General features: G+C 48.4%; 1 protein-coding gene and 1 long non-coding RNA gene across 4 annotated transcripts; one reads left to right on the top strand and one right to left on the bottom strand.

Moving 5' to 3' along the window:
- Window positions 1–45976: 45976 nt before the first annotated feature.
- TRABD2B (TraB domain containing 2B) lies at window positions 45977–282907 on the bottom strand. Of its 3 annotated transcripts, XR_010124701.1 has the most exons (8): window positions 282209–282872; window positions 279531–280094; window positions 87009–87155; window positions 80122–80296; window positions 63950–64040; window positions 60661–60930; window positions 50752–51570; window positions 46610–46728 (listed from the first exon to the last, which is right to left on the bottom strand). XR_010124701.1 is itself a non-coding variant. In XM_063656513.1 (7 exons), exons 1-7 carry the CDS (start codon window positions 282308–282310, stop codon window positions 51366–51368), a joined length of 1554 nt encoding a protein of 517 aa, XP_063512583.1. In that variant the 5' UTR covers window positions 282311–282907; the 3' UTR covers window positions 45977–51365. The 3 variants fall into 3 exon arrangements, 2 of the variants coding, with proteins under 2 accessions (XP_063512583.1, XP_063512590.1); XM_063656513.1 differs by having other exon boundaries at window positions 45977–51570; window positions 282209–282907; XM_063656520.1 differs by lacking the exons at window positions 46610–46728; window positions 87009–87155 and having other exon boundaries at window positions 46947–51570.
- Window positions 103641–105812, top strand: LOC129040144 (uncharacterized). The gene is made up of 3 exons (XR_008503557.1): window positions 103641–103791; window positions 104157–104340; window positions 104981–105812. It is a non-coding gene; the product is annotated as an uncharacterized LOC129040144 (long non-coding RNA).
- Window positions 282908–288358: the final 5451 nt, after the last annotated feature.

The following is a 288358-nucleotide window of genomic DNA, read 5'->3' as shown; positions in this document are numbered from 1 at the left end:
TGCATTCAAACGAGTGGCCCTGGAGCAAAAGCTAAGGCACAGCCACATTACCCTACCCACCCAGGACCCACTGGAGCCCAGGAGGGTAACCCTGAGGGAGACAGACCAGAACACCGCACACTGGGTCCCAAGCACATCTACCCTGCGGTTCCCCTGCCCCGGCCTGCCGGCCAAGCCGAGTCCTCCCCAGCACAACAGCGCGGCCTCTCGGCCTCCGCTTAACCTGGGCGCGCGGTCTGGCTGGGCCGGGGCCATTATGCAGGCGCATGGCCGGCCGCGCAGGGGCGCAGAGCAAACTTAACCTTCATTTGGGAGCGCCCAGCGGCCGGAGCGCGCGGCGCAGCCATCGATCGCGGCTAATGGCCTCGTCTAAATGCGGAGCCGCTGCCTCCGCCCCCCGGGTCAGGGCGCCCCCGCCCTCGCCCCGCGCTCCGTGCAAAATGGTGTTTACCAAAGTCAATATTGGCCGCGGCGCCCGCCCGGGGCACCCGGGAGCCCCGCTGGCCTCCCCCAGCCCAAGGCTGGATCTGGGCCACCAGAGCCTCATCTTGGTGTCCCAACTGGCCCCGGCCCTGACAAGGAGTCTTTTGAGGGCTAGACACAGGCGGGTCTCGCTCAAGGTCTCCTAGGACCCGACCTGGAGTCTCAGGCCTCCTTCCTGTCTCGGCGCTATACTCCCTGGGCAGCGCCTGCAGTGGGAAGAGAGAGCAGGAGTTTCGGCCTGGAACACGCCTCGGCTTGACTCCTGACTCCATCTCTGTATAGATCTGGGCAGGTCCCTTCCCCTTTCTGAGACCTCAGAGCTGTCATTTTTTTAACGCCTTCCTCAAAGGGTTCTTGAAAGGATTGCATTAGAGATAATGCAGACCAAGTGCCCAGCACAGAACCTGACATTCGGGGTCGTTTTGGGAGGGGCTGCTCTGACATAAGGCAGAGGGGTGTCCGCCCCTGTCCTGTGTCACCCTTCCCTGTCTTCTGTCTGGTTCCCTCCTTCAGGGCACTGCTGAGCGGGCTGCTGCCAGCATCAGCTTAACAGGGACACAGCACCGGCCGTGGAACATTCTTTATCTGAATCCTACCTCACTACGGAAGAGCCTGAGGCAAATCCTTGACCCCTTGGATGCTCTCGTCTGTGAGGGCAGCAAAGAGAATTCCTGCTCTCCCGGCCGCTGGGCAGATCTGCCCTCCCAGATGAGTGGGTGTCTGAACTGGGGGCACTGAGGACCACACAGCTCCCAGGCAGGGCGGCGGTGTGAGAGGCCCGGAACGTGCTGATGCGTCGTCTCTGCCTTTCCAGCCTGCAGCCAGTGAGCCGTGTTGAAACGGCATCATATTAAGCTCATTTCGTTATGAAACCTCCGCCCCGCTCTGGGTCGCCTTTCATTCTTGCATTGCGGATCTTTGGATTGATAAGAAAAACACGGTAATTGCAACTTCCCCTTACTCCCCCTTCATTCTCTGTTCACATCGGAGAAAGGAACTTTTAAATGAGAGCCAGAGAGAAGACTTTTGAGGGCGGGTCCCAGAGCTCCTTGGCCCACCAGATTATGGTTACGGTAACCTGAGCCTGCCATCTGGTGGCCATGGCTGTGCTGACAGCCTTGCTTCTAGAATGCGGTCTCAGTCCTAGTCCCTGCGAACTTAGACTGACGTGTGACATCTGAGAGTCACAGAGTCCTAGAATCACAGGATGGTACTTACTTAGGATGGGAGAATATTCGATTCTTGAGATAATGCATTCATGGAATGTTAGAACAATAACAATAGCTACCATTTCTTGATAGCTTTCTCTGTGTCAAAGTATTAAGAAAGTGCTTTTGTGGGCGCTGTTTCATTTAATTCTCTCTCCATCATCATCACATGGTGACGGCATTTACCCCCATTGTATAGGTGAGAAAACTGAGAATCTCATTAAGTAATTTGTTCAAAATCACATTATGATAAGCAGTGGGTTGAAATGTGAACCCAGGTCTCCTGACTCCAGACCCAGGCTGTTAACCACCATACTTTACTATAGAACCTTAAGATAGTACAATCTGAAACTGCCGAATTTTAATATTATAGGATTGTCGGGTATGAGAATCTTAGAATTGGAGAATCTTAAGATTTTGGAATCATAAAATTCTGGGAGGAGTGCATCTTAGACTTGTAGACTCAAGAACCATGGACAGTTAGGGCTGAGAGAGTCTTTAGGGGCCCCCGGTTTTGCACATGAGGTCAGACAGGAAAGGCGCCTGGTTGGTTGGTACAGCACAGGGTGGGAAGTCTGGGCTTCCTGTCTCCTGACCTAGAGTTCTTTCCACTGTGGGTTTCTCAATCAAGGCTTTTCCAATTATGCTCTTTTATAGCCACTGCAATAAAGCTGTGGACTTTTGCTCCAGAACAGCACATAAAATATCCCATTATTTGCCTCTTAACCTGAGCTTCTGTTTTACATCTTAAGTCTAAAGTGTAAGCCTCATAAAAGGTAATCATCTAAGGCCTGTTCAAAGAGAAGCCATAAATTGACCATTTAGTCCAATCAGTGTTTATTGTGCTCCTACAGGGTACCCAACCAGTACTAGCGTGTGTTTTGTGGAGAGGAAGGGGGAGCATAAACCTCAGTCCTGACCGTAAGCTGCTTAACTCTCATTTGGGGAGGAGTGCAGAGATAACAGTGTCAACCCGAGACAGAAATATCATAGGAGGTGTCACTCCATAGTTAGGTACAAGACAGGATGGGGGACACGGGAGAGGCCAGTGTGGGCTGTGGAAGAGTGAGAGCAGAGGGGGGCTTTTTTTGGCTACTAATTATTAAGTAATGACTATGCCCTAGACCCTGGGCTAAGTCTATGAGGTACATTATCACACAGAATCTCATAATAATTTTATGAGGTCGTATGGGCAAACCGAGGCTCAGCGTGGTTAAGTGGTTTACCCATAGTCACATAGTAAATTCTGGAGCTGGGATTTGGACCTAGGTCTATTTGACTTCAAAGCCTTTGCTTTTAACCGCTGTGTCACACTGCTTTGGAGCTGAGCCTTAAATCACCACAGTGGTTTATGCATGGAGGCCATGTGGGGTATGTGGATGTGCAAGGTTGGGAAGCAGGCAGAAGGTAAACTCAGCTAGAAAATAGCAACTCTCCCTGCTGGGTCACCCTGCTCACTCTGGTCTAATTCTGCCCTTCAAAGTCTCTGAGTTGAACAAGAAAACAGGTCTTCTCATAGGACTGGAAACCCAGAATTCAGCTCCACTGTTAGGCTGTCCTGGGCTGGGCCGGGGCCACGCTGCCTTAGGCAGCCCAGGCTCCCTGGAAGCCATCTCTCAGGGAAATATCCCAACCCAGTTCCAAACCTCCTCACTAGAGGAGCCTCCCAGCTGTCTCCCCTCTCTCCCACCAACTCCTAAATCTTCCCAAGACCCATAAAAGCCCAGGTTTGTGGCTCAAAACTATTACACAAATTAAGATTATTGTACTATTATTATTTTCCTTTTTAGACTTCGTTCCTGTTGCCTGTCAAATTTCTATAGCAGTACAACTCTTAATGAAATAATGTTTTCCCAGCACTTTGAGATGATAGCTAACACCTACAGAAAACACAAAATTAAATTTAGCAATAGATACTGGGTAGACAGCCTGAGAGCCATGCCCTCCAAACACCCCTTGTTGCACAAACGTGGCTAAATGGGTTTTCACCCATTGCTTATCATGATTGGTGACTCACTCCTAGTCATCATTTTCTCCAACGTGAGACCAGACCAACAAACTGGGAGGTCCATTCCGGCACTGAGGGATGATCAAAATCTAACTATGGGGTGATTAATCAGCCATGCTTTCAGAGAAAGATCTTAATTAAAAGGAGAAAATGTGAAAGTTGTCAAAATCAAAAGAAAGCCACATGCTAAAAATTCTCACAAATGGAATCAGGGGAGGCCATGAAGGAAGGGTTGTCTTGTACAAATACCTGATAACAGGAACTATCACAGAAGACTGTGTAAAAACCACAACCTTGAACAAAGGTGACCATACTCTTACACACACACACACACACACACAAATACTTGTATGAGGCCCAGTAACTGCCTGTCCAACCTTGGACTGGCAACACCCTTGTTATTGATCCTTGTAGCCAAAGACAATTACCTTAAAACAATTAAGTAATCCTCCTCATTTCTTTCTTTAAAAACCTTTATCTTTCTTTACCTACCTGATAAGCACATAGTTGACTTTGGCACACATATTCCAATTGCAGTGCCCATTTCCAAATAAATATAATTTTCCTTTAGAGAGCTGATATAGTTAGGCTGTGTCCCCACCCAAATCTCATCTTGAATTGTACCTCCCATAATTCCCACATGTTGTGGGAGGGACCCAGTGGGAGATAATTAAATCACAGGGATGGTTTCCCCCATACTGCTCTCATGGTGGTGAATAAGTCTCACGAGATCTGATGGTTTTATAAGGGAAAACCCCTTTCGCTTGGCTGTCATTTCTCTCTTGTCTGTTGCCATGTAAGACATGCCTTTTGTCTTCTACCATGATTGTGAGGCCTCCCCAGCCACATGGAACTGCGAGTCCATTAAACCTCTTTTTCTTTATAAGTCCCCCAGCCTCAGGTATGTCTTTATCAGCAGCACTAAAATGGACTAATACAAGAGCCCTTTAGGTTGACACCTTAAATGTGGTCTGGTCTGTGACCGCTTTGACCAATATAGTGTAACAGAAGTGACACTATGCTAATTTTGGGCCTGCCTTTAAGAGGACAAGCTGTTTTCATTTTGGTATCTGGGAGCCTTGGCCATGTGAGAAGTCTTCTGACCATTCTCCTGGAGAGACGATATGGAGAGGCCCTGAGACTTCATAGACAGTGCCCAGCTGAGTTCAGCCCTCTAGCCATGCCCACCAAGAGACTAGACTTCTGAGTACATCTGTCTTGTATCCCAAGCCCAGTTGCTAGCTGAAAACTACTGAGTGTTCCCAGTTGACACTCTGTGAAGCAGAAGAACTACCCTGCCAAGCCCTGCCTGAACTCTTGACCTGTGAAATCAAGGGATATAATAAAAAATTTACTGAGTTTTGGGATAGTTGGTACACAAAAGTAGATAACTGAAACAATGACCAAGTGGTGTCTGGGCTTGGAGAGAAAGACTCACTACCACTGGCATTTTAAAAATATTTTTAAAAGATATTATTAAACATCAAATAATAATTAGAAACAAAGCAATATTTAAATATTTTAATATGCTATAAACTTAAATAAGCACATTGTTTTACATAGTTCAAACTGCAATTATACATTTTGCAATATATACTTTTGACTCTTTCAAACTCAGGAAGCAAACACATTAAACATATACAAAACAGAATTATTATAACTTATGACTATGTTGCCATTTATACTTGTTGGTTTCTTTTTTGTTTTTGTTTTTTTTTTGAGATGGAGTCTCACTCTGTTGCCCAGGCTGGAGTGCACTGGTGCGATCTCGGCTCACAGCAAGCTCCACCTTCCGGGTTCACGCCATTCTCCTGCCTCAGCCTCCTGAGTAGCTGGGACCACAGGCGCCCGCCACCATGCTCAGCTAATTTTTTTATATTTTTAGTAGAGACGGGGTTTCACCATGTTAGCCAGGATGGTCTCGATCTCCTGACCTCGTGATCCGCCGACCTTGGCCTCCCAAAGTGCTGGGATTACAGGCATGAGCCACCACGCCCGGCTCTACTTATTCTTAAAGCATCAGTTCCATGGATTAATTTATTTCTTTGTTATTTCTACACTGTTATATCTTCTTAGCTTTTCATATATTTATTTTGATATCTACCTAGGGCGCAATAACTTTCTAGATTGAAGCAAAAAGTAATAATAACCCAGGATAGGATCTGGGTTACCTATTCGATTCTTAATTCGACATGGAAACTGATTACTTTTTCCAAGGGTTTTGAAGAGCCATTGGTCAACAGGCTGGGCTGCCTTTTTTTTTTTTTTTTAACATCAGTGAAATTTGTAAGTCTGGGTCTTTTACACAGTCTTCCGTTTTATTGCAACCTGGTGTCTCTCTCCAAAATTTTATACATTGCAAGTCTCACTTGGCCAATGTTACATAACCCATTGTCCTGTCATTATGACATATGGATCTGGTCTGTGAGCATTATTTAAGACTGCTAGATACCTTTTATTATCTTGTAATTAGTGGGGTCATCTAGAGGTTTCACAGGAGATGAGAGATGGGGTCTGTGTGTTTTTCTCCTCCCCAAGACATTCAGCTAATCCATCACTATGAAACACCTGGCAAAATATTCCGTCTACTTGGTTACTGGGTCCACATGCCTGCCACAGCTGGCTCACCAAGCTCATCTTCCATCTGATTGTCAGTGAGGCCAGCAGTGCCACCTTGTCCTTTTGGTTCTCTTACCATTTCCATGACTTCTTAGCTTACTCATGGGTCCCCGTGATTTTTCTTTCCTGTTTCTATAGCTAGAAACAGCTACATGGTAATACATTATAAAGAAATACAATGAATAGCAAAAAATAAAAGATCCATATGTAACCACACCTCAACTTATTGGAATAATAAAAACAAATAGATCTTGTTATTTTACCTTTTAATTACAACCACCTTTTTGTATAATTTATATTAACTTTTTTAGTGTCATGAATTCATGGCTTTTCATTAACTTATCTTGTTCTAATCAACTATATTTCTTCCTCTCCTCCTCATTTCCTTCCTTCTTTTTGCTGTTCAGATGATCACAACTTTGCCAGTGGAAAGCACTTTCAGCTGCCCCCTCCCCTCTTTTAATGCTACACTGATATCCTTGAAAGCAATCTTATTTTCCGGCAACAGCAGGATGCTTGATAGCCATCCTTACTTTCCATTTTTTTCTCCAAGGCATAGAACCACCTACCCTCTAAAAGATCCCAATTCCTTTTAGTGGGAGAATAGTGTTAGAGCCCAGGATCTGAATACGATGTGGGTGTGTGCAGTCTCGGTGCCCGGGATCTGAATGTGATGTGGGTGTGTGCAGTCTCGGTGCCCGGGATCTGGGATCTGAATACGATGTGGGTGTGTGCAGCCTCGGTGCTGTGACTCCAGCTCTTCTGTTTGGGTTTCATGTCATGCTGCCCCATGGGACCAAACGCAATTGTACTTCAGACTCATGGTGCTCTGCTAGAGGCTGTTCTTTCCACCACTGGCCTTGTGAAGCAACAGATGCTGCTCTTCCCACCACCACTCTGGCCTAACATTCCCTTAATTTCTCACAGAAGAGTGGAGATTGTTCATATCTTTTGATGGGAAGGTTCAGGAACAATGGAGCGGGCATTCCATAGAGGATAACATAATCTGTACTATTGGGGGTTTCTCTTAGAGCCCTAGAGCCCAAGTCCATTCTAAAATCAGTTTCAAAGCATTGCCTGCTTACCTCCCTACATGTCTCTGCAGAAGAGAGGCTGGAGCACCCCTCCCATCCCTGCTCCTAGCCAGGAATTCATTGAGGATGTGTATGTTACAATTTTGGACCAAACACCACAAGGCCCAGTGAGAAGGAGTTTTTTCTCATTTCCAGTGTCACGATCAATGGCTGGCCTAGATGATTGACAATAGGGATGTCTACTTCCTTATCCGTATTTGTAAGAATGAAGCCTTGTCCTATGTGTCCCAAGACAATTACATCGGAAAGCAACAATCAAACATCAGTCAGCACACTTCCCAAAGCCTGAGTCATTTAGGCTTAAGTAACCTGTGGAGGACATCATAACCGTGGTCAGCTAGACCCAGCCAGCTAACCCAGCCCAGTTAATTATTACCATTGGTCCTTCAGGTATCATGTCTGGACATATCTCCAGACTCTCAGCTTAGACTGTCTGGAGAACTACTATTAAATAAGAACACACACACACACACAATCACACACAATGAAGTGTAACTCATATAGAGCAAAGAAATAGTTTTTCTATTTTTGTGTGTTTTTTTAAAGGACAATAAAACCTACAGAAACACAGCCCTCACCACAACCACAAGATCAAATATCCACTTCAAGCTACTTAAATGTTCCCCAAAAAGAAAGTGGAGGGTATTTGCTTTATAAGATATTACTAAATGGCCAGTTCATGTATTTTCCCAAAATGAATAGATATTCTGCCCCCAAAGACTGAAATCACATGTAAATTTTTGTTTTTCTAAAAAACTTTATTTTAAAAATTTATTTTAAATTCATGTGACCCTAACTATAGAAGTTACAAAAGGATATACAGTGAAAAGTCTCCTGCCACCCCTGTCTCCAGCCTTTCAGCCATCCCCTCTCCTGACTCCCACTTCTGGAGGATCCAGTGTCTCTTTCCAGAGACATTTTTATTCATTTGTAAATGAATGTGTGTATATGGTCACCCCATCCTGCTCCTTTTTAAAAAACAAATGGAAGCATACAAAAAATTAGTGGGGCATGATGGCAGGTGCCTGTAATCCCAGCTACTCAAGAGGCAGAGGCAGGAGAATCACTTGAACCCAGGAGGCAGAGGTAGCAGTGAGCAGAGATTGTGCCAATGCACTCCAGCCTGGGCGACAGAGCGAGACTCCATCTCAAAAACAAAGAAACAAAGAAACAACAAATGGGAGCATACCGTACACTGTGTTCTTCTCCATCTTTTTTGCACCTAACAATGTATTTTGCAGAACATTCCTTAGCAATTCGCTAAGATCATTCTTATTCTTTTCCATGGTTGCAAAGAATGTAATTGATGAGTACACCTCAATATATTTAAATGTCCCCTATTAATTAACATTTAGTTTATTTCTAATTCTTTACTGTTACAAACAATGGTACAAATAACAATTTTTGTACCAACATCACTTTGCAGGTGCATAATTATGTCAGCAGGATAAATTCCTAGAAATGGGGAGTTGCTGGTACACAGAGTATGTACATATGTACTTTAATTGCCATTCAAGGGAGCAGAGCCAGTTTACACTCTCCAGCAATGTGATGTTGGCTTCAACATATCCTTGCCAACATCGTATATTATTGGATTTCTTTTATCATGGCCAGTCTGGTAGGTATAAAAGAGATCTTAGTGAAGTCTTAATTTGCATTTCTCGTATTTTAATCGTGAACATCTTTCCACACACTTAAGAGCTGTTTGTATTTCCTTTTCTCTGAATTGTGTGTTTTATATCCTTTACCTATTTTTGGAGGTGGGGGTGAAGTGTTGATCTTTTTAATCAATTTTCAGAGCTTACATTTTAAAGGAAATTTACTTTTGCCTGCGATATGAGTTAAAAGTATTTTTCTCAGTTCATTATTTGTCCTTCAACTTTCTTATAAATCATTTTTACATATTTACTTTTCCATATGAACTTTATTTAATTTGTTTTATTTTAGATTCAATGGGTACATGTTTCATATGAATGTTAGAGTTTGTGAAGTTCCAAAAAAAAATTTTTTTTTTTTTTTTTGAGACGGAGACTCACTCTGTCGCCCAGGCTGGAGTGCAGTGGTGCTATCTCCGCTCACTGCAGCCTCTGCCCTGCACCCCCACTCCTCTGGGGTTCAAGCAATTCTGGTGTCTCAGCTTTCTGAGTAGCTGGGATTACAGGCGACTGCCACTACACCCAGCTAATTTTTGTATTTTTAGTAGAGACAGGGTTCCACCATTTTGGCCAGGCTGGTTTCGAACTCCTAAGCTCAAGCGATCCTCCCACCCTGGCTTCCCAAAGTGCTGGGATTACAGGCGTGAGCCATGGCACCCAGCCACGTTCAAAAAAATTCTGTTGATACTTTTATTGAGTGTTTTTGCCATGAATAAGATTTATAGTTTTTTATAGTCAAACATTAGCTTTTTAAAAATTTGCAACTTCTTGATTTTGTCATATTTAGAAAGGTCATCCTTGCTCTGAAATTATAAAATCATCCTCTCATGCTCCTTTGAACTTTTATTTTTTTACATTCAAATCTTTGATTCATTTGAAATTTATCCTTAAGTAAGGTGTAAGGTTAAACTCAGATTTACTTTGTCCTAGAAGACTACCTAGTTGTTGCCATACCATTTATTAAATAATGCATCTTTTCCCTACTGATATGAAATGCCACCTTCACAATACACTAAATTCCAGTCTGTATCTTCATCTTTCTCTGGATTTTTCATTCTGTTCTGTTGATCTGTCCGTGTGCCAGTACCACATTGTTTTAATCAGCGTGGCTTTGTAAATGTTGTTTTAACTATAGGGCTAGCCATCCCTCATTACGCTTCCTTTTCAGACTTTTACAGAATATTATTGCATACATTTTACCATATAAACTTTAGAATTGACTATTCAGTTCAAAAAATATTGTTGATCCTTTCATCAAGATTACATTAAATTTTATATTAACCAAGGGATAACTGGCATCTTTATGACGTTGTGTCTTCCCATACAGGAACATGGGCTAGCCTTTCCCTTTGTTCAAGTATGTTTTCATGTCTCTTGGGAATGTCTTTAGGGTTTCTATGCATAGATCTTGCACATTTCCAGTTGAGTTTATTCCTAGATATTTTATCTTTATTGTTGCTATTATAAATTTTTCCTCCATTACACTATATCTTTGAATTGAATGTTATTTGTATATATTGGAGCTATTTATTTTGTAGTCAACTGAATTCCTGAGCCCTCTTAATCTTTCTGTAGATACTTTCTCAGGTTTTCTCTTCTTCATTTCATTTTTTTAAACCTCAATTTTGTTCGTCTTGTCTTACTGCATTGATTAGTACTCACGGAGTCTCAGGGAATTCGATTAATACTCTCCTCTTCCCTGCTCAAGACAGGGAGAGTACAAAGCAGACGCCAGCACCAGTTTTATCCACGAGGACTAGTTATTGGAGAATGTGGCTCGTATCTGTAAGGTAAGGGGATTTTCTAAAACGGACTGACTTACCATGTCATGGGCACTGTGGGATGAGTATGGACGCTCTCATGTGGTGGAGTGAGTGGCAGCTGCTCCTGTAAGATTAAGGTATGGGGGGTGGGTGCAAAGGGGAAGGTGTACTCTCTGTGGACAGGTCTCTCCCAAAGGAAGGCTCCCAAATATACCAATCTAAGCAACTCCATTTTCCCTGGAGTGGAGTGAATGAGGGGTGGAGAAAGGCCAGGTGTGTTATTCTGATTGGGCTCCCTCCAAGATGAAGAAAACATCAGAAGTGGAGAAGAAACAGTTCTGCATCCCTGTCTCCTGCAACAAGTATCTTCAGAATAAGGAAAAATAATAGTTGAAGAAGTGGCCATTCTTATCTTTCTCCTGGATTTCAGTGATAGTGCTTTTGTGACATTAAAGCTGATACTGCTTTTCCTTATCCCAAGGAAGATATACTTAGGAACATCCATCCATTTCCACTCTATTTTGCATTTTGTTTCTTTTTCATCAAGAATTGTTGAATTCTATAACATATCTTGTCATCGTCCCTGGGGATCATCATCTGATTTTTCTTCTTTACTCTTTTAATATGATGAATAATAGTAGATTTCCTAATATTGACCTATCCTTACATTGTGAAATAAATCCCACTTGGAAATAGTAGTATTCTTTTAACGTTCTTCTGTATCCTGATTGTTAATATTTTACTAAAGATTTTGCATCTAAATCTCTAAGTGAAATTATCCTGTAGTTGTCTGTTTTTTGTACAGTATTTATTGTTTTTTTCTAACGTTATGGTCCATTTTTGAAAGATGTTTTGAAGATTTCCTTATTTTTTTCTACGCTTTTGAACAATTCAAATAATATCAGCGTCACCCCATCTGGGACCATGTGTCTGTGTGTGTGTTTAATATTCACAGTAACTCTACAAGGGAAGCATTATTATTGTCTTCATTATGCAGTTGAGGAAACCAAGGCTCCAAGCAGTTTCTTGCCCAAAGTCACATAATGAATTAGTGGGGATGACACTTGATTCAGGGTCAGGTCAGACTCAAGGTCGGGTCAAACTCAAATTCAAACTTCTGTTTCCCTTATATGCTCCTTCATGCAGCCACTCTCAAGACAGAGAATGTGGGGCTTGCAACAGACAGATCTTGAGACAACATCTCAGTTCCGCCACTTTCCAGAAGTGTGCCCTTGAACAGATCACTTCACCACTTGACATATGTGTTCCGTTCTCTGACAAATAGGTATAATAATGCCCTCTTCCTCATGGAGTTGCTGTGAGGATGCAATGGGGCAGGATACGAGCAAGAACCTAGTGGAGAAGGATTCACATTCAGCAAGTCTTCAATGCTCACCCACCGTATGCCTGGTAATGCCCACAGGGTGTGGAGAGGAGATGTGGCCTCAGCCCCTGCTCCTCTGTAATTGCACAGCCACCACACAGGGTGGTCACTGTGACATATCTTAAAGTGGTGGGAGTTGGGGGGGGAGCAGTCACACCTGCAGTAACAGCTTTCACACAATTGTCCCCAGTGTTTGATGTGCTCCTCTCAGTAGATTGTGATGCTCTGTGGCAGGCCCAGTGGTTGAGATATGTTCCCTAATGCTGGGATCCAATCACATTTCTAAGTACCAAGGAGATGTTGGCTGAGCCCAGGGCAGTGGGAAGACATTTGTGCTTCCTTCTTGACCTTGAATCTGGTGGGTCTCAGAAGACCTCGAAACTCTCTATCCCTGGAGTCGAAAAAGTCCAAAGACTTCCCAGTTTGATAATGAGCTTTATAGACTATTTGGAGAACCATTTCCCCGCTAATGCAATACAATTTTATTAGCTTTAGTTTTCATGTGGTACCTTAGGCCTCTCAACTTGTTCATCCTACATATGTGCTATTTTATATGCTTTGACCTGCGTCTCCCATTCTCTCTTCCCTTCTCTACCTGTAGTAAGCACTGTTTTATTCTCTGAGAGAACCATCTTAATACAGATTTATTTCATATTTTTAAATATTTCTTTTCTTTCAGATTATTCTACTATTTTTTAGGTTTATTCTAATTTTTCATTGTAAATGAAACACAAGCTCATTACAAAGATTTTAGGGAATAAAGAAAAAGAAAAAATGAATTCCCCAGAACAACCATTAAGAATATTTGAGAGTATTCTCTCATAATCTTTCCGCACATGTATTTTTATTTTACAGAATTGAGATAATACTTCCTACACAAGTTGTAAACTGTTTTCCTACCCCCAAATTAGCTCAAAACTAAGTCCTCACATTATTATACAACATTTATATGCATTATTTTAGTGGCATAGTATTCAAGCAAATGGATGTGCTATAACTTAGTCTTCTATTGTTGGGCAGGTTGGTTGTTTCTACATGTTTGCCATTACATACAATGATGGATTGCGCTTTCTTATTCATGAACCTCTGCCCACATGATGAAATTACCAGACCAGTTTTTGAGGCATTCAGTCCAAACTGCCAGAACAATGCCTGTGGGTTTAGAAAAGAAATAGTAGCTGAGAATAAGAGAAATACTTGTTTCCTTTCACATGCCTTCTCCCATAACTGTAAGTTCCTCTTGATACCTTGCATGGGGTCTTAAATATTGTTGTTGCTCATGAAATATTTGCCGTATTGTAATACCAATTGGAATTATTAGCTAAAGTTACAGCAGAGAAAAACAGAACTGGAGAGAAGAAGGGAAAGACAGGTAGATCAAACATTAGAGGGAAATACTTTGAACCACATCTGTCCCTCTCTCTGCCCTGCTGCAGTTTTCTGTTTTAAAGTCCCCACTAGGCACTTAGGGAATTGTAGAAACGGTAATACATTGAATCCAGGAAAATGAAGTGTGAAGACCCAGAGATGTTCCCAGAACATAAGGTGGAGGGGCCAAGGCAGAGTTGGGCTGCACTGGGCTGGACAGCGGTCAAGGGCTCCGGGGTTGGCCCATCTCATAGATGAACTCTAGGTGGCGCTGTGGCCGCAAAAGTTTTGGGCTGAGGAATTTTGGCAAAGCTGTTAGGAATCTCTGGGCGGGAGAGAGGAAGGGAGAGAACTAAAGAAAGAATAGTGGACTGGAGTGAAGGAGACACAGACACACACACACACACACATAGATGGGTGGATGGGGGGTGGTGGTGGTGGCAGGAATAAGGGAATGGCTCAGACAGTGCTTGGTCCAGAAGAGAGAAAATAAACTGAGGGATCATCAAATTCATTCATTCACTTAATGTAAGCATTGATCGAGACCCATCTTGTGCCTGTAGCTGGGACAGATGGTGGGGATAAAAGGGCGGCTGAGCAGCCACCTCCCTGAGGTCCTGTGGCTTATGGGTAGTGAGTGTGATGGCCATCCATTAGCCCCCAGTGAATCAGTAGTGGCAGATTTGAGATGGACCCTGAAGAAAGAAAAGGGGGCCTATGAAGGGCTGTGATGAGAAGGTGACCTGGTTTTGTAGAGAAGGAGGGATTGCAGAGACGGTTGCCCAGTGGAAAGTACTAAAGGTGAGATCTGAAGGTAGCCAAGACTGAACCAGGGAGAGAGGATTGCCTGCAGGCTTGACATATTCTGCTCTGCTCCTTCTTTCATGTAGGAAGCATGTTGGGGCAGTGTCTGGCCTGCCTTCTAGAGTTTATCCAGAGTTTGTACCCTCTTTGCTCCTATTATTGTGGTTCAGTGGGCATATAGAAGTGGTTCTGCAGGAACATGTTTGCTCTGCTGACCCAAATGCTCACCTGGGTGCATCACCCAAAGGACTTGTGTTGGGATAAGTTTTAGGCAGCATGATTGTGGCCATACAGCAAAGCAGCCTTTTCAATCTAGATTCACCAATACTGAGGCTGATATTTTTATCTCCTCCTATATGATTCATATATCTGTCTCTCTCTTGGTTTTGAGTGGAAGAGATGAGTGTGAATTATTGCCTTAGAGACAGCTAAATGCAGATGTCAACTAGGTCTGAAGCTTGGATGAGAGGTCTCTCTGGGCCAGAGAGATAAATGTGAGTCACCAATGAGAGATGGGAATGGAGGAGAAGAGACGAGGCCTTAGGCTGAGCCATGGGGAGCTCCGACATTGAAAGGCTGGGCATAGGAAGATAATCTTACAAAGCGATCAAATGAGGGAGAGTAGAAATAAATTCAGGAGGAGGTGTCACTGAAGCCTGTAGAAGAGGGTGTTTCCACATGATTATCTCAACAGACACAGAAAAGGCTTTCAATAAAATCCAACACCTCTTCATGTTTAAAACAGTCAATAAACTGGGTATTGAAGGAACATACCTCAAAATATCAAGAGCCATCTATGACAAACCCACAGCCAACATCATACTGAATGGGCAAAAACTGGAAGCATTCCCCCTGAAAACTAGCACAAGACAAGGATGCCTTCTCTCACCACTTCTATTCAACATAGTTTTGGAAGTCTTAACCAGAACAATCGACAAGAGAATGAAATAAAGGGCATCCAAATAGGAAGAGAAGAAGTCAAACTATCTGTTTGCAGACAATGTAATTATATGTGTAGAAAACCCCATGGTCTCAGCCCAACAGCTCCTCCAGCTGATAAACAACTTCAGCAAAGTTGCAGGATACAAAATCAATGTACAAAAATCACTAGCATTCCTATATACCAACAATTGACAAATGGAGAGCCAAATCAGAAAGGCAATCCCATTCACAATTGCCACAAAAAGAATAAAATGCTTAGGGATACAGCTAACCAGTGAGGAGAAAGATCTCTACAATGAGAATTACAAAACACTTCTCAAACAAATCAGAGAAGACACAAACAAATGGAAAAACATCCCAGGCTCATGGGTAGGAAAAACCAACATCATTAAAATGGCTACTGCCCAAAGCAGTTTACAGATTTGATGCTATTCTTATCAAATTACCAATGACATTCTTCACAGAACTAGAAAAAACTATTTTAAAATTCATATAGAACCAAAAAAGAGCCTGAATAGCCAAGGCAATCCTAAGCAAAAAGAACAAAGCTGGAGGCATCATGTTACCCAACTGCAAACTATACTATAAGGCTACAGTAACCCAAACAGCATGGTAGGGATACAAAAACAGACAGATGGACCAATGGGACAGAATAGAGAGCCCAGAAATAAGGCCACACATCTACAACCATCTGATCTTCTACAAAGCTGAAAATAACAAGCGATGGAGAAAAGACTCCCTATCCAATAAATGGTACTGAGATAACTGGCTAGCCATATGCAGAAGATTGAAACTGGAACCCTTCCTTATACCTTATACAAAAATCAACTCAAGATGGATTAAAGACTTAAATGTAAAACCACAAACTATAAAAACCCTATAAGACAACTTAGGCAATACCATCCTGGACATAGCAGCAGGCAAAGATTTTATGACAAAGACGTCAAAAGCAATCACAACTAAAGCAAAAATTGACAAGTAGGATCTAATTAAACTTAAGACCTTCTGCACAGCAAAAGGAAACTATCAACAGAGTAAACAGACTACTTACAGAATGTGAGAAAATATTTGCAAACTATGCATCTGGGTGTGTAGTGCTGTGAAGTAGAAAACTCTAGCTCTCGCTCTCCCTCTCCCTCTCCCTCTCCCTCTCCCTCTCCCTCTCCCTCTCCCTCTCCCTCTCCCTCTCCCTCTCCCTCTCCCTCTCCCTCTCCCTCTCCCTCTCCCTCTCCCTCTCCCTCTCCCTCTCCCTCTCCCTCTCCCTCCCCTTTCTTCGGTCTCCCTCTCCTTCTTTTTTCGGTCTCCTGCTGTTATCGAAGCTGGACTGTACTGCCATGATCTCGGCTCGCTGCAACCTCCCTGCCTCGGGCTCCTGTGACTCTCCTGCCTCGGCCTGCCGAGTGCCTGGGATTGCATGCGCGCGCCGCCACGCCTGAATGGTTTTTGTATTTTTGGTGGAGACGGGGTTTCACCGTGTTGACCGGGCTGGTCTCCAGCTCCTGGCCTCGAGTGATCTGCCTGCCTCGGCCTCCCGAGGTGCTGGGATTGCAGACGGAGTCTCGCTAACTCAATGCTCAATGGTGCTCAGGCTGGAGTGCAGTGGTGTGATCTCGGCTCACTGCAACCTCCACCTACCAGCCTCCTGCCTTGGCCTCTTAAAGTGCTAAGATTACAGCCTCTGCCCCGCCGCCACCCCGTCTAGGAAGTGAGGAGCATCTCTGCCTGGCCGCCCATCGTCTGGGATGTGAGGAGCCCCTCTGCCCGGCCGCCCTATCTGGGAAGTGAGGAGCGCCTCTGCCCGGCCGCCCATCGTCTGGGATGTGAGGAGCGCCTCTGCCCGGCTGCCACCCCGTCTGGGAGGAAGTGAGGAGCGCCTCTGCCCGGCTGCCCCGTCTGGGAGATGAGGAGCACCTCTGCCCGGCCGCCCCGTCTGGGAGGTGAGGAGCTCCTCTGCCTGGCCGCCACCCCGTCTGGGAGGAAGTGAGGAGCGCCTCTGCCCGGTTGCCCCATCTGGGAAGTGAGGAGCGCCTCTGCCTGGCCGCCACCCTGTCTGGGAAGTGAGGAGCGCCTCTGCCCGGCTGCCACCCCATATGGGAAGTAAGGAGCGCCTCTGCCCAGCCGCCCCTTCTGGGAGGTGAGGAGCACCTCTGCCCGGCTGCCACCCCATATGGGAAGTAAGGAGCGCCTCTGCCCAGCCGCCCCTTCTGGGAGGTGAGGAGCGCCTCTGCCCAGCCGCCCCGTCTGGGAGGTGAGGAGTGCCTCTGCCCGGCCGCCCCGTCTGGGAGGTGAGGAGCGCCTCTGCCTGGCCGCCGCCCCGTCTGGGAGGTGAGGAGCGCCTCTGCCTGGCCGCCATCCCGTCTGGGAGGAAGTGAGGAGCACCTCTGCCCAGCTGCCCCATCTGGGAAGTGAGGAGCGCCTCTACCCGGCTGCCACCCCGTATGGGAAGTGAGGAGCGCCTCTGCCAGGCCGCCCACTCTGGGAAGCGAGGAGCGCCTCTGCCTGGCCGCCCACTCTGGGAGGTGAGGAGCGCCTCTGCCTGGCCACTCCGGCTGGGAAGGGAGGAGCGCCTCTGCCCGGCTGCCACCCCGTCTGGGAGGAAGTGAGGAGCACCTCTGCCCGGCCGCCCCGTCTGGGAAGTGAGGAGCGCCTCTGCCCGGCCGCCACCCCGTCTGGGAGGAAGTGAGGAGCGCCTCTGCCCGGCTGCCCCATCTGGGAAGTGAGGAGCGCCTCTGCCTGGCTGCCACCCCGTATGGGAAGTGAGGAGCGCCTCTGCCCGGCCGCCCCGTCTGGGAGGTGAGGAGTGCCTCTGCCCGGCCACCCCGTCTGGGAAGTGAGGAGCGCCTCTGCCCGGCCACCCCGTCTGGGAAGTGAGGAGCGCCTCTGCCTGGCCACCACCCCGTCTGGGAGGAAGTGAGGAGCGCCTCTGCCCGGCTGCCACCCCGTCTGGGAGGAAGTGAGGAGCACCTATGCCCGGCTGCCCCATCTGGGAGATGAGGAGCACCTCTGCCCGGCCGCCCCGTCTGGGAGGTGAGGAGTGCCTCTGCCTGGCCGCCACCCCGTCTGGGAGGAAGTGAGGAGCGCCTCTGCCCGGCTGCCCCATCTGGGAAGTGAGGAGCGCCTCTGCCCGGCCGCCACGCCATATGGGAAGTGAGGAGCGCCTCTGCCTGACCACTCCGTCTGGGAGGTGAGGAGCGCCTCTGCCCGGCCGTCACCCCGTCTGGGAGGAAGTGAGGAGCACCTCTGCCCGGCTGCCCCGTCTGGGAGATGAGGAGCACCTCTGCCCGGCCGCCCCGTCTGGGAGATGAGGAGCACCTCTGCCCGGCCGCCCCGTCTGGGAGGTGAGGAGCGCCTCTGCCTGGCCGCCACCCCGTCTGGGAGGAAGTGAGGAGCGCCTCTGCCCGGCTGCCCCATCTGGGAAGTGAGGAGCGCCTCTGCCCGGCCGCCACCCCATATGGGAAGTGAGGAGCGCCTCTGCCTGGCCACTCCGTCTGGGAGGTGAGGAGCGCCTCTGCCCGGCCGCCCCGTCTGGGAGGTGAGGAGTGCCTCTGCCCGGCCGTCACCCCGTCTGAGAGGAAGTGAGGAGCACCTCTGCCCGGCTGCCCCGTCTGGGAGATGAGGAGCACCTCTGCCCGGCCGCCCCGTCTGGGAGGTGAGGAGTGCCTCTGCCCGGCCGCCACCCCATCTGGGAGGAAGTGAGGAGCACCTCTGCCCGGCCGCCCCCTCTGGGAAGTGAGGAGCGCCTCTGCCTGGCCGCCGCCCCGTCTGGGAGGAAGTGAGGAGCGCCTCTGCCTGGCTGCCCCATCTGGGAAGGGAGGAGCGCCTCTGCCCAGCCGCCACACCGTCTGGGAAGTGAGGAGCGCCTCTGCCTGGCCACCCCGTCTAGGAGGTGAGGAGCGCCTCTGCCTGGCCGCCCAGTCTGGGAAGTGAGGAGCGCCTCTGCCCGGCCGCCCAGTCTGGGAAGTGAGGAGCGCCTCTGCCCGGCCGCCCTGTCTGGGAGGTGAGGAGCGCCTCTGCCTGGCCGCCACCCCGTCTGGGAGGAAGTGAGGAGCGTCTCTGCCCGGCCACCCCGTCTGGGAAGTGAGGAGCGCCTCTGCCCGGCCGCCCGGTCTGGGAAGTGAGGAGCGCCTCTGCCCGGCCGCCCCCTCTGGGAAGTGAGGAGCGCCTCTGCTCGGCCGCCCGGTCTGGGAAGTGAGGAGCGCCTCTGCCCGGCCGCCCCGTCTGGGAGGTGAGGAGCGCCTCTGCCCGGCTGCCACAGGGTATGGGAGGAAGTGAGGAGCGCCTCTGCCTGGGCGGCCCCGTCTGGGAAGCGAGGAGCGCCTCTGCCCGGCCGCCCTGTCTGGGAGGTGAGGAGCGCCTCTGCCCGGCTGCCCTGTCTGGGAGGTGTACCCAACAGCTCCGAAGAGACAGCGACCATCGGGAGCGGGCCATGAGGACGATGGCGGTTTTGTTGAAGAGAAGGGGGGGAAGTGTGGGGAAAGGAAGGAGAGATCAGATTGTTGCTGTGTCTGTGTAGAAAGAGGTGGGCATAGGAGACTCCATTTTGTTCTGACTAGGAGAAATTCTTCTGCCTTGGGATGCTGTTGATCTATGGCCTTTCCCCCAGCCCCATGCTCTCTGAAACATATGCTGTGTCAACTCAGGGTTAAATGGATTAAGGGCGGTGCAAGATGTGCTTTGTTAAACAGATGCTTGAAGGCAGCATGCTCTTTAAGAGTCATCACCACTCCCTAATCTCAAGTACCCAGGGGCAGAAACACTGCAGAAGGCCGCAGGGTCCTCTGCCTAGGAAAACCAGAGACCTTTATTCATGTGTTTATCTCCTGACCTTCTCTCCACTATTATCCTATGACCCTCCCATATCCCCCTCTCCGAGAAACACCCAAGAATGATCAATAAATACTTCATAAATTAAAAAAAAAAAAAAAAAAAAGAAAAAAAAAAAACAAAAAAAAAAACTATGCATCTGACCAAGGTCTAATATCCAGCATCTATAAGGAACTTAAACACATTTTCAAGAGAAAAAAAAAAACCATTAAAAAGTGGGCAAAAGACATGAACAGACATTTTTCAAAAGAAGACATACATGTGACCAACAAGCATATGAAAAAAAGCACAATATCACTGATCATTAGAGAAAAGCAAATCAAAACTACAATGAGATACCATCTCACACCAGTCAGAATGGCTATTACTATTTAAAGTAAAAAAAAAATCAGATACTGGGGAGGTTGTGGAGAGAAGGGAACACTTATACACTGTTGGTGGGAGTATAAATTAGTTCAACCATTGTGGAAAGCAGTATGATGATTCCTCAAAGAGCTAAAAGCAGAACTACCATTTGACCTAGCAATTCCATTACTGGGTATATACCCAGAGGAATATAAATCATTCTACCATAAAGATACATGCACATGAATGTTCATTGCAGCAATATTCATAATAGCAAAGATATGGAATCAACATAAATGCTCATTAATGGCACAAGATAAAGAAAACATGGTATATATACACCATGGAATACTATGCAGCCATAAAAAAAGAATGAGATTATGTCTTTTGCATGAACATGGATGGAGCTGGAGGCTAATATCCTTAGCAAACTAACTCAGGAACAGAATATCAAATACCACATGCTGTCACTTATAAGCGGGAGCTAAGTTATAAGAATCCATGGACACAAAGAAGGAAACAATAGACACTGGGGTCTACTTGATGGTGGAGGCTGGAAGGCGGGAGAGGAGCAGGAAAGATAACTATTGGGTACTGGTCTTATACCTGGGTAATGAAATAATATGTAAAAACAGACCCCTGTGAAGTGTGTTTACCTGTGTAACAAACCTTCACATGTACCCCCAAACCTAAAATAAAAGTTAAAAAAATTCCCATTAACTGATGGGAGCACTTTGGTTTATAAGAAAAGGCACATAGAGCTTAGGAGACAAACTAGCATGGTACATGAGCTTTCCCTTACTGCCTCCCTCATACCTTGTAAATTGTCACAGAAGTCTCCCTCACTAGATTCAGTTTTAGAACAGGAACATAGTTTATTTTTGTTAAATCAATCAAATAAATTTGCCAAATACTGCTTAACAAAAAAAAAGAAGGTGTCTGTTAGGTTAAGAGAAAGGGAGTCCGTTGGTGACCTTAGCAAGCCATGTTTGGGAGAGTGATGGGGGTCGTATAAGCTGGATTGCAGTGGGGAAGAGAATGGGAGATGAACAGAGGTAGCTAGTGTAGACAACTCTTTTGAGGAGTTTGTGTGAGGTGTAGGAGTAGGCACCAGTCATTCTTTTTGGTCGCCCAGTAACTGTATCATCTCCCTATTTTTGGAGAATTCTCTACCTATGAATCTTGCTGAGAAACAGAGCCTGTCTCACATTACACATGAGGAAGGTACCAGATAAATACAGTACCTGTCTTCCCAGCTGGCCTGGAGTGGGGATGAACATAGAGCAAGGCTTATGTATCAGAAGTGTCATCCCAGACTCAGAATCAGGAACAAGTGAAGCACAAGAGGAATGTGTTCTGAGAGCACTGCTGGCTGTAAAATGATGAGTTCCTGGGATAGCAGAGCTGGCTACAGTGGTGTAAGCAGGGCTCACCGTGGCACCAACAGAAAGGGAAGTGGTGGTAGTGGTAGTGGTGATGGTGTTAGTGGCGGTGATGGTGGTGGTGGCAGTGGTAGTGATGGTGGTGGCGGTGGCAATGGTAGGGGCAGCGGTGATGGCGGGGTGGTGGCAGTAATGGTGATGGTGATGGAGGTGATGGTGGTGGTCGTGTTGGTGGAAGTGGTGGTGGTGGTGGTGGTAGTGATGGTGATGGTGGTGATGGTGATGGTGGTGGTCGTGTTGGTGGAAGTGGTGGTGGTAGTGATGGTGGTGATGGTGGTGATGGTGATGGTGGTGGTCGTGTTGGTGGAAGTGGTGGTGGTAGTGATGGTGGTGATGGTGGTGATGGTGATGGTGGTGGTCGTGTTGGTGGAAGTGGTGGTGGTGGTGGTAGTGATGGTGATGGTGATGGAGGTGATGGTGGTGGTCGTGTTGGTGGAAGTGGTGGTGGTAGTGATGGTGGTGATGGTGATGGTGATGGAGGTGATGGTGGTGGTCGTGTTGGTGGAAGTGGTGGTGGTGGTGGTAGTGATGGTGATGGTGATGGAGGTGATGGTGGTGGTCGTGTTGGTGGAAGTGGTGGTGGTGGTAGTGATGGTGGTGATGGTGGTGATGGTGATGGTGGTGGTGGTGGTGATGGTGATGGAGGTGATGGTGGTGGTCGTGTTGGTGGAAGTGGTGGTGGTGGTGGTAGTGATGGTGATGGTGATGGTGGTGATGGTGGTGGTCGTGTTGGTGGAAGTGGTGGTGGTGGTGGTGGTGATGGTGGTGATGGAGGTGATGGTGGTGGTCGTGTTGGTGGAAGTGGTGGTGGTGGTGGTGGTAGTGATGGTGATGGTGATGGAGGTGATGGTGGTGGTCGTGTTGGTGGAAGTGGTGGTGGTGGTGGTAGTGATGGTGATGGTGATGGAGGTGATGGTGGTGGTCGTGTTGGTGGAAGTGGTGGTGGTGGTGGTGGTAGTGATGGTGATGGTGATGGAGGTGATGGTGGTGGTCGTGTTGGTGGAAGTGGTGGTGGTAGTGATGGTGGTGATGGTGGTGATGGTGATGGTGGTGGTCGTGTTGGTGGAAGTGGTGGTGATGGTGGTGATGGTGGTGATGGTGGTGGTCGTGTTGGTGGAAGTGGTGGTGGTGATGGTGGTGATGGTGGTGATGGTGGTGATGGTGATGGTGGTGGTCATGTTGGTGGAAGTGGTGGTGGTGATGGTGATGGTGATAGAGGTGATGGTGGTGGTGGTGGAAGCGGTGGTGGTGGTGGTGATGGTGATGGTGGTGGCAGTGATAATAGTGATGGTGATGGTGGTGTGGTAGCGATGGCAGGAGTTGTAATGGTGATGGTGATGGAGATGATGGTGGTGGTTGTGGTGGTGGAAGTGGTGGTGGTGGTGGTGATGGTGGTGGTTGTGGTGGTGGAAGTGGTGGTGGTGGTAGTGATGGTGGTGGTGGTGATGGTGATGGAGGTGATGGTGGTGGTGGTGGTGGTGGAAGTGGTGGTGGTGGTGATGATGGTGGTGGTGATGGTGGTGGTGGTGATGGTGATGGTGGTGGCAGTGGCGATGGCGGGATTTGTGTTGGTGATGGTGGTGGTGGTGGTGGAAGTGGTGCTGGTGGTGGTGGTGGTGATGGTGGTGGTGGTGATGGTGATGGCGGTGGTGGTGATGGTGGTGGTGGCAGTGATGGTGGTGGCAGTGATTGTGGTGATATTGGTGGTGGTGGCCATGACAGGGGTGGTGGCAGTGATGGTGATGGTGATGGAGGTGATGATGGTGGTCGTGTTGGTGGAAATGGTGGTGGTGGTAGTGGTGGTTTTAGAAGCAGACCCAAACTGGTTTCCCCAACCTCCTGGCAATTCTGTAAGCCAACCAAGTGTCTATGCACCTGTTAACTATGTATGTATGTATGTATATGTATGTATGTATGTATGTACGTATCTATAGCTTTAAAAATACACTTCATTGAGGTACAAGTCAATGAATTTTGAAAAATGTGTACCCCTATGTGACCACTTTTGTAATCAAGATATGGAGCACTTCCATCACCCCAAAAAGTTGCCTTGTGCCCTTTTGCAGTTCATTTCCCACCGACTTCTGGTCCAAGGGAACTGCTTATTTGTTTCTATATCTATAGTTTTTCCTATTCTAGAGTTTTACACAAATTCAATCAATATTATTGTATCTGACTTCTTTCTCTCAGCTTAATGTTCTCGAGAGTCATCCATGTAGGTGTGTGCCTACCTACAGTAAACATGTTTATGTACAGTGGTTAATGCTTTCTTGGTGCTGGATCATATTCTGCACTATTTAATATACTGCATGTGCTTATCCACTCACCTGTTGGTGAATATTAAAGCCATGTCCAGTTTTTGGCTACGATGAATAAGGCTGTGATGAACATTTGTGTACAGGTCTTTTTGTGGACGTATGTTTCAATATCCTTTTAATCAGTTCCATTTTTGCTTAAATCAGCAAGGATTAGCTCCTGTTACTTGTAGCTAAGAGATCTGACTGCAATAGAATGAGAGAAGGGAAATTAGCTGGCAGCTGGAAGGGGATGTTAGGTCACAGAGAGGATTTTATTTTTAAGGTGTAAAAGACTTAAGCATGTTTAAATACTGATGCTCATAATCTGGTTGAGAGGGAGCTGTTGAGAAGAGAAAATTGATCTTGTGAACCCCCGCAAAGGTGGGAGGGGAAGAGTTCCAAAGCCGAGGTGGCAGAAATGTCTTTGAAGGGGAGCAGAAGCAGGGCCTCAAGTGGAGCAAAGGGGAATGAGGAGAGGACAGGAAGGTGGGTACGGAGGGAGGGTAGCAGGAAGTTGAGGAAGCTTTCATCTAAGGTCTTCAACTTTTACTGGGAAGTAGCAGGCAAGATTACATACTGAGACTGAGGGAGGAGGTGGGTGTCAGAGGTCTAGGGATGGGGCAGGTATGCAATGGTCATTACAAGGAGCTCAAGAGGGAAGTGATTGCAGAAATAAAGCAGCAATGCCAGGCAGCCTTGAAAGCCCAGCTGAGGCTGGTGACCATAACATAGAGTGATACCAACAGCTCCACTGTTGATGTCCCAGCAGAGCTGAGGTCCTTGGAGACAAGCTTGGGGAAGGGGGTAAGGGAATGGGAGATTTTTCCAAGAGTTAGGGGCCTGTACTGAAGATCCCTGCCCTACCCCAGGATCTAGCACAGCACCCTGAGTTGTATGCTGTTCTAACATTAATATTTGTTGAATGGATGAATGAGTTCAGAGGGCATGAAGAATGAGAGCTTAGCATTGGATTGATATCCCCTCCTTGTTGTATAGAGAGAAACCCTGATGTACAGAGAGGGGAAAGGACTTGGCCAAGGTCACATGGCAAGCCCATGGCAGGGATGGGATTTACCTTTGGGTCTGTCTGATCTCAAGTTCAGGGCTCTTTTTATGATTGACTGGACAAAGAGGTCTGTGTTCAAATCCTGTCTCCACCAGTGGCTCGCCATAAGACTTCGGGCAAGTCACTTAAGTGCTGGAAAGCATTATTCACTCATTTTGTTGTTGTTGTTGTTGTTGCTTTTTAAAATTTTTAAAAATTTCACTGTAAGTTCTGGGCTACATGTGCAGGTTTGTTGCATAGGTATACATGTGCCGTGGTGGTTTGTTGCACCCATCAACCCGTCATCTAGGTTTTAAGTCCCGCATGCATCAGGCTCCATTTTATAGATGTGGATACTGAGTCTCAGAGACATTAAACAGGAAGCCCCGACTATGTCACTGGAAACAGGTAGAGCAGGATTTCATGCATTCCTTCGTTTAGTCAATATTTATTGGTTACTGGGGTAGATTAAATTTTGGGTCCCAATTCTTCATTCCATTGTAATAGGATTACACACCTACACTCTTTACCACATACTTTTGCACTGAGAAAAGTACTTCCTCCTTCCATTGATGTTGGCTTAGCCATATGACTTGGTCAGTGGTAAATTAGTGGATGAAACACAGCAGAGGATGTAAAGGAGCTGGTGTTTTGGTGATTTCCATAAGAAGAGCATGCTTTAGAAAGCCACTGCCCCTTCAGCCTGCCCCAGAATGAACACACACAGGCTAGACTTAAGCTCAGCTGCATCCTGGAGCCCATCCAGCTGCTCTTCAGTGTGGACATCATCACCCAACTGAACCCGGATTAGAACAGCCACACTGAAGTTGGCCTGCAGTCAGCTCCTGAGCAGGAGAACAAATGTCTGCTGTTGTAAGCCATTAAGCTGGGTGGTTTGTTATGCAGTATTGTTGCAGCAGTTATTGACTGATACAGGACCAGGTCCCATGCTAAGTGTAGACTTGGCTTACAGAGATGAATCAGATACTGTCTCTATTCTCAGGAGTTCACAGTTCAGTGGAGGTGGGGAGTTTTTTTTTTTTAACAAATTCTTATTTCTAAAATTCATATCTAAATCTAAGAGGCAAATGCAAATTTGTTCAATGCTTCTTTTAAGGGCAGACTTAGATTATCCTTGGAAGATGAAACTGACAAATAAAAAAACACTTAATAATTTCTGCAGTTTACAAACGTCAGAATTTATTTTGGGATAAAAAGAGATGGGTGAGCTGGGAAGCTGCCTTTACTGAATGATGTCATCAAACAATATATTTGATGAGTCCAAAGGCAAACGTCTTTGGCAACTATTTTAATGAATGAGATTAACTTGATACTTTATCCTAGAGTTGTATAAAAACATGGATGTTAATGATTTGGCCATTTTATTACCTTTTTCCCCCAATGTATAATATGAAGTCTTTGCATGTTAGTTTACAAAGTGCTTGAAGCAATTTTCAATCAAACGTGAGTGTTTGGTGAGGGTTGAATCTGCTGGACAAATCCATGGCTGTGTGAGCACCTGCACTCAGGCCACTGTGTGGTCCTAAGTCAGGGACTCAGTTTCCTCATCTGTAAAGGGGATAATACCACACTGTCTAGGGTCATTGGGGAGATTCACAGAGGCGATCTGAATGCAGCACACAGCACTGGCACGGTCCCACCTCCCCTACACCCACCTCCCATCTCTTCTGTATGGGACGAGCTTCCCTGCTCTCTGACTCCACCAATAGCTTGCAAGTCAGTTTCCCTCTCCAGGTCTCAGTTCTCCATCTGTAAACCCACCAATACCACATTGATTTATGGCCCCCTAAACTGCAAAGTCCTTGAGAGCCAGGCCTGTGTTTGACTCACACCCACAGCATCCCTAGGATTTGCCCAGGGCTGAGTGTATGATGGGCTGAGTCAATGCTACTTTTCATGAATATTATTATTGTTTTGGTAGAGGTTTCTGTCACTACGACCCAGAGTAACACCTTTAGTAGGGCGAGGGTGTAATGTCCATGGTTTAGAAAGCTTGCTTGCTGTTAACTGGTGGTCCACTCATACGGACCAGAAAGAAAGTTCTTTACTTCAGCCTTCAGTCATATCCTGAAGAGCATGTGTTATTTCTCTGTGGGTCCTCATGGTCCAGGCAGGGATTGACACATTGCATACATCTGAGATCTGGCCAATGAGTCAGGCCCCTGAATTGAGGTTTGAAACCAGCCTCAAATTTTCCTATAATTATTTTATTTATTTATTTAGTCAATCAATCAATCAATCAATCAATCAATCAATCACAGGGTCTCACTCTGTTGCCCAGGCTGGAGTACACTGGTGTGATCACAGCTCACAGCAGCCTCAACCTCCTAGGCTCAAGCAATCCTCCCAGCTTACCCTCCCGAGTATGTGGGACTACAAGCGCACATCAGCAACGCCTGGCTAATTTTTTATTTTTTTGTAGAGACAGGGTCTTCCCATGTTGCCCAGGCTGGTCTTGAACTCCTGGGCCTGAGCTATCCTTCTGCCATGACCTCCCAAATTGCTGGGATTACAGGCGTGAGCCACCATGCCCAGCCTAAATTTACCTATAATTACACACATTTCATAAAAATATGTAACCCTAATTTCATCACAAAAAAAACTTTTCAACACTCATAGCACAAATATTTTTTTGAGAGCTGGCTCTGGGCCAGACAGTGGAGGCACAGCAGTGGAGATGCAGAAAAGGTGTGAGCCACAGGCAGTTCCTGTTCTAGTGGTGGTGGTGAATGCTGACCTCAGGCACAGAGAAATCTGCAATACGATGTCAGGTGGTGACTGGTGATACAAAGAAAACTAATACAGGAAAAAGGATAGAGAGAGTCTTGGGGGTAATATTTTATATGAAATGACCAGGGAGGGCCTCTTTGAGAAGGTGATATTTAAGCAGAGATGTGAGAGGAAGTCAAAAAATGTCTAGGGAAGAAAGTTCTGGGCAGAAGGAACAAGTGCAAAGCCCTAACACCGGAAGATGCTAGGGATGTTTGGGGAGTGACAAGGGGACCACTGTGGTTGGCACAGAATAAGCAAGGAGAAGGGGGTAGGGAATAACGTTGGGGGTAGGGAATAAAGTCAGAGGAAACTGGATCCTGGCAGGCCATGGAAAGCAATGGTGATTTCATTCTAAGTCTGATGGGAAAGCAATGGGGGCTCTGAGCAGGGGAATGCCATGATCTGATTTACATTTTAAGGGGTTTGTGACCTTGTGGAGTGTAGACTGGAGTTGGTGGCCACAATGGCAACAAAGAAAGCTGCTGGGAGGCTGGAGAGATGAGGGTGGCTTGCTCAGGGTAGAAGCAGTGGGGGATGAATGTGGCCCGTTTCTAGATACGTTCTGATAGTAGAAGCAAGACGATGGAAAGGATGTAGGGGATGAGTGGGGAGAGTGATCAGGGTTGACTCCACCATGTCTTGTCTAAGAGACCAAGTAGATAGTGGCACTATTTACTGAGGTGGCTGCTGGAGATCTGGGGGAAGACGTCACAAGTTTGGTTTTGAATATGCTGCCTGGGAGATGCTTTCTGACCTCCAAGTGCAGAGGTCTCAGTGGCAGCTGAGTGTCAGGGGAGAGGTGGTCTGGAGTGTAAGTTTGGGATTCAGCAGAGTATTTAGAACCATAAAATGGATTAAGGTCACCGGGGGAGTGAGTGTGGACAGAGAAGAGGACTTAGACCAAGGGAGGCATTAAAAAAAAAAAAAAAAAAAGATCTGGCTACCTGTAAATATCATTATATTAGTCAGACTGTCGTGTGCTGTAAGAGAGGGCAGTATTGTAGTGTGATGGGGGTCGGAGGAGGAGGAAGATTCTTTGAAAGATGGAGTTGGGCTGGGGACTGGGGGTGGTTAAGATCTGGACACGGCAACATTTTAGGTTCCAAAAGTCAGGGCTGGGGCTGGGGCTAGGTCAGCCCCTGGCTGAGGGTAGTTGAGAAAGCACAGGTTTAGAGTCCTATGGGTCTTAATTCCCAACCTTGCAGCCACTTCTTAGGTGTGAGGTCTGGAAAAGGTGACTCACCTTCAAAAGCTTAGTGTCCATGTCTATAAAACAGGGTCAGTAGCACTGACCTCATTAGGGAAGTGCATGAGACAATTTATGTACAGTGCCCTGCACAAGAACACCAGAAAAATGAGGCCTGAAGATAATGGATATTAATGGGTATTAATGGATGTTTCATACTGGCCTTTTCATGTGAAATGTGAACTTGAGTGCCAAGTTTGTGAATCAAGATCTTACTTTAAGTCAGAGATATGTCACTTTTGAGAATCTTTCATGGAGAATCCTTTGATAAAATTACCACCCCATGGTGGTGGGTGCTGGATGCTGACTTGGTTCTCTCTGGGCTCCAGAATCTGGACTCTGATGATCTACCCAGTTAAGTCATATCCACATAACAAAATTTGCAGGTTTAAAAAAAAAATAACTCAGAACTTTCATTTGGGGAGTGTTTGAGCCATACCCTAGAATGAAAATTATACACAGCTTACTATGTACTTAACACAATCATATTGAATTGCTCTGAAGTGCCCCATCAGTGGCTTCTGAGATGGGTCTCCAATACCTCCTTACAAATGAACTGGAAAGAATGATTATGGTACCTGAGGGCAGAATCCCAGTGACAGTCTGGTTTGAATTCCTTTTCTCCTTGCCCCGCCTGGTGCTACTTGTGTGGCCTACTCCAGGGACCTGGTTTCCAAATGTAGCCCGCTATTGATCCAGTTGAACTTATTGGAGCACCAAGAGAAAATAACTTTAATTTTTTTCCAACTCCCCCTGCCCCTTTGACTGGCTATATGGCAGACCCCTTCCCCATCCCTGGAGGGCCTCTCATGTAGATTCAATAGCTTTCCTTGTCACTATCAGGGACACTATCTCCTTTTCATCTACAAAAAAACTCTCATCTGATCAAAATCAATCTAAATTTTTCACCAAATTCAAATGTTTGTTTCCCCTTAGCTCAGGGAAAGCCCAAGACTCTTGTCCCCTCTGGAGGCTGCTTCTGGCTCCTGCAAGGATGGGTGGGAGGTGAAATGAAAGGAAAGGAGGACATCGGTGCCCTCTGTGTGGAGACATCCAAATGCTAGCTCTTTCCCTGATTAGGGGCTTATATGTGGGTTTTTTCAGAGCCACTGTGCTCTTCCTTGGTGTGGGCAAAGCTCTCCCTGGCTGGTGTCTTCCAACCCCCTTGCAGCTTCTGCTCTGACAGTCCACTCCTCATACCCTGAGGATGACTGGCTTCAATCTGGCCCATCGGTTGGCTGGTTGGGGAAAAGTGAGAGGGTGGGGGCATATGAGGTTCCCAATCAGTTTTGCTCTCCCTCAGCAAGTCCTGCATGAGTGGACTGGCTGCCTTCTTCTGAATAGGAACATACTATCTTCAGCTTTGGAGCCTCAGATGTGACTTCCAGATACCAGAAAAAGTTCCAAGTAATATTCTGTTATATAAGATGTTAACTTGTTCAACTCAAACGCTCCACTTTTATCTTCAGCATAGAAGAATGGTTAAGTCTGCAGTTCTGGAGTCTGACATTGGCCGGGTGACCATGGGCAAATCACTTAACCCTTCTGGATCTCAGTTTCCTGATCCGTAAAGCAGGGGCGATGTCCTTCACTCTCAAGTATGTTGTTTAGATTGATTTGTTCTTCAGGTGCCAGGTGGCACACAGCAAGCCCTCAATAAACGGAAGCCCTTATTTGTATGTTTCTGAGGAGTCCTCATTTCCTCCAACCTAGACTGGATGTCAGTGCTTCTTGCTAATCCAGGTACCATTCCCTCCTGCCATTTGCCTGGCCTGCATGGCTGTCTTTGATAATAACACTCAGTGTATCTCGAGCATCACTATCTTATTTACATCTCACAACAACCTTGCAGGATACATATTATCATCATTCCCGTTTACAGATAACAAAACTGAGATTAAGGAGGAGGGTGAGTCACTTGCACAGGGGCAAACAGCTTGTAAATAGCAGAACTGGGGTTTGCCCCCAGACCTGTCTGATCTCAAAACCTGCCTGTTCTACCACCCATTTTATCTCCTTAATTATCTGTCCTGTCTCTTTGTGCCTTCTGCCAAGAGTAACTCTTCTGCACTCTATGGACATAATAGCGGATCCTTTGAATGAAATCACTTCCTGCTTGGAGCGCACCCTGAAAATGGATCCCTCACTGCCCAGTAAAATGATACTTCCTGTGTTACATAAAAACAAATTCCCAAAGCAGATTTGTAGAGGTAATATTGACTCCATCCACTTCCTGTGTACAGTTATTCAAGTTATATAAAGTTGCATTCTCATGAAAAGCATCCGGTTACTGAAGGTGTCCAATGCTGGATTAGCCAAGAAGGGAAAAGTGTTTTCTGATCTTAAGCCTAGAATCTATTTTGAGTGTAAGACAGGTAAAAAAAATTACTGCCAATGCCAAGATGTATGTAGTAAATACCTGTGAGGGGTCACCAGAAGTTAGTACCATAGGAACTTAAATGTGGGAAAAATCAAGTGGCTGAGTGGGTGGGGAGGGGCAGGGAGGAAGTCACAAAAGGCTTCCTGGAAAATCTGGAGCTGGGGCTGAGCATTGAAGGCCAGGTAGAATGTGCAGAGGTGAAGGTGAGAAAGACATGTTTGGTGTGTTTGCAGCAGAGGAGCAGGGGCCCAAAGAGGCAGGAGCCCAGCATGGGTGCAGAGACTCATTCTTCCAAAATAGTCTCTCTTTTACAACTGTGAGCCTCTTTGCTCCCTGCCTGGGGATTTTTATGACCCCATCCATCTGTTTGCAGTCAGCCTCAGGTTTGCTTTGAAATTCAAAAGCTGAAAGGGAAGTGTTATATTGGAGCCAGAGCAGCAGGCTGGGCAGCTTTCTCAGAGGAGGAGGAGGGAGCGGCCTCATGGAGCATTAACCACTGCAGGCAAACACCTCTTCTTCTTGGCCTGAGTCCCTGTGAAGCATGGGACCAGGAGTGCTTAAAGGGGCGGTGGATGACCAGCCAGGGAGGAGCTTCCAGCACGGGTCTGAGCTGGCGGCTTCATGCTCACCAGTAAGCAGGCCGTGAGCGTGCATGGCCAAGCATGGAGATTCAGGAGACCTTCAGCTGGGGCTTCGTGCCCGCTCCGGATCCATCCGGCCTGTGTTTATTTCTCTTTCCTGCTCTGGCAGACGGGCCTGGGCCCGCTGGGAGAGTTGGCTCAGCCCTCCCCTGCCTCCTGAATTCCCTGGCCCAGTTACCACCCCCTGCATTCCTTAGGAGCCTCAGTGTCCCAGGGAGACACGATTTTTTCCATCCTCTTGAATAAAAGACTTTTAGGGACAGTCACTGATCAAATCCAAAATCCACAGTCCGGGCTTCCAAGTCCTGCTCCAGACCCTCTACTTCTCTCAGTTCCATGTGCTCTAAGACCACATCCTCGCTAACATGCTTTGCCCAGCACCTCCTCTAGCACGTCTCTCCATGCCCTCCTTCTCTGTCATTCATACAGCCACCAATGGTCTACAGCCCCCACCTCCCTCTTGAAAGTCCTGCTGGATGGCTCCGTCTTACCCAGCCTGTCCACGCCGCACACTCCCACAGCTGTCTTTCCTGCCTCCCCTTCTGAGTACCCCCTGAGCCCACTCTCTATGCCCCACCCACCACTTACTCTGGCTGCACCTTCGTGCCTCTGCCCGAATGCGTGTGGAACGCTCCTAACGTGGATCTGGAGCTTCTCATCATGTCCTGGAGACCTTAAAGGGCCCCTTCGAAAGAGGATCAAGCTGCCAGGTTGGAAGCTGCTAAGGGCAGCAACTAGTTGTTGGGCTTTAGCATTTGATGCAAATTAATTTTTTAGAAGGGATGGCTTCAAAACTTGGCAGTTTTTTATTATTATTATTATTATTATTATTATTATTATACTTTAGGTTTTATGGTACATGTGCGCAATGTGCAGGTAAGTTACATATGTATACATGTGCCATGCTGGTGCGCTGCACCCACTAACTTGTCATCTAGCATTAGGTATATCTCCCAGTGCTATCCCTCCCCCCTCCCCCCACCCCACAACAGTCCCCGAAGTGTGATTTTCCCCTTCCTGTGTCCATGTGTTCTCATTGTTCAATTCCCACCTATGAGTGAGAATATGCGGTGTTTGGTTTTTTGTTCTTGCGATAGTTACTGAGAATGATGATTTCCGATTTCATCCATGTCCCTACAAAGGACATGAACTCATCATTTTTTATGGCTGCATAGTATTCCATGGTGTATATGTGCCACATTTTCTTAATCCAGTCTATCATTGTTGGACATTTGGGTTGATTCCAAGTCTTTGCTATTGTGAATAATGCCGCAATAAACATACGTGTGCATGTGTCTTTATAGCAGCATGATTTATAGTCCTTTGGGTATATACCCAGTAACGGGATGGCTGGGTCGAATGGAATTTCTAGTTCTAGATCCCTGAGGAATTGCCACACTGACTTCCACAAGGGTTGAACTAGTTTACAGTCCCACCAACAGTGTAAAAGTGTTCCTATTTCTCCACATCCTCTCCAGCACCTGTTGTTTCCTGACTTTTTAATGATTGCCATTCTAACTGGTGTGAGATGGTATCTCACTGTGGTTTTGATTTGTATTTCTCTGATGGCCAGTGATGGTGAGCATTTTTTCATGTGTTTTTTGGCTGCATAAATGTCTTCTTTTGAGAAGTGTCTGTTCATGTCCTTCGCCCACTTTTTGATGGGGTTGTTTGTTTTTTTCTTGTAAATTTGTTGGAGTTCATTGTAGATTCTGGATATTAGCCCTTTGTCAGATGAGTAGGTTGCGAAAATTTTCTCCCATTTTGTAGGTTGCCTGTTCACTTTGATGGTAGTTTCCTTTGCTGTGCAGAAGCTCTTTAGTTTAATTAGATCCCATTTGTCAATTTTGGCTTTTGTTGCCATTGCTTTTGGTGTTTTAGACATGAAGTCCTTGCCCATGCCTATGTCCTGAATGGTAATGCCTAGGTTTTTATGGTTTTAGGTCTAACATTTAAGTCTTTAATCCATCTTGAACTGATTTTTGTATAAGGTGTAAGGAAGGGGTCCAGTTTCAGCTTTCTACATATGGCTAGCCAGTTTTCCCAGCACCATTTATTAAATAGGGAATCCTTTCCCCATTTCTTGTTTTTCTCAGGTTTGTCAAAGATCAGATAGTTGTAGATATGTGGCATTATTTCTGACGGCTCTGTTCTGTTCCATTGATCTATATCTCTGTTTTGGTACCAGTACCATGCTGTTTTGGTTACTGTAGCCTCGTAGTATAGTTTGAAGTCAGGTAGTGTGATGCCTCCAGCTTTGTTCTTTTGGCTTAGTATTGACTTGGCGATGCGGGCTCTTTTTTGGTTCCATATGAACTTTAAAGTAGTTTTTTCCAATTCTGTGAAGAAAGTCATTGGTAGCTTGATGGGGATGGCATTGAATCTGTAAATTACCTTGGGAAGGATGGCCATTTTCACGATATTGATTCTTCCTACCCATGAGCATGGAATGTTCTTCCATTTGTTTGTATCCTCTTTTATTTCCTTGAGCAGTGGTTTGTAGTTCTCCTTGAAGAGGTCCTTCACATCCCTTGTAAGTTGGATTCCTAGGTATTTTATTCTCTTTGAAGCAATTGTGAATGGGAGTTCACTCATGATTTGGCTCTCTGTTTGTCTGTTATTGATGTATAAGAATGCTTGTGATTTTTGTACATTGATTTTGTATCCTGAGACTTTGCTGAAGTTGCTTATCAGCTTATGGAGATTTTGGGCTGAGACAATGGGGTTTTCTAGATATACAATCATGTCATCTGCAAACAGGGACAATTTGACTTCCTCTTTTCCTGATTGAATACCCTTTATTTCCTTCTCCTGCCTAATTGCCCTGGCCAGAACTTCCAACACTATGTTGAATAGAAATGGTGAGAGAGGGCATCCCTGTCTTGTGCCAGTTTTCAAAGGGAATGCTTCCAGTTTTTGCCCATTCAGTATGATATTGGCTGTGGGTTTGTCATAGATAGCTCTTATTATTTTGAGATACGTCCCATCAATACCTAATTTATTGAGAGTTTTTAGCATGAAGGGTTGTTGTCAAAGGCCTTTTCTGCATCTATTGAGATAATCATGTGGTTTTTGTCTTTGGTTCTGTTTATATGGTGGATTACATTTATTGATTTGCGTATGTTGAACCAGCCTTGCATCCCAGGGATGAAGCCCACTTGATCATGGTGGATAAGCTTTTTGATGTGCTGCTGGATTCTGTTTGCCAGTATTTTATTGAGGATTTTTGCATCAATGTTCATCAAGGATATTGGTCTAAAATTCTCTTTTTTGGTTGTGTCTCTGCCAGGCTTTGGTATCAGGATGATGCTGTCCTCATAAAATGAGTTAGGGAGGATTCCCTCTTTTTCTATTGATTGGAATAGTTTCAGAAGGAATGGTACCAGCTCCTCCTTGTACCTCTGGTAGAATTCGGCTGTGAACCCATCTGGTCCTGGACTTTTTTTGGTTGGTAAGCTATTGATTATTGCCACAATTTCAGCTCCTGTTATTGGTCTATTCAGAGATTCAACTTCTTCCTGGTTTAGTCTTGGGAGGGTGTATGTGTTGAGGAATTTATCCATTTCTTCTAGATTTTCTAGTTTATTTGCATAGAAGTGTTTGTAATATTCTCTGATGGTAGTTTGTATTTCTGTGGGATCGGTGGTGATATCCCCTTTATCATTTTTTTATTGCATCTATTTGATTCTTCTCTCTTTTTTTCTTTATTAATCTTGCTAGCAGTCTATCAATTTTGTTGATCCTTTCAAAAAACCAGCTCCTGGATTCATTAATTTTTTGAAGGGTTTTTTTGTGTCTCTATTTCCTTCAGTTCTGCTCTGATTTTAGTTATTTCTTGCCTTCTGCTAGCTTTTGAATGTGTTTGCTCTTGCTTTTCTAGTTCTTTTAATTGTGATGTTAGGGTGTCAATTTTGGATCTTTCCTGCTTTCTCTTGTGAGCATTTAGTGCTATAAATTTCCCTCTACACACTGCTTTGAATGCATCCCAGAGATTCTGGTATGTTGTGTCTTGGTTCTCGTTGGTTTCAAAGAACATCTTTATTTCTGCCTTCATTTCGTTATGTACCCAGTAGTCATTCAGGAGCAGGTTGTTCAGTTTCCACGTAGTTGAGCGGTTTTGAGTGAGATTCTTAATCCTGAGTTCTAGCTTGATTGCACTGTGATCTGAGAGATAGTTTGTTATAATTTCTGTTCTTTTACATTTATTGAGGAGAGCCTTACTTCCAAGTATGTGGTCAATTTTGGAATAGGTGTGGTGTGGTGCTGAAAAAAACGTATATTCTGTTGATTTGGGGTGGAGAGTTCTGTAGATGTCTATTAGGTCCGCTTGGTGCAGAGCTGAGTTCAATTCCTGGGTATCCTTGTTGACTTTCTGTCTCGTTGATCTGTCTAATGTTGACAGTGGGGTGTTAAAGTCTCCCATTATTAATGTGTGGGAGTCTAAGTCTCTTTGTAGGTCACTCAGGACTTGCTTTATGAATCTGGGTGCTCCTGTATTGGGTGCATATATATTTAGGATAGTTAGCTCTTCTTGTCGAATTAATCCCTTTACCATTATGTAATGGCCTTCTTTGTCTCTTTTGATCTTTGTTGGTTTAAAGTCTGTTTTATCAGAGACTAGGATTGCAACCCCTGCCTTTTTTTGTTTTCCATTTGCTTGGTAGATCTTCCTCCATCCTTTTATTTTGAGCCTATGTGTGTCTCTGCACGTGGGATGGGTTTCCTGAATACAGCACACTGATGGGTCTTGAGTCTTTATCCAATTTGCCAGTCTGTGTCTTTTAATTGGAGCATTTAGGCCATTTACATTTAAAGTTAATATTGTTATGTGTGAATTTGATCCTGTCATTATGATGTTAGCTGGTTATTTTGCTCATTAGTTGATGCAGTTTCTTCCTAGTCTCGATGGTCTTTACATTTTGGCATGATTTTGCAGTGGCTGGTACCGGTTGTGCCTTTCCATGTTTAGCGCTTCCTTCAGGAGCTCTTTTAGGGCAGGCTTGGTGGTGACAAAATCTCTCAGCATTTGCTTGTCTGTAAAGTATTTTATTTCTCCTTCACTTATGAAGCTTAGTTTGGCTGGATATGAAATTCTGGGTTGAAAATTCTTTTCTTTAAGAATGTTGAATATTGGCCCCCACTCTCTTCTGGCTTGTAGGGTTTCTGCTGAGAGATCCGCTGTTAGTCTGATGGGCTTCCCTTTGATGGTAACCCGACCTTTCTCTCTGGCTGCCCTTAACATTTTTTCCTTCATTTCAACTTTGGTGAATCTGACAATTATGTGTCTTGGAGTTGCTCTTCTCCAGGAGTATCTTTGTGGCATTCTCTGTATTTCCTGAGTCTGAATGTTGGCCTGCCTTGCTAGATTGGGGAAGTTCTCCTGGATAGTATCCTGCAGAGTGTTTTCCAACTTGTTTCCATTCTCCCCGTCACTTTCAGGTACACCAATCAGACGTAGATTTGGTCTTTTCACATAGTCCCACATTTCTTGGAGGCTTTGCTCATTTCTTTTTATTCTTTTTTCTCTAAACTTCCCTTCTCGCTTCATTTCATTCATTTCATCTTCCAGGGCTGATACCCTTTCTTCCATTTGATCGCATCGGCTCCTGAGGCTTCTGCATTCTTCACGTAGTTCTCGAGCCTTGGTTTTCAGCTCCATCAGCTCCTTTAAGCACTTCTCTGTATTGGTTATTCTAGTTATACAGTCTTCTAAATTTTTTTCAAAGTTTTCAACTTCTTTGCCTTTGGTTTGAATATCCTCCCGTAGCTCGGAGTAATTTGATCGTCTGAAGCCTTCTTCTCTCAGGTCGTCAAAGTCATTCTCCATCCAGCTTTGTTCCATTGCTGGTGAGGAACTGCGTTCCTTTGGAGGAGAGGTACTCTGCTTTTTAGAGTTTCCAGTTTTTCTGCTCTGTTTTTTCCCTATCTTTGTGGTTTTATCTACTTTTGGTCTTTGATGATGGTGATGTACAGATGGGTTTTTGGTGTGGATGTCCTTTCTGTTAGTTTTCCTTCTAACAGACAGGACCCTGAGCTGCAGGTCTGTTGGAGTACCTGGCCGGCCGTGTGAGGTGTCAGTCTGCCCCTGCTGGGGGGTGCCTCCCGGTTAGGCTGCTCGGGGGTTAGGGGTCAGGGACCCACTTGCAGAGGCAGTCAAAACTTGGCAGTTTTATTAAGAGGTTAGAGGGTAGAGAAAGATCTTGGAATCCTAACCTACCAAACTTAGAAGGCTCTTCAAAGATCATCTGCTCTAATTGCTGCATTTTTTGCATAGGGAAACTGAAGCTCAGTAAGGAGATGCCATTGGCCTAATGTTATTTATGAAGTCAGTGGCAAAGCAGGAATGGAACTCTCTTTGGGTCCTGAATTAGTCAAAGTCTTCCACTCACAGCACCTGGGGTTCTTGAGTGAAGGTTGAAGCATTGTGGAAATTCAGGGGCACATGCTTCTTCCCTCTTTCAAGAACCATGATAACATGCATTGAAGTTGATTTTGCAGATATAAAGCACTTCAGGCCTGTTGTCTCAGGTCATTGCCATTACAGCTCTGTAAAGTAAGTCATATTTATCTCCATTTCCCAGATAAGGCTAATAATACCAGGGTTAAGTGACATGCCCAAGGAAAAATAATCAGTAGGTAGCCAAAGAGGGTCTTGGGCTCAGGCCTGTTGCTATGTGCAGTGTGTCACTCTACCTCCTATTCCTCGAAAGGTGCTCCACTCTTTTAGAAAATCATGCAGAAAAGGCTGCGGTAGAAAATAGAATAGCTCCAGGATCCAGGGACTGGTACAACAGCTCAGGACCTTTCATTTCTCATAGTGGAAAGAAACATCTAGAGCAGGGGCTCTTTATCCTTTCAGACCTAGGGTCCCATTTTATCACAAATACTTTAAAGTGTCCCTTCTGTACTGAAATGAAACTTATGAATAATTTAACACACCTACACATATGATTTTTAAAAATTAATTCAATACCCTAACTATAAGGAAAAAGAAATAGTAGCTTATAATAAAATAATATGTAATTTGGTTTGTCCACACTTGGGTCCATCAACACCTGTAGACATAATGTAATAGTCAAAGCTTGTACCTAACTGCTGAGTCACCCTGAAAGTGACAGCTAAAATACCAAGGAGTACAGCTGTGTGTCTCTCTAACACCTGGAATACACAGGCATTGCTGTTAGTAAGGTGACACTCAAAAATAGTGAACAACTCTTGGTAAAGTTCAGAACAAAATGAAGCACATTCTTCTCTCAATCTACATGGCAATTACATTCCTGTAAGATTTAGTGCATATTAAACCTTTACAAACAAATACTACGTGTTTACATAAAATGGATTCAGGTTCTAGGCTCAGAAAATTACAAATGATTTTTTTTCTCCCCTAATGAATGTTTGGCAAAACATGCAAAAATTGTGCAGGATGGGGGATAATTCTTTATGTGGGACTCTTAGCAGGTCACTAAGTGTCGCTAGCCCTTGACCACAACTACCCCCGCACCATCCCGCCCCCGCAACAACTGTATGAAAGCCAAAAACTCCCCGACGAATTCCGAGAGCATCCTGTGGGTGTCGATACTACCCCTGCTGAAAAACACTGATTTGGAGGTTTTCTCTGAGAAGCCAGGCATGGAAGAGGGAAGGCTCAGACCTCTGTTGTCCCTAGATGTTTGGATTTCTCTCAGTTTTGCTTTTGATGAACATAATTTAATACTAAGTTTGGATGATGCTTAGTCTTCAGACTTAAAATTAATGCAATAAATGTTGACCACGTGTCCTTTATTTTAAACACTGTTCATCCAGGGGATGGAAAAATGAATATGACCTGGGCTCTGCATGCATGGCTTTCCCTTTATCATATTCCAAGGGTGATAAGCCATACGAAACCCATCATCTAAGACTGGATGCATACAAAGGCTGGGGCTTCAGGAGAGGTGGAAGTGTGAGCCCAGGGGACCAGGGCACGCTTCTACGAGGAAGCACAAATTAAGTGAGGCCTTGAATACCAGGAAGGAAGTTTTCAGGTGAAAATAGGGGGAATGAGCAGCTAGCTGTGGAGGGGACAGTGGGGACGGAGATGGAGTTGGGAAATTGCAGATATGTTCAGGGAGCCCGAGTAGCTCTCTATGGCTGGAACATGGTTTTAGGGGAGGAGAGGAGACACACATCTGGAGAGGTTGGTTGGGCAAACTGTAGAGGACCTGGGAGGGAGGACTGCTGGGAGGGGAAAGAAGGGAGAGAGGAAGCAAATGCATATTCCATATTAATTTTAACTTCTTGAGGAAGGTCCCCAGTACTATGGTAACCATCACATACTTGATGGATGCTACTCAGTGTCTGCCTCCCCCACCGAGCTGCAGGCTCCGTATTTCTCTAGTTGGGCCTGACACCCTGCAGGCTCAGGTTTGGGATGTGGAAGGCTTTTGGACCCGAGGTGAACTGGACTCTTTGGGCCAGTTCTCTGTATCTAGGTGAGCCAGTGTGCTGAGGCCAGAAGCGGGGCCTGGGAGTCTGGACTCCTGGGTTGGCCTCTGACTCGCACATGCCAAGAGGCCTTGGGTGGGTCCATCTCTTGCTGTTCCCCTTGTCTGTTCAGTGAGGGGCCTGAGCCCACAGAAGAATCATGTCCCCTCCAGCTCCTACGTTCCCGCCTTGTTCCGTCAGGTCACCTGTTTAGAGCCTGAGGTCATGACCTGAGCAGCACTGCCCCCTGGTGGCAGCTGCTGGATGGCAGGAGAGACAGTAGTACCTTCCAAGTCCAATCCCCCTACCAGTACCACCTTCCAAGTCCAAGCAGAGGTTGGCCCAAGCTTCAGTGTCTGTCTTTGGGTATGGCTCCAGAGCAGAGGGGTGGGCAACTCGGCAGAGTCAGTCCCTTCCCAGGGGACTCCCAGTAGTGCTTCCAGTGCCTTCCCATGACCACCCACCATCACTGAGGAAAGTCCCTGGGACCACATGACTTCATGGGTCATTCTGTCCCTGGGATTGGGCAAGGGGCATAGGGGGAGGTGGGGCTCAGGAAATACCGTCCTCCCTTATCTTCATCATCATCACCACCACAAAGCTCTTGGGGTCTACGAGCACAGGCGCACCTGCCTTATCCTAAGTCCTCACGGTAACTCTGTGGGGTGAGGCTATCCTCTCCCATTTTATTGATGGGAAAACTGAGATTCAACGGGAGGAGGAGATGGCCCCAGGGCATCAGGTTTTTCCTCGACCTCTATGCCACTCCTCTGTTCTTAAGCTGCCTGGGGCTCCTGCTGCCCACCGGATGGTGTCCTCATGCCTTGACCTGTGAGTCACAGCCTCTAAAGCCTGATTCCACCAGCTCCAGAGTATCCCCTCTACTGCCACTTGGAGCCTGGGCACTCTGAGGCCAGCCCTCCACCTGTGCTGCTGGTCTCTGCCACCTGTGGGGGTGGCAGTAACAGCTAACACATGCTCTGGGCCATGGTTTCCAAAGCTTTCTTACATCCACCATCTCATTAAAACCTCACTGCAGCCTGTGCCAGAAATATTTTTATTAAACTTACTATAGAGATGAGAAAAACGAGGCTGAGAGAAGGGAGGGACTACTTGGGGCAAAAGCAGGTCCAGGACTCTGGCTCCCCCTGACCATAAGCCCAAGACCCCGACTGAGCCTGGACAACCTCTGGGACAGGGGTGAAGGGTGAGAGGCTGAATGTGGGGAGACTGGCTGGCCCTGGAAGCAATTTGTGTTTTCAGGTCTCCCTGGGAGCAGGAAGACTGCTGTACCCAGGAGCTGTCTCCAGTGGCCCGTCTGTCTTGGCCCCTCCAGCCAGGCCCCAGCCTGTGCTGTGGGTCTGAACCAGGCCTCCTCCCTCTTGCTGAGATCCTGCTGTGTTCTGACTCCAGCCAGTCCTGTCTCTCACTGTTTCCACCCATGCTCATCTGTGTTTTTCTGCCTCCCCACCTAGGCCTCTTCCGATGACTCCCTTTCATTCTCCCCCTTTCTCTCTGCCTCTCTCTTTGCTTCTCTGTTGCTGTCTCCTACTGTGTCTTCACTCTCTCTCCATCCATCTTTCTATGTGTTTTTGTCTCTTTTGCTTATCTTCTCCTTCATTCTTCATCCCCACCCTTGGTCACCATCCTGCTCAGCCCCCTCGTCCCCCTCCTGGGCCTCAGGGCAGCGGAGGTGAGGGAACACTGGGAAGGGATGTCTGGGGACCTGCAAGTTCCCAACCCTTCCTTGCCTGGGAACTTGTGTCTTCAGGTTGGGAATTTTATCAGTTTTTTTGTGGCTTATCAGGGAGGAAGAAATGAAAACTAAGAAAAAACAAAACAACGACAACAACAACAAAACAAACCAGGAACTGTTTTGCAAGCCCAGAACCAACTGATATGAAACAGGATTTTACGAATATTTTCTGAAAATAATTTCATTTTACGATACCGTAACAGTGGCCGGCCCAGCTCCCCTGGCTGGCGGCTGCTATGAGCAGCAGCTGGAGCCCCTACCTCCTCCCCTCCCAGCCCAGCTCAGCCCATCCCAGCCTTCATTCTGTCCTGCTGGCTAGGCCAGGGTGCTCCCTCTGCCGCAGCACCCCTAGAAGGTAGTTGTGAGGTGGGGGCTTTCTTGCCTGCCTGAGAGAGCCCTGCAGCTCCCGAGTCCCTTACCTCATGAAAGCCCAAGGCTGGCAGGTCTAAGCTTGTTATTCCCATTTACCTGTAACCCAGTATTGCTACTGCAAAGTACCTGGTTAAGACACTCTTGGCACCCTACTCTGTGGCTGAGGTTCCAAGCCCTCCCAGAGTGCATGGGCTCCCTGGGGCTCACACACTTGTGATCTTGGTCTCCAGCTTGCAGCCTCTGCTTTACCCCATGTCTACTTGGGTGCAATCAGTGCCTTCCATGGTACCACCCTGCTCCGTCCCAAATCTTCACAGGCCATGAGGACCTAGTGGAGACTGGCAGAGCAGTTGGGGGAGGGGTTCTCATGGCCACTGTGAAAATGACTGCTGTTGGCAAGTTTTCTCCCCATCAAGATGTTCCTCCTCCTTCGGTTTCTCTCCATTTGCCTAGCTCCTGACTTCTCGTCCTTCTCTCTTGATTCCTTCTGTCTCCTGCTCTCCTTTTCAGGCGTAAAATGATAAAATTCCTACCCCAGTCATAAAGAATATCTTCTCTCTACCTCCTTTGAGGTGGGAGACAGTGGTTTTCCTTCCTACCTCAAGCCCCGGTAGAAGCAGTCTTTCAAAGAAAGATGCTGCTCTTTCTAAAAGGTATTTTAGTGAATACAATTTGCTCCACTTTTTGCTCTTTTTATGCAGATAAGGAGACAGAGGTCCGAGAAGGGCAGAGCTTGCCCAAGGTCACACAGCAGGCCAGCTGAGCTGGGACTGAAACCCAGCACCCGTGGTCGTCATCTCAAGAGTCCGGCTGCTGCAGGACATTGTCCCATGGTTCCTCTGAAGGGCTAGGCTGTTGAACCCTAGATGTTCAGGGACAGAAAGGCCTCAGAGAATGTAGAAAGATGGAGAGGGAGTGAAGACCTGCTGCCGTACGGAGAGCAGTGTGTCAGGAGCTCTGAGGAATCCTTTGCCCCTCCCTCAGCCACCCATTCCGTCATGTCTGAGAGCCTATTTCTGGGCCACGGCCTCTCCAAGGAGTAAGTGAACTGGGGACTACAGCCCCTAAGAAAGGACAAGACCTCATTTGCTCACTGAACTTCTGGGTGGATGGACGACAGCAGCCTCCTTCCTGTGTGTGAGGGGCAGAGAGGCCAGGGGTCACAGCCGCAGCAGGAATCCTCACACCATTGACGTCAACTCCTAAAGACCATCATCGGGGGTGGTGGGGAGTGCGGCAGGGCTTCTCTGGACCTCTGCCCAGAGTCTGGTGGGTGGGACAGAGGTCTGGGCAGGCTCCTGGACATGGAAGAGGCTCACTGTGTTGGGCCTCAGTCGCTTCCTGACTTGGTCCCCCGCCTGTGAAATGTGGATGCTGGATGCATCCTTGCCCACCTCACGGGCCGCAGCCCACACCTGACATCGTGGAATTGCCGGATAAAAATGAGGAGAATAGGCCTGGAGCTGGACTACTTGGGTTCCCAGGCTGGCTCCAGCATTTATAAACTGTGTCAGGTTTCTTAACCTTCCTGTGTCTCAGTTGCTTCATCTGTAGACGGAGACAAGGAAGAGCAGCCGCGTGAGTTAAATGATTTAGTATTTATAAATGCCTAGAACATTGTCTGATGCATCATAAATGCCCAACAAATGTTAGCTTCCAGTTGCATTGTTGTCACCGTATGTGCAGGTGGGGCCACTGTGTGGAGTCCATATTCCTCTTAGTAGGAACCAGAAGAACTCAGTAACCATGGGCAATAAATCGCCTCTGGTAGAGGCTTCTGGGGCTTTAGAGTACAGTCCTCTTCCTCTCTAAACTTCTCAGTGACCTGTCCCTCCTTCCCCCCAATTCCAGTGACTAAGTCTCTCCCGGGTGAAACTTGCGGCAGGAATACCTTGTGTGGATCCCAGTCAGCTGACACTGGACGGTATGCTGTGCTGTGATAGAACAGATATGACATGTTGTATTTGAAGTCTTCCCTTCTTTCTTTCCTCTTCATTTACTCCATCATTCTTCCACAGGTCCCCGCTATACATAGTGTCTATATGGCATACATAAACCACTGTGCTGAGGCTGACTTCACAGAGAGGCAGCCCGTGGCCCTGGCACGAGGAAGCCAAGGGGCAGAGTGAGCACTGCAGATCATCTCAGCACAACCTTAAGTGCTCCAAGGAACAGCGAGCTGTATGAACAGAGGGAAGACATGGCTTGGGGAGTTGGGGAAGTCTCTGTGCAACAGATGCCATTGGAGCTGGGTTGTGCAGGATGTGTAGGAGTTCAATAGAGCAATGGGTGAGGCATAAAGAGGAAAGTGTGGCAGTGCTGTGGGAACAGCAAGTGCAGGGGTGGCGGGTGGTGAAGCGGGGGATGGAGTTAGAAAACACTGAGGCTGGCAGTAACTCTGGAATGTGGAATGCTGGGGAAGACTTGGCAAGAGGCGGCTTTCTTGTAGGAGGCATGGGCAGGGACCAGATCTTAGAGGGCCTTGTGTAACCTTTGTCAACATTGAGGAGACACTGAAGAATTTTCAAAGCAGGGGAGATATGTGATCATTTTTGTTGGTTGACAGCGCTCTCTGGCTGCTGAAGGGAGAGTGGACTGGAGGGGCCTGGCTAGGTGGCAGGGGCTCAGGTAAAAGGTCTGGACCAGGGTGGAGCAATGGGGGATGAGGGAGTGTGTAGGAAGAGCTGATCGGGAAGAATCAGTAGGTCTTGGTGAGTGAGAAAGGCAAAAAAAAGGGAGACTGCAAGCCTGAGCCCCAGATTCGAGCTGTGTTTAAAGTCCCCGAGCAGCTCCTTCTCCACATTGTTGGGCAGCTCAATCTGGCTGGGGAGAGGGTATCTGGACCTCATTTGGCATGAGGCCTCTCAAGCCACTGGGCTCCTGCTGAAACCACCCTCCCAAAGTCTGCCCGATTCTGTGCATGAAAACCGGGCTCATTCCAACTCCTCTGCTCCACTGCAGGCCTCGGCCCTCACAGCAAAGGCAATTTTCCTGAACGTTCCCTGGCAGGAAGAGGGGAGCTGTCACACAGAAACACTAAGCCATTGGATTCATAATATCTTTTATTAATATATTATGCTACAAAAATATTTTTGGCAAAATAACATTAATAGCATCTTTCTTTGTCTTCTATTATACTCTTAAAGGACTCTTCATGATAATTCACAGAGGTGAGGGGCAGAGGTGATAAGAGAACAACATCATGAATACCTTTCAAATACATGAATCTGAAGCCTGTGTTGCACAGTGAATCAACTTGGGGACAAGCTCTGTGAGGCTCAGGAATGGCGCAGGGGCTCCGGCTTCCTCTGTTCTGGGCTAGAGCCTCCTTTGGCTGAATCAGCCCCTGCCCACCCCAGCCACTGGGGACCCAAGATGTTTGAGAGCCCTTTGTCCCTGGCAGCTCACCGGAAACATCTTAGACTTGGATCCTGTTCAAAGCCCACTTTCCCCACAGCAGGACTGGGATGAAGGGGGCCTTCGAGGCATGCCACTCTGTCACCTTTCCCACCTCCACATGCTTTCAATCCCATGGCAGCCTGTGGGTCCTGGGAAGAAAGCCAAGCACCTCATCTCCATGGAGGCCCAAGATTGTCCATGTCACCCCTGCCCTCCAGCCCTAGAACCGCCCAGGCAGGAAACAAAGTCTTCATTTGACAGATGAGGAAGTGAAGGCTCAGAGAGGGACAGGAACTTGCCCAAGGTCATCCAGCAAAGTGAAGGAGTATCCAGAGTATCTCCGGAAAGGAAGAGCCCAGCTCCTACCTGGAGAAAGGGTGAGGATAGCCGATGCTCCCTGGAAAGAGCCAAGTAGGGGGTCAATCAGTTCTCGTGAACCCTTTCTTTCCTCCCCTGGGGTCAGGGAGTGGGGCAGAGCGGGAAGGAGCTCTGGGCTGGGCTGCGGGCCTGGGTTCCAGTTCACTCCTCCTCCACCTTTCAGAAGTTCCCCCACCCAAGGGCAGCAGGCAAGCCCAGCTGGGTCGTTGAAGGGGGCGCTGTGAGGGGTGGTGGTGGTTGTGGGTAGAGTGGGGAGGCTGGACTTATTCCCGAACCTTACTGGTTTAGACAGCCAGCGGGGTGATTTTTTTTGGCTGCTCAGATGAATTTCTGGAAAAATAACAATGTTCACAGAACCTGATCATTGCAGAGCCAGGAGGGACCCTCAATGTCATCTACACCAGGCCCTTGCCAAGATGTCAACTCTCCTACCACTTCTTCAGCCAGTAGGCACACTGCCCCTGCTCAAACACCTCTCCTGATGGGAAACTTGCCACCCTCGGGGGCTCCGGGCCATCCCCAGACAGCTTTGGCTTGGTGGAAATTATTCCACTGGCGGAACTAAGGTCTGCCTCTGTCCTTCTTTTCTGCCTTCATTCCTTTCTTCCTTCCCTTCTTTCTGCTTCCTTCTCTTCCTCTTTCTCTCTCTACACATCTGTTGAGCACCACCTTTGTGTCAGATGAGGATACAAAAACAAATTTACATGACCCCTGACATTAAGCTGCTCACAGTCCAAGAGAGGAGCAGATACACAACTAGACAGTCACAACACTGGGCAGTGGGTATTGTGATAGATGCTAAGCAAGCACAAAGGAATGAGAGGGGGCTTCCTGGAGGAGGTGCTATCTGTGTTGATCCTCAATGGATGAGCAGTTACAGGGGAGAGAAGGGAGTTTCCAGGGGTAGGGAGCAGCATGTGTGAAACATCCTGTCTATTCTAGAGATGACCGCACATCACGCTGGCCAGGCACAGGGTAAGAGACATAAGAGACGTGGCTGGTCAGCAGGGTTGGGTCATGAAGGGTCTAGAGGACCCTTCATGGGTGAGGCTGAGGACTTTGGTTCTTATCTCACAGTCACTGAAAAACTATCACCAGCCCCAATTCTGCTGTCTGCCACACAGGATGCCATCAAAGCTGCAATTCCCTGGAGAACTTCTCTTGTCCTTCACAGCATTTTCAATAGACTTTCCTTTTGGTAGAAGGACTTTCCCTCCTATTTGGGATCCACTGTGACAATAGCCCTGGGCTGGAGATTAGGCAAGTGGGACAAGGGGCCTGAGCACCTAGGCTTGCCCAGGTCTAGCCGAGGCCAGGAAGTTGTAGATAACACAGTATTTAGCACAAAGAAAATATGCTTAGGGTCTTTCAATGCAAGGACAAATTTGTTCATAGCCAGCACAAGGTTCCATGCTTCCTAGATCCCAGATCTTTGACTCTCAGGGCTGGAGGCGCCCTCAGCAGCCCTTTGCAGCTCCCTGGCAGCCTGATTCTTCTCCCTCCACTGTGGATGACAGGGCTCTCCCTGTCTTCATCTGGCTACTAGTGCATCAGACCCACCACTGGAGGAAGACCTGGAGACATGGCCATTCTGACATGCCCCAGAGAGCCCTTCATCACACAGTCAGCTTTCGTGAGAGGTAGAGGACCCAGGGCCACACTAACATGCTGCCCGACCTTAAGCAGATCACTTCACCTGCTGGGTCTCAGGCCTTTCATCTTTCCTGCCTGCCTCACAGTCAACAGAAAAGTCTAAGAAGTGCACACAAATATCTCAGAGGAACAGGAGCATTTTATGAGGCTAGGCACAAAGAACATTTGTGGAAGAAATGTCAGTAAGTGGTGGATAGATCGTGTCAAAGGTGTGGGTGGCTGCTTATGGAATGGTGGTTCTCTGGCTCAGGATGAGAGACTTCAAGTGCCCCAGCCATGCAGATTCCTGCATATGTGCCTCAAGTCTTTTGGGTCATAAGTCAGCAAGTTGAGTTCATTTCAGACCCTGGCCAGCTGGTGGTCCTCAGGGATCAGCAAACTTTGGCACCAGATGTCTGACCACATTGGCTCTTGCTCTCCTGTAGGTACATGTCTACTCCATCAGTTAGTCCAGCCATCTTTCTTTAAACACTTGAATTAGGGTAAGGAAGAGTTTAGGATCCCCTAATATGCCCAGAGGAGGGATCTGGGAAAGACTAGGGCTGAATCTTCCTGAAGTTAGGGGCCAGGACGACATAACCTAGCATTGTGCTGCTTGTCCCATCTTGATAATGAGTTCCTCTGGGCCAAGGAGAGTGGTTAGATTCAGCTCCACTACAGAGTCTGGCATTGCGTGTACTCAATAATTACACGCTGCATTAATTTACCTTCTTGGCTCAGTGCCTGGCACAGATCTGGGCACATGGTCAGGTGTCTGGACTGTTTACCCAAATGCTTCATCTTTAATTAACCTCAAGCTCCATCTCAATACATCTCATGCCATACTCTGCCCCAAACAGAGAGGAATCTGGCCTGTGTGCTTCTAATTCCTTTACACTTATCTCATCCAAATAGTGCTCTGCACGATCCGTTTGATGTCCAACTTCTGAGCCTGCTTTATAAGTCAGCTAAGCCCCTTCCCGCTCAGAAATAGGAAGTCACATTTTTGCCAAGGATAAACCAACTCCAGCCTGGACTGAGGTCAAGTTCAGTTTAGAGCATGGTGCCCACGGGGCTGGCTGGGCCCTCTAAGGCAGAGCTCCAGTCTCCTGCCAGGTCTCAAGCTCAAACACGTCCATCAGGGCTGAGCTGTAAAGAATTCAGCTGCCTGCCAAGATGCCCGTGGGACTCCTGACCATCCCATGAGCTGCCCAGAACTTGCCATCTCAGAAGGGAGAGAGCTGCCAAGCTGGGCAAGATGGCACTGGGGCCAATTAGCTGCCATCAAGCCTGCCAGGGAAACCCACGAAGCTGTAAAGTTGGGGTGTACTGGGCTGGGAGTCAGCAGGCCCACCCGGCTGTGCAGTCTTGGAGAAGTATCTCCTCTCTGTGGGCCTTATTATTCCTCCTACTGTTACTATTATCCATCAAGTGAAGGGTCCTTTCTGCTGTCAGGTTCCAGAACTCTGTAATTACTGAGGCACCTGCCCCGTGGGGTTTCAGCCTGGGAGTTAGCCCACCTGGGTCCTCTGTCTCCTCAACCACCACCTTGAGGAGCCAAGGGGCTAAAGTCTCTCAGAGTCCCTGTCACCTGCCTCCCCACTTGGCTGCTGTGCCTCCCCAGGTGCCCCACAGCTGTGCCCACCTCTCAGCCTTTGATTTGGCAGGAAAGCTTCTCATGGGCTCCAAGATCTGGCAAGTCAGGATATGCGACACGTGGCACATGCAGTTGCCAGAGCCCTTTGGCCAGAGGGGTCAACATAACCAGCCGGCCAAAAGGTTACTTGGTGGACTGAAAGCTTGTGCTGGCCCCAGTTTGGGTGAGATCTGCCTCCCTTGGAGCTTCCCTGGCAGAGAGAACGCGGCAGAACAGGGAGCAGGAGGCAGGAATTGTTTTGCATCACACTGATCTGGGGCCACATCCTGGCTGGGGGATCTTCAGCAAGTCCCTTCACCTCTTTGGGGGGCTCAGTTTCCTCATCTGTGAAATGGGGATAGTCACATCTCACAGAACTAGCGCAAGGATCAGTGAAGCAAGTGTGCAAAGTGCTTGCCACGCTGCAGGCTTTGGACAAATGGCAGCTCTCATTACTATTAACATCATGTGAGGCCTAAGCCCCTGTCTCTAAAACTGCCCTCCTGTGCCCACTGCAGTCCCTCGGCCCAGCTCAATCCATTTAGCCAGGACTTCAACAGCCTCTCCTTTAACCCAAGCTGGATTCATGACACCAGAACAGAGAGGTCTGGATTTATGTCCTTGCTCTCCCACTTGCCATGTGACCTTGGGCTACCCACCTGGTTCTCTCTGGATCTCAGTTTATTCATCTGTTCTGTGGGGTGGGGACTGCTTTTCTCAGCACCAGTATCCCACCTCCCACCCCATCCCAGCACTTTGGTTGAAAACACTTACCAAGAGCTCTGGAGGGCCAGTTCATAGACACTCAGGGGTTTCAAAATAGCAGCATTCTCTTTCCTAAATTGTCTTCCCAGGCCGCAGGTGCATCCAGCGGAGGGGAGGATGGCCAGCGTTCACACCTCTGGCTCCCAAATCCAGCTTCACAAAGGCTAAGCCTGTCTGCCTGCCCCTCCTGCTGAGGGCCCCACAGTCAGAGAAGCCAAACCCAGACCCAGGAGGCTTCGGTGATCCAAGAGCAAGCCAGTCCAGAGCCACAGTCCACAGGAGGTCACTGATGTCCCGGGTTCCCCTCCCGGGCCAGCACTAGGGCTAGGGGGTTATAACATAGGCCACATAAAAATAGTTTTATCGGTAGAATAAATACATTTTTCTCTTTTAATATGGACATGTATTTTACAAAAGAGCCCCATAGCACTATGGGAAATTAAGATCCTTCTACAAAAAAGAAGATGTAACTTGGGTAGAGTAAAGCTCTAGAGTGTCTAGCCAATCCCATCTGGACTGCCCTCGATGTGTTGGGCACCCCTGGAGGTGGTGGCAGGAGCAGTGGGGTGTGGCCGAAGACCCCTGTGTCATTTCTCTGGCTTCTCCACTTGGGGTGGCCGAGGTCAGGAGGGCCCAAGGGTATGCAGCAGGAAGCAGACAGCGATGGTGGTGGCGACGGCGGGGAGGAGGCCCAGGGTGGGTGCCGAGCTGCTGGCGGGCCCTGGTGGGTCCTGCTGTTGTAGCTGGTCTGAGAGCTGGAAGAGGGGCTTGGCGGTCCCCGAGCTGTGGGTGGGCTGCAGGGGCAGCGGGGGCGGCGAGGCGGTGGTGCTGGAAAGGAGGAAGCACATGGCAGAGTGACCATCGGCAGCCTGGTCCTGGGCAGAAGCCTTGGGGCTCAGATCTGATTTTTTGAGGTCTATTTTGCCTCATACAATGGAGAAGGGAACAAGGAGCTTGAGCAGGCAAACCGGGCAGCCCAGAGCCACACAATCAGCCTGGCTGAGCTCCAGAGTCCACACGGACCCCCTATGCCAGGCTCCAGGGGATGGGCCAGGCCCTGGCAGCCACAGGTTGTCGCCTCTCAGCCACTCAGATGTCACCACTCGAGAGAATGGGTCCTAGGCAGAAAGAATAGTGTTTTGGGGAGATAGATCTGGGGTACCATGGGGTGGTCAGTCATCGAGGTACACAGGTGCCCTGCCTGCTGGCTGCTCTCCCCTTGCAGACCACCAAAACACGCAGAAAACAAGACAAGCAACCCCACCGCGTTCCCTGCCATCATCATAACTACCGCCTGTTGAGCATCCATCATGAGCTCAGCACTTTACAAGCAATATTTCTGGTCCTCATAACAAGCCTTCAAAATGGGTCTCATTGCTCCCTTTCCATGAGTGAGAAAACTGAGGCTCAGAGAGGCTGTGTGGTGGCTGGGGAGGCTACCTGGTGGTCAGGTCCCAGAGGAAAGTGGGAGTGGGACGCCATGAGGCAGGAGCCCTGGGCCTGCCTTACTTTGCACAGCTGCAGGATATGTTTAGTGAGAGTTGCAGTCCTTCACAAATTTACAAAAACAGAACCTAGTTTCGGAAATAACAGGTGAGATTCTTGGCTCAAGAAAGCCCACGTGACAGAGAGAGATGGAAGGAGAGTCAGGGCAGGAGCCAACTGGAGGCTGACCTGAGCCCAGCACACGGTGGCCTTGGGAAGCTGGAGGCGGGGGCAGGGGGTACTCAGGGCCAGGTTACTGGCTCAGGTCCAGGAAAGAGACACATAGGAAATGGACAGGCAGAGAGAGACAGAGGCTAACACAGGGACTGAGGAGGGAGTGCACAACTACAGAGGCCTAGCAGAGAGGTCAGCAGTCTGACAGGAGACCTGCGGACGAGAGGGACAGGCTCTGGGATAGAGAAACAGGCTGGGCCCAGAAGCAATGGCCATGCCTATCCTCGAGGAACCCTGAGCAGGCAGGAGGCAGACAGAGATGCAGATGCAGACAGAGGAACCCACAAGCCCCGTCACCCAGAGGGGAGCACCGGGGGGCAGCAGGTAGATGAAGGGAAGGCCATGAGGGCCTCCCGGAAGCAGGGAGGCCACAGTCAGCCTGAAAGGCAGAGTGAATTTAGTTCGAGCATGGGGAGGGCACTCCTGGACGGTGAGAAAAGAACGTACAGAGCCCTGCCCCTGCACCAGGCTCTGTGTGAAGCACTGGCCACTCCTTAACCTTTGGACCTCACAACAACACTGGGAGGCAGGGATGACTGTTGTCCCCATTGTACTTAGGAAGAAACTGAGGCACAAAGGGGTTACGTGGCTTTCCTCCAGGATACAAAGCAGGGCCAGGATCTGAACTGGGCACACAGTAGGTGCTCACTAGCAGATGGGTGGGCAAGAAGCTTGCCCTTCCCTTTGGGCTGGCCAGCCTAGAAGGTAGGCTGTAGAAACAGGGCAGGGCAGGCTTCATGGGGTCTGCAGCATGTGTGCCTTCCTGCCACGCGTCCCATTGCTTGCCCCCCCTGGACAGGCTGCCCTGGGTAACTCCGGGCTGCATTTCCTCGGGCTGGGCCGTGAGGTCCTAACAGCTGGCCATAATCACATTGGTGAGAGCCTGTAATCATCACCACCAGAACTCAATCCAGGCCACCGTCCTGGCCAGACGCCTCTCACACAGCCCTGGCTCAGCCTCAGCTAGGCCGGGTGGGCAGGGGAGGGAACCCAGGGCCACCAAGCACATCCCGAATCCACATGGGCTCTTGGCTTGGGAGCAGGTGTCCAAACGGCCTCTGGCACTCTGTCCTGGCTTGATGTATGTCATTAAAGAGAGGGGTCCTCACTCACTGCCCCATCCCTCTCTCCCTCTACTCTCTTCTGGTGATGCTCTGGCCTTCAGAACCCCCCGCAGTTGCATAAGGTTCCTTTCAACCTGGTGTGATAGGTGCCATGATCTTCTGTCTTTAGAGAGACTCCAAGGAACTATCAGGAGGGGAGGGAACAAACTCTTGTTCCACCCAGAGGATGCAGGGATGGCGTTTCTGAGTAGAATGTGTGTGTGTGGAACGAGGGGGAGGGCCAGGTGGCTTCCAATGTCCCTTACACACCCGCAGAATCGAGCACGTTGTGTCTCCCACCCCGTGCCAGCCTGATCTGGCCTGACTGCCCTCCCCTTTCATGATTCTCTCAACACATACCACCCTCTCCATCACACCTACAGTCTTGCTGCCATTTTCCTTTGAAGCCTCACCTTTGAAGGCCAGACTCAATGCCCTTCCCCTGGAGGCCTTCTTTGATCTGCCTTCCATCCCTCAATGCCACTTGGGGCAGTTAAGGCTTCCCCCAAACCTTGTACATTTCTCATTGACCTCTCTGTGTTGTAGGTCTCCATTTATTATACGTAGTTTGCATGGGTTTCTATATGTAACGTGCTTTGAACAGTGCCTGGCACACAAGAAGTGCTAGAGGAGGTTGGCTATTTTTAGCATCATTATTAATATTTTTGTGTCTATGTCTCTCCTAATAACACCTTCCATTTATAGAGCACTTACAGTGTGCTGGCAGACATTGCTTGGTGCTATACATGTGTTATGTTATTATTATTCCCCTTTCTAAGGTGTGGAAACTGAGCTTGAAGGACTTCAGATTTCTTGCAAGAGACAGTGTCTCCCCAGCCTGAGACAGGCCAAGGAGCTGTCCCTGACTGAACAGATGAGCAAACCCCTGATGGAGAGCCCATGAGCGAAGCGTGGGTGCTTCCGGCTGAGATCTCTCAAACCCACAGACGGAGGCTTGCCAGGCAGGGACACTGAGGCCTCATCTGGCCTCAGCCCCTGGAGGGGATTAGTGCCTGTGCCGGGCAGGGATCATTACCTCAGCCCCTTTCCTCCCTTTCTTTTCTAATGAAAACAAAAACAAAAATAAAAAAAAGAAACCCACATACAAAACACAAGAAGTCCATAAAAATGTCCTCCTAGCTGCTGCCCCATCTTTTCAGCCTGAGGAACTGTTGGTTTGGTGGGCTGGCTTCAGGACAGCAGGCTGGTGTGCCCCTTGAGGTGCCTGGAGCTGGGGCCCCCACCGTCAGAAGTCGAGACCAAGTAGGAGTTATGAATACTATGTCTCACAAGGCGCCTAAAGGCATTTTCTTTCACACTTTGAAAACCAAAGATGAAAACTCCCGCTTGGAGCCTGAGCAGGCTTTTTATTGCTTGGAAGGAGTCCCAGAGAAATGGGGCAGGACTGGTGGGGGGGGTGGGTGGAGGACAAGCCCCTCCAAATGCCCCCAGCCCACCTCCTGAGCCTGACTCTGCTCACGAAGCTCAGTCCCCCAGTCCAGATCCCCACCCCTTCCTAGGCTCACAATGGGGGAAACTGTCTCATGGCAAAGTGGCCTCAAAGCCAAACCAAACACTGCAAGTGTTCCCAGGCTCCCCAGATGGCTGGCACCAAGAGGCCACGTCGGCTCTGAGTCAACAGGGACCCCAAATTGGGGAAGAGGCCCTCTGCTTGGGCAGAAGGCAGAAACCTGGCTCTAGCCTGTAGTGCGTTCCTGGCTTGCTGTGTGACCTTGGGCAAGTGCTATCCTCTAGACCTCGGTTTCCCCATCAACACAATGAACAGGAACTGACCCATGGACTCTACAATGTTTCCTAGCAGCAGAAGCCAGAGCGAGACCTTAGGTAGGAGCCCAAGGCAGAAATCACAAGCCCAAGGCAGAAAGCAAGGCTGTGTGTGTCTGAGACACTGTCAGTTGTCTGACCATGAGGCACCTCCAAGGGGCTCCCTGGAGCAGGGGTGGATCTTGGCACTAGAGGGTCTCTGAGAGCCATCCCAGTCTAGGTTCCGGGCATCCCGGGCCTTCTTGCCAGTACAAGGGGCTGGTGGGCTGTGTCCTGACTGACCTCCTTAGAGAGCTTCAAGGAGACACAGAGAAGACCGGATTTGGGGCACACAGGGCCTGGGTCACAGGCCCTCTGCCTGGGGATAGAGATCTCACTGTGATCACTTAGCGGAGACCCTGTTGTGATTCCAGTCTGGGCCTCAGCCTCCCTGGGCCAAGCAGGTCGGATGAGAGATCCAAAGCAACTGGTTTGCCTGCAGCTCTGGATATCTAGGACTTTGGGATATCTAGGGCTCCTCCCACCTCCACACCTTTGTCCACATGATCTTCTGTGCTGGGAATGCCTTCACGCTTTGCTCAGCCTCACTGGGCCATGACTGATCAATTCCATCTTGGGCACAGGGCAGACAGGCTTGTTTTCTAATAGCTTCATAGCAAACCGTAGCTGGAAGGGCCTGTCTGTCCCTCAGATGGGAAACTGGGCCCAGAGAGGAAACGGGACTTACCAAGATCACTCAGGAGAGCTGAGGCAGGGTCTCTGGACTGTGGCTCCGGGGCTCTTCAGTGGCACCACACTGGGAGCCATCTGTCCCTGGCCATGACACGAGACTTTTCCTCTTCCTGTCCCTCACTAGCACTAAATGCAGTATGTGCCCAACATGTTCCTGTTAAACTGGGGGAAGTTCACAGCACCCACTCAATGCCTCATTTAAGGGTTCAGGCCGAAGGCCCCTTCTGCTAGGGTAGGGGGCTGTTCATCTCAGACCAGAGACTCTGAAAGTCACAGGGGTCAGTACGAACTGCAACTGTTACCGAGTGTTACTGGTGGTCTGATGCCAGCTTAAAGCTTACGAGCATCATCTCACATAATCTCTAAGCCTCAAAGCAAGTAAAAGGGGGGACTGGATTTGAACCCCATTCTGCCTGAATTTGTCTGTTTTTATTCATTGGATGATCCTGCTTCTCATTCTTGTGGGGGCATCTTCTACCTCTAATCTGATGGGGTCATCTTCTGCCTCTAATCTGGTGGGATCCTGTCCTCACCTGGAGACTCTGCCCATCTCGAACCATCCCAGAAGGAGGCCTGGTTGTGCTATGGGGAACTGGAGCTGGAGAATCTGGGGGCAGGAGGGAGACACTGCGTCTCTTCCCCTCTTTGAGAGCTCTAACCATCTGCTCAAACTTCAGGGGAAGCTGAGACCCAGAGGGCAATGACCCTGAGGCACATGTGTCCTGCACCCCCTTCTCCTGCATGGTGGAACCCACCAAGGCTCTGCATCTGTCTTGTCACCCACCTCTGTGCTCTGCTTTGGGCCCTGCCTGGCACTGGGAAGGTAGTCTCTTCCCTACACCTGGCCAGCATGACTTGCCCAAGGACTTCCAATCTAGATGGCCCAGACATTCTGCTCCTTATTTATGAAACTCCCTTTCCTCTCCCATGTCAGCTGTGGACTTGGAGAATAAGAGCTGGCATGACCTCCAAAGACCCATCAAGGCCCTAACTGCACAAAAGGAGAAACTGAAGGAGTGCTACAGGTCCCACACTGCACAGAAATGACCTCTACCCTGTTTTAGAGCACCCTGGTCACAGCCCTGCCCTTCCCCCAAGCCTGGCTCTCAGAGGTGGGGGTTCCCCAAGAATATTCTGCCACTGTACAGCCATCTGTGGACACACGCTTTGTCTGCCCTTTCCATGGGTCCCCATAAATCATCCTGCCATGGGCTACTGCTTCTCTAAACTTCCTTCAGTGTGTGTTTACATCTCGGGTAATGATGGGCAAAGGGGAGGCCAGCCTGTTCCAGGTGGCATCCGGGACAGGCGCTCCAGGCTCGTCCCTGGCTCACTCCCTCCTTCTCACACTCACTCCCAGCCCAACCCAGATCTGATCCTCACGGCCTCCCGGCCTGGAGCACGAGTGAGGACTCGCAGTCTGTGCTACTGTGTCAGGACAGGGGCACCCACCGGCACTGCGTAGAGGAAGGGAGGGCTTAGCTGGGCTGGGGAGAGGGGGAAGGGCAACCACATGGTGCTGGGTGATGACAGTGACCCTTAGAGTCAGGCAGGTCTGCCTGACTCTCTGCCTGGCCTTAGGCAAGTTACCTAACCTGCTGAGTCTGTTTCCTCTGGTATAAAATAGGTCTACCTTCCACAATTCTTGACAGAAAAAGGGACAGAATGGAGGCAGGTATCTGGCACAGCAGGGGAAGTTTGACAAATATCCACTGGCACCCCACTCCAAGCAGAGAGAGGAGCAGGATGAAGGTGTGGAGGTGGGACGGGACACCTCGGGTGGCACACAGCCTGGTGAGGACAGGGGCAGCAGACCCCGAGGAAGCAGGGTGATGGCTGAGGCGGAAAGAAGGTGAAGGCCCTGCATCTGGGCTGAGCAGCAGTGTGGGGGGCACTGTAGGACCCCAGGCCGAGGAGCAGCCATGCAGGAGGGCACTCGGGGCCAGGATGACAGGTACAAGATGAGCTGGGAGAAGTGATGGGGAGGAGGGGATGGCTCCAATGGGGTTTCGGAGAAGAAAAATGAGAAATGGGAGTAAAAGCTTCCCCAAAAATGGTTTTGTTAGAAGGACTATCAATGGGCCCCAGGTCACCCCCAGAGAGCTCTTATCTGCTTCTCTTAGAAAACTGGAAACCTGGGGACTGCAGGAGGGTGGAGTGAGTCCCCCTGGGAGCAACGGAGGCTGTGCCCTGCACCTGGGCCTCTCAGGGAGCTCAGGGCCTGCTCCCCTAGAAGCGGCAAGAAATTTCAACAAACAGCCTGCCAGGCAGTGGTGGAAACTTTCTTCTCCAACCCAACCAGATGGAATAAAGTTAGCCAACTGCAATTTACCTGTGGGGATAGAGAAGGGGCTCCCTTCTTGCCAAAGAAAAGCTGTTTTCTTCTCCTGAAATCAGGCTCTGTGTTTTGGAGTTATGTGTTGTGAGAAGGAAGCCGTTTGGAGTCATTTGCTGAAATTTACCTTTCAGACATGGTTAGGGGCTGGAGCTCCATTGCTGGAGCTGACAGCCCAGCTTCCCGTCACCCTTTGGGCTGGCCCCACCACCGGCCAGGTCTCCTGATCACCCTGGTGTGTTGATCAGGGCTCTGAGTGACCAGCCTAATTGGAATTTTTAACGGGCTGCCAGCTCCTTCACTTGCCTCAAGCCTCCTTGGCAGACTGCAAACCCTCCCTGCCACTGACGAAAGTGGCTCTCAGTAACTCTATGCCCTCACTCCTGATTAGAGGGGGGAGGCCCATGCTGGGCACATGACCCAAATGTGTCATAGCCAATATAGCCACAGTAATGCCTCTGCCTTAGGCAGGCAGGGTGATATGGTTAGGCTGTGTCTAAACCCAAATCTCATCTTGAATTGTAACTGCCATAATTCCCATGTGTTGTGGGAGGGACCTGGTGGGAGATAATGGAATCATGGGGGCGGTTTCCCTCATATTATTCTTGTGGTAGTGAATAAGTCTCATGAGATCTGAAGGTTTTATAACCCCTTTCGCTTGGTTCTCATTCTCTCTCTTTGCCTGCTGCCATGTAAGATGTGGCTTTGCTCCTCCTTGCCTTCTGCCATGATTATGAGTCTTCCTCAGCCATGTGGAACTGTGAGTCAATGAAACCTCTTTTCTTCATAAATTACCCAGTCTCGGGTATGTCTTTATTAGCAGTGTGAGAACAGACTAATACACAGGGCCAGGTTCTGCAGAAGTACACTTCTCAGTAACCCAAGGTTCTCTGAAACCAATGCCCAAAGGATCAATGGGCTTGACTCTTATTTGCTGGAAGTCTTTTAAAGACAGTGTGTACCCCACAGTTTATGATAATGGGCTGGACCATGTCAACATTTTGTCATTGGCTCTGAGACCTGGCTATAGGAGATTCATGAAGTGCAAAGTGCAAGAGGCAGCCCTTGATTCCTTGTGGGGACCCTGGTCAAACCCTCTCCGACTTGGGCCTTGGTTCACCATCTATAATGCAGAGCGTAGTCAGGGTTTCCCACAGCTGCTCAGAAGTATCTCCAGGTGTACACGCAAAATACAGATTCCCAGGCCTTTGTCCTCCACATTCTGATACATGAGGTCTGCTGTGGGGCCTGAGAATCTGTTTATTTAACAAGTAGCCAAGGTGATTCTCTCTAGGGTTTTGGGGGAAAATCCTGGATGGTGATCTCTAGGGTCCAGATGGAGAGTCTGAGGCTCCCTCTGATAGAGACTCTGAGATGGAGACTCTATGACTGCTGAGCATGGCATATTCAGGGCTGGGCCACTGCAGTGGGTAGGACTCTACCCCATCACTGACAGTCCCTCCCTGGGACATTCCCTGTGCTCTAGCAACACTGTTCACTAAATATGGAGATTCCTGCCAAAAAGTGGAATCTAGGGAAACTCCTGTGTACTGAGATTGCAGGCACAGGTTGGAAGACAGCATCCTGGTCACAGCAGGACTTTGGTGACAGACAAGCTGAGGTGGGTGGTAGAGGTGGCAGGAGGGACATATAAGAAGAGGACAGAAGGGTCTCCGTACATTAGGATGATTTCTTGTATCTGCCCATTTTCAACAAGGTATATCACAAATCCCCCATCCGCTCCCAAGATGGAGCCCACAGCTTCAATGGCATTGATCACCATCTGTCCCATCTCTCTCTTAGAGCATGGTCTCCTTTGCAGCCTCCCTGCCAGGGTGTCGGCTACTCACACCTTCTAGGCACAGGGAGCTCATGCCTTTTGGCTTAGCCAACTTGTTCCATTTTCTCCTAGTTTCACCTCCAGTCCATGGGACAAATGGTGCCCTGTTTGTACAGGTGTGTCCCAGGAAAGCTGAGTGCAAAGCAGATTTGTGCACTGTGCCTGAAGAAAGCTTCTATTTCCTCACCTTTAAGATGCAGAGAACTGTACTTGTTGTTGAATTGCTTTTGTTTTGAGAATAAAACTAAAAAATCAGATGTGAACGTGCTGTATAAAGCCACCTGCCACACTTCCTTAGAGCAGGGCTGGCCTGACGACAGTGTGCTCAGCTGTGGGGGGTTCAGGGTATACTACCCCGGGTGCAGATGCCCAGCTCCTGGGCAGACCTGCCCTCCCTGGCTCACCTGTCCTCGATGCGGACCCAGAGGTCATTGAACTGCCGTGGCCGCTGATGTGTGCTCTGCCTCTTGTGCCACTTCCTCTGCCGGCCAAACTCCTCCAGCTGGCTGAGGCTGTCGGGGAGCAGGAGGTGTGGCGACAGGGCTGGATCCTCATCCTCAGGTGGGGCGGTGGGGGTCACGGAGGGTGCTTCGGGGACAGCGGCAGCTGGGGTCACTGGGGCCGGGCTCGTCGAGGTCCCCTCAGGAGAGGGCGCTGGGCTCTGGGGGGCAGGGCTGGAAAGAGGTAATGACACATGGGGCAAATGTGTTGGAGAATGTCATCCATGTGTGGCGGGGAATACAATCCAATTCATTGGGAGTTTGTCATGGCAGGAGAAAGTGCCAGGGTGCCCCTGCTGGGCCCGATGACAGCAACCCAAGAAACCTTGTCTGGTGCTGAGAGCCAGTGCTTTGAGTCATGCTTTCATTTGTTTAGTCGACGGATATTTACTGAGCACCAACCCTGTCCCAGGCACTTTTTTAGGAGGTAGGTATCAGCATGATGGAAACAGACAATGCCTCTGATCTCTGAGAGTTTACATTCCAAAGCAGAAGACAGAGAGTAAAACAGAGGATGTCAGACACTGCCAACTGCCGAGGAGCAAATGAAACAGAGACAGGTGTGAGAGTGGGGGTGAAGGGTGCTGCTCAGGGAAGGTGGTCTGGTCACCAGCAGGTGATATTTGAGCCCAGGCTAGGATGAGGTGAGGGAGCGAGCCCTGGGTAGGTCTCTGGGGCGTATCTGAGCTTGGTCAGCGTCTCATTTATTCAACAACTCTGGCTGAGACTTTAGGTGAGTTTAACCTCACTGTGCTCAGTCTCCTACTCTGTGAAATGGGGGTGTTGCAGCCTGTATCTCACAGGGTACTTCATCAGGATTATGAAGGTGAACACCGGCAAAGCACCGAGAACAGTGTCTGGCAAATAGTAAGCAGCCAAAACATTTAAGTAATATTATTAGCATTGTGCATTCATCCAACCTTCCATTCATACATTCAATACACATTTCCTGTGCATCTTTTCAGTGGAGCAAGGACAGTGTTAAGCAGTCAGAGTTTGAGCTGGAGGTAGACTGATGTGGGTCCACAGCCCAGCTCCACAACTTGCAGGCTGTGTGATGAAGGGCAAGTTATTTAATCATCTCAAGCAGCAATGAGCTATAGCACAAGAATAATACTACTACGTACTTCACGGGGTTGTCATGAGGATGAATGAGATGAGGTCTTAACACAGTGCCTGGCACATAAGCCTCTCTTGGATGTTGGCCGACAAGCAAATAGACCTGGCTGTCAGGCAGGTGCTAAAGTGTCATTTGTCACATTGTGGAATTCATGTGTATACAGGGGCATACACGTGCACCGCTTAGCCCAAGGGCACCCTCTGTTTTTCTCCCTTTTATTCTTTCCTCTCCATGGCCACAATAGAATTTGTTTTAGGGACGTGTGATCCTGGGAGAAGGTTGGGAATGGTTTCAGGAATTGTGGCTGAGTGGGCAGCTTGCATGGTTAGGCAGTACCCAAGACAGCAGGCAGGCCGTCTTCCCAGCCCACTCTCACACGGCACGATGGGTGAGGAGCCTCTCTCTTGGAAGGCAAGAAGGCCATCAGCTCAGCCTCTCCTCCCCTACCCCCATGGTAACCCCAGATTCTCAGGATTCAGGCTGCCTGGCGATGCCGCAGCTGCTGGGGAGATAATTCAAAACAGTCAGACAAAAAGCTAGATCCAGGAAGCACCTGTGGCCGATGATGGCTTTTATTGTTGGAGCCTCCTCAGCGTCCCCGCCCCCCTCCACCCTGCCAGCTCCCTTGCTCCCCCGTGCAGGAGGCTAAGGCTGAGAGTCCTTTGAGCAGAGCCCATGGGGGAGCTGTGGAGGGCCCCCTCCCCTAATGCCTGGGCTCTGAGATGAATAGGAGGCTTGCTAGCCTCACTGGCCTGCCTGCCTCCCCTGCCCTGGCCAGAACAGACACAATGAGCTTCAAGGGGAAGGTCCTTGGGGCTGCTGGGGTGAGGGCTGGGGTGAGGGGAGAGGAGGGAAACTTGAAGAAGGCTTTGTCCCTGAGGCTACCTTGGAATCCCCACCCCTCAAACACATGCTTGCCCCTGGCCCCCAGTACAAACTAATGTGTGCTGCGCTCAAACGGTTCAGGCAGGAAGAGCAGCCTTGTCAGTTTGACTCTGATGATAAGTGGTGGGAGACTGGGATGAAGTACCAATGTGAGGGTTTATCGAGACCTCAGCTCACCCTCAGAGCTGGTACACGGAGTAATAGGAGTTCAGGGAAGCCCTGGAGCCAGACTGCCACTTACACCGCTGTGTGTCCTTCTGCAAGTGACTGCACCTCTCTGGGCCTCATGTTCCTCAAGGATAAGGTGGGGAAACTCATAGCTTTGACCAGACAGGGCTGTTATGCAGATTAAATGAGTTAAAAGGTCTTAGAGCCTGGTACGGAGTGAGCAGTTAATAAATACTGGCTATGAGGATCCAAGCTTCTTTCAAACTCCGGGCCTTTATGCTGGAGCACGAGCTGCATGGAACCCTGGAGTCTGAAGATCCTGCCACTGACCTCTGGGGCTCCCCGGGACTCAGAGCCTGGCTCTCGCTGACACCTCTCATGCCTGGCCTGGTGCTGGTGCTGTGGAACCACAGATGGACTGAGCTGGTTCCTACCCTCGGGCAGCTCCCAGACTGTGGGGGTGGGGGTTGGAAGACCTGGCAGGAATAGCGGATGGCCACTAGTGGCTATTTGAGCAGGTTGGGTATGCCCTGGCAGGAAAGTTAGGGGTGAGGGGCATAGCCAGAGACAGCAACGGAGAAGGTGAGAACCAGGAGTGGGTGTGGCAGCAGGGCTGCCACAGAGTGGGGCTGTGACCCAGGAAAGAGACCAGGGCCCTGCCCATCCTCCCAGGACCATCTCGATTCAGAGCCAGGGCAGCCACACAGTCTTCCAAGCAGCACCCAGGAGTTCTACTGAGTCCCTCTACCCCCGACCCAACCCACCATCTGTAAATCATAAGCACCTCTCCAGTCCTAACGCTGCTCTCACTCCCACCCATGCTCTGGCCCTGCTGTCACCTACAGCCAAGATGGCTCACCAGCTCCTTCCCAATCTCCTGCCTCCAGCCCAGCCTTTCCATTCTTGCTTCCTGGTAGAGACCCGCCCCTGCCTCACCAGAAGCTTCTTCACAGCTCTCCTGAAAGCCTGGGTAGGAAGGCAGGGTCAGTGAGGGCCAAGGCACACCCAGATGTGGCTTACCTGTGTATGGCCTGCCCGGCAGGTGTGTGGTCCACCTCCAGCCCTGCCTGCCGCAGGATGTCGATGACTGTGTTGTTCCCCAGAAAGTGACCTGGAACACAAGTGACAAAAGGGGCTCAGCCACATGCCAGGCCACCGGCCACAGGGGACTGCCCCAGGCCATCCCCTAAGTTTGTATCTGGGCCAGTGACCTACACCAAAGTCAATGCTCCAGATTCCCTGAGAGGCAGTATGGCATAGAAGGTAAGACATGGTCCTGGTGCCACCCTGCCTGGGTTCAAGTCCTGGCTCTGCCACTCATTAACTGTATCTGCCCATGCCTCAGTTTCCTCATCTGCAAAGTGAGAATGGTTATAATGGCAACATCCAGGGTTGCTGTGAGGATTATAAGAAACAGCTACCTGCACATAGTAAGGGCTCTCTGTGCTTCCCTGGTGCATCTCTGTGCCTCATACCATGAAGCTGACCCCAGCCCCCAACCGTCCAGGCTGGGACAGCCTCCAGCAGTCACTCAAAGCCCAGCTCCAATGAACCCTCAAGCCCTAGCAGGGCTATGGCTCATGTTGGTAAGTTCTACCAGCAACTCAGGTCTCCCTCCTTTAGCATGGGAGTGGGGTTCTGTGTGTTCATGTGGGCCTCCTCACTCAGCTCCCAGAGAGCAGAGATGGCATCTCCACTGCCCTGCACAGGCTCAGCACCTACCGGCTGGATTCACAGACTCATCCGCCCAGTATCTGTGGAGAACACACTATGGGCCAGGTCCTGGGACTCACTGAGGTGTAAGATCCCGGCGGGGGTAACCAAAAAACCCTGACTGATTGCAGGGCCCGGCAGACAGTGACGGTGACCTACAGGAGGCACAAACACAGAACTGAACCCTCCAGAGGTGTGTGTGGGGAGAGGGGCTGGCCTCCATCTCAGTCCCCTACTCACTATTCATTCATTCAGCAAACATTCATGACAACCTTGCTCTGTGGTCAGTTCTGCGCTAGGCACAATGAATACAGAAATGGGCAATTTAGTTGAAAGCCCCGGATGGGAGTGGAAATCGTCTTCCTGTGTTGGAATGCAGGCTTGATGTCTGAGTACTCAAGGGAGCCTCTCCTGGGCTCTAGTTGTGAAGAACCCTCAGGAGGCCCAGTGGCTGTGGACACAGGAGGTGCTGGGAGTCAGCACTCTGGGATGTCCCTCTGCCTCGGGGGCCTCAGTCTCCCCCACCTGCTCAATGTGGACACTGGGTGCTTGTTCAGGGCCCCTGGGCCTCTCCTGCCATGGGCCTGCCCTGTGGCAGCACTCATTAGGGAAGTACTCTCCCCTCCTGCTCCCTGTTCATCCCGGACCCTAGGGTAGATCCCTACACTATTCCTCTTATTGCCTGTGAATGGTGGTGACAGGTGGAAGCCAGAAGGTCAGCATGCTGACAGCCCCAGGGAGGTCTAGGAGAACAGAAAGTGGACAGGCTGTTGGGGAACAGAGATGATCTGGCAGAGGAAGCCAACACGGAACTGCATAGTGGCTGGAGCAGAGAACGAACCGTGCCGCTGTCTTGCCCCACTAGCCTTGCACACCTCTGGGCTGGTTTCACAACTCCTCAGGAAGTCTCCCAGCCCAGTGATCTCCCTCTTGCTGACCATGCCCCGCCAGAGCATCTGGAGTTACCTTGGGCCTGGCTGACCATGCCTGACTACGTGCCACGTGGCTGGCTGACCCTGCCTCCCTGAAGTTTCACTTGAGGATCACTGGGAAAGGTCACTGGGCTTGGAATGTCAGAGGGCTCTAGTCTGGCATCCACCACACTTACTCTGAGACCTCAGGCAAGCATATTACCCTCTAATGCCCTCAGTTTCTTGCTACGCATAATATCTATGGGCTCTTCTGGCTCTCAGAGCCTATGGGGAAGGTTTTTATTTCATTCCAGAGACCCTTATGAAAAGATACCTCCCTCTTTTATTTCTTTTCCTCACCTATTCATTTCATTCATTTAATGAACACTGCCTAGGTGCATATCTTGTGCTGGGTAGTGATGAAGAGGCAGGGTCCTTTTCCAGGCACTCACAGACTTGAGAATGGGAATCCTGTAATCCGGGCACTAAGTATGATGGAGAGGGAACTGTTCACACAGGAGGCTGTGAGGGCACACAGGAGGCCTCTAAGCCAGCCTGGGGTCAAGCAGACTTCCTGGAGGGGGCACTGCTATCTGCAGGGTGGGATAAGAGTTATCGAGGTGAGGACAGGAGTGGGTGGCACAGTGGGGGAGGCTGTTCCAGTAGGGGGAACAGCACGTGCAATGACTAGGAGGTGAATGATGCACATTTGGGAAGCTAACTGCAGAAGAGGCATGGGCAGCACAGGCATGAACAGGCCCTTCCAGAGCTCTGGCCCTGACCTAGTGCTGTTGAGGACAAAAGATCCAGGCTCCTGCCAAGGCTCTCATTCCACCCCTCAGCCTGTGATCTTAAGCAAGTGGCTTCCCTGCCACCAGCCTCAGTTTTCTTGTGTGTCAAATGGGCCTACAGTTCTTTGACCGACTCCTTGGGGCAACTGTAAAGCCCTAATGAGGCAGAAGAAGTGGATGTCCCTTGGAAAAGCCCAGAGTGCAGTACTGAGTGATGGGCTGCAGACAGTCCCTGGCAGGGCTGGGGTCATCAGCACTCTTGCCTTTCCCCACAGCACCATAAGGCTGGAAAGGGATGGGAAGAGGCAGCCTCCAGCACACAGGCTAGAGGAACTCTCTGCAAGCAGTTCTTGGACTCTACTCCTGGCAGCAAAGGCAATTCCTTTTCTGCCTCCATGGAGACCTGTTCAAAGACAAGGCCTCCCAGCCCAACAGTGGTCCTTGCGTCTGCCCAGAGGATTTCAAGAGCTGCCAGGGAAAACAGCCCTGCCTCGGGCTGTACAGGAGCAGCAGCAAATATTTACTGACTGCTGTGTGGCTGCTCCAAAAGGAGCATTTCTGGGACTTAGTAGAGGAGACACTTAGAGGGCCCAGGCCCCAGCCCAGCTGACAGTGCAGGCCTCACAGGATGCCCACTGGATCCTGAGCACTGCGTGGCAATGGTTCATGTGTCTGGCCAGTGTTCCTATCCATCCCCTCAACTTCAACCATTCCAGACCTTTATTGTTTTCTGTAAGACCCAAAACAGAAGACTTCAGATGCTTTGAGAAAATGAAACCAATCAGGAATAATCCTTCCAATTCCCATTCTCTCCTTCTCTAAGCCACACTCACCTTCCTTTCCCTCTGCCAGGGCAGGGAGAATGGTCACCTCCACCCAGGTGGCTACTCCTTGCACAACTCGAGGAGGCGCCACTCCCATGTGGCCTGTGCCCCAGAACTGTGTAATGCAGTTCCTGCACTCCTGAGCCCGTGTTTCTACCACCCTTCCCTCTCTGGGCTTGGTTTCACAGCACCCCACAGCTGGGTTGGCAACACTGGCAACTGCCCTAGTGCTCACGACTCCATTCCATCCTGGTTCTCTCTGTACTTCTCTCACTGCCCCCTATCTGTCCTGTTGGTGAGCTCCTCCTTCTCCTGCCCAGTCAATGTGGGAGCCCTGGGAACCATGCCCTTGGCCCTCTTCTTCTCACCCACAGACAGATCATCCACCCGGATGGTTTTGGTAACTCCACAATGCTGACCACTCTGGAATTGCCATTTTTGCCCAGATGCATTTGTCCAGTGACCTACTGGACATCTCCACCTAAACATCCTCAGAACCTACAGAATCCAACTCATCCTTCTCTGCAAGAATGTCTTGTGTCTCAACCAGGCTCTGCTATTCAACCTAAATAGGTCCTATCTTGATTCTCCTCTCCCCTCATCTTCATACAATCAGTTCCCAGAGGCCCCCTGATGTGACCTCCTAAAGGTGCTTAACTTTGGCCTAGGTCACCATCACCTTCTGCCTGAATCACTGCAGAAACTGCTCTCCTTGTTCTCCCTAGTTCACACCCCAGAGCTGACTTTGTCAGAACGTGCTCCCAACCCACATGAGGGGGATCTAAGAGCTTTTTGAGGGCAGGGGTCATGCCTGATTCATCTTTATCCCCAGAGGTAAACTCAAGTGTGGCATGTGGCAGTGGCTTTGTGAATGTGTGTTGAATGAATGAGTGAAAAAACCTGTTACTCCATATCCTTTCCATGATCTCATCCTATCCCCAGGAGACCTGAGCTCATGGATCTCCTCTTCTTGTAACTCAGCCTTGCCCCTTGGTGGTGCTCCTCCAGATTCTACCAATCCCAGGAATTTGGCCCTTGGACCAGCCCCTGAGTCAGGGCCCAGAGCATGCTGTCCCCAGGAGCTGGCAGACAGGAACTATGTTTGCCTCCAAGGTCAGAAATCCTAAAATAGGTGCCACACCTATCCTGGAACCTGCAGGGAAAGTCATGGAAAGTCTCCAAAGGGGCCCCACGATGTTGGGGCTCAGCCTGCAAGGCTTGCCCAGGCTCCCCAGGTCTCCTGGCCACGGCTCAGCAGCCCCTTCCAGCACTGACAGCTGTTCTCTGGCCAGCTCTCTGCAGGAAGATACGTTCCATTTCATCTGCTGAGGCCTCGTGGATGAGAAGAGGAGGAAACAGAGGGAGGACCATAGGGTTGGGGGCGGGGGGGTTGCGGCACACAGAGCCATGCAGACAAAGAGAGGGAGAGAGGAGACAGAGAGAGAGGTAGGGAGAAGAGCAGAGAGACACTCACAGAAAGGGGCACGGAGGAGGAAGAGAGCTTCAGGACCAAATGGGGAGCAGAAAGACAATGTGGAGAGAAAGAGAAAGGGGCCCAGAGACAGGCAGTAAGAGACACAGAGACAACAGTAGGGAGAGATGGAAGAAGAGACACCAAGAAAAAGAGAAAGAGACAAGGACAGGACAAAGAGATACAAAGACACAGAGACAGACAGGTAAGGAGAGAAGGGAGAAACAGGAAAGAGGGAACCCAGAAATGAAGACAAAAAGCGTGGTGGAGACCAATTCACTGAGGACATCAGGGAAGGCTTCCTAGAGGAGGGGCTCATGTATCCAGTTATGTATCAAGGACTCCCCCAAGATGGGTGGGATTCAGATGCAGATGTAAGAGAAGACAGGCAAAGTAAGGAGAAGCAAGGGCCTGAAGGTGGATTGGATCTTAAAAATTGTGGGGCTGGGATGGTGCTTGTCTATCTTGAGAGAAGCCAGGGTCCCACATAAAGGACACTTATATACAAACAGGAAGAGGTGCCCTGCTCTGAGCATGTGCAGCCCCCATGATGTTTTAGTGCAAAGAAAAAGACTCCCTTTCTCCTAAATGCAATCTAGCCTATGCCAGGGCACAAGGCTCAGTGAGCAGAGCACAGGCCAAGGCCAGATCTACCCCGCCTCCCATCAGCCTGGCACAGCCTGATAGCCCCTGTTGATCCTCTGACATCGGAAGGCAGGGTAGAGCGAGTCCTGTCCTGGGGTTAGGACTGTTAGAACACCCCACTCATCAATTAACCATGTCACCGTGGGGAGTTTCCATTCTCGCTTTGTGCCTCCGTTTCCCCACATGGTGTTGGGCCCCATGGTCTCATGGGTCCTCCCACCTCTCTGATTCCTTCGTTTGATGACCTGAACACACACTCATACTTAGTGGGCCTCCCGAGTACAGGATGCTTCTCAAACGTCATTTCATTTCATCCTTGCAGCGGCCCTTTGAGGTGTTGCCAGTTTCCAGATGAGGGAACAGGCTCAGTGAGGGGACCGGACTCGCCCAAGGTCACACACCTGGTAAAAGGCAAAGCTTGGACTTCAATCTAGAGATGTCCCAGTTTACTGCACGTCCTATTACACCTACTCTGAAGTATTGGCAGCTGCGAGGGGTCCTGAGTTCACATTTGGGGGCAGGAAATTGTCAGAAACATGTGTCCCTTCCAGTGTTCACCAGATTGGAGAAGAGAGTGTGCAAATGCTCAGCAAGAACAACACACAATTAACAGGGTAGTTTCAGGACCGTGTTGAGGGGCTGGGCAGAGGGAGGAGGGGAGAACCAGATGTTCCCACAAAGGCTCCAAAGCAGCACTGGCTCCCCCTGACCAGCACACATGTTTTCTCTCCAGTGAGTATGCTGGGTTTCCAGTTTTCTCCTCCTGGAAGAGGCATCCCAAGCCCATATTTACGTTCCGTCTGAAATTAATGCAAGGAAAACTTTCAAATGCTAATCTAGCTGCCAGGACAGGCCAGCCGGATATCAAGCTATGGCGGTGTTTGTTTTCCTGAGGAAGTATGACAGGAGGGCTGGATGGGAGGGCCAGTGGAGGATGGACAACTGGTCTCTCAAAGAGCGTCTGGAGGGACACTGGCAGAGCCAAGCTTCCTTTCTCCTGCTTTGCAGGCCGCCCAGGGAAGGGCTGGGGACCTTTCAGTTCAGTGGGGCCTGAGATGACACCACCTCTGTACCCAACCTTGTGCCAGGAGCTGACACACAGTCCCCTCCCCTGAGGCGGTCACAGTATGGAGAGGGGGAGATGGGCAGGCAAACACTCACAGGACAGCATGAGCCATGCAGTGCCAGGGGCCATGGGGTTGAAGTGGAAGGAGGGGGACCCAGACTAAGGAGATGAGTGAGGAGTGAGAGGAAGAGAGGAGGAAGGGCATTCCTGGTAGAGAGCACAGCAGGAGCAAACGCACGGAGGGGAGAGGTGGTGTGGCACATGCTGGCCAACAGCAGTTCTGGGTTGCACTAACATAAAGTGAAAGGGGAGGTGGCAATAGCAGGGGTTGGAGCAGGAGGGTGTCCCTCCTCCATGACATTCTGATTGCTGCAGGACATGGTGAAGGGGACAGATTCAAGCTGGGACCAAAAAACACTCTCCCAGGCAACTGTCCAGCTGTAAGGAAGTGAGTGCTCCACCTTGGGAGGTGTGTAAGCAGAGGGTCGAAGAGCACTTGTCAGGCCTGTGAGGGGTATTCAGACATCCTATGGGGAACTGCTGTGTCTGGGTGGAACCAGAGATTCTGCCTGCTTTAGCAGCCTTTACCAGCTGCTCCTCTTTGGAGGCTGTTAGAACGCAGGACGTCAGAAATCAAAGTGCCCCAGGCTTCAGCTGGACAGCTCAGCTCTGCCAAGAACAGCGCAAAGATGGATACAAATTCCAAGAGGAGCAACCCTGCTGAGGCTAACAGAACTTGCCCTGTGTCACACTGGCAGAAAGGGGCAGAGCTGGGCTCAAGCCCAGGCATGGCACGGGGTACGTCCATGTCAAGGCCCAGACCCAGGCAATGGCCATGCAGGGTGATTCCAGGTCAGCACAGGACAGAGCCTGTGATGGGTTCTGTGAACTGCAGGAGGCAGTGCTCAGTCAGGGATCTCCTCGGCCATGGCAGTCACTTTTTACAACATCCAGAGGCTCCTTTTTTTAGAATCACAATACCCCAGGATTCCTGGGAGCTCCCTGTTGGCAGGGACAGGGCCCCATGCCTACTGAGCCTCAATGCTACTTGGAGCTGAATTTGGCTCTTGGGGTTTTGCCACAGTGTCCCAGTTGCATCCTCAGAGGCCACCAAGCACTTCTGCCCCTAGACCCCAGTGGCTCTACTGTCTCCTGTGTGGGAGTCCTGTTCTTAGAGGACGTTGAGCTCTGGGGGGCCAGGGACCCTGAAATAATGGTGGCAATACAAGAGCTCACATTTACGGAGTGACTGTGCAAGGCCAGGCCCTGAGCTGTAGTGCAAGGCCAGGCCCTGAGTGCTAGTGAGCTGGATCTCAGGCTCATCTGCAGAGTGGGAGGCTGCAGGATGAGAGAAGTGAAGCAACTGATCTGCCCAAGGCGACTTCTGATCAGGAGAATGCAGGGTTTCTAACTCACACAGTGTGGGTCCAAGCCCATGCTCTTAATCTACACTTTTTTCTCCTCTTGCCTTTCTCACACTGTCCAGGAAGAATGTTGAGCTCCCTGCCAGATTCGTACATTCTCCTTCACTGATAGAGCAGACCTGGGATCCAGCCTGGGGTGTGGGCACTCTGTTCTTCTAGACTCTCCCCTGTTTCAGAGGGTGAGGGCTGGCTCCAGCCAGGGACAAGCCAGGAGGGGGTGTTCCTCTGGCTGGCTGGATGTTCTGGCCCGAAGCAGCAACAGCGACTCTGGCCAAGGATTGCAGCCCTTCACAGGCATGCCAGCTGCCAGATGCATGCGTGGTGGGGTGGCAGGGCCCTTTGAAGCACTGTTGGAAATTCTGAAACACTTCAGATGCCGTGGCCTCAAGCTCCAGCTTGGGGAGGGTGGCAGACCAGGGCGCTTGCCAGTGAGAGAGGATAGCAGCTGTTATTTTTGTTTGTTCATTTGTTTTGTTTTTTTTAGAGATGGGGGTCTCACTCTGTCACCCAGGCTGGAGTGCAGCCTTGGCTCACTGCAGCCTTGACATCTGGGCTCAAGCAACCCTTCCACCTTAGCCTCTTGAGTATCTGGGACTATAGGCATGCATCACCATGACTATGACTAGTGAATTTTTTTATTTTTGTAGAAATGAGGTCTTGGGATATTGCCCAGGCTGGTCTCAAACTCCTGGCTTCAAGCGATCCTCCTGCCTCAGACTCCCAAAGTGCTGGGACTACAAATGTGAGCCACCGTGACTGGCCTGCCGCTTGTTTCCAAGGTGAAAAAGGCCCTATATGGACCATGGCTGCTCTTCTGTGCCCAGCTATGAGCTCTGAAGGGCTGCCATTTCTGAGGCCACCAAGTGAAGAACCACGATGGAGAAGGAGGTGGGTGTGGGTCTTGCCCTGAGGACTATGGAGATGATGAGTAAACTGGAAGGCAGCTGGATCTGCATCAGGGAAATTTCAACCGGTTTTCACCTCCTCCAAGAGGCTTTCTCTAACTTACCCTGCCTCCTTTCAGTGCCAGTCACTCAAATCTCTGTTAGATATGTGTGGAAATGCTGAATGTTGGGGGCTAAAGGGGATCTTGGACCTAGCTCTGTCTAAAGCCCCTCACTGTGCAGACAGAGGAGGAAAGACTCTGAGAAGGCCACATAGAAGATCTCAGAATCCCCTTTCTACCTTCACATCTTTGGCGTAACTCTCACCTTGCTCTATTTTCTTTCTTTTCTGGCTTTTCCCTACCTAATCATCTTGCCGCCTCCCCTCCCTACAAACGCTCCTGCTTAGCACTCAACTCCCCCTCCTCTAGCTGTGATTGCACGGTTTACTCAACAGTACCTGGGACTCTCTTTCCTTAGGTCTTTTCATTTGTCAATCTGCCTCAACTTCCAAAGGCAGATGTGATGTGGCTGGACCCCTCAGTCTCCCACCATGGGGGCAGAAGATGTAGGTTTTAGGCTGGGTTTTGCTGTGGGGTAATGTAGAAGCAGGCAGCATTTCTGCTTATGGACCTCAGGGTTGGTGCATTCATTCATTCATTCATTCATTCAACAAGTGGGTAATACACACCTTCTTAATGCTCAGGGAGTGGACATCCTAGACTGGGAGCATGAGAGAGGCTGTGATAGCAAAATCCTGGAGGCCTATGGGAGCCCAGAGAGGAAATCAGGGAAGGCCCAGCAGAAGAATTCCCAGCAGAACAGAGGGCCCAAGTGACAGCTGGATGGATTTTTTAGGGATCAGGATGACTTCCTGGTCATCAGGAAGAATGACCTTGATAATGTGACCACCATTTCACTCCAGTTCTAAGACTCTCTGACATCCCGTCTGTACTTGGATTTACTGATCTGCCAAATGGAATAATAAATACCATCCTGTTTCCCTCCAAGAGGAATTGAGGATGTGGAAGGGCCATATAAGTTGATGGATATGGGAATTTTTTCAAGCAGGATGGTGTCCACTCTCTAGGAAGCAATTTCTATCGTTATGAATTTTAAAAGGTGTTAATGGTATTCTGTGTGTTGGTCTTATATCTCTCTCTTCTCTCAAGCCTGGGTCTTTACCTCTGATCTGCTTCTGTGTCCCAGCTTCACAGGTGTGTTTTGAATTATGGGTCTGCAGCACTCTAGCTGGGGTAGAAACAGGCTGGCATGAGCCTGGGGGCTGCATGTGCCAAATGTGTGGGTGCCTGGGTAATGGAGCCAGCCTCTCTGTCTCTGGTGCTCACACTGTTTGCCTCTTAACTCTTCAAGTTCTGCCTTCTGCGTGGACTTCTGCTCCCTGTGGAGCAGGTGATAGCAGTCCTGCGAAGAGTGATTTCCATCCCTGGAAGGCTCTTAGCTCCATACTCCTCCAAAGGAATCCAAGAGAGGCTGGAGCAATAATGCTAGCATGTTAGAAGGCTCTGATTACAGCATGCTGGAATGTTAGAGCTGTGCAACTTTAAAGCAACAGCATGTTAGGGTCAAGGATTTTGGAATGTCAGAAGTTAGAATTATACTCAGATTATAGCACGTGCTAGGGACGGAGTGTGTGATAACCACTGGTTCTCAGAGTTTGAAATGAATGGGCCCTAGAGGTTACCTGGTCCACCCCTGAGTCCGGCTCATGTCTCCAGCCCAGTTCCTCTAATTCCTACATTACTCATTTTAGTCCAGGAAAAAAGAATGCTAGATTTCTGGATGGCTGAACAAGTAAATATCCTGAGAAACCTGTTTCCCTGGAACTAAGGGTAAAATTGTAATTTTCTTCTAGTGCATAGGACTGGACACCACCCCCGCAACTGGGCCTGGAGATACCTTGACTCAATGGAATGAACTTCATTCTGTGTGATTTGGTCCAGTATGTCCTCATAGAACATCTCCTAGGTGTCAGCAATTCTGAGGCGTATGTGCCCTGTCCTGGAGTAGTTCACATGCATTGGGATGATCACTGAGCAGTGGGTGCTAGGATAAAATCAGCACACAGGCCTGGGTGACAACATCCACATTTATACCCCAGCTGCTTGGTGTTGCTGGAGAAAATCTTACACCTGTGACTTGGCACGTTCATGGGCCCTCATTGCAGTCAGCATCCTCTGTGTTCCTAGCATAGACAGAGCAGCTGGCATGTGCCCTAATCTCGGTCCCTAGCAGAGATCACAAATCAATCAGGGCCTCTTCTCTGCTGGGCTCTGATGTGACTTTATCATCTTATACCATAACATTCCAGGCAGGTGCTACCAATCAATCATAAGGGCCCACGGGAGGAAACATCTTTAACTTCTTGTCCTGGTCGGTTCTTGTGGTCAATTTCTCTTATGTCAAATAGTCTCACCTCTTCAAACCAAGAATCCTCCCTTCTCTCTCCTCTTCCTCTGTGGATGACTTCACCTTCTACTTCAGATAGTGGTGCTCTGATTAGAAGCCATCAGCTGAGAATTTGCTCCCTGTTTGGCTGCCAAATTACTTGCCTGCCAGCCTCCTCCCTCCTTCCCTTCAGTTATAGGTGAAGAGGTGTCTTCCTCCACCCAAGGTGTCCTCCTCAACCCTGCACCCAAGCTCTGGTCCCCACCTTGCTGCCTTCTTGGAACCTCAGGCTTATCATTTTTCCCCCCTCTCTCCTGTATCATCAGCCTCACCCATCCTAGAATAGTCTCTTCATCACATTTCAAGCATGCTCAATTTTTTCTCATCTTAAAAAAAAAAAAGTTGGGTGAGTGGGGAGAACAATGCAATTACCAGATTTTCATTTTGCCAAGTAAGGACTTTGAGATTTTTATCTGCCTCCCACCATCATCTTTTTAATTTTCTTAAGTAAAGAATATTTTAACTTCAAAGACAGTTGAAAGAAGATAATTTCAGAATATAAACCTGTAAACTGAATAAATTTAGCTAATAAGGAATTCACCACCTTGTACTTATTTTTCTGTTAATTGTAGACCAGAGGAAACCCAAGGACCTGCATCTACAAGCAACTGGACTAGAAAATCTTGGGGGGCTCTTGAGGCTCAGCCTGTCCAGCTACAGGAGCTCAGCAGACAGAAAATGGGCTTTTTCTCCCCTCTGGATGACATGCCCCCTCCATGGCCACAGCCTGGCTACTTCCAGAACATCTGGGCTTGCACACTGGCCACAGCCACCTCCTGGATAGGGAGAGCTTCCATCTGGGCCCCCCCAGCATCACCCAGGTCTGCTCAAGGTTGTCACACAATTGCACCCCACCTGCCCCGAACTGCAGAGTAACCTCCAGAAGAGGTCACACAGTGCCCGGTTGCAGAAACATCACAGATGCTAAGAGTATTTCATGAGATGCACCAGTTAAACAGGCACTTGTTTCCACAAAATCATCAACATTTTTGTACGCATACAGCAAGGGCACCACGTGCAAGGGAGATGGCCACACCTGGGACTCAAGAGGCCAGGGTTCACATGGCAGGTCTGCCTCCATGGCCTTGAGGAAGCCGTTCATCTTCCCTGAGCCTTTGTTTTCATCTGCAAAATGAGCATCATTAAAACCCATCTCGTGGTGTTATGTAATCAGAGAGCCTGGAATGGTGGCTGGCACATAGTAAGGGCTTTTATGATAAGAACCCTTCCACCATGGAAGAGCATTTTAATACTGTGTTCTCAAATGAGTGTATCCAGAACAATCCCATGAGGCAGATGTATTGTCCCAGTTTTACAGATAAGGGACTGAGGCCCTTGGAGGTGAAATGGCTTTCCCAGCATCTCTTAGCTCACAGTGGCAGAGTCACACTTTACACCCAGGCCTCCTGACCCCAAAGCTCTTACCCTTTGCACTGAAGCCCCCTCAGAGCAGAAGAGAGGAGAAGCCAGACTGCTGTCAGCACTGGAAATCCCTGTCTGTCCTCACAGGCTCTCATGGCAGGATTCTGGAGCTGGGCTGGGCCGGGGTTGGATCCTAACAAGCACTGGAGGGGCCAGGCAGGCGGAGGCTCAATCTCTCACCTTCACATGCTTGGCCCCATCCAGACTCCAGAACCACAGAGCTTTCAGGAACTTCAGCTGGACACTGAGGCTGGGCCTGTCGTGGAATGACAGAAGAGCCCCCAGCAGGGGCTTGGCTCAGACGCCTGGCAAGGCTGGGTTGGGGTGTCATTGGTGTGTCTTATAATTATGTTTCTATTTCCTGAGATATTTCTTAGAGATACCCATGGACTCTAGGCTTGAGAGACATTTGCATGAGCAGACATATGCCTGGGGGATGGATAGGTGCGTTCTTGGTAGTATAGACCCTTCCTACATCCCATAGCCTTGGGGGTCTTATGAGTTATTTGAGACCTCGCAGGCAATGGGCTGCAAGAGCCCAGCTAGTCCCAGGGTCCCCACTGCCCGGCAGTCCGGGGACAGAACAGCAGGGGCCCCCAGGTGGGTAGGTGAGGAGTGGAGCGGGTATGTCTTCAGGTCTCACTCCACCAAGAGAGTGCTTAGTCCCAGCTCTGCACATAAGTCAGCCTGTCACCGGATGTGGGACTCAGAAATTACATGATCATAAGAATGTAACGAGGCCGGAGTGGGCTTCCCTCACCACACCTTTCGTGCGGATGCGTTCCATGTCAATACGCTGACTCTGCAACAGGCCTGCTGGGCTGGCTCAATGCCCCGCACACAAAAACAGAGCCCTTGGATCATAGATCCTAGGCCTGGGGTACAGTTCTGGCCTTGTCCTGGACTTTCTGGGGGCTTTGCTCACGTCCCTGCCCTCTGTGGACCTCAGTTTTCCCACAGCTAGGATGAGGTGGGCAGCTCAAGCTCAGAGGCTCTGTCCAGCTTGGAAATTCTTGGGTGGAAAGGAGATCTGCTGTGCAGAGTGGGCTGTTTGTTCCAGGCATGGCTGAGCCAGGAGAAGTGGCAGCTGCCAGCAAGATCTGTATGTGGCTCCAGATCTGTTGTTTTTGGAGAGTGGATTCATGAGAGCGGAGGTGAGTCTCCCTTTGCCCTGACTTTACTGCTGGCCTATCCTTATAAATTCACCAGCCCAGAGGAAAACAGGATGGGAGACCCTGGTCAACGTTCATTTCTTCACTCATTCATTCTTTCATTCACTCAGCAAGCTCAAAGTCTATTACACGCTACCAAAGACACAGCGATGATTAAGTGGTGCCCCACCTCTGAGGCGAGCATGGGAGACAAAGCCAGCACCACTCACTGACCACAGTGTAGGGAGCAGTCCAGAGGCAGGGAGGAGGGGAGGAGGCTGGGACTGGGATAGTGCCAGTGGGCATGGACAGAGTGGATGGGTGTGAGGTCTTTCTGGTGGCCTGTCAACAGGATTCACTGGGGACTGATTACATTTTGGAGATGGGAGAAGTTGGCACTGGGCATGATGCCTGTGTGCTGGCCTGGTGCTGGAGTGGACGTCGGTGCCCCCACAGACCTAGGGTTTCAGGAAAAGGAGGTTAGCGTCCACGGCTCCCCTCACTGCTGTGATTTTCATTGTTAGACTCTTCTGCTTTCTTGCTCACAGACAGAGCTGGTGGTAGCTACCCCCAGCCCTGGGAGACTCTGCTCCTGGGTCCTGGGGCAGGCAGGACTACACAGGTGGGGTGTGTGAACTGAAGGCCCCCTCACTGACTGCACTCTCTGGGGGCTCCCCTTAGGCCTGGGGAGGAGCCTGGGGGCTGGATGACTCGTGGTGGTTCCCCATTTGGAGTCTACTGGGGGCTGTTCCAGAGCAGGATGCACTGCCCTGATGCCTATAGGAGGGAGGGCGGACGAGGCAGCTGGATGGTGGGAGAGTGGGAGGGGACTCTTCCCTGCACAGTCTTCAAAGCTGTCCTGACTCACACCGAGCTCCCAGAAGGTGCCCTGCCGTTGGAGAGTGGCTTACCCTCTCCATGCTGCCAGTCAAGGTCCTGCTCCTGCCTCTAGACCCCTACAGGAATCCCTCCCTTCTCTAAAACCCATGGCTGAATAGCTCTGGAATCCTAGATGGCCCAAGTGAGTCCTGGCTCCTCCTGTTCAGATGAGTAAACTGAGGCTACAAGAGGGAAAGAGACTTGCTGGAAGCCACAACAGGCCATGGCAGAGATCCCGCATGAACCCAGAACTCTTTCTGCCTAACTGCTGTGCCTTAAAGGGGCTGTCCCAGGAGGACTGTATCTACTTCTGAGCCCCTCCCCTGTGTCTCTACTACATGAGGGCTGCAAAGGAGGGGCGAGGCCCAGCAGATGTGCCCCTGGCTCTTGCCCTTAGGGGTGAATGTTCAAACAGTGGACATATCCCATTACAAAATCAGGACATCCACAAGGGCCCTTGTGGGTTAGACTGACTGCTCGCCCTGGAGGTTGGCATGAGGGTGGCAGGAGGGGAAGGGAACACAGTGGCACCAGGTGTGGTGAGCATGTCCAGGAGCCATCTCATTAATTCTCACAATGCAGGAGGTGAGTTCTGGCAACCCAAATTGCAGGTAACATGAGCAAGAAATAAATGTCTGTTGCTGTAAGTTACTGAGCAAAAGCTGGTTAGTAACAGGAGGCAAACACAATATCCTGGTCCCAATGTAAACATAGTGTTACTGGCAGGGACAGCCATATAGAAGGGAACAAGGAGTGAGGGAGGAGAGGAAAAATGAAAGGAAAAGGAACAGGGAGAGAAATGCTAAGTGAGCCCGGCACCTGAACATGTAGACTCCCCTTTGCATGAGGAGGCCACATCCCCCAGAAGCAAGCATCAAGTTCATGGTTCCACAAGTGATGATCATACTTATACTCAGTATCACCATCATCATGATGATCACTGCAGCTGCCTTTTTGAGTTCCTACTATGTGGCAGGTTGTTTTTAAAATATTATCACTAATTTTTACAACTATTCTACAAAGTAGATATTTTCAGTTCATCAAATAGTTATTGCTATCACTGCCCATTTATATAAGAAAGAATTGAGTCTTTGAGAAGGTACCAGCCAAGGTGATGTGGTTGGGCTGGGACCTAGAGCCAGGACTGTGGGACACCAGAGCCAGCCTCTCCGTCTGGGGCCACATGGGCTTCACAGCCTTGCTCCTGGCTCTGTGGGTGGGCCTGAGGCTGGGCTGGGCAGTGGGAGCTGGCTTTAGTTCTGGGCTCTCACGTGGCTGCCTGGGGGCATGAAGGCACCACAGAAATTATCCTGGCCATGGCAGGGGTCATCACTCCCCTTTCCTGTGGGGACCGTTATGGAAGAACCCTTGACCCGAATCAGGAGAACTGCCTTGGATCTTGGTGCTGCTGCTAAGCACTGTGTGGCTTTTCCTGCCCCATCCTGGGCCTCGACTTCTCCCTCGATGAAGTAGAGGTTAGGGGAGAGCCAAGCAAATCTCCCAGGATTCTGCAAACAATCCCTTCCCCACACTGGCCCAAACCTGCTCCGAAGGCAAAGAAGCAGATCTTGTCCTCGTTCTCCCGTAGAAGCGCCATGACCCTCTTCCCCATGCGCTCATTCCTCTTGTAGATGAGCTCCTGGCGGAAGTAGCTGTCAATCTCCTGGGCCGTCACCTGCTCGTGTGGCGGGAGGGTGGTGTTGATAAAGTTGGGCAGCTGCAAAGGCAAGACAGAGGCTGCCTTCAGTTTTTTTTTTTTTTTTTTTTTTTTTTTTGATAAAGGGTCTTACTGTCACCCAGGTTGGAGTGCAGTGGCTCACTGCAGCCTCAACTCTCTGGCTCAAGCCATCCTCCTGCCTCAACCTCCCAAATAGGTATGCACCACCATGACCAGCTAATTTTTAAACATTCTGTAGAGATGGAATCCCACTATGTTGCCCTGGCCGATCTTGAACTTCTCCTGGCTCAAGCAATCCTCCTGCCTTGGCTTCGCAAAGTGCTGGGATTATAGGCATGAGCCACTGTGCATGACCTGCTGTCAGTTCTTTATGGAGCAAGGTGGACTTAGGATAAGTATGCACAGCCCCAGTGGGGCTGGGCAACATCCTTTTATGAGGCCCCTACAGTGGGCTACATGTTTTGTACATGTTTCTCGTCAATTCCCAAATCCTCTCAAATAAGCATTGTTATTCCAGTTTTACAGATGAAGCAAGCAAGAGTGGAAAAGATCCAGAGATGTGCTGGCAGTGCCAGGATAAGGCTTAGCTGCTGGGCTTCCACATGTGTTGCTCTGCCTTGTGTCTTTGCCCTGTTGAACCTCAGCAGATGCTGAGGTCTGGGGAGGCTGGCACTGTGCTCATCTTGTTAACTGCTCTCACTTCACCACCGAGCCCAGTGCTGGCAAGTACAAGGAATTTAGTTCAGCAAGAGGATGTGCAGGGTCAGTTGAGCTGCCTGGTACAGCAGGAAGGCCTCTGAGTACAACAGTAGGCTCACCCCCTGTTCTGATGCTGCATGGCACCAGGCAAGTTACTTAACTTTTCCAAGTCCCAGCTTTGTCACTTGTAAGATGAAACTGATGATATTGTAGGGATTCAATAAGAGGATGGGGGCTGTCATGGCTGCATTCAGCACATGCCACCCTACAGAGATGAGAGAAAGGATCATCACTTTTGATTTTCTCAATGCCTGAGCCACCATCTCCTGCCACCACCAACTCCCCATCCCTACACCACCACTTTCCAGGACATAATGCAAATGTCTCCATCCCTTTTTGAATACCTCAACCCCAGGACCACGGCTTCCTCCATGTTGGCTTGCTCAACAACCTAGCTTGGAGCTGCCTAGGTGTTTTGCCATCACCCCACACTATACGCCCAGCCACATGGCCTGGGAACAGCATTAACAGGGTCTTGAACTAGGCAGAGAGCTTCCTGGGTTCAGGGACAGAGCTTTTGTCATTCCTGGCTCCCAACACCCGGCACAAAGAAGGTACCCAGATTCCTTGAACCTTGAACTTAAAGTTGTGCTGTCCCTTTCTGACCACAGTTGCCCCACTGTATTCTTCTATTCCCAACATTTTGTCTTTCCAACCTGGATAACAGGCCCAGGTGCTGCTGCACTGCCTCCTCCAATATGTGCGTGGGGCTGTTGAGGAAATTGAGGCAGGGAGTCAGAACATACTCTCTCTTTCCTCACAACCTGTCAGTGTTATTCCAACCTCCAAGCTCCTGCTCACAGGATGGTTTCCACCTGGTGTCCCCTCTTCCACTTCTCTATCTTCACCTACCCAGGCCCAAAGCACAAGACACCAGACCTTGCAAACTGAAGGGTAAGGTGGATGGAGAGCCTGGCATGAAGAGGCTAATTTTCTACAGGTTTAAGCCTCCAAATGGTCCTGCAGCCCAGCCACATGGCTTCTAGAGCCACTGCAGTGTTGTCAACACTCCTTCTGAGGAAAATGGAGTCAATGGAGGCTGAGCCCTAAGGGACTCTAAGGAGGCTAGGATATTTGCCTCTGCTATCTGCTGGCCAAGGCCTAGTGTGTTCCCCAGAGTGAGAGGAGAGGTAAAGGTACATGCACCATGGGGCTTCTCTGCCAGAAAGGCCTGACTCACCGCTCTGGGATGAACAAGACAATAACATGGCTGATGTCCCCTAACCTCGTGCAGTGCGCAACCTGGATAGCTGTAGACAGCAGTGTTGCTAGTGCCCAATCAGAGTTGGCAATGGAATTCTTACTTCCCTACATGTCCCCTTTGAAAGCGATGATTGGAAACCCTAACACAACAAGGCACGCTTGAACTTGATGCAGCTATGGGAACACTGAAGGCTTCTGAACTGGGAGAAGCACAGAAAGCCCATGACTCAGAGGAGTTATTTCTGCAAATATGACCCTCACAGGTTCTCCCTGTTCTTTAGGTATGGAAAATAATGTGAAAACTATGTTGTACCACCAAATAAATATTTGTCTAATCAGTGAATGAAGGAGTGAGCTGAGGGGCCTTAGAAGTATGGGGTTATGAACGTAGGGCCTGAAGTCAGACAGCCAGGACAACTTGGGTTGGAATCCCTCCTTTGCAGCTTACTAGCTGAGTGGTCTCTCTAGAACCAGAAAGTGACTTGGCCTCTCTGAGACTAAGTTTCCAAATTGGTAACATGGGGGTAACACACATTATTGTAGGGATTAAATAAGATGCATTTTGGAAAGTGCTTACTGAGCACTGTGCCTGGCACAAAGGAAGTCCTGAATCAATGTCAGCTATTACACAACTGGCCTGGGGATGGAGCTGGCTTCATCACTTTTCCCAGTGAAGGGTGGCCTTGGGCAGAGGGTAAAGATGAAGATGACAAATAAATGGCTCTGAACCATCGGAGAGTACCATGAAGGCAGCCGTCCACTTCCCCTCTCCTTCCAAGGGTCCCTGGAACCTGAACGCGTGTCCAGCCCCTCCTCCTATGCTTCTTGACCACAAATGTGCATGAACACAAAGATGATTCTCCATTTTTCATTGGGGAGTCAAAAAAAATTAACAAGGACAAGAATCCGAAAGTGAAAGTTTAAAGCCATGAAGGAATTGGGCTAGCTCCCCAGGCTCCCGGGGCTGGCCAGCCGCTGGCCGGCATTCTCTGCATGTTTCATGCTGATGGGCCTTGGCTCCTTGCCAAGGATGAGTTCTGGGTTTGGGCCAGGGCTGGGATGGAAGCAAATTAATGATGTCATTAGACTTGTTGGGGGTCTTAAATCTTCTATGACAAGTTTAAGTGCAGGATGCACAATAACATTTTAAAGAGGACATGTGAGGTCTCCAGGGATGGGGTGATGCAGTGATTGGTTGGACAGGGCTGGGGTGGGGCTGTGGGGAATGAGTTCAGTGTAGTCTTCCCTGACCCATGAACCATGTCAGGTCTAATGGTCAAATGCTCAGGTCTGCTGACACCACCTATCTCAACTCTGCACCCCTTCCCTGTAGCCCATCCATCCAACAGACACCCTGTGGGAACTTCCATGAGCCGGGCCCTGTGTTGGGCTAGTGGCCTGAGAGCTTCCTCAGACTGGGTCTGCTGCTCTCGATGAGGCTCACAGGCTGATGGGGGAGTCACATATGTGCACAAGAACACTGATGGATATGTGCTTTGAGAAGACAACGAGGAATGTGTGAGCCCAGAGGAGGCACCTAATAGGGTAACTACGTGTCTTGGTTTGACCAGAACAGTCTAGGTCGATGGCTGGAGGAGATTGCTCCATGCCTGTTAATTATTTTGATCCTGAATTGTATCTGCCTCTCAAAATTATCTGGGTTTGGACAATAAATGCATTCAGCAACTCTACACCTAAGGCAGTCTTGAGGCTCAGGCCAGGCTTCCAAGGGGAAGGCCTTTGGATCACCCTGCTGTTGCTAGGCACTGACAGTGCCAGTGGCCTGGGGGCTGCAGAGACCAGGGATGCAGCCATTGCTGCAGGTGGGGACAGTGGAGCCAGGATGCAGGCCAAGGATGAGGTGCCCCTGGCCCCTTTCCCAGTGTTACCCACCCAGGACTGCACCTGTCCTGCCCTGGCCTCCAGATGTTGCTTCCTCATCCTCCACATTATAGCCAGAGGCATCTTTCTGACCACACTGCTCTCCAGCTTGCGCTCTCCACCCCTCAGCATCCCCTCTTTACCCCCATCTAGGGAACTCTACTGCCAAGCCTGGTTCTCTTATCATTTTCTCCCTAAAGCCTTCAGGCAAAGGGACTGTGGCCCCACAGCCTCCATATCCTCAGTGCCCTGCAGACTTTGAGGCCCCCAGCTACAGACACAGCCCCACCTCCACCAGATCCCCATGGGAACTGGATTCAGCCTTGCTACCCTGACACCAGGCTTTTCTGCACCTTGGAGTAGGGTTGCCTAGCCCCTCCTCAAGCGACTAGATTCTATCTGTGCATCCTTGGGGCAGCCTGGGTTGCTCTTCGAATCCAGGTGGCCCAATCCACCTTCCCTCTGTCCCACTTCAAGTATGGGAACTGTTGGGAGACCTCTGAGGCAGTTCCACTTGCCAAAGACAAATCAGTGGTCTGGACCCAAGCTCAAAGAAAATCTGAGCTTGCCTTCTCCTGAGGTCACCTCATGCCTCCATTTCTCAGCTTAGGGTCAGCCACAGTCTGGCCAGCACCCTGTCCTGCACACTCCCGCCCTCCTGGCCACATCATGGTCAGACCATCCTGAGTCATGACCAGGGCCTCCTTTGCCACAGAGCTCCCTGGCTGCTCAGGACTCACGGGGGTCTCCCTCAGCAGATGAAGCAGGGTGGGCCTGGCCACAAAGGGGGTCACTCGTAGGTGAGATTCCTAGGAGCCTCGTGGTGTCAGGGTTCTTCTCTCCACCCTCACTTCTCTGCCACTGAGTCAGAGCTCTCAGAATCCTGAGCATCCTGCGGCAAAGCCTCCAGTTCTTTTCTCTTTCATTCTCTATGCTGCAGCAAGGACGCCACATGCCTACATTTGCTCGGGTGACAGTCACTCACTGCCATGTGCTCTGTGCCAGGCCTAAGCTGGGCAACGGGGACCAAGATAGGTAGCACACCATCACCCTCAGGAGCTCCTGGTCGTGTGGGGGCAAGTACTGATGCAACACCATGGCCCGGCCTGGCTCTGTCTGCAGGCTACACTCTCAGCACCCCTCTGCTGTTCTCTCTGGCTCACTGGTGCATGATTTCCTCCGCTGGAATATTATTCCTCCCCTTGTCTATGGCCAACTCAGGCTCTTCCATGCCCTCTCATCTTGCAAAAACTTTCCTTCTCTCCCCAGTCCCAGGCCCTATCCACAAGCCCATCTAAATCAGCTGTTCCTTCCACAGGCTCCAAATGCTTCCTCCACTCCATCCTCATAGCAAGGATCACACTTTGGTGCAATTCATTCTCGAATCTCCCCATCTTCCCTATGTGACTGTAAGCCCTTTTTCATACCACTGTGTCTAGCATTTATAAACTATTTCATTCATTCATTCATTCATTCATTCATTCAGCAAATGTTTACTGAGTCCAGCTCTGGGCCAGGGGCTGCTCCAACCAGTTGAGATAAATCCATGAATAAAACAGACCAAACTCCCTGCCCTCACGGAGCTTATGTTCTAGTAGGGAGAGCAACCAATAAACAGTCACTAATCAATGAATCAAGTAGATGGTGTGTTAGAGGATGGCAAAGGCCATGGGGAAAAAAAGTGGAGCATAATAAAGAGGGTGAGAGTGTGGGCATGCAGGCCAGGTTGCAATTCTGAGTCGGGTGGTTGGGGCCAGCCTCATTGAGATGATGAGATTTTAGTTAAATGCTGCAGGCAGAGAGGGAGTGAGCCATGGTCATACCTGGGAGAGGCATTCGGCAGAGGGAGCAGCGAGTGCAAAGGCAGAAGCTGGTGAGGTGGGTTCACACACCAGCAAGAAGGCCCATGCAGCCCAAGTGGTGTGCAGGAGGGGAGAGCAGAAAGTGACAGGGTAGGGAGAGAGCATGGGGGCCATGCAGGCCACTGTAGAGACTCTGGTTTTCACCTTGATAAAAATGGGAAGTCCACGCAATGTCCTGAGCAGGGAAGTGGTGTATTCTGCTGAATTCAACTGCTTCTTGAATGAACGGGTATTCAAGCACCATGACAGAGGAGGCACAAGGGCCTAGAGGTGCCTGGGAGAATGCCTGACCCTATCCAGGGGCTCAGGAAGGTTTCTCAGGAGGTGACATATGACTATGACCAAGTGGGAGGAACCCTGGAGGAGAAAGGAGCCTGAACAAAGGCCCAGAAGCTTGAAAAGACAAGGTACAATTGAAGAGTTGCAAGTTCCATAGTCTGCAGAGCAAGGTCTGTAGGGTGGGGGACCTGGGCTGTGACCAGGCCAGCAGAGGGCACGTTGTAAGGTCCTTGAATGCTGGAGGAAGCATCTTGGAATTCACCCTGAGAGCAATGAATGGGGAGGCATGGTGGAGTCTGAGCAGGGGTGAGCCATGCTCAGCCCCTTAGGTTCTACTTGCTGCCCGACCAGCTGGTGACAATCTTTCCTCTGAGACTCAAATCAAAGCAGAATGCTCTGGGCTGGACTCAAGTCCAAGCTCTGAGTAACTGTGGGCTTTTCCTTCCCTGGAACTTAATTTCCCCAGATGTAGAACTGAACCTCTCAGAAGTCTCCCTGGTCTTACAAGCTAAGTTTCCAGGGTCCTAGGCCCCAGAGCCACATAGATCTGGCTCAAGTTGCTGCTCTTGGTAACTTAAAACTCAACAACTCATAAGCTGTGTTGCCTTGGACAAATCTCTTCTCATCTCTGAGCCTCAATTTCCCCACTTATAAAAGGGGAATAACGATAGCTCCTTGCCATGGCTGGAGAGAAGATTACCTATGCCTGGCACGTAGTAGGGATCTAATAAATGCCAGGTATCCAGGTCTTTGGAGAGGAGCCTCACCTGGGATGTGTCATGGTTGAAGATGACTGTGCTGAGGTCTCCGCAGTTGTAGTGCTTGATGAGGTCCTCCGTGGTGTAGGAGGCTTGCAGGCTCCCGGCCCGCACACTCTCCTGCTGCAGCAGGGTTTGGTTCAGGGCAAACAGCACCTGGGCCGAGGAAAGAGAGAGGAATGAGGGCTGTGCTCAGGGACCCTGGCTGAGCTCTAGGACTGGCCCTCCTCCCTCTGGACTTCAGAGCAACAGGCCTGAAACAGAGGTGTGTGGGGCTGGCACCAGCTGGCTCAGGCTGCATGTTTCCAGTTTCTGCTCCTGCCTCATGTCTCTGAGCACGTTCAGCCTGCTCTCACCTCCAGCCCTTTGCCCACACAGGTCCCCACTCCTGCTCTGGGTCTCAACATCTTATTAAAGAAGCAGCAAAATGAGAACCCAACTTGTGTCTGGGTTTCGGAATGATGGGTGAGTTTTTCTTTTGACTCCTTTGTGTTCCTGTGCTTAAAAGTGCATGAACTAATTTTGTAATCAAGAGCATCCTGCAAACAAAGCAACAGGACAAAAACAAAAGGCCCGGTTGGATGTCAAGGCCCAACCTAAAGGCCGCCTACCCTGGAAGCCTTCCTCCCCCAGGGAAAGGCCTGAGGAGCTCGGTCCCGAGCATCTGATCTATCCTTGTATTCAGCATGCAAGTCCTTAAGCTCCTCTGTCCTCCGGGACTCGTGCCTGTGCCCAGCCAGATCTGTGGGCGTCAGGATCACTTGGAGTGCTAGACAAAATGTCAGATGCCCAGACCTCGCCCTCTGGGATCAGAGGCTCTGTATTTTTAACAGGATCCCTGCACACCTCCTAAGCAGTCTGACCGCCTCTGGCATTTGAGGATCGTGGCTCCAATGGAACACAACCTGCTCATTTTAGATGGGGACACTGAGGCCCGGGGAAGGGAAGGGAAGGGAGGGACTTGCTCAATTCACACGGCTAGGCCTGGAGCTAGTTTTAGGTGACAAAGTATCCCAGACTCCTTTGTTCAACAGAAGGGAGGAGGCTGATCATTATTTGGGCTATTTAACACAGGTAAAGAGAAAAACTTGGTCCCTGTGCAGAAAGTCAGGAGGCTTTCTCAGGGAACTGGTCCCTGCTGTTAGCCCAGCCTAGCTCTCAGTCTTTAGGCTCTGCTCATTCTGTCTGCACAAAGCCTTGGACATCAAGTTCCCAGCCTCGTCACCCACCTCAATTCAGGCCCAAGCATCTCTCGTTGAGTCCCCTGCACCAGTTCCACCCATCTCCTGGCACACCCCCTCCCTTCTCTTCTATACCACCCCCTCCCTTCTCTTCTATACCATAGTTATCTGTCATGGTCATCTTTTAAATGCACCCCCTCCCTTCTCTTCTATACCATAGTTATCTGTCATGGTCATCTTTTAAATGCACAAATCTGATGATTTCTCTCTCTCTCTTTTGCTCAAAACGTTCACAGGTCCCTCCTGCCTGCAGGCTAAAGGGCTAGCTCTTCAGTAGAGCCTCCAAGGCAGTAACCTGGACCCTGCTGTGGTCAATAACCTCATTTCTTACATGGCTTTCATGCCTCCAAATACTAAAATACTCAGCATTCCTTTAAGCAAAAAAAAAAAAAAAAAAAAAATCTTCTGCCTTTGTGCCTCTGTATATGCTGTTCCATAGGGAAATCCGGCTCCCTCCAGTCTCCACTTGCAAACTCAGACTTAGCTGTCCAGACTCTCCTCAGCTGTCTCCTCCAGGAAGCTTCTCTGACCACCTGGGGACTGGGTTAGCCCCTCCCTGGGGTTCCCACAGCCTCCATGGGTGGCAGACTGATAGATTAATGGCCCTAAACCTTAGCCCCTCCCTGTATTCATGCCCTTTTCCATGGAACTTTGTAGCTCCTTTCCATGCTGACCCTGGACATCCTTCAGCCAAGGGGATGCTAGTAACCATTATAAATGCAGGCCTGAAAAGTAGTTATGTGCTGCTGATGCTGCTGCTGCTGCCTGCACCTCTGCCACGGCCCTGAGAACAATCCAGGCTAGCCTGCTGGATGATAAGAGACGTGGGGCAGAGCCGTCCAGTGAAGGCCATCCTCCACCAAGACCAGCCAACAGCCTGCCAATCCCCAGACATGCAAACCAGCCCAGCCAAGATCAGCACAGACTATTCACAATTGGCCCCAGATGCATTGTTATTGTTACACAGCATAGTTGTGGTGATAGATAACTGATACACCATGCTTCCTTCCACTATGGAGTGAACATTATATTGTATTTGCTGTTTAGCTACCAGCCTTCCATATTAGGCTATGATCTTCTTCAAGACAGGAATTGTGTCTTGTTCATTTTTGAATCTGCAGCACTCAGCACTGCCTGGTGAAGATAAAGTGTCACTTTATTGTTTCTTTATTTCTTTGACACCTGCTATGGTCACTTCACAGTTCAAGGCTGCTCATTGAGTCCTTAAATCTAATCCCTACAACTTCTGCACTCTGCATTTTGAGGCATGCCACCACCTTGTGGCAGAAGGTCCCACCAAGTGGCAGCAGTCACTTGGTTCAGGAACACATAATCTGACCAGAAAAGCTCATAAAATAGGTGTACACAGCCAGGCCAAAGTACTAACACAGGCAACAGGGCCAAGCGTGTGCTCGTGAGATCACCTCCCTCCCCTCTCATTTTTGTTCATGGCTGGGCAGGAGCGCTAGATTGCACTGGATGCAGCCCAGGCTGCTCCACATAATGAGCTGGCTGGAGATGAGGTCAGCCCCCACCACCCCCTACCCAAAACTCTACCTCTGGGCCTTCTCCAGGCCTCTAGGCTCTGGCCGCCACCACTGAAATCTGATATGTAGCCATCTGGTGCAGGGTGTCGATGGCAGCATGGTGGCTGGGGACGGATCACAGGAGGCAGTGGCCCTGTTGCTGTGGGCATTGCTAAGGCAACAGGCACTCCCTCCCACACAGCACATGCCTCGGATGAAAGTGTCCATGTCGAGTTGATCCACTCTCCTCCTCTGAGGGCCTGGGACACAGGTTTCCCGTGACTACACTCGGCCACTGCACACACCTTCTCCCCTGCTTCTCGGCGTTGGCTTGGCCAAGGCACCACCTGACCTGTAGTGAGGTCATCGGCTCAGGCACCCAGAAGACCTGACTGGAGGAGAAATGTCTCCCCAGGACCTTGCTCGACTCACAGAGTTGCTTCTGCAATCATGCAACCATCACAGAGCTGGAAGGTGTTCCAGTGAATTTAGTATGTTATAATCTGTGGGGTGCTAAAAACAGTCCTGGCATGTAGTAAGTGCTGGGTAAGTGTTTGTTAAATAAAACTGAGAGGAAAATAGACCTAAAGTTTCCCAGATTGGAGCTGGAAGAGCCCTGGAGGTCATCTGGTCCAGAGGCTTTTCAGGCCTTTTAAAGCCATGTTCTTGCTGTTGTTTTCCAAAGGAACCTTACTTAGAACTCAAAATATGGAGAAGGTAAAAATGGAAACTTCCCTGGTTGATGTAAGGGAGGCAGGCAGGCGCCTGAAGTCTCACTAGCTCAATGTCTCCCTGCAGCAGGGACTTCTGCACCAAGGCCCTTCTGTGGAACCCACAGGTACCCTGGAGCCTAGTTTGAGAACCACTGATCTCATCCTGTGGCCTCCTCAAATTAAAGAGGAGAGGAGGCTAGGGTCCAGAGCAGGCAGGATGGGGCTTGCCTAAGGCCACACAATGAGCTGAGGGCAGAGTGGACTCAACCCCAACTCTTAACTCCTGGTCCAGAACTCTGCAGTGCCCTGGACCACATAGCTGAATTTCCAGATGTCCACAGGCACAGCCCACATTCATCCACACACACTGCCACACCCATTTTTTTTTTTTTTAGAGCCTTGTGAAATAGCCAGGGAATATTTATTGTTAGTCTGTTACTAATAAGTCTGTTATTAATAGTCTATTACAAAGATATAAAACAGAGGCCAGACCATTTATGAGGCCTTCCCATGTGTCACAGTAGGAGTGTGGTGGGGCCAGGACTGAAACCCAAGCCTATCATCCTGATTCTCCCTACCTGGGTGAGGTTTGGTGTCTCCCAAAGACCCCTGTCCTTCTTTTGCTCTAGACACTTACCTCACTGAATTGCCCTTCTCTCTGTCTCTCTGTTTCCTGCTGAATCGCAATGTCTCCATTAGCAGACATTCAGGAAGCACTGCAAGAAGAGGGATGCTGATCCAGAATCGTGCGCACTTTTCCTTACACCTCCTGCCCTGTACCATCATTTTGCAATTTATAAAGAAGTATTCATCCATTCATTACCAGGATTACTATGTTTATTGAGCACTTACTATGTGTCAGGAACTTTCTAAACTCATGTTCATTTATTTAATCTTTATGGCAACTCTGAGGTAACTCTATTATTAGCTCCATTTAATTAAAAAAAAAAAAAAAACTGCAGCAAAGAGACAGCAAATACCTTGCCAAAGGTGACAAAGTTGGAGAGGGATGGATCAGGCATTTGGGCCAGGCCTGGAATGTATCCTAGTTAACCACTGCCCTGTAGGCCCTCCCTCTGCTCTCCCTGGAAGAGAGCCAAGAGGGATGTTGTCCATAGTCACAGATGGGAAACCAAAGAAGCAGAAGGGAGTGATGGGCACAAGGCCACACAGCTGGTAAAAGACAGGGCTGGGGTTTGAAATTACGTCTGGCACCAGACCAGGTTCTCACAACCAGGACTTCAGCACTGTATGTGCTCCTTCACCAGCATCCTTGGTGCTTCCAACAGACAGAGGGAAGCTACATCCATTCATTCACAAACATTTACTTTCAGCTCTTCTCTGCAGGGATTTGAGATTAGTAGATTAATTGGACTTGGCTTCCGTCTGTGCAGAGCTCATTTTAGAGGCAGATGTGCCAACTGGCCAGCACAGCAAGGGTGGTAAGTACACAGGCTTTATAATGAAGCGCCTGGCCCTGACTCCTGCCTTCCTTTCACTCACCCTGAATTCCCAAGCCTGGTGCTGCTCAGACTCGAGATGTCTTCTGCTCCTGGCCACCTTAGAATAACAAACCTTCTTTGCACGTAGCCTCGGTGGCCCACTCTAGGATAATGTTTATGATAAGGCTTTGACATGGAATAACAAACATCGGGTGAAGGCTAGAGCTGCCTCTCTCCCCCTGGATGGCTGTGTGGAGGCCCGGCCACCAGAAGCTCCAGAGCATCCTCTGTGGACTCCCCTCACCAACGCTGGCCGGACATGAAATGGCTTGTGGCATCTGCTGAATGTAGGCCCAGAATTTAAACACGTCTTCAAACGAGGAGCTAGGAAGGAGTGAGGCAGGCGCCAGGAGGGTGGGAACAGATTTATTGTTCCAGAGTAGTCCCATAAACAGTCCTAGATGGGCTGGAATGGTAGACATGAAGACCTATGTTCACTCGATGGCCCAGCAATGGCACTGAGAAGGCAGCAGGACCCCCTTAGTTAAGAAGAGGGTTTGGAGTCAGGGTCCCTTGGGACAAGCCTGGCTCTCAGCTTGCAAGTCTGCTCACCCAACTCAAAGCCCAAGGGAATCACTGCAAAGGCCCCAATCCACTCAGCCATTCTTCCTGAGCACCAGGCATTGTTCTAGGTGCTGGGGAGTTAGCCAGGGACAAAACAGACTTAAAAAATCCCTGCCCTTACAGAGCTTACCTGCTAGAGGGGTAAAGAGAGAATACATAAATTATTAGTAAAAATACTAATATGCAGCATGTTGGACACACAACAATGGCTTCATTAAACTGGAAGTGAAGACTGCCACCCAGCCACTTGGATTCCTCACACCTCTGAGTCAACAAGCAAAGAAGGGATTACTATGCTGCCTGGAATGATTGATCCTGACTACCAAGGGGGAAATTAGATTGCCACCCCAGTGGAGGTGAGGAAGAGTGTTTCTGGAATGCAGGAGACCTTTTAGGGCATCTCTTAGTATGACCATACCCTGAGATTAAAGTCAATGGAAAACTACAACAACCCAATCCAGACAGGACTACTAATGGCCCAGACCATTCAACAATGAAGGCTTGGGTCATGCCGCCAGGTTAAGAACCATGAGCAGTTGAGGATGTTGTTGAAAGCAAAGGGAATACAGAATGGGTAGTAGAAGAAGGTAGTCAGCAATACCAGCTATGATAACGTGATCAGTGACAGAGATGAGAACTGTAATTGTGATGAGAGTTCCTCCCTATTTTGTTATTCATATTTGTGTCTGTGTGTCTGTGTGTGTGTTTCTATCTCAAATATCTTTGCTTTCTTCCCTCTCATGCCTTTATCATATAACATAAGATATATTGACTTACAGTATTTAGGTATTGTTAGCTTTACATCATATATTTAAGGTACAGGATATCAACAAGAGTAAATGTCACCCAAAGAGTTTGTATCCTCTTCTGGGGAAAGAAACAGAGCATTTTTGGTGTATGCAGGATAGCTGCATCATGTTAGGTTGAACTACGGCCATGTTATTATCAGTATTTGGAGATTCAGTATGGTTTAAGATGTGTATGGGAGCCCAACTGACAAGGGGTGAACTTGTGATGGTTAATTTTATGTGTCAACTTGGTTAGGCCACGCTATCCAGATATTTGGTCAAACTTTTTTTAGATGCTTCTGTGAAGGTACTTTTTAGATGAGACTCATATTTAAATCAGTAGACTTTGAGATGCAGATTACCCTCCATAACGTAGGTGGGCCTCAACTGCTCAGTTGAAGGCCTTACTAGAAAAAGTTTGACCTTGTCAAAGAACAAGGAATTCTACCAGTAGACTGCTTTTGGACTTGAACTGCAGCATCAACTCTTCCCTAGATTTCCAGCCTGCTGGCCTGCCCTGCAAATTTTAGACTTACCCACCAATACCACCACCACTACGTGTGTGTGTGTGTGTGTGTGTGTGTGTGTATAAAATGTATATACCTATATATATATTTACAGAGATACATACACACATACATATATTCTATTGGTTCTGTTTTTCTGGAGAACTAACACAGAATATGTTATAGAAAAAAATAAAGCAGTAAATCGGATGGGGAGTGATGAAGGAAGGGGAACTAGCAGGTGCAGATGCCCTGTACATATGTGAGGAGAAGCAGAGGCCAGCGTGGCTGAAGCTGAGCCAACAAGGAAGACAGTGATGGGAGACAAGGTTAGGGTTAATGAGCATGCCCCCAATTACATGGAGCATTGTAAAGATGCTAGGACACCATCTCACACCATAATTCTTTCAGATAAGGACTATTTCCATATGACAAACAAGGAAACTGAGGGCTTGAGGAGGGTAAAGTCATTTGCATAAGGTCCCACATTGAAGAACTAATGAGCTAGGATTCAAACTCAGGTCTAGCTGGCAGGTCTGGGTTCTTTCTGCTGTCCCTGGGCCTGGCCCACCAAGCCACCTCCACCCAACCAGCTGGTAGGAAGTACAGACACGAAGAGACAGGTAGGGGCCGGTCTTTGAGGCCCAGGTTCTGAGCTGTCAGCTGGGAAGGAGAGGGGGTGTTAGAACTTTAGCGGTGGAGCGCTGTCAGAGCTGCCATATGAGAATAAGAAAGAGGTCACCCTTGCCAAGGTAACCTCAACTGGTTCATGGCCTCCCCAGTCTGTTTTCACTGCCCAGGCTGATGAAACCTTGCTCCCTGCCCAGGATCCCCTCCTCTGCATGTCCTCTGTCTGGAAACCTCTCTCCATCTACCAGTTCACACTCCCCTTTGCACCTGGCTGTAGAGGCTCCTTCCCTCAGGAGAACTCTGAGCCATGGACTGTACAGGCCCCCTGCTAAGTGCCCCCAAAGCACCTGACACTTCCCAGGCCAGGTACTCCCCATTTTATTACTAACACTCGTCCTTCCTGCTTGAGGATGAATGCTCTGAGGGCAGGCAAATCTTGACTACGTTCCCAGAGTGCAGTGGCCAATACACACATAGTAGATGCTTGAGGAATGCTTGTAGGATGAATAAGTGAATGGAAAGCCAAGTGAGTCGCCCGTCACAGGACCCCCACCCTGAGCAGCTCCCTGCCAGAAGCCAGTATCTCTCATGGTGCAGAGCTGGGAGGAGCTGTGCCTGCTAGATCCTGGGCCCAAATCATCCCTCAGCACTGGGTAGGGGTGGAGGACAGCTCGCTTCACAGGAAGCCTTCTCTGGCCTGGGGGACATTTCTTCAAAGGTTAGAGCCTGCCAGTCTCTGGCTGAGATTTATTTATTTATTCTCCTTGCCCCATCGGCAGCACCAAAGCCATGCCGACTACTTCCCTGCTTCCTGTTCAGTATTCTGAGTCTCCTAGGCCTCCAGCACTGAATCCTGTCTCCGGACACTGGGCTACTGAGCAGCAGGCATCCAAATAAACACAAGATTTCCTGGAGCTGGGGACTGGCTCTGGGCTGGGAGCAGGGACCAGGCATCTAGTCACCACTGGACTCTTCACTACGAACCTCTGGGTGAATTATTTTCCTTCCCTGGGTCGTGGTTTACTCACCTTTGAAAAGAACTAATTTACACATTCATTAAACAAATATTTATTGAGCACTTATGTAGCAGATGCTGTTCCAGGCCCTGGAGGTACAGGAGTGAACACGGCAAATAAAGATCTCCACCCTAAAGGAGCTTTCATTCCAGTAGGAGAAAGCTGACCATAAAGAAACAAGAAGTAAACCATCCAGTATGCTGGAGAGTGATAGTTGCTATGGAGAAAATAAGGCAAAGAGGAATATAGGGTGTGTGTGTGTGCGTTGGGAGTTGATATTTTATTATTATTATTTTAAATTTTTTTAGAGTTGGGGCCCTGCTCTGTTGTCGAGGCTGGAGTGCAGTGGTGCAATCTCTGCTTGCTGCAGCCTGAGCCTCCTGGACTCAAGCGATCCTCCTGCCTTAGCCTCCCAATAAACTAGTACAATAAGTTCGTGCCATCACCCCCTGCCCCCCCACCCATTTTAGATAAGATGTCCAGGTAAGGCTGCAATGAGAGGCGACATTTGAGAAAAGATCTGAAGGAGATGAGGGAGGGAGCCATGTGGATATCAGAGAGAAGAGGGAACAGTAAGGGCAAAGGCCCTGAGGCAGAGCAGGCCTGATAGGTTTGCAGCCAATGTGGCTGGAGATGCATGAGCAAGGGGGAGTGAGGCAACGGACCTGTGTTAGGCAGGGACCCAACAGCAACCAAGTGGCACACTGCCAGTGAGATGAGTTCCAAAGAAGTAAGTTCAGCTGAAAGAGTGACTGAAGAGCAGTGATTTGTCAGAATATTCACGAAGGTGTGGGCAGGCCATAGTGAGGCAGCAGGGAGTAGCTGCAGGGGGAAGCTTACCTGTCCCTAAACCTTTAGGGGAAGAGAGGGAGCAGGGACCTGGACCCGGCCACAGCCACAGGCTTGAAGGGGAGCACAACTATGGCTGAGCATGGCCTGGACCACGGCAATGCCAGGTAAGGAGGAGAAGGGTGGGTGGAGGTAAGAAATATTCAACTCCCTTTCCCTTTTGCCTGCCCATCTCCTGCCAGGGAGGACAAGGGGGAGCCCAGGTGATGCTGCATCAGCTCATGCACAGGGCGGGGCAGGGAGAGCAGAAAGTGGATCTGGAGAGGAAAGTGGAGAATTTCCAGCACAAGGGAGAGAGGTCATAGTGAAGCGGGTGGCGGGCAGGGCCTGTAGAGCCCTGTGGTCTTTGAAGGCCTGTGGCTTCCTGCTGAGATGGGAAGTCACGGGGAGTCTGGGCAGAAGAACGTGGGGGGAGCTGTGTTGATAATGGAATCTAGGGAGGTAGGGGTGAAGCAGGGAGGTCCAACTGAAGATGAAGGCAGCTCTGCCCTCCTCCCTTCCCCTCACCATCCCCCCATCGCCCACCCAGTGCCCAGCCACAACCCAAGAAGCATGGACTTGGCCTCTAGTACAGCTGTTGCCTGCCCCGTGGACCTGGTGGTGCTGCCCACACCTCCATCTGCCTTGCAGTGGGCTGGCTGAGCTCTCAGTGCTTTCCTGGGCGGCCATCGGGAAGCCTGACTCACCCTAGCTTTCTTTCCTTCTTTTCTCTGAATGCTTAGTGTCTCCACCCAAAGACCACCCTTAAAGATCCTAGTGTTCCTCCTCTGTCCTTCATGTCATGCCAGAAAATGCTCGTAAATCCGGAGCCACCCACATGATGAGATTAGCATTCTGCTGGGTGGGTAGGGAGGCTGATGGTTGGGACTGGCTGGGGCTGGCCCAGAGGCTTGGGGTCTCCAGGAAAGGAGTTTATGTGGGGTCTCCCCTGTTGGAGGGCAAAGGGATCCCTTCGATTTTAGCTTTCAGTACAGCTAAGCCCAAGGGAGCTCAGAGATGCATATTCTGGTGCTGTGGGCTCTGACCCAGACCAGCTGTGGGACCCACTCTCTGGGCCACAGGGTTTCTCTGAAACAGGAGGGTGTGGGAGTACCTCCTAGCTCTGGAAGACCTATTCCAGGAGCCCAACATTTCAGAGCATTACACCTACCATCCCATGATTTCAACAGTCTATGTTTCCAAATACTTTACATGTGGAGGCTCATTTATTTTTCTTCAGAGCCCTGTGAGGACAGCATTATTGAAAACCCAAGGCTCAGAGCAGTAAGTGGCATCCCTTGTTCCCCAGTGATGGGGCACCATACCCAGGGCCTCCACTCTGCCCAGGCTTAATGCATCAAGCTCTCTCTGCTTCTGCTGTGAATCTTCTATTTCTATTCTAACTACCTTTGATTTCATAAACTGAACACACTCTGTCCATAGAGGAAAAAATAAAACATACTGGAAAGTCCCAGAGAATCACCTACACCAACTTATCCTCAATTATAAAGCTTTGAGCAACTTCAAGGTGATGGAGGAGATGACAGAAGGAATGGGTAATTATAATGTGGTAAGTTAATGATAAAACACAGAGGTTGGGGGCCTCAGAGGGGGTTTCTGGCCCAGCCTGGGAGTCGGTGAGGGAATCACAGGCTTCAGCTGGGCTGCAAAGATGAGTAGCGTTGAGAAGGAAAGTGTTCACCGCAGGCTGTGCATGGTGGCTCACATCTGTAATCCCAGCACTTTGTGGGGCTGAGGCAGGAGGATTGCGTAAGGCCAGAAGTTTGAGACAGGCCTGGAAAACACAGGGAGACCCCATCTCTAAAAGCAACAACAACAAAGAGCCAGATACGGTGTCACGTGCCTGTAGTCCCAGCTACTCGGCAGGCTAAGGTGAGAGGATTGCTTGAGGCCAGGAGTTCAAGGCTGCAGTGAGCTATGATCTTACCACTATACTGCAGCCTGGGCAACAGAGTGAGATTCTGTCTCAAAAGAAAAAACAAAGAAAGAAAGAAAAAGAAAGTGTTAACTGCAGGAGGATATGGAGGAGCATGGCGTGTTTAAAGATGAGCCAGCAGTCAGGGCTGGAAGACATCCAATAGTGGAGGGTCTTCAATCTCATGCCATGGACCATGCACTCAACCCAAGCAGCATACATGACCCTCTCTACCTGATCTTCAGACATTGGACAAGTCACCTATGGAGGCTGGAATGGATGAGAAATCAGAGATGAGCTGACTGAGGCCCATGGAGGGATAATGGTCTACACGGGAGGCGATCAGTTAGCGGTAGCCTTGGTTACCATTATCACTGTTATTGTTATTAAGCAGCTGCTTCCATTGGTTCGAAGCATGTCATTTTTATTTTTCCTGCTGTCTCAGACCTGCCCTGCTGACACAGCTGCCTAAACTTCAAAAGGCAAGTCTCCATTTTCATTTGCAAAATCAGTATGAAATTCCTAGAGGGCCCCTCTAATTCCTCTGGTCTGACCACATAGCAATTACCAATTTGCAGAGGAGGGAGGGGGTCTCACAGGCCCTCCAGCAGTATGGGGACCTCTGCTCTTCCTTGGTCCTGGGCAGTAGCCAAGGAGGACCGGACTGGAGGGGGCACCTCCAGGTGGCCAGGGGTGGAAGGAGAGGAGTTGAGTCTGGGAGTGCTCAATACTGATGAGAGAAATTGTAACATGCCTCTCCGTTTGTCTGCTAAGCCACCGGTTACCAAGCCTTCAGAGACAAACAGCAGCTGAAAGGGCAGAGATCTGACCCAGTTTCAAACCTAGGACCTGCTACATGCAGGCTGTGTGAAGTTCTTATTCTGGCTCTTTGGGGCAGACTCTTCTCTTCTCTTTGCTGCGTCTCAGCTCACCCATCTGCCAAGTGGGGTGTATATTTGTCCTGCCTGCTTGAGACTAGCATTCTAAAAACCTTGTGAAGCAATATTGCCCTTCCTTAGGACACACACCCACACCCACACACACACTTTAAGAAATTTCTGTTCCCTAAGCACCGGGGTGGGTCCCAGCTGCAGGAGGCGTTCTGAAGAGAGGCTGGAATTCTGCATATGTGGATGAGATTTCCGTTCCCTCTTCAGTCTGCAGTATGGACTAGTGCTAGGCTCTGTGCTGGGTGCCAAGGCCACGGGACCAAATCAGTACCCTGTCCTCCTTGACAAGCTCAAACGCAGGGTGGAGCAAGGGAGGAAGTTCCAGGAAGACTTGCGACAAGATCAAGTAACATTCATTAAGGCTGGGGCTAAGAGATGGACAAGGTGCTGTGAGAGTCCAGCAAATGTGGGGGACCACAAACAAGATTCCCAAAGAAGGTGGCTCTGGCTCTGCAGCAATCCCCTGTGGGGGCACATATTTGCCACACAGAAGGGAAAGAAAAGGAATTCCAGGCAGTGTCAACAGCCCATGCAGAGGAATGGGGGCTGCGGTGAAGCTGGCATGTTCAGGGCCGTGTCAGTGACGGCAGGGGCTGGAGTGCAGCCTGTGGCTGGTGGAGGTGGACATGGGATAGATCCAGAGCAGGGAGTCGAGGTGGATCTGGAGCTCAGACTTTACAGACAATGGGATGCCACTGAATTTATTAAGGAGGGAGTGATCATCAGGCTTTCTCTTTAGAAGCTGCCCCTGGCTGCTGCGTGGAGAAAGGCTTTGAGGAACACTGACTGTAGCAAGAGACATTCTTGGCTCTGGACAAGGAGAGGTGAGAAGGCCCCACCTGGGCCCCAGGGGCTTTGGGGAGGCATGGAGGAAGGGAGAGGCAGATTAGAATTCCAAATCTTTCCTGGCTTGCATGTTTTAGAACTCTCCAACTCAGGGCTCTGAGGCTTTCCTATTGCCCATCACTGCTCCCTCTCTCCTTCCCCGACTTTTGAGTCTGGGCCCTCCCCACTCTCTTCCCTTTTAGGAATCCTTGAGCCCCACTTGAGGGAGCAGTTGGACAAAGGCAGATGAGACCCAGAATGGCCGGAAGAAAAGAAGACTGCGTGGGACCCGCCTGGGACTCTGTGGTGCTGGCAGTCCAGGGAACAGACACTCCTCCCAGGGTGCATCAAAGGAGACAGCTGCGCAGAACTTGGCCTCAAAGACAAAACTAAAATGCAGTGCCAACTTCTCCTGCTTTTTGCCTGTCTGAAGTCACAGGAGACACTTCTTGGCAATAGGATGGGAATGCTGGAGACTCTGGCACTGCAAGAGACGGTCAGGCGAGGGAGGGTCCTTAGATCCTGCATGGGGCTTCTCATTGTGCAGAGAGAACACTGAGCCCCAGAGAGGGCAGCAAAGTGCCCAAGGTCACACAGCAAGCCAGGGGATGCAGACTAAGGCAAGAACAAGGGATCGGTCTGCTTCATTTGGGCAGCTCGGGTCTCCTATGCCCCCTTATCCCCTCCTTCCCCCTACCACAGAAAGGGAAAATGTTTTTAGACCCAAGGCAAAAGAATGTGAAACTGAAATCTGAGCCTTGGGTCTTGGGAAAAGAACACAGAGAAGTGAGACACATTCTGGATGAGCACAGATCTGCTTACATTGCAGATGGGAAATACTCAGGGCTATCCAAGGCCTCCTTGTTGTGCAGGTCTGACCTGGGATGGGAGGCTGTGTGTGAGGCGATGAGAGCAGACAGGGGCCCTCGAAGGAGCAGGTTAAAGGGGCCAGTCTGCTTCCAGGATCCACCTTGGGCAGAGGGAGTACTGCTCCAGCATTTTAGCTCCCTGCCCAGAATCTTCTCAAGGAGCCTCAGGCTCATGCAGGCATTCCAGCATGGACCTGCCACCAGGGACCCACCAGGTCAGAAACAGGGGTCCCTGCTGGCCACCACTTGTCCACAGCCCAAGCATCCATCCTGCCCTACCTGGAAGCTCACCTCCTCTAAGAAGGCCTCCCCTTCTGCTCCAGCCTATATTTGTCTTCCTCTTGTGTGAGCTCCTGCAACCGGGAAGCACAGCTGCAGGCCAGGGCTTCTTTCAACCTGGAGTGTCTGGGGCTCCAAGTGACTGAGGGTTGTGTAAGAATGTGTGTGCACACATGTGTGGGCAAGAGAGAGGTAGAGATAGTGACAGAGATAGATAGATAGATAGATAGATAGATAGATAGATAGATAGATAGATAGAGATAGAGTCAGGGGTGTGGGCTGTGCTTTGTGTTATCCCAGCCATCAAGAGACCCAACCACAGACTTATATTCACACATGTAACAAGCGTGTGTGTTTGTTCTTGGCCAGGTGCTGTGTAGGGGTCCCGGGGAGACTGAGATTAACGGGACTTGGTTCCCTCTTTCCTGATACCAAGGAACCCCATCAATCATTCTCCATGGTCTGGTCTTAGACTGACTTGCCAGGCCCTTTGTGATCTGGTCTGGCTGTTTTTGTGTCTTCAACCTCACCTCACCCCCTTCCACTCTCTCTCTTTTACTTTTACTTCTCTTTGCTGATGGAGGGCATGCACACAGTGATCTCAGGCCCTGGGGCCCAGGGTCTGGGCTGCATCTTGAATCCTGAGCAGCCCTGACCTGAGGTTCTGGCCTAATGGGGAAAGGGGATGCTGTGTGTGGGTGAGACCATGGCACTTCCAGGCTTAAATTCCCCATGGCTCCCCTCTGCCCTGGGAATAACCATGAACTTCTTCAACATGGACTCTCAGAAGTACTTGGAAGGGACCTGTCTGTCTCTCTGGACTCCTCCTGCTCCCTGACCTCCTTGCTTTGGGTTTTTACTGCCTTCATGTGCTGCCCATATAGTTTTTTTGAATGTGCAATTTGTTTCCTGCTTCAGGACCTTTGCACATGCTGGTCCTTCTGCCTGGTGTGCCCTTCCCATCATCTCTCTCCTTTGCCTCCTTAACTTCTAATATTTCAGACAGTTGCTCAAGCACCACCTCCTGCACACTCCTTCCCTGATCCCCCAGATCGGCTCAGGGGCCCCTGTTTGAAGCTCTCCTACACCCTGGACTCTTTATTCAGAGTACTTATAATGGTTTGTCTTTATATACTTATGAGGTTAATCATTTGTTCCATGACAGGGAGTATGTGAAGTTTGTCACAAGTATTTCATTCAAATCCTGCCAACTCTGTGAGGTGGTTCTCAATTTTATCCCCATTTTACAGGTGAGACAAAGGAGGCACAGAGAGGTTAAGTGACTTTCCTGAGGTCACACAGCAAGTAAGTGGTGGATGAATGAAAATAGTCTAGCAATTTTAGCCATGTGCCAAAGAGTCATCTACCGACTTCTCCGCAGACATAACGAGAGTGGGGGCTATGTCAGCTTTACTCATTCTCGTATCCCTGTACCTAGTCCAGGACCTGCCATTTGTAGCCACTCACTAAAGGGAAAAAGGGAAAGGATAAAGGAAGTGGGAAGGAAGGAAGGAGGGGAAGAGTGGCTGGTGTGCCAGCTGTTAGAGAGATATCCTTGAGCAGCCATTCCTACAGGAGCGGCCTCCAGAGGCCATGTTTTCCAACCCCCACCCCCAACACCTCTGCCCCAGCTCCTGCATCCAGGAGAGCCAGTGTTCAAAACCAGTCAGTGTGCTTTCTCAAAAGAGGATGGAAGGAGCACACTGGGAACCCAGATGTGAGCCAGAGCACTCCCATCTGGGTTCCCAGTGTGAAGCCAGGGCAAAAGCAACAGAACCTCGGGATTAGGGGGCCCTGAAATGGTGCGTCCAGGGGTCCTCAGCTGTGGGGCCTCCCTTTTCAAAATACCTCCCCTTCCCTCTACCTCCAGCTCCCACCTCATCTCCTTGGGGAACATGCCTCAGCTACAGGGAGGGACTTGTCAGTGTAGTGACAGGGAGCTCATCACCTGCCTGGCTGCTCCATGCTCTCTCGGGGCATGGATGTCGGCTGTGAAGAGGACCTTCCTTCTCTGGTCCTGAAATCTGTCCCCAGGAGGCTTCATCTCTGCTGGGGGAGCCCAACTCCACCCAGCCTGCTCCCGGGACTGGCATCTGCTCCTCTAGGGATGAGGGCCCAGTCCCTTCACGGGCTCCTCGCAGGACATGCAAGGAGGCCTCACTGCTCTCTCTTGTGGCCAGACTCCCACCATCCCCAGCCACACCCAGACCGGAGCTGTCCTGAGCCGCTCTCAGGGGCCGTGGGTCCAGGAGCAGGCCTGGGAGGTCAGCAAGTCTGGGAGGCTTCCACCCCAGCTCCTCCACCCTCCTTTGAAGGGGATCAGGTTCCCCCACAAACATAATTGAAAGAAAATATGAGAGAGAAAAGGTCTTTGTTCTCCCATTTACAGCGTCAGAAAATATGTAACAAATTAGCCGTTTATGAGGTAAGAGAGCAGGGCTGTGTGCCGCAGCGGCGAGGCAGGGCTGCACATAAGGGGGCCTTTCAGCCAGCTTCAGGGGGCGGCCAGGCAGGCGGGCGCTGCGGGGGACCGGCTCTGCCCCAGGCCTGCCAGCACGGCCTGGCACCCATGGGATGGAGGGCTGGGAGGCCCTGGTTGACCTCTGGCTTGGACTCTGGGTGAGGCTTGGCAAATGGGGACGTGGTGCCCACCAGCCCAGGGTGCACACAGCTCTTGGAAGTCAGGTGGCCAGGAGGGGGAGTGGCGACGGCAGGGCTTGGCTCCCAAACATGCCCCTCACCTGGTCCCCTGAGTAACCCCGAGTCCTTCTTCTCCTTCTCGGGACCTGTTTTGCCATCTCTGACAGGAGTGGGGTGTTCACAATGATATCTAATAGTTTGTCCAATGCTCTTGGGGCACCAGTGTCCAACTGCACGGACTTCAATATCTTCCCCGATGGTTTCTCTGAAACTTAGGAGCTGGGAGGTGGTTCTTGGTATTACATATGACTTTCCTCTCACACACCTTTGATTTCTCTTCCAAGGTTTGAAGAAGAGTTCTAGCGGAAGCATCAGCCAGTCATTAATTGCAGGGGAGGGTGCACGTGGAACCGAAAGGGGTGGCTGGCCAGGCAGGAGGCAGCCCCTCACCAGGGAGAGGAAAGAGCGCTCCTCTCTCCAGCCTTGCTGTGGCCTTTAACTTGCTTCACCGGGTGTCCAGAATCACAGGTGGGTGGAATGAGAGCAGTGTGAATGACACCTGGTGGGCAGACAGTTTGGTATTGAAGTGCTGGGATCTCGCGTCCTCTGGGTTGTCTCGCTGCGGCTCAGATGCCTTTGACGTGAGCAGCTCACAAGTCCATCACTCGCATTCTGTAGCTTCTGGCATCTCCCGATTTGGAGTTTCTGATTCTGTGGTTAGACCTTATGTTTCCAGGGCCTGGGCTTTTCATTCTTTCTAATTTTTTAAAAATGTATGATTATTGTCTAGAGACATTATTTTTAAAAAGTATAAACCATCCCAGTGCTGACAAGCCTGTTGTGGGGAGGACTCAGTGTGATAAGGCATCTCAGGGCGCTGGCATTTAGCCTCCAATACAATCTAGCAGGGCTAGGGCACAGGGCCAGCGGCCACCCTGCAGGCTCACAGGGACAGGATTCCGCTCTGCAGTTAGCCCCAGGGATGGGACTCTCCAGCACTTTTCCCTCCAGTCGCTCCAGGGCGGGAGGATCACGGCCCGTGCCAGTGGAGTGTAAGGAATCCCCTGGAAAAGCGGGGCGCTTGAATATCCTGAGTGTTTGGTCTGCAGTCACAAACACATCGCTTTCCTGGATCTGATTTTATTTATTTTGATTGGATCTTTAACAGCTCTTTACAAGGCTGAAACCGAAGCCGCCTGAGGTCCCCGGGAGACTTGCTAAAACTTCAGCTGCACCCAGTTTAGCAGAGCAACTTGAAAGTTAATCAGCGGTGAGGGACAATTTGCCTCATTATTTCCAGCCCTGGAATTTGGCGGCAGATGGAATTTGGGGCCTGGTGTGGACACGGCAATGAACACAGCAAGGACCGTCGCCTCTTGGTATGGCCTTGTGGGGTCTGGGCCTGGATGGGCTGATATTCCCTCTGAAGATGGGCGGTGCCAGGAAGGATTTCCCACTTGAGAGAACAAGGGCAATAAGGCTGCCCTATCCCAGGTCCAGGCCAGTGTGGAGTAATCCTTAGATACACAGTTCTGAGCACGTATTCGGGCTGAACCCTGCACTGGATTCTGGGGAAACAGAGGTGGAATCCGATACAGTTGCATCCAATATAGGATGCAGACCAGAGACACTGGGGTAAATTCTCACAGGAGAGGAACACCTGTGGCTGGCACCTTCTGCATGAATCTACGAAAAACACATCTGCCCCACTTGCCCTCACTTTCTCAATAAGGTCCACTCAGACCCTTGACTTTAATGGTAACCCCCTCCCAGGCACTCCCACCTCCACACTCTGCCATACTCTCCACAGCACGTAGCACTGACCACCTTCTAACACACTATGTTAGTTCCTCACTTATCATGTTTATTGTTTATCACATCACCTTCCACAGGAAGGTAAGACCCTCCTTCCATGAGGGCAGGAATGTTTGTTTTGTTCATTAATGTATCTCCAGCCCCAGTACATAAAATGCACTCAATAAATGTCGTGTGAACAAATGAATGAACTGTGTGGCCTTTCATTACCAGTTACCAGTCCCGGGCCCTCCTATGTAAGTAAGTCCAGTCCCCCTGAGCCTCCATCCTTTCAGCAGCAAGGTGCTGGTGCCTAGGGAGAAGGCAAGGTGGTGCTTACACAGCAAATGAAATTGCTTACTTTACAGAAAAGCTCAGAAAGGTGCAGGGGCCTGTCCAAGGTCACACAGCACGAGAACACATGTTTAGACAGACTGGGATATGCCTGGGCCTGGCCTACCCCAAGCTTGGTGAGGTACCAAGAAAGTGCCCCTAAAAGGAAGAAGTGGAAGCTCTCAGTGAGGTCAGCAGCGGTGGGCAGGGCTAGGGCCCCTGGCTTCCAGGGCATCCTTTCCCACCTTGCTTTTTTCCCCAGCCAGCCCTATGCCCTCACTGCTTCCAGCACCTGTGACTCAAGGGCCCACCTTCCCTTGCTGGTCTCATGTCCGTCCTCCATCAGTGGGTGGGAATAGCAACGTTAAGGCAACAGATACCATTTATTCAATACTGAGAACTTCACACACACCACACACACACACACACAATCTTACTTACTCTTCCCATAATCCATGAAGGAATTATTATTTCAGTTTTTAAAATAATAAGACTACGGCTCAGAGAGGTTGAACAAGTTGCCAAGGTCACTCGGGTAGTTGCAGGAAGTTCTGACCTCAAGGAGTTCTTTCCTTCCTCCTGGACCTTTGGACACCCACTGTCCTTGCATCCTCTGGGCATCTGTGTATTGTGATGGTGCCCCTGTCTGGGTTCCCCTCTCCTTGATGCTGTCTTGCAGACCGCTCCCTGCAACATGAGCACAGGCTCTCACCCTCTGAGCTGAAAGGGCCTCCTGTTTCTCCCAGTAGTGTTCCAGAAATGCCATGATGGTGCTACAGAGGCAGCAAGCCAGTCAGTGGCTACCCACCAGTGGCTGTTCTGTATAAGGCTCTGTGCTATGGAGTCTTGAGAGGTGGACAGAGAAACATATTAGCAGTCAGAGGCCCTGGGTTCAAGTCCCCCTGAACATGGTTAGGGCCAATCAATTCACCTCTCTGAGTGTTCCATGTTCTCATCTGAAAAAATGGATATAAGAAATCCCAGGACTGTTTGAGGAATGGTAGGGGTCCACAGGAGTCTGACTCAGCTACAGGACTTGGCTGTGGGAGCAGAAATGAATAGCCCCAGATATCAGGACTGGAAGGAACCCGATTGTTTCTCCAGGGCAGGTGTTGCCTTGGCAATGCCCCTGACAGGCAGATGCTCAGGGCTGTGCCATGCCTCTGTGGCAGGAGCTCAGTATTCCCAAAGCAGCCTGCCACATCCTTGGACCACTCCCACATCTAGAATGCTTTTCACACTGAGCTTGACCCTGCCTGCCTGCCTGCCTCAGTCCAGCCCAGTAGCCCCTTAGAACTTGTCTACACCCTGTGATCCTGCAAAGGCTTGCAGAGATTTAGGGCAGCAACCACCAGTGTCAGCCAGTCTTTCTCCAGCATGGATTCCAGGATGCCCCTCAACCCTGATCACCCTCTTTGTACACCCTTCAGGCTGTCATCACCCCTCTTCAAAAGCAGCAGATGCAGACATTTGAGGAAAAAAAATATTCTACAGGGGTTGGAACAATGAGGCACTGCTGATTAACTCTCAGCCAACCAGAAAATGTAACTGCCTACCCCTGCAGCACCGGGTAATGTGTTCTCTTGTAGACATTCACACATAGACATGCACAAACACATGCATGCACACACTCTCAGTCATATTCATACTCTAAAACATACCACTGACATCTTACACAAAGGTATATTTCATGTACAGACACAAATAGATGCACACAGACCCCAGGCACATGTGTGTGCACGTACACACACATGCACACAAACACACATACACTCCTCCAGTGGAGATTCAGCTCACCCCCGAGGCCTGACTGATCCACTACACATTGCTCTGGGCTCTCTTCCTCCTTCCTACACACCTGTGGGCTCACTCTTGGGAAAGAACTCTCCACCTTTCTACTCTGGGCATCTATAAGTCCCAGAAATTAGGCCCCTGCCTGGTTTTTAGGTTCTGGAGTGAAGTGCAGATACCACCTCAACTATCTTGGGACTCAAACAGGCTTTTCAGTACAGTGCCTGCTGAGCTCTGAGCTTCCCTGTCACAGGGGTGATGAGGGGAGGGGGGTAGGTAGAGAATCAGGCTGTGGAATCAAATTCTGGCTTTGTCACTTGCTCGCTCTGTGACTCTGGGCCAGTCCCTTGACCTCGCTGATGGCATTTTCTCATCTGTAAAATGGGGATGTCTTTCTTGCAGGGCTGCTGTGAAAGTTGGAGATAACATACATGCTATGCTTTTCATTTGTTAATAACTCTTTTAATCCTATAAGGTAGCTACTCTTATTATCCCCATTTCAGAGATGAGGAAACAGAAGTTAAATCACAATACATGGTTGTGATGATAATTTGTAGCATTGCCCTTTCCCAAGATGCCTTCACATTTTAATTCTAGCAGCTGAGGGTCAGGACGCCAGTAATAAGAACACACTTGTGAGCATTAGCAACTCCTGATCCAGGTGGTCTTGTAGAAGGCTGTGGTTCCATCCAGCATGTCATCCAGAGAGAGTGCCACCTGGCCACACCCTCAGCTCCTGGATTATCTGAGTACCTCCAAGGTGCCATCTTCCCTGAAGGCCTCTCACCCCAGGGGTGGACTCCTTCTCCACCCTAAGAGAAGAGTGGTGAAGGGGACATGATGCTGGTGACGCATTCAGGGCATTGAAGTGAGAGATGGGGCCGGCCTGGCAGATCCATCTGTGTGATTGGGTCTTGCTGTGCTCATGCATCCCCTGGGACGCCACAAGTTCTTGCCTGGAGATCTGCTGCAGGCTGGGAAGGCAGAGGTACTGAACGTGTAGCTGCATGGGGGAAGCAGACGGCAGAAAGTCTGCCAAGCTGCTGCAGTGTCAGCACATTCTTGGAACAAATGCCCTGAAAGGCTGGTCCTCCGATTCCACTTCCAAGTGAGAATCAGGACCTTGCTGCCCCAGCAGGGTCGTGCCTGGGTCACTGACTGCGGCTGGAGGCTTCTGGGGGAAGAGGAGAGGCTTCAGAGCTCTGCCAGCTGCCATTCTACACAGGCAAGCCCCTCTGGCCCCATCTGGCCTCCCTGACCCAGGGCGCTGGCCTCTGATTGCATTCCCCTAGTGACAGGGAGCTCATTAGGGCCTGGGGCTTTGGGGAAGGTTGTTCCTCTGTAGGCATGCCTGGTTCTAGAGAATGGATATGTGTGTTTGCTGGGGCTGTCAGAGCAGGGGGAGGTGCAGACAGATGGGGAGGAGAGAGGCACATCCTTGCTACAGACTGAGAATGGGGTGGTGAGAGACAGGCCTTCAGCCCGGCTGAAGAGGAAGGCAGAGACTTTGTTACAGAGCAGCAGCATCAAGGCAGCCGAGGCCTGTAAAGATCTTCCTTCTAGTCTAACCCTCTGGGTTTTCACAAGGTGGAACCAAGGACCAGCATCAAAGTCTGTCAATTCCTACTTCAGAACTCTTTCTGTGGGGTAGCCACGTAAGGGGTGAGATTTGAGGGGCTCCGGGAATCACTACCAACCTCAACAGGGCTCTTCTGGGGCCTGCCTGCAATGGCTCCTTGCTCCTTCTCTGTTTGGAAGGTTGTAGGTGCCTGATAATGTGCACAGCTTCTTCGGTGCCCTGCCTGGGGGAATGGGTGTATCCCAAGTCTGGAGGCCTGATCGCTGTCACTGGTCTTCAGAGGAAAGTTGGCAATTCTCTCATCCTTCCTGAGCCTGGATTTCCTCACGGTGAGGTGGGGGCTGCTCGTATCTACTGCATAGGGTTGCTGTGAGGGTCAATGACACATAAGGATGTCACCCAGCACAGGGCCAGGCTCGCTCGTGTCCTCTTTCCTCACTCCTTTTTTTTGGAGAAGGCAGTGTCTGGGCAGGCCCAGCTCCTTAGGCAACACAGATCGGTAAATCCATTTCCCGCCAATTCCACAGAGGCAGGTCTGGTGGGGAATCCTTCAGCAACGTGAGTTACCAGCGCCCCCTCAACAGCCTGCAAATTCAACCCTGACTCTGGCGCCCACCTACTGACCACTCACTTTGTGCTGTACATGCCCTTCATCCCATGCTATAACTGGTCAGACTGGTCTAACAAACCTGTGGGTGGATGGGGTTAACACACCCGCTTCACAGATGAGGAAACTGAGGCCCAGACACACAGTTCACCTGGTAGGCAGAGGAAGTGGCACTCAAACCCATGTCTGCCTGACTTCAAAGCCCATGCCCTATTCATTCTGATCTCAAACTTGCTGGAAGCAGAGGACACAGGCAGAGAAGGCCTTCGTGGGAGAGAGGCCCCACAACCAAGAGGCTGAGGGCAGGTGCAGGATGAATTATTGAGGGTGACATTCGAGGCTCCTGGCCCTTTAATAGTTCCTTTCCTTCCTCTGTGTTCCATTGTTCCCCGGGCCCAGAGCTGGCCTGTGGAGCCGCTAATCATCGGCAGTTACCACAGTGGCACATCATAAATAGTCTGTAAAGGGCCCAGGGAGCTCAGCCCACACCCTCAGAGCCAGGCAGCACCCTCCAACATACACACATTCACACGGCTGCCCACAGGAGGAGGCCAGCTTGGCCAGCACAGCCCTGGCTTTGCACTGTCTTCTTCATGGTCAGAAGTCCCTGCGATGAGGAGGAACCGCCAGCCCAATTTTACCCAAGGGGGATCTCAGGCTCAGAGAGAGGGGTGACTTTGCCAAGGTCACAGAGCGGGCTGTGGGAGGAGCACGGACTGGATGTCTTTGTTTCACAGAACAACATGAGCAGGAATAAAGGCAGGCCCCACTGTGTTTTCCAAAGCTCTTCCAAATCTGGGGTCTCGCTAATTCTCACAATATCCATTTTGCAAATGCAGAGAGTCAGGTTCAGAGAAAGAAAGTCAAAGTCCATCACGAGCCCCAATGATGGAATTACCTTCCCACAGCAAAACTCCAACTGCACTGCCTTGTTCCAAAGCCCTGTGTGGCTCCCACAGCCTCCTTATCCTCCACAGCCTGTCACCTCCTTCTTACATCACTGTCCCCTCATTCACACCACGGTTCTGAAAAGCCAAATAACAACTCATGAGTCCCCCAAGACCCCATTCTCTTTTACTCCTCCACACTTCTGTTAAGCTATGCCCTCCGCCTAGAAGGAACTCCTGCCAAACCTCCACCTGGCTGACACCCACCTGCACTGAGCACCCATCATTCTTTACCTGTGGGATTGGATGCTGAGCTCTGCCAGGGCAGCATCCTTGGTACTGTTCCCAAAACCCAGCCTGGTGCGGAGTAGGTGCCCAGAAAGGCCCTCACTTCAATAATCACTGTCTATACTCTCAGAAGGCACCCACCCTCCCAACCCTTAGTTCAGGAGGTTCAGGAAATCCTCAGGGTGGGCACTGAGCCAGGAGGAAGTGGCTGAGTTCCCAGCACGTAGTTCTACTCTTAAGGAAGGGAAAGCAACTCCCTGAGGCTCTAACAGTGTGTAGGGCCTTGGACTGGGAGTCAGGAGCCTGGGTTCATGTTCTGCCTCCACCAATAACTTGCTGTGTGGAACTGGGCAAGTCGCCAACCCTTGCTGGGTTTTGGTTTCCTCATCTGTTCAACAGGGAGAGGTTAGAGGTTTCAACAGAATGGAGACCAGGTCTGTTTGCTCACCAATGCAGGTCCCCCACGCCTGGCAGATGGTAGATGCTCAGGAAACATTTATTTACCCAGTGGCAGTTGGGCAAGTGAGGTTGGAAGGTCGCATGTAGTTTGAAAGTCTAGCAGCCCAACTGGCTTGAAGGGGACTGTGGTGAGCTCCATCCATCACACATACATCAAGGCAGAAGGGCTGGGCTGGAGCTGAGCCACAGACTTAACTGTGGTCAAAGGAGAAATACCTATCTTTCTAGTTGAAAGGACATTTCTAATTTTACCATTGTGTTTGGCTGTGGTTTAGCTCATGACATATAATTTATTTAATATGAAATATATTTAAGTGGGGTGCAAATCTGGAGTCTCACTAATTCTCACAACATCATTATTTCATATGTCATTACATATGTGATATATAATGTATTTTACATATGTAATTTCTTTTAAAATGTATATTTATTTCAAATAAATAAAAGAGAGTTTGAGCTGCTCAAGTTGCATTAAAAGGAGCCATGATGTTAAACATACAAAGAGTTGAGAAACACTGTCTTAGGTGAAGGGATGTTTGTAGGAGCCATTTTTTTTGGTGGTTGTTTGTTTTTTTTGAGACAGGATTTCACTCTGTCACCCAGGCTGGCGTGCACTGGCGTGATCATAACTCACTGCAGCCTCAAACTCCTGGGCTCAAGCAATCCTCCTGCTTCAGCCTCCCGAATAGCTAGAACTACAGGTGCGTGCCATCATGCCTGGCTAATTTTTAATTTTTAGTAGAGGCATGATCTTGTTATGTTGCCCAGGCTGGTCTCAAACTCCTAGCCTCAAGTGACCCTCCCTCCTTGGCCTCCCAAAGGGTCGGGATTACAGGTGTGAACTACTGCGCCCGGCCTAGGGAGCTGTTCTTGGAGAAGATGATGTTTAGGAAGCCTGCCCTACTGGGGCAGGACTCTTGAGTTCTATTTCTGTAGTGACCCCCACATGCTGTGGAGCCTAGGGCAAAGACGGGGAAACCTTTGGGGCCTCATAGTCTGGCTCTGCCAAGGGGTCCACACTCCATGGAGGACTGAGTATGAATGGGTGTGTGACTGTAGGGTGGGGAGGGCGAGGATGCAGCAGGGGCCTCGCTGGGGCTGCCGGGGATGCCACCCAGACTCTTTACTCCCTGTAATGCCATCTATCCCAGCAGGCTCCCCAAACTCAGCCTCCGGCTCATAGGGTGTGTAATGGAGGAGACAGCCAGGGAATTCCCCAGCTCATCAGCTCAGGGCTCCGGAAACATGAATGCATCAGGGAAATCTGCAGGCAGTGCCGAAGACACGCTTGATTTCTCAAATCGAGAGGCACATTTTCAGCATCTGCATGTGCTCTGCAGTGGGACCACCTAGGTTGGAATGCCTCTGTCTGTGTGGCCCATGGCAAGACCCTTATCTCTCTGCTCTGCATGCAGGGCCTTTAAATTGCTGGGACATGAAACATTTGGGGTGGAGCTGGCCAAGGGAGCTCCTAAAAGATCCAGAGCCTGAAAGAAGCATTTCCCTCCCTTCAGATTCACAGCACCTGACTTGTCCTGTTTGCGGTGAGGTCAAGGCCCACAGCCCTGAGAAAACAAACGGCAAACTGAGAAGGGGCCTGTTAGGGAAAAATAATCAGAACAGCCACTTGTCACTGCTCTGAGAATGGGAGCTGAGGCCCCAGCAAGGGACAACCACCAACACTTTGGCCCACAATGAGGTACCCCCCTTATTAAACAGGAGGGATTTAAACAAGGTTTGAGTCCACTTTGGCCCACAATGAAGCACCCCCCTTTTTAAACAGAAGAGATTTAAATAAAGTTTGAGTCAAGCTGAGCCACCACCACCTGGGGACAGCTAATCCAAGGCTCAGTCAAGTGAGCTTGGATGTGGGGGCATAAAGGGGTGGGAGTCCAGCAAGGTCAGAAGGCTTGGCCACCCTTCAGCCCGGGCACCTCAGGCTGGGACCCTCAGTTTCCTCCTGTTAACTGGGGACAATGAGCCCTTCCTTGCAGGCCTGCCTGAGGTATTAACAACATACATACAAACGGGAGCATAAGGGATCAGTCCAGGGCCACACACAGTAGGTGCGACCTAGATAGCTAATGTTTCCTCCTTCTCTCTAGGGCTGCTGGGTTCTAGCTCTCACCCTCTGTGGTCCCACCCCCATGGGCAGCACTGTCCCCCTCGCTGGCTGGTCCTTGGAATTCTGAAGTCTTCCAAACTCCCCTCCTTCCTCACAAACAGGCTCCTGAACTGAAAATCCCCCACCAAGTCCCTGGCGTCCCCCTATGTGGGCGAGGGGGGACAGTATAGGCAGGAGGGGTGAGTGGCGACCACATCACTTGCCCCTCCTGTCTTCCCATCCCCTTTAATTGTGCTAGAAAGTCACTGTGATTTGACAGTGCATGAGGGCCGCTCAGTCAGCAGCTGCTGCAGCCTTTGAGGAACATATGACCTACGGTTTGTAGAACAAATAATAATGGAAAAATACTCAGCAAATGATTCCCTTTTGTGGCCAGAGCATGCCGAGGCCAGAGGTATAAGTCCCCTCAGTCAGGAACTCTAAGTGGCCCCTTGTCAGGATTTGGGGTCCCAGAGGGGCTTCTTCACCCTCAGCCTCTCTCAGAAGCTGCCCCTGGTATTTCCTATTGTAGATGGACTGACTTTAACCCAATGGCAACACTGGGTGAGCCTCAACATTAAGCACCCACATCCTAGAAAGTGGAGCCCTTAAAAGATCAGGGAGTTTTAGACTTTCACATGACAAGTGCCACCTAGAGCAGTCTCACAGCACACAGGTGGCAGAGGCAGGGCTATGACCCGGCCCCCTTCCCTATGAGCCTCTCAAGCTCCACAGCCTGCCTCTGTCCTGTGCACACCTACTGTGCATCTGCATCGGCCAATGCTACGGATGCAGGAATCATGGCTGGAGGACAATGCTCTCATTTGATGCCTACCCTGAGCCTGTGATGTGGGGAGGGCAGGGAGGGTCATTACTGCTGAGGAAACTGAGGATGACTGGCCCCAGGGACCCCAGAGAGGTCCGGCGCCAGACTTGTCTCTTATGCTGGGACATCAGTACGGGTCTGGTCTTACTTAGCTTTTCAAATGCTTACAAGAGACTAATTTTAAATATCCCAGGGGACAAGAAGGAAGGAATGTGCTGGCTTCTCAAACCTCGAGCTGCCCATAGAGTTCTTCTTTCAAGGAGTAGTCTCCAGCCAGTTCCCGGAGGGGCTTCACTTACCCCCATTCCCCTGGGAGAGGGGGCTCAGCTACGGCAGGCTGTGAGCAAATCCCAGGTGTTTAGAAGCTGCAGCTTGAAGAACCTGAGGTTGCAGCTCAGCTCCTACGCAGCCTAGGAGTGACTGCTGGCATATCACTCCTGTGCGCTAGACTCCTTACTGTCGATGGGGTGCATAATCCACATCCATCTGCAGGAGCAGATGCCCTGGGCTGGGGTCAGCCTGGACTCCATCCTCTCCATCACCACTCCCTGCCAGATCCCCAAGCCTACCTCCCAAATCTTCAACCCAGAACTCCTCTCTGTCGCCACTCCCATGCTCAGGCCACTTTCCTGGTCCTCCCTTCCTTATCCTTCACTTCACTCTTCATCAGTTCTAAGATTTAAATTGGAACACAAGCACCTATGGCACATTCAAGTGCATATGTCAAGTCATGCATGACACTTAGGACATTCTAAAAAATATTACCAACCACAAAAAGTCCTTTACTGCACCCCATTGTTCTTAGGAGAAAGTCAGTTTTGTCCACTGAGCACTGGGGCCACTGGCCCCCATGGCCACTTCCTCTTGGTCTCTTGTCACTACTCACCCCATGGTTTTGCCTGGCTATACTGGGCTTCTTTGTGTCAGGCCTTCCCTGGTCTCTGGGCCTTAAACTTTCTTCTGTCTTTCCTGCCACCCCCTAAGCCTCTTCCATGACCCCCTCTGCCTAAATTCCATCCGTCCTTAGAATTCCCGGCTAAGTATTACTCTTGAGACCCTTTCCTGCCTGGTCAGAAGTCCTCCTGTGCTCTTGACTCTCCATCTGCTCTTCTGGGGTCTTACTGCCTTGCCCCAGGATGTCCCCCTCCCAGATGGGACCTCCCTGAAGGCAGCAGCATCACACCCTCATTCACCCCTTGCCCCGTTCCCAGCCCCAAGGATGGGCCTGGCCCAAAGGATGGCCCTCAATACATCTTTGATGAACACATGAAAGTCAAGTTGCCATGATAACATTAAATTCTAGACCCTTCAGGAGATAGTAAGGACAGAGAGATCACAGGGGCTGCATATGCCCCAGGCATTTGCTACCAGGAAATGAAGTGACTTCGTAAGTTCACTTGCATGAGAAAACCCACCAAGCTGGGAATCAGAAGGAACTGGGTTCTAGTCCCAGCTCTGCCTCAAAGCCAAATCAACTTTATTCTCCAGGGCCTTGGTTTCCCCTCCTAACAAAAGGGATGTGCCCCTCCCTGCTTTGCACATCTTTGAGGATTAAACAATGTAAGAGTGGTGAAAGGAGGCTTTGACAAGTACAAAGCTCTAGTCAGACATATAGGATGACGGATATTATTCAGGCACAAAGAGAGGTTTCTCCAAGGCCTGTTATCTCTTTTTTATTTTCTTTCAAGGAAATGGCTTAGCCCAGCCTGCCTGCATTATTGTTGGCACTGTGAGCCAGGGAAAGAGGGAGGCAGAGAGGGAGAAGGAATCTTTAAGAGAGACTCTCTGGGGGACACTAATATTTTTAATAGTTTGTGGGTTATGAAGCAAATCTCTGTTCTCCGTATTATATATCTCAGCTGAGCCCGAAGAATGTTTCCAGCGTCTTTAATGAAACTGAAGCAGTAACCCAGCAGAGAGAGAGAAAGGCAGAAAGAGGAGATTTATTTGCAGAGATGTTTGCTCAGAGAAAGGTGAAAGCGACCAGAGGCAGGGGGCCCGACTGAGCCACATTCCCCCAGCCCTTGAGTGCCCTGATTCTGTCCTTGGTTGTCGCTGGACCACCTGTCCTCACCTTTGAAGAGTCTAGGCAGCTACGTGTGCTGGTCTCCTATCCCCATGGCTGGGGGGTGCCTGTGCTTTTCCCTCTAATTGTCTGGAGACGGGGGCAAACTCACCAACAGTTGGGAGGACTGGCTTTTACAGCACGTAAGAAAGCCGGCTGTAGCCCAGAGCCTCGGTGGGAGAGCAGAATTATTAATAGGTCCTACTGAGGCCTCGGGAAAAATGCAAGACTGCATGGAGTTTAAAAGGTCAGCGTGAATAACAAAAACAGACTTTCTGGGGAGTCAGAATGGATTTAAAATACACTCAGAGGAGCCTGGGGCTCCTTTGCTGCTGTGGGCGCAGCGTGAACGTCTTTTGTGTGTTCGCAGGCGTGTGTGTATACACCTCCGGGATCTGCAGACATTTGTCAGCTCCCAGGGAGCTTGCAGCCTCACAGGGTGTGTGCTCTGGGCAACTTCTAGGTGCCAAGAATGGCAGCTCAGTGGCAGAGCTGCTGTATGCTGGGTGATCACTCCCCCCTCTCTTTATAAAGAGAGGAGAGTGGATTAATTGGTCTTAAGGACATTTCCAATTCGAAAGTTGAAGCCGTGGAGGATGGAGAGAACCTTTCAAATCACCAGCAGGTCGCGAACTGGCTAGGTGACTCTGGGTGAGTTGGCATGCTCCTTGGCCTGGGTGTGTAGCTCCCACTCACAGGGCTACTGCAGGACGACTGGCACACAGAGCACCTGGCTCTTTCTCCTCTTGCCAGGCCTATTCTTCCAGTCTGTCCTCGCTCATCCTTTACTTGAACTTTGGAAGACTCATTCAATTAGATGAGTATTTACTGAACACCTACTGTGTGCTCCAAGTGCTGTTCTAGGCACTGTGATACAGTAAAAAAAACTCCTATGGTCTGGAGCTTATGTTTTATGATCACTGGTGTCTGCCTGTCCTGGAGTCATGTGAGTCAGACTCTTAAAGAAGAGGTCGGGCTGGGCACAGTGGCTCATGCCTGTAATCCCAGCACCTTGGGAGGCCAAGGTGGGCGGATCACGAGGTCAGGAGATCAAGACCATCTTGGCTAACATGGTGAAACCCCATCTCTACTAAAAAAATACAAAAATTGGCCAGGCATGGTGGCGGGCGCCTGTAGTCCCAGCTACTCGGGAGGCTGAGGCAGGAGAATGGCGTGAACCCGGGAGGTGGAGCTTGCAGTGAGCCAAGATCGCGCCACTGCACTCCAGCCTGGGCGACAGAGCAAGACTCCGTTTCAAAAAAAAAGAGGTCAGACGTGGGTCCAGTCCGACCAGTCATGACCACAGAGGAGGCACATCATCTCTCAGAAACTTGGCTTCCTAAACTGCAGAATAGGGATAACAATAGCAATCCTCTTTTGGGGGGATGATTTAAAAGCATGGGACTAGTAGGGGCTTAGCAAATATTTGTTAGTGGATAACTAATAGGTACAAAAGCATTTACAAATTTAAATGGCTATAATTCTTCCTTCCTCTCTCCCTTTCACAGTCCTCTGCAGGTGCTAAAGGGCTGCACTGTGACTATCAGGAAACCCTAGTAAGTCCCAATAATTTTATAATAGTGGGGACTAACATTACTTGAGCACCTGCTGTCTACAAGTCCTGACGCTGGGTGCTAGGGGCACAGAGAAGAATCTGGTAGTTTCTTTGTTCTTTTTATATTTGGTGTGGTTAGAGAGACACAGTTGCAAATAGTCACTAGCTATTTGGGGCTCTCAGAGTAGGGCAGAGGGAGGCACGGGAGCTTGTGAGGACCTGGGAAGGCACCTAACTCTGCTTTGAGGAGCTGGGAAGGCTTTGCAACTCCCTGAAAAAGTGACCCTCCACCTGGCTGTCACAGTCATAGGCTCCTAGTCTCAGAAGGTCCTTATTTAATAAGATCCTCCTGTTTATTTTACAGCTATAGAAATTCAGACCATATAAATTGTGTGGTAAGTGGCAGAATTCATTAGGATTGACTCCCAGGCTTGTAACCCCTTGAAACTTGTATTTTAGCAAATCAGAATTCATTTAAATACAGATGCTTGGACCAGACAATGATGTAGTCAGCACTGATGACTGGAATCCCAGGCTCTGTGGGGGATGGTGGCAGAGAGGTTCTGAGCCAGGGAGTCTTGATCTGACTCCTGATTTGCCAAGGAATTCTGAGTCCAGATTTACCTGGCCCTGGGCTTTTAGGTAGCAGGGGAAAGGATATATCACAGGTGAGAAGAAGATGTGGAGTTAAGATAAAGTCTCAGGTCCTACCTGGCTGAGCAGGTTAAAAGGTGCAACCTTGAAAAGAAGTTGAAATTTAAAAACTAAAACCAACTTTCCCAGATAGGGCAGTAGCATTTGGTTGAGTTAAGATAACCATGACCCTGGTCAAAGGTCTGGCTGGGGAATGATCATTGGCAGAAGAGGTTGTCAGGAGACAGAAGATGCTGGGATGGGTGAAGACATGCCTAGTCCTTCCCTCTTGGTGCTGGAGTAATCTGGAATCTCATTGCCTCTAGTAACATTTACCTGTTTTTCAATCTACCTTAATCATGCCCTTCTGAGGGCTTCTATGACCCTTATAATACCCATACCTTTTGCCACTTAGTAGATCTTCAAGACATTGCCTTCTGCATTCTCTTACATCCAACTTGCCCTTTCACACCTGTATATCCTGCCTCCTGGTAAAAGTGGAAGGAGTTGGATATTGGTGAACCATTTGGTGGACTAAGGACCTCTGAAAATTCTCCCCTTCATAAAGCAACAAGAACACAGACAAAAATGGTCAGAATAAACTTTTTCAGAACTCTGGAAATTAACCAAAGGCTTGCGGGATTCCAGGGAACATTAATCAGCAAAATCTCAGTAAAAACAGTAAGCTTTGTGGCATTTTAACTTGCCCTATTTCCCATACGCCTTCTGCAGCATCCTTGAAAACCAACACCTGCAATCCCAGTGAAAACCAGCAGCCTGGCAGTCACTGGTAAAGGAAAAACTGGGTTGGATCTCCCTCAAAATCCCATTCCCAGACAACTATCACTGTTTGACCTCTCTGATGGTTCTCTGGAAGATCCCACCCTCAATGCTGTCTGTATTTGATCTGACCTAAAGCCTGCTAAGTGCTAACAGCATTTTCCCCAGGGGTGTTTGTTGCAGACAATCAGAGTCAAGTTTTTGAACATCACAGCAGCCTGAGGCATTCGAAAACAGCTGGATCATACAAGAGAATAACCAAAAAGCTTAAAAGGAAATGCTAGGAAATAAGATATTCACAGGGGGCTCTAAAAAAGCTCCAACATATTCCTGAGAATCTAGAAGGCTGCATGCAAGCATAGGGCTGTGTAAATGCCCAGAGCTATGTACATGCTCAGGAAAGACCTGAGAAGGCTCTAAGCTCTCACCTCTGCTAACCTTGAGGCTTTAAAACAGGAAGTGAAGGCTAAGGCAGAGTTGTAAACTGCATGCATGGGTGTTAAGGATGTGCTCCAACACACACACACACACACACACACACACACACACACACACACACACACAGAGCCCTTCAGCAAAGACTGAGGAACTTATTGGTTCCAGACATTTAAGTAAATCTCTGTCTAATCATTAGCTGATCACAAAGCTAACTGAGCAGAGACTTCAATGGCTTTACAGACTTTACAGAATTAGTTCAGAAAAGTCATTAATTAAATAGTGACAACAAACAGCAAAGGCAACAACAAATCCTGAGAAGGGAAGAGAATCTGATTTCCAGCTTTGCCACATCATATTCTTTTAAGTGTCAAATTTTCAACAAAAATATTACTAGAAATACATAGAAACAAGAAAATATGAGCCATAAATAGGAGAAAAAAGCATTTAATAAGGAGTATCTTTGAGGAAGTCCAGAAGTTGAACTTACTAGGCAAAGACTTTAAATCAGCTATTTTAATATGATCAAGGAACTAGGAAACCATGTCTGAAGAACTAAAGAAATGTACGAGAATTATGCCTCATCACATATAGAATAGTAATAAATAAACAAATTATTTTAAAGAAAGAACCAAATAAACATTCACATATTGTATGGTTGAAAAGTACAATAACTGAAATGAAAAATTCACTAGAGGAGCTCAAAATATTTTAGCAGGCAGAAGAATCAACAAATTTGAAGATAGGCCAATTGGGATTATTCAGTCTGAGGAACAAAAAGATAAAATAATTTAAAAAATGAACAAACATGGCACACCATCAAGTGTACCAACATATGCATACTGGGAGGTCAAGAAGGAAAGGAAAGAAAGAAGGATAAAGGATTTTGATGAAATAATGGCTGAACACTGCCCAAATTTGATTTAAAAACATTAATCTATACAACCAAGAAGCTCAGTGAACTCCAAGTAGGATAAATTCAAAGAGATCCACACCCAGACGTATCATAATCAAGCTGTCAAAAGCCAAAGACAGAAAGAACCTTGAGAGGGGCAAGAGACAACTGAACCATCATATAGCTCAGTAAGATTAATGGCTGATTTCTCATCAGAAATCATGGAGGCCAGAAGGTGATATATTAAAAAGTGCTAAAAGGAAAAGAACGTCAATAAAGAATTCTATATCCAGCAAAACTATCTCTCAATAACAAAGAAGAAATTAAGATATTCTCAGATGAACAAACATTGAGATAATTTGTAACCAACACACCTTCCCTTCACTAAATGCTAAAGTGAATCATTTAGGCCGAAATGAAAGGACACTAGACACTAACGTAAACCCAGGAAGAAATAAAGGGTACCAGTAAAGGTAACTGTGTAGGTAAGTATAAAAGACAGTACAAATGAAAAATGAATTTTGAAGGGTTCCGGTTCTTAGTTCATTTCTTCATTTGTGACTTTTTTTCACTGTCTGATTTAAAAGGCATAAAAGCAGTTATAAATCTATACTGATGAGGTACAAGGATGCAATTTGTATGACAATAATGGCACAAAGGAGGAGGGAGGGAAAGGAGCTACAAAGAAAAAAGTTTTTATATATTATTGTAATTAAGTTGATATTAATATGAATTTATAATTCTTCAGGCAACTACTAGGAAAACTAACTCAAAATGCAAGTAGTCATAGACCTGGGTTCACATGAAAAAGCTGTCATTTCAGTCTAGATGACCTTGGGCAAGTAATGCCCCATTTTTGAATCTTAGTTTCCTTATCTTTCAAATGGGGATAACTATGCACAATCCAAGGTTTATCTATATCCCTAATAACATAATGAGTGTGCTGTGCATGTCAAAGAGAAGAGACTGACCTCCAATGGACTGTGGGAGGCCACCCTGGTGGCCTGGCCTGAATCTTGCCCCTCAGCCTTCTTAGCTGTGTGGCTTGGGGGCAATCATTCAACTTCTCAGGGCCCCACTTCCTTCTTTTGAGCAAAGGAGAAACAACAGCCCCTCATCTGGAGACTGCATGGAATTATGTGTGTTGTCCTTAAAGCAGAGTGCCTGGCATGTAGTAGATATCCAATAAATATTGGTATCCAAGAAATGTTGGTGATTATTCTTAACTGTGAGCAATCCAAGAGGGCAGTGATGCCTTCGGAGACAGAATGTTTTTGTCCCCTCAAAGTTCATTGTTGAAACCTAATTCCCACTGTGATAGTATTTCTACGTGGGGCCTTTGGGAGGTAATTAGGTTATGTGGGTGGAGCCCTCATGAATGAGATTAGTGCTCATAAAAGAGACCCCAGAGAGGTACTTTGCCCCTTCTACCATGTGAGGACACAGCTAGAAGACTGCCTTCTATGAACCAGGAAGCACACCCTTACCAGACACTGAATATGCTGGTGCCTTGTTCTTGGACTTCCTGGCCTCCAGGACTGAGAAATAAATTTCTGTTGTTTATAAGCCACCCAGTCTACAGCATTCAGATCCAGTAGCCCAAATGGACTAAGAAACCCTCTTAATCTGGGGTCCCCCAAAGCCTGTCATAGAGTGGCTTCCTATTAGGTGGGGTATTTGTTCACTGAACTGAAATTCACTGGCCCTTTTGTCATCCAGAGAGAAGCCTAAAATCCTGTGAAAGTTCACACCACAGGGGAGAGCACTGGGGCTCAGGAAGCCAGGGCTGGGATAAGAACAGTTGCTGGTGGGATCCAACCCTCTCCCCTGCTGGGCTCTGGGAGTCCACAGCCAGAGCCAGCAGTACAGTGGACTCCTTAGGAGGAAATGTCATAACCCCAGCACCAAGAGGGAACAGATCTGCATTTTTCCCACATTAGGACGTCTTGTTAAGAATGGGTTCTTGGCCCTGACAGATATTTGGGATCCAAGGGTGACCAGGCCTGTTTAAAATCTCTTAAAGGAACCCTCACACTCCCTCTACCCGACGCAGCCCCATCTCCTTCACAGCCGATCTCCACAGTCTCCATTTCCTACCTCCCCATCTCCCACCAGATCTAATTTGACTTCCACCCAGACCCTCCCTGCCTCTACTCCCGCCAAGGTCTCCAAGAGTCTCCTGTGACTGTATCTGAGTTCAGCGCCTTGGACTTGCCTCCTGTGTGTATCACCTTGACCATCAGGCCTCTGCAGGGCAGAGAGAGAGACGAACCGGGCTTCTGAAGAATGCACCTTCCGTGGACCGAGTCCTCCTGAAAACTCTGAGTGATGAGTGGAAAATGATTCCTGAGGGCAATTATTGCACCAGGTTTGCACAGCGGTGCAAATAAGCAGGAAAAAAGGAAGAATGTAGCCTGCTATGGGCCAGGCCTTTTCCAGGCCCCTTCCATGGGTTTCATTTAATACTCACAGCAACCCTAGGAGGCAGATACTATTATAGCCCATGGTTCATCTCATGAGGAAACCAAGGCACAGATAGGTTAAATTATGTGCTCAAGTCCACAGAGTGAGGAGGTGGAGCCAGCACAGGCATTCAAGTAATCTCAGGGCAAAGTCCAGCCCTTAACCAGAATCCCATGTAACCTTTGAAGGCTGGACACCTGCCCTGGGCAGGCCGGCACAGCCCTGCCTTTGTGTAATTTAGGGCCAATTTACACAGCACTCGAAGGAAGCAGTGTGAGACAGTCTGTTTGCAATCAGACTTTGCCACTGTCCTCCCTCTCACCCTACCCCCCTTCCAAGAACACTGGTTTCCCTTTGTCAGAGACATCCATGGCTGGTTTCTGAGCCAGCCTGACCTTTCTAGAAGTCATTCATCCAGGGACCCAAAGGCATCTGGGCAAGAAGGCGAATGTTAATTGTCCTGCTTGGAAAATGAGGCAGGGAAGGCTGAGGCCTGAGATTATCAATACGCATAGCAGAATGGACTTCCCAAGGAGGTGGTGAGCATCCATCTCTGGAGGAGGGTCAGCAGGGTCTGCAGCCCAAGAAGAGCAGCTGCAGCTCATGTCTGAGGTTCCTGCAGGCTCTGTGAGGCTCTGAGTCTGTCTGCAGCTTGCTGGGTGCTTTTGGGCACTTCACTAACTTCTCTGAATCTTCTGTTTCCTGGTCAGTAACCCAAGAGTGTTGAACAATAGTCCCTAGGGTCAGTTACAGCTGATAGGTTTAGATATTCACTTCCGAGTCATCCACTGAAGAAGACTAAGTTCCTTTGGTGACATTTGTAAAGTGACACAGTGTAAACCACAAATGGTCAGTGCTGGAGAGACGTGGCTATCGACTGATGCAGTCACATGGCTGACAGATGTGATGACTGAGGCCTAGAAGAGTAAGGGACATACTGAGGGCCACACAGCAGATTCAGCACATCGGGGCCTGACCAAGCAGAGAGGAGGAAATGGAGAAACGAGCGGTCCAATCAGAGGGTCAAGGCTGAGCCCTAAATACTCCTGAGACGAAACGGGAGAGATGTCCAGGCAGGGGCGAAAGCTGGAGCTCCAGCTGGCTTGCGGCCTGGGCTGTTTCTGTCTGCCCTTGTTACTCTGATACCCTCATGTGGCGGGAGGGCGCTGGGTTGGCACAGAGGCCATCAGTCCTGGTCCCCATCTGCTGTGATAAAGCACACTCTTGGCGTCAGGCCTTGTGGGATAGATTGGAACGCTGCCTTTGAGACATTGTGGGATACGGTGAGATCATGGATGCCAGGTGCTCTGGTGATAGGACATGTTATACAATGGTGTAAGCGTTACCCGAGAGGTCACAACCCCACCGCAGAGTCTATTCTTAGAGAAGAGACTACCGCATAAAGGTCAGGGGCCTGACACGCACACCCGTGAGCAAGCAGAGGAGTGGGCACGGGGACATATGTGATGGCCTTTAGCTCTGTGCACACCTCCACTGCACGTGCCAGGAGCCTGCCCCCTCACTCCCACCACACACACACACTCACCCACACACATACACACTCACTCACACCTAACCAGTCCCCCAGTCAGACTGATTCAGCCTCTTAAATGTCTCTGGATGCTACAGCTTTCCCTTTACCAAGCTGACACTACCTGGCTTCAGGCCTCATGGTCCTCCACCCAGACTAGTGGATCAACCTCCTCTCTGGATCCCTGCCATCCACGCTCTAGCCTGCAGCCAGAGGGAATTTATGAAATGCAAACTACGCCTCTGATGGGAAGGGCAGAGAGAGAATGAACTGAGGCTGTTCAAACCCGACGGTCTGGAGCAGGCCCAGCTCCTGCATGGAGTGCGTGGGGACTTTGGGCAACACTGACAGTGTCCTTGCCATCATCACTGCTGTTACTATAATGGCCAGCCATAAATGACCAGGGAAGGGCAACCACTTAACTCCTGTCACACCATTTAATCTCTCTCTGTGGCTCTCTCCATAGCAGTAAAGCAGAACCCCTGGCTACCTGGTAGAATAAAGTTGAGGGTGGGGAGCTGGACATGGGCAGTGTTGAGTACTGTGTCTGGCTGCCCCCTCCATCGATGGCCAAGCTTGTTGCTGCCACTGTCATCAGCCTTTCGGTAGGTCCAGGGTAGTGTGGACATCTCCCCTGTAAACTCTGAGTTCCTGGAGAGTGTTTACCTCCTCGGATTCTGTTCTGGGGCCTGGGGTGCAGCCCAGGGCCTAATGAAAGTGCAGGTTTCCTGAGTGAACAATTGGAGGATCTTGGTCTCTGGACCAGGACCATGAGTCCTGGTCACCATCACAGCAGATGGTGGGCACTATCATGTAGGGACTGGGGAAGTTAAGGATGCTCATTCCAGGGCCGTCCTTTCCTCAGTCAACAACTGATGGGCACTCGCTACATGCTGAGCCCTTTCACATACATTGCCTTAAGCAGTCTTCAACAAGGCCCCCAGAGGTATGTATCATCCTTTCCATTTCCAGCAGTGGAGACTGAGGCCCTAAGAGATTCAGTAACTTGTTCAAGGTCACACAAGTCAAGCTAGTAAGTGGTACAGCCATGATTCCAAGGCAAATCCCCTGAGTCTTCCTCTAACATTCTTTTCTCTGCTTAGACAGACCCTATAGGCCCAGTCTCCTGTCCCTCCCTGGTCCACAGCATTCTTCAGAGCACTCATGTTGGCAACAGAGTTTGGCAGACCCACTGGGATTAATTAATGACAGGCCTGTCTTCAGGGTGGCCCTGGCGGCTATCGAGGCTGCTTCATACCTGTTGATTACATAATCCATAAATATATTTGACATCTTTAACTGGAATCAGGCCCCCCCAGGTCCTGACCACAGTTGAGTTATGAGCTCCAAACTCCCTGCTGGCAGCACTGAGCTTCTGCCTGAAGTGGGGCCCAGGGAGAAGGAATCAACTTGGGGTGTGATGACATTTCTCAAGGATTAAGAAAAAGAGAAAATTTGCTGCTTAAGTGTAAGGATGGAGACTGTCCTTAAGCTCTGTGGCTGTAGCTCACCTGCCAATTCCATCTCCCCTCCTCCAGAAAGCCTTTTTAGACCTTCTGAACCCTGGGCTGCTGGACCCATGTGACAGGGAAGGAAAGAGACAGAGAATGAACTGAGGCTATTCAAACCTGACAGTCTGGAGCAGGCCTACCTCCTGCATGGAGTGCTTGGTGACTTTGGGCAACACTGACAGTGTCCTTGCCATCACCACTGCTGTTACTAAAATGGCCAGCAATAAATGACGAGGGGAGGGCAACTGCTTAACTCCTTAACTCATTTAATCTCTCTCTGTGACTCTCTCTCCATAGCAGTAAAGCAGAGCCCCTGGCTACCTGCTGCCTGCACCCATTTTGGTTTTGATGTAGGGCCTTTGGACTCTCTTGCTAGAAAACTGGGTAAGGCACCAATTTGCCTTACCTGTCTTGTCTCCTAAGGCAGGCCAAGGCTTTCCCCAGCCCAACACACATACCAGATGTTGCAGCAACAAGATAAGACTCCCTGCTCCCCTGGATACAAGGTTTTCACCTGTTCCTATATCTGCAGGGGCAGCCAGGCCAGAGCCTGAATCCCTGAACTGTCACACAACCCATCCCTATCTTCATTCACTCACTCATTCACTTATTCATTCATTGTCACTGAATGCTTACCACTTGCCAGGCTCTCTGGGAGGTGCAGGGAGAGGCATGGATGGGGAGCTACACTGCCGAGGAGCTCCTGGTCTAGAGGAGCCCACAGCCTGGTGGGAATCATGTCAGCAGAGAAGCCAGGGGAGGCACAAGACAGGCACTAATGAGCTCAGCTTGGGGAGGGGCAAGGTGGAGGAAAGGGAGGTTCCCAGAGCCAGGGGCAACCAGTTGAGCAGTCTTTCTGGACAGGTCTTGCAGGGATGACCCAACCCTCTCCTTTTCTTTTCTTTTCTTTTTTTTTTGAGACAGAGCCTCGCTCTGTCGTGCAATGGTGTGATCTCAGCTCACTGCAACCTCCGCTTCCTGGGTTCAAGCAGTTCTCTGTCTTAGCTTCCTGAGTAGCTGGGATTACAGGCACCTGCCACCACGCCTGGCTAATTTTTTTGTATTTTTAGTAGAGATGAGGTTTCACGACCATGGCCAGGCTGGTCTTGAGCTCCTGACCTCGTGATCCACCTGCCTCGGCCTCCCAAAGTGCTGGGATTACAGGCATGAGCCACCGCGCCTGGCCGAAACCAACCTTCTCTTTTGCCTTGTTTGATAACAAAGCTGGCTGCTGTGAAAATTTAAACAAAAGGTTTGTAGAAAGTGCCGGGCACAATGTAGCTGTTTGATTTTAGGTTCCCTTTCTGAGCTTTTCCCCATCTAAACTCTCATAGAGAATGGTGATACTGGCAGGGCACACTGGGGTAAAAGGCAGAGACTGCCCATGGTTGGAGGCCACTGACCCAGGGGCTCTGGCCACCTCAGACTTCGTTTGACCACCCCCAGGGCTCAGGGGATCACATTTTGGCTCACCTTGCCTCAGGGCAGGAGACTCCATCTGTCCCCAGGCTCCCTCCCTTGCCTTTCTTATTCTGCCTGGTCCCTGCTGGGGCTATACCCTCCCAGGGGGAGGATACTGGTCCTGCAGGCATGTGCCTTTCCTCTCCCTCCAGCACCAGCCTCGGTGGAAAGCTTCCAGGTGACATGGTTTGGAAGTTCAAACTCCAGGAAAGAAAAAGCATGCTCTATAACAGAACAAGTACGCAGCCAGGACTAGATTCAGTCCCCAGTGTGGGCACTCACTTGGGCAAGTGGTTTACTTCTCTGAGCTTCATTTTCCTCCCTGCAATGCTTCTGAAATAGCTAATTGGATGATTCATTCCTATGGATGCGTCTGCCCCATTCAGAAACTGTTTATGGCAGTGAACAAAATTAACTCTCTAATGTGTGGAGATTTCATTGTAGCAGAAGAGAGGAATTAACAAGTGGATACTTGGTGTGTAGGGTGGTGATAACCCCTGTGGACAAACATAAAGCAAAGTAAGGGAGGTGGGCAGGGGCTGTTCTGTTTAGTGTGGCCAAGGACAGCTTCACTGGCATGGGGACGTTGGAGCTGAGAACTGAAGGGGCTAAGAGAGCTGTCCTGGGGAGATCTAAGGACCATTTTAGACAGAGGTAATGCCATGATGAAGGAGCATGGCAGCTGCCCGAAGGACAGCAAGAGGCCAGTGTGGCTGCTGTACAGTGAAAGGGGGTGGAGGAGGGAGGTGTGAGATGAGGTCAGTGGTGACAGCAGGAGTGGGGTGATTGTCAAGCAGGACCTAAGGCCATCCTGAAGACACTTTTCCTTAGAGCAAGGAGGGAGCCATTGGAGGGTTTTAAGCCGGGGGCATAAGACCTGACTTGCATGTTAAAGGCTCCCTCTGCCTGTAGAGTGGAGGAGAGAATGCCAGGGTGCAGGGCAGACGCAGGGACCCTGGTCCAGAGGCTTATGAGAGAAGGGGAGAAAGTGAGCAGGGGTGTTCTGGATGCAGACTGAAGGTAGAGCCAATAGGGTATGCTGACCAACTGGATGTAGGGTGAGAGGAAGAGGGGTCAGGATGAGCTCCGTTGATCTGGCCTGAGCAACTGTCGGAGTGGAGCAGGCTTGGGAGTAGGGGAAGATTTGGAGTTTGGTTTAGGGTATGTGCATTTTGAAGTGCCTGCTGAACAACCAGATGGAGTGTCAGGAAGGAAGTCCAGGATGGTGTTATACATTTGGGAGATGACTTTTTAAAGGAAGGAAGACAGAAGAGAGGTTTATGGGTGGAGACCTTAATGTTTAGAGGTCAGGGGCAGGAGGAGGAACCAGCTGGAACACTGTGAAGGAGTGGCCAGCCAGGCAAGCAGTGAAGAGAGAGGGGTGGCCCGAAATTCAAGTAAGAACTGTTTTAAGAAGTTGCCGACTCAGTCAAAGCCTGCTAACAACAGGACTCCCTTGCAGTAGAAGGCAGATGAGTGGCGTGTGGAGCCTGAAAAGAAGAGGGAATCAAACATGAGGTAGTTTATCCCCTCCCAAGATGCCAATTCAGAATGGATCTTTTTGGAAATGGAATGGCCAGGGCTGTGGAGCCTCTCTCGATGGGCACCCAGCCCCAGGCCCGTAACATGTGGAAGAAAGCCCCAGTAGAAGCTGACTTTAGCCCTAACTGCTGGAATGTCTTTGAACCCCACAAGGAAAGGCTGGAGCTCGGAAGCAGGTAATTTCAACCAAGTGCACTGTGTTTGCTTAGAGTTTGGGTGCAGCAACCAGTTAATTACTCAAGTAAATCATGTCACCGTCCCCTGCAGCCCCAGTGCAATAACACCGTGCTGACCACACTTTAAAAAGTGATATAAGCCTCTGAGTGCAAGCTAAGAGGTTTTATAGGCCACCCTTTGAATAGGCCTTTTTCTCTCGGAGCCCACAAGGTCGTGTGTGTCCATGCTTGCCCAGAGTTGGGGAGGGAGGGTGGCTCTTGGGGGCCACCTTCTTATACGAGGTCCATATGAGTTGGGGCCCATACAGGGCTGGCTGGCAGCCCAGCTTGGAGGTGGGAGAAGTTCGTCTTTTCTGTGTCCTCTGATCACATCAATGTGATGTGTTTCTCTCGTTGCCCAGATGCCATTAGCCCTCCAACTCCAATCCCTATGATCTCAATGAACATCTTCTGGGCCAGGCTCTGGCCTGAGTGCCTGGGACTCAGGTGTGCCAAGGTACGGTGCTTACTCTCTGGCAAACACAAGAGATGGGCAGACGCTCTGCTCCAAGGGTAAGGCAGAATGAACTAAATTCTTCACAGGAGAAAAAAGCATAAGGTGATGTGAGTCCTGGAGAGGCGATGATGGATTCAGGAACATCTGTTGGGCCTATGAGGATAAGATTTCAACAGACAGGATTCATGGTAAAGGAATTACAGGCAGTGGAAGCAGCACGGGTAAAGGTCAGGAACTTGGGTATATTTTCCAATCGGATATTCACAGAAGCTGAGATCCTTTGACTTAGACACTCAGAGTCAGACTCTCAGGTGGCTTGACTCACAGACTGACGGGCCCCTGTAATGTAAGAACTGCAGTTCTTTGAGCGAGACAGAAGTGCACCTGGTTACATCCCTCCCCCAGGGCAGGAGATCCTCCAGCAGTCACCAACAGGTAGCACCTTCCAAGACAGGTGGAGACAGGGCGAGGATTCCATCCTGTACAGGCATCCGCTCAGCATCACTGTCCCCCGTCCATCAATCTTCAGACGCTGGTCAGGTGTGCCCTTGTGACCAGCTTTGGCCCCCGTGTTCCAATGACTATGCCTTGCCCCTTCCACCGCCAAGAAAAGCTCAACTTCCCACCCCTTTTTCTGCCACATGTTATGGAAAGAGCATGTCCGTTAGCATGGTAGTGATTGATAACTGGAGATGATCTCATTTAGGAGCTTGGTCTCAGGTCTAACCCTACCCTGACATATTTTACCTCCTTAATCCACACTTTCTCTTCTTAATATTAGGATAATAACAACAAAAATAGTGAGTAATTATTTTGCTCTTACTAAGTGTCTGGCACTGGGGTAAAACCTTGACAGGCATGATCTTTGCTAATTTTCAAAACAATCTATGCTACAGGCACTATTATTCTCTTACATATTAGGAGACTGAGGCACAGAAAGGTAAAGTAATTTGCCCACAGTCACCCAGCCAGTAAATGGTGAAACTGGGATATGAACCAAGGAAGTCTGACTTTAGAGACTGCTATTAATGACAATGAGAAGAAAAATTGTAATCATAATCATAATAAACTATCTCTCCTCAGGCATATGTGCAGCAAATTCATTATAGAGTGAGTGTTTAAAGTCTGCTTTTAGGGGCTTTAGATACAAGGTATGTGAATATAGGACCACAGACAATGTGGCTGCTGAGAGATTATTTTTGTATAATAAGGAATTTATTTTTATAATCTGAATAGTTACCTCCTAATGTGTTTAGTCCTCATTGAACTGTGGGCTTCTTAAAGGAAATGAACATGTTTTATTCTATTTGAAATCCCCAGAACAATGCCTGGCACATAGTGGGTGCTTAGTAAATGCTTGCTAAATGAACTGACACACACAGTAGGTTTCCTCTTTCCAGGGCTGACTTGCATGCTGAGAAAGTGAAAGGGTGGAGGAAGTGTCTTTATCTTTATAAATTTGCAAAGGGGGTCTGCGTGAGTAGCCAGGCTTAAGGACTTCCCACACCTGGCTTTATGGCAATACTTTAATAGCTGCTATGCAAAGACTGCTAGAGCTTCTCAATGAAGAAGTTAAAAAAAGAAAAGAACCAGCATATAGCTAAGATGTGGTTAATACATTCAGCATGCTTCCCCCTCCAGTTAATTAAAAAACTTTATTACAGGAAAGTTGAAGTGGCTTTTCTTTCCAACGGAAATGCACCAACTTCTGAGGAACAGGAAAGAGGAATGCCAAGAGCTGCCCCATTCCCATTTCCACCTGCTCCAACTGCCCATCTGGCTCATCTGTGAAATGAGCTAGACTTACTCCTGGGCAGTGAGAAGGAGCTGACGTGGCAGAAGTGATATGTGCTCGTCTAAGAGCAGAAGGCCTGAGTTCCTAGCCTGTTTCTCTAATTCTCTACATGACCATAGCTGGGGCTGTGCCTGTTTGGGTCTTCATTTCCTCACCTGTGGAGGGGATTGATTGTGACCCTCATGTCTGAGGTGCTGGGGAGGTTGAGTGAGACAGTGAGAGTGAGGTGCATGAAACATAGAGGCCAGGTCTCAGGGAAGGCAAGGCATCTGGTCAATTCAGCGAACAAAAGGAAAAAAATTCCTGCAGGGGCTCACTGAGTCCTGTACACGACACATCTGGGGGACTTACTGTATTTTTCAGTTTGAACCACTCTTGAGTTGGAACATGGACAATGGGTGACCATCCATATAGACCATCCACCTAGACTGGGAGTGATTCACACCTGTAACACATTCTGGCTTAACATAATGCAGGCCAGGTTAAGTTAAAACATGCATACACACACACGTACACACACACACACACACACACACACACACACACACACACAAATGAGGGCTGGGTGCCCTCTGACCCTCAGCTCGATAGCTACCTCCTGGGCAGTGATCTGCGGGAGATAGGAGTGTCCAGATCAAAGGATGGAGAGGGGTAGATTTATGGTGTGCAGGGATCCTCCCAGGTGTTTCTTCTCTGACCTCCTCCCCACTGGAGCATCTGGAGAGGAGGTGTTGGCCTTGGGAAAGGAGAAAGAATAAGCGCTTTTCCTGGAAACTGCTCCTTTTTGGGAGAGTTTTGGGGGAACTTGGAGGTGGTCTTGTACTTGGGAAGCTTGGCCTGCCGCCAAGGTCTTAGCTAAGGTTAAAGAGGACACTACCTCAACTGAAAAGCTCTGCAGTGGGTCATTCCTGGCCAGGTAAAATGGACTTATCCTCCATGGTGCACTGCCACACCACCCCCTTCACAGGAAGGACTGGTCGCCTCTATGTTCTGAAAGCATGCAACTCGTTTCAGAGAGTTCTTCCATCTTGGAGGGAGGGCCCATATTGATTATCCTCGTGCCTCCAATGGCCAGCACAGTGGCTGGCATGCGTCATTATGCATGGAAATGTCTCGGGTTGCAATGAGTTGAATAGTTTTGACATTATTATGTCGGCTGACATTGAATGGTGTCCTCTCGCTGGACTGATGGGGAAACTGAGGCCCAGAGCTGGAAAGTCAATTGCACACAGTGGCTGCAGGAGTCAGCAGCAGATGCAGAACTGAGCTCAGTATTCCCTCACATCTGCTCCAGCGCCCTGCAGCTCTTGGACATGGATCTGGGCCTCAGAAAAAAGCTCTCCCTCTCCATCCTGCCTTAATCCACTCAACTAGGTTGTGCACAGCCCAGTCAAGAGAGGGAAATGTCCACATTACCAAAATCATACGAAAGAAATTATGGATGGAAAAATCATTACCTTATAAATCGGCCGAGCTGTTCAGAACTTGTAGGAAACAGGGTATATAAAACTCATACGGCACGTTAGGGCTTTGATAGCGCCTCATTACAGCCCTCAGACTCCAGTGAAAAATGTCCTCACCCAGAGAGGGCTAATTTTCCTTTATTAATGACATGGGGCGGGGCTGACGCCATAAATTCCAGCTACCTGAGAGTCCTGAGCTTGAGACAAACTCTTCTAAGAGACGTATCTCTCCAGGCTAGGCTGCTCCACCCCGTTTTACTCTGCTGTATGCAAAGGAAGCAAGACTAGAGAAGACAGCCTCCCCCTGACTCAGGACCCCAGCCCCTAGACTAGAGAAACACATGGAGAGACAGCAAGATCTTTCTTTTCTCTATGAGGGCCAGACCCAAAATGTTAAGTAATTCAGCCACTTAATAGAAAGTAGAGGGCTGAAAAACGGGGGATACACATATTACCCCCAATTTTAGGTGTGATTTCTATAATGGAAGTTGTGTGCATTCTACCATCCACATTCCTCACAGCCAGTCTGTGACCAGGGTGAGGGGTCAGCTATGGCCAGGATCAGGGCTCTGGCTGTGACCAAGATTAGGGCTCAGGCTGTAACCAGGATCAGGGCTCAGGCTATCCTGAGTGGGCAGAACTAGACCCTGGTCACAGGCCCACAGGGGATTTAAGAATGTAGTCACAGTCATCATATCAGAAAACACTCAACCAAACCTGGCCCCTAAAAGCAAATGTGGCTTCCAGCCCATGGTTTTGCCTTTGTTATAGATGCATGAACCCCCAGAGTGACACAGCTTAGCATCTTCTAGTTTAAATTCTCAGCTTGCCCATGACACAAATGAGGAAACTGAGGGCTGCAAATATTCCCTGAATGTTGGGTTAGTAACCTGGAAGGGCAGGGAAAGTTTGTCCAGGTCACTAGACCCCCAGCCAAACACAATTTCCTAGCTGCCTTCACTTGCTCCACAGCAAAGGAATAATGGGAAATCATGGCCTGTCAAGTCTGGCTGTATGGTTCTAATCCTTGACCATGTGTCCCCAGGAGAAAAGAAAAGGGAGAGTTTGTCTGTCTTCTCAGGTAGTCACATGTCCTTAGGGATATTAGGCTATCTTCCCTATGGACATGGCTCCCTGAAATGCCAGTGGCCTTCATCCCTGTGGGTCCCCATCGGCAACCCTTCCTGTCTATATGTGGCCATTAAAGGCTTCATGCACATTGCCTGATGTGAGCTCTGCAGCAGCCTTTCAGTCTCCGGTACAGCTGAGAAAATAACTGAGGATCAGAGCAGTTAAGTGGCTGATAAGGCTGAATTGTGTCCTACTCCCTCCTGATTCATATGGTGAAGCTCCCAACCCCAGGACCTCAGAATGTGATGTATTTGGAGATAGGGCCTTTACAAAGGTAATTAAGTTTAAATGAGGCCATTAGGGTGGGCCCTAATCCAATCTGACTGTTGCCCTTATAAAAAGAGGTAGATTGGCAAACACAGAGACACCAGACATGTGTACAACTGGACAATCACGAGAAGAGGCGTACAGAACACTGCCATCTGTGAACCAAGGAGGAAGGCCCCAGAGGAAACCAATGCTGGCAGCACCTTGGCCTTGGACTGTGCCTCCAGGACTGTGAGGAAGTACATAACTGTTGCTTCGGCCACCCAGTCTGTGGTTCTTTGTTACGGCAGTCTCAGCAGATGAATACAGTGGCTCACCTAAGATTTGCCAAAATAAGACGGGAAAATCTTCCCAGTGCTGAATTCTTCCCTACTGTAAGCGGGCACCTCTCAAAGCTCCAGCTAGCTAGAATGTAAGTTCTGAGATGGCAGAAGTTGTGTCTTTACCTCTCTGTCTCCGTCTGGCATTGGGCATTGTCAGTCTTTGTTGTTTTGTTTGACCTGGTGTGAGCCGGTGGGGTTGGCTACTGAGTGAGGGGATGGGGTGCGGGAGGGAAGACAGGGCAAACCTGGCCCCTGAAGGCCAACATGGCTCCCGCCCAGGGTTTTTGCTTTTGTTACCACTGTGGTCAGCACCCTGCCTTACACAACTGCCTTCCTGCTCCATCCCCACCCACTGCAGCCCAAAGTAGAATCCCCTGATGGGACATTTGGCTTAACCTGGCATTTCACAGGCCTGTTCCTTCCAGAAGAAGCTGCAGCCTCAGCCAGCACTGGCCCACAGACTCACAGGAGAATTGCAAAACCGAGGCATGCACCCCAGATCATATTCCCCTGCCTTGGGTCTTCGAGCTACTTGTTTATACAAAAGAAAATCTATTTCCCACCCTCAGCTGGGAGGTGGCTGGACCACAGACAATCCTGTCATTGGGGCCTGCATAGGAGGTGTGGATTCTAGGGAGCCTTTCCCTAGTCACAAGTCCTAGAGGATGCTGTAGACTTCTCACAGGAGCTGGCCCAGCCCCTCTCAGCCAGGACAGGGGCAAAGGCCTGAACACGGAGTCAGCAACCAAGAGGACGTGTGATGGAGGACTTTCTCACAGTCAGTGCTGTCTCATGATGGAGTAGGCTGTCCCAGGCAGGGCTGAGCTCGCCGGCAGGAGTATATGCAAGCTACTATCAGAAACTGAGGAAAGGCCCCTAAGACCATACGGAAGCTTGGCCAAAATAATCCAAAAGGCCTCTTCCAACCTTGAAAGAGCAGGGGTCTAAGAATCTAGATTCATGCATTCAGTGAACATTCATAGGTGCTCTCCACCCTAAGGGGACATTGCATGGACACTGCAGAGCTAAGCCTTGACCCTTGGTCTCCCACACTCCAGCTTGTGCCCTTCCCTCCAGGCCAAGCCACCTCCCCATCTCGGTGCCCCAGTGCCTGACTTGGGATTTGGCCTGGACCAACGGGTGAGTGAGTGTTGCCTGGCACCACCAAGTAGGAAGTGTAAATGAGAGGGAGGGAATGAATGAATCCTGCGGGTGGGCCCCTGCCCACTCTCTGCCTCCTCTGGCTCATGTCTTCTATATCAGCGGTCCCCAACCTTTTTGGCACCTGGGACCGGTTTCATGGAAGACAATTTCTCCACAGACTGGGGGGTTGGGAGATGGTTTAGGGATGAAACTGTTCCACTTCAGATCATCAGACCTTAGATTCTCATAAGGAGCACACAACCTAGATCACTTGCACGCACAGTTCACAATAGGGTTCATGCTCCTCTGAGAATCTAATGCCACCGCTGATCTGACAGGAGGCGGAGCTCAGGTGGTAATGCTTGCTCATCTGCTCACCTCCTGCTGTGTGGCCTGGTTCCTAACAGGCTATGGACTGGTACCAGTCCACAGACCAGGTGGTGGAGACCCCTGTTCTATATGAATGTTCTACCTGAGAAGGAGGGCAGGAGTCTGGGCTCACTGAGGACTGACTGGTGACAGGCCCCATTCTCCTTGTTTCAGGCTGTCTTGGACTCTGCTGCACACTCATGACTCTCCTTCTTCCCACCCCATGCTCCATGGCCCACCGCAGCCCTTCAGAACTAAAGCAGCTCATCAGCACATACAATAAAACAAATTATAAATAATCAAAATGGGAAAACAGCCTCTTAAATATCAAGGCCTCTTGGGATGATAACCATGTCCCCCAACCTAAGGAGAGTCACAAGAATGTATGTGAACCTGTGGGGTGGTGTGTGTAGTCACAGAGTGGGACATGGGTGAGGAAAGAGAGGGAGGAAGGGAGGGAGAGAGGGAAAGAGATTGATTTTTGACATTATGCTCAGTAAGAAATTTAGATCTTCTTTTGAGTTATACTGGAGCTGAAGAAATGTCAGAGAGTTTTCTAGAGTCAGAAGCTTCTGTTCCAAGTCCTTCTCTGCCATTTGCTTGGACAAGTGATATTCAGTGTCCCAAGCCACAATGGGAGCGACAATCCCCACTTCCCAGGGCCACCGTGAGAATTAGTTGAGTGTGTGTGTACATATCCCACAGAGGCTGACCTACTAAGTACTAGACATGAGCAAATTGCACCACATGCATCACTGTCCTGGACCTTCCCATTGGCTCTATGAGCATTATCATTTTATTGACGAGGAAGCCTAGGCTTAGAGAAATTGCAGAAATAGCTCAATATAACTCAGCTAATATGTGCCAGAGGTGGGATTTGAACCCAGACTGTCTGGCTTCAGAATTTGTGCTCTTAATCAGTGTGATTCACAAAGTAGGCTCTTGACAAATGTCTATGAAATGACAAAAGGGCAACCCAAAGGCAGAGTGAGCAAAAGCAGGGGAGGCTAGCAAGAGTCATTCTAGAGCTCTGTGCTAAGTGAAAGGAAAACAGAAAGCTAGAAACTGTCCAAAGAATAACCCCAAACCCAAACACCCACCAGCCACCGCCATGGGCCCTGGGGGGCTAAGCTCCCGAGAAACCTCGGGGGCTCTGGAATGAGAGCTGGGCCCAGACTGCGGCCTGAGATAGACGAGGCCAGGCAGGGGTTTGGGGCAGAGTCTCTTGGTAAGGCCTGCGGGACTCCTGGCCCCATGGAGTCACACACATAAGGATTCTAAGGCAGCCTTTGTTGCTGTTGGAGGCTAGGAATTCCAGGCCAAAGTAATCTAACCGACCATGAACAGAATTAAGTTTCTGCTTCCCCCACCTCCTGACCCACTATGGGATTCATTTTCACGATCCCCTTTCAATGATGTGAGCCTGTTTCAGAGAGCTGGAAACAGGCCCCATGTGGCTGCGCAACGCCAAGAATCTGAGCCTTCCCTGCAGCCCACCAGGGCCACCATTGCTGGTCACGTCTGGCCAGAACTCTCTGGGAATGTCAGCTCTCAGCAGGACCAGCAGACTCTCAAAGTACGCTGTGATTGCCCAAGCTCCCTCTGAGCCTATCCATTTCTGCTGTGTTCCAGGCACTGGTTACCTACTATTTCAATAACCCCAGAGGAGGAGGTACCATTGTTATCCCCATTCTGCAGATGAAGAAATGGGATGGGTGGTGGTGGTGCTGTTGAGGTTAAGTTATTCATCCAAGTTCATTTTCCCAAGTGTCTTAGACTGAAGAACTCTTAACAACCATAATACCTGCCCCAAAGCTGAGTATTTCAAAGTATATATATATTTTTGGTCATCTTTAAAACAGGGCGATGGTGACTAATACCTCTTTGAAGGCCTAGCTGAGTTCTCATATTCTTTTTGATGGGGTTTAAGAGTTTCACTTCCACGGCTCCCCAAAGGCAGCCAGGGCTGGTGGGGCAGGTAAAGAGGGGTGGGTGGGAAAGCCTCCCCAACATCCTGGAAACATGCCTAGCAGAGAAAAGCCTTTTCTAATGAATGTTGGCTAAGCAGAGTGGCCACTGAGCAAATACCCTGAACAGGGGCTTGGTTGATGCTAGGGCCGAGGGCCACTCACTGGGAGATGGTCAAGCCGGGGAATGTCAAGCTCTGGGAGTTGAGCAAACACATATCCCTGGGACTCCACATTCCTCAGTCTGCAGCCTGGGGCCCAAACCCACCAACGTGCCCCGGCATTGTCTAGCAGTGGCCCGAATTAGCCAAGGGGCAAGATCAATATTTGCTGGTACATATTGGGTCCCACCTCCGGCAGCATCTGTGTTTGGACAGTGCTGCCTCCCACTGCCCAGCATCTTTTCCCAAACGCACTCTGGGCCCAGCAGGTCTCCACAGGGTGGTGGTCACTGAACTTGGAGGCTGAGGGTTGGGGATAACTCTGGTGGGATTTCTCATCATGTCTGACCTCAAACCTTTCCACATATTTCAGAACCAGGAAAGTCACGCAGGAAGGAGTCTAAAAGGATCTGTGGGAGCCTAGCTCAGGGACTGTGTGGAGACCATGATGGTTAATATGGGTTATCCTGGGAGGAGTCATCTTTGATTCTTCTTCTCTCTTTCCAAACCCTACCATCCACTCACCCATCCATCCACACACCCATCCACCCATCCAATATTTATTAGATTTTGAATAGCTCTGTCAATCTGTCTTCTTCTCAGCTGTCACTGGCCCTACCCAAGCTTAAGCCCTTCTGGCCTAGAAAACCATAACAAGACTTCTAACTGGGGTCTCTGTCTCCCACCTCTTACTCTGCAATTATTCTCCAAGTTGTAGCTAGAGTGGACTTTCTAAATCACAAATATGATCACATCTCTCCCTGTTTAAACCTTGCAATGGCTCCTGCTGCCTGCAGGAGCAGGCAAGCCTAGCTCCTTAGATGGCTTACAGAGAGACTATAATGATTTCATTACTGTTTCCTTCTCCCTCTAGCCTCATTCTGGCCTATCTCCCACAATTCATATGACATAATAGTTACAAGCAGAGCTTTGGGGTCAGAAACACATGGGTTTCAACTCTGCTACTTACTAGCTATGTCATTTTGGGCAGGCCACTTCAATTTCTGAACTTCTGTAAAATGGGGACAGTCTCCTGGGTTTGAAACTAGGAAAATATATGTCAGATTCTTAGCACAATGCCTACTGTCTAGAGTTGGCAGGGTCAGTCATGCTACCTCTTGGGAAGGGGTTACTAGGAAAGGATGTGAATGACTTACCCTCCTTTGGCCTCTCTCATGAGGCTTTTGCACCCCTGTTCTCTTCCTTCAGCTGATCTCGAGAGTCTGGTTCTGTTTTGATCAGGGAAGGAAGGTATTGCAGATGATGCTTCAGGCATCTGAATTAAGGCTTTTTTCCTTTGAGGTCACATAATCAAGATGTAACTGGAGCAGAAACGTTTTATCCAATCAACGAAACTAAATCACTTTGCTAATTGCCTGGAATAAGTCATAGTCCTCTGTGATTTGATGGTGAGGGTCTCAAATCAGAGTGTAGGGTGCCACAAGCCACTTTAGCAAGTACTAATGACACTAACGAGGTGCTTTAGACCCTGCTAGGGAAGTGACCTCGCAATTTGCATTTTGCATTTAGAGCAAGTAAAGCTGAAAGAGGGAAAGTAGTTCACCAAAGGTCACAGATAGGCAGTAACAGAGGTAGAATTCAAGGTCAGGCTCTGCCCCTGAGCTTGTTTGCATTTCGTTTGGTGTTTGTTTATTGAAGTTTGTAGTATTTTATTTAAAAAGGCAGCTTGTATAGGTGGTGAGAGGTAGGGGAGAGAGTATGCCTTTGGAGTCACATGTAAAAAAGTTTGGAGCTCACATTTTTCAAGTGAATAGCTGTGTGATGTAGGGCAAGCTGCTTACCACCTCTGAGCCTATTTCCTCATTTGTGAAATGAGGGTAATAGGCCTTCTTGGGATGATCAGAAGATATGACATAAAATGGCTCACAGTACCTTGGCACTGAGCTGAAACTTCAGAGGCCCTTAGACTGTGGTTCATGTGGGTTTTTGAATAAGACTGGGTTTTGTTTAAACCTTTTTATTTAAAATGAAATATTTCAAAAGAAGAGTACAGAGAAATCGAATAAATACCTATGTATTTGCTACTGAGAGTTAACACACATTGATCTTCCACTATATTTGTTTCCCATATTTTTTAAAAGATTGATCTTCTACTATATTTGTTTCACATGTTTTTTAAAAACAAAATGTATAGAATCACAAGTTCCCTTGCCTCTCCTTAATCCCAGTCCCTTCTCTTCTCCTCCAGAGGCAATCACTTCTGAGGCTGGGTGTATCCTTGTCCGCATTTTTATTCTTCTATTACATGCACATATGTGCATAAACAGTATAGGATATCGTTCTGTTTTTAAATTTGCGTAAGTAGAAGACTGCACATATTGTTCTGATTTGCCTTTTTAACCGGATATTATCTAAGTAAGATTTACCCATGTTGACACACATAGGTCATCCATTCTAACAGCTGTCTAGTATTTCACTGCGTGAACATAGTATGATTCGTTTATCCATTTGTCCACTGCTATGGATGGAATGCTTGTGTTCTCCCAAACTTCCTATGCTGAAATGTGATGGTAATTGGAGATGGGGGCTTTGGGAGGTAATCAGGTCATGAAGGTGGAGCCCTCATTAGTGCCCTTACAGGGAAAGACACAGAGGGCTTACTTCCTCTCTCTTTCCACTTTGTGAGGGCACACTAGAAGACAGCCATCTGCAAACCAGAAGAGGGCCCGCATCAGAACTTGACCATGCTAACACTCTGATACGGAACTTCCCAGCTTCCAGAACTAAGAGAAATCAATGTCTGTTATTTAAGCCATCCAGTTTGTGATATTATGTTATAGCAGCCTCAGTGGATGAGGGCGCTTGCAGATGAAAAATGCCCCAGACCCTGGCCCCTAGTTTTTCACTGTGCTGTCATGAAGAAGAGAGATGCGAGGAGAGGAGAAACCATTTTCCCTGGAAGGATGGACAAGCCACTTTCTAAGCATGAGATCGGACTCAAAGAAAGGCCCCTGAAATGCTGTTCAGCCTGGCTGAGTGGCACAGAGATAGCTCCCTTTCTGCCCACCATGTAAGTGGGGTCTGCGGGCAGGACCCCTGCCCGCTTCCAGGCACCCCTTCCACACACACTGTGGAGTGCTTCCTGACCCTACTTTGGGATCTCTCTGCCTCCCTTGCCATGGATCCTGCTCTACCCTCTGCTGTCCTACTGCTGCCATGGTGCTTGGCACACAGTATGTGCTCAGTAAATATCAGTGAGTGAATGCATGAGAGTGTGAAGTGAAAATGAATGAGTGTGTGAATAATGAAAGGGCTGGGTGGATGAATGCAGTTAGTTCTTGGATTTAGGATATGTTTGGGCTTAGAAAACCATCTCCCTCAACTTTGAGAAGGCATTTTGAGGTGGGCTGAGAGTCCCAGTCCCTGATTCTAGGCCCAGCTTTGCCATCGTAGGACATAGCATGGTGCTTAGAGAGGCTCAGAGGTTTTCCAGTCATGATGTCCTGATGGTCTAAGTGGACCACTTCACTCCAACCATGCACCTACCCTCAAGCTCTGGTTACACACTGTCCACACACAGCCTCTCATTTTTCAAGAGCACAGTCTGGGTTGAATTCCTTGCTCACCACCTACGGTAAAAGAGATTTATTACTCCTACAAACTCTTTTTATCCCACTCCTTCTCAGAGACTTTGATAGATCTTTATCTTGATAAATGATGAGGCCTGGGCCCCGCAGGCAGAGAGAGAGGTGAGCGGTAAGATGTGAGCCTGGAAAGGAAAAGGAAAAGGAAAATGTACTAGAGGCTGTCAGCCATTGATGTGCAGGAGAAGCTGTCACTCAGAGCTCCTCCACAGCCAGCTGAGAATAGCTGAATAGGAGGTTTTTTGACAGTTTCAGCAATGGTCCAACAACTTGCCAGGTGACCGCAGTAGCACTGCCTTCGGTCCTTGAGCCTGTTGGGAGATGGCCTTTGCAGCCAAGCAAACCGTGGCCTCTGTTCACCTTTATGTTTTGGAGTTGACCATCATAAAGGCACCTTCTGCGTCTAAGTGGGCAGTCTTGGTGCATTGTAAGGATTTTCCTGAAGAGGCTTCCCCTTCCCTCAGCCCCTGGGCCTTTAGTAGGTGCTCCCTAATCAGGGAAACCCTAGTATCCTGGACCCTCCCCCTTCCTGAAGCCACTCCCAGAGCTTGCTGCCTGAGCTCTCATCTTCTTAGCCTGCAGACTTGACAGGTGCTCCTGTTTAGGCACAATGAGCCGGGCCAGCCACGGTTGCCGCATTAGCCCTGCCCTACCGTGTGCCTACCTAGCAACCTTCTATGCCTCCTTCCAGGCACAGAACCATAGACTTCTCCTTGGGGAAGCCTTCCCTGATCCCGTGAGCAATGGGGTTAAGGCCCCCTTCTCAGTACCTACCTCTGGGTGTCCCTCTGAATTCCTCCTGACTGCTGTGCCCGAGGTCTGTCTGTTCACTTGTCTGTCCTTTCAGCTGAACTCCTAGGGCATCATTCTGATCAACGTCCCTGGGAAATGTGCATCATTTTGACACACAGTAAGTCCTCATTGAGGAGTAACTGCTAATAATGTCTGTGTGCAAGGCCTGTGCCAAGCACTTTGTATCTTAGTTAATGTGGTACCTACCCCCGACCCCTCATCCACAGTTTCACTTTCCATGGTTTCAGTTACTTGCAGACAGGTGAGTACACACAATAAAATATTTTGAGAGAGATAGATAAAGATCCCATTTGCATAACTTTCATTAAAGTATATTGTTATAACAGTTCTATTGTATGATTAGTTATTGTTGTTAATCTCACTGTGCTGAATTTATAAATCAAACTTTATCATACGTACGCATTGGAAGAAACAGCATATACAGGGTTTGGTACTATCTGTGGTTTCAGGCATCCTCCAACAAGCGGCAACTACAATAGTCATTCATTCTTTATTTTACTTTATTTTACTTTATTTTATTATTTTAATTTTATTTTGTCATTTCATCATTTCATTTCATTTCATTTCATTTCATTTTTTTGAGACAGGGTCTTGCTCAATCACCCAGGCTGGAGTGCAGTGGTGCAATCACAGCTCACTGCAACCTCAAAATCTTGGGCTCAAACAATCCTTCCGCCTCAGCCTCTCGAGTACCTGGGACTACAGGCATGTGCCACCATGACTGGCTAATTTTAAAATTTTTTTGTAGAAACAGGGTCTTGCTATGTTGCCTAGGCTGATCTCAAACTCCTGGCCTCAAGTGATCCTCACCCCTCAGCCTCCCGAAATGTTGGGATTACAGGGGTAAACCACCACACCTAGCCATACTATATTCTTAATAGCCTTACAAAGTGAAATTTATTAATCCAGTGTCAGATAATGACAGCAAGCCTCAGCAAAGGGAAGTGACTTCCAAGTTTCCCACAGCTTACGAGTACAGTCAGGATTCAAACATGACTGCCTTGTCCCCAAAGCCATGTGCTTTAACTCTGCCTCATCCTGAACGGTGGTAGGCAGCCAGTGTTGCTGTCTCTTCCAGAAGCCTGCCAGACAAGAAGAGGCCTTTGCCCCGCTAGAGTGGCTAAGCCTGCAGACGCCTCTAGAGAAAGGTCCTCAGGATGGCGGCCTAGTGGACTAGTGGGATAACTGGGCACAGCAGAGAGCTCCTGTCTGGGCATGGGAACCGTGGTGGCTTAGTCAAGGTGGGCAAAACCTGTCTGCTCCTTAAATGAAATCCAGCCACAGTTACCACCCCTCCTCACTCACATACACATACTCACGGGCTGGTCTTTGAGCCTGCTTAGGGGTGGTCTTTGCAACCAAGCAAGCTGTGGTCTTTGCTCAGCTGGCAAGGAACAGAGGGGTACTTGCTGAGAGTTATCATTTTCTGGGACACAAAGCTGCCCCTCTTGAGGCTGGCATGGTGCTTCATTCCAGCAGACTGCAGCTTTGCAGGCCTGACCCTTTTGTTTCCCCCATCCTTCCTTTCTTTTTCCTCCTCCTGCCCTCTGTAACCCATCTGGCCTGCTCCTCCCACCACCTTTGCTGTGGTCTGGTGGTTACCCAGAGCCAGCCAGCCACACACGGGCTGGGAAACGGATAGGCGTAACCAGGTACTCACCTGGCCTTTGTGGTTCATCTGAGCTCCAGTTGGACCCCAGCCCTGTACTCAGAATCAGCCCCACAGCCCTGTCCACCCCACACCCTCCTTTTATACTTCTTCCCAACAACTGTGTGTAGGATAGGCTCATGTAGCCCCTGGGCATTACCTGCCTTAGTTTTGACTTGTAGAGCTCTGGCCACAGAATTCAGAAGTCTTTCTGCAGCAGCCCCTTTCTGGCCTGACCCTGGAGTTTGGGGAGGTTTCTGCATGCACCAGCAGGCATGTGGCCAGAGCATGCCTTAGCTGCTGCTCATCGTGGTGGAAGAGGCAGTGATCACACCTCCTGGCTCAGAGTGGCCCCCACTTCCCCACCATCTCCACCTGCCCAAATCAGACCAACCTGACAAGTGTCTGCCCAGTTTCTCCCTTAAGGAAGAAGTCCTTAGCACCTTCCAGCCTTGACACTTCTATCACAGGACTGATGTCATTCTATTTTGTATGATAATGATCACTCCTCACATTGACAACTCTTCATGGTTAACCAAACCCTCAGATTCATGAGCTCACTTAGCCCTTACTACAACCTCGTTAGTCCTGTTGACAGATGTGAAATGAAGCTCAGGGAGGTGACGTATCTTGCCCAAGGTCACCCAACTGGAGATGCAGTGGAACCAGGGTGTGAATCTGCTTGGTCAGACTGCATTACCTTGTGTGCCTCCCAGGTGCTAGACAGTGCAGGTACCAGGGCTGTGATGGTGGACAGGGCAGGCACTGGCCCTTGATGTCCTGAGGCTTTCATTCCTGGAGAACTAAATGCTGGTTGATCTAAACTGACTCAAATCACCACCTCCACTCCTTCATTCCTGCTGTTTCCCTCTCTTAAAACTCTCCTTCAAATTCCTGAAGGCTCAGCTGAAGGCTGCTTTCTCCTATAAGTCTTTCCCACCTCGTTGTTACTAAACACTCGCCCTCTTCCAAGCTACCACAGCTGCACAAGCTCACCCTGATGGTGTGCAGCCATTACTGTGACCTATGTGAGTTGGGTCTACCCGAACATCTCTGTCTCCTCCTTCCCTTTATCTCTTAATGAGTGTCTCCTGGCATAGGACTGGACACTCAGAAAACATGCCTCACAGACCACCCAGGGGCTTGCGTCTGCTTGAGAAATGGTCCCAGGTGCCAAATCCCTGTTACAAATGACATAGGGACCTGGGTGAGTCCTGGATTCCTGAATGACTTTTCTCCTCTGGGCCCCATCATCTTATTAGTAAAATGAGGGTGTGCTATGGTTTGAATGTGGTTTGTCTTTGCCGAAACTCATGTTGAAGTTTAATTGCCAGTGTGGCAGTATTGGGAGGTGGGCCTAGTCAGAAGTGTTTTGGTCATGGGGGGTCTCTCAAGAATAGCTTGGTGCCATTCTTACAGTAATGAGTTCTTCTTTCATGGGTTGTTACAATACAAGGTTCCTCCTCCCATTTGGTTCCTTTTGCACATGCCTGCTCCTGCTCTGTTTGCCATGTTATGATGTAGTATGAAAGCCCTTGCTAGAAGCCAGCACCATGTCCTTCAACTTCCCAGCCTGCAAAATCATAAGCCAAATAAACCTCTTTTCTTTATAAATGACCTAGTCTCAAATATCCTGTCTAAGCACCATGAAATGGACTAAGACAGGGTCTCATAGACCAACGGAATGTTAGCCTTGGTGATCATCTCTTCCAATTCTCTTGTGCTAGAGGGGAGGAGATGAAAACCAGAGATGTTTACTGGTTCCCAGAAGAACCAGGACTACATCTGGTCTGGCTTACGTGACCTCAATAATCCCTTTTAGGTTTAAATTATTTGATTATCTATAGCAGTGGTTCTCAAACTGGGGACAATTTTGCTATTTCCCATCTCCAGGAGACATTCAGCAACGCCTAGAAGGCATTTTTGGTTGCACACATGGTGGTGGCGGGGGTATGTTATTGGCATCTAATGAGTAAAGGCCGGGAATGTTGTAAAACGTCCTACAATGTACATGACAGCACCCCCCACCCTGCAACAATGAATTACCCTTCCTAAAATGTCAATAATGAGACGAAGAGATAATTAATATCAGAAATAAAGGAGGGTACTTCCTACAGATTCCATGGACATTAAATGGAAAATAATAAGACACAACTTGATAACCTAGATAAAATGGGACAACTCCTTGAAAGACCCACAATCTGCCAAAACTCACACAAGAAGAAATAGACAATCTGAATAGGCCTATTTCTACTAAAGAAATTGGATCAATAATTAAGAATCTTCCAAAACAAAAAGCACCAGGCCCTGATGGATTCACTAGTGAATTCTGCCAAACATTTAGGAAAGAGATTATACCAAGTCTCTAAATCTCTTTCAGAACACAGAAGCAGGGGGATATTTCCTAGCTCATTCTGTGAGTCCTAACCTCAGCCAACCTCAAACCAGACAAAGACATTACAAGAAAAGAAGGTTACAGACCAATATTTTTCATGAATATAGATGTAAAAATCCTCAACAAAAGATTAGCAAATTGAACCCAATAATGTATAAAAAGAATTACATACCACAACCAAGTGGGATTTATCTCAGGTATGCAAAGCTGGTTCAATATTAAAAAATCAATTAATATAATTCATCAAATCAGCAGGTTAAAGAAGAAAATACATGTAAAAAAAGTATTCAACAAAATCCAACACCCATTCATGATCAAAGCTCTCAGTAAGTAGGAATAGAGGGGAACTTTGTCAAGTTGATAAATAATAACTACAGAAAACCTACAGTTAACATCACACTTAATGCTAAGAAACTTGAAGCTTTCTCACAAAGATCAGGAAAAAAGCAAGGATGTCCCATCTTATAATTCCTTTTCAACACAGTACTGGAAGTCCTAGCTAATGTAATTAAGAAAATGAAATAAAATATATACTTATTGAGAAGGAAGAAATACATCTTTTTTCACAGATGACATGATTATCTATGTAGAAAATCTGAAAGAATTGTCAAAAAACTCCTGGAACTAATAAACAATTATAACAAGTTTGCAGGATACAAGATTAATATACAAAAGTCAGTCACTTTCCTATTTGCCAGCAATAATGATGATGAACAAGTAGAATGTGAAATTAAAAACACAATACCATTTACATTAACACCAAAAATATGAAATGCTAGGTATAAATCTAACAAAATATGCACAGGATATATATGAGAAAAACTACAAAACTCTTATGAAATATAAGAACTAAATAAATGGAAAGATGTTCCATGTTCATAGATAGGAAGACAATATTTTCAAGATGTCAGGTCTTCCCAACTTAATCTACATATTCAACACAATCCTAATCAAAATCCCACCAAGTTATTTTGTGACTATCAACAAACTGATTCTAAAGTTTATATGGAGAGGCAAAAGACTGGATAGTGAACACAATATCGAAGGAGAAGAACAAAGTTAAAGGAATGACAGTACTGAATTTCAAGACTTATTATAAAGCTATAGTCATCAAGACAGTGTGGTGTTGGTGAAAGAAAAGACAAATAGATCAAATGCAACAGAAAAGGTGCCCAGAAATAAACTCACATAAACGTAGTCAACTAATCTTTGACATAGGCACTACGGCTGCCTTTTCAACAAATAGAGCTTGAACAAATGGTCATTCGCATGTAAAATAATGAATCTAGGCACAGACTTTACACTCTTCACAAAAATTAAGACAAAATGAATCACAGCCCTAAATGTAAAACACGAAACTATGAAATTCCTAGAAGGCAACATAGGAGAAAATCTAGATGGCTTTCAGTTTGGTGGTGACTTTTTAGATAAGACACCAAAGCATGATCCATGAAAGAAAGAATTGATAAGCTGGACTTCATTAAAATAAAAAATCTCCTCTGTGAAGGATACTGCCAAAAGAATGAAAAGATAAGCTCAGATTGGGAGAAAATATTTGCAAAAGATTGATAAATATAAATATATATACACTGGATAACTGGATAATTGGATATATCATATATATATGTATCTCTCTTAAAACTTAACAATAAGAAAACAAACAACCTGATTAAAAGATGGGCCAAAGACCTTAACAGACTACTCACCAAAGAATGTACAGATGACAAGTAAGTATATAAAAAGATGCTCCACATCCTATGTCATCAGGCAAATGAAAATTAAAATGACAATGAGATACCACTCAACTATCAGAAGGGCAAAAATCCAGAACATTGATAATGCCCAATGCTGGAGAGGATGTAGTGCAACAGGAACTCTCATACATTGCTGATGGGAATGCAAAATGGTACAGCCACTTTGGAAGATGGTTAGGTCTTACAAAATTAAACACATTCTTACCATGTGATCCAGCAATCATACTCCTTGGTACTTACCCAAAACATTGAAAACTTATGTCCATACAAAAACCTGCACACAGACATTTATAACAGCTTGATTCATAATTGACAGAACTTGGAAGCAACCAAGATGTCCTTCAGTAGAATAATGGATAAATAAACTATGGTACATCTAGCCAATGGACTATTACACAGCACTAAAAGGAAATTGGCCATCAAGCCATGAAAAGACATAATGGAAACTGAAATGCATTATTACTAAGTGAAAGAAGCCAATCTGGAAAGATTAGTTACTATATAATTCCAACTATATGACATTCTGGAAAATGCAACAAAACTATGGAAACAATAAAAAGATCAGTAGTGGCCAGGTGTTGTGGGGAGGGAGGAATTAATAGGTGGAGCATAGATAATTTTTAGGGCAATGAAATAATCTGTATGATACTATAATGGTGGACACATGTCCACCATTTGTCCAAACCCACAGAATGTACACCACCAAGAGGGTCCATTAGATAGGACTACATTAGTCCTATCTAATGTAGTCAACTAATCTTTGGACTTTGGGTGACGTGTCAATGAGCTTAATCAGTTGTAATGATGGACACACGTCCATCATTGGTGGACACGTGTCAATGAAGTTTCATCAGTTGTAACAAATGAACCACCCTGGTGGGAGATTTATAACAGGGGATGCTGTGCATGTGTTGGTCAGCAGGTGTATGAGAACTCCGTAACTTCCTCTCAATGTTGCTGTAAACCTAAAACTGCTCTAAAAAAAAAAATAAAGTCTTACAAAAAGGTCAATAGTGTTGAGAAACTTTAGTCTACACTAAGGAAAATTACTCAGTTTTCTCAAAAATTCGTCCTTGTGATATCTGTGGCCTTTTCCAGAGTGATCTGAAGTAGCCTTAGTTTGCTTCTTAGGAACAGATGGTGCCTCACTGGGTTTTCCTCTTGGGTTAACTTTTCCTTCTTCTGCATCAGGCCTCCTGGGAGCCTCTCCCAAATCCACATGGCTGCCTGAAAACTAGTCATCTGCCTGGAATCCCTGCCTTTCTCCTTTCTCTCTGTGCGTTGGGTGGACGATCAGGGCTCAGTTACCCCAACAGCACCCAGGTTTCTCTATTTTTGTCAAATAGCCACTCCTAAACCCTGCCCTGGATGAGTAGAACCCTTGACTGCCCTCTGCCCTAGGCACACCACCACTGGCTGGACACCTGGCCTTGGCTTCTGCAGCTCTCAGATCATGGGGGTTGGGGTGGGGTGGGGTGATCTCCCAGGGAGGCAGATGGGACTCTGCAGAAAACCTGACTGCTGGCGGGAAAGGAGGTTGCAAGTGGGTCCTCCCCAAAAACTGGGCATAAGGCCTAGCAATCTGCTCCCTTCTTTTGAGCAACACTTCTTTGGGAGGTCATTGCCCATTTCTGCCTTCAGCATCACAGTAGGGCCCAGGCCTCCTCTCCACTTGCAGCTGGGACCAGGAAGCCAGGAGCAGGAAACAAGGCCTGGTTTCCTTCTGGTTGGTGGTGTCTTACCCCCGCCATTCCTTCCTCTGCTTGCTACTTCTATTTTACAAGCTGACCCAAAGGCCCCACTTCTCGCAGTACTGATTTATAGGGACTGAACTTCCACCCAAACACTGGGATACGGGGCCTGCTGGTGGACGCTTTACCTGACCAGCTAATGATTCTGACCAAGTTTCACTGAAGGTTGAACAGTTATGTGGAATTTTGTTAGACATCTGATGGTTCACTTTTATGGAAAAGAATGCAGTTTCATAGCATGGGCACTTGTCCCACGGTTCAGGAAATATGGTTTGTGGAAATACAAAAGTTAAGACACTGGATTCTCTGCCCAGCTCCAGAGAGGTTCTCATCCTCTTTCTGAGCCTTGTTTTCTCACTTTAAAATAAAGGGTTTAGACCTGCAGGTTTCTAATGATCCTCTGGCCTTGCATCCTAGGCGCCTGTCACATCCGTCCAATGGTGATGATAATTCACACCAGACTACGGCTCTTAGTCAAACATGCAGACAAGTGAGAGTGGCAGACACTACCAGGAGGCAGAAGGATGTTACTGTGCACTCAGTGGGTTTGAAATCAGTTGAGCCTGGGTTCGCATCTCAACTTTCCACTTATTCTCTGTTGCCCAGACAGGCTTCTCCATTCCTCTGTGCTTCAGTCTCTTCATCTATAAAGGGAGAGACTCAGGACTGCTTTAAGGATTAAAGTCTGAACATAAGGCTCTAGTAGAGTGCATGAGTAAGTACTTTGACTCTTGTTAATCATCATCACAGGCCAAAGAGCGCATTTGCACTGCCACTGTATTCTGCTCTGTGTGCAAACAGGAAGGTGAGCCCTGTCCATGTGCTTGGCAACCCCTAGTCTGGAAGGAAATCAGCCTCGGCATATGAAACATCACGAACAAGCAGGAATGAGCAGACCCAGGCTCTAAAGTCGATGTCCGAGGGGCTCTGTCCCTTGGAAGTCATAGTCCAAGGGAGGCAGACACAGGACCAGTATCTCAGTTCAGGGCTGGCTAAGACAGTCAAGAGCAAAAAGCAAATTTCTGTATTAAAAGGGAGCCTTTAATTCCTAGAAGATCAGAGAAGGCTCAAGAGATATAATTTGACTTTAGGCATCTTGACCATTTCTCTACACCCTACCCTTTTTCAGAAGGTCACTGTGAGGCCACAGGGAAGCCCCTCCTGACTGCTTCCCATGCTCTGAGAGGGAAGACACTGGCTCAGTTTCCTTGATGCTTCTGAACCACTGAGTGCCCAGCCAGGACAGCGCTCCCTGTTTGCCAACCCTACTATCACCAGCACAAACTTCCCAAACCCTTCCTAGTCTAGGAGAGTTCTGGAAAATTCCCAAGGCATGCACTGGAATGAGGGTGAAGGATAAGCCAGAGGAGGCCCCTTGGCTGTGTTCCTCCTATGTTGTAGAACTTGGCTGTGCCTGTGATGCAATCCAATGGTTGTGCTCCCTCTTGGATCCCCTCTCCATCCCACTGGGCCCGTCCAAGCCTGTTATTCCCTGACTTTCTAACAAACACCCAAATGAAGGCAGACTGAAAGGCCTTGGGGGCCCCAAGGTCTAGAAATGAGCTACTAATGGATTTCAAAGGCCCAGGTTTGATTGCAAAGCTGCAACCAGCTAGACCCCCATTCTCAGGCCCTGTCACAGCCAATCTGCCCCTTACCTGCTGGTAGGAGGAGGCTGCCCTACACTCAGCCATACAAACTTCACAGCCACCCGCCTGTCTCCTGCAAGGAAGTGAAATGTGTAATGACAACTGCGTTTACAGTGCTGCCCTGGATTGTGGACCCAGATGCTCTGAAATCACTCTTGGCTGTAATGTTTGCAGTGGCACATCTGCTTACACATGAGAAAACATGGTCTTTAGCCAAGAGGGAAGGCAAAAATGTTGGTTCTTTTCTAGCTTGTACCAATATCCGGGCTTCCATATCTATATCTTTTTCTACAAAGTGGGAAAAAAAATGGTGTGGCATCAGGATATGAAACTAGGAGCTGGTGGTGGTAGGAAGGGAGGAAACTCATAAAAATGCAACAAAGTGTGGGCTGCACGTGCTGCTTCCTCGTGGGTGACTTGAGTCATGTTAGCCAGCTTGTCTGAGCTTCAGAAGGGGCTGCTAGGAGGATTAAATACGATAATGTTTGCAAAGTACTTAGCATTACATGCACTGGCTTCCTTCCATTTCTCTGGAAGGAAGGCGAGGACAGAGGGAGTGAAGAAAGAAAATGGTGATCCCTTCCAAGGACAGGCAAACATGCCCAATGGACATCAGAAGTGTAAAATTGTGTTTTTGCAGCTCCAGAGTAACTTCCTTGTGACATTTGGGGTTTTAATGGATTCCAGAAACCTGAAAGTTTCTCCGCAGTCAGAACAGGATGTTTAACTTTAGTCCTTTATGAGAAAAAAAAAAAAATGATGCACTCACTAATCTCTTCATTCACTGGAAATACGTGGGAAACAATGAGAAATGGGCTCAAAAAAGCAAACATGAAATGTGCTATTTTAAAATACTAGCAGCCAACAGAGTGTTGCAAAATGTGGCTGGAATCAATAAGAAAACTTTTGGAGATGAATCATTGAAATCGATGCTTTATCAGGGGTAAAATGCTTGGGAAGCTCCAATTTTGGAGGCCTGAAATGGAGTTCGGACTTCCTTTATTACCTCGAGGGCAGGAAGAGGAGATGCATTTGTTAGAAAGGGGTAGGAGGTGAACCTGATTGCTGAAAAAACACCATCTCCTTGTTTGTTTCTCTTGAATTCCTACCTAATGTGAAATGAGGAAAAGGGAACTATTTTACAGAAAACCTCAATGTGGAGCAACTCAGAAGTCCCAAAGCACCATTGGCATTTGGTGTCTAGAGCGACAGGATCATTCTTCAATTTAAAATGACATGAATTTGAATTCCTGAACTAGATGCTTTATGAAGCCAAGGCCTGTGTTGACTTTGGATATCACTATTCCCAGAGCCTAACCTAGCATCTGACATATGGCTGGTAAACACTTTTCAGTGAAGAAAGAAAGGACAGAAGGAAGACAGCAAAGGAGGAAGGAAGGACAGAAGCAAGAGAGAATGAGGTCATGGTTGGGACTCTGTAGACTCTAAAGCAGGGGTCCCCAATCCCGGGTCATGGACTGGTACATGTCCATGGCCTGCTAGGAACTGGGCCGCATAGCAGGAGGTGAGCGGTGAGCAAGTGAGCGAGCATTACTGCCTGAGCTCCGCCTCCTGTCATATCAGCAGTCTGATTAGATTATCACAGGAGCAGGAACCCTATTGTGAACTGCACATGTGAGGGATCTAGGTTGCATGCTCCTTATGAGAATCTAATGCCTGATGATCTGAGGTGGAACAATTTCGTCACTAAACCATCCCCTCCACTCTCCTCACCCTAGACTGTGGAAAAATTATCTTCCACCAAACTGGTCCCTGGTGCCAAAAAGGTTGGGAACCACTGCTCTAAAGCATTATCCAGATTGGGGGGACATCACTCTACTCAAGTGCAATCTGCCTAGAAACATAAAGGAATTTTGAACTGTGAGACTTCACCTTCCCCAGCTGGGCAAGTGTCCACAGCCATTTTTGTAAAAACTGAGATATTCATTTGTTGGTAAACTGGAGACTCTTCATCCCAACAGTCCCTTCTTGGGTCCTCAACTCTGGACTCTGCCCATGAGCATCACACAGCAGTTAGAGAAAGGTTTGATGCCTCTGGGAAGGTTCTCCTAATTGGTCCCCTTCTTCTTTCCTCCCTCCCTCCTTCCCCCAAGTGAATTATGCTCATCCTCTATCTGTGCTTCCCCCATAAGAATTCCATGTCATGGAATTGTCTCTTAAAGTGTTCATTTCTCCCACCTTGAGGGTAGGAACTGTCTTACACATATTCCATTCACACACATACATGTATACATATATACAAAACCATTCATATTAGGTTGGTTCTCAATAAAATTTTACTAAATAAATGGACAGACATTGCTGATTAGCAGGAAAAAGAAAAGGAAAAGTCTCAAGACTTGTTGAACCTAAGACAAATAAAAATATTTTCTGATTTCCAGCAATAGGTCTGCAATGTGCTGGAAAGTAAACTCATCGTAACCACCAAATCAGTCAGCAACAACAGGTGTGATCACTGATTTAAGCAAACATGCGCCATGGTGGTCCGCAAAAGAAGATGATGCTGTGATGGCATGTGTCCTCTCCAAAGGGCACCCTGTTTTCCATTCTGGATATCTGCAGTCTCCCAGGTTCAGAGATTCAGCATGGGGAGGTAAGGACTGGTTCGCCAAGTCTTGGGGCTGTGGAGTTAACCAGTTCTTGGCCAGGGTTACTTCCTCTTCATCAAGGGAGAGGGCAGAGAGAGGGTGGGAAAAGAAGGCTTGAAGAACCTATTTCTGAGGCTCAACAGCCATCAGATAGTGCTCAAAATCGCATTGCCTTTGAGCACAGGAGAGCTGAATCAGAAACACATGGCACATTTCCTCCCAATCACATGCGGTTTGGGAAATCAAGGCAAATCAAAAGCAAAGAACATTTGGAAGCCACGGAGGCAGCTGGGGCTGGGTCCCAGCAGTTGTGCTACAGAAGGGGTACGAGGGTGGTGGAGGGGGAGATTCTCTGCAGATCTAACCCATCAGACCAACAAGAAAGTGGGAGCCCCTGGGTATCAGTCAGGATCCAATCAGGAAACCACACAGTAATTTGAGCACACCTAGTGTCCCAAGAGCTGGACTGAAGATCCCCATTTCTCACCTTGAATAATGATTGCCTTTGCCTAACTGGCAAGGAAACCTGCAGCTAAAGATTTAAAATTTCACCAATCAATATGTTATCTGGTATTTCTTGTACTCCCATCCCACCTGTAACTGCGAGGGAGAAGCAGGCCTTCATCTCAGAGTGGAAGCAGAGATGGGGGTTAGGGAGGGGAGCCTGGAGATCAGTGGATAGATCACTCCCCATTAGAGATGCAGACCTGAACCCAGCTCTGATGACGATAAACAACACAGCATGATGATGTTCTTGCATTACATAGAGAAAACTGATGGGAATTCTGTGTTGCTGGTAGCTGCAGAACAATTTACACCTATGAAGCACTTCCACAACTAGCTGGGGGCTCACAGCCTCACCTCATCTTCCTCAATTCCCTACACCCCTTCCCCCCAGCCTCAATCAGAATGAATGCCTCTCCCAGGCACCCACCTATGTCTGTCTGTGTCTTTATGGTGGCACTTGTCACCATGCATCAGGATTACTCATGCACACGTCCCCTCCTGTCTTCCAGCACACACGGAAGGAAGGAAACATGCATTGCCCACATTGCCTGCCTCAGGCCTTGTGTTTGTGTTAGTGTCACAAAAATAAATCAGTTGTAGTTCCTGCCCTCAAATGGCTCAGGGTCTAGTGTGGGACACAGACATGGGAGGAGGTACATCACAAGCCAGCATGACCTACGTTAAATGGGAACAAAGTGCAGCAGGAAGCCTGACTGGGATGTGATGCACTCTTAAACTTAGTGTGTCAGGGAGGTTGGGTCAGTTTGAGCTGAATCTTGAAGGACAATGGGATTTTCTAGGCAGATCAGACCAGGAAGGGCATTTAGGCAGGGAGAAGAGCATATGAAGAATGTGGAGGCACTGAATTTTATAAAGCATCAGGACTGCGGGGAGACATTCCTTTGGGTTAGAGCATACAGCATAAAAATAATCATAATCAGGGTAATAATGATAGCTACACCTACATCTTTTCGTGTTTTCTATATGCCAGACTATTCTAAGTGCTTTACATGTGTTAACTCTTCTTAATCTTCACAAACAAGTCTATGAGGTAGATAATATTATTCCCATTTTACAGTTAAGGAAACTGAGGCACAGTCACTCGCCCAAGTAGTAAGGGGCTGAGAGTTATGAGAGTTACAGGGTGGAAGCTAGAGAGGTGGGCAGGAGCAGGAGAATGTGCTTGGGTGAACTGCAAAGGACCCAGGAAACCCCAGCATACCTGCCGTCAGTGTGGCCCCTCCCAGATCTTCCCCTGCCCTCAATCCCTGCAGTAACCAGAACCAGACCCGGATTAGGGTTTGAAATCTGATAGGAGGCAAGTTGGCTCAGAGCCAGCAAGGAAATTCATTCACTTCCAAAAACAAACCAGCCCCCACACCCACCCCGCCACACATACACACTGGATGCCTACTGAACAGAATGACTTGGAGCCCTGAATGAACCGCCCTGAATGGCCGCCCAGGGAGTGGAACCATTTTCATCCTCTGTGGGCTGGTTCCTGCAAGGCTCATACCTGCCGCACAAACACTCAGAGCCAGAGATGGTCGGGACAGGTGGGAAGATGTGTTGGAGGGAGCTGACCCTGCCCACTTCACAGGTAGGGAAAGTGAAGCCCCGAGAAGGCAGTGGTTCCCAGTGAGCTGGTTAGGGGCAGAGCCCGCTTAAGGATCCTGGTGCTCTGACCTCCATTCCAGTGCTCTGTCTTTTCATCGCTCATCCATTTCCTCCCAGCCCCCCAGGAAGTCATTAGCTCTCTACACCAGCAACATGGGGATCTTGGTACAAACAATGGCCAAATGGCCTCTGCAGTGATCAGGGACTTCTCCAAGGAGGGAGAAGGACCAAGGGGGCCAACAGGTGCCTGTGCGTCAGTGCACTGGTGCACAACCAAGGGATATCTGGGATATGAGTCATCTTGCATCTGCCCTGGGGAACAAGAGTCTATTAAGGAGCCACTGAACTCTGGGTTCCTGCAAGGCAGGGCAGTTCCATGTTCAGGATGGACCAGGTGTGTGATGTGTCGGTCTGATGCATCCTGAGAGGAGAGCAGTATGCAGGGTCATGGCAGCTCTAGTCCCATCCTCTCTGGGGACCCTATGTCTGTGGGCTCAGGCCTGTTTTGCATCTACAGTCTAATTCACTCCAGTCCCTCTGGACCTGTGTCTGGCCTCCCAGGATAACATTCCACTCCCTTTCTGGGTCATGGCTCAGGCTTGCAAGTCAGGCTGTTGTGGTTTCAGATGACCTTGAGCAGGCTGCTTGTATTCCTTAGCCTCATAGACCCCACTGGCTGCCACTCTCCCTGCCACCTCTGGGAGACTGAAAAGAATTAATGAATGGAGGAATGGACGGATGGATGAAGAGGTAAATGCCAGGCCCCACAAGGAACAGGGGCAGCAACAGAGCTAGCAGCCTAGGGTCCCAACTCCCAGCCCAGGTATTGCATTTACCTCTCTGGCTTCAACTCCCCATGTGCATGTAGGGAGGCAGCTGAGCAGAAGTGGATGGGCAGTTGGTACAGATGGTGAGAGAATGAAGATGGAGGGAGAGGTAAGGCCAAGGAAGAGTCAGAGAAGGACTGAGATGTCTACTAAGAAGCTGTCCCATGAAAACAATCCTTATACATTATTTACCTTATCTTGGGGAGAATCTGGCTCCCTGGAGGGATAGGGAGTCCCTTGAGAAGACTAAGACTGGGTTGGCGGGGAAGGTCCAGGGAGTGCGGGTAAGGTTGGGAGTTTGACCTGGGCATGGCTGCTGCCTGTAGGGGCCCTCAGGGCTCCTGTGCCTGACAGACAATGATGTCTCCTATCTTCGTCCTTTGGGGCTGCTATAATGAAATACTATAGACTGAGAAATTTATAAACAACAGGAATTTATTTCTCACTGTTCTGGAGGCTGGGAAGTTTAGATCAAAGTGCCGGCAGATTCAGTGCCTGGTGGGGGCCCGCTTCCTGCAATCATAGATGGCGCCTTCTTGCCATGTCCTCACTGGTGGAAGGGGCTAGCTAGCTCTAGGGGGTAGCTTTAATCCTATCATTAATCATTAACAAAATTAATCATTAACAGCATTAATCCTATCATGAGGGCAGAGCCCTCATGACCTAATTACCTCCCAAAGGCCCCACCCTAATACCATCACCTTGGAGGTCAAGATTTCAACATATGAATTTTGGGGGGATAGAAACATCTGGACCATAGCACCTCCCATGCTTAGAGCCCAGAACCTGAGAGAGGGATGAAGCTGGTGTGTGGCCCACCCAAGTACCAGTAAGGGAGCTTTTTCCAATGTGTCCACAATGTTGATGTGAGGTAGTCTTTATTTGCCTCTCTTTACCAAATTTATGGGGTGGATATATCCATTTCTGGCTCACTGTCTAAAGAGCTCCAAACATACACTCTTTACAGGCAAAAGTCAGCAGGGGCAGCAGACAGCATGTGGCTGGGGCGAGGGAGTGTGCTACACAGAGCAAGCTCACAGGGCCAGGACAATGAGGGAAGCAGGGTGTTGGCTGCATCATCTTCCAGATGTGTCTACACCACCAGATTTTCCTGTCTAGACCATGCGACTGATTTTCCACTCCCAGTGGAGAAGGTCTGAACACGTGTCAAGCCATGCACAGTCTTGGTGGCCCTGTGAAGCCTGAGAGAGGACCACACCAAGAATCTATTGTGCGCCAGGCCCTGGGGACTAGAACATTGTCCAGCACATTATTTTACTATGTCAGAATCTGCATGAATTAATACAAAGGACTAAATACCAAGAGTGGGTTTGGGAGTCATTTCTGACACTATATAAAGTAGGTGTTTGCTTTTTTTCTCTCCTTTTAAGACAAAACACTGGCTTTCTGTGTAAGAACATGGGTTATGAGAGGACACAGATGCTAGGGGAAAAAATGTGTGACTGGAGAACTTGCTGTCACTTGTCTCAAAGCTAACCATGGCCAGACTGTGACCTTGTCTTAGAGAAAGAAGACTACCTGTCTAGCAGAGGTCAGGATAGAGTGAGTAGCTTGTAAAAATGGAAACTTGGAAAGAGAGCCCCGTCTCTAGTGCAAGGGGTAAGTGGGTGAATTCCCAGTGGGCAAAGTGGCCTAATGAGTGAGCAACTTGGGAACTTAGAGATAAAATAGTTCAATTCTGTTCCCTAACTCCCAGATTATTTTATTTTTAAATTGACTAATTAATTAATTTTTTTTTTTTTTTTTTTTTTTTTTAAGAGACAAGGTCTCCCTGTTGCTCAGGCTGTAGTGCAGTAGCAGGATTATAGCTCACTGAAGCTTTGAACTCTTGGGCTCAAGGGATCCTCCCACCTCAGCCTCCTGAGTAGTTGGGACGACTGACATGCACCACCAGGCCTGGCTAATAGATAGATAGACAGATAGATAGATAGATAGATAGATAGATAGATAGATAGATATTTAAGAGACAGATTGGTCTCCAATTCCTGGTCTCAGGTGGTCTCCCCGCCACAGCCTCCCAAGTGCTGGGATTACAGGAGTGAGCCACTGTGCCCAGCCTGCACTCTCATTTTAGACAGGAGAAAACTGAGGCCTTGAAATGAGAAGTGGTTATTCTTGTCTCCTCACTCACTGTTTCTGAACCCAGGAGCTCCTCAACTCAGTCTGTCCTCACACACTTGCTCATAGTGACTTCAAGATCCTGGTGGGGTTTTGGTGAAGGATGTAACGCTTTCACCCAGGACTCTGCATGGGAGACAAGATCAGTGCTGTAAGGCTCATGGGCTCAGACCGAGAAGTTTGGAATATGTCTCTAGGGCAGGCTGAGCCTCAGGTGTTAAAAGGAGATCGGCCCCTCCCAGATAGGAAACAGTCTGTTCCAAGTTGTTAAAAGCATGTTAGCACTCCATGGAGACTTCTTCCTGAGTACAGTGGAAGACTGAAAATTTCCTACTACAATAGGAGCTGAGAGTGTTCTTTAGTATTCACACACACACACACACGTGTGTGTGTGCACGCGGCAGCACTAGATATGCTGCCCTTAAAGCTGAAAAGTTCTAGATTTCAATAAGCTTTCTCTTAAGCTAAGAAGGACAAAGTGGGCTGGGCGTGGTGGCTCATGCCTGTAATTCCAACACTTTGGGAGGCGGAGGCAGGAGCATTGCTTTATCCCAGGAGTTCAAGACCAGCCTGGGCAATATGGCAAAACCCTGTCTCTACAAAACATATAAAAATCAGCTGGGTGTGGTGGTGCATGTCTGTGGTCCCAGCTACTCAGAAGGCTGAGGTGGGGGCATCACTTAAGCCCAGGAGATGGAGGTTGCAGTGAACCATGATCGTGCCACTGCACAACAGAGTGAAACCCTGTCTCAAAAAAAAAAAAAAAAAAAAAAAAGCAGGAAAGGAAGAAAGGAAGAAAGAAAGAGCAGAAAAGAAAAGAAAAGGACAAAGTGACTCTTTCTATCTGCAGGTAGGTCATTATACTTCCTCAATATCCCAAGTCCCCTGAGAGTTCTGATCCTGGCCCCCAGGTGAGTTCTCAACCCAGCCACAGATCAGTGCTGGCTCTGGCCACAGCCCTGGCCTCTCTGCACACTCACATCTATTTATATTTGTGTTTCCCACTGAACCTTCCACCGTGCTTTGTGCTGCATCAGCACGTGATGTATATTTACAAAATGAACATGTGAAAGAAGAGTGTCACAAACAAAACCAAGACAGACAGATATATTTTCCACAACCAAAGGAAATGGTGCTCCCTCCAGCCCACTGGAGGTCCCAGCCTCCCAGAAGGTCCACTCCACTACTCTACAGTAACAGGAATGAAAAGAAGTGTCTGGAGTCACACAAGCCTGACTTGTCACTGAGCTTGAACAAGCGCATCACCCTCTCTAAGCCTCAGTTCAGTCAACTCAAGTGGGGAGCATAACCCTGAGATCACAGGGCTGCTGAGAAAAATCAAATCAAATAACTCATGGGAAAAAGCCACATAAACCCGAACATAGAACAGTGTGATGTCGTCATTGCCCTGACTTGAGAGAACAAAGCACAGATCCAGTGAAGGGACTTCCCATGGCAACCTGGGAACCATAACTGTCTCTGACACCTGGCCCAGGGCACAGACTCTAGGTTAGCCAGCCAACCCCATCTCTGCAACATTAATCATTAAGTCAAAAGGTCAAGAGGCCTCTAGCTGGGAGACAGACTAAATACCTAAAAGTGGGGCCTGTGTGTGGTGGTGGGGAGGGGCTAGGAAATCCCCGGACCTTCAGGATTCAGAGCTCTCTGGAGAAGTAGTACAGGTTCATGGAGAAGGAAGCCATAGCCCTGTTCCTCAGAAGCCTACCTGTAACATGCCAGAAATTTCCCCTGGCCCAGCCGGGGGCCCACAGCCTCCAGCAGTGCTGGGAGGGGTTCCAGGAGGGAGGGAGTGCTGCCCCACTCAGAGAGCGCTGACAGCAGCAGGCAGCACTCGTTCATGTCTTTGCTTACTCTTTATATATGCACATACTAAGCACCTACTGTTTGCCAGGCACTGGGCTACATGCTAGGTCATTCATGCATTCATTCATCCACTCATTATTCCTTCAATAACAACTGTCTGTCGAGCTCTTCCGGTGTGCCAGGCACTGCGCTAGGCACTGCAGATCTATAATAGTAGCTAGTAAGTCATGCATGGCCCCTTTCACATTAAGCTTACAGTCAGGTAAGGAACAGAGACAAAGAAATATACGTTGCAATTGTGATAAGTATCATGAAGGGATCAAATTGGGGTTAGGGAATAATGATGCGGACAGGAAAGAGGCACTCAGAAAGGGACATCTGAAAAGGACTCTTTGAGTTTGTGAAATACAAGCAGGGGCCCAAAGGACTAGAAGTCAGTTCTGTGTATATTTTGGCAATGGGGCTGGGGGGTGGGCAGGCGAATGTTTCAAGCAGAGCAAACAGCCCATTAAGGCTGTTGGGAAGACAGCTTGGTGTGTTAAAGGAGCTCACAGGAGGCCAGCTCCAGCGCAGCTGGAACAGAGGGAAGGGAGAGAGTGGCCAAGCAGGGGATGGTGATCTACTCTAAGTGTATATCCAGCTTCAAATGGCAAAGCCTTGGGTCCTTTGAAAAAGACAAATACATTTGTGTCCTCCCTTACTTTCCTCCCTCCCTCTTCTGTCCCTTGAATAAATGATGGTACCCCATATTGGCAGGTGCTGTTAACACAGGGATTAGTGGAAACCATCTGAAAGCATCTTGCCATCTCTATCAAAAACCTTAAAAATGTTCAAACTTTCTGAATAGCAGTTCCACATCTCAGAACTCACTTGAAGAAAAACACACTTTGGAGGCATGCAAAAATTACCTGAAGGGATGTGTGTAGTAGCAGCATTTATACAATTATAAATAATCTAAAAGTCAATCATAGAGAAGTGATTTTAAAAAGATGCAGTCTTCCATAAATAAAATATTATGCAGCTACTGGTGGATTGCCTGAGGTTAGGAGTTCAAGACCAGCCTGGCTAACATGTTGAAACCCTGTCTCTAATACAAATAAAAAATTAGTCAGGTGTGGTGGTGCACGCCTATAGTCCCAGCTACTCGGGAGGCTGAGGCAGGAGGATCACTTGAACCCAGGAGGCAGAGGAGTTGCAGTGAGCCTGAGATCATGCCACTGCATTCCAGCCTGGGTGACAGAGCAAGACTCCATCTCAAAAAAAAAAAAAAAAAAAGAACATGTTTGTGGTTGGGCATGGTGGCTCACTCCTGTAATCCCAGCACTTTGGGAGGCCGAGGCAGGTGGATTACCTGAGGTCAGGAGTTTGAGACCAGTCTGGCCAACATGGCGAAATCCCATCTCTATTAAAAATACAAAAATTAGCCGGGTGTGGTGGTGAGCACCTGTAATCCCAGCTACTTGGGCAGTTGAGGCAGGAGAATTGCTTGAACCCGAACGGTGGAGGTTGCAGTGAGCCAAGATCGCACCACTGCACTCCAGTCTGGACGACAGAGAGAGACTCTCCCCTGCCCCCAACAAAAAAATAACATGTTTGTAAAAATGTTTTCAGTGAGTAGGTTATAATGAGACAACATGATGTGCCTAGACAGAAGGGATTACACTGTGGCGATTCACACAATGCGGCATCACACAACCACAAACTAGAGGGGCCACCAACACAGGCAACATCAGGGAAGATTTTTAGTGACACGATAGTGAGTAAAAAAGCAGGTCTCAGACATCTACGCATGACATCATTCTCTCCTTAATGACATCAAAAAAGCAGGCACAATCAAGCAATAGCATTTATATGACACTGCTACATTTTTAAAAATTAAAGGAATGAGAAATACAAAATCTAGAATTGAGTTATCTCTTGGGAGGCAGGGGCCAGGAGAGCAGGTGAGCACACAGGTAAATGTGAGTTACTGATAAGATTTTAGTTCTTGGGTTAAGTGGTAAGTTCAGAGTTTTTATTACGGTATTCACAAATAAATAAGCAAACAAGGAAAAAGAAATAAGGTTATGGGCCAGGCACAATGGCTCCTGCCTGTAATGCCACCACTTTGGGAAGCTGAGGTAGGAGAATTGCTTGAGTTCAAGAGTTTGAGACCAGCTTGGGCAACATAGTGAGACCACATCTCTACAAAAGATATATGTATTTTTTTAATTAGCTAGGTATGGTGGCATGCACCTATAGTCCCAGCTACTGAAGATGCTGAGGTGGGAGAATCACCTGAGCCTAGGAGGTTGAGGCTGCAGTGAGCTGTGCTTATGCCATCACACTCTAGCCTGGGTGATAAAGTAAGACCTTGTCTCGAAAAAAAAAAAAGTTTATGCATAGACCAGTGATGATAGTACGACATGTAGGAAGCATTATGATAAAAAACATTCACCAGTATATGGCCTAGTCTCAATTTTATTTAAAAAACTCACATACATATAAATATATAATCATGTGCCACATACTGATGTTTTTGGTCAATACAGTCCGCATATGCAACAGTGATTCTGGAAGATAATATTTTTACTATGTAAAATTTTTATTTTATTTTATTTTACTTTTTTATGTTTAGATATGTTGAGATACACAAATATTTACCACTGTGTTACAATTGCCTACAATATTCAGTATAGCAACATGCTGTACAGGTTTGTAGTCTAGGAGCAATAGGCTATATCAGACAGCCTAGGTGTGTGTAGAAGGCTACACCACACCTTCTAGGTTTGTGCAAGTACACTCTATAACGTTTGCACAACTATGAAATCATCTAACAACACATTTCTCAGAGCGTATGCCTGTCATTAAGTGATGCATGACTCTATACCTGTGGAAAATAGGTAAGAAAGCAATACATTGACATGGTAACAATTATTTCAGAATTATTTTTATATTATTTGTACTTTTCTATTTCTACAATAAATTTATATTTAACAACTAGAACAAAAAGTTGTTTAAAAGAGACAGCTCATTTAAATGTTATCTATAACTTGTTCTTAGGGAGGCCAAAAAGGGCCAGAAGTGAGAGTGGGGAGACCCCAGAGCCCAGAGGGGTGATGTAGTGTGGGGCTGTTACTGGTGTGGCTGAGATGCAGACAGGGAGCTGTGGGGAGGCCACCCCTGCCAGGCTGACCCCTTTCGTGCTTTCTCCCTCCCATTTTAGTCATCTGTGTTGATTCTTTGTCTGGAGTAACAACTGTTTCACTCCTTTTCCACCCTTAGCTTCTAGGAGACAGGAGGCTCCTTAAAGATGTAAATACAGGCGAGGAACAGTGGCTCATGCCTGTAATCCCGGCATTTTGGAAGGCTGAGGTGGGCGGATCACTGGAGGTGAGGAGTTTGACACCAACCTGGCCAATGTGGTGAAACCCATCTCTACTAAAAATAAAAAAATTATTGTATACTTGGGGGTGGTGGTGGGCACCTGTAATTCCAGATACTCAGGAGGCTGAGGCAGAAGAATTTCTTGAGCCCAGGCGGTGGAGGTTGCAGTGAGCTGAGATTGTGCCATTGCACTCCAGCCTGGGTGACAGAGTGAGACTCGGTCTCCCCCCCCAAAAAAAAAAGAAAGAAAAAGATATAAAAACAGAAATGAATTGATCATCAACCAATCAATCATTCAGTCAATTCCTTTTGGGCGAAGGTTTTTATTTTTATTTTTTGAATCAGGAAGCAATAATTACACAGAGACTGTGAGACAATCAGTTTTGTTTTAAGTCGTTAAGTGTATGGTCATATTGTGACACAGCATGGAACACGGATACTAGGTCAAAATAGGGGCTATGAGAGAACAGAGTGGGGAGTGGCTAGGTTTTAGACATCAAGGAGAACTGTCCGGGGAGGTGTCATGGGGAAGCAATGTGGAGGCACAGCGTGTACACAGGTTCTCCTCTGTCCCTCCGTGTTCTAGGTCTTACCTGGGGAGATGCTCCATGGGAGGCCTGCCTCCTCTGGCACTGTCTGAGTCCTGGGACTGGGTCTACCCAATTCTGGGATCCAGTTAGCAGGCTTCTCTGCCTCTCGCAATAAGATATGAGGGCCAACCTGAACTTTCTTAGTAATAAAGGTTATGCTTGGGCCCCCACTTGCTTTTTTTCCTCAATTGCTGAGAACTAGAGGGTACTGTTCATTGGGGGTCCCCTCGCAGCAGTGAGAATAGCAATCCAGCGGGGAGGAGTGAGGTTTGGAGAGAGACGAGAGCACCGCATGGAGGTCCATAAATTCAGGCTCGAGCTTAGATCTTGTCCTGTAGGCCATGGAGAGCCACAAAAAAGTCTGTGTGTTTCAGTGGCTACAGACTACACCACAGGGCATGGGCCTCCACAGCCAAGAATCTGGTTTTCGGTTTTCCTTAACCCTGCATGGTCTGGTCCCATGCCCATGATCAACTTGGGTTGCAGTGGTGGTGGTGGTGGTGGGCCCAGGAGTGTGTGTGCAAGCACAGGCCTACGTGAGGTAGGTCCATGCAGGCTTGCTGTGAGCTCATGTGAATGGATCTGTTGTCTCTCTGTGTCCCCCTGTGTCACTTGGTGCAGATGTGTGTTTGTGTGTCAGAATATATTTGAGTGTCCCATGTTTATGTGTAAGCCCATAACTTGGACGGTGTTAAGACAGAATAATACCAGTTAATATTTGTGGAGTGCTTAGTATACAACAGGAACTCTGCTAAGAACTTGACATCCATTTTCCCATTTTTATCCTCATAATGACACCGTGAGATTGGAACTATTGTTACCGCACTTTACAGTTGAGGAAACTGAGGCACAAAGAGGCTAAGAAACAAACCCAAAGGCACAGTTCTAGCAAAAGGCAGATTCAGGAGCAGACTGAAGGTTTCTGGTTCTGAAGCCATGTCTACATGTATCCTCGTAAGTCTGTGGGTATGTGACCACGTGCTTGGGTGACCGTGTTCTCATGGGCTCTGAAAGTACGTGTGGCAGGCTTATCTGAACCTATGTGGTCAGACTATCTGTTTCACTATGTGCTCATAGGCACCACGTGTCTGCATGGCTTGTGGCATCTGTCTTTGTGTCTGCATGTCCTGATATAACTGTGCATCCTGGTGGCCCATGCTTATTTGCATGAATCAACGTGTCTCTGTGTTTCTGTGTGTCTCTGGCTGCCTGTATGTGGCCGTTCATCTGCACACCCCCATGAGGAGCTGGGCAGGGCTCAGAGCCACATCTGGCTCTGACGCACTGCCTGTGGGGAGAGGGTGACTGCAACAGTAATCCCCGCCCTGTGAGCGTGTGTGCCTTCTGCCCTCAGAAGCCTGGAGAAATCCAACAGACGCCCCGCTCTGCAGCAAGCAGGCAGGCAGGCTGCACTGCTGGGGGCCTGGCTGGGTTTATTTTCAGCAACCGAGGAGGCCCTGTGGCATTTAATTAATTCCACTCCTTATGTAAACACCAGCAAACACAGGGCTCCAATGGCAGAAGCACATCCTGCCTCATGCTCCCCATGCTGCCGTGGCATGGGACTTCACTGTGGGGACTGCACGTGTGTGCCTGACCACCCGCCACAGTGATCTCGTCCGTTCTGCCACTGCATCTCCCCCAGGATCTGCCCCCTGAGTCTGATTCCTCGTCCCTCTCCTCCACCCTGTGACATCTCCCCTGGCTCAGGCCTTGACAGCTCTAGCCCAGACCTTTGCAAAAGTCTTAGGGTCAGGGGTGAGGCGGTCTCTGTTCTCAGCTCCATCTGGTGGTCCCAGGGTGAAGGAGAAACTTATAAAATGCAGGTCCATCAGATGTTTGGTTCAGATAGTCTGCTGACTTTGTCATGCACATAGGGGTGTTTGTGTATGCAACAGTCACCTTGTATCTAACACAGACAGCACCTATGTGAGCAGAAGCAGAATGCCCACCATAGCCACCAAGGCCCTGGGTTTCAGTCCTGGCCTTACCAGGAGAGCTCTGTGAACGCTAACATGCCGTGAAGCTCTGGAGGGGAGCAAGGGTCACAATAACCTCCAAATCCGGTCATCAGGAAATAGCCGTAAGTTGGTAGCTTGTGGGGAAATCTTTTATTTGAGGAACGAGGAAGGTAACAGTGAGGAAGGAGGCACCTGGAGGGGCAAAGCAGATGATGCACCCCAGGAAGGAGGCAGGTAAAAGGATTGGGAGAGGAGTCCTGGAGAAGCTGCTCATTCCCACAACCCCCGGCAGGTCTCGCAGTACCATGTGGTAAGAGCATGACCCTGGGCAAGTCACTTAATAACACAGGAATCTTTCTCCAATGTGAGCTTTCCTTGAAGAACTTACAAATAATAATTATCATTCTAGTAGTTCTCACTTTTCAAGACACAGTGTCAAGTGCCTGATTTGTCTTATCTCACCCACTCTTTACAACATCTCTATCAGCTCTCTGCCTCCATATCCTCTGCTTGTAGGCCAGGAAACGGAGGTTCAGAGATACTAAGTACCTTGTCCAAGGCCACACCTGGGTTAAGCAGCAGAGTTGGGACTTAATTCTAAGTCAGGCTTCTCCCAGAGCCCTTGGTCTTGACATTGTCTCAAAATTGAGTTCTCTAGCTCAAAATGCTGGTATTTGAGTTCTGTAGCTCAAAATGCTGGTATTATAGGCTTGATGTTCAAGTTCATCTCAGTCATCATGAGAATTTTAGTTCCACTGAAACTCATACCTATTGGCAACAAGACAGAGACATAACTAGGGGATAGGGGTCGAAAAGGAAGACTGAGGCAAGACAGCTGGAGGAGACTCAGGGATGGAAAGTAAGTGTGGCCCTGAATATGGATGTGTCTTGGGGCAGCTTCTCTGAGATCTTAGAAGGACCAAGAGCCTGAAGCCCTCAGCTGCGTCACACAGTCAGGACATCTGGATGGTTAGCTAGACCCAGAATAAATAAATGCCCCAGTGCATATGTAGTGTCTTCACCAAAACACATTTACAATCTTCTTGTTCCAACTACAGGGAGGCAGATGCTCAGAGGGATGGCAAACGCAAACCCACTGTGCAGTCTCCATGATGTCTCACTTAGATGTGTAAGTGCCACTGGCTTTCTCTTTATTCAGCAAGTTGCTTGTATTGCTCATTTTAGTGAAAGTAAAAAATGTACTCAAAGCATCTGGGAGGTCCATGCCTACTCAACTTTACCAGAAGCTCTGAGGTTCCTGAGCCATGATCTGTCTCTCCATGGGGATTTTAGGAAGCTGAGCCTGGTGTCTTGGAAAGGATGATTGTGCTTGACCCCCAGGGGAGGTGGGAGGATAAAATGTGGCCAGGTACATGGAAATAAATTCTAAAAGCACTGGATCAGCATTTGTGATGGTTGTACGATGGGAAAGCCACAGAGCCTCTAGTCTCACAGTGCTAGTCATTAGGTGCCCAGTCCATAAATAGTCTGGTTCTGCAATCTTCCCAGAGCCCTGTAGGGTGGCTCTTTCCTATGCTCTTTGAAAACAGCAGTGGCCATGTGATTTGCTTTGGCCAATGACATGTGAATGGAAATGATGCCTGTCACTTCTAGGTGGAAGCTTTAAGAACCAGTGTGGAATTTTCCTGTCCTTTTTCCCTCTCCAAGTTCTGGACAGTGGCTGGTCTGAGGCCCCCAGCAGATCTGTGGTGTTCACATAGCATGGTAGAAAATAACTCTTTCTTGTTTGAAGACACTAAGAGTTTCGGGGTTGCTTGTTCCAGCTGCACACCCTGGCTATCGTGATGAACTCCTTACAACCTACACACCGGCTGGTAAGCCCCAGAAGCAAAGTGTGAAGAGCATGTGTTTCATCCTAACTCTTCTAATGGAGTCCAGCCTCAGTCCCAACAGTCCATTCTCCACACAGTAGCCACGGTCATCTTTTTATTTATTTATTTATTTATTTATTTTTTAATTTTTTGAGGCGGAGTCTCACTCTGTCGCCCAGGCTGGAGTGCAGTGTTGCGATCTCGGCTCACTGCAACCTCCACCTCCCAGGTTCAAGCGATTCTCCAGCCTCAGCCTCCCAAGTAGCTGGGACTACAGGTGCGCGCCACTATGTCCGGCTAATTTTTGTATTTTTAGTAGAGATGGGGTTTTGCCATGTTGGCCAGGCTGGTCTCGAACTCCTGATCTCAGGGGATCCACCCACCTCAGCCTCTCAAAGTGCTGGGATTACAAGTGTGAGCCAATGCACCTAGCCAGGATCATCTTTTTAAACTACAAACGTTATCATGGCACTCTGCCTCCCACTTTAAGTGCCCATTCAAAACCTGAACATAGCACCCCTCCCCTTCCCCTGCCACCCAGCTGCTCAAAACCACAAAAGATAAGGCTCAAGGATATCATGGACCTGGTCCAATTCACCTCTCCAGCCTCAGCTCTTGCCACCTCTTGCTTCATACTCTAAGCCCTATTAATCAAAATTACTTCATTACAAGGTGCCATGCTTTCTTTCACTTCCAGAACTTTTGCACATGCCATTGCCTGTACCTAAAACACTCTTCACTTAACCAACTCCTACACATCCTTTCGGCCTAAGCTTAGTGTCCACCTCCTCCAGGAAGCCCTCGCTGACTCCCAGGCCAGGCTAGGTGTGTTCTCAGCGCCTCCACTCTTACCATGTGTATCACTGTGGACCGTCTTATTTACTCGCAGCACCCCCTTTCAGGCTGTGGGCTCCTTGAGAGAAAGGGCTGTGTCTGCTTTTTTCCCCATGGTATCTCCAGTGCCCATCACAGCATCTGCCATCTGGTAACTGTGGAGCATCTTCTGAATGAATGGATGATGAACCCCTCCACATACAGGTCCTCTGTTGGTGGCAGAGGACAGTGATTTAACCAAGCAGGGGTAGCTCCTTTTTGTGCTTTCCCCCCAAATCTCTGGGTTGAAGCGGGAGGCAGGGAGTTCATGGTGATAAATGAGGGCCTTTCAAGTAGCTCGGTGGCTGGGACACTCAGAGGGCAGCAGCCTGGGGCCTCCTAGGGAGCTAATGGTTTTCAGGAGCAGTTTGGGAAGGCATCCTGCAAACAGCCAAAAGAAAACATAACCTCTCTAGGCTCCTTCTGTCCTGAGTGCTCAGCTGAGATAGAGCTCAAAGGAGCTTAATGAATTATTATGTCCACATTGCTTGCTGATAAATGACAGTCTCATGCTCCGTTACCAAACGCTGGTTGTAATATTTAATCAAAGTCTAGTTTTATGCATCAGTTGGTTTTGAAAATAATATTTATGGGTCTGGAATGCCTTCAACCTTCAGGCATATGGCTGAAGAGAATCTTTATTTTGTAGCTATTGGATAAGAATATAGGAAGTGAGATAGAGAAACTGCGAAGCTCACTTTTGCCTGCTCAATGCCAGGTCCTCTACCAGATGTCAGAGATGCTGAGATGAATACCAATTCCTTCATGCCAAGGATTCATCCTCAGGTACAAACCTTTTCCCTAAGATCCTTCCATCCTCACCCAAACCTGGTTCATTGTCTAACCCATCAGTTCAAACCTGATTCATCATCTAACCTACCTCCTCCAGGGAGCCCTCCATGACCAACCCAGTCCCCAGGGATCTCCACTCCTCCAAGCTCTACTTGGTCTCGGCCACTATGCAGAGCATATGCACTGTTCAGCATGATGGATGAACTTTACCCGCTGAAGTGTTGGCCGTTCCGCTCGGCTCGGGCTCCCATGGGGCAGGAGCAGTTTGCTTCTTGTTCCTCTCTACCTCTCCTCACTGCTGGACACCTAGCTGGTGTTAGGGAGATTTCTATCAAATGGTTGACAGAACTGAATTTATAGTCTCTGGGCTTTGCACACATGAGAAGTTTAAAAGTTATCTGAGATTCTATTATAAACCACTCCCTGAATTTTGTCGTCTTCCCTGTTCTCTCCACTTCAGTGAACACGCCAAGCCAGACACCTGGAAGTCATCCACGAGTCACCCCCCCTCCTCTTTTAATTGTTTGTTCATTCGTTCATTCATTCATTCTTCTATTCCTTCAGAAATAACAACAAAAAATATTATCTGTTTACTCACTGCCATGCCCTGTGTTAGGGGCTGGGGACAAACAGTGGTGAATTGGCCAGAAATGGTCTAGGGGGAATTTTAACTTCTAAACAGTTTTTCAAACAGTTTTTCTCTTGTACCTCCAAAGGGCCTGCCTTGGTCCGGGGCCATTTCATCTCTGACAGGTTTCTAATGTGTCCCTGGCGCCCTGCTCCAGCCTTCTCCACCTCCACACCATCATCATCACACTTGGTAAACGGTTTCGAGAACATGGAAGTGGGAGTGGGGTGGCGCAGAGAAAGCACTGGTCAGGAAGGCTGGGTTCTAGCTCCCCGTGAGAAGCTGGATAAACCCTTCCCTCTCTAAGTCTCAGTTTGTTCAAAGGTAAAGTGGGCTAATAATCTACAACTTGAGTGTGGCTCTACCTTGAGGTAAATCTAGTGATAATAATTCCATTTCTGAGCAGGCCAAACACATTACATGTATTAACACAATCCTCTCAACAATCAGGGACAGGCAGAAGTTCCTATTACTGCTATTCCCATTCTGCAACATAGCAACTGAGGCTCAGAGAGGTTAAGTAGCTTGCCCAAGGTCACACAGCTATAAGTGGAGAACTGGAATTCCATATACAGGACTGACTGACCCCAGAGGACCCTGATCTTAACTTTGACATTCTACTAGCTCTCTCAGTCTGCGGAGGATGCCCTCATGCCTAGTGGTTTTATCTGTGGCTTTGAGTGGGGTGGGGCTTGGGAGTCATGACTCAATTTCCCCTAAGTAGGGACCAAGAGACATCCTATGTTTTGAGATAAGCACACTCAAATCTCCCACTTGTCAAAACATTTTCAGGTTCTTTGCCATAAGTGAAGGGTGTGAAAGTCCTGGGGTGGGGGCCAGCGGGGGGTGGGTGATTACATGACAAAGCCAATGAACAGTCTTAACCTGAGCAAAGCATGTGGATTGGGCCAAGGGCACCAAGTGCAAACAGTGTTGCTGCAGGCAGGGGTACCCGGGGAAACCAGCCTGCTTCCTATTAGTGCTGAAGAGCAGCGAAGACAGGATGTAAATCAGGAAAGGACGGGGCCAGGTTCTTGTCTCCCAGAACCGCCTTTAGGCTTCTTCCCCAGGTCCCTCCAAACCAGTCCTGGGTGCTCCCCGCCACCCCTGACAGCTTCCTCTCTCATTAGGATCTCTCTGACAACCCTGAGGATTTACAACGTGAAATGTTTCCATTTCCCTGACAAGATGTCTCTGCTTCAAAGCGCCTGCGCCTGCCCTCCGGAGCCCAGGATGAAGGTGACTTCGCAAGGGAGACAAATGAATCAAAGGGCTGACACCCATCCCTTTCTTTCCCCCCATAATACATCTGTTTATTATTGAACGGGGGCTTGCATGGTTTGTGATGAATTGTCTTCTCCTCCATAGCCATGTCCCCAGATGGCTGGGGAGGCTAAAGTGTCTTCCAGGAGCATCTGCTTTTGATCTCTGGTCCTTTTAAATCTTGGGTTAAAATCTTTAGCCTGACGGGCCTGAAAGGCAGCCTCCAGCAGCAAAGCAGGGGCAAAGGAGTGTTAAAACCCTGGAGAGGATCATCTGGGTTCTCCCCAGAGACAGCCCCGTGGAATTCCCTCTGATGGGCTGAAAACAGAGCAGGGGGCTTTCTGTTCGGAGGGAGGCCCCTGCTTGGGTCTGAAGGCAGGGTTCTCATCTGCAGGTGCAGTGCCCTTGGGACCCTGGGAGAGGAGTGGAGGCTCAGGCTGTTCACCCCATACAAGGCTGGGCACTGGCTGCAGAGAGGAGGAGCCTGTGGTCCTCTGGTCAAAAAAGCACCAGTCACCTGCCATCGCTACCTCCTGTCCCTTCTTCAGATCTCCTCTGAAATGTCACTTCTGTAGGGAAAATTCTCTTGATCACCTCTAAACTGGGAGTGACAGTGACTGTCACCTGCTTACCACACCCATATCCTCTTCTTTCCAGGCACACAATTTAACTGCCTTCCCCCAGCCTCCTCTGTAGGTAGACAAGGCCATGAGACTGATTCTGGCCATTGGAGCATGAGGTCACTTCCAGGCCTGGCCCCTGAGACCCTCCCAGTGTGATCCTTGTCCCTTCCCACAGACGCTGACTGCTGTCTCTGCCCACGAGAGAGCTTCTGTCCACCTGGGGCCCTGAGTTTTCCCTGGCCCACTGGGAATACTCACATTGGAGCTGTGAAGCTACTGAATGATGGGGGCTTGTTGTCACAACAGTTAGCATCACCCACCCTAGGTCAGGTGCCTGTGGGCCCATACTCCCCAGCTCCTGTACTTCTGGGTTGTACTTGGCGCTCTTGCTTACACTGCACTCTCTGGAGTAATTTGTATGATGTCTGTCTGTCTCAGGAGACAGTGTTTTCCCTGAGGGTAGAGATCGTCTCTCTTCTTCACCACTGAAAATGTGGGCCTAACACAGAGCCCAGTGCACAGAAAGAACCCAATGAACAGCTACCAGATGACTGATGGACCAGGTGACGGTGAATCCCTCTGAGATCCACAACACACCTTAGCCTCATGGAAGCTGCCCAGAATGGGAGGTCAGGAGTGCTGGCTTGGATCCCAGCTCTGCCCTACCATGCAGAAGCCGAGTGTCCTTGGTCATTTCACAACACTTCTCTAAGCCTCAGCTTTCTTATTTGCCAATTGAAACAATTTCTCATCTCTCAGGGTTTGGGGGAAATAAAGGACAGAGAGCCTGTGCAACTGCCAAGCACGGTATGTGACTTGTCATGTCACATTATTCATGTGTTCATGTCACATTGATGGCAGATACCTGAATCTTATTGCCAGAGGTGGGGATGAGACCTTGGAAGTGACTCAAGCCACTGTTGACTCTGCCAATAGCAAACTGTGAGGGCAGTGAGGCAGGTGTCACCAGAAGATTGTAAAAATAAGACCCATACAGGGTTATCTATTAGGTCAAAGATGCATAGCTGCTGAGAGTTGGTGACCGAAGGATTCAGTGGAAGGATTACTCTCCAGGTATCTAGAATCCTGGACTGGGGCATTTCTACTCAACATCCCATCCTTGGCCCCTGAGGCATGAGCTCTGGAGCCAGGCAGTACCCTGACACTGCCCAGCTGGGTAACCACAGGCACAACCTTTACCCTCTCTGAGTCTCACTTTCTCCATTTTAGAAACGAGGAAGACAATACTTAACGTCTTAAGGCGCAGTGTAGATTACATGGGTCAGAATTTGTAAATGTGCTTAGGGCAGTGTCTGATCTAGAGGAAGCCAAAGTAAATTATTAGCTCCCTTTGTTCACTGAGCTTTTTGCTACCTGGATGGAATGAAGTTGCTGAATATCTCTGGCTGAGTCTCCTTTTTCTCATCTGGTACAGGTTACCCTGCCTGCCTCACCCGCCTGCTGTGACAGTCAAAGCAAGCATGGATGTCACTCTGCTTTGTACACTGCAGAGTATGCTACACAGGTAGGTTGTTAATAATAGCTACAACTATTAGTACTAGTAATAATAATATCAGTAGCTGTGGTTGGAAATGGTAGAAGTAACTACAACAGACTTGGGTAACAGGATCGGGGTCAGGTGGTAATAGCAGCAGTGGCTGTGATGGATGTAATAGCAGTGAGGGTGGCCAATGCCTAACACTGCCCCAGTTAGTAGCAGTGGCCATGACCAGCATGGTCATGGAGGCGGCAGGTACAGTAACAGTAGCAGCAGTGATAGGCTGGTGGCAGAAGAGGTGACAGAGGTAGCCACTGTGCTCAAGCCTTGCTGGCCTCCTTTCTGTTACCAGGCCCATGGAGCCTGCTGTTCTGGGAGATGCTGCAGCTTCCTGGGCATCAGTGTTCTACAGGGTGACCAGGCAGTGAAAGAGCATTTCTTCAGCTTCCTACTGCTGGGGGGGCCCAGGTGTCCATAGGTGACTGCGCACTGACAGGTGGGCCAAAGGATCCACAGACCTGATGCTGCAGGCCTCTCATCTGCCAAATACCTTCTCACATGGTCACCCCTAGGAGCCTTTGAGAATCTCCTGAGCAAAGTTAGGTGTTTTTTCCTCTACTGTCCCTTTAACATTCATTCAACAAATATTCAATGGAGCCTACTGTAGGCCCTGAAGAAGAAGAATATGATTCCCAACTTCAAAAATGCAACAGCTTCGAAAGAAATCCTCTGTGCATCTTCATTACAGCAGGTAGGTTGCTGTATTAAGGACGTTTATGTGGCTGTCCTTGGCACTAGTGCCGGTTCCCATCCTTATCTTGTTTGGTATGGAGTCTGGAGGTGCACAACAGCACTCGCTGGATCCCATTCATCTAAGAGGTATTTTTGGAGTAGTTACCCAAGGAGAGGCATAGGGAACAGTGGCTGAGTTCCAATCCTGGCTCACTATAACCTTGGGCAAGTTGCTTAATCTCTGCCTCAGTTTGTTATAAGGATTAACTGAATTATTATTACAAGTAAACTGTTTAGAATAGTGCTTAGTGTACATAATAATGCTATAGAAGTATTAGCTGTGAAAATGTGCCAAGGATCATACTAGGCACTGTTCACATAGCAATGAGTCAAACAAAGTTCCAGCTGTCATAGAGCTTACATTTTAGCAGGGGAACAGATGAGAAACACACAAATACACATGCCATGTAGGAAAAGGTGCTATGAGCAATAAAGCAGGGCGCAGAGACAGAGAGGAAGGAGGGCTACTATGCAGGCAAGGGAGGCTTCTCTGGGCAGGTGATATTTGAACATAGGCTTGGATGAAGTGAAGTATATATGAGCCACGGGACTACCTTGGGTAAAAAGGGTTCCAGGCAGAGGCAAGAATATGTTTTGTGTGTTCAATAAGAGCCAGGCACGGTGATTCATGCCTGTAACCCCAGCACTTTGGGAGGCTGAGGCAGGAAGGCTGCTTGATCCCAGGAGTTCGAGACTAGCCTGAGCAACATAGTGAGACCCCATCTTTACAAAAAATATTTTTTAAAAATTAGCTGGGTGTAGCGGTGCACACTTTTAGTCCCAGCGACTTGGGAGACAGAGATGGAAGGATTGCTTGAGCTTGGGAGGTTGAGGCTACAGTGCACTGAAATCAGGCCACTGCCTCCAGCCTGGGCTACGGAGCAAGACCCAATTTCAAAAAAAAACACCAAAAAACAAAACAAAACAACAACAACAAAAAAGAAAAATGAAAGGAAAAAAAAAAAAAAGAAAGAACAAGGGACTAGTATGGCTGGAGTGGAGTAATGGTGTCAGTGGTCCAAGATGAGGTCAGTGAGGTAGCTGGGGTCAGATTATGCAGAGGATCTTAGGCCATATTAGGATTTAGCTTTTGCTAGGAGTAAAACAGAAAGCCAGTGGAGAGTTTTCAGAATTAATGTTTTGAAGGATGGCTCCACGCTCTGCGAGAAGCACAGCCTCCTGGAGTGGGAGAAGGCAACAGAAGGGAGACCTGTTACACGCAGCTTATTACATGCAACTGTGATGGTGGCTGAGGCCATGGTGCTGAACGGGAAGGGTGGGGAGAAGTAGTGGAATCCTGCTGTCTGTAGGATGTAGACATGACAGAAACTGCTGACAGACTGGATGGAGGTTAAGAAAGAAAGAGAACAGTCAAGGATGACTCTAAGACTTTTGGCCTGAACAACTGGCAGAATGGAACTGCCACGTGCTGAGTTGAAGAAGTCTGGTAAGAATCAGGACTGGGAAGCCATGAGGAGGAGAATCAACTATTGGTTAAAAGTTGTTAAGCTAGAGATGTGTATTTGCCACCCAAGTGGAGATTCTATACCACAGCTGGACATATGAGTCCAGAGAGTTTGTACGAGGAGAGAATTTGGGCTGCAGACTGAAATGAAGACCTCCTTGGTACAAAGTAAGAATGGGTAAGTACAGAAGGAAAGGACTGAGGACTGAGCCCTGGGACCCTCCAGAGTTTAGAGGTCAGAGAGGTGAGAAAGAACCAGCAAGGAGACTAACAGAGGCTACCGAGGTAGGATGAGTGAAGGATGTATTTCAAGAAGGGCCATGTGTTGATGGGTTGAGGAAGATAAGGACTGAAAATGACTCTGGGATTCTTCTATGTGAATGAATGGTGAGGAGGTGATAACAGCTGAAGAACGTACTACACAATGGAGGAAATGGAAGCCATCATCGGAATTCAGGTTGACCATGTGGCTCTGGGAAGGCCAGCACCATGAAACAGCAGGTACAAATCCAGTCTCCAGTTTTAGAGCCTTGGGAAGTGCAGTCTGACATGCAAAGCTTTTAAAATTTTATGAGGGCATCCAGAGGAACAGGAAGAGGAAAAAAGGTAAGCTGGTGGGGAGTGATTTATACACATAACAGAAGTACATAAACGGTGCCAAGGGCTTCCGGCACCTTGCAGAAGCCATTGTGAGGTCAGTGGTGAGACAGGTCTATGTCCAGATGCAGTGTCATCTGGCCAGATGGCCCCTCAGCTGGTGGGTGTGTTTCATCTCCCCTGGGTTACCAGGAGAAGTGGATAAAGTTAGTGACTTATTTATTGTTTTCTGTTTCACATTTCAATTCAGTTGATTATATACACAGTTTTCAAGTATCTAAAAACAAAACAAAACAAAACGAAACAAAACTGATTTGCTTCCTAAAAAGTGTCCTCGTCATCCCGACTCCTGGTGTTCTATGGGACAGAGTGCATTCACAGAGCCTCTGGGGGGCCAGGCAGAGGGAGTGGCCAGCATGTGGAAAGAACATCCTTTGAGATCAGACTTAAGTAGAAACCCTCACTCCGTCACATACCACCTGGGGGATGTTGAACAAATAAGAGCCTCCCTGAATTCTACTCGGGTTTCCTGGGTGTTGCCTTTTTAGGAAAGCCCTACTTATATCTGCCCTTAGCCCAGGCTGGTGTAGGTTCTCTTTATAGCCACGCTCTTAGTGCACCTTGCCTCACATTTCAATGCTTGAGAGCTTGTCGACACTTGGCTATGAGCTTTTTGAGGGGAGCCCTTGTGTTTGATTTGACAATGAGTACACTGTACAGAGAAGTCGCCAAACATGCTGTTGTTGATTAAATGCACAGTCGCTACCTTCCTAGGGTTGTTCCAGGGACTAAAAGAGAAGAGTTATGAAAAAGTTCCCTGCCCACAAATCAACAGAGGGGTCAGGCATGTCTGCAAACTGCCTGGATTCATCAGAGGGGCAGGCTCTTGGACTCTGGTGGGGCCCAACTTCTCTGGCTGCTTCAGGATCCTGGCTTTGGTGATGGGATCACCAAAAAGCGATTTGTGAGACAATGCTCTTCCAGGCCTGGCATTATCCCCAAATCCCCAAATAACCTGCTGTGGATCCTCCCTCTGAGAGTTGATTGTGCTCCTCCTTGAACTTACTTATATTGTCAGCCTATATTCATTCATTTATATTCTTTCTTTACTTCAGTAATTCAAATACTATCATTGAGTGCTCGGTGCATGGGGAGGCACTGTTCTGTATGCTGGGGATACAGTGATACTCAGTGTGGGTGGGGGTGTTGTGGATGCAGCCTACAATAATACTTAGGACTCTGCAATTGAGAGCCAAGCCGCCTTGGTTCACATCCTGGCTCTGATACTTAGTAGTGTGACCTTGGGCAAGTTACTGAACTTCTCTGTGCTTCAATTTCTATATCTCTGTAATGGAGATATAATGGTACTTGGTTACTGGGTTTGGGAGGATTAAATAAATTCATCACATAAAGTGCTTTGAACAGTGCTTGACACATGGCAGGCACTCAGTAAGTTCTTGTTATTCTTACAGCAGTGAACACAGAAAAGTCACTAACCTCACAGGGATTACATTCCAGTGGGGAGACACACAACAAGCACCTTGACAAGGAGCTACCTAATACCAAGTGCCACAAAGAACAGCCGAGTGAGAAGATGGAATAGAATGGGACCAGGGTGTGCTATGTGAGATATGGCAGTCAGGAAGGCTTCTTTGAGGAGGTGATATTTCAGCAGGGCACTGAATGCATTTCGGACCACATGAGACCAAGTCATTGTGTCAATTAGCACCACACCAGCAGTATGTGTGAGTGCTGGTAGTGAAGGAGGACACTTCCAGTAGCAGAATGAACAAGACAGGAGCGAAGAATAGGGACAGGGAAGTGAACATGACGTACCACTCCTTTCACAAAGAATCTGGGGCACCATGACACATGCTCTGCAACATGTGCTGAGGACACAGACATGACTCAGATGGCAATCCTGCCCTCAGGGGAGTGGCCAAACATGGCCACAGACAACCAGAATACTGGGTAGGAAGAGCTCAGGAGAAAGAGCTCTGCCAGTACAAGGGCAGGAGCCTCCTGCCTCCTCCTTCACCACCCCAGTCCTGGCTCAGCTTCCTGCATAACAAGGGATCTAAAAACGCATCTCAAAGGGTTGGGAGATATTCAAAAAGCCCTCAGGACAAAATCATATCCTGCAGCCCCTGCCTCACCCCAAGGATATAGATTTGACACTCAACAAAGGAATTCCCCAGGAGAGGGCCACAGGGAGGAAGACCTGAGTTTCACAGCCTGAGCCTACACTGGACACAGAGGATGAGCCGAGGGGACATGGATAATCCCTTGCAGCCCGCTCGCCCCACCCCCCAGCCAGGAAGCCCAGCCCAACACCCGCTTCTCACTGAAGTTACCATAAAGCACAGCCTGTATCTGATCACTCTGTGTGAGCACTGAGCGAGCTGTGGGTTGCTCTGCTGAGCGGAGGGAAGCATGTACACTTCCAAGTTCAACAACCTTGATGCCTGGCAGTGGGTGCCCTGGGACTGCCCAGCCTGGACCCCACTGCCCCCCTCCCACCACAGTTAAAGAAAGGCTCCTTGTCGAGGAGAGGAGCTGGTCAGGCTGCCCTCAGGTCTCGCTTCCCCAAGGACCAGGTGTTTTACTCGGCAGCAAACCAGAGCTGTCCTGGAACCAACCCTGTTCAGACTTTGTCACCCTGTCCATCTCCCTGGCTTGGCTGCAGGGCCCAAGGTGGCAGGAGACAGAGTTCACTCCTCATTTATTTTCAACATCCACTCTAGGGAGGCTGGATTAAAAGTCTCCTGGAATGACAGTGCCAGAAAGCCCTTGGGTGATCCTCTGGGCTGAAAGGGACCCATAGGGCAGAGATTTCCTCAGGTTGCGCTGCTGAGGAGGGAAGGGCAGAGATGGTGCTGGCACAGATCCCATGCCCACCCCACTCCCAGGCCTGCCTCCTCGTACTAGTGTTTGCTTTCCCCCAGGCCTGCTCATATTCTCCATCACTGGGACTTGCCCCACCAGTGAAGTGGGGAAGGCTCCTGTGTGCCTTGGCCCCAGTGGCAGGACTCATTCCAGCAATGGCTGCCGGGGGCATGGTGCCCAGCACTGGGCTTTACAGGCACACATTGTGATCTTCAGCCCCTAAACCACAGGCTGTCCCTGCATCTGTCAAGTGCGATCTCTCCCAGCCCCTGCTGGCCCCTCCAAACAAGCTATCTTTATGAAATGCAATGACTGCCCTCCATATATTAAAATAACACCTCCCCAGGAAGGACCTCACGTCAGGGCTGCCGCACAAAGGGACATTCACAGGATGGCAGAGGGAAGCCAGTGGAGGCTTGGCCCAGGGCCTAGAGGGAAGAGAGGATGGGGAGTTTGGGGGTCTTGGGTTACAGAGAGAAGGGTGGGTTAAGGGAGGCAGGGATGGGGCTGTGGAGGCTCAAGGCTAACAAAGAAACTCTGGGTTCAACAGAGCCACACAGCCCACTCCACACTGATGAAGCAGACCCTGGGCTTGGCTATTTACAGCCTGGGTCCAAATGTCATGGCCTCTACTGCCCAAACCTCCCTCTGGAACCCAAGCAGAGACCCTGGTGGGAAGTGGGGATGGAAAAGGCCTCAGATATTAGGATCTGCTTCCCAAAGATGTTATAGCAAGAGTGGGCACAGAAGCCCAGTCTGTGCGTCACTAAAATCAGGCAGGCTTGGGGAACTAGGCTTGCCAGGCTATGTGTGATCTGCCCACGAGCTGAGCTCACCCTCTCTGAGGTACCTCTACCTCTCGGCCTGGGGAATACAGTCTAGATTCAGATTGGCCTGGGTTCTGATCCTGGTACTGCCACTTCTTGGGCAAGAAACTCCAAATCCCTTGGCATCAGTTTCCTCATCTGAAAAGTGGGGATCATGACAACTCATCTAAAAGATGTGTTATGAGGATTAAGCAAGATAGTGTCAGTAAAAGTAGTTGCACATAGTAGGCTCTCTCTCTTTCTCTCCCTAACACATATATACTGAGCCCCTAGTATATGTTGAGCACTGTTCTCAGTATGTGGGATATTCGGCATGCAACAGGCCCAAATCCCTGCTCTCCTGGATCTCACAAGGTATTGTATGTGATAGGGTAAGATGACCAATAAACAAAAAACATAGCAAGTAAATTATATAACATGTTAGATGACAGGAAGTGTTACGGGAAAGGAGAAAGTGGAGCAGGAACAGGGGACAGGTGCACTAGGCTGCAGTTTTAAACAGAGCAGTCATTGAGAAGGTGACATTTGAATAAAGACACACAAGAGATGAGGGAGAGCAAAGACCCTGAGACAAGATCATGCCTGGCATGTCCCAGAAACAGCAAAAGGAAGCCAATGTGGCTGGAGGGGAGGTAGGAGATGATCAGAGAGGAAGCGAGCTGGGGGCAGCTGATCATTTTGGGCCTTGTAGGCTGCTGTACAGCACTTCCTAGGTGGCCATAGAAGGAGTTACCTGCAGAATGGCCCTGATGGATGAGGAGAAGTTCACTGAGCCAAGAAGCAGACAGGCTCAGAGGTGTGTCCAGAAAACAGGCTCTTCCAGAGGGGGAGGACCCTGGAGGGCAGCTGGAAAGATGGAAGATTTTTGATGTGAGTTTTGATAAAAGGTGAATTGCATCTGAGGAAGAAATAGCTCTTCTTTTAAAAGGCAAGGTAGGGCCACCATATCTCAGATCCTGTATTCACCACTTTTCTTCCTAAGTACATACTTGTCCTTATCACAGCTCAATCAGTTTCCTCCCTACCCCTCATTTGCACCACACACGTGTACACACACACACATGCACACACACACACACACACACATACACACATATACAATCTGACCTGCCCCTGCCCAGCTAGAGAGCAGGTACCCAATGGGCCAGAGAGGTAGAGTAGGTAGCAGCCGACCTACTCTACCTCTCTGAGCTTCTGTATTCTTAAGCTGGAACTGACCATATCTTTTTTACAGGGTTGATTATTGGTAAGGATTAAACTAACATGTGCAAAAATCCCTTGCAAAGGATAGCATCCTATACAAACAGAAGTGCTAGCTATTTACCTGATACAAGAAAAAAATAACTGGAAGTTACTTTTATCCTATAAGAATTTTCCTTCAGTATCTACACTGTCCCAATTCATTGATAATCCCTCCAACAACACAGGTTGTTGGGTGGCACAGAATACTGGCTCAGAACATTTTTGTTAGATGAATGAATGAGCAGATGGAGGAAGGGAAGAAGCCAGGCATAAAAGCAGGCAGGTAAGCTACTGGTGAGGAATGTGGAGGGGGCTATGAAGGCGCTGGAACCCTGAGCCCTAACAATGGCAAGAAAAACAGTCACAACCTCCCCCATTCCCAGAGGCCTCCACCCCAATCTTTGAGCCCTGGCTGCTCTGGCTCTCCCTCTGATAAAAGTCACTGCCCTCTCACTTAGGTGCCATTAAGATGCTAATGATGTGTGAACAGACCTGCTCTGAGACTCCCATTTGACTGACTCAGGATGGCAGAGGTTTGCCTGGAGGCCAGGAAAGAAAAACACACAGAAAAGGAGAGACCCAGGGAGCTAAGGCGCAGCTTAGGCTCTGGAGGGAAGCCAGGGAGGCACTGGGTGGGCACAGTCAAGAGCAAGTTAGGGGCTCTGCATCTTCAAGGGGACTTTTTTGAAGCCAGAAAGAACCCTGATGGTCATATGAGCTCTAACTCCCTTATCCACAACTCTGAAATCCAAAACGCTCTGAAGAATGTCTTTGGTAACTTGACCTGAACGTATCCAAGGCTATATGCCTTGATTTCTCCCACTTTTTGTGAATATTCATGTTTTGCTGCACAAATGTTAATATATTTGATTAAGAATGCTGCTCCAGGCCACAATGGGGTGTTAAATGATGTATGGATATATAGCATATTTTGCCATCTAACATCCAAAAAATTCTGAATTCTGAATTCTGAAACAAATGTGGCTTCAAGGGTTTTGGATGAGAGATTAGAGATCTACTCTACTCAGTTGTGGATTTCTTTAAATTGCTTATTCCTCCATTGACTCATTCACTCATTCATTCATTCATTCATTCATTCATTCATTCATTCATGCATTCAGTCTTCACGGCCTTCACCACCTACATGTATCCTTTTGCTGTTGGAGAAGGCCTTACATCCATATTTTTCCTCAGCAAGTGCCCACTGAGTCTTTCTGGATGTGAGACCCTGGCCTGGGCCCATAAGGGCTCATCTTACATATCCTTCTGTCTCTGCATTTGTCCACTGGGCTGTGTCCTCTTGTTTCCATCTGACTTCCACTCCAGGTGGGGGTTCTTATGTGCACAGGGCATGATCTTCTGCTTGCCCCACAGATCTTGGCATGCATGTTGGTCTCTGCAAGTGGAGTGCCCTCAATAACCTCCTACAGACATGGAGAAGGCCCAGGCCCTGTTCTCTAAGGTGCTCATGCACACCTGGAGGAGTGGGCCACCCAGAGTGGGACCTAGAGAATCACAGACCAGTAGGGCAAGAAGGACCTGCCAGCGCTTCTGGTTCAGCCCCTTCTGGTGCTTTGGTCCCCTGAAACAAGGCCCTGCAAGGCCACTGGGACACTGCTGTGGCCCACTCCATTACATACAATGCCACCTCTGGAAAACTGCTGTCTGATAAGAGGATATCTGCCTACGTGGCACTCTGCCCATGAATCTTGGGAGCAGTGAGAGATGCAATCTTTCAAAGTCGGGGAAACCAGGGAAGGCTTTCTGGAGGAGGTACTATTAGAACATTTTGAAGAAGAAAAAGGATTTTGGTAAGCTTTGTGTGTTTGTGCAGTAGTGGTGGTGATGGTGGTGTGTGTGGTGGGTAGATACAGCATTCCAAGGGAAGCTCTTGGAAATGATAATGAGCCCTGGTTGTGGTGGACAGGGTGATGCAGCCCCCAGGTCCCATGTTAATGAAGGACTTGTTGCCCCAGCTGCTGTCAGTGCTGTCAGAGTGCAGCCTTGCACTGTCAGTCTCTTTTGCCCCAGTTGCAGAGCCTCCTTGATCAAAGTTGGGCCCTTCAATGCGTGACCCATATCCAATGAGAGTCAATCCAATGAGGAATAAAGGCAGGTATGTAAAGGCACAGCCAGCTATTTCAGATCTAAGTTTCCCTGTGGAAAGTGCTTGAGCCTGCATCTCAGCTTGACTTCTCCCTCTGCTCCATTTGTTTCCTCCTCCCACCCCCAAGGACCTCCCTAATAAATACACATGGAAACCACCTCAGAGTTTGCTTCCCAGAGAACTCACCTGCCAGACTGAGGAGGTGAGGGGGAGGAGGTCAGAAGAGGGTGCTGTTGGCAGACTGTTGTTGGAGGGACTGTTGGAAGATTGGGCTGGAGAGGCAGGACCTGGCCAGCCCACAAGACTCTCCCCATTTGGGTTTAGGGTTCCTAAGGCAGGGCCCACTTGCTCTCACATGACTTCAGGAGAGGGTGCTAAAGCCATGAGTTGGCAGGAACCGAGCAAGTGCCACCTGCCAGGCACTCTGTTGGGTACTTAGTGACTGTTATTTAGTGGGATCTTCACACCAACTCTACCTGTAGGTTGTATAATTATCTTATCTTTAATAGATGAAGGAACTGAACACTGTAGAGTTTCAGTCATTGCCAAGGTCATGCAGCTAGAAAGTGGGAGCACCTAAAAGTGAAGTCTGATGCCAAATACACAAGCCTGTGTATTTCCTCCAAGAGGCCCCCACCCCTCCAAAGAGCAAGAGCACTGTTATCTCTGATGGCCAAACCTGTCCAAAATTTCTATGTTTGCTAAAGGAACAAAGTAAAAACCTAGTTTCCTTTTCTTGGTGTCAGCTAAGTGCTCTAACTATGGCCAGGGTCGGGGCTCTGTGCCTCACCTGATGCCAAGGCCTAGTTGTGTGTGTGATTTTGGGTTCAGTCTGAGACCACAGGACAGCATTTTTGTCTTGGTAAAATTAACTAGCCATGACACTATTGGAGGGCCATCCTGCTCTCTCAATCCAAGCACCATCTTTTAAGAGAGAAAGAAAGCAGAAAGGGCTGGGAGCGGGCACCAAGGAGTAAGGAGACGGATTTGAAGGGGTTCTATTCAACCTTTTATCTATCATCAAAACCCTCCATCATTAGGTTAGCTGTGCCCGTCTGTCCCATAACATTTACAGACAATCATAAAAGGGAGGGTAATGACTGCAATTACAACTGAAGGACTGGTTTAATGAATATTAAACAGCTTTGAACATCAAAGTACTGGCTAAAGTGGAAACCTAATATCTCTCCTCTCAGCCCCTGCCGCCCTGCAAAAGGGTAAGGCAGATGGCCTGGCCTTCTGCAGGGCTGTCAGGAACAATTTGCAAAAGTCACCAAGTGGCACTTGGAACAAGTCCTTCTGCCTGGAGGCCAGCCCAAGAAATAAAGGGATCTGCCATTATCTTCTCTGCAGCAATCAGCAGGGAAGAACAGCCATCTCACAGAGGAAACAGAGTCCACAAGAAGGAGTCTCCCTTCCTAGCGAAGTCTGCTCAGGTGGGACCACAGGGAAGCTCTTGCTCAGCCAGCATGGCTCAGCGGCAGGGGGCATGGACAGCCTGCTTTCACCCCTCCACCCCTCCCAGCACCTTTCCTGATTCTGTCTGCCTCCAGGCCAGCTGCTATTCAACAGCCTCCACCTCCCTGACTTCACTCATTCACTCAGGTATTTAGAGAGCTGAACAAGACGTAGCCCCTGCACTCAAGGAGTTCATGGTCTAATGGAAGCAACAGGTACATAAGAAGTAACACTGATATAGATTGATTACAGCCATGGGGGCAGACTTCTGGAGAAGAGTGGTTCAGGCTAACGGAACAGCATAATTAACCAGGCAGGTCTGTGTCCTCAAAGAAGCCCAGGGTCTAGTTAGGGGGACAGGCACGTTGGCAGTCTGTGGGACAAGCGTCATGTGAAAATCCAGGATGAGGGGCAGTTGGGGCTCCTTGAGCAATCAGAGAAGGCCTCACAGAGGAGATGACATTGAAACTGAGCACAGAAGAGGAAGAAATTCATCTGTGGGGCAAGGAGCCACAGGGTGCCCTAGAAACAGGCAGCTACTGTCCTGGTAAGTCTCCTCCTGATCCCTCCACCCACTCTTCTGCCCACTCCCCCAGTACAATCTTGAACTGGCCAGCCCCTCACGGTTGCCCCAGTGTCTACTGTTCATGAACGGCCAAATATTTTGACCAAGCCTCCCACAAGGTGCATCTTCCCTGGTGGGCCCTGACTGGTCTTTACCAAGAGTTTACACGTGTGCTGTGCTCACTGCTTTCTCACAGGACCCTTGGAACCTCATGGCTTGCGGTTCTGAGGAGGCTTCTAACCCTTCTCCCATAACCAAGTTCTCAGGCATGTGCCTCTCTTGAAAACCAGGGGCACAATAGATGTTGATAAAATGGTGGGATGAAAGAGAAGCCTCTGAGTTCCCAGGGTGACTGCCAAGTAGATGGGCAAACAGGGGGTCCAGAGAAGAACTGAGACCCACGAGAAGGAGTCCAGAGTCCTCAGGCTCTTTAGGATCCACAGTGGCTCTATACTCTAAGGCCAGCACTGGGCAACTCAACTTCCTGTGGAAGGAAATTCTTTCTTTAAGAGACAAGGTCTTGCTCTGACACCCAGGCTGCAGTGCAGTGGCACGATCACAGCTCACTGCAGCTTTGAACTCCTGGGCTCAAGTGATCCTTCTCCCATATCCTCTTCAGTAGCTAGGACTACAGGGTTACACCACTATGCCCAGTTAATTTTTTATAGAGATGGGGTCTTACCATGTTGCCCAGGCTGGTCTTGAACTCCTGGCCTCAAGCCATCCTCCCACCTTGGCCCCCCAAGGTGCTGGCATTACAGGTATGAGCCACCCTGCCTGGCTTGATGATGGACATTCTTAAGTACATGTGGCTGTTGAGCACCTGAAATGTGGCTATTGAGACTGAGGAATATAATTTTAATGTTGTTTAATTTTAATTAAATAGCCACATGTGACTAGTAGCTATCATATTGGACAGCACAGGTCTAGTCATAAATTCATCCTGGTATCTTAAACATGCCAGATTTTTTCATGCCTCACGGCCCCTTCTGCCTGGAAAGTCATTCCCCTCTTCTCTGTCTGGGTTCATGAAGCCATTCAAGAGTCACCTCCCTGGAGGAGTGTTCCCAAGGCTGAGTGAGATGCCTCCTCCTGTCCCTCAGAGCTCTTGGGCTTCCTCTGGTCATGGCACTCACTGTGCACAGTGTTGCTTATTTATGTGTCTGTCTCAGCTTCTAGACTGGTGACGTCTGTTGGAGGGTACCCTTGAGAGTGTACATCAAATTGCCTTGGGGCTTCTATACACCCCCTCCACCTGCAACTTCTGCACACCCTACGTCAGAGGGCTTCTGACACCCCTCTGCCTAGGGGCTTCCAACCATCCCCTATGCCTTGCCATTCACAGAGACCCAGCTGTGCCTCTCCTACTGCCCAGCTGTGCCTCAGGGTCTTGGTGTGAAGACCTCACTGTGAGGTAGTACATAAGAAAAAGGGTTGGGAATCATTTTCAGAGCAGGGGCTCCTTGAGGAGAAGGAGCTTTGTCTGCGCTGTGTCTATGCCCCCAGGGCCCAGCAGAGCCAGGCACAGAGATGGGGTGAAGATTGTGTGAGTAGAGAGGGAGGGAGGCAGTGGGAGTTTCCTGCGGGGTGGAGTCAAGCCTTGAGACCCTGAGAAAATAGTTGGAAGGGAAGGCAAAGCTGAAGCCCCACTACCACAGGGCTTCCTGGGCAGAGGCAGTTAGAGTCAGTGCAGTTCTGAACCCAGACTGCACGCAGGTGGAGGAGTTTCCTTTCCAAATCCCCCAGGGTGGCAATGCCTCTCATTACCATAAATGAGAATGGCTGCTAAATCCTGCATTAGGCTAAAAACTTAACACCCAGTAAATATTTATTGATCACATGTAACCCTGATTAACCCCTAGAGCACTGGGGGCTCACCAGGCCAGGCTACAGGATCTGCCTGCCTGCTCCAGTTCGGTCAGATCAGGTCACTCTCCTGCCTCTGCCTCCTGCTCTGAGGTGTCTCTCCTTGACCCACACCCACTGAGCACACCCTTTGGGCCAGGCCCTGTGTGATGAACCCATGAGCTCATTCTGGGGAATAAAAGAGATGGACATATTTCCTCCAAACCTAACTTGAGCACAAACTAAAATAAGGCCTGCAGAAGAAGCTGTAACAGGGCACTGATTGTGAGATTTGGAGAGTGGGATGATGTTTGCAGAGGGAAAATGAGGGAAGGCTTCCTGGAGGAGGAGTGATCTGAACCTAACCTTGAAAGATGGGTGGGAAGAATGTGGTAATAGGTCAGGGTCTTGGAGGTCATTAAAAGAGAAGGAAATAGCATGATCAATGGCTGGGATGGGGGAAGCACAGAGTGTGGTGGAGAAAGCACTGGGGTCTGAGAAGCAGGCAGGAGAAATTGAGGAGTCTAGATTTTACTCAGTAGGTGAAGACATTTATATGACGGTTCCTTTCCCATCATGGGGCAACTCTTATAGGAGCAAATATTCAACCCCTGATGGAAACCATGTTACTGTGTTACAGCAGCGGAGCAGTCCCACTAACCAAGCGCCCAGGGTCCCAGGGCTCTCACTCTTCACCTGAGAGAATCTCATCTTCATAACAGGATCATGCACTCCCAAGGGAGAGACCATGCAGCCTCCTTTGTCTCCTGCAAAGCCTAGCACAGGAGAGGAGGAGGGTCCTGGAAAGCCATGTTGATTCACAGCCCAATTCCTCTCTATCATACTTGCCTCCATGCCAGAAATTCCACCATTAACACTGTTCTTCTAATTGAGTTAAGCATTGCCCTCCATATATTATATCCTCACTCTGCTTTCAAAATATAACATCCTCTGTGTTCTCTCCCGATATAGGCTGACTCCTAATGCTCCAAATCACTTAAATTATATTCAGTATGCCTCCCTAAAAATTAATCAGATTTAAGTTAACATACTCTGATTCTACAGAAACCAGCTGACATGTTGAGCCCATAGCCTGGGGCTCTCTGTGGAGGACACAAAGGTAGACACAGGCTGAGCTTGCTTTCGGGGAGCTCATTGTCAAAGGGGAGAGGAGAGGAGACAGGGAACAAGTAACTGGAAAGAGGGAGAAATCATGACTGCTAAAGCAGGGATTCACAGGACAAGGGGTGCTTAAGAAAAGCAAATGGAATGAGGTAACACATGTATAAGCATCTGGCTCATGCCTGGAGGGGAGCAGGTTCTCAATAAATAGTGGCTAAGTTTAAACTCCATTCCTTCATTTTTCTCAAAGGATCCAAGACCTGGGGACCACTATGGCGTGAGGACCAATGAGAACCAACTTCCCAGAGGAGCAGTCCTGGCAGCCGGGGATGGGGAAGGGAGTGGTAGCTAGATGTCTGAACAGGGAAGTGTCTGAAGGTTTCCCCAACCCAGACTTATCTTTGGGCCTGTTTCTGGTTGGGGTTCTCAGGAAGTACATGTTGCAACCTACCCCATCCCACTCAGCAGAAATAAACTAGCACCCTACATCTACATGGTTCCCTAGCCATCCGTGTCCCCAGCCTCCCATGGCTGTGCCTCCACTTCGGAAAAGAAATCTGCATTTCACATCCTTTGCACCTGATGCCACAATTCTTCCACTCTGCTGCTCTACGTAAACTCTCTTGACATTCTCCTTTTCTCTCTCTGTATGTCTATTTCTCTGCCTCCTTCCCTCTCTCTCTCTTTTCTTTCTCTTTCTACCTCCCTTTTGTCCCCAGCCCTCAATCTCTATGGCATATGGTGTGAAAGAATACAGCCATACATATTTTGGAGGGGTCACCTCACTGGCCCCCAATACTGAACCAGCTGCAGAGAGAGCGAGAAGTGGAAGGCAAGCCTTTAATTCTGGGGAAGGGCTACCTGATGGTTCTTGCTTCCCATTTGGAATCTCACCAGCCTCTACCCCTTGCACCTGCCGCTCTTAACCTCAGCATTCCACATTACTCCTGGGCTTAGAGGTCTTCCAGCTTTCCTGCCATGTCTCATTTTTTTATGCCCAGAAACAAGTAAACAATGGCTCAGAGAATAGCACACACTTGCTCAAGGTCATACCACAGGCCTGCGGCAGAGCTGGGATCAGAAGCCAGGATTTCTGAGTGCTCCCCACTTCAATGGCCCTCCTGTGGCACTGACTAAGGCCCCATGAAAGAAAAACACTATTGGCTACATCGTGTGGTGTGCACACAGTGTACCAGCCACAGGGCTTCGTGCTTTGAATAACTCATTGAAGAAACATAACTCATTTATAATGAGTTACAGTCTTGATAACCCTAGGAAGTGGACACTATTATTTTCCCTATTTCACAGATGAGAAAACTTAAGCTCAGAGAGGTTAAAGTACTTACTAAAGGTCAACAGCAGTGAGTTCACGTTAGCATTTGATTCAATCCAGGCTTTCTTGCACCAAGCTCCATACTCTTAGCCATGGCGAGATAATGCCTTTCTGAGAACCCAGGAATTCTGATCCCAGTTTTGAGGTTGCCTTTCTTCCCCTCTTCTCAGCTCCATTCTCCCAGATAGGATTCGAGCGTAGCAGGGCTCAGTCCAATCTCCCCATGGGATGAGACTGATTCCCTAAGCCTAGACGGGTAATACTGCAACCCTGCTTGGTAGCAGCCTGGCTGGAGGCTGTCAGCCGGCTGTCAACCACACCACAGGAAAAGCTGGATTTCTCCACAGCTGCCCCTGCAGTTCAAAGGAACAGGGGCCCAGAATCTTGGCTAGGATGGCCTGTATTATGACAGGTCTAGGAACCTTAAAAGCAAAAGACAGCTTAATAATGCAGCAAAGAAAACACAAGTCCGTTGGCCTGGCTCTTGAGGGCAGCCAGAAGCTTAGCAGGGGGACCTGCCAACACCAATCCCTTGTGCTGTCGGTCCCCCTCCGGCAATAGGCACAATGTTGGAAAACACAGTGCCTGCCCAGTTTCAGCCCCTTCCCTGGACAGTGATGGCCTGCTCCCTGGAACAGGCTTGGCGGTCTCCTGCCTGCACATGACAGGCAGCCCGTGCGAGCACTAGCCGGCTGCTGGCGTGGGGAGGGAAGGGAGGGGGGAGTCTGGCTCCAATAACACACATTTTCCAGGCACAAAAGTGTGGCTATTCAGGCAAAGATGCTATAAGCTCCAGCAGCTGGGGCTGCGGGCCCCAGGCTGCCTTCACAAATACACTTTCATGCTTATCAGAAACACTTTCTTTCATGACCAGGGATTTGTTCATTAGTCGGGCTGGGCTACTAACATGGCTTTTTACAAGAGAGTCATGGTCATTGAATTTGGTTTTCTAGCTCTCCTCAAGCCACTGAATAATGGAGATATTAAAGCAAGAACAGGTGGGCCCATCTCTCTTAAAGAAAACTTCTGAGAACAGGAAATGATATAATATCAAAAAGTATTTGTTGAGTATCTATTCTGTATCCTGCACCTACCAGGTATCTTTCATGTTTCCTGTGTTCCTTCCATTTAATAGATGAGGAAACTGAGGCTCCAACATGAGTTAGGGCTTGAGGTTGCCCTGTAAATAGGGAGGGGAACTGGGATTAGAACCTGGTTTGTATGACTTTTGGGCCTGGTGCTTTCTCCATTATGCCATGTCAGGAGGGAGAAGCCAGTTGCTGGGTACATTCATGTTTGTTCTCACTCTTTAACCATCTAAAGGAGGAGGATCCCAGGTCGCTGGAGGCCACGAGAAAAGCAAAAGAAGGAGTCCTGATTCTAGAAGTCAAATTGGTAGGAAAACCCTCACAATGTTTCCTTTGACCTGCCTCCCTTCTGTGTAATAACTGATTGAAAGAACTGAGCTTTAACTGTCTTTCTAGCAATAATGTTAACTGCAGGATTCACTGGCGTCACAATGTCGTAGAACTCACTTGGGAAGGCAAATTGAGGTACCTGGTTGTGGGTGGAACAAAGAGAGGGACTAGGTAAAGTTTTTGCCTCCTCTCTTCCTCCAAATTTTCTGTATTTCTTTTCTTTTCTCATTAAAAAGTAACCTGAGAAGTGTTCTCTCCCATGAAACGGTGGAAACCTGGAAATGACCTAAATGTGGTCTGTGGCCATTAGAAATGAGACCATGGATATGTATTTACCTGTAGTGGGAAGATGTTCATGATATATGGTGAACTGAATACAGGAAGTTTCTGAAGAGTATGTATAATAATAATCCCATTTTTATAACTATGTATTCATGTATATGCACATATAGAGAGAGACACAAACTTGCAAAGGGAAATGTCTAGAAGGATATACATCAAATGTTAACAGTGGGTATCCCACCAGACGGTGGAATTTTATAATTTTTTTGTTTATGCCTTTTATGATGATTACATACTATATAACAATACATGCTAGTATGGTTTGTTTTTTAAAAAGAGGAAAAATTTTGCAATCAGATAATTGATTGGGAGAACTCAGGCCTATCAAGAAGTCCTCTGGGCCTCAGCTTCCTCATCTGTAAAATGGGCTTCCTACCCCACCTCCAGAGTTGATGCAAGGGTTAGATAAATTCCATGGACAGACCTGGTGCCTGGGACTACCCAGTCTGCACAGGCTCCTTTTCTCTCCCTTCTGTGCCTCTCCCTCACTCTCATTTCCTGTCTCTTGCCACCTCCTCTGTCCCTTTTCCTTCCTCCATTCTGTCTGCAGCTCTTTCTCCTCCAAGCCTCGCTGGCCTTTTCTTCAACCCACAATGGCCAAGGAGCCAGCTCAGCCAGGCATACAAGTCCCATCAGTGTCCCAACTGGGAGGCAGCAGGCCATGGAGGGCCCTGGCTCCTCATACCATGTACAGAGATGGTTTTGGGAGGAGGCAGTTCCAGCATTCTGGAACACCTGCCCCCTGAGGCCCTTCCGACTGCTCCTCAGGACAGTCTGTCTGAACTGCAGCTCCCAGAAGACATAGCAGACTTCCTTTACAGAGCTTCAGTGCATGAATCTAGGATGGCTGACAAGGGCTAGACATCAGGAAGGTCTTTCAAACCTCCAGGAACCTCCAGCAAAAGCTTCTGCCGAGCTCCTGCTCTTCTTGACTTTCCGCTTTCCAGGCCAGCCTCCTGAGTGGCCTGTGCGGTTAGTCACCACCTGACCTTGGCTCCTGCCATTCTTTTTGCTAGGCATGCTCTTGATAATAACTGACATCTATTAAATACGTGTGGACACGTTCTAATTCCCACTTCAACTGTGCAAGGTAGTGTGCTAATCTGTTTTGCATTGCTATAAAAGAGTAACTGAAGCTGGATAATTTATAAAGAAAAGGGGTTTATTTGGCTCATGGTTCTGCAAGTGCTACAAGAAGCATGGCAGGAGCATCTACTTCTGGTGGGGGCCGCAGGCTGCTTCCACTCCTGGCAGAAGGAGAACAGAACTAGGCATGTCACATGGCGAGAGAGGGAGCATGAGAGAGAAAGAGAAAGACAGATTGGGGGGGGGAGAGAGAGAGAGAGAGAGAGAGAAAAGAAGAAGGAGAAGGAGGAGAAGGAGAAGGAAGAAGGAAGAGGAGGAGGAGCCAGACTCTTTTAAATGACTAGATCTCATGGGAACCAATAGAAGGAGAACTCACTCATTATCATGGGGAGGGCACCAAGACATTCATGAAGGATCTGCCTCCATGACCCAAACACCTCCCCACCTCAAACACTGTGGCTTTTCTTTTCTTTTCGACACTCTTGGTCTGTTACCCAGGCTGGAGGCTGGATGGAGTGCAGTGGCACGATCACGGCTCACTGCAACCTCCACCTTGTGGGCTCAAGCAATCTTCCCACCTCAGCCTCCTGAACAGCTGGGACTACAGGCACGTGCCACCACGCCCAGGTGATTTTTGTATTTTTTGTAGAGATGGGGTTTCACCAAGTTGCCCAGGCTGGCCTTGAACTCCTGAGCTCAAGCAGTCAGCCTGCCTTGGCTTCCCAAAGTGCTGGGATTGTAAGTGTGAGCTACTGTGCCTGGCAGGGATCATGTTTCAACATGAGATTTGGTGGGGACAAGCATCCAAACCATATCAGGAAGGTATTCTTACTACCTTCATCTTATAGGTGAGGAAACCGAGGTTTAGAGAGGTTAAAAAAAGTGTCCAAGGTCAAAGACTAGACAATAACTCCAATTCATCCTCTAGGACTGACTTTCATAAAGCCTGACTCCTCAGAAGGCCTTTCCTGGCTATTCAGCCAGGATCAGGGACTCCTCCTGCCAGCCTTCACAGCTCTGTCTGTCCAGGATGGTCTGCTCATTATTTGCTGAACGGAAACAGTCGCAATTAACCAACAAAGTTCTAGGATGGCCATGGGAAGTAGTGAGTACCTTGTCACTCAGAGAGTGCGAGAATGAGTCAGTGACCCTCAGTCACAGAGCCATGCAGTGGACCGGCACTGGGTAGATGTACCCTCCCCCATGGGAGTCCAGGACGCTTCTTGAAGCTCAAAACCCTAGAGTGTAGTAGTTAGAAAAAGGATAGACCTGTATGCTGTGCGTCCTGGGCCACGCCATTTCTCTCTCGGAGCCTGTGTCTTCATCTATAAAACAGAGGTAAAATACCTATCCTCATATGGCATAGATTGCTTTACCTGCATGTCGATTCTCTCCTTTTTTGCATAGTAATAAAACCCCTCATTTTCATCTGGGCACATGGCCACCCAGAAGAGACCCCATTTCTCAGTCTCCTCTCACAGTTAAGTGTGGTCAAATGACCAAGTTGTGGCCAATGGGTCATGAGCAGGACCGACGGGTCTAATTCCGGGCTCTGCCTTTCTCCTTGCCCAAGGCTGGAATGGCCAGGCAGAGGATGGAGCGACCTTTGATCGGAGGCAATTCCTGGTGATGTCGGAGAAGCAGTGAAAGGAGCCTGAACCCTCCATAGCTTCCTGGAGCAGAGCGCCAGCCCCAGCCAGGATGTTTACATGGGGAAAAATAGAAAAGTCTAATAGAAAGCCAGCCTACCTTTAGATTAAATCTGCATTCCTTCTAACAGCCTTATAGGGTAATTGTGACAATTAAATGAGATAATGCACATAAAGGGACACCTCAGCAGGGTGTAATGTGCAGGTGGCATTCTGGCGGTTAAATTCATTGTTTCCAGCGAGCTGACCCTTGAGGACCCACTCTGCACAGGCCTGGGGAGACACCAAGCCAAGACCAGTCTCCTCAGAAACTACTGGTGCAAGTTACAACCTTTTCCCCAGGCCTTTCCTGTGACAGAAAGAGTAAGATGTGATAGAATGATAGAAAGACACAGACAGGAGGCAGCAAATGACTTTCTCCTTAGAGAAAGAACAGGCCGAAGAACTCCTGAGTCACGGAAGTGGCTGGACTGACTCAGGCTAATGTACCGTCTGTCAGTTCTGTAAGCAACACTCACCTTGCGAACACCACCCTCATGTGGACGGGTCCCTGGACATGGGTCCCACATGGTCCTGCTCCAGGAGGAGCTTATGGGCTATTGCGAGCCCCTTGTGTCCCCTATGGAGCCACAGCTCCGGAACGCAGGCCCTCGTCTCCTCTATCCCTGTGTTGTCTCTATGCTTTCTATGCTGTCTGTCCACCAGGACGGGCTACATAATTTGCAAGGTCCAGTGCAAAAGGAAAATGAGGAGCTCCTTATTCATAAATCATTAAGAATTACATAACAGCAACAGCAGAAGATGAAATAAGCACAGGGACTTGAGTGACACACAGGTTTCATGCCTGTGAAGGAAGTCCTGCCACACTGGGTGCCCCATGCTCTGTGCCACACACAGTAGGCAGTCATGGAGTGAATGTAATCAGTGTGGATCGCGCAACGCCCAAGTACTATGGCTTCATCATCAAAGCAGTTGGGTTGGATGTGGTTTTGTTTTTCTTTTTCCCAAGCCCAATTCTTTACATGTTTTAGAGGAGGGGGCTGAGGGAGGCATGGGGATCAGAGGCCAGAGGTCAAACAGAAAACAAACTTCCCTGAATGACTGAGTGGGCAGGAGTGAGCAACAGGCATTTCTGAGCCGTTCTCCTTGTTTCTTGCCACAAGATATAAACTAATCTATTTAGTTAGAAAAACATGGTTTATTGCAATTGAAGTAATTTGTATTTCTTTTTCTACCACAAGATGTAAACTAATCTAGTTAGCTAGAGCAAGTTGGTTTAACTGAATTCAAAGTAATTACCTTCCAAAGCAAAGCGATGTGTGCGTTTTTTCAGTTTGCCTGGTTTTAAAATTTTTTTTCCTTTCCAGTACTCAAAGGTTGAGACATATATGTATTTATGATTAAATAAAATCCAGCCGTCTTTTGGTTTTGGTTTGCTAGGACCTTGGCCTTTCTGGAGGGTCTCAGCCTCCATCCCACCACCTGGGATTTCCCGAAAATGTGCTGGAGGTGGCATGGAAAATCCAGTATGTGTTCTAGTGGAAAAACAATTTGTAACAACATTTCCTGGAGTGGTGGAGTTTTAACTCATTGAGAGGGTATTTGCCATATGCTGGGAGGGCTTAGAGAGGGCAGCCCAGTGCTGGGGAGACACTGGGCTTTGTCTCGGTCACCTCAGGCTGGGGGTCCTCCGGGGCGGCCCTTCTGTGTATGCTCAGCCTTGTGTGACAAGGGACACTCACTCTTCTCAGGCCCACCTCGTCCCAGGAGCTGGCAAGGAAGCATCTCACTCTCCCTAGTCATTACCATCTCCAGGGCATGGGTGAAGCCTGAGGCTCAGCGGGAAGAAAGGACTTGTCATGGCCACAGCTCTAGGAAGCAGCACAGGCCGACCCTAGCACTCCTAATCCAGAACCCCCTGTGCCTTCCACCAGAGGCCACAGCAGGTTACTGACTGATTTCAAGTGTCTGGGCAGCTCTTGACTGTGAAAAGGTTCTTTTTAGTTCTTCAGTTCAGTTCCCCCACCAGGCCCAGCTCCATGCTCTGGAGCCCTCTCTTTACCCTCCACTCCAGGGCAGCCCAACAGACATTTGGGGAAAATGACTTTGTCCTTCCCAAGCTTCTCCTCTCCAATGCTTAGCCCCAGTTCTTACAGTTCCTCGTAGCTCCCAGGTTCACTCTCACCACCTTCCTCTAGATCGATCCACTCTCTCCTGAGCACTCGTGGGCAGTGGGTGCTGCCTTTTATCCAAACTGTCCTGGGGCTGGGAATGGGATTAGGCTGGAGCAAGCCAATATGGTTTCCAGCGTTAGCTCTCTGCAAGCGGGATACTTGGGCGTGACCTAAGTGTGCTCTGCACCCACCAGAAACGACACCATTTCTGATGGCAGAGAGGCACCCAGTCGGTTCTGGGAAACCCAGCTGACTGTTTACCCAGTGCCTATTTTGCACTTTGTCCCCAGACAAAGGTGTCTGACCTTTCCTGCCTGGCTTTCTAAATGATACTTTTGAATGGCTGCTTTTTTGTCCCTTGAGGTCCCAGCACATACCCAAGACAGGAATGCATGCAGCGGTCAGCACCCCACGAATACGAACCGCTATGAAAGCAGTCCAGGGCAGCACGGAGTTCCCACTTTCCTCCTCCCTTCCTTTCCTACCTCATCATGCTGCCATCATCTGGCTCCAAGAGAAGAGCAGCCATGTCCTTTCTGGTTGAAAACATCAGGAAAAGAGCAATAAACAATTAAATAAAGAAACTTAAGGCAAGGAGGGGAAAGAGCCTTCTATGTGCCTGCACAGGAAAACTCATTTCTTTTAATCCTCCTATCAACCCTTAATGAGGGGTACTATTGCTGCCATTTTATAGATGAGGAAACTAAGTCATGGTTGATTAATTTGCCCAAGTTCAGCAACCGAATAAATGGCAGAGTCAGGCTGGGGCCTGTGTCATTGGCTTCTACAGCCCCAACATGGCGCCTGCCTCGGTAAAGTGCTGGAACTGCTCACTCTGTCGCAGCTTCTCGAATTCTTTGTAGACTTCCAATGTTCCCAAACACACCATATGGCAAAGCCTGGATAATTGGAAATGGGGGCAAATTATCCACCTTTGAAATCAATTCCAGCACCTGGCAGGTGAAGTTGTGAACCCCAGTCCCAAAGATTACAAATACCTTCCTTTGCAGTTGCCTTGGTAAAATGACCCCTGGTTGAGAACTAGCCCAGGGAATGCAAGCATTGCGCAGACACGAGAGTAGCAGGAGGAGAGGTGTCTGACCTGAAACCTCTCACAAACACAAGTGTTTTTCTTAGGGAGTTTCCTCCCCCTCAGCTCTTTCAGGCTACCGTCCTGGTGACCTGGACAGATTCCGTGGTGCCCGCTGTGGGAAGAGCGGGGAGCTCCTTGGTGACAGGGAGGGAGCCAGAGCAATATAGGGAGGGGGCTGCTGGAATGAATGGAGTGAGGGCCCACAGCCAGCTCATTTGCCCAGGGGCAGTTTTAGCAGCAGTGTGCAATCGGATAACTGAAATCTGGGGTGAGTGCTGGTACACAAGGAGTGGCTTCCAATACAAATAGAGAAGACTACACCAGCGCCCACTGTGCCGCTTTCCCTCCATTGCCAAATCTTCCAGGGTGTCTGGACCTGGCCCCCTCCATAGAAAGAGCTGGTCCCTTGGCACTGCTCAGAAGGCCTGAGTCAGCAGAATCGGAACCGGGTCTTGGTAGAGGATGGAGATGGAGTTATCCTTTCTGTGAGGGCCAGGGAATGAGCAGAGCTTACCTGAGCCCTTCACTTATTCATCCAAAGGCACTGGCTTTAGGCTGAATGCTGGGGGGCAAGGATGAACCAGATAGACACAGTCCTCTGTGGTCTGTGCTCTGAGTATAGATCTGGTTAGATGTCCCTGCCTTCCAGGAGCTCAGTCATGGGGAAGATAGACATGAAAGCAGCCCACTTCAGTACAGTGAGACAAATGCCATGAGGCAGATTCATTAACAAGGAGTAGAGGCACGTGAAGCATAAGGAGGGTCTTGCTCACTGGTGTATTCCAAGTACTTGCAACAGGGCCTGGCACACAGTAGGGGTGCAGTTAGCACATCTTGTTACTGCAAGGAGTGAGGAGATTAGGTCGAGGCATTCTGGGCAGATGGAACATCATGCACAAAAGCAGGGAGGTGCAAGAGAAGGGTGACCTATGCAGGAGACTAGAAGCAACTCCAGAGAGCATTGCCTCGGTAAGCAACAGTACAGTGGAGGCTACAGACTCTTCTCAAAGGCCTCTGAAGTTGGGAATACCTTGCTGAAGTTCACACAGTCTTTCAGCGATGGATTTCAGAGCCAGAGGCATGGGGACTTACACTTAACAAGTGTATTACACCCAGGCCCTAAACTGGATCATTACCATTTGCATGCGTATACGCTGCCTGGCCCAGTCCCATCCCACTAACAGGCTCTGAGAGTCTTTACTGACCCATTTTACAGATGAGTGAAGTACAGTTCCAAGAGGAAAATGAGTGCCTAGGTTCACATAGCTTGTAAGAGGCCAGGCAGGGATTCAAAGCCAGGTGATTTAGGACATTCCATGTTCCCACACTCCCTGGAGTGCAGCTTAAATTTGAGATGGTGAGGTGGGAACAAGGGCCAGGTCTTTGTATCTAGCTGTTCATACAGAACCAGAACTCCCTGGCTCCTCTTGCCTTTGGGGGATGTGCTGTCAGTCACAGCCTCCTGTCGCAGGGCATGAGGTGGCTGCTGCGCCCTGTGCCGGACCCTGGGAGCTGAACATGCAGGGTAAGCCCTGTCGTGCCCCCACACTCCCCTACCCCCACCAGGCGGTGACCCCAAGCTGCTGCGTAGCTATGGCTGACAGGTCTGCGGGAGACACCTGTTTTTCATTGCTGGCCCCTGTGGCTCTCTGGCAGTGACTGTGTTTTGGGGAGGAGGGTGCAGGTTGGGAGGAAAAAGCCTTTTCTGCAGGTCTGCAAGGACCTGGGGTTGCTGAGGATGCCGCAGACAGCCCTAAAGGGGACAAGAGAGGGGAAGGCACCGCTGGAGCAGCAGTGGACAATGGCTGCTCGCCTGCTCCTCACCCCTCAGTAGTTGGGTGGGGGGCGGGGTTTGAGGGGGAAATGCAGTCTCAGCAGCAGCAGGAGATGAAATCTGCTGAGGCCCAGCTCTTACAGAAGCCTCCCCCACTTCACCGCCTCCCCTCGCAGCTGTTCACTCACTGGTTCATCCATTCATTCAACATTCCAACATCCACTAAGGAGCCCACTACTGTTGGGAGCCCTGGAAGCACAAAGATGGATCAAACATGCCCCTGGCATCAAGGGACTTCCAGACAGGTGGGGGAACACTGAAGGAGGGGACCAGGCGTGGGATGAGCACTGTGACTGAGGGCAGCAGCACAGGGCTGGGGGAGGCATGCAGGGCTGGAGCAGCTAATTACTGGGGACCAGGTCAGTCAAGGAAGGCTTCCAGGAAGAGGGAGCACTTTGCCAAATCTTGGAGGTCAAGTACAGGTGGAGGAAAGTAAGAAATAACATCTCACAGAGGGTGACGAAATGGAAGCAGGAGAAATTTCTGCACATTGGCTGAATGACCAGAAAATCCACATAGGTGGAGAAGGGCCCATTAGGGAAGCTGCAGGACATGGGCCAGCAGGGGGCAGGGTCAGACTGGGGGGGCTTGCACCCCCTCTTCTAATGCCTTCCCACCTGGCTCTCCTCCTTCTCTATTCAAACCCACTTCACAGTTGCCTTCTCTTGTCTCTTTTCTTCTCCCCATTATGTTTCTTATCCTCCCCAGTCCCTATCCTGACTGTGATCATGAGAGGCACAGTCGAGAAAGCTCCGACTATGTCTCAGGCACTAGCCAAAGCACTGTACACAGTTTAACGTTTGCACTTAAAACTGTTCTATGAAGCAGGTACTGTTTTCCCATCTTGCAGATGAGAAAACAGACCCTGAGAGGTTAAGTGATTTGTTCAAGACCACGCACAGCTCCTGCAGAGCAGGGTCAGAGATGTATCCAGACCCAACAGATGGTGTTCAGGTGTCATGGACCAAGTCCAGCACACAAGGACCGGCTCCAGGACTCCCCTGGAAGTTGGTGGGCCACAGAGGTGAGAAGAGAGAGTCCCACAGGCCCTGGGCAGGCAGTCCAGATAGGCCAGGAACCCCAGAAACCCTTAGAAAGTGAGTCTGAAATGCTGGGTACTGAAGTCCAGGATGCTCCACTGAGATTCTAGCCTATCTTTCCTGCCACAGTGAAAATCCATTCCCTCATATCTGCGGATGGGTGGGCGTCAGGCAGCAGGCTTAGAGGCTATTATCTCTGTCACTCATGGGACACTCCTCCCAAGTTCTAATGGGCTAGAAACCAGCATTCTTGGCCAGGTGCAGTAGCTCACGCCTGTAATCCCAGCACTCTGAGAGGCCAAGGTGAGAGGACTGCTTGAGCCCAGGAGTTTGAGACTAGCTTGGGCAATATAGTAAGTCTATATAAAAATTAAAAAATTAATTTTTTAATTTTTGTGTCTATAAAAAATTAAAAAAAAAAAAAAGCCAAGCGGGGTGGCATGTGCCATGTGCCTGTAGTCCCAGCTACTTGGGAGGCTGAGGTGGGAAGATCCCTTGAGTCCAGGAGTTTGAGGCTGTAGTGAGCTATGATTGCACCACTGCACTTCAGCATAGGTGACAGAGTGAGACACTGTCTCAAAAAGAGAAGAAAAAAAAAAAAAAGAGCAAGAGAAACTAGTGTTCTCGCCTCCCTCTTGTCTTTTCCTGAACAAATCCTCCTGAATTCATTATGATCTATGACACGCATGTTGGCCTGCAGGCATGTGCTGCTGGGGAAGGGCTTTAGACTCAGATTGGCTGGGTTTGGTTGGTTGTTTTCATGAAAAAGTGCTCTTTCCCATTACAAAGCTTCTTAACATGTGCTGTCCTGTCTCATTCTTGCAACAGTTATTATTCCCATTTTGCATTTGGAAGAGCTGAAGGTCAGAATAAAGTAATTTAGCAGTCAGAGGTGCTACCTGGATTTAGAAAAGAAAGCCTCCTATGTACTCTGCTTTTAAGGCCCAGTCAGAATGTCACCTTCACTCTACAGCCTGCTGTGGTTCCTTGAAGTGCCCTGAGTGGACCTGAGACCCCGGCAGTACCACACTGCATGGAAGGCAAGAGTTCACCTGTCTGTCTCCGTGGCTAGGCTGTGAATGCTTTGTGTCTGCATCGCCAGCTCCTTTCTGGCAGTCCTGCACATGGCAAGTGTGCTACAACTGTGTAGCAAGTAGATGAATAGGAAAACATTAGCCACCATATTTGGAGAACAGACTGTCAACAATGGTGACACAGAGAATGTGACCCACCCTCTGAGTTACATGCTATTAGCCACATTTTACAGAGAAGAGAACAGGCTCAGAGGGACCTGTCCAAGGTCGCATAGCTAGTACGCAGCATGGCAGAATCTGAATCAATGTATATCTGATTCCAAACACAGTGGCCTTCACTGCTATCCCGCCCATAAAGAAATTCTTGTTGAGTTTATGAATACCCCCTCCCTCCTTCTCTTCCTTTCCTCCAACTCAGGCAAGCAGGGGTAGAGGAGACCACATGGAACTGTGCACCCAGATAATAATCAGGAAGCCTGGCCATAAGCCAAGACGGGGGCGGAAAGAAAGGACTCCAAGCTCTTCATGCCCAGCCGGACTCATACCATTCTATGCCCCCATGCAGACTGGGGAAAATCAGCGACTAAGGTCCAGTCAGGGCTAGAGGTAAACATATCCAAGAACTTGATGTGAGCCATAGTCTGGGCTGTGGTTCCTTCTGCCTAGGCTGACCAAAAGCCAAGGGATTTGGGAAGCTCAGCTCTAAGTGGCCCCAGAAAACCACATCAGGAGCTAACAGATGTTCCTTCCTCCTCTCTCACCTGGAGAATCCTTGCTCATTCTTACAGGCCCTGTTGGGACATCACTCCTCTGAGGTGTCTCCTTGGAGCTTAGTCACTCCCTCTTGGCCTCCCGCAGTCCGCCAAGCTGCCCACTGTACAATCATTGTGTGTTGTGGTCATCTGCTTTATTATAGGTCTCCCCAGTTCACGCAGGCAGAGTGCTCTGTGCTTGTTAAATGAATAAAGGAATAAATGGGTCAGTGTATAAGTGAATGAATAGACAATTACCTGAACAAATGAAAAAGGAAGTAAATAAATGTACGGATGGGAGGATAAAAGAGAGTGAATGGAGTAAGTGGTGGCTGGCTGGGCCAGTGAATGAACTGCATGCGCTCAGCCCTCCCCATGGTGAGCTATCCAAGGAGACTGAAACATCTCTTAGCCATAGAGGGCTCCAGAAATCTAAGGGGAGCCAAACAGCAAAGTCTATCTTAAAAGCTGCCTGGAGCTACAGTACTATCCCAGTTGGGGGTAACAGGAAGCAGAGAGGAGATTCCTGCCTTCAAATCTCTCCAAGGGAAGTTGGAAAAAGCAGCTCGACTGCTGGTTGGGTTCCACCTTATCTGCTGGCTGACCGTGGGGAAATCAGCACCTCTTTATGGACTTCAGTCTCCCCATCTGTAAAACGAGAGGATTGGGCTGGACTAGACAGTTCGTGAGGACCATCTAGTGGAGCAATGCACAGGGCAAGAGTTCTAAGGAGGACATCACTCAAGGGAAGAGAACTTGCATGCCCATGTCAGTTCCTGTGCCTGAGCTGGGTCACTGCTCCAGTCAGCCCCTGTCATGCCCTTCCAACAAGGCATGCTAAGTGCACAGCACTGCATGCCAAGTGCTCAGAAGGAGGGATGTGGTAGGGCTTCCTGGAGAGGGGGGTGCTGGTGCTGGGGCAGGAAAGAGAGGGAGGATGTAAATAGGAGGAGAGGGGTTGAGAGGGCTCCTGGATGTGGCACTGAGCATTAGTGATTGTTCCTTTAGGTAATGGGACAGGAGATGAAAGAGATCTAGGAACAGACCTGCCTCAGCTTCCTGAACAGACTTTACACAGAAAGCTCAATTACCTTTGGAGACATTGGTCTGCCACTTTCTAGTTGTGTGTGAGACTTCGGTACATGTATAGTAAGATGAGACTCATTATGGCACCTGTATCATAGGGTTTTCCTGAGGATCAAGTGGTGAATGACGCCCAGTGCCTGGCAGAGTACTCAGTGGCTCTGTGAATCAGAGGCAGGTGTTATAATTATTCTTGTACAGTGAAGGCAGTGAAATTCAGAGAGGGGAAGTGATGTGCCCAAAGTCACACAGCAAGTCAACCCTAGATTTCTGGATGTCCTGTCCCCAGCTTAATCCCCGTCAAATTAGAGGTCAAGAGAGCTATAGGTTTAAGATAATGGCCTCTCCTGTCCTCAAAATGATGACCTAGACCACGTGACTCTGAATCAGAGCACTTTCCATCCAAAAGATTGTTTCCCCATTCAAGGTGGCCCTGGGGAGGCTGGGTGTTTTCCCCTGGGGGCGGCCCCACTGACCCTTCCCTGGGTTGCTGCCTCTTTGGAAGCCACTCTGGAAGCTGAAAAGCATTCTTTAGCATGGCTCTGAAGTGGGGAAACCTTGGTCTTCTGAGCTGGAAGCAGCCAAGATGTGCAGTCAAAACTCAGAGAAAAATGGAATTTAGCCACTAGTCAAAGGTCCCTGGCAGTGCCTGTCCCCTATCCTGAGCTGTAACTCCCTGCAGGGCAGGGACCCTCTTTTCCTTATTGGTGTTTCTACAGTGCTGAGCACAGGGCTGCGTGCTTAACAGGTACTTCAGGATGAATGGATGAATGACACTATGGGAGATCTGGAGGACCTCTCAGACATCATGTGGTCTATCTCTTGTACTTTATGAATGGTCTGGCAAGGGGAAGGGGCTTTCTCAAGGTCATACAGTCAGTGATGCACACAGAACTGCAATCCACCCTCTTGGACTCCTCTCAGACTATAGTGTTCCTTCTGCTGCACAACTGCCTTCACTATGGAACTACCCATTTTATTAAAGGAATTTAGAAACACCTTTGAGGTATGCACTCTCAACTTGCTGCACCATACTTGTCCTAGACACACACTCACTAAATGTTTGTCAAACTGGACCACAGAATTTGATCTGTGCTTGGTGCTCACTGAAACCTTTCCCTGCCACATCTGCTCCCTTGGTGGTCTCTTCTCAACTTCAGACTCCTTAGGAATGACAGGTCATGGTAGACCAACTGCTGGGTCAGAATGACCTGTGAATTTCCAGAAGTGGAGATGTTTTCTGGGCTGGAGATGATGATCTCCAAAGACACAAATATGCAAGTTGCCTCCGCTGCCAGGGCCAGCAGCTAAGAAAGACAAGTCCCAAGGTGGGGTTGGTGGGCAGAGCAGAAGCTTCCCAGGCCCTTTCCAGATTCCTTCCAACAACCATCAGACTTCCAAAGGGTCTCCAGACTGTGATACACACAACTTTCATGACAAGAGAGGAAAAATGAAGTCACTGTTTCCCTCCAGGCATCCCAGATGTCTCTCTCTTCCCACCCACCTATGTGACAATGTCTCTGCTGTATTTTAGAACTGGATTATTCTATGTTTGTATTTTTGTTGTATGTTGCAAAAATGCTTCTGAGAATCTGATAATGCAGGGCTCAGCAAAGCCAACTGTCTCTAAAACCCTCTTTGGCTTCACGACCTTTTATTTACAAAGCACCTACTATGTGCGATGGAGTGTGCTAGAAATTCTGATGCAATGCCAGGAGACTCTGGCCGTCACCCTTGTATCCTCAGCATCTAATAAAGGACCTTGAATCCAAATACATAGTAGTCACTGAATAAGTGACTGTAAAGAAAATTAGGGGATCTGATATGTATTGAGTACCTAATATAGGCTAGAGTATATACAAGCTCACTAATCCATACCTCAACTAGAAAAGCAGGTCTGTGATCCCCAGTTGACAAGTAAGGAAACATGTTCAGAGAGGGAAAGTAAGCTGTCCATGGTCACACAGCTAATGAGAGGCAGAACTGGGGTGCAGACTCAGGGCTGTCCATCTGCAAAGCCCACGCCATTTCTGCCATCTGTGCTGCTGCAGTCCTCCAGGTCTCTGCTTAGCCAGCAGGATGATTAATATCTACACTCTCTCATCTGGTTCCCTAGATAAGCAGCAGTGTGAGCTGGCCTGGGGGAGAGGGATCCACGCTGTGGCTAACATGTACCTAGCCTACTGCCATGGAGAGTGGCTACTTGCTATCTCTACCAAGAATAACAGAATCAACAAGCCTTGGCCCAGGCTCCAAGAGCAGGAGTGAGTGGGTGACCAGGGTCAGGGCCTGGTCGGAGGCCAGGTATGAATCACTGGGGCCAGGTCAGGGCTGAAGCTTGTGGTCAAGGACTCTGAGTGGTCAAGGTGGATCATAACACAGAGCCTAAACCTTGGCTTCATCAGCACCACACAGAATCTAGCACAATTAAAGAAAACCAGCCAGAAAGGTGCCAGGGGTGGAGTTGCACGGGCCTGGGCTGCACTCTGGTTTCGCCTGCCACTGGGTGGGTAAGTACGGGCATCTCCCTGGGTCTCTCTGAGCCTCAGCTGTCATCTATAAAATAAGATAATGATATGCACCTTTGATTCCTTCCTTTCCTTACCTCCCAGATCGGAACACACACTATGCTCTGTTGATTCCACCTCCTCAATGCACTCAAATCTGTCCTCTTCTGTTCATCTCCACAGCACTTCTGCCCCTGGAAATCTAGACTTCTTTCCTAAGTTTCCACATCTACTCTGACCTCCCTTTAGGCCATTCTCTGCAGTCCACTGATGGTGTGCTTTTCAAAAGAACAAATCTTCTCATGAGACTCCCTTGTTTAAAACCCTTCAAGGATCCTTAGTGCCCTTCAGCTAAAGTGAAAGATCCTGAACGGCCTTATAAAGCTCAGGGTCTGGCCTCGGCCTTCCTCTCTGTCTCAAAGACGACCTCCCTTCCTTGTGCACTGCAAGGCATGTACACAGTTGCTTCCCTCTGAGCCTCAAATGCGCCAAGGCCTTTCCCACCTCAGCTCTTCACATTCGTGGTTCCTTGGCCTGAAACCTTCCTCTTCACCACCTTCCCCTGCAGGTCAACCTGCTCAGCCTTCAGGTTTCAGCCTGAGTGTCACCTCCTCAGAGGAGCCCCCTCCGGCCTTGGGTCTCAGGCCAGGCCCCATGCCAGTCATTCTTACATGCTCTGTACTCCTCCTTCTCTGAGGGATTCATCACCCTGGTAATTAGACAGTAATGCATTCAGGCAATTACTTGTTCAAGAGGAGTCTCACCACTGGATTCTCAAGAGGGAAAGGAATGGGAGTGACTTGGTGGACGCAGTATCTTCAGCACCTAACTGTGCCTGGCATAAAGTCAAGGTTCCATGCAGCCAATTTACAGGATGAATCAATGAAGCCTGCCCATCCCTGACCACTGCACAGGCTGCTAGATGATCTTGGGAAAGGATGGCTGAGAAAGGGATTTTTCATCATAACTGGCTCTTCAGATGTAGATGATGGTTAATTTTATGTGTCAACTTGGCTGGGCCATGGTATCCAGATATTTGGTCAGACATTATTCTAGATGTTTCTGTGAAGATATCTCTTTAGATGGGGTGAACGTTTAAATCAGTAGACTTTGAGTAAAGCAGATTACTTCTATAATATGAGTGGGCCTCATCCAATCAGTTGAAGGCTTTAAGAGAAAAAGCCTGACCTCCCTCAAGGAAGAGGGAATTCTGCCAGCAGACAACCTTGGACTCTTCCCTAGGTCTCCAGTCTGCTGGTCTACCCTGAAGACTGTGGACCTGCACCTTTAAAATCTTGTAAGCCAATTCCATAAAATCAATCTCTCTCTCTCTCTCTCTCTACACACACACACACACACACACACACAAACACACACACATCCTATTAGTTCTGTTTCTCTGGAGAACCCAACTTATGCAAGTGGCCTGAGATTTATGGTCTAGAATGTTTCTGGTCTTTATTCAGCCTTCAGTATCACTCAAAGGGGCGGCTGCAGAGCCTCGGGTCTGCACCTAGGATTCAAGGGGAAGTTTTCACTCTGCCACGGAATACGTAGGTGGCCTCCCCCATACCAGAGTCCCTGTCCAGGTTCCCACAGGTAGAAAGGGAGTCGCAGTGAAATTTACCAGCTCAAGCATCTTGGCTGCTTCCAGGAACTGGACTCAGAAGACCCAGGTTTACCCCCTTCAGAGCCATCTGAGGAATGATACAGGCTCTCAGGCAGATCAAAGCAGAACACAGTACAGCAGTGCATTGTGAAATGAAAAGTACAACTTAGGGCTGAAAAGCTCTTCTCCCCAGCCGACACCTGACGCTCAGAACGTGGACTCCTACACCGGTACATGGTCCCTTAAGGAATTCAAGCCGAGGCTGCTTTCTCTGAGAACAAGAGGAGCAGCGATTGGGTAACACTGAATGATGTAAGATGATCCTATTAGCTGGAACAGACGCACTCAGCCCTTTCTGTCCCCTGTCTAGTTCCCACCTTCTCAGACTTGACCCCCAGCTGCGGAGGATGCCAACAGAACCCAGGGTAGACTGCTGGACAAACGACATGGCATTTTCAAAGCAGTAATTTTGCCTGCTCTTAGCCTGAAAGAGGAATGCAAGTAAGCAAGTAGAGGACACATAAGTTCAAAACCTCTTCCTACCACTCTGCCTGCAGTCTCTTTTCTCAGTGAAAGAAACTTCCCCTGGGGCCATCTAGGGCAGAGGACCGGTGTTCCCACTGGCCTGCCTGCAGGTGGGAAAGGTGCAGGGAGCTATCCCCCACCCTTTCTTAGTCATGGTCTTTTAGTGACTAAGAACCTACTCCTGTGAAAAGGGCAAGTCTCTGTCTGCAACCAGAGGCGGGGCTTGGCTCAGTGTGGGGCCAGGGTCAACTGTTAGGCTGTGACCCCCAATGGCTTTGATTCCTGGGAAGTCACCTAGCCCAGAAAGTAACTGAATCTTTCTCTTAATATTTCCAGCAAACTGATCAAGCCTTTTTGAAACCCAGTCCAGAGATCTCACCTTCTCTACCTCCTAAGGTAGGATAGAAACTCTCATGATTCCAGTTTTGATTAGTCTGACTTCCAGTCCTTCTTGTTACTCTCCCTCAAAACATCCCTATCCCATCCTCTGAGGTCCTTACACAGTTTCATGAGGATCTTATAGAAAATAGACTTTAAAAACATATTAGCACTTCTCAGAGCCTTTTATCCCTCATAAACTAAGAATTCAAAAAGTATTAAGGAATTAAATTGAAAAAAGAAAGCAAAGAACAAGGATATGAAAGAAGATTTTTTGTATTTTATACTGAAAATAATTCCGATTAAGATTTTACTTCACGAGATTCAAGAACTGACCTCCAAAGAAATGGGAAAAAAATCTCTGTAGTGTAATAGCATCAGTAAGTAACATACACTAAGAACTAATCACTTAGCAAGTTCTGTTTGATATACTTTCTTTCACTTAATCCTCACTAAATTGCCCAGTGAGGTAGTTTCTATTATCTGCATTTCACACAGTGCTGAAGATGCTGGAGACTCATGCTTTGGTTTGGTTTAAATTAGATCTCAGAGGACACAGTTTGTCCTAAGGAGTAAGTGTTTCTCTCAGAGTTCAAGAGATGGAGCTCGTCTTTCTTTGAGCACTTACTACATGCCAAGCATAGGCTAAGCAGTTTACAAGCATTATTTTGTTGAATTCTTACATACATTTACAAGTATCATTATCCTTTCTTACAGAGACAAGAAAGAAATGTCTGAAAAGTCTAGGCTGCCATGGTGCAGGAGGAGAGGGATTAAAGAAGAGGCTGGTGTATATCTTCCTTTATTTATATCTTTATTTTCTTTCAATGCATTTTGTAGTTCTAGGATAGAAGAATTATACCTCTTCTGTTCAACTTTTCCCTGTGTTATTCGTATAAGTGTGATGCAAATGTTATAATCATTTAAATTTTATGCTCTATTTGTTTTTGATACATAGAAATCTAATTGACTTTTATATGTGGACATAGTATCAAGTGACTTTGCTAAAGTCACTTGTTTATTCTTATAATTCGTTTTGGATATTTTAGGTAAATCATATGTTATCTACAAATAATAAAAATGGAATCATTCCTTCTCAAAAATAAAAAGAAGAAGAGCTGGGTCCCTGCCCTCTCAACTTCTTACCATGTCACAGAGGAAAAGGCACTGAGGCCCAAGGATGAGACTGGGGAAGTAAAATCTCATACATACAGCAGCATGGCTCCAATAGTGCGCTCTATTGCACTGCAGATCTGCCCGGGCCAAGTCATGGCTCCTGGGGGCTCCTGGGGACGAGGTGTTCCCAGCATCTGGGGAGGAGGAAAGCATCCCAGAGGTTCTTGCTCCAGGAATGAGTGCTTGTGCTTCAACCCTACTTGATCTGCCGGGGCTCTCCCACTTTGCAGGACTGTTGGTCCTGGCTGTGCAAAGCATTCTGTCCTTTTAAGATCCCTCTCTTGGCATCCACCTAGACCACCTCCAGATCCTGCCGTGCTGTGGGATAAGATCTGGTGGCAGGCCCCCTTCCTGTTGAGAAGGGCAGGCATTACTACCCAATGGTTGTGGGTACAGAAGGGTTGGAGAGAATGGGGAGGGTTGAGGATAGGGCATAGTTTCCAAACATTTTTTAGAGGAAGGAGGCCAAGAGGAATTCCCTGGAGCATGCAGCACCACAGACTGGTGCCAACCACTCAGCCCTACTCCCTTCCTCTCCAGCACACCCTTCCTGCCTTGCTTTAGAGAGCTCATCCTATAGTCTTTGCTAAGCGCTGACTGTGTATTCAGCTGAAGAATGCAGGTTCAGTACACGTCCTGGTTCCTAGGTTCAAGAAGTAGGTTAAAAACAAGATCCACCCACAAACAAGTCCATGCAGCATACATCTATACACAGGCACTATGGTAGGCAAGTGCTGGATTGTATGACGCAGGCCAAGTTCACAGAAAGGATTGATGGAGGTGAGTGGGAAAGCTTCCTTGAAGATCTTTGGAGGGTCTAGCAGGACTAAGATTGAGAATGGCACAAGATAAGAGGTCATCCTTGGGAGGGGGACCTGCATGAGTGAAGGTGAGGACAGAGGCTGAGCTGGTCTTGGTGAAGGCCTGGCACAGTGGCCCCAGGGCTGGGTGTGCTGAGACCACCAGAGGTGCCGGGTGCAGCCTTCCTGCTCTGGCTGACTCAGTCTTGCAGCCCCGTCTCCCTGACAATATGGTAAATACAGAGCCTATAAATCCATCTGCAAACATTCACTCTTCCGGTGCCTTCTCCCTTCCAAGCCAACAAGCCCAAAGCCATCCCATGGAACGTGAGCCTGCCAGTGCCAAGCACTACGGAGATGGCTGCAGGCACGTGGACAGGCTTCCGGGTTGAAGCTGGCTCCTTCTCAGAGCACCTTCCTCCAGAGAGCTCAGGCCTGTCTCAGTCTAACTAGGCTGCAAGTGAGAGACAGACAGATGCTCCAGCAGCCACTAGCAGCGGAAAAACACTGAGGCCACAAAAAAACGCATGTTTGTCAGGAGGGACCTCTCCATTAGGGGAAATATGGGGGCCATCCATTATGGGAGGTACCTACTAAAGAGGCTGATCCCCAGTGTGCCAAGAAGAAGCTATCAAAGGGGGAAAGGCACCCTGCAAGCCCTGTTCCTCTCTGAGCCTCTGATTCCTCATCTGCGAAATGGGAGACATTCTCCTTGCCCTGATCTCTGCATAGAAGCTGAATGGAATGGAAAAGAACTGCAAGAATAATCTTGGCCTGAGCAAGACCTCTGCTTCTCTCCCCAACAAGAGTCAATCTTTCTGGATAGGGGGACCCTTGGATAGAGTTCAGCCCTTGGTATTCAAAGTGCAGTCTTGGACCAGAAGCATAAGCATCCCTGGAAGCTTGTCAGAAATGCTGCCTCTCGGGCCCTACACTAGAACTTCTGAATTGGAATCTGTATTTTAACAAGATCCTCAAGTGATCCATGGGCACAGTAAAGTTTGAGAAGTATTGTTCTAGTCCATGGAATGTAACCCCTTCATGTTACCAGTGAAGAAGCTGAGACCCAGTAGAAATAAGTCACTTACAGGAAGCCACACAGTAAATAAGTGGTAGACATGGGCCCAAGTAGCAGTGTAGTGCAAAGGAAGAATCACAGGCCCTGAAATCAGAGCTACTTAGGTTCAAATCCTGCCTCTGCCACAACATACTCTGTGGCCTAGGAAGAAAGCTAATTTCTCTGAACTTTGGTTTTGCCACCTGTAAAATGGGTATAATAATAGCTATCTTTTAGGATTAATGATGAGGATTAAAATGAGATGATGCATCAGATGCCTTGCACTGCATGCATTTCATGTTTCATGTTCACAAGCTTTGCCTTCAGCTGCACCCCACAACCTCTAAACTCCACACCCCATGATTATTGGGCCCAAGAATCCGTGAAAAGACTGCTTTTCTGCCTCCAACAATGCAGACACAGTTGCTGAGCCGAGAAGAAGGGAAAGGACAGGAAGAGACAGCAAGGCTCTTAAAGTCTAGACTGACTTATCCTTTAAATTCTGAAGAGTTCCCAGTCCAATCCTCTAGCAAAAAGTCAATCTGCAAACATCATCAGTTACTGCAGTGCCTAAATGTACTAGTACATAGCCCATGCTCAGTAAGGTTGATGAATGCAGGACTGAAGGGTCCCTCAGGCCCTCACTCTGCACTCATTCAAGCTCACATCCCTCATTTTCACGTGTCCGGATTCTGGTCATCCTTCAAGGCCCAACCTACACATCATGTCCTCTGAAAGTTCATGACTAGATCCCCTGTTAGAATTGATCTCCCAGGTAAAACCCTAACTGCTTTAACATAACTTACAAGGCTATCTACCTCTCAGCCTTGCATTTTGACCCTAGATTAGATAATTTGCAGGTCTCTGGGCACAGATGCTTCTTGCTTCAAGGCCTTTGCACATGCTGTTCCCTTTATCTGCAATACTCTTCTCGTAAAGCCCCCTCTATCTAATTCCTACCCAGCCTTTATGTCTCAGCCTAGATGTTAATTTAGACATACATTTTTCCTGCAGAACTGGGACTAGGATGAGGCAAGCAAGGCACCTGGAGCACAGAATTTACAGATCCCGAGTCTCATGTGCCAACCCTGCACTTGTGTGACTTGGAGAGAGAGAGTCTCCTTAAATTTTGAGTCCTAGATGCCTCCTTTGCCTCTCCCTGGTCCTCTGGATGTCTCCTTGAATCCCCTGCTATTTTAGAGTCCCTGCTCTGTGGCATCCCCTGGTTGTAGTCTTTACTTAAGAGGACTGTGATTGCCTGGGTGTTTATCAGTCCTCTCTCTGAACTGTTAAGCTCCAGAGCCAGAATACTTCTTCCTTGCTCCCCATTTCATTCTCAGAGCCTGGCAGAGGGCAGACATTGAATCAGCACTTGCTGGATGTGCATAAAAGTTTGATCTCCCTCCTCCTGTGCTCTCAAATCCCACTGAAGGACCCAGTGTCCTAGCACCTACCAATCTCCGCCTTCTGATCCACAAAACTGCCCTCATCTGGCTAGACTGCACTCCCAGGGGCCGGCCTTCACTTTGCATGCTCAGAACCCAGCCTGGGACCTGGCAGAGAGTGGGTGCTCATGCGCATTTGCTGGGCAGGGTTAGCACTGGAGGAATGCTGTAATGATGGGCAATGCACACTGCTCGGACTAAACCCGGTGTGGACAACTCCAGCAACATCCTCATCTCCCTCTTCACCTCTAGGCTTTCCCTGCCCAGCTCCTCTTTAGCCAAATGGGCCTGTCAGAAACATCTAACTGTCTCTAGCTCCACGTCCTGAGCCAAATGCCCTTTCCCAGCCCCCCACTGCCCTGCTCCGGTATGAAAAGAGGTGGTTACTGTGCCTACCTGGCTGCCTACTTCTCCCGCCTCCCTGCTCCACATATATACCAATTCTACTGTGATACACTGTGAGACCAACTCTCCCTCGTCTTCGGTTCCCCAGGACCCAGCCAGGGAGGTGCCCAGTTCTGGAGTGGAGGCTGTGGGGAACAGCACACCCTTCCCCTCCTCCCTGCCAAAAGGCAGATCCTGAGCCACGGTCGGCCAAGGTTTAGGGTCCAGTTTCCGGGATGCCTTTCAGTGTCTGATAGGAGATGGCAGAGAAGAGAAAGACCAGGAGGCCAGGTGATTTATGAGGGAAGTCTTGGCTTTGACAAAGCTTTAGCCCCAGAGATTAAGGCAGGCGAAAGCAGAGTGCGCAGCCTCCTCCTGAGGGGTGTTGGGGTTTCTCCGGGATCGGGATCTGGATCTGGATCCCTGTGGATAGAGCTGAGCTCTTGGCTGACTCCAGCTACTCCTCAGCGCCACATCCTGGAGCAGAACAAGGCCCCTGGTGGCTTAGGAAGTGGGGAGAGAGGAGCTACGAGTCAGCAATAGTAAACCAGGCCTGCTCTGCCTGCCCTCCTCCCCGCTACTGCCCTGCAGAGGCTTCAAAGGACAGCAGGAGCCTCAGAACTGGCTGTGTGACGGGAGACACACACATACCTTGGCTTATAGTTGGCAACAAACAGGTGGAGACTAATTTTGCCTTCATCCTCTGGTCTCCTCTCCAAGGATCCCTTATCCCGAGAAAGAACATCTCAAGCCTGTGAGTCACACAAGTCCTCTCTCCCTCCCAATGGCCTTCACCTCCAGGGCTCTCTGTGGTTAGAACATGCTCATGTCCCTCCCTTTACAGACAGGCAGACTGAGGCCCAGAAAGGAAAAGGGACTGACCCAGGGTCTCACCAGCAACCTATGAGCCAAGCTGGGACCCGACCCCACAGCTGTTGATTCTCCCCTGGTGCTCCCAAAGACCACCCCTTCTTGATGGGAACAACGTAAAGACCGTGGCCACCTTCAATCTGTGACACTGACATTCCAGAATGTGGGCATCTGCTTACTTTATATATCCTGTGTCATTCACCAGAATATGGGCTCTGTGAGGGCTGAGACCTTTTCTGTATTATCTATTGCTCTATCCCCAACACCTAAAACAGTTCCTGGCACATAGAAGAGATCAGAACAAATGGGTGAAGGAATAAATGAATGAGCTAATGAATGAATGATTATGTGTAGAACAAGCCACTTGTCCTATACAGGCTTTAAGATTCCTTCTTTTTTAAAAAAGGGAGTTGATTATTCTTGCTTCGGCTTTGGAGTCCTAGATTGTTCTAGAGCAGGAAGAACTTTAGAGAGCCTCTAATGCAGCCCCATGAAGGTATAGCCAGATTTTTCTCTTTTCACCACCAGCAGCCATACCCCACCTTATGTTTTCTCCATCTGGACAGGTGTGCTGAGAAGACCTTTGGCAGGGGGTCTATGTCCCCACTCCTCAGATCTTGGTGGGTTCTGCAACTACTTTGACTAAGACATCAGGCAGAAGAGATGCTGTGCCTGTTTTCTGGCCCAGGACTCAGTAACACTGGCCATTCCCACTTCCTGTCTCCTGGCATATATACATGGGTTCCTGAGGTGCCACGTGAGAAGTCCAACTATGCTTCTGGAGACACCACATGGGGAGGGCAAGTATCGCAGCTGCCATCTCCCAGCCACACCTGCCTTCTAGAGGGAAGCTTCTAGAACTCATCACACCAGCCCAGCTGCCTGCCTAATACCCGAGTGAACTCTCAGGATGCTACATACAGCAGAATGGCCCAGCTGCTCCCTGGCCAAGTCCTGATCCCATGGATCAGGAGCACAATAAAAGTACTGTGAAGTCACTAAGTCTAGGGTGGTTTGTCACACGGCAATAGATAACCCCAACATCCAAGCAGTGACAAGTGCTGTGAGGGAAATAAAGTAGAGGAAAGGGACAAAGGGTAACAGGGCTGTACCTCTCTGAGAATGTCTCTCTGAGAATACGATATTTGATTACAGGACTTAAAGGAGGGTTACGGGCCTGAATCATTCACTGAGATGAAGTCTTGGGAAGGAGGAGTTTGAGAGGTGCAGGAAGAGTACCTGAAATCAAGAGTTCTTTTATGAACATGTTAAATTTAAGATGCCTGGTGCACATCCAAGAAGAGTTGCAGAGTGAACACTTGGAGACTAGTCTAGAGCTTTGGGGTAGAGACTGCTCCAATTTTAAGACCTCTACATGCGTCCATGATGTAAACAACAGCATCAGTGGAATGCCAACATGGATTCAAGGCCATGGAGCTGGGTGGGATTCCCTGGAGTATAGCTACAGAAGGTGCACCAAGGAGAGGACCAAATGGCTGACCAACGGATTGAACAAAAGTGGTGGCAAAGCAGAAGTGAGAATGAAATAGCGATAAGGATTGGATTGAGAAGTCAATGGAAGGCAGTGAGGACAGACAGTGGAGGAGCTGAGTTATAATGGGAAACTGAGAAATAAGGCAGGAGCTGAGGAGGGATGTGGAGTCAAGGGAGTTGTTTCTAGATGGGAGATCCTATAGCATGTGTGTCTCCTGAGTGATCAGGAGAGAGTGAGAAATTGATGCAGGGAAGAAAAGGGATAAGCACAAGAGCAAAAATTCATGCAATAGGAGAAGGAACTCGTGATTAAGGAAGCAAGTGAATAAGCGGGTGTAATTTATCCACAAGAACAGCCATAACATGGCAGAGCCTTGGGTTCTCAAAGAGGAGAGGCCACAGGTGACAGTCCCAGCCCCACTATTTAATGGCTGGTTGACTCTGCGCAAGTCACTTCTTCCTCATCTGAACATGGGGATTAATGATCCTTATCTCACAGGGCTGTCAGGAGGATCATAGATACTGACAGTTGTCAAGTGACTAGTTCAAAGAACGGGTGGCTCTTGCAGCAGTTGATACTGGGGTTCTTGGTCCCAGAACGTGGGCTTGGGTCATGTGATCTGCTTTGTCATGCAGCAAACCTCTTTGAGTCTGAGCTTTGTGGTTCAGCACCAGCACAGGGCAAAGGACATGAGTGGCAATGAGCAGACCAGGAATTGAACTCAGTCTCCCATCTCCTTGGCATTCAGAGCCCTCCTTGAGCCCCCATCTCCTGTCAATCTCTTTTTTTTTTTGAGACGGAGTCTCGCTCTGTTGTCCAGGCTGGCGTGCAGTGGTGCAATCTCGGCTCACTGCAAGCTCTGCCTCCTGGGTTCATGCCATTCTCCTGCCTCAGCCTCCTGAGTAGCTGGGACTACAGGCACCTGCCACCATGCCTGGCTAATTTTTTTTTGTATTTTTTTTTAAGTAGAGACGGGGTTTCACCGTATTAGCCAGGATGATCTCGATCTCCTGACCTTGTGATCCACCCGCCTCGGCCTCCCAGCCTCCCAATCCCCTGCTGAGATTACAGGTGTGAGCCACCACACCTGGCCTCTCCTGTCATTCTTTACCTTGCACTTTGTGCTTTGGCAGCAATGAGTTTCTGATAGTCTCATATATGAGACTATGAAACAACCATACTGCTGTTACTCAGCTTTATATCTTTGGGAATGCTCTCCTCTCTGCCGTGCTACCTAGAATGTCATTCTCCACTTTGATGTATATAAATAGCAGCTGACACATTCCCCTCCAGAGAAACTTCTCTGACTCCCTCTAGTCCTATGTAGGTACCCTTCCACTGGGGCTAGCCTCTTGCACACACTGCTCTGTTGGTACACTGTGTGCCCCTGGAGAGACAGAACAGAGCTCCAGTCTTCTTTGTAACTACAGGGCTTGACACAGTGAGTATCTGCTGAACCAAACTTTTCCCAGATAGCAGACGAATCAGAGGGATAGACAGCACTGTCCAACAGAACTTTATGCAACAACAGAAATGTTCTGTGTCTGTGCTTTCCAATACAGTGATCACTCAACACAAGTTTGTGGTTATTGAGCCCTTAAAATGTGCTGGTGCAACTGAGAAACTGAATTTTTAATTTAATTTAGTTTAGGTTTAAATAGTCACAGATGGCCAAGGGTTGTTATATTGGACAGCACAAGTTGGAGGGCAGAAAGAAGGGGTTGGGGAAAAGCTGATGTTATTAAACACTTAGTATGTGCTAGGCTTTTGACACTCTTCAATATGTTAACCTTTACAATAATTCTGTGAGATGGCAGGCACTATTTTCCCGTTTTAGACAAGAAAGTTGAACCTCAGAGAGAGGCAGTGACTTGCTGTGAGCCCTCAGCTTGGAGACTGCACAGCAGGTCCCTGATCCCCCAGTCTCTGGTTCATCCCACCACACTAGGCTGACCTCACACCTATGCAGGGCCTGGCCCTGGAGGTGCTTTGTGAAGGAGTCCTCCCCATTCCCACGCCCCCTCCCACAGTCCCTGCAGGCACACAGGTCAGGCCCACAGCCCTGTCCTAGCTGGCAAGGCGCATTCCTCTGGCAGTGCTGCTGCATCACTCGCAGACGTCTGGGGGCAGAGGCTGAGTGTGGTGAGGCAGGAGGCCTTGGCTGCCAGCGGGAGGGGCAGGCAGGGCCCAGAGCCTGCTAGCATTCTGCTCCTTGGATCTCCCCTCGCGTGAGCAGCTTTGGGGAGTTCTCTTGGTGCTGTTGTAATTTATTGTTTCTGCTCTAATGATTGCTCCATGTCTGATTATAAATGCCTTCTGGCTGGGGGCCCAGACTCAGAAAATTCCCATGATCTGCTTCCAAAGCTGATGGAGCCACAAACGGGACTCATGTCTCTGTTTCGTCATCGGCCACATTTACAAGGGAGGAGGATCCAAGGCCAGACACAGGGCTCAGAGTGGGGATGTAACAGAAGGCATCTGGTGACCTGGAATTCCCATCAGAGCCCCAACAGGGCATCTCCTGGGTCCTGGAGAACCTTCAAGATGGTACTCAAAAGAGCCTGCTCCCTTCCTCTCAAAATGCAAGGCAGAGTCCGAGTTGGAAGCAGCGGGTGATACAGTCACAGTGAAAGGGGCCTCCGAAAAACACTGTCCAACCCTGCTAATGCCCTCTCTTTATCCACCTGGAAAATTCCTACTCATGCCTCGGGAGGCAGCTTTGGCGTCCTGCAAGAAGCCTGCTCTGACACCCACAGCCTCCCACCCGCAGGTAGACAAGTAGTCTCTGCTCCCTGTAAATCTCTTCTAGCATGGCACACCATAATCATAATTACACCTACTATTTATTGAGGGTTTCCTCTTTGCCAGGCACCATGTATCTTATCTATTTTTCACCTCATCCCTGGGAGAAAGGCACTATCCTTATCCACATTTGACAGACTAGAGAACAAAAGCTCAGAGAAGTTAAGGGAGTTGTTTAAGGTCAAACAACTGCCAAATAATGGAGCTGGACTTAAATTCAGGAGATTCCAACCCCAAATTTAAGCCTTACACCACATGTGTTCACACCCGTCGTCACTGTATTGCAACAGGCTGTTTTGTCTCTTGCTTCATTAAAATAGAGCTTCTGGGGACATATCTGACCTCAATAACACGGGTGCTCAGGAAATGACCACTGAGCAAACTTCACATAAAGAAAGTCCTAGTGCACTAAGTAGGTAATAAAATTAGGGCAGTCACTTATTACTGCCCTACTGCAGGATATTTAAAAGGACTCAAAAAAAGCAGTGGGCAAAGGCTTCAATGAGCAAGTAAGGCAGGACTGCAGGAAAAAAAATGCTATATCTCAACTGGGACTGAAAGTCCTGAATTTTCTAGTGTAGTCCTACTTTTAAATACCATATCTCATCAGTTCCTTATGTCACCAGAATGACCTAGAAACCCCAATATATATCTAAACTGTATCTCTTATATGATATTTCATGCCCAGAAGAGGCATCCCAAATATCCCACTATGTCTTGTAATTTAGGATGCAGGAAATAAAGCCACAGAAAAAAAGAGCATCAACTTTAGAGGAAGGCAGACCCATGCTCAAATTCCAATTTTGCTGCTCATTAGCTGTGCAATCTTGGACAAACCGTTTCCCTTCTCTGAGACTCAAATGTAAAAACAGAGCTAAGAGCTGCTGCCTTGCAGGGCTGTTAAGCGTAGTAAACAGAAGAACATATGGGAAAGCACCCAGAATGGCACCTGGCACACAGGAGGGACTCAGGAACTATGAGGTCTCTCCTCTCTCTCAGATGAGGTCAGACAAGAAAGCCATTCTTAGCAACAGACTCAGCTGAATGCAAAGGGTGTGATGTGCTGGTGGACCAATGATCAAAGAGAAGAGATTGGCTTACTTGGGGCTGAGGTCATGAATTGACTTCTTCATCATTTATAGACTCACAATGAGTGCGGATGAAATAACAGGCCACCCTAAGAGCAGCCCTACATTAGGGCAGATGGAAAGAGATGGGTAAAATCTTGCCCCACTCCCAACTAGGAGCTCACAGTGTGCTGGAGCAGAAAAACAACAGGAAAGGTGAACAGAGGACCCAGCAGGTATGAGGGCAAAGGGCAGACAGACCATGAGGAGCTCTACCAAGCCTAGAGATGTCAGGAGAGGCTTGTGGAAGAGCTGAGTCTTAAGGAAGGGATAGAACTTCTAGGAAAGTGTATCTTCGGTTACAGAGGGGTGCCGTACAGACAAAGGAAAACGCATAAAAAGGATAATAAGTTTTAAAAATTAGTTTGCCATTATATTTCAGATTTTGGAGGAAGCTTAAAAAAATCTATTGCACTCTCCTTGTTGTCAAAGGTATTCTGTTTCCTCTGCTTATGAGCTGCATGATCTTGGCCAAGTTAATCACTCAATTTTTCAGTTTTCTCATCTGCAGAATAAGTATGATAACAGTACCTGCCACATTGGAATGTTCTATGGAATAAATATGTGGAAACCATTTACAACACATTGATCAACAAATAACAATCATCATCATCATTACCACCACCACCACCATCATCACCATCACTGCCATCACCATCATGATCATCACCATCACCACCACCATAATTATCACCATCACCATTATCACCACCACCATCATGATCATCACCATCACCACCACCATCATGATCACCACCATCACCATCATCACCACTACCATGATCATCACCATCACCACCACCACCATCATGATCATCACCATCACCATCATCATCACCACCACCATCATGATCATCACCATCACCACCACCATCATGATCACCACCATCACCATCATCATCACCACCACCATCATGATCATCACCATCACCACCACCATCATGATCACCACCATCACCATCATCATCACCACCACCATCATGATCACCACCATCACCACCACCATCATGATCACCACCATCACCATCATCACCACTACCATGATCATCACCATCACCACCACCATCATGATCATCACCATCACCACCACCACCATCATGATCATCACCATCATCATCACCACCACCATCATGATCATCACCATCACCACCACCATCATGATCACCACCATCACCATCATCATCACCACCACCATCATGATCATCACCATAATGATTATCACCATCATGATCATCACCATCACCACCACCATCATGATCACCACCATCACCATCATCACCACTACCATGATCATCACCATCACCACCACCACCATCATGATCACCACCATCACCATCATCACCACCACCATCATGATCATCACCATCACCACCACCATCATGATCATCACCATCACCATCATCATCACCACCACCATCATGATCATCACCATCACCACCACCATCATGATCATCACCATCACCATCATCATCACCACCACCATCATGATCACCACCATCACCATCATCATCACCACCACCATCATGATCATCACCATCACCACCACCATCATGATCATCACCATCACCACCACCATCATGATCATCACCATCACCATCATCATCACCACCACCATCATGATCATCACCATCACCACTACCATCATGATCATCACCATAATGATTATCACCATCATGATCATCACCATCATCATCACCACCATCACCATCATTATCACCACCACCTTCATGATCATCACCATCACCACCACCATCATGATCATCATCATCACCACCACCATCATGATCATCACCATCACCACCATCACCATCATAATCATCACCATCATCACTATTACCATCATGATCATCACCATCATCATCACTACTATCATCACCATCATCATCACTACTATCACCACCATCATCACCACCACTGTCACTATCATCACCATCATCATCACTACTATCACCACCATCATCACCACCACTGTCACTATCATCACCATCATCACCACCACTGTCACTATCACCACCATCATCATCATTATTACAAATGAGAAAACTGAGGCCCAGAAACTGGAAGAGGTTTGTTCAGGGTGACTCAGAGAGTCAGAGGTAGGCCCCGACACTTTTACTTTTCTAACATTCACATAATTTTTAGGAAAAAAAAAAAAAAAACAAGCTTCCTGTCACAGGTAAGAGACCTAAGATCCTTGATAAAGGAGTAGGGTTCATGGAGATGGGGCCACCCAATGTTTAGATGAAGGTATTGTCTCTTAAGGCCAATCATTCTGCCTCCTGCACTATGGATGCAAACTGTCCTTCAGCTCATACCACCTGCAGCCAAGGACAGAGGGGAACATTCCAATCCCGATACCCAGGGAGAGGAATCAAATGCTCCATACTCAGTGAAGGATTGAAGCAGGGGCAGTGCACACGTCTGTCATGACTTCCTTGTTCCAAGAGGATATGGGAAAAAACCCTAGCTCCCCACCTCAATCCCACAGTGGTCTCCAACAATATTATCATTCTCCAGTTCTACTACTCATGATATATTTTGCCAGCCGCAAATGGGGCCTAAATTACATATTGTAGCCACCAAACTTCCGGCACAGGCCCACAGAACAAGGCCTGAGGGAAATTAGATGAGGCCAAAGGGAACTCAGGCCTAGAAGAGACTAGAAAACAGAAAGGGAAGTACAGTCCATTAGCAGGACCCTTCTCTCTTTTAAGTGTTATATAGGTGAGCGGGGTTCAACGCTGCAGGCACAGAGAGGGCACAGAAGGTGAAGGAAAGGAGAGCAGAGAGGCCAAGCAAGAGTAAACTCAGGATTAAAGAGTCAAACCACCACTGGTTGTTTTAGTCCCAGCTCTATCTGTCTCTGGAGTATGGCCGTCTACAAACCTTTTCACCTGTCCATCTGTTTTTCTGAAAACTATGGTCCCTTCTGTCTCAAGTCCTGGACTAAACATAGTGGTGGATAGGGAGGTAGAAAGCAGTGGTAGAAGGCATCTGCTCCAACCTGTCTTCTTTTTGGAAGCACTAGACACTGGGAAAATGCATCTCTCTCCTCTGCTTTGAGAATAGTGCATACTCCATGACTTTAGCTTACTAACAGCTGGAGGGATCCCAGAGGAATTCTTCTCTCTGGGATTGAGAATGGGAAATGGAGAAGAGGGATCTCCCACTATCCTTTTACCGGAATCATGTGTCCCTGTCTAAAATGATGGTGTTGGACTGGATTCAGTTCAACTCCAGCAGGAAGCACACAACATTTGAGACCTATTGGGTGAAGACAGTGTGCACAGCCGGAGAGAAGGTCGTGGCTGAGAACCAGAGGACTCATTTCTTCTGGAGGCAGGGATTTGGGATAGTTTCTTGGCAGGAGGGGGATAAAAGGTTGACTTTAATGGGTTCCGAATCTCATACACAGAAAAGTAAGAGTGTGTGCATGAGACAGACAGAGAGAGACAGAGACAGAGACAGAGACAGAGACAGAGACAGAGAGGGGCAGACTGACACAGGGTGTGAATTAGGAGTAAGAAACAGCTTAGGGAAAGATGAGTGGCATGTAGGAAAGAGCTTTCCAGGCTTGGGTTCCTGGGGTAATGGTGATGAGGAAGAGAAGGAGGATCACGGAGACCATATGGTGAGGAGCCTTGAATTCCTAATGCCACCCCCCACCCCCAGGATTCTGTAATTATCATTAATTAATAAGTTCCACTTTCGATTAGGGTACGCAGGCAGAAGATGGGTTTGAAAGCACAGGCAGAGAGTTTTGAAAGTTTTTGAGGTCAAAATCCAATAAAAGCAAACATGACAATGAAGAGAAGACATTCAATGAGCAGGCTGGTGCACACAGACCAGGATACCAGGATGGATGTTGTGATTTAAGTTAGAGAAGTTCTACTTTTAAATGTTATCATTAAATGATAAGAAGATTTTAAATGATAGTAGTAGCAATACTAAGAATAAAATAAGGTAGCAGTGAAGAACGCTGATGAGAGCTTACAGTTATGTAGGATTGCCGTTTGCCAGATGCCATGTTCTCTGTTCTGTCTGAGTTCTCTTTTAGTCCTCTCAACAGCCCTATGAGACAGGGACACTGTAATCCCCTGGACAGAAAACTTACAGGAGCTTGGAGAGGTGGAGTTACTTGTCCTAATTCACCCAGCTCATGAGAAGCTGGGCTGGGAGTCTAACTCTGATATTAACCACAAGACTATTTCAGTGTCACTGTTACAGTCAGGAAAACTGAAGCCTCCAGAGGACAAGTGACTTACTCAAGGTCACACAAGGAGTCCTCCTTTCCAAGTCCTTTATTCAAACATAAACTCAGAGCTTCCTAGGAATAAGGCTCTGTCTAGCTCAGGCCTCTGGTAAATTCTGGACGATTCCATAGCCTCCTTACTGGCCTTCCTGCCTCTGGCCTCTCCTTTCTAGTCCACCTCCCTCCCACACTGAATCCAGAGTGGTCCTTCTGAGATCCAAGCATACCTTGCAGAGCTCCCAATGCCCCAGGAAACACTGTCATGGAAGGCCCTTTGCAATCTGGCCCCAAACTAATTTCCCAGCCTTCCGTTCCCCACCATCCCTGATGGACCCTTTATTAAGCTTCTCCCTGGCCCTGATCACCATGCGGTTTCCCACAGGGACTCTTGCTTACACTGTCTGCTCCTCTGTTTACAGTGCCCTTAGACCCCTTCTCTGTCCTATCCGTAAACTCTGACTCTTCAAGATGCAGCCTTGGTGAACCTCCCCTGGCTCCCAGGTAGAATGGATAATGCTTCCAGCACCCAGCACCCCGTAGAATTCTCGTGCCGCAGGATCACTCTCCTTGCTTCACAGGTAGCTGAGTAGTTACCTGTCTCCACTATCAGACTGTGAGCATCTCAAAAACAAGTCACTGTGTCCGACGATGGCGATGATGGAATTTGTTGGGGTGTACTATGCACAGGGACTATTATTATCTAATACTTGAGAAAACTGAGGCACAGAGACAGAGGAATGGCCCAAGTCCACACGCTCTAGGAAGGATCAAGCTGGAGCTGGTGCAGAAGTCACATGCCTGCCTGCTGTGTCACTACTGCTTCCTGGAGAGCTCTGGATGTGGCAGATGTGACTACACGTTCCCTCCCATGAACTGAAGATCAGTGGCCACAGGGCCAGGACCCCACAGGCTTCCTGAGCCTCGCTGCAGTGCTCTGTCCCCATCTGCCAGGCGGGCTTGCTGGACAGGACCTTGCCATCCAGCCCCGACCTGAGTCATCTCCTAAAGTCCAATAAAACCCAGGGACAGAGGCAGGATGCAGGAATAAAAATAAGCTTCAGCCAGAGAGAAATAAAGGCAGCAGTGTGGGGGAATCTCGAGAGCATGGCAGTCCAGGAATCCGGAGGGGAAAATGCCCATAATGGCGTATTTTCCAGCAGTGAAAAACATTAAGACCCACTTTAGAAATGTAGTTCTCACCACAGCTATTCCTGGACTCCAGCCCAGAAGAGCAGTAGGGCCATATGAATGACACTCTCCACCCACACTTACCCACTCCTGACTGGCTGGCTGTCTCTGTCCCAAAACATCTTGTGCTTCTTCCGTGCAGCCTTCCCAGACTTACCCCTCCTCCCTTCTCTCTGTGGCCAGAGGATGCCAGAGAAGAGCAGCACCTCTGAGACTCTCACCCTGGCCACTCCTCATCCTAACCAAGGAGAGGAGAGGGGACCTATTCAAGGTCCCAGAACCTCAGTGGTAGAGCCAAGATGAACACCAAGTTCTTTAGAGTAGAAGTCCCCAAGCTTCTGCTAGCCACACTGTGTCTCATTACCCTCTCCCGCCACCAGACCCCATCCTGATAAGCACACACATGCATGTACACACACCCATGCACACACATACACATCTATGTGTACACATGAATATACACACAAACACACTTGTATGCACACACTCGCAGACATACTTGTACACACATATACACATACTTGCACACACAAACACATAGACATGTGCCCACTTACCCACAAAAATGTACCTGGTTCAAGAAAAAGTGAACTACATTGAGAACTGGGAAACCTGACTTCCAATTTACCTGGACGCTGCCTAGCTATGTGAACCTGGCTAAGTCATTTCACAGTCTCAGTTCTCCATGTATAAACCAGGCTAGTAATCACCTTGCCTACCTCTCCAGACTGTCTGTTACAAGGTTGAAAGGAGAGCTGTGAGAAGGTACTGATGAGCTATGCTCACTTGCCTGTCTCCTTGGAAGCTGATGGCTTGGCAGCTCAGAGGCCCAGCCACTTGAGTTTGAGTCCCTTCTCTGCCACATACTATCTGTGTGACCCTGGGCAAGCACCTTCACCTCTCTGTGCTTCAGTTTCCTCATCTGCAAAAAAGGAACAATCATAGAACTTAGCCACCAGGTTTTAGTGTAAGGATTCAATGAATTAACACTTGTGAGGTTCTTGGAACAATGCCTGGGCTATTATAAGTGCCAATAAATGTTAGTCAATGGAATACCATTGTCAAATTAATACTTATTAGCTTAGTTTTGCCTGGTGCAACACAGGAGTTCAGTAAATGTTTGTCTAATGAATGACTAAACACTATTGGAAGAGGAGGGTGATGCAATCAGATTTACTCACACCTGGTACTGGGAGTAAATCTGATTGCATTATGGTCTCTCTGAATTAGGTTCTGCCTTCCTCTTCCTTCTTTTGTTCTCAGACTCCCTGGTTCACCAGGGACACCAAGAGTCCCCAGTACCCCATTCAGTATGTCACGTTCTCTACCTATGGGTGAGCAAAAGCCTCCTGCCCTCTTTGGAAAATAAGCATGGCAGTTCCTAGGCTCATTGGCCCAGAGCATTTAAGCACTTAAGAGCAGAGCAGGGCCAGAGCTGGAAGTGGTTGGGATGGGGTGAAGGGGACGATCAGGGGAGGCAGTGGCTCCATAGCTGCGGTGTTTATACATTTGCAGTGTCCTGCTCCAGCAATCAGCAAGCACTACTCCAGACCAAGTAGGGTTCAGGCACTCTGCTGTTCCTCTGCATGACTCAAAGGAGCTGTGGCTGCTGCTATGATGACACTCTCAGGACATCCCTCACCACCCACCTACTGCCCTCCTGATCAGAAGAAATCTCCCAGATCCCAGGCTTGGATCAAAATAATGATGACTACTGCAACAACAATCATGTTAATGACAATAATTTTGCATATTTACCAGGTTCCAGGCAGGCATTACTTTAAACTCTTCATGCATATTAATTTATTTGATGCTTATAACAACCTAGGAGGCAGATACTATTATTACACTTATTTTACAGTTGAAGTAATGGAAGCAGAGGAGGCTAAGGAACTTGCTCTACACAGGAAGACTGGTAGGGGCCCGAGCTGGGATTTGAATGAAGCTGGCAATGTGAGAGCTCATGCTTCTTACTTGCTATACCCAAGCATTTACTGATCCGTCATTTCTAAGTATTTTAGTTGTTACTGGATTTTTCTTTTCTATTTTGAAAGCCTAAACCCAAACGTACTTGACTCCAGAAGAAGAGCACAGGCTTTGAAGTGAGGGAACAGTGGGTTCAAAGTCCAATCATTTGGTTATTCTGAGCCTTTAGAAAAGTTTCTTCCTCTCTCTGAGCCTTGGTTCCCCAATTTAAAAAAATGGGGACAACACTGGTTACTGCAGAACGGGGTTCTGAAGATTCAGCGAGGACACGCACACACAATCCCCACTCAAGGACATGGCACATGACTAGTGTTTAATCCATGTTAGGGTCCTCCCACTTTTGGCATGAAATTTCACATGTGTGTGAAAGATGCCAATGTTCCCCCACAGGTAAACTGTAAAATGTAATTAATATCAAGTTATAAAGTGATTATTGAGCTTCTACGTCCCATTATTACAAGTCAGTATTGTGCACTTTCAGCCTTCATGGAGAAAGGAGGTTGAAAAAAGCACAAATAATCTCAAACAAAAAACAAATGCAAGCTCATTTCATTGGTTCTACACCCTACTGCAAGACCTTAGTTCCACAAAGATCACAGAAATCAGAGTCCAATTCTTCATTACAGATGGGGAAACTGAGGTCCTCAGAAGGACAGGGTCATATATTCAGCTACTGGAAGAGACACCCCCATTCACGCTAGAACTTATTCTCCTGACTCCAGCCTGGTGTGCTGGCACCACGAGAGGCATGCACATTTGCAACCTCTGCCTCAAAAAAGCAAAACAAAAACACAATGTAGAAAATTTCACTGTCTCTCTCTTTTCCAACTATACGTGAGATGCATCCAGAAAACAAAACAAAACAAAACACACACACACACACACACACAGAACACAATGGAAAGAAACATCAGCTGCAATTTATGAGATATGCCTTCAAATAGAATTTACTGGAACTCAACCACGAGCATTTACCACACACCTACTGCCTGCCAGGCCCCATGCTTGTTGCTTTACACACATTATGTCTTCTAATCAATGCTAACAATAGTCATCTGAGATTCAGCCAGACACTCAGCTAATCATTTCTGCAACCTAATATATGCTATGCACTGTCATGAGCAATAACCAGGGCCGGGGCCATCGAAGGAGGCTTCCCAGACCTGAGGCTTGGCAAAGCCTTAAAGGAGGAAGCTACCTGGGGAATAAAGGGTGATGCTGCCAGACACGGGAGTGCATGAGCCCAGGAATGGAGGGGCCACAGGACATGAAATTCTCAGGAGTGTGGAGAGAGGGAGCAGGGGGAATGGCAGAAGAGTTGGATCCAGCTAGGTCCTATGAAAAGAGAGCAACCTTGGCACTGAGCTGTGAATGGTGGGAACTCTGGATGGTGGTTCTCAAGAAATATTTGTTGAATAAATAAATAAATGTATGAATTCAGAGCCAGTGGAGAATGAAGTAAAGACCAATGGGAAAAAAGAAATAACCATTAGGAAGTGTCTCAGGGAACAGAAGCCAAGACAGAGTCAGAGGTGCAAGCAACTCACTGGGAGTAATGCTTACGAAAGGCAAAGGACAGAAGAAGCGCAAGTAGGCAAGGAAAAAGTTGACTGTAGTGCAGACCAGACATGGTGAAAAGAGCAGGTGGAGGAAGGAAGAAGGATCAGGTAGGAAGTGCTGCAGACTGAAGCCCCTCTACACATGTCTCAGTCTGCCCAACAAGAAGCTCCGGTCCAAAAATTGTCCATACAGGAGTCTGGGCAGAAATGGTCAGGCTTGACTGTTAGCTGGAAGTCTGCCACTTCTCTGTACTCCCTGGCAGCAGACTCTTCCCGAAGGCAGATGTGAGCAGCTCGCGGACATGGCTACCACAGTAGAAGATGTGATAAGTAGGCTGATTCCGGAACACCAAGGAGGAAATAGCCAGCTCTGTCCTGGGCAAACTTCCCAGGAGGGAACATCTCAGAGGAGATTTGGAGGTTGAGAAGAAACACTCATTAGATAGAAAAAAGGGGGCTAGAATTCTTGGAGTAGAAAATGAACCCCCAAAGGCACCGATGCGGGGACAAGTCTGACACGTGCTGCAGGACAAGTAGTTCCGTGATTCTGGAGCTTAGGAAGGGCTGGGGAAGTTGGGGGTAGGTAGGGAACAGATCTCCAAGGGCTGTGTATACCACGGGACTGATGCAGACTTCACAGCCCAGGCAATGGGGAGCTCTGAAAGAAGGAGTTGTGTGTGCATTTCTGTTTTAGATCTCTGTAGCAGCACTTGGAGATAGGTAAAAGGGCAGGAAGGCAGGGAAGCAATGTTGCCATGTTCCAGGGAGACGATGAGCCCCCGGGCACATCTTGGATTGGACATGGATGTAGCCGTAGCTCTGAGCTCTGAAACTAGTCTAAGGGAAAGCGGCTTCAGGAAGGATTTTACCAGGTCCAACAAACATTTGCATGCTTTCTGCCTGTGTTACAGACCTTAAAGCTTTACTAACCTGCTCTCAGAGCTTTCATGGTTTTCATTATTAAAAAATAATTTACATATAATAAATGCACCTTTTTTTGGTGTATGGTTCTGTGAGTTTTGATGAACATGTACAGTCATGTAACCACACAAACTGAGATATAAAACAGTTCCAACACTCCAAAGAATTCGTGTCCCTCTGTAGTAAACCCTCCCTCCTCCCCAGCCCCTGACAATCACTGATGTTTTCTGTCTCTATAGTTTTTCCTTTTCCAGAATGTCATATACATGAATCATTTTTGAGTCTGACTTCTTTTCATTCAGCATCATGCATTTGAGATTCATCAGTGTTGGGCCTGTATCAGTAGTTTTTTCCCTTTTGTTGCTGAGCAGTATTTCATTATTTGGATACACCACAGTGTGTTGTATCATCTCCCCCGTTTAGAGATATTTGGGTTGTTTAAATCTGGAGTAGTTACAAAGAAAGCCACTATAAACATTTCTGTGTGAACAGAGGTTTTGATTTCACTTGGTTAAATACCTGCGAGTGGGATTTCTGGATGTGGTAAGTGTATGTTTAATGTTATAAAAACTGCAAAACTGATTTCCAGAGTGGTTGTACCATTTTGCATTCCCAGCCACAATGTATGAGATTTGTAATAGCACCTTAATCTCATCAACCCTTGCTATTATCAGTTTTAATTGTAGCCACTGGAGTAAGTGTACTGTAGTACTCCACTGTACTTTTAATTTGCATTTTTCTAATGACTAAAAATGTTAAGCATCTTTTATTATGGTACTTACTTGCCATTCATATATCTTCTTTTGAGAAGTGTTCAAATCTTTTGCTCATTTAAAAAACTGTATTTGTTTTCTTATCATTTAGTTTTGAGCATTCTTTATATATTCTAAAGACAAGTTCTTTATCAGATGTGTAATTTGCTTTGTCTCTGATCTTAGGGGAAAGTATTTTATTTTCACCATTATATATGATATCGCTTGTAGGTTTTTTGTAAATGTTCTTTATCAGACAAACAAAGTTCTCTTCTAGTCCTAGTTTACTGAGAGTTTTTATCATGAGCAATATTGAATTTTGTCAAAGGCCTTTTCTGCATCTAATGAGATGGTCATATGGGTTTTTCTTCTTTAGTCTACTGATTTAGGAAATTACATTGATTGATTTTTGAACATTAAACCAGCCTTGTATTCCCAGGATAATTCCTGGGTCATACTGTATTATCCTTTTTATATTTTGCTGGATTTGAGTGACTAATAATTTTGTTGAGAGTTTTTGCATCAATTTAATGACACAAGGGGTTTTGGTCTATAGTTCTCTTATAATTTCTTGGTCTTGTTTTGGTATCAGGGTAGTCCTGGCCTTATAAAGTTGGGAAGTGAGTTAGGAAGTGTTCCCTCCTCTACCCTCTCAAAATTTTATATTTTGTCCTTTCACTATTCTTTGTAGTCTTTTTCATCTGTGTTACTAGTTTTGCTAATTCAGTTTGCTTCAGAGACTAAATTGTGCTACACACAATAGCTCAAGGTGATGAAAAAAGACAAGTAAGACTAGGTTTTTTTTTTCCATATGGAGGTAAAGAGAAATAATAATAATAGGTACCTACCCTTTATTGAGCTCCTGGTCTTTTCCATGCATTTTACTCATATGAACACCAAACCTTTGTTGCAACCCTGTTATGCCAGCTTTAAGGATTTTAAGGATGAGAAAGTTTAGGCTTAGAAGAGGTAAGTAGCCTGTCTAAAGTCACATTATTCTCAAAGGCAAGAGCTGTGATTTGAAGCCTGGTTCAAAGCTTATGTTCTTCCCACCTTCTTTTGTCATCTCTACTAATGCTTATGAATACCTACTAAGTGCCATCTATTTTAAATCTTTTATTTCTTGTCACCGTTAATCACTGCAACTCTATGAGATTTGTGCTACTTTCTCCCACATTAACAGCAAGGAAATTAAGATTCAGAAAGGCCAAGGGCCTCACCCAAGGTTGGTCAATACTGTTAGGCACCAAACACCCAGGAGTGATGGGGCAGGAGGTAATTAGCGTAATGGCATCATTAACACATACAATATATAACTCATACAAAGCAGCTTTGCAGAGTGCCACAACTGAGGCATAAACAGAGAGGCTGAAGGCAAGGGAGGGATTAATTATGACTTGGGCACTCCTAGAAAGTGTACAGGAAAGAGGGCAAGCAGCCAAGACCAGAAGACATGGTTGGAGGAGTTCGGGTGTCAATTGAGTTAAAAATCTTGGTAAACAGCAAAGGATGGACATGGCCCATAGAGTGAATAAAAGCCAAAACAAGGAGGTCATGCAGCTAGATTTTCCAGTGTCATGACGCTGATGCTGAGCAGAGCTAACATGCACTAACACAGGAATAGCTCACATCTGCAGAGCACTTGCCTTCCAACACATTATCTCCTGCAGCTCACAGGGTGATTACCTGCACTTTATAGATGAGGAAACCGAGGCTCAGAGGGTAAAGCCCTTGCTGGTGACTATACACAACCTATCAGAAGCCCCAGGCCTAGACCTGATTCCTAGTCCAGTACTCCTTAAGACAGAAAGTCAAGCACAGAGCAGCCCAGGTGTCATGAATCTGAATGAAGCCAGATAAGTACCCCAAAAGGCTCTGGGACTTTTGGTGACATGGACTCTTAAATCTGTGGCAATAAAAATGCTGGAATTTGGGGGGCCATGGGCTTTGGAATCTTGAGGTCAAAAGATCTGAAATTCTGATGACACAGGCTGTAAAATCTTAGGGTCAAAGACTCCGAAATAGTGCTAATAGGCTCTGGGACGGTGGGGATAGAGAGACTTGGGCATGTGGGCAAAGGTGCTGTTATCCTGAGGGCATATCCTGAGTGACGGCTTGCCAGGGACGTCCTTTAGGGGGAGCAGACAGACCAGCTAAAGGCCAATAAGCAAAATGGCTTTGCAAAAGGTAAAAGGGGTCTAGTCAAACATTAAACTTCCCAATCAGGCCGGAACTGTCACCCCAGCCAACCTGCTGTGCTTAGAGCACCCGGTGGTAAACACACCTATCTCAGGCTGTTAACTTTTTACCTCTTCTTGCCCCTGGAGACAGGAGACAAGAGACAGGAGTTGAGGGTCGAGTACAGCCTTCAGATTTAAACCTCGAATGTCTAGACCTCCCTATCTCTTTCCAACCCTTAGGTTTAAAAAATCAGACCATATTTTCATTTTCAAGAGAATGAGGGAGAGGAAATGCAGCTCCAAGACCTCACCCCAAATTCTTTTCTTTGCACTTGGTTTATTGAGAAGAATACAAAATTCTTACCCCTCCATAAGCTTCTAAGACCGTCCCAAGTGACAAGTAAGATGACCTTTCTTTCTCCTTAATCTCAGTATTCCTCCTTCAAAATTTCAAGATGTTTCCCTTCCACTTAGTTACTTACACTTGCCACTTCTGTGCATCTGAATCATCTCTTCTCTGTGGGCCCCACCCACCCTGTCGCCCAGCCTCCTCATCACCCCTCTCTCACTTTGTCTCCATCTTTCTGTCCCTACATTTCCAGCTCCCATGACTTTGCTAAGTTTTTTAATTAAATCCTCATGACAAATCTATAAGACTAATACACTGACATTAACCATATTTTATAAATAAAAAAACTGAGGTTCAAGGGGGTTACGTGACTAACATAAGGGCACATGGGTTGTAAATGTCAGAGCTGGGTTCAAACAATAACTTTAATACTATTACTAATAATAGTAAAATTGCTAATACATAGTAAGAGTAATTGCAATTAACGCTACTATGATGCATGCTGTGGGACAGACACTATTCTAAGCACTTTTAAAATATTAAAGTAATTTTTGAGGGTGATATGGCTATTATTATTCTCATTTTACAGATGAGGAAACTGAGGCCCAGAGAGCTGAGTAAATTGCCCAAAGTCTCAAAGTTCTGTTTGACTCTGAAGCCTGTGAAGCCTGGTCACTTCCCTGCCCAACTCTATTGAACTCTCCCATCAGTCCACTCTATGATTGTATTTTCTTTTCTTTTTTTTTTCTTTTTTTTTTTTTTTTTTGAGACAGGGTCTCACTCTGTCACCCAGACTGGAGTGCAGCGGTGCGATCTTGTCTCACTGCAACCTCTGCCTCCTGGTTCAAGTGATTCTCCTGCCTCAGCCTTCCAGGTAGCTGGGATTACAGGTGCGTGCCACCATGGCCGGCTAATATTTGTATTTTTAGTAGAGACAAGGTTTCACTATGTTGGCCAGGCTGGTCTTGATCTCCTCACCTCAAATGATCCACCCGCCTCAGCCTCCCAAAGTGCTGGGATTACAGGTGTGAGCCACTGTGCCCAGCCTATGATTGTACTTTCTAGGCCGTGGTTCTTCGGATCTGTGTCCTCAAGGTCCCAGAAACTTTCTAGAGAAAACAATACATTTTTCTGAGAAAAAGTCCCTGAAAATCAAGACACAACATTTCAGATTTCATTCATTCATTCACTCATTCAAAAAATAAACACATTTACCAAGCTCCTAGGATGTACCAGGCATGGAGCCTACATTTCAGTGGGAGAGACAAAAATATAAGAAGGAGGCAAGTAAGTGCCAAGATTTCAGGAAGTGACAAATGGTATAAAGAAAGGAGAGAGAGGTAGGCGGGGCGCGGTGGCTCGTGCCTGTAATCCCAGCACTTTGGGAGGCCGAGGCGGACGGATCACGAGGTCAGGAGATCGAGACCATCCTGGCTAACACAGTGAAACCACATCTCTACTAAAAATACAAAAAAATTAGCCGGGTGTGTGGTGGGCGCCTATAGTCCCAGCTACTCGGGAGGCTGAAGCAAGAGAACGGTGTGAACCCGGGAGGCGGAGCTTGCAGCGAGCCGAGATCGCACCACTGTACTCCAGCTTGGGGGATAGAGCAAGACTCCGTCTCAAAAGAAAAAATAAATAAATAAAAAGAAAGGAGAGAAAGGCAAGGTGTTCAGGAGCATGGGCAGCGGGAAATCATGCAAATCTAATGGACCCTTTATCTGTCCAGGACCAGCCACATATACACATCAGAAGAAGAGAGCTCTGTGCAGATGAGCTCAAGTATAAAGGCCCAAGACAGAAATGAGTTTGATGAGCTGAAGAAACAGCAAAGTTAGAATGAGATCAGAATGGGAAAAGCCAAGGGAGACGATGAAGCTGGAGAGGCAGACAGAGAGCACAGAAGGAGACAGGGGCCAGGGGATGGCTCTGGATTCTATTCCACATGTGAAGAATGGCTTCAGCAAAGTCACAAGGGGAGTGAGAAGAGATGGCTGCAGACAAGCAAATAGGGAATGCTGAGCTCACCAACGGAGGCTGCCTCGGTCACCCTCAGCCTCTGATGATCCATTCATCTTTGCCTCTACCAGAGTGGTGGAAAAATGTGTCCCCAAATTTTTAGCCACCAACACCTCGCTATGTGAACTTGGCAAGTCACAGCCCCTTGATGTCTCCTTTATTTTTTATCTGCAAAAAGGCAACGGAAACTCCACTGGCAGTGGTGAGGGGGCACTGGTGGGAAGGGCACTGACGCTCACCTGGGACCTGAACCCTTGGGCCCGCTTCCAGTAGGGAAGAGGGTTTCATTTCCGTGGGCACAATGCCCCGCACACAGTAGGCCTTCAATGCATTTTTATTAGCTAAATGTCCCAAACAGAGATCTGGAGGGCACAGGGGCATGGTGGTCCCAGAAGTCATGCAGGGCATGGTAAGCCAGGCTGGACTGATGGGCTGAGACCTCAGGCATCTACTCTCCTTTCCTCCCCAGCAGCCAAGCCAAGCGGGCAGCAGCAGGCCCACTGGACCAGAGGCAGACAGGCAGGCGGGCAGGCAGGGGCGAGTCATCGGGCACACGGAGAAAGGAGGGCATTGTCTGATGAAACCCAACCAAGGGGCCAGGGCCACAATGCGGGGGATTCTTTTGGGAGAAACAGACATGGCTTTCTTTCCGCCAACTGCTGCTTAAACAGCCCACTGGATTTGATTCTATCCCATTTCACCCCAAACAAATGATACATAAATAAACCTTGGTGAGCTCAGAGCACTGGAGCCAGGACCCTGAGCCCAGAGCAGACTGGATGCCGTCCTCCCAGGGCCAGGGAGTTCCTTTGTCAGGTGGGCCCGCCTGCACTCCTGCTGCCAGGCATGTGGGTGAGTTTGCAGAGGGGCAGGCTCCAAGCTAGGCTGCTGCGGCCTGAGGAAGTGCCTCCAGATGTGGGGCACAGCTGGTTGGCTGTGCCATCTCATACCCAATGTAGAGAGGGTGGGGCAGCAGAGGAGAAGATGGGGGCCTGGCTGCAGGGAAGCAGGCTGAGCAGTCCCTAGTAGCCCTGTATCCTCTGACCCCTCACCTTGGTCCAGAGGCTTGGTCTGGAGAGACCATCTGCACAGTCCTCTCAAACTCTCAGTGAGGTGACAGCAGTGGCCCATACTTCTCCCCACTTTATATACTAGGCAACAAGTCCCAAAAGTGACGTGCCTTGCTCAATGTCACAAAGTGAGATAATCACACAATGCCAGAGGTTCCCTCCGGTGTCCTTTTTTTCTAGATGGTCAAACTGAGGCATAAAGCAGTCAAAGGCAATGCCTGATCCCATTGGAGCTGGGAGTTCTGACCCCTGCATCGCTCAGCACCCTCAGTGCCCTGAGGAGGGAGCAGCCACTTCTATTGCAGAAGCCTTCTTCTGACCCAAAGCTTCCTCCCTGGCACTCATTGCAATTGGGAGAAGTAAGCTACAGCCTCACCTAAAGGAGCCAGGCATTATGCCATGTGCCACACTCTAAGGCACCTACAGTCTGAGGCCCCCTCCATGTCACGTTCCCATCCCGCCCCTGGTTCTTTGCTCCTGTTGAGCTCCTATCCTGCTTTCCTTCCTACCTGTCCAAATTTGCTCCTTCATTGAGGCCCCAGGTACATCTCCTCCAGGAATCCTCCCTTGCTTCCTCCTGCCTCTGCTCATCTAGCCCTTCTTACAGCCTCTGCTTCCCATTCTGATAGCTGGGCTCCACTAAGACCCTGAGCAGACATCTGGTGGCCTTTAGATAAGGTGCAGAGGGCAGCCAAGCCCACAATGGCCACAAACAGAAGAATGCCAGGCTGCTTCAGGCCTCCAGTCCCATCTGCTGACTGCTGTTCCCTGTATCTAAGACACCCTTTCTCCTCTTCGTTATGGCAGTTCCTAATCCTCCAGGACTCCTTCCCTGACACTCAAAGGCCTCAAGCACACCTCTCCCTCTGTCTCAGCACCTGTCGCCCACTCCTGGACTCACATGTGTCTGTCTATCTCTCCCACTAGACTGTGTGCCCCTCAAGGGCGTAATACATTGTGCAGAGAGAAGGGCCACCCAGGGCTCCTGTGACCCAGGCCCTCCTTGACTTATTCAGTATTTACTGAACACCGAATGAGCAAAATGAACTATCCCCACTCTTACAGAACTGCTCTCCCACATGACCTGTCTCCTGGAGGACACCGAGGCCTCCCCAAGGGCAGGTCCAGTCTCTTTCTCTTCTGGGTCTTCTCGACTACCAGCTCCCAGAGGAAGGTACGGGTCTCCTCTTGCCCTGTCTTTTGGGACAGCCGCACTCTGCTGTGACAGAAGAGGGACTCTGCCTGGCTGGCATCTCTGGCCCTAGGTTCTGGTCCAATCCATGGGGCAACTCAGCAATCCCTAGCTACCATTAGGGGAACATTTGCTTGGGGGAACATTTGCTTTGTTTTAATTTTCTTAGCTCCTGACAGTGCATAATTGAAAAATGCCACAGAGGACTGCCCAGCCCAACCAGCCCAGAAAAATGGGCCGAGAGCACCAGGCATGCAGGTACTGTACTTGTCCCAGTGCAGATGACGCACAGAGGGATGTGGGGCAACTTTGAGAAAGAACCAGCTTTTTGAGAGAAATCAGGACAGCATAAATGGAACACATACAAACGTGCAAAACCCTAATTTCTTCCTTGGAGCTTGGAGAGACGCACTTTCACAGCTTTTCATGACATCATGTCAAATATTTCCAGGCATCCAAGACAGAGTTTTGCCCTAAATACTGTGTATTCAAGTCACACGGTCCTTTGCTCTTAAAATCACAGGGCTGGACACAGGAAGCTCCCCACCCTATACCTTCCTAAAAGCTCAGTCCTACCATTTCTCAGACAAAAGGAAACCTCTCCTACTTACAGAGGCCTCCAGGGCAGTTGGGATGGCCAGAAAAGACATACAATCAGGCAACCTATAACTTACCAGCTCTGAGACCTTGAGCTAGTCACTTCACCTCTTTGAGTCCCCCTATGTTCTTAAATAAAATGAAGATAATGAATCAGCACATAAGCCAGTATCCCAAGGTTGCTATATGGATTAATGAAATAAAATGAGTTCTGACCTTTATGCCTGGCTTCAGAAGACACTTACGAAATGTGAGTTTCTTATTCCTTCACCTAGCTTGGGGTTTGGTGGCTGAGTGGGGGCTGAATTCACCCAGTGCCTCCCACTCCAGTGCTCCAGTGCTCTTTCTAGTAAATGGCTCAGCCTCCCTCATAGCTGTTCACATGAATTCGGAGAATCAGACAACGTGAGCTCCCTTCTGCCTGAGTGGCCGACTATTTTTCTTCTTTCGACAGTTCTCATTTTAAGAATGTATAACATTTAATTCAAACTAGCATTTCTTGAAGGCCTACTATGTACCCAGTTATGGGAGAAGCTCAAGTCACAGCTTCAAAGGGATTGCAGAGACAAGAGATGCAAGTAACAAGGAAAGGCCAGTGAGGGTCACTACAGATTCAAATCACGGTAGAGGTGGTAAGGAGGTGACTGGCAACTTGGAGATGAGTGATTCCTGGCAGCTGGAAGTGTAGGGTATGTTCCCCAAATTGGACTTCCTCCCCTACCACCTTCCATTCTGACTGCAGTCTCAAAGGCCATGGCTGAACACCCAGGGGCTTTTCCAGGCCTCCGTTTACCCCATTTCCCTCCCTTTCCCTGGCAACTGTCTCCTCAATGGGCTGATATACATTTGGGAGTCACTACAGTATCAAGTACTAGCCAGGGCTGTGGCACCACAGAGAAAAATCAGACCTGCAAAGCTCACAGTCTAGTGGGGAGACCCTGAACAAAGCAGGTGACTGCAATAGAGTCTGACGGGTGCTATGGAGAGGGAGGAGCCATGGGCTTACAGAGGAGGGAATAACTAAAATGGTGCTTGGGCCAGGAACTGCTGATAGTTTCCAAGGAGAGATAACAAAACATTTGAGCTGTCATGTGAATAAGGTCGCGGGGTTGAGCTATGTGCATGTCTCTGTGTGTGTGTCTGTCTGTGTGTGCCTGTGTGTTGCGGAGAATGGATTTCAGCAGAGGGGCCAGGCTGGGCAAAGTTGCAGAAGCTCTCAGCGGCTGGCACAGCAGGAAGTTGCACTCTTTTTGCTTCCTGCATCTCTGGCCACTGTGACCCTTGCCTTCTGAGGCTACCACATCTCCTCTTCCTGCTCTTGGCCCCAGGGATGGCTGTGGTCCCAACTTCTGTTATTGGTCTCCTCTCTTTGTCTCTGTGCTCCAACCCTCCAAGCCTGTGGCTTTGGCTCTGCCCAGAGGCCTCCCGCATCTTCATCTCCAGCCCAGACCCCACTCCCTAGGGCCCAACTGCCTGACACCCTGTCCACTTGAGTCCTTCACATTCACCTTGAGTCCTGTGGGATGGAAATGGAATTCCTTTCTACCTACAGCTGGCCTCTTGGCCTCTCCTCCTAAACAGTCCCCCATTCCCCATCCATACATGTCTTCTTTAGCTCATCAGCCACTAAGCCCTAGGGCTTTTTCCTTCATGACATTTCTCCCATCTCTCCTTTCCTCACTGTTCCTACTGCCTCCACCTAAGCCTTTTCATTTTCCAGACTATAGTTACAGCTATTACGTTAAGAACCTGCTCCAGCTGCTTCTAGTCACCTCCTTCCCCAATCCCTTTCTCCTTCCACCACCTCTCCCAAATCCCGCCTGTTACTGATCTAGTTGTCTATAGCACAGAATAGTACAGACTCCATGTCACCATCTGATCCATTATCCTAATATTCAACTCTGACTATAACTGTCTGCTCAAAGAATGGCCAGTGGCTCTTCACCACCAGCTCAGCCTTCAAAGCTCCCCATTCTGGCCTTATTTCCTCAGTCTGATCTCAGGCTTCTCCCCTACAAGCACTGGCCATCACTTTGTTCCAAACACACAAGTTTACTCATATTTCTGGATCTCATAATGCCCAAGCCCACCTGAATCTCCCCTTGATTTCCTTCCTCTGCCTGGAATTACTCAGCTCTGGTCATCCAAGCCCTAACCCTCCTTCTAGGCCTCATTTCAACTCTAAGGCCCTCATGAAGCCTCCCACCCCAACTCATTAGCCTCAGATGTCTCCAGGACCCCCTCCCATCCAGGCTGCAGGTCACTGCAGACTGTGCTCATGTGGTCCTTGGGCCAAGCCTGCCAGGCCAGGAGTCCACTGCTCAGCAACCCCAGGAGGAGGACAGATAGTCTGGTACCATAGATTTCAGTTATACCTGCAAGGAACTCTAGGCAGCCTGTACCTCCTAGGCTGCTGCCTCAGTCTCCTTGCTTGGCACGTAGATGAATCTCTATATCCTGGCCTACCTAGTTGGCTTCTGACTGCCCTGCCTGATCTTGCCAGTTTCCTGGATGCTATTTGCTAACCTTGCTGCCATTCAGTAAGAGTATATGGGGGTGGGAGGTGGTGAGAGGTATTTGTTGCTCAGAACCAGAACAAGGAGGAAGCTGCTGGCCACCTAATTTTGCCTATGATCTCCTGCCTCTACCACCATAGAAACCCACCCACCACATAAGACCTGAAGACTACAGAGAACTACAGCTTCAGAAACCCAACTCATGGAGGTTCCAAGATGGCCGAATAGGAACAGCTCCCAGTGTGAGTGACGCAGAAGATGGGTGATTTCTGCATTTCCAACTGAGGTACTGGGTTCATCTCACTGGGGCTTGTCGGACAGTGGGTGCAGCCCACGGAGCATGAGCTGAAGCAGGGCGGGGCATCGCCTCACCTGGGAAGGTTAAGGGGTCAGGGAATTCCCTTTCCTAGCCAAGGGAAGCCATGACAGATGGTACCTGGAAAATTGGGTCACTCCCACCCTAATACTGTGCTTTTCCAATGGTCTTAGCAAACAGCACACCAGGAGATTATATCCCATGCCTGGCTCGGAGGGTCCCATGCCCACGGGGCCTCGCTCACTGCTATCACAGCAGTCTGAGATCAAACTGCAAGGCGGCAGCGAGGCTGGGGGAGGGGTGACCGCCATTGCTGAGGCTTGAGTAGGTAAACAAAGTGGCGGGGAAGCTCAAACTGGGTGGAGCCCACCACAGCTCAAGGAGGCCTGCCTGCCTCTGTAGACTCCACCTCTGGGGGCAGGGTATAGCTGAACAAAAGGTAGCAGAAACTTCTGCAGACTTAAACGTCCCTGTCTGACAGCTTTGAAGAGAGTAGTGGTTCTCCCAGCATGGAGTTTGAGATCTGAGAACGGCCAGACTGCCTCCTCAATTGGGTCCCTGACCCACGAGTAGCCTAACTGGGAGGCACCTCCCAGTAGGGGCTGACTGACACCTCATACAGCCGGGTGCCCCTCTGAGACAAAGTTTCCAGAGGAAGGATCAGGCAGCAACATTTGCCATTCTGCAAGATATGCTGTTCTGTAGCCTCTGCTGGTGACACCCAGGCAAACAGGGTCTTTTGGACCTCCAGCAAACTCCAACAGACCTGCAGCTGAAGGTCCTGACTGTTAGAAGGAAACTCACAAACAGAAAGGACATCCACACCAAAACTCCACCTGTATGTCACCATCATCAGAGACCAAAGGTAGATAAAATCACAAAGATGGGGAGAAACCAGAGCAGAAAAGCTGAAAATTCTAAAAATCAGAGTATCTCTTCTCCTCCAAAGAAACGCAGCTCCTCACCAGCAACGGAACAAAGCTGGACGGAGAATGACTTCGACGAGTTGAGAGAAGAAGGCGTCAGACCATCAGTAATAACAAATTTCTCTGAGCTAAAGGAGGATGATCGAATCCATCACAAAGAAGCTAAAAACCTTGAAAAAAAAGATTAAACGAATGGTTAACTAGAATAAATAGTGTACAGAAGACCTTAAATGACCTGATGGAGCTGAAAACCATGGCACAAGAACTTCACGACGCATGCACAAACTTCAGTAGCCGATTTGATCAACTGGAAGAAAGGGTATCAGTGATTGAAGATCAAATGAATTAAATGAAGTGAGAAGAGAAGTTTAGAGAAAAAAGAGTAAAAAGAAACGAACAAAGCCTCCAAGAAATATGGGACTATGTGAAAAGACCAAATTTACATCTGATTGGTGTCCCTGAAAGTGACGGGGAGAATGGAACCAAGTTGGAAAACACTCTGCAGGATATTATCCAGGAGAACTTCCCCAACCTAGCAAGGCAGGCCAACATTCAAATTCAGGAAATACAGAGAATGCCACAGAGATACTCTTCGATAAGAGCAACTCCAAGACACACAATTGTCAAATTCACCAAAGTTGAAATGAGAGAAAAAATGTTAAGGGAAGCTAGAGAGAAAGGTCGGGTTACCCACAAAGGGAAGCCCATCAGACTAACAGCTGATCTCTCGGCAGAAACTCTATAAGCCAGAAGAGAGTAGGGGCCAATATTCAACATTCTTAAAGAAAAGAATTTTCAACCCAGAATTTCATATCCAGCCAAACTAAGCCTCATAAGTGAAGGAGAAATAAAATCCTTTACAGACAAGCAAAGGCTGAGAGATTCTGTAACCACCAGGCCTGCCTTACAAGAGCTCCTGAAGGAAGCACTAAACATGGAAAGGAACAACCGGTACCAGCCACTGCAAAAACATGCCAAATTGTAAAGACCATCCATGCTAGGAAGAAACTGCATCAACTAACGAGCAAAACAACCAGCTAACATCATAATGACAGGATCAAATTCACACATAACAATATTAACCTTAAATGTAAATGGGCTAAATGCTCCAATTAAAAGATACAGACTGGCAAATTGGATAAAGAATCAAGACCCATCAGTGTGCTGTATTCAGGAGACCCATCTCATGTGCAGAGACACACATAGGCTGAAAATAAAGGGATGGATGAAGATCTACCATGCAAATGGAAAACAAAAAAAAAGCAGGGGTTGCAATCCTAGTCTCTGATAAAACAGACTTTAAACCAACAAAGATCTAAAAAGACAAAGAAGGCCATTACATAATGGTAAAGGGATCAATTCGACAAGGAGAGCTAACTATCCTAAATACATATGCACCCAATACAGGAGCACCCAGATTCATGAAGCAAGTCCTTAGAGACCTACAAAGAAACTTACACTCCCACACAATAATAATGGGAGACTTTAACACCACACTGTCAACATTAGTCAGATCAGCAAGACAGACAGTTAACAAGGATATCCAGGAATTGAACTCAGCTCTGCACCAACTGGACCTAATAGACATCTATAGAACTCTCCACCCCAAATCAACAGAATATACATTCTTCTCAGCACCACATCACACTTATTCCAAAATTGACCACATAGTTGGAAGTAAAGCACTCCTCAGCAAATGTAAAAGAACAGAAATTATAACAAACTGTCTCTCAGACCACAGTGCAATCAAACTAGAGCTCAGGATTAAGAAACTCGCTCAAAACTGCTCAACTACATGGAAACTGAACAACCTGCTCCTGAATGACTACTGGGTACATAATGAAATGAAGGCAGAAATAAAGATGTTCTTTGAGACCAATGAGAACAAAGAAACAACATACCAGAATCTCTGGGACATTTAAAGCACTGTGTAGAGGGAAATTTATAGCACTAAATGCCCACAAGAGAAAGCAGGAAAGATCTAAAATTGACACCCTGACACCCCAATTAAAAGAACTAGAGAAGCAAGGCCAAACACATTCAAAAGCTAGCAGAAGGCAAGAAATAACTAAGATCAGAGCAGAACTGAAGGAGATAGAGACACAAAAAGCCCTTCAAAAAATCAATGAATCCAGGAGCTGGTTTTTTAAAAAGATCAACAAAATTGATAGACAGCAAGACTAATAAAGAAGAAAAGAGAGAAGAATCAAATAGATGCAATAAAAAATGATAAAGGGGATATCACCACCAATCCCACAGAAATACAAACTACCATCAGAGAATACTATAAACACTTCTACGCAAAAATCTAGAAGAAATGGATAAATTCCTGGACACATACACCCTCCCAAGACTAAACCAGGAAGAAGTTGAATCCCTGAATAGACCAATAACAGGCTCTGAAATTGAGACAATAATTAATAGCCTACCAACCAAAAACAGTCCAGGACCAGATAGATTCACAGCCGAATTCTACCAGAGGTACAAAGAGGAGGTGGTACCATTCCTTCTGAAACTACTCCAATCAATAGAAAAAGGGAATCCTCCCTAACTCATTTTACGAGGCCAGCATCATCCTAATACCAAAGCCTGGCAGAGACACAACAAAAAAAAGAGAATTTTAGACCAATATCCCTGATGAATATCGATGCAAAAATCCTCAATAAAATACTGGCAAACCAAATCCAGCAGCACACCAAAAAGCTTATCCACCACGATCAAGTTGGCTTCATCCCTGGGATGCAAGGCTGGTTCAACATACACAAATCAATAAATGTAATCCACCATATAAACAGAACCAAAGACAAAAACCACATGATTATCTCAATAGATGCAGAAAAGGCCTTCGACAAAATTTAACAGCCCCTCATGCTAAAAACTCTCAATAAATTAGGTATTGATGGGACGTATCTCAAAATAATAAGAGCTATTTATGACAAACCCACAGCCAATATCATACTGAATGGACAAAAACTGGAAGCATTCCCTTTGAAAACCAGCACAAGACGGGGATGCCCTCTCTCACCACTCCTATTCAACATAGTGTTGGAAGTTCTGGCCAGGGCAATCAGGCAGGAGAAAGAAATAAAGGGGATTCAGTTAGGAAAAGAGGAAGTCAAATTGTCCCTGTTTGCAGATAACATGATTGTATATTTAGAAAACCCCATCATCTCAGCCCAAAATCTCCTTAAGCTGATAAGCAACTTCAGCAAAGTCTCAGGATACAAAATCAATGTGCAAAAATCACAAGCATTCCTATACACCAATAACAGACAAACAGAGAGCCAAATCATGAGTGAACTCCCATTCACAATTGCTACAAAGAGAATAAAATACCTAGGAATCCAACTTACAAGGGATGTGAAAGATCTCTTCAAGGAGAACTACAAACCACTGCTCAATGAAATAAAAGAGGACCCAAACAAATGGAAGAACATTCCATGCTCATGGACAGGAAGAATCAATATCGTGAAAATGGCCATACTGCCCAAGGTAATTTATAGATTCAATGCCATCCCCATCAAGCTACCAATGACTTTCTTCACAGAATTGGAAAAAACTACTTTTAAGTTCATATGGAACCAAAAAAGAGCCCACATTGCCAAGTCAACCCTAAGGCAAAAGAACAAAGCTGGAGGCATCATGCTACTTGACTTCAAACTATACTACAAGGCTACAGTAACCAAAACAGCATGGTACTGGTACCAAAACAGAGATATAGACCAATGGAACAGAACAGAGCCCTCAGAAATAATGCTGCATATCTACAACCATCTGATCTTTGACAAACCTGACAAAAACAAGAAATGGGGAAAGGATTCCCTATTTAACAAATGGTGCTGGGAAAACTGGCCATATGTAGAAAGCTGAAACTCTATCCCTTCCTTACACCTTATACAAAAATTGATTCAAGATGGATTAAAGACTTACATGTTAGACCTAAAACCATAAAAACCCTAGAAGAAAACCTAGGCAATACCATTCAGGACATAGGCATGGGCAAGGACTTCATGACTAAAACACCAAAAGCAATGGCAACAAAAGCCAAAATTGACAAATGGGATCTAATTAAACTAAAGAGCTTCTGCACAGCAAAAGAAACTACCACCAGAGTGAACACGCAACCTACAGAATGGGAGAAAATTTTTACAATCTACCCATCTGAAAAAGGGCTAATATCCAGAATCTACAAATAACTTAAACAAATTTACAAGAAAAAATCAAACAACCCCATCAAAAAGTGGGCAAAGGATATGAGCAGACACTTCTCAAAAGAAGATATTTATGCAACCAACAGACACGTGAAAAAATGTTCATCATCACTGGCCATCAGAGAAATGCAAATCAAAACCACAACGAGATACCATCTCACACCAGTTAGAATGGCGATCACTAAAAAGTCAGGAAACAACAGGTGCTGGAGAGGATGTGGAGAAATAGGAACACTTTTACACTGTTGGTGGGACTGCAAACTAGTTCAACCACTGTGAAAGACAGTGTGGCGACTCCTCAAGGATCTAGAACTAGAAATACCATTTGACCCACCCATCTCATTACTGGGTATATACCCAAAGGATTATAAATCATGCTGCTATAAAGACACATGCACATGTATATTTATTGCGGCACTATTCACAATAGCAAAGACCTGGAACCAACCCAAATGTCCATCAATGATAGACCGGATTAAGAAAATGTGGCACATATACACCATGGAATACTATGCAGCCATAAAAAAGGATGAGTTCATGTCCTTTGTAGGGACATGGATGAAGCTGGAAACCATCATTCTCAGCAAACTACTGCAATGACAGAAAGCCAAACACCACATGTTCTCACTCGTAGGTGGGAACTGAACAATGAGAACACTTGGACACAGGAAGGGGAACATTACACGCCAGGGCCTGTTATGGGGTGGGGGGATGGGAGAGGGATAGCATTAGGAGATATACCTAACGTAAATGACGAGTTAATGGGTGCAGCACACCAACATGGCACATGTATACATATGTAACAAACCTGCACGTTATGCACATGTACCCTAGAACTTAAAGTGTAATAAAAACAAACAAATAAATAAATAAAAAGAAACCCAACTCATTGACTGCAGCCCAGCAATAGACTATTTCCTATTGTAGCTCCTCTTCCTTTCACCCCTTCACCCATCTAGAAACTGAGGTGTCCTACAGTTTGCTCTGTCTCTCAGATCCGGACACCTCCCCCTTTGCCCTTAATAATAATATCAGCATGAACAAGAGCTAATACTTAATTAGTCCTTACCACGTGCCAGGCACTGCTCTAGACACTTTACATATGACTGATTCATTTAGGCTTCACAGCAACCCTTTGAAGTAGGTACTGTGATTCCTCCATTTTATAGATGAGGAAACTGAGGCACTGGTACAAAGTGGTGAAGTTAGCACACAAACCCAAGCAATTCAGCTGCAGAGTGTATGCTCTATACCTCTCCGTTTCTCCTCAGATCCCATCCCACCCAGTGGGGCCACCCTGCACACTGGTGCATTCTGACTCTAGCCCAAGGGCTCCTGGTGAGGAGAAGCCATGCATTGAGCACAGGGCTGCCTCCATTCACAGGAAGGGGTATCTACTCCCACATAACAAAGATGCCATGCAAGCGGGCCTGCTGCCCCGCCGTGAAACACAATTAGCCTCCCTGGTTTACCTCTGAGTTGGAATTGAAGCTCTAGAATTTTGGTATCCATCCATCCATTCATTCATTCACTAAATATTAATTGTATGCAGGATGCCATTAGATGCAGGGAGACCAACTATGTCTGTGCCAGGGCAGTGAGCACAGACTGACTTAAACACATGTATGAATTTATCTGATGGATCATCTCCCAAAGACAGACTAACGTAACAGGTTTCTGGAAGCAGGGACCATCTCACAAATAGGTGACTTGCAATATGCATTCACTGGATATTCAAGACATGCATGTTGAATATAGCCACAGATGGCAGGTGACATCTGGACAAGGCTTGGAAGTGCTCTGCTAGCCCCATCCCCAGGTTACAGGTGGTGAACAGAGAGACCAGCAAGGCATCAGAGCCCATCCCTCTTGATTCTCAGGCCAGGGCATTTTCCTACTGCCAGGAGCTGCCTCTTAGGGACCAAAGCACTTACGAGAAAAAGAGCAGGCCCTTGCTTTAAGCCAGGGCATAAAGAAACATGAGAGTAACTTCAATTAACCCAGAATGTGGGAAGAATTTTGAAGGTCAGGGAAATGGAAAAGGTAAGTCAGGAAAAAAGTTAGCGTGCAGCAGTGGAGATAAACTGAGCTGATAAATGGCCTTTGAACATTTGGGTTATTTATTTATTTGCTTCCAGTCCTTGTGCAGTTGTTAATTCCAGCTAAAATTCCCCAGTGCCTTGCTTGCATGTGTGGTACATTATGTACCCATCTGGCAGCAAGACTGACACCTCCCCTGGCAACCGTCCTATGAAGTTTCAAACACACTTACATGTTTGCGTCCCAATAACAACACAGAAAGGGAACAGAAAAAGAACACCCCGGAGTTTACTGCGCTGACTCTCTGGCAGAGTTAACAATGTCTAGTCTGCAATAGGAGCTCAAAAAACATGTGAGCAAGTGAACTTGGGCCAGGCCCAAAGGCCAGACTGAGACACTTCATGAAGCAAAAGAAAGATACAGGCCATGGTCACCGTGAGGCTACCATCTGAGGTCCCCTTTGCAGAAATAAAGATAATTTGTTCTGGAGTGTTGTTTTTTCCCCCTATATTCCCCCTGCTTAAACAAACCCTGGTGAAAAGAACTCCTGCTCTGATTGCCCATGGAAAGGTTCCCTGGAATGTTGGACCGAGTTTCTGGAATGTATAGATTTAACGAGCCAATTTGGAAATTAACGGAGATGAAAAGGGAGCGTTACGGTCACGTTACACACTGAAATCACTACCTGAGTCAGGCACGGGGGTCAAGCAGGTTCCCTGAAACTTCCCATGAGTGGGCTTAGCAGGTTCCAGACCCAAAACCCTGTCCAACCCGCAGTTTTAGAGGAGAGTCCACAAAGATCACCCATAGACTTGCTGAGGAAGGAGCACAAACTTCATTAAGAATTCTGAAACACTGTAAACATCGTTTCCAAACTTTTTACTGAGAAGAGACCTGCCTACCCTTAGACTACTGAGTGTCATGTTTTGAAATATTTTCCCTATTAACCAAACCACATCCCTGTCCCAAATGATTGTGTCAAACTGCCAGTCCAGGCTTCTAATCAGGAAAAAGATGACAGTTTGAGCCACGGATATTGATATATTTTGGGAGGTAGAAACTTGAAATATTAGTTATCTTTATAGTTTTGCCTCTAACAATTTGTTTGTTTTTAATGCTGAACAGCCTTGGGATTTCAACTAGGGTATTACGGTAACACCGTATTACTGTATTCCTCCATGTCTAGGGAGCTCTGGGGTCCAGGCCGGACTTAGTTACTTCATCCAGTTTCTCTCATGTTGCAAAGGAGGGAGTGGAAGCCCAGAGAGAGGAAACAATGTACCGGCCAGGCACTGCATAAGTCAGAGACCCCTTGGAAGTCCTGCCCAGAAAGGATGAGGCCCCCACTTCCTACCCCAGGCAGACACCATTTCTTCTCATCCCAGGGTTTTACCTAACTCTTTACAGCCTTTTCCCCTCCATTCAGGGCACTGAGCCATCTGACTCGACCTTCAAAGAATAAGTCTTTTTTGTTTAGAGATGTACTAAGGGGCTTTAAGCATTGCACATGATTCTTCCTCAATAGCCTTTGATTTTTATTCCAGGACTTGATCAAATAGGTTCAACTCAAGCATCAAGACCAGGTTGCGGTTTCAACCAAAGCCCCTAGGGAAGAGGGAATATCCCATCAGATTTGGGGGGGGTTGTGGGAGTGGGGGGGCGGGAGGTGGGGGGAAGTTTCAACAAGAGTACAAGTCTGAGTTTTCTGCAAAGTTGGGGCTACATCTCTGCATTCCAAAGCGACAAAGTTACAGATCTGGACTTGAAATTAAGCATCTCCTTCCCTGCAAAAAAAAAAAAAAAAAAATCTCCTTGGGGGCCAGGAAGTCTAGTGCACTCCTGTGAATGAAGTCCAGGCAGAGGGAGGGCAAACCAGATGCCCCTTGACTCACTTTGGCAATATCTGACTGCCCCTTCCCTCCCCTTTTCCTGAGAATGTCTGCCCTGCTGACCTGGGCCCCAGCCCTCCCCCAGCCCCAACCCCAAACCCAGGGGACACTGGGGGAGTCTGTTTCTGAAAGGTCTCTGACAAGGTGCCCAATACCTAAATGTGACATCGCATCTCTCTTCCCACTTCAGTACATGGGGAAATGGGGCTACCTCTTCCTTCATAACACCATGTGATCTGGCATTGTTTTGGGTCTATGTTGAGTCTCTTCCACTTCTAGGATACTAGGATGACCGCTCAGGATTTCAGATCATGAAGAGCAAGGGTACTCGAAGAAGGGTCTGGAAACCTAAGGCTACCCCAGACCCACGGAGAATAGAGCAGGAAAGGAAGAATCCCCGACTCTCCCATCTCTATCCCCTCTCTATCCCGTCAAGAAGAATATTTTGTAGCAGACACCCCTCACTGTTTATAAAGGGGGAAATAACCTAAACAAACAAAAAGCCCCAGCTGCACTCCACATCACAGCCATATGAAGCCATACATGTCACTTGAAGAACTGTCTGGCGCTGTTTACAAAAAGGCCTATTAAGTCCTCTTGAAGGTCAGCACAGGGTCTGAGGGTTTGAATCCCATACACCAACTCAGGCATAGACAGCAGGGAGGTGGCAGGGCTGTGTGTTATGACATCTGGAAGTGCCAGGGCAGGGGGGCTGTGGGAACCCTTAGGAACCCCAGCACCGCTCCCCAACACTGACCCATGTAGCCCAGAACCTCCAATGTGACTCTGGAAGGCAGCCTGGCCACGCTTGTCAGTATTTATGGCCACACAGCTGGGCTCTTGACTTGCCCAGCTGTCAGCTGACACCAAAGGAAATGTCACCCATTTCTAGTTGTTAAGGTGAATATCTCACCTGAGGAGGTGAGAAGGGACATATCTCCACTCAGCTTTCAGTGGGATGACAAAAAGGAGGCGCTCACCAGACTGCCTGCTGAGTACATGACAGAAACTGGTGATTCCAGCCCACCTGGGAAGAGGAGTGCTAAGCTGAGCCACATGTATACAGTAGATGTGCAGATTTATATTTGGCTAACACAGCTTTGCCAATCTCAAGAAGGATTTAAAATCAATCAGGTTGGCCTGGTGCAGTGGCTCACACTTGTAATCTCAGCATTTTGGGAGGCCGAGGTGGTCAGATCACTTGAGGTCAGGAGTTTGAGACCACCCTGGCCAACATGGTGAAACCCCATCTCTACTGAAAATATAAAAATTAGCCAGGTGTGGTGGTGCACACTTGTAATCCTAGCTACTTGGGAGGCTGATGCGGGAGGATCGCTTGAACCCGGGAGGCAGAGGTTGCAATGAGCTGAGATCACACCACTGCACCACAGACTGGGTAACAGAGCAAGACTCTGTCTCAAATAAAATAAAATAAAATAAAATAATCAGGTCAATCCTTCAAATACATGGTTTAGTGTAGTTCAATAAAGTTGAACAAATCTTAAAAATGGGAGAAAAACAGTTCAATAGCTTGGCAGATGTTTAAATCCCCTTGACCATGTGCTTGGATGGTTAGTGGCCTGGCCTCTGCTGGCACACAGCTCCTTGACAGGAGCTCATACCTCCAAGGCAGCTATTCTAAGACTGGACTTCTCTTTTAGCAAGTTCTTCCTACTGAGCTGAAATTGCCTCCTGGAAGCTTTTATTCACTAAGCAGGGCCATAAAAAACACATTAGATCCTGGTGCTTAGAGACAGCCCTTCAGAAATTGAATTAGCTGAGTTATCCACCCCTCACCATGTATTATGAGTGTATGTGAATAAGCAAGAAAACACACACACACACACACACACGCACACACACAGAGCAATACTTCACTTATCCAGAAGTCCACTATCTAGCAACTTCCCATATCCAGAACATATGTTAAAACAACAAAATTAACACCACATCACATCCATACACTTGACTCCTAGAAGAATACCTCACCATCTTCATCTGAAATTATTTAGTTTATCTTTGGACTCTCTTTTACATCTGGTTCTCTGGCTTTCTAGCTCACAAAAGATTAAAAACAACCAATACACTGCGAAGGATGCTGGCTCCAGTAAGAAGTCAAAATGTTCGGCCTGACTCTGATAAGAGATAGACTGGAAACTAGAAAAATAGGAACTAGAAAATAATAGCAGCCTAGAGTCATCCAGAGAAAAGGCAATACTATATACATCTCATCATGTGATATCCAGGGAAATTATAAATGACGCTGAGTCTCCAAGAAAACTGCGAACCAGTTCAAGAGTTGGCTGCTGTACACAACAAACACACTTCTATAAACTTTTCATCCAACATGGCTATGCCAACTAACATCATGATACCTAACGGTTACAATTTTTTATCCAGATAATTCATTTCGGTGGAAGACTTCATTCTACAGTGATGCCGACTAAATGAGGTGTCACTGTGTGTTATCTTACAGTGTACAGCATGGTTTTCAAGGGAAGATGAGACTGATTGTAATGCATAGTGCAATGATGAGCATGTGATGGGCACCACCCTGGCTGACTGATTGCCATGGTAACTGGAACTAGGCAAGAAAGTATTACCTACTAGAGATACTTACATTATCTGCTTTCACAGAGATAAGAACTGTTCAAATTAGCATATTAATATTTGATCCCAAACAAATAACATCCCTGCCTTGTGATAACTACATGTTCATGACCCAGATGCACATTTCCTCATGAATATGTATTTTCATTCTAATTTGCTCAGCAAATCCTTTTCCTAGAGTCCGAGAAGGTAAACTGCAGGCTGCTCCTACGACAACCACTATGGTTTTACTCCCTCTACTACTCAAGTCCCCAAACCAGCTGCCAGAAGGCCAGGACCCTGGGCGTGAGCTGCCACAAAGGGACAATAACTCTTAGCTGTCTGGGCAGCTAGAGGAAGTACAGCTAATATCAAACAACGGTTACTCCAGAGTCATTCATCTTGGGCTCAGGAACACAGGATCACACTTTGGCATGCACATGCATGCGCGCGCACACACACACACACACACACACACACACACACACACACACACGTGCTCCAAGACAACATATCCCTTTGAATCACCTCAACCACTCACCATGTATGAGCCCCCAGGCAGAAGCTCCAGCAATGGTTAGGGTTCATAGGCTGCTCTAACTACATCAAACAAGACTAGCTCTGGGGTGGGCGTGGAACTTCAGAGCCTTTTCACCCTGTTCTTCTCCTATTTCCACAGCACACATTACCTTCCAATCTACTATTTTATTTACTTGTTATGTTTATTATTTGCTATCTGTCCTCGCTAGAATGGAAGCTGCCTGAGGACCCTGAACATTGTTTTGTTTTGGAGTTGCGATTTCAGTACCCAGGCCACTCCCTGACACTAGAGTAGGGGCTCAGTAATAACATGCGGAATGAAGACAAATGAATGGTGGCTGATCCTGCAGACTAAAGAAAGACATCAGCCCTGGCAAGCATATGCTGAATCGCAGTGTCCCATGCCTATCATTAACACATTATAGCCCTGTGTCAAGTCCAATAGAGCCTCAGAATCATTCTCAACCCAAGATTTCAGGAAGCCACTACCATTAGGTCCTCGTTAACATAGGAGCTCTGCTTGCCATTCCCAGCCCAGGCTATTATCACAGAAGCCTGGAGGTTTTGTTTGCTTGCTTGTTTGGTTTTCTTTTGAAAGTGGATCCACAAGCAGGGATTTAGTGTCTTCTGACCTTGGGTAGGAACTAAGTGCTCACTGGGTATGTCTGCTTATAGGCAGGAACTCTGAGATGCAGGGGCAGGCTTTTAAAAAGCTGGCATTCTCTAAGTTTACACTCAGCCTGTCTCCCAGGTGCCATCCTCCAAGATCTTCATGCCTTGCAGAGGGAGATGAGACCACCACTCACAAGGGCTCAGTTAAGCAGTGATTCACTCAAGGACAGAAGCCAGCATAGGGCAGTTTGAGTAGACCTTTCAGTAATCATTTCACAGATGAGGAAAAAGGCTGGGAGAGGTCCATGATGGGCCAAAAGTCACACTTTAGAAACTTACAAACACTGGACTGTGCCCTCCTCTAGGGAAGAGACCTCTCAGTCACTGATGTTTCCCCACGCCCAGGTCAGTGACTTAGAACACATAAATGATCGAAGGCGTAGACACAAAGCCTAAAACGATTGGACAGCATGGCATTAATAATTTGGCCTAAAAAGAAAGGCCAAATAGAATCAGATTCACAAACCTAGTGGCCCTTGCAGAGTCAGCCCTGGGGTTCAGAGGGAGGACAAGTGATGCTGTCTTGGTCCCAGGTGAAGCCAGCAAGGTGATGTTTCCCCTGCCATGTCCTCGTGATCAAGAGAAAGGAGCATGCCCTCCCTCGAAGCTGCCCCTTCCAGTGTCCGACTTCACCTCCCCCACCGCTCCTCACTCTCACACTGCAGGCTGACCTCCTTGTTGTTCTGGTCCCTTTTCCAAAATGTTTGAGGAAGGACCCTATGGATCTCTCTTCAGGCTCTATCCAGCCCTGACCCCAGACTCAAGCACTTACTCATTTTAAGAGCTCAGCAAACATTGGTGAATGGATGAATGCGTAAACGGATGACTTATCAGAGACTCCTGTTTTCCAAGTCCTCATTATCAAGTGCCTGGACAATTCTGTTACACATATATTCATTCAACAAATATGAATAAATATGGAGTACCTACTAGATAAGAGGCAGGGTGTCAGGCTCTGGAGTTCAGTGGGAGACAAAACACAATAGCTTTTCAAAAGGTCTTTTGACCTTTAGTTCCCTCTCCATTTTAACCATTTTGCACTTATTTTCAAATTTACCCTTCTATAGCTGGGTTTGGATTTCATTCCTCCTGACTCAACAACTTTCAATGCCTCCCACTGCTTATTGGAAAATGGCCAAATTCCTTACACTGACATTTAAGACCTTCTAAGATCTAGCTGAAACCTATATTTCCATTTTCATCTCCCATCTCTCATTCCCTCTTTCCCTCCATGACATATTTTATGGTCCTGCCCTTGCCTGAAATGCCCTTCTCATCTGTACTGGTCAGCTATTGCTGTGTTACAAACCACCCCACGCCTCTGTGGCTTAAAGCAATAATCATTTTCACTTGCACGTCTGTGGGTCAGCCGGGGGCTGGTTGATCTGAGGTGGACTTGGCTGGACTCAACCTATGTGTCTTGGGTGTGACTCTTCATTGTGGGTTGGACTCAGGTCTGCTGTGTGCATTCTGGGACCCAGGCTGAAGAGGCAGCAGCTACACGGAAGAGTCCCTCCTCATGGCGATGGCAGAGGCACGAGAGAATGAGCTGAACTAAAGCAAGCACATCTAAGGCTCTGGTGGTGCACGTCTGCTAGTGTCTCACTGACCAAAGCAAGTGACAAGACAGACAGAGCCCAAAGTCAAGAAGCAAGAAGTACACTTAGCCCACCAGAACGCCAAAGCAAGTGACATCGTCAAACATCACTGGAGGCTGGGGGAAGGAAGAGGCAGGGAGTGAATATGTTTGAACAGTAATCTAATCTAACACACCATCTCTGCCTAATGAAATTTGATAGTATGGTAAAAGAAATCAGGCTTGGAAATGGAAGACCTGGCTTGTATCATAGCTACACATCCTACTTTCTGAGAGACTCAGACACAGTATACTCCCCCAATACTTCATTCATTCAGTGCACATAAGCTAACAATCTACTATATATAGGAATATCATGCCAGACCCTGAGCCAGTTTCGTAAACAAAACAGACATGTCCCTGCTATCCTGGTGGTATGAATGAAGTTCTTAACCTTCTGAATGTCATTTCTCTCAATATATGAGAAATCTTGCAATAAATGGGAAAACCCGTGGGAAGCCAGCCTTGGGTATAGTTATAAGTGGAGAAAGGCTTATCTCCTTGGAAATGATCTCTCTCACCAATCTGAATTCTTAAAACAATTAATTACCAAACAGGTAAAGGCCCAACCAATCACTGAGAATTTATCCAGATCTACCTTGTGCCAGGTAGGCCTGCCCAGCCCTAACTCCCTACGCTCAGATACCACACCCTAACAGGAGGACAGGTGTGTTCTTCATGCCTTCCCTGACAGCACCCAGCCTAATGCCACACCCACAACAGGTACTCAATATATACTGCTGACCAAGACTCCAGAACCTCCTCAATTGCTTTTCTTACTCTTTCCTGGATACAGCCTCAAACACTGAGGTTTCCACCAAAGACTTCCCATTCACCCAGAAAGAAAAATGCAGTTAATCAAAGCAATCTGGCCTTTTCTTTCCATTCCCACCACCCCTCCCACTCTCACCCCAGATGAAACCTCCCTAAGTGATTAAATGTTATAATAAGGATTTGACATATTTGCCTTATCAAAGATTGTGCTTTTGTGGTATTTCATGGAGCACAAACAGATGAAAGAGCCAACAGTGAGATGGACTATCAGCAGAGACCAACCAGGAAAGAAAACAGCAAAACTCAAGATAAGTCCACAACCTCTGATCACACAAAGACAGGGCCAAGCATGCAACTGAGACTTTCCGGCAAAAATAATGCCAATTAAGTAGTTATAAAAATTATTGTTATTATTAGCAGTATCATTATTATTACAATAAATTAAATACTGGCTAGAAATTCAAAAGTCTTTCTTCGGGATCTGGTTTCTTCCAGTTTTCTTGCACATGGGTTATATCCAGCAGTGGTCCCCTACTACCCATGGGAGCCACTGAATTCCTCATTCTGGCCTGAGAGTCCCTCCAGGCAGCAGCATCCACCTACTTTCCAATCACTTACTCATTCAACAACTAGTTTTTCAGCACTGTTATGTACTGAATGTTTGTGTCCCCTTAGCCTCCTGACCCAAATTCATATGCTGAAATTCTAACCCACAATGTGATGGTATTAGGAGGTGGGGCCTCTGGGAGGTAATAGGCCATGAGGGTGGCACCCTAGTAAATGGGATTAGCACCCTTATAAAAGAGACCCCAGAGAGCTCTCTAGCCCTCTTTCCGCCACGTGAGGACAAAACCGGAAAACGGCAGTCTTGCAATCTGAAAGAAGACCCTTACCAGAACCCGAACTTGTTGGCTTCCTGATCTCAGACTTCCAGCCTCTAGAACTGTGAGAATTTTTTTTGTTTATTTATAAGCCACTCAGTCTGGTACTTTGTTACAGCAGCCTGAGCTAAGACAAGCATCAATTTTTGACCCTCATGCTAGTCAAAGTCCATAAATTTACCTCTCCAATCCTTTCTCTCGCTAATTCTCTAACAGAAACCCCAACGACATGGCCCAGTCCCCTCAATGCCCTTCAGATCTACAGTCTGTGTCCATCTCCAGGGAGCCCTCCTGGATCCCTCCTAGTAAATGAGGCATCTCTACGGACATGTGCTTTCTCTCTTGTGGGGACTGTATGTGCATGGTTGTGTACTCTTTACTGGACATGCCCCCACACACTTCATTCACTTTGTGTATGCTTTATCTACCCACCTAGACAGAGATAATGGCTCCTGTCTAAGACAGCATTGCACAATAGCTGGTGTTCAATAAATACTTGTTGACAGACTTTACTGTGGACGTAATTCAACACAAACCAAGAGATGCTGATTTAGTGGCAGCTGGGATAGGAAAAAATAAATTGCTACGGGCTGGACACTAGGAAAGGCTAGAAGGTGTACAGTTCAATGCCAGGCACACAGGGCCTGGGCCAGCAGGGGGCAGCCCCCGCAGCCAGGTCTCTGGCAACTGGTGTGCTCTTTACATCCAGGGTCCCCAGCCATGGACACTTGATATTTGCATCTGCTATTTCAATAGTATGGACTACTGGGGAGAAACGGGGCATGGGAATCAAGAAACAGGGCATTATTCTAATCTCACCAGGTATGTGATGTAACCCGAAGATGCCACTAACAATGTTGCCAACAAACGAATTCCAGGGAGCTTCTCTAATGAACCACATAGTACTTGAACTTTTACAAGTACTGTGTGTATACTCGTACTTGCTCCTCCTCCAGCCTCCCCTAATTTCAGTGAATGGCACCACCATGGACCAAAATGTGCAAGTGCCACCCCAGTTTCTTGAAATCTCCACAAGCAACCAACAGTCATGTCTCAGCTCCACCTCCAAAACAGAGCCACACCTACCTCACTCCTCCCCCAGGTCAACCACCAGCGTCTCCCACCTGGACTATTCTACTAGCGTCCACGCTGGCCTCCCAGCTTTCTCTATTCTGTCCTCCAGGAAAGTCCATTTTGCATACCACAGGCAAAGCAATGTTACATTTAAAAATTTAATTAGGCCAGGGCCAGTGACTCACACCTGTAATCCCAGCACTTTGGGACGCTGGGGCGGGCCAATAGCTTGAGCTCAGGAGTTCGAGACCAGCCTGGGCAAGATAGTGAGATCCCATCACTACAAAAAATACAAAAATTAGCTGGGTGCGGTGGAATGTGCCTGCAGTCTCAACTATTGGGGAGGCTGAGGTAGGAGGATAGCTTGAGCCTGGAAGGTCGAGGCTGCAGTGAGCCATGATCACACCACACCACTGCACTCTAGCCTAGGGAACAGAGTGAGATTCTGTCTGCATCTCCTCCAAAAAGTAAATTAGATCACCCCCTGCTTCAAACCAATGACTTCCACTGTTGGAATAAAATCCAAGTACTGTCCTATTACCCGTAGGCCAGATGAGATCTCACCTCATCTCCTCTCTGCTCCATCTCCTGACATGCATGTCCTGTACATGCATGGCTCCAGTTACATCCTTTCTGTCCCTTAAGCAGCCTCAGGGCCTTGGCACGTGCTGTTCCTTCTACCCAAAATGTGCCTTCCCCAGGTGTTCATGGCTGGCTCCTCCTCATCCTTCTGGATTCAGCTCTTAAGGCACCTTCTCCCCAAACCCCAAGGACACCAAGCAGCTGCTCCCATCCAACCCCCACCCACTTGCAGCCTGGTCCCTCTCTAGTCTACTGATTTTTGTTTTTCATTATACCCTTATCATGCCCTAAAATTATTTATTAATTCATTACTAAATCCTCACTGGAATAAAAGTTCCATGCAGGAAAAAAAAAAATCTTTTCTGTTTTGTTCACCACTACATTTTCAGCATCTGTAACAGTGCCCAGTGCAGACTGAGCCTTCAAAACGCACTTGTTAACGACAGAGCAGTTAACTCCCCACTTTTTAGGAATGGGTTGTTCACAGCAACTCCTTTCCAATGTGTGCAGTATGAAAAGATGGAGGGAAAAAAACGGTACCTCTATAGTGGAGAAACCTGACAAATACTACTTCATCCAGGTGATCAAGGTTAATATCAACAGTAATAAGTCATGTTGCTAGCATGTACCTTTGATATGATGTGAGGAGAATAGCACTTTGCCTCTGTGGCCTTCCTCCCCAAAACACATAATTCCACTCTAATTGTAAGAAAAACATCAGACAAATCCCTACTGAGGGACAGTGCTCTTCAAAACTGTCAAGGTCATCGAAAACAAGGAAAGTCTGAGAAACTGTCACAGCCAAGTGGATTCTAAGGAGGGATGATAAGTAAACGTGATACAGTATCCTGGATAAGATCCTGGAATAAAAAAATAACTTTAGGGGAAAACTGAGGAAATCTGAGTAACACATGGACTTTAGTTAATAATGATGTATCACGTTCATTCATTATGACAAATGTACCACATTAACATAAGATGCTAATAACAGGGGAACTGGGTGTGGGGAGCTCTCTGTACTATCTTCTCAATAATTCTGTAAATCAAAAACTGTTCTAAAATTAAAAGTTTATTTAAAAAACATTTGTTAGGTGAATGAATGTGCAGTAATAAATGCTGCACATATATTTTCAGGTCTTTTTGTCAGCATTTACTGAGCACAGGGTTTAGCATGATACTAGAAAACAGACGAATTCCTGAAGTCTGTTAAGCACTGTCTGGGTCATACCATTTGCAACATTACTTTGTGCACCTGAAACATTGTAAAGGCAGACATCGGTTCACCCAAAGCTGAACCATCAGTGGTTCTAAGTGAGGAAAGTTGGGGTCAATGACAAAAATAACAAATCTTGCCCTTTTTGAGGATGAATTCAGTTATCTCACTGTTCTTAAGTCCATTCAGCCACAGCACTGCTGAGGGCCTACTGCACACCCAAGCCTGGGTTTGGCTTAACAGCCAGCTCTTGTCCTAGAGGGGCAAACACAAATCTGGCCAAACACAAGACTCTTCTAAGGGGTCAAATGATGTAATACAAACTATAAATGGCAAAGATGTTCAGAGAAAACTGATCATGGGAGTGGGGTAGTCAAAGAGGCCTTCCTGCAGGAAGGGCCAGGCTGGACCTGAAATAGGAAACAGGATTTGGAGTGACAAGAGGAAGGACAGAGGGCACCCCAGGGTGACCACAGAGTCCAGAATTAAGTGCAGAGGGTAGTCTGAGTAGAGCTGTGGGGTTCCCTAGAGGGACAATGGAAAAGGAGGTTAGTAGTTGAGCTGGGGCCAGACCAGAAAAGACCTTCCAGACCTTCAAGGTCCCCTGCTTCATGTTCCTTTTCATGTGTCATTTGCATTCTTGTCCCATCTCTCCTATTCCACCTGTAAGCTTCCTGGGGGCAAGATCCTTTCCTGCCTAATTTCTGCCTGCTCTAAAAGGTCCTGCACATAGTAATGGCCCAAAGGAATATCGGGTGAGTGAATAAAAGAGAGAATTAATCAGTGAATTATAATCTAAGAAGCCAACCTTCTAACCCTTACACACCGGGAGGCCTGCAGGGTTTGTAGAAAAATCCAACATCACAATGACATTTCCTCCACTATCTCCCCAACCCCTTCCTTTGCTTGTTTTCATTCAGCATTTATCCCTCCCTGACTTCTTATTAATCATTTGTGTACTTTGCGTACTTGTTTCTTATGTCACCTTCCAGGCATTCAACAATCATTAACTGATTACCTACTATGTGCTAGACATGTTGTAGGTGCTAAAGATACAGACAACACACAAACATTTCTACTCTCATGGAGCTAGCATTGTAGTGATGGGGTGAAGAGCAATATGTAAAATGTATAGAATGCAATTGATGACAGGTGCAATGGTAGAAAAGGGCAAGGAGAAAGGAAAGTAAATTCAAGGGAGTGATTTGCAATTTCAAATAGGGTGGTCAGGGGAAAACATCTTTGAGCACCTGAGGTAGATAGGGATGGAATTCTTTTCTTTTGCACACACACTTGGTACATGAGCAGTACCTGGCATGCAGCAGGCACAGAAGAATGAATGAGTGTATGAACTGAGGGTGTTGGGAAGATTGATCCATTTTTTAAATTAAACTTTTAAGAGAATTGTAGATTCACATGCAGTTGTAAGAAATAATACCCTTTACCCAGTTTCCCCCAGTGGTAACACCTTACATAACTATAGTACAATATCAAAATCAGGGAATTGAGGTTGATAACAATCCACTGATGTGATTCAGGTTTCACCAGTTTTACATGCACTCAGTTATGTATATGTGTGGATAGTGTATTTAGCTCTATGCAATTTTAAGGTTTAGTCCTTTTTTTTTTTTTTTTTTTCTGTGAGACAGAGTCTTGCTCTGTTGCTCAGGCTAGAGTGCAGTGGTGCAATCTTGGCTCACTGCAACCTCTGCCTCCCAGGTTCAAGTGATTCTTATGCCTCAGCCTCCCGAGTAGCTGGGACCACAGGTGCACGCCACCATGTCACCAGCTAATTTTTTAAATCTGTAGTAGATGGAGTTTCACCACACTGGCCAGGATGGTCTTGAACTCCTAGCCTCAAGTGATCACCCGCTTTGGCTTCCCAAGGTTCTGGAATAACAGGTGTGAGCCACTGTGCCCAGCCAGGTTAGTCCATTTTTAATATGTGAGTTAGAAGGCCACTTGAAGGGTGTAGAGCTGAAGGGGAGTGGGACGAAGTGAACCACCAGCCACTAGGCACGCTGTTCATTTTCACATGCCTGAGCTCCATTTACCCGAGCAATCACCCTAAGAAGATAGGTATTCTTATCTCCATTTTACTTATGTGAAGACTGAGGCACTCAGAGAAAGAATCTGTTGGAAGTCACAGCAGGCAGAAAAATCAGAACCCCAAATCTCTGACCATCTAGCTACTTCCTGGGACTCTTTCTTGAGCACAAGAATGGCCTAGATGAAAAAAAAAAAAAACAAAAAACAAAAAACAAAAAACAAAAAAACACAGGAATAAGGAACCAAGAGGAAGGACAGGCTCCAGGAGACATTGGAGGAGAGAGGAAATGAGGGGGAGTTGGAAAGGATGCCTCTGGATTCTCAGTTAGGGAGAAAAGAAGTATCATCACAGGAAGAGGAAATGAAGAGCTGGAGGGCTCTAAAGGAGAAGAAAAGGGAGATGTCCTGGTTCAGCCCTGATTTCATGTGTGATCTTCGGCAAGTCGATTTACATAGCTGGATTTCATGTTCCTCATCCATACAAGGGTGGGAATGGCCACCCCACTCCATCCATCTGGTATGCTCTACATGTCCATAATACGTTCCCATTCACAAAATTCTCCCCCAAATTTGTGTCCCTCCCCCACCCCCAAATTTATATGTTGAAACCTAATCCCCAGTGTGATGGTATCAGGAAGTGGGGATTTGGGGAGGTCATTAGGTCTTGAGAGTGGAGCCCACATGGATAGTATTAGTGCATTCATAAGGGACTGAAGGGACCATAGTTCTCCCCTTCCACCATGTAAATACACAGAGACAAGGCATCATCCATGAACCAGAAAGCTGTTCCTCACCAGACACTGAATCTACTAGTGTCTTGATCTTGGACTTCCTGGCCCCCAGAACTGTGAGAAATAGATTTCTGTTGTTAATAAGCAAACTAGCTTATGGTATTTTGTTATAGAAACATGAACAGACTAAGACAACTACCCAGGACTGCTCTAAGGCCAAGGAGTGATGATGGGGCAGCCCTCTGCAAAGCAAGGTGCAAAGCCAACTGCCAAAACCGGAAGCAAGGCAACCCAGCACAGGCGCAGACTGCCTGTGGTATCCCGACCCGAATGTCTGGCTGGCATTCCCAAAGATGAAAATGCAGAATTTAGGTCAGCACACACAGAGAATCTCACTTTGTTTACATGAGACAGAGAGTGTGTGTTCCTACGAAATGCCTTTGAATCCCAGCGATGATGAGAGACCCAAGGCTGTTTATGGCTTTGGATATTTACTTTTCTCATAAACAAATCAGCTTGGGTGCCGTCAGAGCTGACGCCACTTCACACTGGCCCTCTGACGTCCTCGCTCCTCCCTGGTGTCCCACACATGGTTTGAATTTATTGGTTTTAGCAGCTTTCATTTATATTGTGTGAGGATCACGGAATGACCAGCAAACAGAAGCTCTGATCCGTGCCCTGGGAAAAACACAGAAGCACGAGGAGAGAGGTTGTGGGGAAGAGCTGGGAAGTTTCCTCCAATCCAAGGTGAAGCAGCTCCCACCCACAGGGTGGCCCAGTCAAAGCCCTTAGGGCCCCTTTGGGAATGGAGGATCAGGGGGATGCTACAGCCGCACCAGGAGTCGGTCAGAGCACGAGGCTGAGAAGGCTCTCAGTGGTCACGGCCTCCCAAAGCCAAAGCACCCGAGGACTGCCATGGGAAGTGGAGGTGGCTGCCGAGGTACTTGGCCTCCTGGAACCAAACATCGAGAAATCTGGGAACAATGCGGGAAGGGGGCTTCCTGTTTTCTATCAGGATACTCAGGCAATGATGGGTAGACATGGTCAATAATTTTACAGCTAGACACAGGGTCCCTGCATGTGTACTCAAAGCCAGGTGTCAGGGAAACCCAGATTCATTCTAGGAGGTTCCTTCCCGCAAAGAACTTCAGTTTATTGAAGGAGACAGACATGTTAACATATAAAATACAATAACATTTAAAATGCCACTTTCCAGTGAGGTCAGAGCCAGCTTAGAAAGTGGCTTTGCAGCAGCAGGGGTGTGGTTTATGGTTTACCAACCAATCTCACACCCACCAAGGGGGCTGAGCGAGGGGAGGGACTTGCTCTGGTCATGCTGTGGGACTCCCAACCCAGTGCTCTATTCACCGACCAAAGATCCTCCCATCCCCCACTTCTGCTGGGGCTGGGGCGAACATCAGGAATCGCCTGCCTTACCCTGCCCCCACTTTGAACAGGTGGAATCCCACAAATAAATCACATAAAATAAGCGACACAAAATGCAGGGAAACGTTATCCTCCAGCAACGACGTTAGAAATGGTGGTCAGGGTCTCAGGCTCCCTCACAAAAGGCCCTATAATATATAACTACTCTGGTCTCATTCAGTCACCAGACCATTTTCACCACCTTGTTTCTAAAGGAAACCCAGTCCTGAGTTCCTGTCCCAGAAGCTGGGAACCCTTCTGCTCTGGCTCAAGCAAGAGGCTTGGGAAGGTACAGACAAGCCTGGGTGAGGTGTTCCAGTTTAGCCAACAAAGGAATGAGTGGGTGGGCCAATTATAAACCAGAAGGAATTCTGAAATGCAGAACATGAGAGTGAGGGTCAATGGCCCCCCAGTGCACCCAGGATGAAGCCCAAACTTCTTAACATGGTTGTAAGGCCTCCATCATGTGACCCCTATGTGCTTCTATAGTCAATTGCCTAGTCTCCCCTTGCTTCCCACTAGTGTTCTCCACATGTGAGTGGTATGAGTAACTATATTCCTTCAATCCGGATCAATATCACCATCAGCACCCACCCCCATAACATAGTGCCACTCCTGAACCCAGGACATGCCCACTTGTCCTTCAATACAGCTCAAGCGGTATCACACTAAAGCCAAACCAGGTACTCACAAGGAGGTGAGGCCGGTCTATTGTATACAATTGAGTATATGCAACAGCAAAGAGAACTAACTCCTAGACAGCAAGAATACAGGCTCATCCATTTGGTAGCATCCACAGGACCCTCCAGATCACCTGAGCTCTGCAAAGCCCCAGCTGCCATGGGGGTGGGGGGACTCAGGGTCAGTGCTCAACAGTACACTGACACAGTAGATTGAATGACAGGTGGGAAGCGACATTCTGTCCAGCTACTGAGGCAAATTGAACAGAGATTCCTCTAGGCTGGGGGCGGCCCTCCATCACATTTCCCCTTTCCCTGCCCTACACTAGAAAGCTCTGCAGAGAAGCATCCCAGCCATCTAGACTGGTGCCATTACAAATTTGGCACCTGTACGTCTGTTGGGCCCCTCACCCTGCCCTGCCATCGCTTCAACTGCCAAGGTCAGCTTCTACTCTGAATGCCCACCACAGACTTTCTCCTCACATTCCCTCCTCATTCTATCTCCTAGAAAATGGACTGTCTCACTCTCTGCTTCCCAGGGCCACAGCCTTCCTCAGAAGTCTCTCAACTCCTTGTCCCTGTCACCTCTTGGCCTCTTACCTTTCATCACATCTCCAGTTTCAGAAGGGCTGTTGCCTCTACTCTCAGATTCCAGCTCCACCTCCTCTGGGTCACATTCCCTCTTTTCTTTTCTTTTTTTTTTTTTTTTTTTTGACAGTCTTACTCTGTCGCCCAGGCTGGAGTGCCGTGGCATGATCTTGGCTCACTGCAACCTCTGCCTCCCCAGTTCAGTTCAAGCAATTCTCGTACCTCAGCCTCCCAAGTAGCTGAGATAATAGGCATGCACCACCAAGCCTGGCTGATTTCTCTACTTTTAGTAGAGACAGGGTTTCACCATGTTGACCAGATTGGTTTCGAACTCCTGGCTTCAAGTGATCCACCCACCTCGGCCTCCCAAAGTGCCAAGATTACAGGCACGAGCCACTGCACCCGGCCACATTCTCTCTTTTTTTTAGATGCAGATAAGTCAAGAGCACAGGGCTCTGCAGCCAGAGTTTCTGTGTTTAAACTCCAGATCCTCCACTCATTAGCTATGTGACCCCAGGCAAGTGAATTACCACTCTGTGACTCAGTTTCCTCACCTGTAAAATGCAGCTGAATCTACCTGAGAGAATGCCATGAGGATTAAGTGGGGCAATGCACATAAAGGGCTCAGAATCATTCCTGGCACTCTGCAGTGAGGTACCTCTCTCTCAGGTCTCTTCAACCCCACCCCCTTCCCCACTAGCCCCATATACGTCTCTGAACCCTCAGGATCTGGAACTGAGCCTGGCACAATGTAGTTCCCAGCAGTGCTTTTCAAAGAAATGAACAAATAAATGAATGAACAGTTTAATAATAACTAATTCAATTAATTATTTACGAGGAATTTCACTTTGGGAGAAAAAGAAGAGGAAAAACACATGCACCTCTAGCACTACTGAGAGCACAGGGCACCTGATGGCTGATAAAGGCCTTCTCAGACTTGATCCCACTGGATTCTCCCAAGAGCTGTAAGCTGTTGCTAGGTAACATCCAACCTGTCTGAGCAGTAGAGGAAAAGGATGCTGAGAGGCAGGAGCCCCAGGTCACATATCTAACCCAGGGCAGAGCCGGGCCTCAGGCTGGGGACTCCAGCCTAAACCTTTCAATCCCTCCTTTGGTGTGTCCCAACTCCAGAGAGCAGTGGCAGACCACAGTGAAGGCAAGCCAGAATGAATACAGTCAGACATTACACACTGCAGATGGTCAGAAAAATAAATGGCCATGCTCTGGGTGGTCCATAGTTCCCATTAGACCAACCAACAACCCATCCCTGCACTGGATGATGCTCAGTGTGTGAGACAGCAAAGGACTAAGAGCCATCTTTTGTTTGGGATGGGATTCACCTCAAGACAGACATTGTGAAAATGGGCCAATAATAATAATGAAAATGACCACTGCTTAAGCCACCACAGTTAACATTCATTAACTCTTACTGTGTGCCAGCCACTCAGCTGTGTGGTTTATATGCATTATCTCATTTATGCCTCACAACAACCCCAGGAGGTAAATACTGTTGTGAGCCCCATTTTTTCAGATGTGGAAACAAATGTTCAGCCATCTAGCCAAAGTGGAGGAGCTGGAATTCTTTAAGGTATCAAAAGATCCAAGTAGAAATCCTGGCTCCATCATTTTGAACAAAGTACTTAGCCTCAATGTCCTCAAAATGGGGGAAAAATGCTTACCTTTCAGGATTGTTTTAGAAATTTACTGTGACAAACCAGAGGCCTAGCATATAACAGGCACCAAATAGCAATGGCTCTCTAAGGGGCTGGATAGGAAAGAGAAAGAATAAAGCCAGTGGAGGGAGTGTAGAAAGGCTTGTTCTGCATTCCCTCTGCATTTTCCCATCGTGGCACTTCCGTGTAAGTCTGCTTCCTTTCCACCTCATCTCCAGCAGCCCAAATCCTATCTCACCTGCAAGGTGTCTCTCAAAGCCACCTCCATCAAAAAGCCTCCCCACAAAACTACTGATGGAAGCAGAATATTAAATTACCTCCAAGACCACCAGCAGGCCTCAGCATGCGGGTTCGGTAGTGGTGGGTCAACAAACGTCACTGTCTATACCCAGAGGACTATAAATCATTCTACAATAGAGACACAGGCATGCTAATGTTCACTGCAGCACTGTTCACAATAGCAAAGACGTGGAATCAACCTAAATGCCCATCGGTGACAGATTGGATAAAGAAAATGTGGTACATACATGCCATGGAATACTAGGCAGCCATAAAAAAGAATGAGATCATGTCTTTTGTGGGAACACGGATGGAGCTAGAAGCTATTACCCTCAACAAACTAACACAGGGACAGAAAACCAAATACCACATGTTCTCACTTCTAAGTGGGAGCTAAATGACAAGAACTCAGGAACACAAAGAAGGGAGCAACAGACACTGGGATCTACTTGAGTGTGGAGGTTAGGAGGAAGGAGAGAAGCAGAAAAGCTAACTATTGGGTACCGGGCTTAATACCTGGGTGATGAAATAATTTGCACCAAAAAACCTCTGTGACAGTAGTTTACATATGTAACAAACCTGCACATGTACCCCTGAACCTAAAATAAAAGTTTAAAAAAAAAATGACAGTCAAGGTCAAGCACAATGACCAAGCATTGTTATCACCGAAGTCCCCAAGTGGCTCAGTTTACCCATCCTGTGACCATCCACAGCTCTTCCAGCTGCAACTCGGCCCCAATACAGGGTCTGGTGCTCAAAAATGTACTATAATCCAGTGGATGCTGGAGCCACCCAGCTGGATATCTGGGGGGTCCCAACACCTGGCACTCTGAAGCAAATCCACTTCCCTTTCTGAGCCCAGTAACCACACTGGCAAAAAAGAAAAAAAAAAAAAGAAGAGCCAGGAACAGACTAACACTCTTCTTGGTGTCCTTGTTGGTGACGGGAGGGAACGCGGTCGTGCATGTGAAAAGCCTCTGGAAATTGCAAACCGCGATGCAAATGGTTGAAATTATCATTGCCAATTAGGCTTTTGTCTCTTTTCAGACTCAAGGCCAAGCAGCTCAAGAAAGGGAAACCGTGTGAACTAAAGCTAAAAGATGAGCCAGAGAGATTTCCAAATGGCTTTCTCCGCTGGTATCATTCTAAAAGGGGCTGTCGAATGGGACCCAAGGCTTACATTAAGTCCCCGGGAGATAACACTGGCCAGGAAACTTTAAATAACCTTAACAGGGAGGAAGGAGGCAAATCCTTTAAACAGAAGACAAGGAGGGGAAGGCCTGTCCTTTTATCTTTGCACCGTGGATCCCCGGGCAGGGCTGGGCGCGCGCCGCGCCGCCTCCTCCACCGCGGGAACGCGGACTCGCCTCGCCCCGAGGTGCCTGTCCGCAGGGCCCCGCCTGTGTCGCTGCCTGATCGAGTGACGGGCGGGTACATATACGCTGCGGCCCCCAAGGCGCAGCCGCCCAACCGCTGCTCTTTTAGGAAACGTGCACTTGAGCTCGCGGAGGCCAAGCCAGAGAGGCGGCGCGGCTCGGGCCAAACGCGTCATGCACAGAGCGCCCGCCTCTGCACCAGGGCGTGAAATGGGCACAGTCATGCAAGCCTCCCGGAGGAGCGCCAAGGTGAACTGGAGGTGGAGGGACACCAGCAGGCGGCTTTGTGCAGCATGGTCTCTCTCTAGTCGCAGTCCATGCAGACAGCGGCCAAGCTGAACTGCTCTCGGCCCTCAAATGCACAACTCGCGCCCCGTCCTCTAGCGTAGGTGCCTCCAATCTCCTGAGCCTAGTTCTCCCTAGCCTTTACCTGGCTTTTTTACTCCTTCCGATCTCAGGTTCACCTGGGCTTCTTCCAGGAAGCCTTGCTGGATCTCCTCAGGACCGAGGAAGCTGTGCCTCTTCTGTACTCCCACAACACACCACAAGACAAGCCACAGCCTCCCTCCTCCCGGCACCTGCACGGATGCTGTGTCCCCTCCCTACCCAGAAAGGAAGCACCTGGGCAACAGCAACGTTCTTCTCGCTCACTACGTCCAGCACGATATTCCATGTCTGGCACTCAGTAGGAACTAACAAACATTTCTTGAAAAGTTGTATAACGATAATTTGAAAATGAAGTAATAACTATGAGCTAGTATGTACTGAGCATTTGTGTGTGTGGCACTGTGCTGTAGTGCTTTACATTAATCAATTAATCCTCACAGCAATCCTATACAGTTGACATGAGAAAACTGACGCACAGACAGCTTATGTAACTACCCCAAGGTTACTTATGCTCCCGATAAGTGCACTTATTCTGGGAACTGAAGGAGCACTGGGCCATCCGGCCAATGTCTGGAAGTTTTCCAGTGGAGGGGACTCCTGAGCTGAGTCTGCACTACGATGTGTAAATTTAAAGACTGACTTTTGGTTCTGAAGGTAGAATCAGACCAGGATGTTCCTCTGAATAAGAGAGGTGGGAAGGAGCTTAATGTCTCCTACTGCCCTTCCTGAGTCAATGGGAAGTAAAGGGAGAATCCCAAGAATGAAGGTGACAGAGTGTCAGCATTCAGGGCAGGGGTGGTCAGGTGCTGTTCGGAAAACCCCGGGTTCTCCCAAGGAAACCACCTTGTCTAAGTCCTTCAGAAGGAACACAGAATCCAGCAACAGGTGTAAAGGCAGAGACCACACATCTCTTAAGGCCCTAGGTTGTCCCTCAGAGATGGCCCCAGGGCCCTGACTTTTATAGGCATGGTCTGATGACCTCATGGCTCTTTTCCAGGAAAGCCAGGCATTCAGTGTGGCCCAAGTACAATTTACCTACCAGTTCTTTCAAAAAACAATGCTAAAAGCCAATTACATTGTTGCACCTAAACTCAAACTACTGAGTTATGATTACATGGCATCCATCCAATCTGATGACCATGGATAAAAGTCTTGCTGTAAAGTGACATTTGTTTGACGAGGCCAAGCTTTTAACGTGGATGGTCCTCAGGGGCCTTTACCAATTCAGAGGAGTAAGAGTTAGGCAGAAAATAAAAACTGGGAAGGGGTTCCCAGGTAGAGGGAACAACATAAGCAAATGCATGGAGGCATAACTAAGGAGTGTATGTGAGAGGGAGGGAGGGAGAAATCATACAGCTCAGCAACCCTGGTGCTCCAAAACCAAGATAGCAAGCAAAGAACAAAAAGCATTTTAACATGAAAATAAGTGGAGGGATGCAGTGAGCCTGGAGAAGATCATGTGTGCTCTGGATAGTGAAGAGGAGAAAAACAGAGACTTGTTTGCAAGTAACAGTTGAAAAGGAGGGAAAAAAAACCAAAATATCCCAGGATGGAGATTAATGAATCCAATAGGGACCCATGAATGTTACAAAGTTTTGACCAAATGGGCCAGCAACAGTACTGAATATGTCTCAGGTGGAAAGCCTAAGAAGTTTCTGAGAATTACAGAGGCCAAGACATAGTCCCTTTTTAGCATCCAGAGCTGCCAACACTCCAACCACAGAATATACCACAAAGCCCCAACTTCAGAACTGGAGAACATTCAATCTAATTTTGTAATCAATTGTGAGCACATTTTGAGCTAGGTTTGAATCAGAAGAGAAAAGACTGCCTGAGAAAAAATTATAAACAAAATATATAAGTGCTGAAAGAATGTCATAAAATGCCGTAAATAATTCCACAGAGGGGAAAAATATATGTGGCTGGGTCATTAAGTAAAGCTTTGGCCCAAGTCTTTCCGAGCAGATTAGACCTGGGAACGTTCTAGGAAGACTTCCTGGAGGAGGTACAGCTTTGAGCTGAGCCTTGAAAAATCTCAGGATTCAGAAATAGAATAGAAAAGGAGGAAATTCCTAAAGAGGGAGGGGGCCTAGCAGAAGCAACAGCGTTTCCAAGCTTGGGGCAACAGTTTTGTGTTCCAGCAGATATAGTGCACAGATTTAAAAGCCTGCGGATCCTGGAGGAGCTGCTCGGCGAGACGGCTTGACAGCCGCTGAACAGAACTGAAGGCTTGGCCACCGGCTGCCTGTGGATTAAGTGGGCGGACAGAGAGCCAGTGATGGGAGATAAAAGGGAGTGAAGTGGATAATATTTAGAAGCAAACTCAAGGGGAAAAGAGCATCAGCAGCCCGGCTGGCAGGCTGTGGCGCTCGCGCCGGCATTCTTGTTTCCTCCCTTGGAAAGCATTACCAGGCGACCTCTTCCTGGCTTTGAGAGACGTCCAAATGGGAACTATTAACAAAGGCACGCTCCCATTTTTATCTCCGTCAGAAAGTGCTTTGCCGGTCAGGTTTTCTCTGCTTGGCCTGGGATTGGAGAGCGGGTTGGGGGAAGATCAGACAATATGTTTGCGGATGAGGCTTCTTGGAATTCTTAAGAGCTGGCCCCTTCCAACTCTAAGATTTTAGAAGTCTGTGTCCATGAGCTAACAATTCTTCAAAGCTAAGAGGCTAGGATTTCATGAAGTGAAGATTCTTTGAGTCCCAAAATGTCTCTAGGCCTAATGTTCTGAGATTTCACCATTCCTAGATTCTTTGAGCCTCAGAGTTTGGATTTATGGTTGGAGATTCTCTGAGCCTAGAAGTCTTCTTGCTGTGAACTTCCAATTCTGAGACTAGAATATCTCATGACATTTTGGTCACCTCCAGCTTTAGGACCTCACTCTCCTCTGATGGAGGTGCATAAGCTATCCTGTGCTCCTGCTTGTGCGTGTGTTTTCCCCCTACATTTAGATAATATATTAAATATTAAGACATGAATGAACCAGGTCATGGAGAGGGGATGGACAGAGCTCGCCATGCCTGCAGGGGTTCTTCACAAACAGCCCTCTGGGCACAGAAATAATCTGAGTGAGCACATGCCCAGGGGTCGCTGCTGGGGGACACCCAGTGACGGACATTTGCTGAGCAGCTCCTTACCAGATGGCTCTGTGGGGGAGACACAGCAGGTGTGGCAGACTACCGAAGCACAAGGTGAAGGTCGCGCCAGAAGAAGCCTGTTTCTCAGTCCAGGTTCTGGAGGTATATGGTGTAGGCGATGCCAGCCTGTGTTTAATTCCACAGTGATGGAGGGGCTCTCCCTCCGTGGATGACTTCCTGGGAGAAAAGGCTTCAGCATGGTCTGAGGTCTTCCAGGGGTGTCTGGGGCCTCGGGGGAAGCTTGCTCCCTCTACTCTAAGGAGCGCACAAAGATCTGACAGGAGATCTGACAAGGTATTACACTGTGGGCTCCAGGGCTGCCACAGAGGCCCAGAGAGGGCTGGAGGACTCAAGAATGGCCATTCTTGGAGGACAGGAAATTACAGAATGGTTCTGAAAGGTGGGAGCATACAACCGAAAGGGGAAGAACAGGGTCTCTATCAGAAGTGTGGAGAACCAGGGCACAGGAGAGGCTAATATTCAGGTGCTCTGTGCCTCAGTTTCCATGCTGCAAACAGGACTAATAATACCCACCTCTCAGGGCATAAAAGCAATGGGGTGCACACTCAGGTAATGAATTCTCGGCAGGCAAAGACACATTTCCAAGTCTCTTCCCAGACCCTTCACTGGCACAACACAGTGAGGTGCTCTGGTTGAATGAGTGAGGAGCAACAGAGGGAGAAGAGTCACAATGAAGGAGAGCAGCTGAGGCTGGGTGGGTGTCCAGCAGCCTGTGCCGTGACAGGCTGGGGCTCTCCTGTCTGAAGCCTGGCAGCAGGATCACCCACTGGAATCAACAGGCTCTGGACAAATAGGTATCAGCAGCAACCGCCAAAGACAAGCCTGCCAGCCCCTCCCAACTACAGATAACTCAGGCTCAAAATTTCAGACTTGGTTGGCCTAGGCTCTCCAAAATATGGGAGATACGCATCACAGAAGTCAGACCTGGGCCAACACTGGAAATCACCTAGCCCAGCACTCTCATGGGACAAAGGGGGCAACTTGGGCCTAGAGAGGGAAAAGGGCTGGCCCAAAGTCACAGGCAAGGTACTAACAGGATCAGGATTAGAACTTGCTTTGAATATGACCTGCCTATGCTGTGGTCCAAATGTATGTGTCCCTCCAAAATTCGTATGTTGAAACCTAACCACCAAGGTGATGATCTGAAGAGGTGGAACTTCTGGGAGTAGATTAGTTCATGAGGTCTCTACACTCACGAATGGGATAAGGGCCCTTACAAAAGAGGCTAGAGGAAGCTTGTTCACCCTTTCCACCATGTAAATACACAGAAGGTATCACCTATGAGAAACAGGCCCTCACCAGACACAAAATCTGCTGGTACCTTGATCTTGAACTTCCCAGCCTCCAGAACTGTGAGCCATAATTTCTGTTGTTTATAAATTACCCATTGTAAGGTATTTTGCTATAGCAGCCTACATGATAATTTTGACATTTTTTGTCCTTATAGGATGGAAAGGAGCTTTCAAAGTTCAGAAGGGGGCTCCTCGCTGTGATTTATACTTCTCTTCATCGTTCATTCCTTCAATGGTGCTGCATGGTGGAACAGAATCAGGGATGGTCACATCATGATTTCTGACCATTTGCTCATTAATTCATTCATGCTCCCAATATTTACTGAGCACTTACTAATACCTGCTGGCCCCGCCAGGGTGTAGACGTAGGAGCTCTGACTATAAACCAAGGAGATCTTTATTCAACTGTGCAGGCTTAGCCTATATTGGGGGTGGGAGTGTGTGTATGTCTTCATAGCAGTGGCTTAGAAAGTTGGGGACATATTCCCTGGGAGTAGCTGATGCCCAGAATGTCTTTGAGAACTCCTATTTTAGAATCACCTTGAGATCCAATTTATAAGTTAAGGAGAAAATCAGTTCCAGCACTTTTCAATTCTCTCTCTCTCTTTCTTTTTCGGCAAGAAATGATGATCTACCACCATTCCAACACACACACACGCACACACACACACACACACACAAAATTCAGCAGAAATGTCATCTAATAAAAACCAGGTCATCTTTCAGACACTGGGAAAGCAGGGATTGTGGTAATGGACTCACCTGAGTTTGAATACTGAGTCCACTTGGCCGGTCTGTGTCATCACAGCCAAATGACTTCACCTTTTCAGATCTCAATTTATGGTCTTAAAAATAAATACGATAATAAACGTTGTTGCATCTCTGTGAGGGTTAGAGATAATGTAATTATGAGGTCTAATGCAGCACCCTAAATAGAGACAAAACTCAATAAATGGTATTGTGGTTTCTAACTCCTTAAGTGAGGGACTTGTAGAATTTTACAAACATTTTGCACACCTTTGGCAGGCACGCTTCAGTGTTCAGGCGCTACATATATTAGATGGGTAATGCTCACATGCTTGGTGAAGTACAGAATAGCAGAGTCCTTGTTTTCTTATTATACCTCAGAGAACCATGTAACTTTGAGGTCTCATCCAGTGTCTCCGACTCTGCCACGCAGGGAGTTGAAGGGGAGGACTCAGGTCCCATAGAGGGAGAAGTAGTGGCAGCCAGTACCAGTCCCTGGAGGCAGCAGGCAGAGCTGATAGAAATCTGCAGGTCTCAAGCTTGTCATAAGATCTGGACTCAAGACTTAGGCATCCTCGGGCCCCCAAGGGCAAGGGCTCACCGCCTCCTAATACTCCAACTTTACTACGTTCAGCAAGGAATGATGAGTGGATATGGCTGCTGGGAGAAGGTAGTGGCAACTTCCCATGCAGCCTTCCTCTTTCCCTGCCCTGGAGCCAGCCTAGAGTGTCTGCCAAGCACAAAACCAACATCCAGGTAGTCGTTTTAACCCATCAATAACTTCCCACAGGTAGTATCTTCTCATGTCCCCACAAAAACCAGCTCAACTTTGAAAGACTGGTAATTGCGGCCCCATTGGATGGACGGGCATACCAAGTCTCGCCCAAGATTATATACAAGTCGTTGGTTTTAGTGTTGAGGCTGGGACTGACACCTGGAAGCAAGTCTCCTATCTCCAGCCCACTGTGCTGAGCTGTCTACAATACATCAAGAAAACCTTCAGAGACCTGCCTCACCACCAGCGTCATAGCCGAAGGAAATAATATCTCTACAAGTAAAAATTTTCCAAGAAAGAAAATTTTAAGCCCTCAAGTCCTAAAGGGGAGAGAGAAACAGAAGAAAGAACTAAGGAATGATTACAGAAGATATCAAATACCTAGACAGGAGGAAGTCTAGAGAAACAGCGTGGGGAAGCTGGGAGAACACATCCTTCATACAGAGTCAGGCTGACTGGCTCTGTTCCTTATTAGCCATGTGACCTTGGGCAAGTCATTCAACATTTCTGGATGCCCACCTTAGAAAGCCATAGGGTTGTTATGAGAATTCAATGCAATGGAAAAGCGTGTGGAGCCTCCTGCAGGGTGCCTGGCACGTGGAATTGATTAGAATCATCCTATGGAATGTCAGGGCTGGAAGGAGCTTGAACGATGACCTCATTTCAGTGTCTCATTTCACAGACCAAGAAAACAGGGCCCAGAGAGAGGAAGTGACTTGCCCAAGGTCACATAGCAAAGTCATGGTGATGTTGGGTCTAGCACTCTCAGTTTATTTTGAAATCAAAGACCAAAACCTAACAATAGACCTGATCTTCCAAGCTGTGCAAGGGTCGAAGAAGCTTTTTCCAGGGCTCCAAAACTTAAGCTTTCTTTCTCCATTTAACAAGCAAAATTATGGTATTTCTGTCCAGAAAAAATTATAAAAATTTTAAAAACAACATTAATACTAAAATCCCAGATCTTAACAAAAAGACACTCTTTTAAGCCTTATTTTTCCCACCTTCTTCTCTCACTGCCCCCCCAACCCAAATATTTTGCAATAACAGTAATGCTGCAAGGAAAGAAAAAATAAAAATCTGATGCACTTAACAGATATTTCAGTACACTAATGCATCACAGATGTTCATATCAAACTGTGCACGCGTGCATGCAATTTTACTGAGAAGGCTGTTGCATTTCTGATTTTGAATTGTTGGATCCCTAATGACCTCATCTGCCTAGGCTCCAGAATCCCACCCTTCCCATTTAGTCCAAGGCTGCCCAAGGGGATAGAGGAGAGATTTCATCGCCTCCCTACAAAATGATAACAGGACAAATTGGCATGATTGGACACTCTGGCAGGTGGTGAAGGGTATGGAGATTAGGGAACTAAGAGGAGTTCTGTTTTCTTTTGTTTGGGACTTGCTTTCTGCAGCTCATTTGAGTAGCTGGACCCAAGAACAATTTTAAGAGTGGGCCCAGGCTGGTGATGGAGTGGGCACATTTTTGAAATAGAGATTGGAGTCTGTTTGATCTTCCAACATGAGCTTTGGAGACTGTCAGCAGGCTCCCTCCCGGCCGATGAATGGCTTTCAGTAACTTTTCCTAAAACATAACCTCGCATACGCTTTCCAGCAAATGTTTTCACCCTACCAAAGCCATCATTTGGTTGAACAGCAGTGTTTCCCGACCCCAAAGAAAGATAGTTTTGTTGTTTTAAGAGAGACGGATTAAAGACAGGGGCTGCTTAGCCAGAGTTTGTGTGTGCTCCCTTCAGTCTTTGTCGGATTCCTCTGTGGTTGGTGCAAAGAGAGTGTTGAGAGTGATGGTGGATACCTCACCTCCCCATCCTAAAAAAGATATCGAGGCCAGACCTAGGCCTCTGAACAGAGAGGCCTCCCACAAACCTGCCTCCAAAATGAGATGGGCGGTGAGCGCTGGGGGTCCCGACACAGATAATATCAGCTCCCGAGGCTGGCAAGGGAAAAGTCACTTCAGAGGGAGAAAGCGGCTATGTTCAGAGGAATCAGCACTGGGCCAGAGAATACACAGGATTTTCCCCCATGGAGAAGGAGTCAGGCGTAGTCAGAACCCTGCAGGGCGTGACTAACTGCCCCAATACTCCTGCCACTGGGGCCCTCTGGGTAAGGACTCCACAATTATGGGAGAGCCAGCAGGAGAACCGACAAACCCGCCTTTCATTTGGCCGGCAAATCAATCTGGCTTCTTACCTCCCGAGGGACAATATTGCATTTCCCTTGGAAAAACAAAGGCCAGAGATCTTGGAAAGGGGATCGGTTTCTGCTGCTGTTTCCCTGGTGAAGAGCTTGCAACATCTCCGGAGCAGCAAGCAGGTCTGATTCCAGTGGTAGTTTCTGGTCCAGCCAATTTATGAGGCTGTCTCCTTAATGGGCAGCATGTCTCTGAGCCATGCCTCACTCGGGAAATGACCCAAGCCCCATCTTGGGGCCTCTTTGAAGGAGTCCCCATCCTGGGACTGACAGCCCCGTTCTCAAGGCACAGATGTGAACTCATTGTTCCCAGGGTCTCAGAGTTGAGTTTGGGGCCAGTGAGTAGCAAGTGACCTCTGCCCATGGAGAAGGGGCTTTTAATGACATTTTGCTCTATCAGATCTCTGGCAGCCAGAGACTTTAAACCTCTTAAGCCCCTCCCTTCTCTCCTACTTCTGAGGTTCAGAAATCAGGACTGTCAAACTTTAAGCGAACACGCTTCTCTGAAATTATTAACCTTAAAACTCTCCTGGCTGACTCTCCTGGCCTTAGCGAGGCAGTCCAAGGGTCACCTAGAGCTTTGCACAGTGCCGGGAAACTGATGGTGCTTAACCTCAAATGGCAAGCAGCACTCTACTGTCGCCAGGTCCCAGGCAACTCCTTGTTGGCTCAGCCCCAGGAGCTATGCCTTCCTCTTGCTTTCTTGGGCACTGTCCACACACCAGCCTCAATACAGCCTCCAGGGCCTCAGGAAAACCTGACACAAACCGGAAGCCCTCTCTTTTTGTTTTTGATCACTCTGATGCTCTGAGGGAAATTCTTTCTGCCCAGGCAAGCACAGCAGGTGAGGAGTGTACATCCCCAACATGTAATACTGCTGAAATAGAAGCAAACACTCAGACTCTTACCCCAAATTCCAGTATACGCCACTCTCAAATGATACCACCAGAGCAGCCAGGTGCTGCCTCGCTGCCCAGCAGAACCTCTCCTTCCAGAAAAAGGACCTGACTCTGGCTGCCTCCCCCTCCCCCTCGGAGAAGAAAGACAATCAGAGAAGAGGACCCAGGCACCCAGGGCTGTCAGCTCCGGGCTGGGGCACTGCATGCCTACCTGGGAGAAGTTGAGCCCATTGTTGAGGGGATGGCACTGCTCTTCCACCTGCTCCACAGCCCCTGTGATCTTCTTCATCTTCTCAGCCTGCTGGGCCAGGTAGAGGTCGAGCACGGGCACGCCGCGGAAGCGCACATCCCTCTCTGTGAGCGAGTTCACCATGAGCATCACCCAGACGGGCCTCTTGCGCTCCCAGTTGCCCGCGATGGCATTGAATAGGTAGTCAGCATAGAGCCCCTTGCCCCGCTGAGCAGGCGTCATCCAGGAGGGCATCATCAACTTCACGTAGTCCAGGTGGCGCTTCAAGCGCCAGTAAAGCTCGTGGGGCAGCACGTCCTGCAGGTTTTCCCCGTGCGGCAGCAGCTGGCAGCTGGCCAGGGCCGAGATGGTGTAGGGGTCTGTCAGGTCCAGCTCAAAGTAGACATGGGCGCTAGCCTGAAAGGCTGCCTTGGAGTTGTCCGGGATGAAGTCCCAGACGCGGGTGTAGGGGACGTGGATAGTGCCAAACAGGTAGGCCGGAGGATCACGCCGAATCGTCCACAGGAAGGAGTTCAAGTCCCTCTGCTGCAGGAGTAGAGGAGAGGCAAGGCAGTGAGGCCGAAGGCAACAGAGTAGAGTCAGGGTAGCCCAGAGGCACGTTGCAGAGGGAGGTGGGGATGGGAGGCAGAGACCATACACAGGCCGTGGTAAAGAGCCAGGGCTTTGGAGCCTGAAAGACCCACATTGAAAACCTAGCTTTGCCCTGTCTTAGATGTATGATCTTGAGTGAATCATTTCACTTCCCACAGGCTCGGTTTCCTCATCTGTAAAATGGGGGTGAAAACAACTACCTCGGGTTGTTGGGAGGATTAAAAGATACAATATATGTATATTAAGCCCTCAGAGCAGTGCCAGGCACAGAGGAAGTCAGCAATGAAGGGAAACTCTCATGATTAGCATTCGCTGTGAGTGCCAAGGACTGCCACACCACCTGAGAATATTCATGCTTGGCCAAGTCAAACCTTCACCGGTGGTGTTTCATGTGGAGGGTGGGGAAAGGGGGACCAAGAGTCCTGCTCTGGCAAGAAGGGAGGAAGTCATATAACTTTTAAATCCAACCATTAGAAGATATAGGCCAAGAGCACTTTGAAAGCAGAACACCTATTAAAAATAGCACACCTATTTAAACGGCTACTTCACATTCATCACGGTGAATACACTTTTCTTTTTGGAGGGCAGGTCTGGGGTGTCAGCTACTTTGCTCGACCAGCTGAGACCATAGATGAGAAAGTGCTTTAAAATCTTGCAAGGCCAAGTCAAGTTTCAGAATCTGGTTTGGGAGGAAAGGATTCCATTACAATTAGTCCCAAGAAATGTACATATTCTGGGTACTTTCCAGGCTCCTCCCCTAAAAATGTATACCTGATCTCCAACCCCAGTTGTTTGTCATTTTCTATGACCTAAGCTCCGACTTAGGGGAGTGTGTGTGCGTGTGTGTGTGTGTGTGTGTGTGTGCATGTGTGTGTGTGTAGGAGCTGAGGAGAGGCATGCAGACAGGGGTCCTTTCTACAGATCCAAGTCAGGGCTAGGCATAAAAGGCATGAGAAGAGGACTGTCATTTCTCTTAGGCAAAGCCATTTTCCATCCTGAAAAATCCCTGGAGTGTCCACTGACCACTTGCAAGCTTTAGACCAACTCATAACACTTTCCTGCCTGATTCTGGCACAAGTGAAAAGTATGTGTTGGGATGGGTGGGTTGTGGGAGAACAGTACCTTACTTTACTAACAACCCCAAACTGTTAATCCCAGCATGTTGGCGATAGACTGAGAGCCCAGCCAGCCAACGAGCTCCCTGTTTGTGCACAAGGCAGGCCGCTGGAGGTGCACCTTGCCCAAGGTCAGCGAATTCCGGGCTAACAGGCAGCACACCTACAGCAACCAGACCCTATGGTCTCCTGGCCTCCAATTCAGGGTTACTGTCAATGCATTAATTCACACTTAGAGGGAAAGATACTGAAGGAAATAAAGAGGTTCTTTGTTTTGGAAGGAAAATTAGGAGAACCAGTAATTACTCGACCCCAAGAAATATTAGGCCAGTATGTCCTGGCATTGCCTTTTCCTCTCCTCTGAAATCTTCCCTCTTTTCACGAAAGATGGACGCTTGGGAGAGTAGGTGGTGGGAGCCTGGGCCGCAGAGATGGAGGTAAGAACCAGCAACAGGGAGAAAGTTTGTCTTAGGTCAGAGTGGGAGGACAGGGAGAGAGAGGGAAGCCTGGGAGGGGGCAGAGTGTGTGAATGGGAGAGCAAAAGGGTTGGATGGAAGTCAAGAGAAGGGCAAGGAATGGTAGAAAAACACAGTCAGAAGCGGGCAGAGACCAGAAGGGTAAAGACAGAAAAAATATAGGAAAGGAGAGACAAAAAGGGGCACAGAGAGAGGAGGCGTCCAAGCAGGACCACAAATCAAGAGGAGAGCCCGAGAGCCGCAGCGTGTGGAGAAGGAACCGGAGAGGAAGCGCCCCTTCTCGCTCCTGGCTCGGAGCTGGAGCCGGGGCAGTCAGGAGCGAAGGAAGGGCGCCCGAGGCTGCGCCCGGCGGGTGGAGGTGGAGCGGGTGGGCTAAGGAAGCAGGACCCAAACCATCGTCCCACGGGACTGGAATACCCAGGCAGGCGGGAGAGTGGCCGGGCAGGCGCTCGCTCACCGATCCGGGCGGCCGGCACTGTCCTCCGTCCGGGGGCTGCGGGCGGGCGCGAGCGGTGGCGAGGAGGGCGGCGAGCAGCGGCCCCGCCAGGGCGGCGTGCATCCTGCCGGGGCCCGCAGGGCGCGGGGGACCCTCCTGGGCGGCGCCCCTCAGCGGGGCGGAGAGCCCCCAGTTGGGCACGGAGTTTCCTCTGGAGCACGGGGCTCCAGCCGCAGGATGCTGGGCGCCCTCTGGGGCGTGGCTGACCGTCCCTGTCGGACCTGGGGGTTTCTCTGGGGCGGGGCTCCGTCTGTTGGAAGAGGGGGGACCCTCTAGGGCTGGGCCCCTCCCTCGGGCGCTCAACCTCGCTGGCCGAGCCCCTGGGTGCTGAGGGCGTGTTGGGGTCCGGGGGCGCGCGGGGTCCCGGAGCTGCGTCGGGGTCCAGGGGCGCGCGGGGTTCCTGGGGCAGAACCGAGAACCCGGAGTGCGCTAGGGTCCCGGGGTTATGCTGGGCACCCGGGGCACGCAAGGGTCCCAGGGGTGCGCGGCGCTCCAGGAAGCGCGCAGTGGGACAAGTGCGGCGGAGGGCGCGGCAGGGGTGGGGGGCGGCTCTAGGGCGACCGGCTGCCCCCAAGCCCGGCTCAGAGGGGCGGCGGGCGGCCGCGCGGCCGCTGCCCGGGCTCCGCCATGCTGCTCCGCGGCCGGGAGGGAGGGAGAGAGGAGGGCGGGAGAACGGCGCGGAGCCGGGCCGGGCGGGGGGCTGGGGCCGCTGGGGCGGGGGAGGGGAGGACCTGGCGCGGGGGGCGGGGGGGCGGGGGGCTGGGGCCGCGCCGGGCCGGGCCGGGCCGGGCTGCAGGGAGTCCGGGCTAGCTCCACGCCCGGGCGCGGCGAGGCGGGGTCTGATGGGCATGGCAGGCGCTCGCTCGCTCCTCTCTCGCTCCCTCGTTCGCTCCCTCACACACGCGCGTAGGGAGGCGAAGCCCGCAGCAGCCACTTTCCAACTTTCCAAACTTCCCAGCGCAACTTTTTCCTCCCCTCCCCTGCCCGCGCCTCCTCCTCCCCCATCCCTCCTCCTTCCCTTCGCCAGGCGCGACCGGGCCGCAGCTTCCCGGTGCGGCCGCCAGAGGGCGCCCGGGCTAAGGACCGGCTCGGCCAACCTCCGCGGGCTCCGCCGCGGACGCGGACTGGGTGGCAGCGACAGATTTGGGGACCAGCCTCGCCCAACGCATCCGTCCCGCAGATCCTGGCAGGAGCGAACAGCGAGAGGGACAGGAGTTGGACTGGGGAGGTAGCAATCACAGAAAATTCAGAAAGCTGCTGTGTGCAACCTTATGTCACGCGTAGCTCTGGGATGCGCTTGGTAGGTGCTCTGCAAACACCAACTGTAAAAGAAAAGAAAAGAAATCCTCAAAATTTCTTGGAATCTTCCATTTAAGTAATCCCCTCTTATCTATGTCCTTGGACCCACGCAGGATCCCTGTGTCTGTCTCTGGAAGAGTGAGGATTGATATCCCAGTTTCTTAGACCACAAGACTTGAAAGACCCCTTAAACCAACCTACTCGTCCTCAAGAGGCAAATGAGACTTAGAGAAGACCAGGGCACAAGATCTAAGCTTCTGAGCCGTTTCCAGCAAATGAAGAAAGGGAGGCACAGGCACCCCTGCTTGGTTCTGTTAAAGGAGAGTTTGTCGTCTCTTCCTATCCTGACAACAAAGATTGACAGATGAATTAGGTTATACTGTCAGGAGCCCGCAGCCTAGAGGAGACAGACAGGGACAGATATGCAAAGAAGCCATTAAAATACAGATGATGAGGGCCAGGAGAGACAGAAGCACAAGGAAATGGGAACAGAGAGGAAGAGCTCCTAACACGGCCCAGAGGCCCAGGGAAGACGCCTGGGAGGTGGTGTTGAAAAATAAGTCAGAGGTAGCTTAGAGAAGGAGGCGCACACGCCTTCCAAGCGGAGGAAGAGCAGGTGCCAAGGCGCAGCAGTGTGAGAGCACACCTGCAGGGGACTGCAAGCAGTTACCCATGGCTGCGGCAAAAAGCAAGTAGCAGGAGCCGAAGTTGTGTCTTCTGGCCAAGCTGGGGAGTCTGTCCGTTCTAAGTATCAGGTGATAGGAAGTCACTGCAAGATTTGAAGTTTAAGGTAGCTAGAGTAGATCTGTGCTCATCGGGGGCATGAATTGGAGGGGGCAAGTTGGAGGCAGGGAGACCAGTGGGCAGATAGTCAGTGAGGAGGGAGCCAGAGCCCAAGCCTCAGTCTCCTGACTCCCAGCCCAGCGTTCTCCCCACTTCTCCCACTCATGCCTGCAGGTACCAGATTGAGCAGCTAGAAAATGACCATACTAGAAGGCTGAGTGAGAAAGACCAAGCAGGGCTGGAGGGTCAGAAAGGTTTTCCAGAGCACAGGATCTGGGTTGTTGGGAAGAACATGGGAAGGAAAGAAGGGGACACCAGACACTGGCAGGTTTACCCTCATGTGCCACATGAAGTTGCCACTTTTGTAAGTTACAAGTGAATGCATGTTGGCAATTTCATATGGTTCAACTTACTGGGTGTCTGGAGCAACCTCAGCCTCTTAGCTACACACACACTTGGTGACAGACGCCAAGCAGGCCAGAGTGCCCAGACGGTATGTATGAGAGCACAGGAGAGCGCCATGCTTCCCACACACAGAGCTCTGAGACCGGCAGCTCTGACATGAGATGTCCTTTAAAGAGCCTCCACTTTCCGGAGCTCCAAAACTCCCTACAAGGTCACCACTCTGCTGGTAAGGATGAGGGGAAGTGAGAACTGAATTCCACTGGAGGGAGGGTCATGGTTCTCATTGGAGAATTAGAAGACACAAGTCAGATAGTGGATAAGAAAGAGCCCGATCAATTTAAAATAATGATGTGTGTAAATATGTGTGTGGATTTAAAAAACCTTCCCCTGCTGTATTGTAAACAAAGGTTCCCTGGTATCTTTTTTCCTAAAATTATAAAAGTTTTGTTGGCTAATTTTCATGAGTGTCAGCTATGACTTCCTCCTCCATGGTACACGTGGTGTCTGTGACCAGGGCAGGACAGTTAGCTTCTCTGTGCCTCTCTTTCCCCAGCCAGTTTCCTGTCCCCCTCACTTTCTGTGAGTCAATGTGTGCAATAATGTCTTAAGATCTTTACCAGTATTGTTGCTGATATTCTTAAAGAGATGCAAGAACAAATAGATTTTTCTATTCCTAGATATGTACCCAAGAGAACTGAAGACATTCATCCACACAAAAACTTCTACGTAAAGCCTGATAGCAGCATTATTTATAATAGCCAAAAGGTGGAAACAACCCAAATGTTCACCAACTTATGAATAAATTAACAAAATGTGATATGTAAAAATATCATATCGTATGCTTAAATATATACACTTAAAAAACACGTTATAGTCATATGATGGAGTATTATTTGGCCATAAAACAAAATGAAGTACTGATACATGCTATTTCCAGGATAGGATAAATCAATCTTGAAAACATTATGCCAAATGAAGCCAGTTGCAAGAGGACATATATTATATTATTCCATTTATATGAAATGTTCAGAATAGGCAAATATATAGCAAGGCAGAAAGTAGATTGGTGGCTGCCTAGGGCTAGGAAAAATGGGGGCAATGGTGGGGCCATAGCTGAAGAGTTCTGGGTTTCCTTTTGGAGTAACGAAAATATTCTAGAATGGTGATGGTTGCACAACTCTGTGAATATATTAAAAACCATTGAATTACATTTTAAATGGGTGGATTATAGGGTTTGTGAATTATATCTCCATAAAGCTGTTACCAAATAAATAAATAAGTTTGGGGCCTCAGGAGAGAGTGTTCCTCAAGACTCAAGAGCAAGGGTCTCAGTGTTTTCAAACCATTTTTTTCCTCCCACATTGTGTAGTGTGAGAAACCCTGGATGATGATAGTCCTAAGTCCTGGAGACTTATCCTTCTTCTGCTAACATCTCACGAGGTAGCTTTGGGTAATTCACTTGTTCTCTCTGGACCTGAGTAAGAACTGAGGTTCCATGTCATCAGTATGAAGAAGTTTGTGGAGCAGGTCACCTTTAGGAACCTCTATATATAACACTGGAATTCTGAGCCCCTTGGCCACAGCCTGCTTAGAGCCTTTAGGCAGGATAGGGACGAGCACAGGGCTCAAGAGAGAGTCAGGGGACTCATAGCTTGCCTCCTCTCCCCTGGGCACATCTGGCTCACTTTCCTTTTATTGCATTTTAATTAAGTTGTTCAATCAAATTGGTACCAGGGATTGAAGGCTGTAACAGCTAGGGCAGGAGCAGAAAGCCTTGTAGTGGAACTAAACCAACAAAGTCTGCCTCCTGAGCAGATCCAGGAGCCCAGTGCTGCTAAAGGGCATCTCTCAGGGAGGCAGATGAGGGCTCCCCTGCTCCAGTCCACTGAAAGGAGGAGCTTTGCTCTGGGCCTGAGGGCTGCCCTCCTGCAAGGCCATTGCCCTGGACCTTGGCCACACTGGCATTTTCAAATGGGCCTGGCTTGGCCTGACTTCCAGCTCTGACTCCTATCCCAGTCCTGCTCCTTCCTACCCACCCTCAGGCTCTATCTCCTCCACACCCTCTCCCCCCACTCCCTCACCTGGGTTGGCAGTTAATCCTTGATGATGGAAGGACATAGGGTGTGCGAGGGAAGAACATGGGGCATGGCAGGGAAGGAAATGGGGCATGGGAGAGAAGGACAGCTGACTTTAGGACCAAGAGGTTGGCAGTTAAGACAGTCTAGAGTGGTGGAAAGAGCCAGAAAAAAGGCCAGGTACAGTGGCTCACGCCTGTAATCCCAGCACTTTGGGGGGCCAAGGCAGGCAAAACATGAGGTCAGGAGTTTGAGACCAGCCTGGCCAACATGGTGAAAACCTGTCTCTACTAAAAATACAAATAATTAGCTGGGCGTACTGGCAGGCACCTGCAATCCCAGCTACTCGGCAGGCTGAGCAGGAGAATTTCTTGAACCCGGGAGGCGTAGGTTTCAGTGAGCCGAGATCACGCCACTGTACTCCAGCCTGGGGGACAGAGAGAGACTCTGTCTCAGAAAAAAAAAAAAAAAAGAAGCAGAAAAAGTGAAAAAGTGCAGAAACTAATTCAGAAAACGGCATTTCCTCCTGGCAATGGGAAAATAGACACATAGTCACAAAAGTGCAACAAAGGATTAAAATTGCCATATAATATGGCATTCATTAAAAACAAAAACCCTACGTGGGCCTGCCCAGTGGGGGAGTAGAGAGTACACAGGAAGTCAGTCCAGGGTTTTGTTCTTAGGGAGCTTGCTATCCGGTGAGGAGGACAGAGATGCAAACAAACAGGGCGCTTTGGGAAACAAATAGAGGGGACAAAAGGAGCAACGAAGTCAGCCTTAGGAGAAAGGAGATCAGCAAAGGTCTTTGCTGAGAAGGTCATGTTTGAGTTGCTTTTTAAAGATGAGCAGGAGTTGGACAGGGAAGAGAAAGAAGGGAAGGTCAGGCAGTGGGAGCTGAATGTGCTAAGGCATGGGACTGCAAGTGCTTGGCACATACAGGGACTGTCAACAGTGAAGGCGGAGAGGCAGAATGAAGGAGAACTATTGGGGAGACTCAGAAATCAGACTGTACCAGGAAGAACTATGCATTATCTTGGAAATCCCTTCATCCTGCCATTCAGAGGAGATAATCCCCTGAGCTTGCTCTGCATAAATTGTGGGTGCTGGTTGAGGTTGGCTGACCTGCCAGGTACCAGACGGGCTGTGTGCAGCCTCAGGGATATAACAGTAATGAGAGGCATGGGCTGTGTTAACTCACAAATATTTACTGGGTCCCCATATGAATTGTGGTGTCTTAGGCAGGAAGGAATATAGTCCTGCCCTCTGGATACTTGCCATTTCTGAACAAGACAAAACATGGGTAGGTGGTAAGTTAAGATGCGTTTACGTGAATAGTGCTGCAATGAATATGGTAGGTACAGATATCTCTGGATCATGCTGTTTTCATTTCCTATAGATATACACCCAGAAGTGGGATTGCTGGATGAAATGGTAGTTCTATTTCTAATTTTTTGAAGAGCATTCATTCTGTTTTTCATAATGGCTTTACCAATTTATATTCTTACCAACAGTATAGAAGGACTGGTCAAAAGTATAAATTTTCAGTTAT

This window comes from Pongo pygmaeus, chromosome 1, assembly GCF_028885625.2.
Source record: "Pongo pygmaeus isolate AG05252 chromosome 1, NHGRI_mPonPyg2-v2.0_pri, whole genome shotgun sequence".
In the NCBI taxonomy this organism is placed as follows: domain Eukaryota; kingdom Metazoa; phylum Chordata; class Mammalia; order Primates; family Hominidae; genus Pongo; species Pongo pygmaeus.
This window is presented reverse-complemented; position numbering and strand designations above follow the sequence as displayed.

Excerpts from the sequence above, each read along its gene's own strand:
- TRABD2B (XM_063656513.1), bottom strand. The coding sequence starts at position 282,310 with ATGCACGCCGCCCTGGCGGGGCCGCTGCTCGCCGCCCTCCTCGCCACC. Across the intron at positions 60,931-63,949 it reads GCCGGGCAGGCCATACACAG|CCCTGCCCCCCAGAGCCCAG; the intron begins GTAAGCCACATC and ends ACCTCTTTCCAG. Across the intron at positions 51,571-60,660 it reads TGGGTCCGCATCGAGGACAG|CACCACCGCCTCGCCGCCCC; the intron begins GTGAGCCAGGGA and ends CCTCCTTTCCAG.